Source organism: Bicyclus anynana, chromosome 10 (assembly GCF_947172395.1).
Source record: "Bicyclus anynana chromosome 10, ilBicAnyn1.1, whole genome shotgun sequence".
Taxonomy (NCBI): Eukaryota; Metazoa; Arthropoda; class Insecta; order Lepidoptera; family Nymphalidae; genus Bicyclus; species Bicyclus anynana.
In genome coordinates, this window is record NC_069092.1 from 4,595,900 (window position 1) to 4,811,681 (window position 215,782).

Below are 215,782 nucleotides of genomic sequence, written 5' to 3' on the forward strand. Positions count from 1 at the left end.
CTTACATATTATCTGCCTAAAGAATATTTTGAACGGTTTGGTTATATTACCAAATAATTGGGATTTTTTCAAGTCTGTTCTTGTTAGGGGTCATCAAATAAATAAATGTATTTTTTTTCGAGACTTCATATGCAATTGATATCTAGGTTTATAAGAGTCATCATCATTATCAACCCATATTCGACTCACTGCTAAGCTCGAGTTTCCTCTCAGAATGAAAGGGATTAGGCCAATAGTCCACCACGTTGGCCCAATGAGGATTGGTAGACTTCACACACGCAGAGAATTAAGAAAATTCTCAGGTATGCAGGTTTCCTTAAGATGTTTTACTTCACCGTTGGAGACACATTTAATTTCTTAAAATGCACACAACTGAAAAGTTGGAGATGCATGCCCCGGACCGGATTCAAACCCACACCTTCCGGAATCGGAGGCAGAGGTCTTATCCACTAGGGTATCACGGCTCTGTTTATAAGATTATGAGTAGGTGTAATTATAGAATATTTAACATAAGTACAAAAAGTCTAACATATTGTATTAGATTTGAACTTACTCTGGACGTTTCTTTTTCTGTATTGTGGTAGCCATATTGGCACGTTTAAATATTCCAATCCTTGTAATGTCGCATAGGGATCTAAAAAAATAACTTTATATTAAAATATCTCTTTTCAGCAAGGGTGTGGATTTCATCCTCCTCCAAAAAAGTTAGCCCGCTTCCATCTTAGATTGCATCATCACTTACCATCAGCCATCGGATGAGATTGCAGTAAAGAATAAATATAAAACCTACCCTCCGAACCGCTGGTAAAGTACCAATAGTTAACTTGAAATACCGAAATGGATATTTTAATTTTGATATTTTTCCTACATAGCAAAGAAAATCTTCATACCTATAAAACTTTTTGTGTCAACTCCAAAACTAATTAACCAACTTTAATGAAACTGTTTTAGTTTGGTAAAAGAACTGCTTCTTCTTGAAATTGCTGTAAAGTCTTTTAAACAAACTAAATAACTTAGGCTACGTTAACGATATCGTACCTACATAATGTTTTTTTTCTTACTACCCATTGAACCAGTAATAACTTAATACAACGCATAAGGTTATCAAATTTCTCAATAAAAAAAGTTCATACCAGAATAGTCCGATACAACTGGCTCTACCATCACAGCATCTCTAGTTCGCGCACGCATACGATCTGGAAAGAAAAGCATTAGATTATGATCTGTACATATATTATTATTCATTTTATGATGGGGCATACAGTTCTTTGGGGTCCAAAGTGCTGGAATGGCGACCCCGCACTAGTATGGGACCTGACACGAACAAAATAGTCTGTCATTTTCTGAAGAAAACGAGCTTAGATTTGGTATAGATCTTCTACTAAACTAGAAGTTTTTCCCGTTTTTTACACAATTCAATTACACAAAAAGGTATTTTTACGGAGCTCTTTAACCGACGAACACGATTACAACTATTTAACATCGATTATATAGAGACTTATCATATACTTTGACAGAAAAGTAACGTTTAGCAAGGCAGGTCCTATACAATAATTTGTCTGAGAGTATAGTGGAAAAGTACGAATAATCTTAAAATCACCTTTATATAAATTGAAGCTGTCCCTGTCTACATTTGAGCTTCTGGCTGCTATAGCGAGGAGAGGTAGGATAATTAATATAAATGACTCCCGCATATTAGATGTGTATGAAGAGAAATGATGCAACGCGCTTTACTCGGGCTACACTGGCGGGTTGGAAACGGATCCGCTTTTATATTAGCAGGAAATTGTAGGGGTTTATTTTTTTTATGCGCTAAGGGGTTGGTGGAAAAAGTAAGACATTGTAGTACGTTCGATTTCGAACAATTGAATTTTAAATTTATTTTGTAAATTTATTTTTGAATTAAAGAATAACTTAATTTTTTTATTTACTGATTAGATGCTACTTGTTTTCGAACTTGAAAATTGTCAGACATACCTAATACCGAACTACTGAAGTTATTGACAAAACAGTGGCACAATTGGGTACATTCTTCGAAATGTGTTAAAAGTGGTTTTCTTTTTAAAAAATCTGATTAAATTAATGTAGATTGGCACGTAGAGAAATAAGTAAATTCGCATGTGTTAGGAATTCCTCACGATGTTTTTCCTTCGCCGTTTGAGACATGAATTGATATAGAGTTCTACATAATAAACAATATTTAGAGAGTGTTTTCTTACCTTGAAAATTTTGGGAACCTCTGCCTTAGGTAGATAGTTACTGTTGTTTAACATGACCTAAATTTAAGCGAAATAACAATAGTCAATAACTTAGTACGGGTATATTATAAGCCTTTATGATTAAACCAAAACTGTTTTGATTACATATTCACTTTTGCGTGTAAATTTAATTAGATACACAACATTCAAAGGTGCTCGGAATTCGTTAGCCTTTCGTAAGCCTCGGTAAGCAAACTATCTAACTAAAACCGACGTTACACACAAAAATAATTAATTAATATCGACTTTGCTAACAAATATTAGCCCAGGAAAGCTTATCTAACGATAAAAGTTTAATTGAATAATGTATAATAAACAAGATCAGTTTTTGAGACAGTATAAGTTTTTAAAACGATAACAAGGTGGGTTCTTTTCAGAAACTAAAAGCAACGTTCTTCAAAAATATTTATACTACCCTATTTAAAAAGGAGTATGTCAGTGTTTTTTATTTTGTTATTGGAGCACCCAGTTTTGGGTATAGGCCTCCTCCATTCTTTGAACAAAACACTGACATACTTATAATCGTAAATTATTAAATTGACATCATAATATAAATAAACAAAATAGAATAAAATACGAGTACCTATTACTACATTGACGTTAGTAATAATTGCATTTTATATTGACATTTGTATATTACATATTGACAAATTTGTATCATTTGTATTGTAATTTGTATTATTATGTGTTTGTTTTTTGTATTTTTGTAATTGATTATTGGAATAATAATAATAATAATTATTATTATTATTATTTAAAAAGGATCTCTTTAGTTAGCCGATATAATCGTATTATCAAATTAGATACAACCATCTTTTTATTTTCTCCTTCAAAAACGTACCAATCCTACTAATATTATAAACGCGAAAGTTTGTATGGATGTTTGTTACACTTTAACGCCGCTACTACTGAAGCGATTTGGCTAAAATTTGGAATGGAAATGGTTTCTCAAAATTCAACCCCTACGAATGAAAAAAGTCTACTAAGATACATGTCTGTGTAAATCAAAATTACTCGTAATAACTATTACTAGTAGGTACTACTAGTGTATTGAATTTTAAAGTTTGTTTTTTTTTTTGTAAGTTTCGATAAAGTTTAATAACAGAATACTGTTAGGGAAAATGCGATGAAGCTACAAAGTGGAAATATTCTCAAGTACTTACGTAAGTTTGAATTTGTCCCGGGCAGTTCAAGGCACACCTACACGCGCCTGCCGCTGACAGCGACACCGCGGGAGCCGAACAAAATAGACCAGCATTTTAATATTTCTTCAATACGTAAGTACGTTTAGCGTCTTTGCCCTTTAAAGATGGATGTTTTAAATATAGGTAGGTATCCTACTTCGTGGAATATTACCGTTTATAAATGTTTAGAGAGTGTTCCATCTTTGGTTCTATTGTTTCTTTTCCATATAGAAACCTATAATCGGAGAAAGAAAAACTACGCTCTGTGCGCTCTAAAACCCCTCCAGGTTCTTCAGAACTGTTTCATGCGTCAGGCCACGGGCGCTCTGTGGTTTACTGGTGGTCCGTGGCACTCATTATCGACTTACATAAAGATCTAGACCTCCCTAAAATATACGAAACAGCACTCTTAAAAGACATAGCCGTCACCCACCCAAACCAACTCAAACCAACTATTGGTTGAGGCTTGCAACTACACTCCCGATCTCAACGCTGATTGCAGATCTAGATGCCCTAAAAAGTCCTTTACGATCTCGATGATGACATAAGGATCAACAACGCTTCTCAGGCAACACAAACCTATGCTACACAGCGTCCTCCGCTGGTGGTCCTCGATATTTGACGTCACCCGGACGTGGATTTTAACTCACGATCTCGACCAAAACGCCCTTCCAGAACGGCCCTCTAAGCGAGATCCGAGTGTCAAGAGATGATGCCCTTATAGAGTCGTTCCGCCCATCTCTTCTACTTCTGCCATTCGGACCCTATCAGGCAATACTTTTGCGCTCGCCCAAACCCCTCGGTAACGCCGCAGAGGTCCTATCAAGAAGCATACGACACTTTCAAAATCAGGAAATAAATAGGGTTCTAAAGGAGCTAAATACCTACCTACATCCATTTTACTTATTTAGACCAAAGTATTTGTACTTTATGCTCAAGTAATCAAATCTTTGATGTATAAATAAGTATTTTACTCAAATAAAATAAACAAGTAAAAAAGTTTGTATACGTCATAAACTTCCTATGTAGGTATTTTTCTACATTCATCAATTTGCGAAGTTATGGAAAGCAAGTAAACTAGGTTACGAAAAACAGACGCGCATAATCAAACGCAGTTCCTTCCTGGTAAAAAGTGACATGAAAAAAAAATGCAAAACGGTAGGTAACGGTGCAAAATTAAGTGTCTTGTGGCGGGAGTTCGGTGTTTTGCGCTGGGGCTTTTTTGAAAAGTTCATAAGGTAGCGGTGGAGTGGTTCTTTGTTCGCGCTACACAGCCAACTGTAAATGCCGCCCTCATTTGCTGAAAGCCGTCGCCTCAAGTGACAGAATGCAGCCATTTGCGGCGAACGCGCCTCCGCGCATTTTCGAACCGACAAAAAATCCACATTTTAGTTTTCTATCTCGGAAATTTTACCTACGGATTTTCTCTGTGGATTCTTCTTCGTTTTATGACTTCAGAATGTGTTTCGCTTTCGGATATTGTTCGTTTCGTGTATTTCAGGTCGGAATCTTCTGGTCGGTTATTTGCCTAATAAGAACACAGCCTGTTTGGCATGAATGGTAGGTAGGTAACCATTCAATTATATTAAATAAGTGATTAGTGATATGTACCTGACAAGAGTCCTATACCTACCTACAACATTCACCTCAAAGAAAAAAGAAGTACCCAGGTAGAACTAAGTGTGAGCATCATAGTTTAAAGTGTTACCTACATCATCATCATCATCATCATCATCATCATCATCATCATCATCACCAACATCATCGTCATCATCAATTACTTATCTGCCTAATAATATATGTTTAATGGCCTACTAGATAGACGTACTACAGGACTTGGCTTCCCTTCTAGATGAGGATGTCGAGCTTAGACCCACCATGCTGTTTCAATACGGATTGGCGGATTCTCAGATGTTACGCGCTCTCTGAGGCATGTAACAAAAAAGGTACTTGTAAAAAAAAAGCTCAATAGAACTGTCAAGACTCAAAGACCCGCACAAACTAAACGAACAGGGCAGTTCGACCGACCAAATCATAAAACACCTAATAGCCTCGCTAGCACTCTAACTCGCCGATCGGCTGAATGAAGCAATACTTCTCTCTAACGGGAGCGCTGAATCGGCCTCTGGAAGTAACAAATGACGATCGCACATCCGTCGTGACACCATAAATCCAATATAGTGATCACATCGGACGCGTTCTATAGCTCGTTTATTTCCCGATATCATCACATAATTTAGCGTTATGACCATTATTAATTATTAGGTTATGTCTTTTCTATTATTGTTATCGGCCTGTTTTAATGATCTCCTCTATCGTATCCTATTAACTAGAGAGATATTGAGTTTCGTGGAGAAAGAATATTGAGGATCGTGGTATTAGGAAGTCCCTACAAAAGGCTTATGCTGCAGTAAACGTCCATCCGCTAGTATGATGATGATGATATTAAGTGGAAACCCATCTTTTCTTTCTATCCAAGTTGTAACAAATAGGCGTGATAACACTTACCATATATATTTTAATATGTGCTTTGCTCATAGCACATACCTACCTATCGAGGAATCATGCGACGAGTGAATCTCAAATTTGACGGAACAATAAGATGTTATTCCGTCAAATTGGATATTTTTCATTTAAACAAACGATAATGATCGTAATAATCACCTCGAGACATTATTATATTATTTCCCCCTATATCCTATTAGCCAAAATGGTTGTAAGACCTGTCGTGCTAAGGATCAGAATGTTGGGCGGTGAAAGGGACGGATAGTAAACGAAGAAAGAAGAAGAAGAAGAAAGATTTTATTTTGGCAAAACACAAAAATACGAATTCATGTAAACGAAATGCGTATGTTGGATAGCTTGGTATGGACATGTAATGCGTAGGGAGGAAAGTCATATTACTAGAAAAATGTTGAATGTGCAAGTGGAAGGACATAAAAGGAGAGGAAGGCCAAAGAAGAGATGGTTGGATTGTGTGAAAGAGGACATGTGTGTAAAAGGAGTGGATGATGAGTTGACGAGTAATAGAGACGAATGGAAAAGATTGACATACTTTTCCGACCCCACTTAAGTGGGATAAGGGGTAAGGAGATGATGATAATCCTATTAGCCTATACCTAAACTTTTGGTGATAGGTTAGTATTACCTATAATTAGTTTATAATATCGACTTACTGACTAAACAAACATACAGGCTATATACAAACTTATATATATAGCCTGTATATAAGTCTCTTTATATACTGCGGCAAGGCTACCGATGTGATTCATACCCGACTCAGTACCTACCTACTCGAACCCAGGACTCATGATACGATGCCACAGTCTAACCACTGCACCAATGAGTCAGTTAGCAGGTAGGTACACTGAATCGTATCAATATCTTCCAACACACAACAATAAATAAGCCCACATGAGCGGGTATAATCCGGATCTTACGCATGATGAATGGCGCGCGTCGCAGAAGTGACAAATGACGCTTGGCGTATCCGACGTGACATAAATCCAATGGCGCTATCAAATCGGATCTGATAGATCCCCCATTCATTTTCCATTATCATCAGATTTGTAGGCCATAAATTAAGGTATTTAGGCATATAGCACATCGGTAGGTATGCTTAGGTAGAAGTAATACGAGTATTATGTTATGTCCGTAATACTTAGGTAGTGTTTATTAGAAGCAGGCATTTTTTGGAGCTTATTGGAGTTTACTCCTTAAGAATCGATTTTTCATATATATAACCCCCGGTATGAAAAAAATGTGCACAACCTATTCTGCGCACCTTACTCCGTGCGCTTTCACAAGGCGCGCACGCCGCCGTCTTCTGCTCCTCGATTGAGCACCTTTCACTTTTCAGGCGTACTATTGAGACGAAAATAGTGTATGCTGCGGGGCAGCATACACCTATTTAGACAGTCGATCTGAAAGAGTAAACTTTCCTTATAAGAGAGGGGATATGGTGCTTAGAACTCGAACTTCAGTTCGAATCCAGTTCGGGGCATGCACCTCCAACTTTTCAGTTGTGTGCATTTTAAGAAATTACATATCACGTGTCTCAAATGGTGAAGGAAAAACATCATGCATACCTACCGGAGAATTTTCTTAATTCTCTGCGTGTATGAAGTCTGCCAATCCGCATTAGGCCATGTTGGCCTAACCCCTCTCATTCTGAGAGTAGACTCGAGCTCAGAATTGAGCCGAAAAAAGTAGATAATAATGATGATGGTGCTTAGACCCACCTCGCCGCTGCAATGTGGGTGGGCAGGATATTTAGAAAATATAAAATCCTAAACCGGCCTGACCTAGGAATCGAATCCAGGTCCTCTCTGCACAAACCACAGCAACCAACTGTGCTAGAAAGGTCATCACCACCTGCGAATGGTCGTAAAAAATAATTTGAACAAATAAAACCAGAACGTTTCAATTACTTTCAATAAAGCTTGCTTTTATCACAATTAACAGTGAAGTTCCACGGTTTTATGTGATATTCTAACTGAAACTAATGCACCATTTATGTCCATTTTATTACGTTTTACGACAGACGTGACGCCTCGGACGTGTTGAGGGAAATAACGGGAAAATTCCCAGAGACGATCTCTGTGTACTGCAGTTAAAACTCGTGAAATACCTAACCTAGGTAAATAGGTAGAATTCCTTCATTGTTCGGGAAACTCCAGGACATCTTTACGTCGATTTCCTTAGTGAAGACGAAAGTCTTCGAACAGTGCGTGTTGCCAGTAATGACCTACGGATCCGAGACTTGGTCGCTAACTATGGGCCTTATTAGAAGGTTCAAATTCACAGTCACTCAGCGAGCGATGGATCGAGTTATGCTTGAACTTTCTCTGCGAGATCGAATCAGAAATAAGGAGATCCGCAGACAAACCAAAGTCACTGACAATAGCTGCGAAACTGAAGCGGCAATGGCAGGCCACATAGTTCGAAGAGCCAATGGACGTTGGGGTCTCAAGGTGCTGGAATGGCGACCCCACATCGGAAAAGGCAGCTAAGCCGTCAGTTCCGGTCCTTCAACTAGCGGACGCCCGCGACTTCGTCCGCCCTTAGACCTCTTTAATCCAGCTCTTACATCGTACAAGTATCGCTGTAATTTCTCCCGTTTTCCCAACGTTTTCCTTCACTACCCTGCTCCTATTGATCGTAGCGTGACGAAAAGTAAACTATAACCTGCTCAGGAGTATGAAGAATAAATAATTGTACTAAGTTTCGTTAAAATCCGTCGAATACTTTTTGATTCTTATAGAACATACAGACAGACAGACGAAAAATTTAGTGATTGCATTTTTGGCATCAGTATCGATCACTAACAACTGATAGTTATTTTGGAAATATAATTATCTCATGTACAGAATTGACCTCTCTACATATTTATTATAAGTATAGATTACATTATAGTTATTATAGTCAAACGTTTTTATCCTACGGGCAATTACCGCCGCCTGCATTGGAGCAGTGTGATGGTCCTAACTGCAGATCCCCTCTTCTATATGGAGAGACGCTAGAGGCTGTAGAAACAAATAGGTAGATAGTATATTATGATGAGCCGTGATAGCCCAGTGGATATGACCTCTGCCTCTGATTCCGGAGGGTGTAGGTTCGAATCCGATCCGCAGAGTATTGGGATAATAAATGAAAATACAAGTTTTGCAAATAATAATAATTTATTTAAGTAAAAAATATTATTATTATAAATCTTGTCATTTTAAATACTTGCACTACAAATAAAATTAATTTCTAGCTACCCTATAAATATTGTCAATATGCTAAATACATGGCATTTTCAAACCGAATATGTAAAAAAGTCAAAGCCTAAATAAAATATTAATTATACAAAATTTTATATCTTAAAGAATTATTGTATTTTAATAAAAAAAATTGCCAATGTTAAAGCAAAAAATATTGTTTAAAGCCAGCCAGTGACTAAATTTGAGTAAACCAAAAAATATATAATACTAGTTAAAGGTGGATTCACATTAGGTCGATCAATCATTTGTTGACTCTTAGCTCCATCTTTATAGATTGAACTAATGACTCGTGATTCAAAATAGCACATACGTGGACATGTGTATCCGTCTAAAATCTAAATAATTATTTTGTAAAAAAAAAGCAAATTATATTAATTTCAATTAAAAAAAATATAAAATTAGCGTATATAAAAAACAAGCTAAGGCGTAAAATTATTAATACTTATACATAAGTTGTGATGTAAAATAATACTTAACTATTTATGCTTTCGAGCGTACAATACTATACTATACTACAAGGCTTTCGCGCTTTAAAATAAAAAAGGCGTCCGCTGATCTTATTATTAGCACAAAATGAGATTACTAATCAACAGTCGCTATAAAATACTGTAAGGCAGTGTTATCCGTGGAATGGATTTAATCCACTGGCGTTCACTGAACCTTTAAAATCTTTTTGTTATATCCCTAATTTTTACTCGGTAAATGTGTTCTTAATTCGACCGTAATATTCTTTATACTCGTTTTTCTATATATTGTATAGGCTATAGTTACGTTTCTTATAAACACGCACGAAAGTTGTTGCCAGTGCTAAGCGGGGTGAAATTATTTAACAAACTGTCATAATCTGATCGATTGACAGTGACCATCATTATCGCTCAGTCTATGTACCGTAGGTACAACATATGTCGTTGATTAATATTATTATTATTTTTTTAAAGGTTAAAATCTTTAATCACACCTACAGCAACGTACCATCATCTTCTTAAATGGATTGATCATAAACATCACTACCGTTACAATTTTATTGGCTCAGTAAACGCTAGTGAGAGTGCATCAATTGAATGACATAAACAGGTCACTTCAATCAATTTAAGTATTTGAAACATTATTGTCCTGGCGTCAGAGGAATTTGCAAAGGAATGTAAGGCAAACGCGGTGATTTCTACAAAAGATGGAAAACACTTATTTTACAAAATCGTATCATTATTTTATAAGTTGCACTTTTATTTTATAAAATGTAGTGGTGCATTCAAACTAATCGACATAGTAGTTCCAACTGATTAACACATACATAGTAGTTCCACACTGAATAACACATGTTTTGCTACTCATATTTCGTAATCTACTCGATATAAAACCTCAAACCATATCATAAAGCTATTCATTCCTACGTGCTACATTTTTTTTTAATCTTTAAATGGCCATATCTATGATGTTCTATATCATTGGCTACAAAAATTCAGGCCTCCTTATAAGAGACAAATCTAGGTGGCCACGCTTACTTTTACTTTTGCAAAACTTTTATGTCTTTTATCATGGTCGTAGAAAAAGTTTTGTATGCCACTGCACGTAATTAGCGATTGTTACACTCGTGCTACAATGGCGCATTGACATACGGATAGTACTGTGCTGTCAAGTCAAGGCACATGACGGTTAATTTGAAAGCACCCTAAATGAGATTATTGAGATAGTAGTGAGATAAGGCTTTACCAAATAGTTTAAATAGCTTATTTGTTACAATGAGGATTCATTTCTTAACAAACATTATTGTTTTACATTATCATACTTAATGATTAAGTTAAAAAAACATACTTTAGCACGTTAATATAAAACAAATTTAGCATTACAAATAATTATAATTTCATAGAATCTCAAATAAAATAAATTTTGTGCTCCAACAATTAATAATAAGAAATTATTATGTAACTATTATCATAGATATAAATTTATTGAATTATTAAATAAAAATATTCAAAAAGGACTAATTGAGTATTTTCCTAATCACTATAATAACCTAATAATAATTATTATACTTAATATTAATATAAATCGTTGTAAAGCGTCGGACACAACGGTGCGTTTATAAGTTTACTTCTCACACGATCAAACATGGCGTTTCGTACATACAAAAACGCAAATATAGGAAAATATAAAATCCTAAACCGGCCTGACCTAGGAATCGAATCCAGGTCCTCTCTGCACAAACCACAGCAACCAACTGTGCTAGAAAGGTCATCACCACCTGCGAATGGTCGTAAAAAATAATTTGAACAAATAAAACCAGAACGTTTCAATTACTTTCAATAAAGCTTGCTTTTATCACAATTAACAGTGAAGTTCCACGGTTTTATGTGATATTCTAACTGAAACTAATGCACCATTTATGTCCATTTTATTACGTTTTACGACAGACGTGACGCCTCGGACGTGTTGAGGGAAATAACGGGAAAATTCCCAGAGACGATCTCTGTGTACTGCAGTTAAAACTCGTGAAATACCTAACCTAGGTAAATAGGTAGAATTCCTTCATTGTTCGGGAAACTCCAGGACATCTTTACGTCGATTTCCTTAGTGAAGACGAAAGTCTTCGAACAGTGCGTGTTGCCAGTAATGACCTACGGATCCGAGACTTGGTCGCTAACTATGGGCCTTATTAGAAGGTTCAAATTCACAGTCACTCAGCGAGCGATGGATCGAGTTATGCTTGAACTTTCTCTGCGAGATCGAATCAGAAATAAGGAGATCCGCAGACAAACCAAAGTCACTGACAATAGCTGCGAAACTGAAGCGGCAATGGCAGGCCACATAGTTCGAAGAGCCAATGGACGTTGGGGTCTCAAGGTGCTGGAATGGCGACCCCACATCGGAAAAGGCAGCTAAGCCGTCAGTTCCGGTCCTTCAACTAGCGGACGCCCGCGACTTCGTCCGCCCTTAGACCTCTTTAATCCAGCTCTTACATCGTACAAGTATCGCTGTAATTTCTCCCGTTTTCCCAACGTTTTCCTTCACTACCCTGCTCCTATTGATCGTAGCGTGACGAAAAGTAAACTATAACCTGCTCAGGAGTATGAAGAATAAATAATTGTACTAAGTTTCGTTAAAATCCGTCGAATACTTTTTGATTCTTATAGAACATACAGACAGACAGACGAAAAATTTAGTGATTGCATTTTTGGCATCAGTATCGATCACTAACAACTGATAGTTATTTTGGAAATATAATTATCTCATGTACAGAATTGACCTCTCTACATATTTATTATAAGTATAGATTACATTATAGTTATTATAGTCAAACGTTTTTATCCTACGGGCAATTACCGCCGCCTGCATTGGAGCAGTGTGATGGTCCTAACTGCAGATCCCCTCTTCTATATGGAGAGACGCTAGAGGCTGTAGAAACAAATAGGTAGATAGTATATTATGATGAGCCGTGATAGCCCAGTGGATATGACCTCTGCCTCTGATTCCGGAGGGTGTAGGTTCGAATCCGATCCGCAGAGTATTGGGATAATAAATGAAAATACAAGTTTTGCAAATAATAATAATTTATTTAAGTAAAAAATATTATTATTATAAATCTTGTCATTTTAAATACTTGCACTACAAATAAAATTAATTTCTAGCTACCCTATAAATATTGTCAATATGCTAAATACATGGCATTTTCAAACCGAATATGTAAAAAAGTCAAAGCCTAAATAAAATATTAATTATACAAAATTTTATATCTTAAAGAATTATTGTATTTTAATAAAAAAAATTGCCAATGTTAAAGCAAAAAATATTGTTTAAAGCCAGCCAGTGACTAAATTTGAGTAAACCAAAAAATATATAATACTAGTTAAAGGTGGATTCACATTAGGTCGATCAATCATTTGTTGACTCTTAGCTCCATCTTTATAGATTGAACTAATGACTCGTGATTCAAAATAGCACATACGTGGACATGTGTATCCGTCTAAAATCTAAATAATTATTTTGTAAAAAAAAAGCAAATTATATTAATTTCAATTAAAAAAAATATAAAATTAGCGTATATAAAAAACAAGCTAAGGCGTAAAATTATTAATACTTATACATAAGTTGTGATGTAAAATAATACTTAACTATTTATGCTTTCGAGCGTACAATACTATACTATACTACAAGGCTTTCGCGCTTTAAAATAAAAAAGGCGTCCGCTGATCTTATTATTAGCACAAAATGAGATTACTAATCAACAGTCGCTATAAAATACTGTAAGGCAGTGTTATCCGTGGAATGGATTTAATCCACTGGCGTTCACTGAACCTTTAAAATCTTTTTGTTATATCCCTAATTTTTACTCGGTAAATGTGTTCTTAATTCGACCGTAATATTCTTTATACTCGTTTTTCTATATATTGTATAGGCTATAGTTACGTTTCTTATAAACACGCACGAAAGTTGTTGCCAGTGCTAAGCGGGGTGAAATTATTTAACAAACTGTCATAATCTGATCGATTGACAGTGACCATCATTATCGCTCAGTCTATGTACCGTAGGTACAACATATGTCGTTGATTAATATTATTATTATTTTTTTAAAGGTTAAAATCTTTAATCACACCTACAGCAACGTACCATCATCTTCTTAAATGGATTGATCATAAACATCACTACCGTTACAATTTTATTGGCTCAGTAAACGCTAGTGAGAGTGCATCAATTGAATGACATAAACAGGTCACTTCAATCAATTTAAGTATTTGAAACATTATTGTCCTGGCGTCAGAGGAATTTGCAAAGGAATGTAAGGCAAACGCGGTGATTTCTACAAAAGATGGAAAACACTTATTTTACAAAATCGTATCATTATTTTATAAGTTGCACTTTTATTTTATAAAATGTAGTGGTGCATTCAAACTAATCGACATAGTAGTTCCAACTGATTAACACATACATAGTAGTTCCACACTGAATAACACATGTTTTGCTACTCATATTTCGTAATCTACTCGATATAAAACCTCAAACCATATCATAAAGCTATTCATTCCTACGTGCTACATTTTTTTTTAATCTTTAAATGGCCATATCTATGATGTTCTATATCATTGGCTACAAAAATTCAGGCCTCCTTATAAGAGACAAATCTAGGTGGCCACGCTTACTTTTACTTTTGCAAAACTTTTATGTCTTTTATCATGGTCGTAGAAAAAGTTTTGTATGCCACTGCACGTAATTAGCGATTGTTACACTCGTGCTACAATGGCGCATTGACATACGGATAGTACTGTGCTGTCAAGTCAAGGCACATGACGGTTAATTTGAAAGCACCCTAAATGAGATTATTGAGATAGTAGTGAGATAAGGCTTTACCAAATAGTTTAAATAGCTTATTTGTTACAATGAGGATTCATTTCTTAACAAACATTATTGTTTTACATTATCATACTTAATGATTAAGTTAAAAAAACATACTTTAGCACGTTAATATAAAACAAATTTAGCATTACAAATAATTATAATTTCATAGAATCTCAAATAAAATAAATTTTGTGCTCCAACAATTAATAATAAGAAATTATTATGTAACTATTATCATAGATATAAATTTATTGAATTATTAAATAAAAATATTCAAAAAGGACTAATTGAGTATTTTCCTAATCACTATAATAACCTAATAATAATTATTATACTTAATATTAATATAAATCGTTGTAAAGCGTCGGACACAACGGTGCGTTTATAAGTTTACTTCTCACACGATCAAACATGGCGTTTCGTACATACAAAAACGCAAATATAGGAAGCATAAACGCAAATTTTAAACCTGGAAACGCATAAATTTTACCCATTTTATTGTGTGAATAAGAAAAGTAACAAATAACTACGTAGTTTTGTTTTTCATAACAAGCTTAGTTTTTTAAAATTTCAAGGCCCGTTTGATTAAAATATACCATATTATATTTAACCAAACGAGCCTTGAAATTTTATGAAACGGCAATATTACTAATAAACACAGATAAGTAAACAAAATCCGACACATATTGTGTCCGACGCTTGAATGAATGGCAAAATGGCATACAACGATTTTCATAATAAAGCGTCGAAAATTTTCCCAAAACTCACTGGCCGAAAAAAGTTGTAGGACGGAACTTGTCATTCAAATGACCTTAAATGCTGAGAAAAATTAAAGTAATTTTCGTAATTACAACATATGTAAAGCTTTCAAGATGCATCTGCCCAAAATTTAGCAACATTTTGCAAGTAAATTTTCAATCCTCCATCCTTCAAAAAAGTAAATTTCTTCCATGATTGAAGTCTGGGGATGTTTTAATAAGTATGACTTTTGATGTTTATAATATGTTTGCTGTCTTCCGATATGTGTTATGAAAGAACAGCTTTATTTTTGAGCTATGTGTAAAGGCGGATTTATATTTGTCTGTCATTTTGTATGCGACACATCAGAAGTCATCACGACATGTCACAACACGTAATTAGTGTGAAACTTACGTGTTGTGACATGTCGTGATGACTTTGCCATACGAAATGTATGATACCGATTCTGTTCTGATACGTCACGACACAACACGTCAGACAAATATAATTCTGCCTTTAGGCAATAAGTTGTCCAACTTCTAAGACGGCTAAAAGATTACAAGCCAAACTGAGATTCAAAGATAAAGGGTCCCTTTTAAATCAAATAACCAATCGGACAGTAAGTTTTGGTTAGAGAAATAGATTCTAGAGTAAGTCAAGTCTAAATCTAACAATATTGTCGACCATTATTCTCCTGCAGCATTTCACACGTCCCTATCAACAACGCTCAAACCGTATAAAATTTACCCCATAAAAACAGTGAAACGAAACTTATTACATACAAATATTTTATAAAAATTGAGTAGTTCAGAGTATTATTTCCTTATCTTGCAAATATATATTGAATACTTTACGTTAGTAAATGTCTATTGCGACAATTCCTTATGTGTTGCACACAATATATAGCTTTAGATATATACATATATATATATAGTTTCAATGTGTTATATTTTATATTCAAATCTCAAAGGTAGGTAGCAATACTACAACTAGGTTAACAAGTTGTTGTATATACATATAGATCTATAATACTTTAATTCCAATACTAAATTCATCTCACAGCTCCCGTTTTAAGGCTTTTTTGGACATCATTAATTGAACACACACAGCGATGCATCTGGACTTAAATAAAATGAATATTTGATATCTATATTAATTTGATTGATAATTATTTTCGTTTCTTTTACTTGCAACTTTTATTTTATATGGCATTTTTGTACAAAATGTATATGTAAAATGATAGATTCCACTTTTAATTTTCGAAAGTCTTTTTTATTTTATATTTTGCAGAGTTTGAATCGTTCAATTATAATTAAAATAATGATTTATCAACTTTATTTCTTATTATACTTGACTTATTCCTTGAGTGCAAAAGCATCTAATAAGTATCAGTTGCAAGTGTAGTTATAAAAGTTAAATGTAGTAAAACTATTGCAAGTGACTGACAAGGGGTTATAACTTCACATCATTTCTAGATGACTTTTCTTTTATTACTTCTTATAACTTTGGACACAGTATAATTGCTGATTAATCACTTGTTTTGGACATCAAACATTCATATTATTGAAGTCAATGACATCATTTATTTACACATTGGATAATTCTAACAACGATTGAGTTAAAGTCACGTACCAAAGACACTTTAGGGGTTTCAAGAATTCTCCAAGGCATAAGAAATTTCGGACAGACAATAGAAACAGACTTTCAGATCTTAATTTTATGGAAGCCACAGGGATAGCAAGATGATTGAGATTACGAGAAAACACGTATTAATACTAACAAATTAGATTCCGATACTGATGTTATGCGTGGAAGAATTAGCTATTATTTTGTTTATCCCTCTTTAAATTTGTACAGGCATTTTTCACTATAAATTAATGTCATATCTTCATTATTTTTACTTGAAACATCAAATATTAATCATACAATGTGTGATGTGTGAGAGAAATATCTTAGCGTTCCATGAAATCACCATACGGGTGAATCATCAACCATCGTGTGGCAGAGAAGTCCAAGGAATTACTTTAAAAATAGTTTACACTCCGTTTCTCCATCAATCTAAGAATGAAAGAAAGATGTATTTACAAAGGTGTGTAAGCAAAAATTAGTAAACTGTAATCCACAATCTTACATAATCTGGTGCTTCCCGGAAAAAAAATCAATAGTTTTCACTTCAGAAATGATAAAAGTTAAATATGAAGTTTTTTGTTTGTTTGAATTCGTTACCCCATTTGTGGACCCGAACTAATTTTGATACAGGGCCCTTCCAAGGCACGGTACGCCACTGTATTTACAGTCACTTTTTACCACATATTTCTTTTCAAAGATTATATAGTGTGTGAATTGGTGAGGTGACAGATAGAAATAATAAAATAATGTATTTTATACGTCAAAAATCAGTGAAGACTTCACGATTTTCACACAAATTTAGAGCTGACATTAACCAATGTGGAATTAAAAAAAATAATAATTTAGCAATACTGAACTATAAAAAGTCCTTACGGCAGTTTGAACGGCAGCTTTATTGTTACTTCAAAAATTAAGTACAAAAAAAATCTACGTTTATAAGGAATGATTCTTGTGTCACAACATCCAATAAACATCTTCCACGCATAAAAAATAACTATTTAAGGGAATTCAAGGATATTTAGGACAACATCAATTTTTTAACCACTGCAAGAACTTAGAACAGTCCTGCATAATATATTATACAATACTAATATGTAACAACATGTATATTTCGAATTATTTTTATACAAAAAGAAACATATTCGATTATATTGTTTTCCAGCCGCGGTTTTTATAATTTGCGGGACCATTTACATAATATAATAGTATATTGTCATCATTGAATACTATTGATTATTGAAGTAAATAATACAATCGGTCGGTATTGGTCAGCAGGCGGGCGCGGTGGTGGGGTAGAGCGTGCGGGGGGCGCGGGTGCGCGCGGGGGGGCATCACACCGCCGCAGGAGAGGCTGATTGTCAGTGCCACTTGGCCTTCTGAGCGAAGATGTCCGCTCGCAGGTTTTGCGCGAAACATATTCCGAGGATCTGGCGAAGTTTGAACGGTTTATGGAGTTTTTTTATAGTAATTATTGACATATCAAGTAGATAGCTAATAGTAAGTGGGAAACCATCGCCTACATACAAAACTATGATTCACCGTAGGCCTAAGATCCCTATCGCGACATATCACGTGACAAATGGGAGAGATTGAGAGAAAGACAAATGTCGGCAGCTTAATCGAAAGTATCGAGATATTTCTACTTCCCCGATAGGTCTTTCTCTTTAAGAGATATTTCGTGACGCATGCCAGATCTCAGGGCACGCAAAGAACTCGTTCTAGTGTCTTAAGTCTCATGTGCCTGTAATTACTTATACCGGCAACCATACCATTATATAAATTACCCTTTAATATTTAGACCCAAAAACAGCAAACTGCCTTGGACCATTTCTATCAAAAAAGCTCTAGAGCAATATTCCTTAGAACCAGGTGTTGTTACCTTGTAAAAACAAATGGCTATAAAACAATGAATAATCTATTTATTTTGCATTGCATTGTAATAATGAGTAAGATTATTTAAAAATCGAACATATTTTGTAGCATCCACATCTCTAGAGATGCTCCGGTTTGAAGTGAAACATACGTAGAGTACTTAAGGGAAACGATTCTGTCGGGTTTGGATGGAATTCGTAAAATTTTCGTGAAAAATAAATTAATTATAAACTGTTTTCTGCACGATTTGATTTGATAGCTGAACCAATTTTGTTGAATTTTCATATGAACATTTAGCAACGTTTTGTCGCATAACTTAAAAGGGATAGATTTTTTTTATGTATAACCTTTCATTACTTATTTACTAAAAATTGCACTCAAAACACAATAATCTAATAAAATACACAAATAAACTACGACACAAATAAGTGCATCTACAAAAACAAACTTACTTGTGCAAAAGCGGTACAAACAGCGGACGTGGCTACTATCAACAGATTACGGTCGAACCACTCTTCAGCGGCCTCTAGGCAACCCTTGTCATATATTATCTTAGCTATGTCAAAACTCTAAAACAAAAAGAGAACTAAACGTAAATAACCAAATAAACTACAGTGCGGAACACAAAATTAAAAAGTAAAATATATAAGACATTAATATTGAAATAATTTTTGCATGTAAACCACATAACTCAGTTCTTCTCCGAGTGGAAATAAAGTCGTGGGAACGGTTAACAAACATTTTCTTTATTCATTTGTTGACAGATGTGCGTATTACTACAGCTTGGCAACTTTGTTCCTAACACTCCCGATGGTCCGCGGGGGCCGGAGGGCGTGTAGCGATGAATGAAAACCCCACACTGATGCGCCTCACTTCCCCGCACGGACAATTTCACACCCGCGCAGTCTTTCCCCCCGTCGCCCGCATATCATTGGAGTGTCACCAACGAACTTGCCAGACTATATGCTTACCTCTCGCTTCACTCTATCGTCATACCCGCATCCCAACACTGCGCGGGCAGACTCGGTTATGCAATTCGCATATAATCTCAAAATCTTAAAAAAAAAAAAAACCTGTGCGTCTCGGAACGCTCGACAAAAGTGATAACTTAAGCCTGCTCCCGTATGTGTGAGAGAAGATAGACAAAGTGGCACCGTAACGCGTTACGTTACGAAGCAGTTTACCCAACCCATAAGATGTTATCACTTCAAAATTGTTTGTATGTACTTATTTTGGAACTTCTATCAGTTTCAAAAAATCACAACATAAATTGTGCAAAAATTCTTACATACGAGTTAGAAGTTACTCATTTTCCGGCCATTATATTAAAGCTGTATACACAAAGGGTGGTATAAGCGACGCTGCCTTGCGCTCTAATCCACAGACAAAACAAAAAGCGCAATAGCCAGAGACAACTCAACGTAGCACTATATAGCTTGGCAAGTTCGTTGATGACACTACCATGATATACGGGCGACGAGGGGGAAAGGGGGGGGGGGGGACTGCGTGGGTGTGAAGTTGCCCACGCGGACTATCGAGAGTGTTACGAAACGAATTTGCCAAGCTATAGGCAAACAACATCTCGCTTCATTAACATTAATCCTCGCCCGCGCGATACAGGGGCGATGACGACAGAGGGCAGGAATAGAGGAGTGGACTGATGGCAGGCGCATTTTTCATTCATTCATTAAGAAATCAAATTCAATAATTTCAATTAAACTTCTATACAAGCGACTATTACGTCCGGTCTATCAATGAATTCGAAAAGGAGATTTTTCAGCAGTTCCTCTTTTAAAAAGTAAGTAATATTGTATGCGCAGAAGAAAACCGATTGTCCCATAAATCTTTGTCATGACAAGTTGACAAGTATACTGCCACCTGCACCTCTCGTATGCCCCTCTATTGTGATTCCCTTGTATTGTGCGGGCAAGTAGAAATGTAATTTTTCTATGCCTCCCCATCTGTTGTTTACATCCTGTATTACGTGGACGAGGAGTTATGCAATTTACCCCAACTTGGCACAAATCTACGGTAAACACAAAAGCCTAGCACAAAAACCATGGCACTTTTAGGCGTAAGAGGGCCTGAACCTTAAGTGCAAGTGGGCCGAGCACCATGGCCGCTACGGGCGCGAAATTCCTCTGCAGCCAGTCCTCAGCCGCGACCAAGCATCCGCGCTCGTGGATCACTCGCTCACTTGCTTGCTATATTCATATGATAAAATCTAAACATATCATCTTAACAGTAAATAATGTCAAGGAAATTGTTCAAAATTAAAAACATACTTAAGACGAATATTGTAATTATTTGGATAAGGATTAATATAGAAACAGCAAGACGCCGGGAACAGAGGATATACAGTAAACTTGCAAAAACGTTTTGCATTTTTGTTTATAACTCGTACAGCAAGTGTGAAATGTCTTTCTAGCATCTACATTTCCTGCCAATTTGGACAACTTCAAGGCAAGAACAAATAGGCATTTTCTAGGCAAGAAAGCTTCGACTTTTTTTGTCATCACTGTCCGTCCATCAGAAGCTTAGTAGTTAACGCAAGCCTGTCATGATAAAAAATATGATTGCATTTGTTTATTGTGTTTGATACCAGTATCAGTCTAATTAAATTTTACGCTTTAAAAAACCAGTTTTGTTTTGTTTTGCATGATGTAACTCATAGACGCCGAAGTTGCCATAGAAACTAAGCACAGCGCTGTAATTTCACAGAATTGACACACAATATGACTCACATAAGTGGGTTTCCTGACGTCGTACCCGCACTGCTTGTTGCGGATGATGTCCTGCGGCTTGTTGCGGCAGCAGCTGAAGGGCACGCCGCACGCCTCGCGCGAGCCGACCGCGCCGCTCGAGCAGTTGAAGTACGCGTTGCGGTCCCAGTCGCGCGGCCCTTCTACACCGCAGCATTGGAGCTTTGAAATTATAAAATATTATTCGTTTAAATGTGTCGAGCCGATTTAGTTTAGCCGATGGATGATCCACAGCTGAAGATAGGCCTCTTGCATGGACTTCCAAATACAAGGGTCTTGAGTCACAACGGTGACATTATGCGTAAATACCGTTGTGACTCAAGACACGACATGTCAGGTCGCATGCTAGGCATACTAGTGAGAAGGCGAAATGCGAAATGCAGTATTCTTGCCATCATTCCACCTGGGCACGATTTGTATTGGTATTAGGATAATTATTGTATTTTATTACCAATGTATCAGTCAGTCGAGAGCCGTGATAGCCCAGTGAATTTGACCTCTGCCTCCGATTCCGGAGGGTGTGGGTTCGAATCCGATCCGGGGCATGCACCTCCAACTTTTCAGCTGTGTGCATTTTATGAAATTAAATGTCACGTGTCTCAAACGGTGAAGAGAAAACATCGTGAGGAAACCTGCACACCAGAGAATTTTCTTAATCCTCTGCGTGTGTGAAGTCTGCCAATCCGCATTGGGCCAGCGTGGTGGGCTATTGGCCTAACCCCTCTCATTCTGAGAGGAGACTCGAGTTCAGCAGTAAGCCGAATATGGGTTGATAATGATGAATTGTATTTTATAATTAGTTATTTATTCTGCAACGTAAGCGACATATAGGCTATATTTCATTTCTGTATTCCCGCTGAAAAGGCTACATGAAAAGGCAGGGCATTCGCTAGTAAGAATACATGCTTCACAATTTTTGCTTACTTTTATAAGCTATAAATACGCGATAAAAAATTTATGAATTCAATTTCCCCGTTAGCTACGTGTTACGTGACTAATCGTAAATGACGTACTTTATATAACTGAAATCGCATTAAGTGCACACGTTTCTCATTCGAACGAAGGTCACACGTTAAAGATATTCTACTTCAGGAAGACAGTTTAACTATGGTTACAGTGGTGAGATGTACAGTTACGGTAATTGGGTGGAATAGTCCCTAGTTAGGACTATCACCCATCTGGCCTCGTCAGACGTCCGTCTATAAATATATAGCTATAAAGTGCACAGTTTGTGTTTGAGTGTGAAACTTCAGGCATATTTGAAAACAGAAATATGCTTGTTAATCTTCTTCTGTCTGTGAGTGGTGAAGAATAGGGTGTTGATATACGGATTTCGATGTCACAACACTGCCCCTGTATTGCTTTAAATTATTTAATAACTAACGGATCCCGTCAAGCTTCAGGTTTGACTTATGTGCGCCTCTTTCCTACCCCTACACTACCCTGCTGCTGCTATTGCTCCAAGGTCCAATTTATATCAACATTCATTAAAATCGATTCGGCTTTAGATGTCAAAAGGTAACAAACAGTCGGGTGACTGTCTGTTACCTTTTAAATATATGTAACTGCTTGCCAAAAACCCTAAAGCATATACTTCTGCCTCGAGAACTTAGTATGACGTGACGGTAGCACTAGCAGCGACAGTGATTGTACCATTATTTTGTGGTAGAGGAAACACCTCGAGTAGGTCAGGAGGACTTGTGTCATTGGGAGTAGGTTTAAAGGATCCTTTCAGAATGCGTTAACACTCGCCTTCCCTGCCCGACATTTGTCCATGCCCATACTAAACAATTTATGTTAAACAATAATTATAACACAGCAGCAGCGTGATGGTGTCTACGCTGCCTTACAAACAACTAAGCTCTTGTCATCAAATACCAACACTGATATCTCCCCTCCACAATAACATAAATAATGAATGTTAATACAGTAATCGAGGAACTTGTAACATTTGGACTAAAAGAGTATTGTTATAAAATGTTACATACCCAATCTTCTTGTATCCAATCAATCAAATTCTGCTGGTCCGGATCTTCTCTATAGTGAGTGATGAACGTCTGGAATCCACTTGTAGCTTGTTGTTTTATCTGAAGGCAAACATACTATTGTAGGAGGTACCTAACCATTAAAAGTCATAGTTTGATGGCCTTCGTGGGACAGTGGTACAATTTACAAGACGGAGGTCCTGTATTCAATCCCCGACTGGGCCGATTGAGATTATCTTAATTGTTCCAGGTCTGGCTGGTGGAAGGCTTCAGCAGTTGACTATTTGGAAAGACTAGCACCAGTTCGAAAAGCAGAAAAGTTCTGCTGAGATGAGCTGGCAAGAAACTCAACAGTTGATCTTAGGTCTCAGTACTACGCCGCGCGACTCAGTCTTCCGCGGACGAAGTCGATGGAGTCGGCTTGTATTTATCTATATAGAACATTGTTAAAAATATCGAATAAATGTTTATAAATAAAATAAGAGATGTTTAAACACACCCAGTCTTTAAACACAAAGAACAGTATTCCAGCTGTCATCTCTGCCAACAGAAGAAGTGCGAGGAACACTGCATACTGAAAAAATAATAAATATATTTTAGCAACAACCAACCAATAACGAACATAAAAACCAAATTACGAATTATTAAAATTTTATTCGACAACAACGAAATATATAAAAAAAATGTCAAGTAAATATTATATAAAAATAATGATTACTTGACAAATACTTTTATTTCAAATTATAGATCCTTAATAATAATTATTATAAATGCAAAATAATTAGTTCTGTCTCTCTGACCGTCCATCCGTCTGCCTGTATGTCTGTATGACTGTTATTTTCTACGGCTATTAGAATGAAATTTGATATAGAGATAAATTGTACCTTTTTACCCCGGAAAATCAAGGGTTACCCGGGATTTATAAAAAACAGAGTTACAAGCGAACGGAGTCGCGGGCGTCTACTACTTTTTTGTATGCTAAGCAACGTCCCACAAATGATTACGTAAACAATATACTCACACAGGCCAAGAGACACGTGTTCTCACGCAAGGCGCCCACACATCCCGTGAATCCAATTATAAATGTTATTGTACCTGCAATCAAACAGTATCTAATCAAAACAGAATCTCTATACTGTATGTATATTCTATTGTGAATTTTATTATTCAATTATTGTTTGATGGTTTCTCACCCCTACCAAGAAAACTCATCAAAACTTTATTATACTCTATAGTTGTCATCTTGTAAGATAGTTTTGCGAAAATTAAAAAGAAAAGCTGTATTATAAGAATAGGAAATAATTCAAAGAGGGTGACACATTGAAGATTTTTTTTTAATATAAAATATTCCTGTTTGTCTATCTTCCTTGAGCCCCTGGACCCCATTGGACTTACAAATTATCATGAAGCAACATATTTCAATCAGAGCATTGACTATGTGCTACGAGTATGCACAAGGATGTAACAAAAACACTTGTGACAAATTAAAAAAAATTACAAACAACTTCAAAAAATAAACATACCCATGAAACTAAAAAGCGAAAAATAACATTATAATATTTTCTACCTACTGATCAATTTGAAGGTGGCAAGCCAGTGATCTAGTAATTCAAGGCACACCTGTCATACAGATTTTTGTTTCTCAGACATTTTTTTTTTCAGTAACCTTTTTGATGGCCTCCGTGGCGCAGTGGATTTACAAGGAGGTCTTGGATCGATCCCCGGCTGGGCCGTTAGAGGTTTTCTTAATTGGTCCAGGTTTGGCTGGTAGCTGGCTTTGGCCGTGGCTAGTTAACACCCTAACGACATAGACAAAAGAAGGGTAACCCGCTTCCATCTTAGATTGCAACATCACTTACCATCAGGTGAGTTTGTAGTCAAGGGCGGCAAAAAAAATCATCACCACGCGGTCTTGGCCACTATACCGACAAGGCAGTTAATATTACATAAAAGAAAGTAGGAAACTGTAGTAAGTATCATATTAAATTCCACGGGTGAGATCACTGTCACTTACTGTAAAGTGACTAACTATGAAACAAGATAATGCACAATTTTGACAATGGCCTGCTTGAAACAACTATAATGGTACCATTGTGATTGCCTGACTTTGTTACATATTTACTCAGAATAATTAAATTTACACCTATTGTTTGTAAAAACGATTCCAAGGGCAATTCATACTTGATAGTATTACAGTTAACAATACTCCTTGCATTCTAAAAGTTGAATCTAATATATAAAATTCTCATGTCGCGGTGTTCGAACTTGAACTCCTCCGAAACGGCTCGACCGATTTTGATGAATTTTTTTGTGCACATTCAGTAGGTCTGAGAATCGGCCAACATCTATTTTTCAAACCCCTAAATCCTAGGATCGGGTAGTGGTAGGGTAGGGGTATGGTATAGGGATAGGGTAGGGGTAGGATAGCGGTAGGGTAGGGGTAGGGTAGGGGTAGGGTAGGGGTAGGGTAGGGGTAGGGTAGGGGTAGGGTCGGGGTAGGGTAGGGGTAGGGTAGGGGTAGGGTAGGGGTAGGGTAGGGGTAGGGTAGGGGTAGGGTAGGGGTAGGGTAGGGGTAGGGTAGGGGTAGGGTAGGGGTAGGGTAGGGGTAGGGTAGGGGTAGGGTAGGGGTAGGGTAGGGGTAGGGTAGGGGTAGGGTAGGGGTAGGGTAGGGTAGTGGTAGGGTAGGTTTATGGTATAGGGATAGGGTAGGGGTAGGGTAGTTGTAGGGTAGGGTAGGGTAGGGGTAGAGTAGAGGTAGGGTAGGGGTAGGGGTAAGGTAGGGGTAGGGGTAGGAGTATGGTAGTGTAAGGTAGGGATAGGGAAGAAGTGCAAATAAATAAATTAATAAGTCAAAGCGAAGCTTGAGCGAGTCCGCTAGTAAATATATAAGTATAAAAAAGGTAAATTTTGTAAAATACTTTTTTCAACAATAAATTATAATTTATCACTATATAATTTAATCAAACTTCCAACTAAATTATTTATAAGAACAAGATAGTGAGTAATAAAAATCAACAGTAATCTTTGAAATGATAATTAAATAATGTTTAAACCAGTCTTGATAAAATTTGGAGCAAAGATTGCTTGAATTCTTGAGCAACTTTCACAGTTACAAATTTTTTAGTCATTCAAGTGTTATTACTTTTTTTGAATACTGTTTAAAAATAAATTAAACATTGACAAAACTAAGTAACTATACTGCTACTCTCTTGATGAGTATTGTTTACCACCAAAGATATTAGAAATGAAGGTAGAAAGCACATGTCATATCATAACTTATTTATTATAAATTATGTATGGTTTGTCTAAAAAATATTATATAAAATCTACTAACCATTTCTAATTGTTCTAAGCTTATTAATCAAATTAATTTTCATTAATTTAAGAACAAATTAATTATAATTACTAGGCTAGTGATTTATACCCTCATTTTTAATTTGTTTGTTGGTAAACAGTATTTATTAGGAAGGCTTAGTATAGAGACAAATTGAGGACAAAATATAAATGGATGTCCTGTTGGATATTTATTACAATTTCACAGAAAAATGTTTTTATCACATGAAAAATATGACTTACCAACACATATTAAAATGAACGCTGGGTCCAAAGCAATATTAGTCAGGCGTGACAGATTATTGAATGTATCCTTCTCAGTCCAAGCCCACACGCCGACGGCCAGTACAATGAGGCCAAGGAACTGTAAATTACAATCATGCAGTTTATCTTTTAAATTTGAACTTATGGGTAACTATTAATAATTTGCAACCTCTATCAACTTTTACCATGTCTGGCAAGTTCATTGAAAACACTCCCATGATATGCGGGCGACAGGGGGAAAGACTGCGCGGGTGTGTAATCGTGCGTGCGGGGAAGTCACGTGCATCAGTCGTGGGTTTTTATTCATCGCTACACGCCCCTCGGCCCGAGCGGAACTTCGGGAGTGTTATGAAATTGCCAAGCTATATTTTGACAGGCTAGTATATCAACACAGTTCCTCTGACCTAAATTTTTATTTCTGGAGATACAAAATTAAAAACTTTACAATGCTAAACAGTAAAGATTTGTAGATTTTGTTTTGAACATTTGTTTGGGTGTTTGTTATTCATTCATGCAAATAATACTGGAAAGATTTTGATGAAATTTTACACAGAGGTAGATTGCAACTTGAAATAACATATTTTTTTATCTTGAAAGTATAAAAAGTAAAAGTAAGTAGTAGTAAAGTTCATGTGGGACAATAAAAATCTAAATTTAAAGCACAGCAGTGAGACTCATAACTGTATATAATGGGTATATTATCATACCCACTCCTAATACAGTCTTTCCTGACTAGTTAAAGGGAAATGGGAATATTGGTCATATTTAAAAGATACAGCAAATATTCTTTTAAAAACAAAAAATAACCACAAAAATGTTAAACAAACAACACAACAGCCAATTTTAATAGCCAAATAGAAAAGCCCAAGGAAAAAAGAAGAAGTTTGTAATTCAGAAACTACCCTGTTTTGCTGTATTGTGGTTTGCCCTGTCAAGCGCTTTCAGTATCAGTTTACCAACCTCAGTTTACCAACATACAAATGGGCACTTTCTAACAAGAGCAAATTATTTCTATTTAAATTACTTAAAAGAAAGAAAGACCAAATACCTACCTATTTGCATGCATTGCAAATTCAACAACCATAATAGCCCAGTGGATATGACCTCTGTCTCATATTCCGGAGGATGTGGGTTCGAATCCGGTCCAGGGCATGCACCTCCAACTTTTCAGTTGTGTGCATTTTAAAAAATTAAATATCATGTGTCACAAAACGGTGAAAGAAAAACATCATGAGGAAACCTGCATACCAGAAAATTTTCTTAATTCTCTGCACCTACTTTTACGGCGTACAGACTAACTACATAGCCATTTTTAGTTAATTCATTTGATAGTTATTCACTTTTATACTGTGGTTCTTCGGAATGTTAGTCTCCCACGGCACAGTAAGCTCTACAAGTACTATTCGCTTAGTTTGTTTGGACAAAAGGAAAATAATTACAAATGAAACGTAACTTCGTTATTAATCTTTTACTAACAGAGGGATAACGTCTAGTGAAGCAGATCCCTATACAGTTTGCCTGAGCTTGGCGTGCATCTCATACACACCATCCCATCCTATCCAAGTTTCTAGCACTTAGTTTCAGTCGGCAGTATTTCTATGCTTACCAAAACCCTGCTATAATACTGAGATTCAATTACAGAGCTACAGCAAATACATATAAAAAAATAAGGGCATTCCCAGTGATTACAATGGGATACTAGCTCTCTATATGAAGCTTGCAGTGTTCAGTGATGTTTTAGAACTCTAGTAATGTGCAGTCCTAAAAGTAGGTATTATTATTACGAACCTTTCTTGTACATAAATATCTACTTAAATTGTAAACAAAACTCTTTGGTGGCCAAACAAAAAAAACTTCCGTTTTTAGTGAACGCAGCCTTGAAATTACTTCAAACTATTAGCTAAGAAACAATGAGCAGGCCATCTTCAAATCGTGTTTTGGTTACATTTACAGTTAAAAGGTACCATTATTTACATTTATTGGTTAAATTATGTTTATCTACTTACCCAGAATAGTACATTAACACCGAAAATCACGTATTTTAAACAACAGCTCACTTCGGTTGTGTCACGTCGATATTTTCTTATGCTAGGCATTTTTACGAGTAACTAAAGCATATCTAAATAATAAGAAACGATTAATATTTAAATATTAAACAAAACATATGAATTCACGTATGTAAAACCTTTAAACTACATTTGTTTAAATTTAGAACTTCAAATAAACAAATGAAATGGAACAATGAATGAGAATTTGACAAGTAGGCCAAATGCCAACTAACTGAAAGAAAAGAACGAAAATGACGATCGCAATAGTGATGGCGGCAGCAATGCCGGTCAACCAATCAATAAATCGATTCTTATAAAATCGATTTCTGGTAAACGTTATTTTGGAGTATCGTTTTTAAAAATAATAGACTTTAAGAAACATAATAAGTACATAAGAACATTGAATAATTATTTTCGTCCCTTTATTAAATTATATATTATTATACTGCCTGGTTAGTTAGCGCCTGTGGGTTCGAATCTTGGGATGGCTTTATGATATCATAGGAACTGAGTTTTTCTTTCTTTAAAAATTCTCAGCCTGGAGTTGGTAGGTTGCTGATGTTACACCCTCGAGCCTCATAGAGCAAGTTAAGCAGGTTGTCCCGGACATTATCATTAATATCTAATACTGGTCGTTAATGTATTTAGATAATTAGGGAAATTAGCACCTTAAGCCCGCCAAACCTCATTGGAGTAGCGTTGTGGTAGCGTGGTGGACCTATATTCCATAGCCAAATTGGCCATTTTATTCAGCCGATAAAATGGGTCCTTAACTTTGACTATTTAAAATACGCGTCAATTAATATGTTGTATCAAAATGTTCGTGGACTCAGAACCAAAACGCATGATGTTTACGTAACATAGTAGTTAATGATTATGACATCATTATTTTGACGGAAACCTGGTTAAATAGCTCAATCTCAAACAGTGAACTTTTCGATTCACGTTATAATGTTTACAGAAGAGACAGAGAGACCACTAAGCTTAGTACTAAGACTGATGGTGGGGGTGTACTCATCGCAGTAAAGAAAAATATTATCTCTAACAGAGTAAGTAGTTGGGAAAGTGACTGTGAAGATTTGTGGGTGGTTATTGATGTACCACATCTCAACTGTATTCGTCATATAGCTATATGTGGTATTTATCTTCCACCACCTGTTAATAAGATTGTGCTAGATCATTTTTTAAGTAACTGTAATAGAGTTTCTGAGCAACACAACATGTTAACATGTATCATTGGCGACTTTAATTTAAGCTCCATTACTTGGAATGCGTCTGTTAACTCATCTAATTGCAATATTGCTCCAATAGCGCAAAATTTGTTAGATTTTATAACAGAAAATGGTTTACGTCAATGTAACTCTGTTGTAAACAATAGGCAAAAAATACTTGATCTTGTACTAGTAGATTTACCTGCTTGCACAGTTAGTTATTCTTATAATTATATTAGCAACATTGATCCACTGCACCCTCCCCTCGAAATCAACATACCCAATGTAAGAATAGATAGGCTTTCTACCAATACGTCGCAAAAGCGATTTAACTTTTATAAAGCTGATTATGAGTCTATTAACGGGTATTTGAAAGGAATTAACTGGGATCTTGTTCTTGACGTAATTGATGTAAATGAGATGATAAAAGTATTTTATGAAGTTCTGCAGACTGCTATCGTAAAATATGTTCCTCTAAAAAAAGTCAAAAGTAGTAGGTACCCTTCCTGGATAAACAATATGGTTGTAAAAAGAATTAAAGAAAAATATAAAATTTTAAAACGTTTTAAAAAATATAATAATCCAATGGATCAAATAGAATTAAAAATACTTAGTGACAGATGCAATAAAGCTACACGGGATGCCTACAACAATTATAATAAGGACCTTGAAAAGCAAATTCAGAAAAACCCAAAAGCATTTTGGACTTTCCTGAAAGGCAAGCGTAAAAATCCTAACTCCTATCCAGCTACAATGAGTTACGCGGGTAATATTTCAAACAACGGAGTTGAAATTTGTAATATGTTCTCTAGTTACTTTGCTTCCGTATATGATGATGATAATAACTGTAGTATGGAATATTCTAACCATTTACAAAAAATCCCCTACTTAGGTATTAGCGAAAACTTTGGAACCATCGAAATAAGTCAAACTGAGATTTTGAAAAAGCTAAAAGACCTTGATATTTCAAAAGGATCAGGACCGGACAATATTCCACCAATATTCATTAGAAATTGCGCGACCTATCTAGTTGTTCCTATTTACCTAATTTTTAAAGCGTCATTAAACTCTGGTACCTTTCCAACTCTTTGGAAACAGGCAAAAGTTGTACCAATATTCAAGAGTGATGACGAAAAGGATATACAGAACTATAGGCCCATATCAATTCTCTCTGTTTTTGCCAAGGTCTTTGAGTCTTTAGTTTGTCCCCTAATACAAACATATTTCAAAAGTTTTGTCTCTGATTACCAGCATGGATTTTTGCCTGGCCGGTCAACTACCACAAACTTAGTTAGTTTCCATTCTACTTTATCATAAGCTATAGACTCTCAAAAACAAGTAGACACCATTTATACAGATTTTAAAAAGGCATTCGATAAAGTACCTCATGCTCTTCTAGTTGAAAAATTAAAGTATTATGGGTTCTCAGGTTCGGTATTGCAATGGTTATCGTCATATTTGAACGAACGAACATTTTACGTAGTTATTAATGGTTTTAGCTCCTCGATAAACAAAATAACGTCAGGTATACCTCAAGGATCGCATCTAGGCCCGATTTTGTTTAATATATTTGTAAACGACGTTGTACTATGCTTTGAACAGTCCAAACCATATTTATATGCCGATGACCTAAAGATATCAAAAACAATTTGTTCAATGGCCGATTCAGTTCTACTGCAGAGTGATCTAAATAGACTTATAAATTGGTGCAAATATAATGGCATGCAACTTAACCTTAATAAATGTCTTCATATTAAATTCACTCGTAAAGTCAATATATTTCAAACACAATATAAATTAGATGGTAACAGTCTCAAGGAAGTTGACGTTATAAGAGATTTAGGAGTTATGTTTGACAGAAAATTAACCTTTTTGAACCATATAGAAAGTGTGATAAAGAAAGCGTCTAAATTACTGGGATTTGTTATGCGCCAAGGTCGATCTTTCAAAGAACCTAAAACTAAAATGATTCTTTATAATAGTCTTGTGCGTAGTCATTTGGAGTACTGTAGTATTGTTTGGCGTCCACATTACGCTACCCACCATTTAAGGCTAGAACGTGTGCAAAAAAGATTTATGTGGCATCTATCATACTCATCAAAAATTCATAAAACAGTAGTTTCATATAGGAAAAGGCTCAAGTATTTTAAAATGATAACCCTCGAACAAAGACGGGATTTGTTAGACCTAATATTCTTATATAAACTGCTAAGAAATAAGTTAGACTGCCCTGAGTTATTAGGTAAAATAAATTTTAGAGTGCCATATAGATATCCGCGTTCTGCTATTACTCCACTTTTTCCACCTCACTCCAGGACAGTTTTCGGCGCAAACTCCATCTTCCCTCGGCTATGTAAACTGTATAATAAGCTTAGTGTTTCACTGGATGTCAATTCAAATTCGCCAAACACATTTCGCAGGTTAATCATTAATAACCTGGTTAGCCAAGTATGACTGGCTTGTTTTATTAGTTTCCTTGCATTTTTTTTTTTTTTTACTATTTATTGTTTAGTTTTTTTATTAATTTTTGATTATATAGTTTTAGATACAGAAATACATAATTAATTTTTTCTTTTTTTGCTTTTAATTAGGATACTTTAGATTTATATTTAAGTTGTAAAATATAAGTATTTTGTTTTGTAAAATATTAGATGAAAGTGGTTTTGCAAGCAATGTTTGCTTTAATACGATTTTGCATACGCTAAGCATGTTAGTTCATAAGTTGATTTTTTGTATGTGTAAAAATATGTAAAAGTCGCTAGCAAACTTAATAAATAAATAAATAAATATTTAGACTATGGACCTGTTTCGCACCCAAATTCACCAACAAAAAGTCTGTCGTTTTTTGAGGGGGACGAGGTAAACTTACACAACGAAAATATTTAACACCATTAAATGTATTCTGTGTCACACACACATTTTTTACACAGACTAACCAACACATCGCTTAGACTATCCACAGAATTTACACATAGAATGTTTAATTACTTGATCGATTTTTTGCTGTTCCGTCAAAAGAATCGATTCTATTTAGAAAATGTTTTTATTTTGATAAAATTAAGGTTCTTACAAATAAAACCTTACTCCATCTTTTACTAAACTACAAGTTTATGGTGGTTTTTTATGCCTATCAACTACACAAACGGGCATTTTTAGGGAGCTCTTTACATGACGAAAACAATTACAACAATGAAACATCGATTTTATAGCAACAGTTTCTATAAACGCGTTAGATCATTGATTACTCTGTACATTGATTTTTGATCTTTGCCAGAGGGGTAACGGCACAGTAAAAATGTAGACAAGGTAACGGTTAGCGAGGCAGGAGGCAGGTCCTATTATTAATGGTCGAAGGTCCTTAATGATGAATAAAATATCTATGTTACCTTCTATTACTTAATATCATATTTTATCGTAAAATTACTTACTACCTAGCAACTAGTTAGGTTTGTTCTTTTGAATTGATAATATTTCCTTTTATATTGGCATCTACTTATGTGAATATTTAGCTTGTTCATTGATTTCTTTGGTTAGATAGCAAAATATGTGTTGAATGTATTGTTTTGAATCAACTCCGTTTGCTCTCGAGTACATCCAACAATCGGTAACATAAAATCGATTAAGAGTATTGATAGTCTTCATTTATCTGAAACGGTCTAGTGTTAATCCCTAGCCTAGTCTAGTAATTACTAGTTTATTCATTTAAATTATCATAAGCAGTCTTATTCTTATTAATGGTCTAAGTAAGCAGTAGTTGTAGCAAGTAAGTAGTCTTGCCTTACTAATTGACGGGTCTTTTAAATATTCATTTACGTTTTTTGCTTTCTATTGATTAGTTTTTTATGAAATAAAATATGACCTTATGGGTCCCAGCAAGCAAGTTGAACCAAAATGACAGTTTTTCAAATAACTATTTGAAAAATAATGATTTTTGAGAATTTAGTATTTCATTTTTCTTATTACCATCAGGTACCTAATAAGAAAAATGCAATAAGACGTATATCAAAAGGTTATACTGACTGAGATATTTACGTTTTAAATATTATGACCTATTTATGTACTAATAAAACTATTTTATTACAACCAACCAAGTTTTATTACTTAGCAATAGAAATAGAATACCTACCTAGTCGAGCTGGCTAATTTTCTGGCATCAAATTCATTAATAATCGTTTTAATTTTTAGTTACCTATGTTTATGTTTATACATTTTCGATGAGTGTATAATTAACTAACTTAAATTAATTCTCATTTTACTCACTAGGTTCTAAAGAGTAGACATAGTTACACATATTTACACATCTATGGTAACTACAAAAATGACGGTTGATTCAGATATTTAAATAATGAAATGGGGATTTTAATGTCAAATATAACCCACAATGGGAGATTTTAAGACTTAAAGGCATTTCGCTCAACCGGACATTATAATATGTACCTAAATATTAAGTACGTAGGTATTAGGGCAACTTAAAAAAATAAAACCATTTGAGCATATTATATATTTTTTATTATAAATTTCGTATTTTTTAGTATTTTTACGTAAATTGGCTCAAATTTCAACAATTAGTACTACATAAATAATCGTGTTATTCTACGAGCTACACGTATTTCCACTGGCAGAATGTTTCTTTATCCAATCGATGAAAAAGCTTACTTTCGTGTGAATTCCTGAAAACAATATCATCATTTTTAAATAGGTAGGCAAAAGGCCGACACATATCGGACGAAGCAGAACGTTGGTTACCTCATAGATAGGTATAGATCCCGCCAAGTAAGCTGAACCAACTAACGGTGAAGGAAAACATCGTGAGGAAACCAGCATACCAGAGAATTTTCTCAATTCTCTACGTGTGTAAAGTCTGCCAATCCGCATTGGACCAGCGTGGTGGACTATTGGTCTAACCCCTCTCATTCTGAGAGGAGACTCGAGCTCAGCAGTGAGCCGAATATGCGTTGATGACGACGATGCTATTCGCACTTCACTAATGCCTTCAGAAATCAATCGTAAAACTGGCTAAAAAAATAAAATATTGATTTTAACACAGACCTGGATACCTGTTGTCTGCACAACCTATTCCCCATGACACCACTCCTAAAACAAAATACAAATATCCGTTATTATACCTTTAAGTAAAATAAAATTGTAAATACCGTTAGTTTACCTATAATCTATCTCGCGAGATTGTAAACTGTCGATAGATTGTGAACCGCAACAATTTAACGTGTTATTATTCGATAGAATTTTCTTTATTAGTAGGTACCTACTTCATAAATAAAAAAACACTTACCTAACCTAACCTAACCTAACTTGTAAACTTAACCATTGGTTTCTGAGCCACACAAGTGCCAGTTCTTAGGACAACGTATAGATCACAATCTATCGACAGTTAACAATCTCGCGAGATAGATTTTAAACTAAAGGTATTTACGATTTTACGGTGACATATACAGACCTATAACTTCGGTCTAAGCGAAGGTCTTCGACGGCCTCCGTGGCGCAGTGGTATGTGCGGTGGATTTACAAATCGGAGGTCCTGGGTTCGATCCCCGGCTGGACAGATTGAGATTTTCTTAATTAGTCCAGGTCTGGCTGGTGGGAGGCTTCGGCCGTGGCTAGTTATCACCCTACCGGCAAAGACGTACCGCCAAGCGATTTAGCGTTCCGGTACGATGTCGTCTAGAAACCGAAAGGATTGTGGATTTTCATCCTCCTCCTAACAAGTTAGCCCGCTTCCATCTTAGACTGCATCATCACTTACCATCAGGTGAGATTGTAGTCAAGGGCTAACTTGTAAATATTTAAAAAAAAAAAAAAAAGCTTCGATCGTGGCCATCGGGCCAGTTACCACACTACCCGCAGAGACGCACTTCTAACAAATAATATTGCCACATAAGCTGGTTAGGCATAATTAAATTGTAATTTAAAAAACCGGACAAGTGCGTGTCGGACCACGCGCAGTGTAGGGTTCCGTAGATTAAGTTAGCACTTAAATCCCTTATGTCATGCACAAAAATACCGATAACTATACCCCACAACATGGGATAGACGATATAAAATTCATCCTCACTTTGCATGTATGGAAGGAACCCCAAAAATTTTTTTTTTTACCATTTTATAGACTTTATTATACATACCCATACTAAATTTCAGCTTTCTAGCTTGAACAGACTCTGAGTTATCTTACTGGCAACTTGTATCTTTTTAATTAACAACGGAATTAGTATGCAATTTTAGATTTCCAACTACGTTGATCAAATATCTATAAAGGCAGATTATCTGTATAAAACGAGCGATTTATTTCTGCGCGTTAAAAAAATATCTTTCTTACCCACTACGACGTATCTTCCATCTGGTTGAAATACCACGAGAGGTCCCCCACTGTCACCCTGCAAAATATTGTTTTAGTGAAAAAGTCAATCATTTTCTCAGTCTATCTCTTCGTATGTAGAGCCTTCAATTTAACAAGAGCAGGGGCACACGACGCACACGGTGTGGCGCCGGAGCGGTGTTACATAGAAATATCTGTGGCATGTCATACGATGCGCTCCGGTGCCGCACCGGACTTGCAACCACCGAGACGAGGCTGGGAGGGGTGAATGCATTGACATCGGAGCGGCACCGCTCAGTTGATTATGCGTCACAATATTACTTTATTAACAGACTGTCCAATGCCCCTACGGGGCCGCTGCGACGTAACAACGTTACGGCGCCGCACTGCTCGTGTGCCCGCTGACACGGTGAAATCTATGCGATGCGTTGCGGTGGCGGTGTGGCGCCGGAGCGGGGTCGCTGCGTGGGCTTACATAGAAATATCGGCAACATCTCGGTGACTTGCAAACACCGAGATGAGGCTGGGAGGGGTGAATGCGTTGACATCGGAGCGGCACCGCTCAGTTGATTATGCGTCACAATATTACTTTATTAACAGACTGTCCAATGCTCCTACGGGGCCGCTGCGACGTAACAACGTTACGGCGCCGCACTGCTCGTGTGCCCGCTGACACGGTGAAATCTATGCGATGCGTTGCGGTGGCGGTGTGGCGCCGGAGCGGGGTCGCTGCGTGGTCTTACATAGAAATATCGGCAACATCTCGGTGACTTGCAAACACCGAGATGAGGCTGGGAGGGGTGAATGCGTTGACGTCGGAGCGGCACCGCTCAGTTGATTATGCGTCACAATATTACTTTATTAACAGACTGTCCAATGCTCCTACGGGGCCGTTGCGATATAACAACATTGCGGCGCGCCGCAACTTTTTAGTTTAATTTTTCCTTTTTTAGTGTTACCATACCATAACAAAAATAATAAGCAATTATCTCAAACGTTATTTTCTTATGTTTCAAGGCATATCCTTCTAAACAAAAATTTTATTTACAAATCTACAGATGACGAAAATATCGCTGGACATACATAAAAAAAACAGCTATTTACAGCCGAACATAGAACCTCCTCCTTTTTGAAATCGGCTAAAAATAAAAAGAATAAGTACTGTACCTAAGATGTTATATGCTATTTTAATTCCCACCCCGTACTCTACAATAACGGACTTTCTGAGCAAGCTAAGTGATACCTACTAACAGAATTGACAAAAAACTATTGAAAGATGGTAGAGAAAAGTAGAATTAGAAAGAAAAGAAATGGAAATTTCACGTACTTGACAACCGTCCTTTCCTTTGGAGTAAGTGCACAACATTGTTGGCTCTAAATGCTTTCTCAGTTTTGAACGCAAACATTCTTCATCAGTAAGGATAGGAAGACTGGCCTTCATAAGGAATTTTGACGGTGCTTTATCAACTGCCATACGACCCCAACCTACTATTGTTCCTATCCGACCGCCAAAGTCTTCTCCTGTTGAGAAATTCAATTAAAATAAATGAATTTGTAGTGATCACACAAAGTTTTGTTTTGTATCCATGAGGTTTGTGCCCGTAGAATGACCACGCTGGGCATACAGGTTGCAAATATCAAACTATTGACACTAAAAATGTAAGAATTAAATTTTCAATGTCACTTCACTTTCAATATTTCACTTTTCTGTTTAGTAGATCTGTGGTTAACGGTGCAAAGGATCTAAGTATACTACAGCCTTTCTTGATAAGTACTGTCTACCAACAAACAAATTAAAAATGAGGGTATAAATCACTAGTCATTCCATAACTTATATATTTTAAAATTCATCAAGAAAGGCTGTAGTATAGTGTAAAAGTTATTGATATTTTTGAAATTTCATCTTATTGTTTAAACTGTTTGTCAACCCAAATAAAATAATAATAAAAAAAATATTTCATATTTGATATTTTTTGGTGATTCTGGATTTTTCCGCACCGGTGTCGCTGCTGTCCGACACCTGTCGCCATTAATCGGTTGCCACAAAAGCGTTATTCTATAGTAAGTATGTTGCAGTGCAGAGACTAGGGGCTCTTTGTCCTTGTAGATTGTCCATGATAAGGTTACTGCCCATAGAACTGAAAGACATCAAGCGGGTTGCAGGGAGCCGCTGGATGCTGGCGGCTCGAAATCGTTGTGCTTAGAGGTCCATGCAGGAGGCCTATGTACAGCAGTGGACGTCTATCGGCTGATAAGGTTAGGTAAGGTAAGTGCAGACACTGTTAAGCTGATCGCACTTTGAATAGTCGATAGACATAGGAATCAAAAAAGGGGAAACGATGTTATTTCTCCAACGGTGAAAATTCGACAAAATTTTTAACTTTTGCTACGATGCAGATATGCAGACTCAGCTCCTTTTTGAGCTCAGATTTTTATAAATCGATTAAAAGGCTTAGATGTTAAAGCAAAACAAAACTTCTCATTAATTATTATAATATTACATACGTACCAGATTGTGGTAAGCATATTGGAGTAATGTATTTATTAAACCGCACAGGGTGGTCTAATGTCGCGATAGCTATATCGTTTTCATCTCGGACCGGCGTGGAATGGAACCGTTCGTGTATGACGGAGTGTGATACAGATCTTGTTTCAACATTTGTCTGGTCGTTTACTCTGTCCAGGCCGATTTTAACTACCAAATTATTCAATTTATCCCTGTAAACAATTATATTAATGTATTTATTTGTAGGATTGAAACGGAACGCAGCATGGTGAGAGCGAGCAAGTGTGTGTGTGTGAAAGGGATGCAAGAGTTTTGATGGATGGCGGATGCGAAGTGAACGACGACGGAGTGCTGTGCATAATTAAATTAAAATAAAGTGTTTAAGAAGAAGATATATCCCGTATTTCTTTAAACCAATATCCCACATAATTATATTCGCGATTAATGTATATAAATATATTATAACGGAATTTTACACGCGACTCAGTTCGTGTGAAATTCCGTTCCGACGTGACAACGTCTTATAATTCGATGGAGTCGACCGATCCGAAGAAAGATGACGTCATGCGTCGTTCCCTCGCTCCAGGGTTGCCAACTTTTTTACAAGAAATAAAGTAAATTCTGGTCTATGAAGATTATTAAACAGTATTTTAAAAAAATAACATTTTCTTTTGAAAAATGCAACCATTCCATCAGTATTTTCTTATGACGTTTTCACGTTCAACTATCGTCAGTAAACCGACTTTACAGACAACAGATTTTTCACTAATCCCTCGAGAACCATGACTTTTACCGGATTAAAAAAAATGGGAATACGGGAATACAAAATTCTCACCGGAATCATATATGAGTACCTACCACGTAATTTGTTATAGAAAAATGTGGCTATTAAATTTTATCGACAATTTCCCGTCTTTCATCTAGGCTGTAAGTAATTTTCTTTAAAAAAAATACATTAAACTAGGTTCAAAGAGGTATACTCATAAAGAGTAAATTGAATTAACAATATGTTTATAAAATATCTACTTTTAATCACAGTAAAGGTTTGTAGATATGTGTGTAAGTACTGAACCGATTTGGCTAAAATTTGGAATGGAGATAAATTTTACCCTGGATTAACACACACAACAGCTTTCGTCCCGAAAAAATCAAATGCTCCCGCGGGATTTGTGAAAAATTGAATTCCACGCGGACGAATTCGCGGGCGTCCGCTAGGAAACAATTTAATAGGTAGCTCGTTATCAACCCATATTCGGTTCATTGCTGAGCTCGAGTCTCCTCTTAGAATAAGGGGGGTTAAGCCAATAGTCCACCACGCTGGCCCAATGCGGATTGGCAGACTTCACACACGCAGAGAATTAGGAAAATTCTCTGGTATGCAGGTTTCCTCACGATGTTTTCCTTCACCGTTTGAGACACGTGATATTTAATTTCTTAAAAATGCACACAACTGAAAAGTTGGAGGTGTTTGTCCTCGACCGGATTCGAACCCACACCCTCCAGAATCAGAGGCAGAGGTCATATCCACTGTGCTATCACAGCTAATAGGTAGTAAAATAAAACAATTTAATTACTTACCATTTAAAACAATGTCCAGCACTCAAAACGTGCCTGTCTGTGATCAATGCTCCACCACAGTGCATGATGTTATTCTTAGTGATCGCTACAGTCCAGGGAAATGAATGAGGTTCAGCCCTCCGTCCTCCCACTATCCTCATTGACACAATGTCATCCGAAGGCTTGCCACATTCTATTAAATATTAATGTTTTTTTTAACGAAAGTCACGTATTTTCATTTTAGTGATTCATGAGGAAGATTTCTTCATTAACAACTTACATCCGGCTCGCTATTGAGCACGAGTCTTCTCTTAGAATGGGATATTGTTAAGCTAATAGTCCACCACGCTGACTCAATGCGGATTGGCATACTTTACCCACGTAGGGAAATAAGAAATTCTCAGGTATGCAAGATTCTTCACGATGTTTTTCCTTCACAGTTTGAGACACGTGATATCTATTTAATTTCTTAAAATGCACATAATTGAAAAGTCGGAGGTGCATGCCCCATGGATGCGAACCTATGCCCTCCTTAAAGTATCTAACCACAGATTGGGCTTCTATCTACCTTCTAATTGTATCTTCAAAACCAACTTACCGCATGAAAGAGTTCCATTTGCCAACGAATTGGTCGGCATCTAAAAACACAAGCTATTGTTTTCATTCTATTGGGTTAATTAATTCATTTAATTCCGAAATACTACCAACCTGAAATAAATTGGCTAGTAAAATTAATTTGGGCCACATTTTACAAACACAAATGCATATATTAAGTGTTTTGTTTATACTTCACTCCTCGATTTCTCACTGCACACTATCGATACAGCCGATACGAACTTATTTCGCTACACACCATAGAAATTATTCACGCAATCGATGGTAGATTTAAAAACAGTAGCGTAGCTTGCTTAGCAGGGGCCTTGTGTCAAAATTCATTAGGCCCAATAAACGAAAGGCAAATCCCGAAAATCTCTAGCAGTTTTTTTATGCTTTTTCTTCGGGAAGCACCAGCAGATTAAGTAAGATTGTAGATAGGGGAATGCCCATTCCCGGCCCAGGCCTACCTTAGCCGCCCGTCAGTTTACTTATGTCTAAAAAAATCTTGATAATTTTACTTTAATAATGGAATCATTACTTTATTAAAAAAAGTTTGCTACAACGAGCCGTGATAGCCCAGTGGATATGACCTCTGCCTCCGATTCCGGAGGGTGTGGGTTTGAATCCGGTCCGGGGCATGCACCTCCAGCTTTTCAGTTGTGTGCATTTTAAGAAATCAAATATCACGTGTCTCAATCGGTGAAGGAAAACATCGTGAGGAAACCTGCATACCAGAGAGTTATCTTAATTCTCTGCGTGTGAGAAGTCTGCCAATCCGCATTGCACCAGCGTGGTGGACTATTGGCCTAACCCCTCTCATTCTGAGAGGAGACTCGAGCTCAGCAGTGAGCCAAATATGAGTTGATGACGACGACAAAGAAGACTTATGATTGATTTGTTTGTTCGTTTTTTTGTTTGTTAAGCTTCTTGGTAACAGAAAAAAAAATACAAAAAAAATTATACAACTTCAAATGTTATTTCGCCGCTTTGGTACACTTGCGAACATTTTGCTCTAGAAGAATGATAAAAAATATTTTTTTTTCAAGAAACATACTTTTATTAATTAATTAACCAGATCCTTATATACACATCATATTATCATCTATACTAATATTATAAAGAGGTAAAGTTTGTAAGTTTGTAAGTTTGTAAGTTTGTAAGTTTGTAACAATTTTTTGAAATGGGGTAATCTTCGGAACTACTGGACCGATTTTAAAAATTCTTTCACCAGTAGAATGTTACGTTATCGGGGAGTGCTATAGGCTATATTTTATATTTCTATCATATATAACTACTGAGTTATCGCGGGTTTTCTCTTACAGGTCAGACCGAAAAACTTACTTATTCGCATGCGCTGCCTCAACCATTGCGTATAACTGAAATAAATGTATGGAGGCTTTTTGAACCTTTAAAAGTTCTACAAAAAAGTCCGCGACACCATATATCTATCTTTTATATTTTAGCAGATATAGTACCTTTAGTACTTTAATAAATTATTTAAATTTTAAACTAAGGTTTACGTCATTATTTACACAACTAAACTTAAATCCTTATCAAAATGAATTATTTAATAATCACAAGGATATTATAGAGATAAGATTTGCCCTTTACAGTATGTTAATTAGTTATATAGTTTCGGAGATAATACAAAATTTCTAAAAGTCGCAGAAATGCCGCTATATGACGCCCCGCGGTTTCAATTACGTGGTTCCCGTTCCCGTATGAATATGAGGACCAAACATAGCCTATGACACTCGCAAATAATGTAGCTTTCTATTGGTAAAAGAATTTTCCAAATCGGTCCAGTAGATCCAGAGATTACCCCCGACAACCACACAAACTTTACCTCTTTATAGTATTAGCATAGAAGTCGCTTGGGAAATTATAGTCTTTTGGTCAATGCACCACGCACAAAAGGCTGGACCAATTTTGCTGAGGGTAGGGATAGGATAGAGGTAGGGAAGGGGTAGGATAAGGTAGGGGTAGTGTAGGGTAGGGGCAAGGTAGAGGTAGGGGAAGGATATGGAACTTATAGGGTAGGGGAGGAGTAGGATATGGGTAGGGTAGGGTAGGGTAGGGTAGGGTAGGGGTAGGGTACGGGTAGGGTAGGGTTAGGGTAGGGATAAGGCAGGGGTAGGGAAGGGTTAGGGTTAGCGGTAGGGTAGGAGTAAGGTAGGGGTAGGGTAGGGGTAGATTAGGGGTAGGGTAGGATAGGGTATGGATAGGTTACGGGTAGGGTTAGGGTAGGGTAAGGTGGGAGGAGGGAAGGGTTAGCGTTAGCGGTAGGGTAGGAGTAAGGTAGGGGTAGGGTAGGGTAGGGTAGGGTTGGGTAGGTTTACGAGCAGGGTAAGGTAGAGGTAGAGAAGTTTACATCAATTTTTACGCGGACGAAGTCGCGGGCGTCCGCTAGTCTCTATATACTTTTATACGGCGGTATACCTGAGTTCCCTGGGTCGACGTTGTATGGCCCGATGGGCATTCCCCTTTACTAATTTTTGCTTTCACACTTAAGGGCCCCCTATAGTCCGGGACGCCCGTACGGCTGATACGGCGGTAGCTACGCCCCTGTTTAAATACCATATGGCTTCATAATTTACACCGGACACTAAATCACATTTCTAGATATTATTAATAACGGAACGGTAATTAAATTAAAACGTGAAATCCGTGTGTAATGGCGGAAAATTACAACAATAGAATAAAATAGAAAAAAAAATTTCATACATTTTATTGCTTATTCCTCATTTTTCTTATCGCTTTGGTTATAAACCGTTATGTTATATATGCAAGTGAAACAATTTCATTCGTAAATATGAATATCAACCGATCCTTGTTGCATGTACCTTTTGGGAAATACAGACTCACTACTAGATTTGCTGGTGTTTTTTAAGAAATTCAAAATTTTAATAAATAATAAAATTACATGTAGGTAGGCACCTTAAATCAAAAACGTAGATTTTTAAATAATCTTTATAGAAACAAGTAAGTTTATTGTCACAAAATTTTACAAATACTTAGGTATTCCTGGATTTGAGTCGATATAATAAATATAAAGCTACACATGCTCTATTTACAAACTCTTCTACATAAATCTCAAATGCAATACATTCCATTTCCTGTCAGTTGTTTGATCCACGGTACATATTTGGCAACGATTGTGTAGACACCTGAAATTTTATGATTATTATGACCTTTTAAGGTAAAGGAATGTATAACCCGTGCGGAATAACTTGACACCTGGCTACTAAACACATTCATACAAACACAATACAAACATTATTCGAGACAGGTGTCAAATTGAACCGCACGAGCTATAATCAATTGTTATTTATTGGTTATTATTTTTTTAAATTAATATTGATTAATATGTTTTTCCAAGTAAATAAAATGTCTTAGAATGAATTTTTTTAAAGAGATAATAAATAAGTAAATAACATTAATTTAATTTTCAGTTGAAAAAAATGGCACCTACCTGGATAGTCTGGCATGGCACAGTCAATTCCCCATGAAACTATACCTATAAAGAAAATGAACGCATCAATAAAATGAATTACTTCTTACAAAATTAATTTTAAACAAAAATATTTTCAAACGCTTTAAAATAAAAAATACCTACGTAATATTATTAATCGTCATTTGCAATGTTTGAAATACATTTTAAATAATAATAATAATAATAATTTCTTTATTAAGGATAAAAATCCACTTACAAAAGTATAATAATTTAAATATACGTCGTAAATTAAATTAAACTAAAATGACACGGTATGATGTCTTATAATGAATGAAAAAGAAAAAGGCAATTTGAATCTTACTAGACATTAAAGAACTAAAGACCGGATATGCACCACAGAAAATTAATAAAGCACTTATTATAAAACTTAAATCTAAAATGCTACCTAATCTAAATCTAATTATATAAAAGCTTAAGAAAACTGCTTGACTTTCAAAGATGAAATTTGGCAGGGAGGTATTTTAAAGTTTATAGTTATAGTTATAGTAGACGTCTATTAAGGACGGATTTTGCGACAGGGCCGGATTAAGGAGGTCTAAGGGTGGGCGAAATCGCGGGCGTCCGCTAATAGTATTATAAATAGTTGGATTGCACAACGAACTTACCGATTTGATACCATTTTTCGTCATGTGTCCGAGAATGTGTAGCAAAGATCGGTCCACCACTATCTCCCTAAAAAAATATACTTAATATATCAACACATATTCGACTCACTGCTGAGCACGAGTCTCCTCTCAGAATTAGAAGGGGTTAGGCTAGTAGTCCACCACGCTAGCCCAATACGGATTGGTAGACTTCACACACGTAATGCAGGTTTCCTCACGATGATTGACACGTGATATTTAATTTCTTAAAATGCACGTAACCGAAAAGTGAATTATTAGAAGTGCATACCCCGGACCGGATTCAAACCTACGCCCCTTCGGAATCGGAGGCAGAGGTCATATCCACTGGGATATCACGTATCCTAAACAAAATACTTAATAAATACAATTTATAGTTTTGCAGTTAATCTAATAAGAAAACTTTAAGAAGTATACCTGACACGCATCTTTTCCCAGACTGTAAGCACACATCATTGTATCTGCGACGAGGTTTTCCCTATATATATTGGACTTGGAACATGTTGCAGTAGGTACCAGTTTGACTTTTGTTTCCAACAAATAGCGTGAGGAGGTGAGAGCACCTTGCCTCGTCTTCCCCCATCCTGCAACCCTGAGCGCTAGGTTACGTAAATCCATATCTAAACAAAAAAAAACAATTTTAACGCCAAACGTGTCGCGAAACTGAAGTGGCGATGGTCACATAGTTCATAGATCTGATAGACGTTGGGGTCCCAAGGTGCTGGAATGGCAGCCCCGCACTGGAAAGCGCAGTTATGGTCGACCCCCCAGGTGGACTGAAGACATTAAGCGAGTCGCTGGGTTTTGCTGGATGCAGGTGGCTCAGGATCGTGATGTTTGGAAGTTCCTATAAAAGGCCTTTGTCCTGCAGTAGACGTCCATCGGCTAATATGATAATGAAATTGTTTTAGGAACATTATTTTTGATCCCAGTTACTAGTGTTACTCGGATTAAAAAATAATCAAATCACTAAAACTCTTCGATTATAATTTTCAGCCGATGGACGTCCACTGTTGGACATATGCCTCTGGAATGGACTTCCAAACACAACGGTCTCGAGCCACCAGCATCCAACGGCTCCCTGCAACCCGCTTGATGTCGTCGGTCCATCGGGAGTCGACCAACACTGCGCTTTCCGGTGCGGGATCGCCATTCCAGCAACCTGGGCAGGCCACATAGTTCGATGAGTCGACGTTGTTGTCCCAAACACCAACGTTCATCGGCTCTTAGAACCATGTGACCTGCCCATTGCTACTTCTGCTACGCAACTCGCTGAGTTATGTAACTGACTTTGGTTTGTCTGCGGATCTCCTCATTTCTGATTCGATCACGCAAAGAAACTCCAAGCATAACTCGCTCTATCACCCACTGAGTGATTCTTAATCGTACAGTCCCCAGAATCATACAGTCCCAAATGTGATACAGTAGCAGGTCAAAAATGACCAAAAATCATATTTAATTTCGTAGAAGGCAACATTTCAATAAAATTAGGAATAAAGTTCCTATCTAATTCACAATTAAATTAGTTGCAGCAACCTTGAAATCGATTAATATAGTAGCGTAGCAAAATTCATACCTGTACTGGGTAAGCAAATAGGTCGCACTTTGTCCGAAAACTTCAGTTTCTTCTCCAGCGTTAACACCGCAATGTCATTGATATCTCGCACAGCGTTCGAAGTGAAATTGGGATGTTTTACACCATTCGCTATTCTGTACACAGAGTGTGAGGATCCCAACCGATCATGCATGCCGATATACGCTGAGAGATCTTTGTAATGCACTCTAGGATAAAAAACAATGATCATATTACCATCGTTCATTTTACGACATCATCATCATTATCAACCTCAGACTAATTAGATAAAGACCTGCCTCGCAAGACATTATTTTTCTGTCAAAGTATATGATCAACGATCTTATGCGAATATAAACACTGTCTCTATAGAATCGATGTTTCATAGTTTACAATCGTGTCCGTCGGTTATAAACCTTTTTGTGTAGTTAAATGGTGTAAAAAACGAACAAAAACTGCTAGTTTAGTATGAGATATGTATGAAATCTAAGCTCGTTTTCCTTAGAAAATGGCAGAAAAATTTGTTCGTGAATTTGGGTGCGATACTAGTCCTTATGTATTTAGTCTGAGTTATCAACCCATATTCGGCTTACCGTTAAGCACGAGTCTCCTCTCAGAATTAGAGGGGTTTGGGTAATAGTCCACCGCGCTAGCCAAATGCGGATTGGCAGAATTTACACACGTAGAGAATTAAGAAAATTCGCAGTTATGCAGGTTTCCTCACGAAATTTTTCCTTCACCGTTTGTGACATGTGATATTTAATTTCTGAGATACTATTGAAATAATTTACAAACCCAAATGTAATGCAGTGCCCCGCCGTCAGTAAATGGAGATCCGTTATAATGGCAGCCCCGCAGTGAAGCTTCGATCCCAACATGAGGGCCACTAGCCACGGGTACTGGTGTGGCTGGACTGTGGTACCACCGACGATGCGACGATTAATTCCCACATCACCAACACCACACTCTTTACAAGTGAAAAAAATATTGATTTATTAATATCGGACAATAGATGTAAAAACAGTCAAGAGATGGATAGTAGGAGATCCGGCATAAGAAATTGTATACTCTCATCTGCTAGGCTATTCTGTAACGATATTTTTATAACTCGCAACTCTGACTTTTACACCGATCGACCGATGATATTAAACGGGTCGCAGGAAGCCGCTGGATACAGGTGGCTCATGACCGTTGTGTTTGGAAGTCCATGCAAGAGGCCTATGTTCAACAGTGAAAATTATAATAGAAGAGTGTTAGTGATTTTTAATTTGATTATTTTTGATCCGAATAACACTAGTTACTGGGATAAAAAATAATGTTCCTAAAACAATTTCATCATCATCATCATATCAGCCGATGGACGTCCACTGTAGGATACAGGCCTTTTGTAGGGACTTCCAAACATCACGATCCTGAACCGCCTGCATCCAGCTAAACCCTGCAACTCGCTTGATGTCTTCAGTCTACTGGTGTTTTCGGAAGTTTTATGTCCAACAGTACCTACTGGATGGCTGATATGAAATGAGATGAAGTGCTACCATCCTTGATTATTTGCAGCATCAGGCGTACTGCAAATATGCTTATCATATAGAGCTTTGCAACACCTTTAAAGGGAGCCGCTTCAAGTATTAGCATATTTTTTTCATAACATTCAGATGGTATTGAACCAATTTTTTTTTATTTGATTTCCAAGTAGGTAAGGTCTTATCTTGAAAAATACGGCTTTCTAGTAACAGCATAACTAATTTAAAAATAAATTCATAACTTTTATATTTTATTACTAAACAAAAATAATGAATTTATACGCTCACAAATAGCAATCAGAAACAGCCTTACCACAAGAGTTGTTTACTTTATTTAAAAATACCTATAAAACAAAATTTAAAAATCATACATGACGAAGTTGAAAAATATAAAATATCTAATAGAACCAAAACCAAACCAGCTTAAAACTTACATGTTTAAATGTTATGAGTAAACAAAATAAAACACATAACAATGGTTTCATTTTATACGTGTAATTAATTTAACTTTTTCATTTGAGAGGAATGGCATGGTTCCAAGTAACGATTTCTTGGGCAATAAAAGAAATACCTACACAGAATTTTTTAATTAAAACTGAGTTGATATCAGAGAGCGTTCGAAGTCTTGATGCGAATTACTTTTCTCGTTGATTATGTTTACTGCTCACATAAATCAGTATCCGTAATCGATAAGTAAACATTCATCATCATCATATCAGCCGATGGACGTCCACTGCAGGACAAAGGTCTTTCGTAGGGACTTCCAAACATCACGATACAGAGCCACCTGTAACCAGCGAATCCAAGTGTAGCGAAGTAAACATTGCATAATTATTAAAAAGTCGTTTTTATTTGATAATTTTGTTATTGTAAAGCCCCCTTTGAACCTCCTTAATGCGTACACATGCATCTAATAAACGAAAGTTCCATGCAAATGAGATAAATAGTTTTTGAAAATATCGCAAACATACAAACATACGAGTACATTTTTGACGGCCTCCGTGGCGTTGAATGCGCAGTGCATTTACGGCATAACCAACTACGACAGAGTTCTTCGAAACTTACGTACGAAATAATTTTAATGGTAACCGATTAACTTTCATGTATAAACGTGTTACTTATCGGTTACCATTTGCCACAGCCTTCAAAACGAAACAAAGCATAGCTAATGCGTCAGAAATATGCGTGGCTATAGTACTACGTGTAAGTAGAAAGGTACTAACTCATTGATATGTCGTGTTGTATACGCGTGTAAGAGCCATGAATATGAAAAAAGAAAATCATCGTGAGAAAACCTGCACACCAGAGAATTTTCTTAATTCTCTGTGAAGTCTGCCAATCTGCATTGGTCCAGCATGGTAGACTATTGGCCTAACCCCTCTCATTTTGGGAGGAGACTCGAGCTCAGCAGGGAGCCGAATATGGGTTGATAATGATGATACGCGTGTTAGTATATACTGTTGAAAAAAGAACCCTGAATTTACGGGCTTAAGAAAACTCAAAAAATTCAAAATTAATTTTAATTAGGCTTAGTTTACAAGCACTTCTGAGACGTCAAGTTATGTCATGATTTAATGGTGGGAAGTAAAGTCGAAACTTAAAATTAAAGTTACAAGGGTTCCAAACACGTCTTGATCCGATAAGAGCTCACAACAAACTCAGTCAAGGTTTATTTTTTTGTTTACCACCATTTTACAAACTTATCTAGAACTAAGTACACAATCGTACAGTGCAGTTCAACAATCAACATCAAGCTTTTTTATCATCTATATAATCATTAACACTATAACATAACTTTCCTTAGCTTGCGTTTAATAAACACTTTGAACTTATTGAGAGACATGCCAGTACCTTGAAATACTGTCAAAAACGACTTATTCTGTAAAGAAATTAAATTAATTAACTATGAATACAATTTGTTTTACCCAATAAACTGATTTTGACCTGATTGTAATGTATGACCTAATTTACTTCAAACAATCAATGCTAAAAAATATGTTGAATCCAATGTCACCGTAACCATGTCAATTATACATGTATCTATGTGTAATAATGATTTACATACAAAACTGAACATTAAGTTTAAATTGCTCAATACGCTTGATATATCTAATAGTAGGTACAATGCGATGAAGACACAAGAAATATTTAAAAGAGCAATCGATTGTCTTCGTCACTAGTAGTCATTAAGCTTTTGGTCACAAGACCAACTCAAATATGACGTCATTCGATAGTTTCCGTAAAAGTGATTTTGAAAAAATGAAATATAACAATGATAGTGTTCCAGAAAAGTTCATTCTTAGTAAACGGATAGGAACCGACCCGAATTACAAACATGAAATAGTGTGGAAGAATGCTATTGGATTTTTGGTGTTGCACCTGTTGGCTATATGGGGGTTTTTAATAATTTTAACGGGAGGTATCACCTTTAAAACATTTTTGTGGAGTAAGTTATTCTTTCATTTTTGAATTTTCGACTTTTTGAAAAAACATAAAAGTTTTGTTTCGTTACAAAATATTTTTATGTCGTAAAGCATTAAATAAAGCACCTAACATAACAAAGTTTGACGACCTCTCTAGTGCTGAGTGTCTAGTGGGAGTTTCAATGTTTTCATACTGGCGATCGCGTTAACGTAAACGCGAATTTATATGGAATTGAAACAGTTGTGCAGTAGTGCCACTAGATGGCTCTGTTTTATTTCCTTAGAAATTCGCGTTTACGTTAACGCGATAGTAACAGTATCAAACTGCCACTAGGCCCTCTGTTGAATAGTTATTTATGTCACTTTCTGTCACATATTGCAGCAAGAACGCTTTTTAACGTCCGTTAAAAAAACTTTCATGCGAATGAGAGAGATTCGTATGTTTATAATAATTTATGTAATCGTTTTATTTTTATTGTCTACAGTTCTGTTAACGGCATTCTTTTCATCGGAAGGTGTGACGATTGGTGCTCACAGACTTTTCGCTCACAATACATTTACAGCAACTCCTGTTTTAAAGTTTTTTCTTATAGTGGGTCAGACAATGGCTGGACAGGTAATATTATGGTGTTTTCTAACTTCATTTTCTAAGTTTCCAGGCTAAAATAATGTAGCTTTTTGAAAAAATTCTGATGTCTTAAATCCTTATTATTAGTAGTTATACGATTTTCATAACATATATATAACTAATATTATATAGAGATAACGTTTATGGTGTTATGGGGCTACCTCCTACAATTCTCTCTTTGTTTTTTACACTTCCTGAACACACAACTCGACATTGTAGACGTTTTTTTTGGTATTATTTAAAACTAACATTGAATTGACTATAAATTTTCTCTTTTGAGCGCCTCATTTTTCATGCGTTAGTAACACATCTAGTATTTAATAACATTGCAGCAAATACTTAAAGCAGATCGCAACGTTTTCAAGTAGATAGATTGTATTAATCAGTGTCCACTGATCATTTCTTAATTTCCAACAGAACTCTGTCTTCATTTGGTCTCGCGACCACCGTCTTCATCACCGCTACGCAGACACTGATGGTGACCCTCACAACTCAAAGAGGGGGTTTTTCTTCTGTCATATGGGGTGGTTAATGATGAAGAAACATCCATACGTCCTCGGCTTGGGAAAGAGAATAGACATGAGCGACTTGCAAGCTGACTGGATGGTTATGTTACAGAAAAAGTATGACTCACTTTTAACTCCTAATATTTAAACCTATAATATTAATAGTATAGACATGGCAGTTAAGGACCTGCCAATGCATAAAGCCGGATTTATATTTGTCTGACGTGTCGTGTCTTGACGCATACAAAATGTATGATACCGATTCTGTTCTGATGCGTCACGACACGACACGTCAGACAAATATAAGTCCGGCTTTATGCATTGGCAGGTCCTTAACTGCCATAATAATTTTTATGCTGTTTTCAGGTACTACTACTACTTATACTTTGTATTCGCCGTATTCATTCCCGTGTTCGTGCCATGCTATTATTTCGGGGAGACGTTGAGGACCAGTTTACTGACTTGTTACCTCTTCCGGTATGTGGCTCAATTGAATGGCACATGGCTCGTTAACAGTGCTGCACATCTTTATGGCACGAGACCCTATGACAAGTAAGTAAATGTACTTTTATTCGACGGCTGTGTGGCCCAAGCGAATCGCAGGGATTCGCTGGATGCAGGTGGCTCAGTATCGTGATGTTTGGAAGTCCCTACAAAAGGCATATGTCTTGCAGTGGACGTCCATCGGCTGATATGATGATGATGATGATGATGATGTGTGGCCCAGTGTGCAGCGACTATTCTTCTATTCTATTTCTTGCATCCATGGCGTGGGTTCAATTTCCACAACTGGAAAATAATTGTCTAATGAACATGAGTGTTTTCCAGTACCTAGGTGTGTTACATTATTTAAGTATGTATTTATATCTCAATAGCGGACATCCCCGACGTCGTCGGCGTGAAATTTAAGTTTTCGCAAATCCTTCGGGATCCATGGATTTTTCCGGTATGAAAAATAGCTTATGTGTTAATCCAGAGTAAATTCTATTTCCATTCCAAATTTCAACCAAATCGGTTCAGTAGTTGCGGCGTTAAAGAGTAACAAACATCCACACAAACTTTTGCATTTATAATATTAGTAGGATTTTTATTCAAGTTTTCTCATTTGTACATTTCAGAAAACTGCAGCCAGTAGAGTCTTGGTTTGTCTCGTTTATCAGCCTTGGCGAAGGATGGCATAACTACCATCACGCTTTCCCATGGGACTACAAAGCTGCTGAGCTCAGCATGCATTTCAACCAGTCAGCAAGCTTTATTAGGTTCTTCGAAAAAGTTGGGCTTGCTTCAGATCTCAAATCTGCTTCACCGGAAATGGTAAGAACTAAAAACCTCTTATAGTAATTTCAAGTTTAGTAACTATAATATAGTGCAGAAGGCAACGGGAAACCACTGCACTATTTTCCCTAGTCGTCAGTATGGAAGTCTCAGAGAGTGGACCGGGATCGCGAGCGCCGCACAATTATTTCGCCTCGCGAAGGATTGAGACGAGTTCAAGAAACTGACTACCAACCTTCGCTAGTCGGAGAGGCACCTTAAGAAGAAGAAGAACTATAATCAGCTATTTTTCTTGTGGATTTACAATACCTTTTGTTTCATACGCATTCATTTTGTCTTTTTTGATTGGTTGTCTAGAAGAGATCGCTGATTTGTACATTCGTTTTTAAGATTATTTCTTGTCTGTTTTAATTTATCTTTTTATTTATGGTGTACAATAATGAATATTTTATTCATTCATTCAATCCTATACTATGAAAGTTTCGAAACTTCCTTCCAAATTATGTTTTGCCAGATTCTTATTGCCATCCTAATTAAACTAACTAAGACTAAACTTAGACGGGAATATTGGTAATATTATAAAAATGATAGATATAGTAATTGAAAAAATGTCTAGTAAGGATTTGTTTCCATAAGCTATGAGTGATTGGTGTCACAGATAAAATTATTTCTTATTTTTAGGTAAAAAGAAGAGCTATGAAAACAGGTGATGGAACACATTACGAACTGGGCAATGATAAAGATCGGAATGCAGTAACAGCTGTAGGATTTTTGCATCCTCTGAATCCGTCATACAATGTAGTATACTCAGCACCTGACGCCGTGCTAGAAGATAAAGGACTACCTTTGTACCATGAGAATGATGTATTTGATCCAAACGTAGTAAAAAGGAAAACTGGCGCTGCATAAATAGCTAGGCCTGTAGCCATGTGGCACGCCGATTCTCTTTCTACAAACGCTTACGCTTCGAAAACTACTAAAAAAATCATGGGAATGACATTCACTATCGACAGGTCGCGTGATCAAGTTCTCTTTTTTTTATTCTCTACAATTTAGCCCTAGACTACAATCTCACTTGATGGTAAGTGATGATGCAATCTATGATGGAAACGGCTAACTTGTTAGGAGCAAGATGAAAAGCCATACCCCTTTCTGTTTCTACAAGACATCGTACCGGAACGCTAAATCGCTTAGCGGTGCGTCTTAGCCGGTAGGGTGGTAACTAGCCACGGCCGAAGTCTCCCACTAGCCAGACCTGAACCAATTAAGAAAACCTCAAACAGCCCAGCCGGGGATCGAGTCCTGGACCATGGTTATCCACTTAATCATGGTTAAATCCACTCGCATGCTACTGCGCCACGGAGGTCGTCAAAATGTCGATTAGATCTGTCATTCCCATACATTTAGTTTTTAGAGCGTTAGCGTTTGTAGAATCGACGTTCCACATGGCTAAGGCCTGATGGCTTAAGGACTTTAGTTGCATGTATATATTGAATGTATGTAAGAATGTGATGATTAAAATGTGAATGAGAGATTAATTTCGATGTCTAATGTATTTTGGGAAATGAACAACATGATCTATTTATAAGTAATTAGTGATTGCAGACAATAAAAGAGAAAACCGTGATAGCTAAGTGGATATAACCTCTGTCTTCGATTCGAAGGGTGTTGGTTCGAATTTTCATTTTCGGTTCAGTTGTGTGCATTTTAAGTAATTAAATTTCACTAGTCTCAAACGGTGAAGGAAAACATCGTTTTCACAACAAAAATTTTCTAAATTCTCTACGTGTGTGAAGTCTGCCACATTGAATCAGCATGGTGGATTATTGTCCTAACCTCTCTCATTCTGAGAGGAGACTCGTGCTCAACAGTGAGACGAAAATGGGTTGCTAATGATGATGATGATGATGATGATTGTAAACAAACTAGATAATTTAAGTTATATTTACGTTTAAACAATTAAGTACTTAAATAATGAAGGCGCTATTTATGTAAGTAAACTTTAATGTACTATTTAATAACAATAAAATATTGTAATACTTGTATAATAACTTGCATTTTATTATTTATTCTTTATTCCTTTTGAATCAAACTAAATAAACTACATTATTAATTCTACATTAGTCAGTGCAGAAACAACCGTGGCGTGCATTTTGTTTGATCCAGTTCAAGTATTTGGTGACTCTAGTGTAGACTCCCGGATATCCTCGTCTACCACAGCCAATACCCCATGAAACAACACCTGCAAAACCAAACAAAAATAATATGATATATTATAATAATATTATGATATAATCTTATAATATATATGCTTTTTTTATTCTTTACAAGTTAGCCCTTGACTACAATGATTACAATAATAGTAAGTGATGACTGATGATGCAATCTAAGATGGAAGCGAGCTATATTTTTTTCAAAGAATATTTGCCATATTTTTTATTATATGACCAATATTCCCATTCCCATCCAACTAGTCGGCAAAGACTGTGCTAGGGGTGGGTACGACAATAGACCAACGGGGTGAGGATTGAACCACCACCCCTCGGTAAAGAATCCAACCGCTCTTACCGTTGAGATATTGAGGCTTATTGTTAGGAGTAGGATGAAAATCCACACCCTTTTCGGTTTCTACACGACATCGTACCAGAACGCTAAATCGTTTGGCAGTATGTTTTTGCCGGTAGGGTGGTAGCTAGCCACGACCGGCCAGACCTAGACCAATTAAGAAAACCTCAATCGGCCCAGTCGGGCTTCGAACCCAGGACCTCCGTCTTGTAAAACCACCGCGCATACTATTGCGCCACAGAGGCTTCAAAGTTAATTATTATATACTTACTTATGAGTTTTTTTAATAAATATCTTACCTAATAATTCGTAGCGCTTGTCACCCCTTTCTGCTGATAATGGTCCACCACTATCACCCTACGATAAAAGAATAGAAAAAATACATATTAGTATCTCGTAGTTATATATAGTAGCTCGTTGTATAACGAGCTTAACAATCTTGATAATTTCACCAATGGTGCAAATATCAAGACCAAGATGGTGTACAATTCACTAGTGAAAAAAGAAAAATATACTTAAGTTTAAATTTGTGTAGAATTACAGAATTTAATCTTTAAGGAAAAAGTTATTTCATTTGAAATTATGAAGGCTGCAAGAATTCATTTCTAAACATTTGTAAAAAATGGATCCCAAGAAATTCTACATGAAAATGACAATAGAAGTTTGTGATTTAAAATAAGAGTTCATTAAAGTTTAAGTTTTGGATATATACTCGTACCTACCAATAGTAGTTAAAGTGTCATTTAGATCAAATGATTAAGCACATTTCTCCCACGTAAGTAGTTACCTTTCCCCCTGGAGTGCGTGGATAAAAACATTTGTTACTCGCAGATAATATTGTTTGCCATTGATGAAATAATTTTAAAAATCGATCTAGTACTTTTCTAGCCTATTCACTATAAAGAAACAAAAAAAGTATTTTCTCTTTATACTCTTAGATTAGATTACCTGGCAGGTATCCTTAGCCCCCACTTCAGGATAGCCAGCACAGAGCATGTCATCTACTATCATAGTCGGCTCATACTTGGTCTTCCTACATTGGGCGTTGCTTAGAACCGGTAATTCTACATCCAGTAGATTACAGGAATGATTCCTCTGTTCCCCCATTGATCCCCAACCCACTGCTATGGCTCTTACTCCTGCGTATTGGTTGACTGGAAGAATAAAAAAAATCAAGAAGCTTCAATTTTTTTACCTTAGATAATATTTTTTTATATACACATCATTTAAAGTATGTTTTAGAAGTGGCAAAAACCCTAAAGGCGGTTCTTTGATCACTTAAATATCAGCTTAATTGGCAAATTTTTATCTTGCAAATCCTGCAAATCCTAGACTTGCAAAATTTTTTTTCTGAGAGAATTTTTTCTGAGATTTTTGACTGAGTTGAGAACAAGTGTGAGGTCCTCGGTTTGATTTCCAGCTCGGGTCAGCTTAGGATTTTATAATTTCTAATTTGACTCAGGTCTGATCTGGTGGTAGGCATCGGCCGTGGCTAGTTACCACCCGACCGGCAAAGACCCTACGTTATATCGCTTGGCGATACGTCAAACGATTTAACGTTCCGATGCAATATCGCGTAGAAATCTTCAGAGATATGGGAAGAAGGAAGAAAGAGTGTAAACAGGAGTTATTTGAGCTAGTACCACCGTCACGTTTTTACCATCGCACTGCAAGACACTGGGTCGGTTTTCATCGCTAATTCATTGACATCCCCAGTACTCATACGAATTATTTGCCTCTTCGTTTCATATTCGCATAGCTAGGGTATGGAACTCTCTCCCGAAGTCAGTGTTTCCTAATTCTTACAACCTGGGCATCTTTAAGAAGAGAGTGAAAAGCAATCTTTTAAGCAAGCGCGTTCCACATGAGGCCACATCTACACTTACCATCAGGTGAGTAAAAACTCGTATTTACCTCTTCCAAGTAAGCCCGTTTCCAATTTGGACTACACTTAACATCAGATGAGATCGCAGTCAAGGGCTAACTTGATTTAACTTACCATCATTATGAGGCAGGCACACCGGTTTAATAGTATCAGATATCGGCACTCTTTCATTGAGTTTCAACACTGCTATATCGTCTCTGAATGTCAGGTACGTGAAATTATGGGCCACGGCGTTCACCACGTAGCGGGTCTCAGGTCTATGGGTCTTATTGCATCTGTTGTGTTCACCTAATGTCACCTTTATCATAAACCACATTAGTCTGAAAGAATAACTTAATTTCAGAAAAGTACCAACATGTGCCAATGTAGATTTTTACTTGAACTGTATCAATATGTACATAAAAAGTATAACTAAAATTGAAGTGTCTGTCTGTGGTTTTAAAATGTGTTACATCAAGTTCTTATAGTTAGTTGACACCTTTCAAGGAAGCTTTTTTTAAAATTATTGTCTGGCTGTCTGTTTGTTCGGGCTAATCATTGGAACGGCTAACGGATTTTAATGGGACTTTCACTGGAAAATATACGAGGTTCTTGAGCAACATAAAGATTACTTTAGTCCACTCAAAGTTCCCGAGGGATTTGTGGAAAACTAAATTTCACGTATGCGTGAAATTAACCCCTCCCAGGGTGTTCAACAGTGAGCCGAATACTGGTTGTTAAAGATGATGAGTGAGAATCATAAGTTTAGGTTATCGCGAACAGACAAACGGACAGACAGACAAATAAAATAAATAGTTACCCTTTGACACAGTGCGCTGCAGTCAAGACGTATCTATCGTTAATGAGCATTCCTCCACAGTAGAACTTGTTGAAGTATGTCAGCCGCGCCACCCAGGGGAACTCGTTGACTGCAGTCTCCACACCTCCCACTATCCTGGAGGCTTCGTTGCGCTCTCCGCAACCTTCGACATACGAAATACACATGGAGGATATATTTTAGTGCACAAGTGTGTACGTAAACGCTGACATAAAGCAATTCCTTCTCTATGAAACTAATTGTCTCAAGGAATTTTAACTGACGGGATAGTCGCACGGATATCTTAACTCTTATTGGTAAAGCGATATTTCTCTTAAAACAGGAATGCATTATAACCAGAGAAACGTTAGCTGATTCGGAGAACGATTACAACTCAAAATTGGCGAAGTGCATAGTGCCAATTTAGCACTAACAGAGGAAGAAGAACAAGCGTAATTTACTCTCTGTAGCTGGTTTTCGATTTGATTTGGTTTTCGAATTTATTGAATCTAAATTCTTGCAAAAAATGCTTAAATGATAATTCGCGGCTAAAAAGTAATTAAATAATATTATTAAAATTAAATCAACCAATTTATTTGTAATTTTAGAAAAAGATCCATAACATAATATTATGGATTTTTTTCTAAAATAATCCCTACCGACTAATAATCCCAACCTAATTTAAATACGAGATATCATAATTGAGTTAATTACCTATACTAATTAATAAATCTGTTTGAATAATGTAGGTACCTAGTGCCAGTCACTAAAAATAGTTCGTAAAGTACGGCAAGTTAATCTCTAATTCCATTAAGATGCTGTTATAAATACTTACGACAACTGCATTTATTGATATCCTCTGATAACAATTCTTCAGGTATGGCTTCAGAAACGATATCTGCGGCGCTAACACTAACTGTATCTTCCATGGTGGTGACATTCTCTTCGGCCTTGACCTTAACATAAATGATATACTCGTGACACGCAAAAATGTTCTGTGTAACACGGTCATAAAAAAAAGTTGCACATCCCTGTATAAAAAATAAACTCGAACTTTGAACAATAACTTAAAATACTTCTCGTCAGTGAAATTCTGGGAGCGAAATTAAAATTGTTATTTGCCGTTTAAATAATATATCGTATAGATATATAAACTAAACTTATAATGTGTACAGATACAGACACAAACATTCATACTGTGCTTGCATTGTTTCCGCATAGTATCAATGGAAATTAAAAAGAAAGTAACAATAAAAATGAAAAGTAAAACTTACTGAATAACATAACAAATGATAGCACAAAACCAACATAAAAATAAAACTGTAATTCCACATGATCGAATCAGCACTTGACGATGTTATTTAATAAGCAAATTGTCGGTGCACCTAACATTGACGCTATCCCTAAGGCGATGGACAAGTAAATACGAGATGAGGCTCCACGGGAATGAGTACATTGCACTCGCAACCACATTATTGCGCGGTGACTATTATTAGGTTGTACTAGTTTTATAACACGAACCCGCTCAATCGTACTTAGAACATTTCCTATTAACCGAGGAAAAGTGGAATTATTTCTTTGTAACTTTAGCTTAAATTGGGAATTTATTAGTTATTATCTTTCTTATTATCGCAATTTAGTTTAGATGATGAAGTCACCTTAAATACTTTATGATTATCTACAAAAACCGACAATTAGAATACTATAGTATTTACGATCAACGTTATTTAATCATGGATCATCCATGATTAAATAACAAACATCCGTACAATATTCGTTAAGTTTCTGAATGTGTCTGCGCAAATTTCTTAATTTTTCATTCCGAGAGAATCCTCTACAAAGTAATAATAAAGAAAACATTCATAAAAAAGGCATGAAATCAGTTATGTCTTTCTATAATTGTATGATTGTCAATTGACTTTTAATACTTTCCCTGCAAATGAGGACCATTACGAGTGTTATCACCGATTTGCATGATACTGTGAGACTAGAAGTTTACTCACTCATCTAAACAACTAAATTAGTATTCTACAAACGTGCTCACATTGTTATATCCAGTATTAACATTCCTATATACCTTTACATTCCTCATAATCATAATATAATAATATGTACTTAGTAGATACATAAAAAATATGTACCATTATTTAAGAAAAAATACTGCTTGGTCTCTTGTATATTTCTTGTATATTAGTTTCTACCTGGCATCGCTATATTGATATATGGCAGATACGAGTATATTTGAGCCAGTAGCCACGGCCGAAGCCTACCATCGAGACCCTGAGTTTTTAAAAACGGTAAATCGAGAATGAAATACAAAACTCAGCGCTACGATATACGACTGTCACCATATAAACATAGAATACGTTTTAATACGTCATTAATCTTGTCTTTTGTGAAAGGATTATTCTTCTGAATAAAAAATTACAATAGTAAAGCGTTTTATTATTACAAAATTAGGCACATTCTTGAAACAGATTAGTCTGACTGTTAATAATCACAGTAGCAGGCGTCAGCTGTGTTGTCCATGATCCAGTCCAAGTATTTAGTGACTCTGACGTAAACGCCCGGATACCCGATCCTTGCACATCCAAAGCCCCAAGATACTATCCCTAGAAAAAAAAATATCTTTATCAGCCTATTTTAGCGGCCCATTACAATGCCAGGCCTCTCTCGTTATAGGAGAAGGGATATGGAGCTTAGACCTACCACACTACTCCAATGCGTCTTGATGAGCTTAGAGAAATAATGTTTGATATTGTAATGATCATGTTAATGATCACTAGGACCGATGGCTTAACGTGCTCTCCGAAGCACGGGGTAACACCACCAACTTTAAAAGTCCGGGCAGAAAATAAAAATAATTAAGCTATTATTCTCGTAATAATTGAAGTTCACCTTCAGGAAGACGAAATTGCTATTTCAATAATTATTATCGATTGCATTTGAAATGTTACGTATGGCATTGATGCATTTTTCAGATTTTTAAAGTCATAATTTAATTTCTTTCCGGTTTTTTACTGATTTGTTATTTATAGTTTACTTAATATGTGATACATCTTTATCTTTAAAGTGGTACGAGCCATGGCCGAACTCTATATTTTTTAGAATCTCAATATTATATGTTTTAATAAGATAGAGCAATAGGAACTTACCAATTAAATCATATGCATGTTCGTTATTTTCTGCAATGAGGGGTCCACCGCTGTCGCCCTGTAAAAATAATAATAGCTTTATTACCTACATTTAAAATTGCCAAAAAATAAAATCAGGTAATGGATAACCGTCTATTTGATTTAAAGTTATATTTTTAACCCGCTATGTTCTGGAATTACTACTAAGTAGATAGATTACAAACATTGATTTTAATTTTCACGGACCAACCAATTAAAAAAGGTTAGTTATAGTTATCTAAACAATTTAATAATTGTAATTATATTATTAGGCCGGGTAAGAATGTTAATTGCATTATCACCCGGCGTAATACAAAATATGAAAGATTCTTACAGTGCAAGCGTCCTTATGAGCGGTGGCAGGGTATCCCGCACACATCATAACGTCTTTGATCTTCGATTTATTGTACTTAGTATTCTGACACTCCTCATTGCTGAGGATCGGTAGTTGCGCCTCCAGTAGCGTACACGACCATTTGCCGGTCTCAGCCATTGCGCCCCAACCCGACACTGTTGCTAGAGTACCCACGTAGAGATTGTAATCTGCGAAAAAGTTAAAAATACACTCTTTTTTTGTTTTATTAAAAGATAGGCTCGCGACTCAGAATATAGAAAACACCAGAAGTCACGTTCAGCTGTTATTATACTTTTTATTTTGTCCAATAATTGAACCTGTATAGCACGTCACACAATAGGACATTTACAGACTGACTAATCGCTTTTTCGTGATATTACACCAAAGAAGAGTAATTTCAACGCGTATGCGCGATCATATCTTTTGGAGTTTTCTGTCTTCTGAAGCTCTTTCTCGCTTTTAACGTACAAAAACGTGACGTTAACAAATTATGCTCGATGGAAAACAATAATGCGTCCTAAGTCACAGAAAACATATGCCTAAGTTGGAGTACGCTTACCTAAATGAGAACACTCACTTACCGTATGGATCAAAATCTTGCAACAGCTGGACATACCTCATTTTATGAAGACTGCAAGTTTGTCAGCCTATGCTCCTACCAAAAGCATTAGCCAGTTCCGGAGCACAGTTTACACTCCAGAACCGGCTACCGCTTTCGGTAGTTTCGGAAGATAACTTCAAAATAAAGCACATTTCTATCGATACCTGAGGTCTCTACTAATAATCAAACTTGTCTTTTCAAGTCTGAATAAGATTTAATTAACTTAAAATAAACGAATGTTGATTTTTGCTCTGAGGGCCTAGTGGCAGTTTGATACTGTTACTATCGCGTTATCGTAAACGCGAATTTCTAATTAATTGAAACAGCGCCATCTAGTAGAACTACTGCACAACTGTTTCAATTCCAGATTTTCCTGCCAGATAGGCAGGAAAATCTGACTGAATCTGACAAATGTGAAATTGAAAACGCGATATCGCGTGCAAAGCTGTTAGTATACAAACAAAATTGACAAATCAAATCATAAATACAAAATTGAATTATGAGTATGTTAGTTATGACGTCATTTATATTCGTTTAATTTTTTACTTATTATACTTAGATCTAAAACCTCATATTGTTGCCAATAACATTTGAAAGGCATTATACAACAATACAAAATGTAAAAGGTATCGCATTATCTTTATGACACACAGCGAGATGGTAAAACCCTAAATTTTATCGACCAATAAATTTGGATCGAAATCTTGATAATAATAATATTTTATTTTCTGTAATTGGCCCTCAATTTGTGTTTATTATGAGTAATAATTGGATTTTACACACGATTTACATATTACGAGTATTTTGCCTTACAGTTAATGTTACTGAGAACACCTTTAATGAAAATATAACATCGCTATTTTTATAAATTTCATTTCTGACAATAATTAATACGGTCAACGTCCACACAACGCATAACTGTTATATTTGTCGATTTATTCAACTGTGTACGAAAAAATTCCATAGAATATAACAGCAGATAATCCTATATTCCTATAAGCATGTTATTAATCAACCGAGTTTAAATAAATGAAACTATGGTATGTCAGATTATAAGACATATATAATACGTAAGGTAGAAGAGCCGATGGACGTTGGGGTCCCAAAGTGCTGGAATGGCGACCCCGCACTAGTAAGCGCAGGTCGACCCCCCACCAGGTGGACTGACGACATCAAGCGAGTCACAGGGATTCGCTGGATGCAGGTGGTTCAGTATCGTGATGTTTGGAAGTCCCTACAAAATCCGTCCATCATACAATTATGATGATGATGATGACACTAGGTAGACCGAGGACATCAAACGAGTTGCAGGGAGCCGCTGGATGCTGGCGACTCGAAATCGTTGTGGTTGGAAGTCCACAGTCCTATGTCCAGCAGTGGACGTCCATCGGCTGATAATAATTATGAATGACGATGATGATGATGATGATGATGATGTTACAATGCGGCAAAATTTTGTAAGAAAATTACAATGGGAAACTTTCCATACCAACCTGACTTCGGCAAGCACACAGGCCTGATAGCATAGGAATATTCTATCGGCTTATTGAGTCGCAGCAGTGATATATCGTTGGATAACTCAGTCAGTGTGAAATTGTGGATGTACATCTTCGTGACGTACCGAATCTCCGGTATGTGAGCCTTGTCACATCGGTCATGTTCACCAAACTTCACTCGGAACATGAACCACATGAAACTGAAAAAAATATAACATTACTGAATTCAAGGATTTATGCTGATGCCTAAATAATAACAACTTATACATATTTTTTTCAAGAACTCCAGTAATTCTTAAAAATATACTGTTTATTGATAAAACAATTTTCTAAATCGGTTTAGTAGATTCCAACGACCTCACAAACCCACAAACTGTACCCTTTTATAATATTAGTATAGAAAATATAAAGCCATTTTTATTATAGTCTTAAATATAAAAAAAAACTATACGCATTTTGATGAGACTATCTGAGACTTAGTTTCACATATAAGAATGTGTAAGAATGGTGTAAAGAGACTTCAACGCACATGCAGCTGTCTAAAACGCTGCTTCTACATAACCGTAATATAAATTGGTTTATATCTATAATATCTTCTATATTTATTAAAATAAATATAATTTATGGAAACATTATTATTATTCGTAGTTAAATTCATTAATTTTACATTAAATTTTAATCAAACATAATTTTATGAATCGCTATAAAATATATTTAAACTACACATGACAAAAAAATCTAAATTAATTGTATAAACAAATCATTAATTCACTCGAAAGTTTCCGAACTTGATTTATATCCTTGACTTTCCTGTTTAGGTCAGGTAAATCAGACCCTGAGCTTTTTAGTTAAGGGTCAATATTCACAACAGGCAGAAATCAGAGCAGGAATCAGAATTTGTCGGCCTCCGTGGCGCAGTGGTATGCGCAGTGGACTTACAAGACGGAGGTCCTGGGTTCGATCCCCGGCTGGGCTGATTGAGGTTTTCTTAATTTGTCCAGGTCTGGCTGGTGGGAGGCTTCGGCCGTGGCTAGTTACCACCCTACCGACAAAGACGTACCGCCAAGCGATTTAGCGTTCCGGTACGATGTCGTGTAGAAACCGAAAGGAGTGTGGATTTTCATCCTCCTCCTAACAAGTTAGCCCGCTTCCGTTTTAGACTGCATCATCACTTACCATCAGGTGAGATCGTAGTCAAGGGCTAACTTGTACAGAATAAAAAAAAAATCATTTCGCTCTGTAATTAAGAGTAAATAAGAATTCATATCAAATCGGTCTTTAAATTATTTTAATTTTTTATTATTTTACAATACTAATTTTAAAACGACGAGCATTAAGAAGATGGTTAGTGGTCTTTAAAACAAAAATAGAATAGCACTGAATAAACACTACATAGATTAAAGATTATTATTTATAGAGCCAGGTTCGCGTTATCCAGCTCAAAATTTTATACATATTTTGTTTATAATTTTATGAAATGAGAAAATATATGTAAGTAATACTTTATCTGAGTTTTTCTATATTCACGCAGAAAAGGTTATGAATAAAATTATACGATATCATAAAGAAGTACAGGCCCCTTTAATTCTTATAAGTGAATTTTGTTATTTGACGCTAAGCGTGTTACAGTATAATAACTTCTAAAGGTGTAATCCGAGATTTTATCCAGTCCGTGTAAATGACTACTGGAACCGAATAATATGTTTAACTTGTTATGGTCGTGTTTTAGAGATATCTGCGCAGTTTTTGGTAACACGCAATTCGAGGAGATTCTTGTATTTTTTGGTAGGCAAGGTAGGTAGCGTATGAATTTATAAGGTTTACATATGTATAAAAAATACTTGGTTTTATTTGAATTATAATTATCTATAGACTAGTTTAATGGTTTATTTGAATGTGCCAATCTTTGAAAGTACCAATAGTTTCTGGGTTTGTATTTAGGAAACAATTTATTTAGGACCTCTCTTAGTTATTTTTACTATAAACAACCTTTATAACTATGAGTACTTAACGTGAAATTCAATATTTTCTCTTACAAACAAAAATGCCTTACTAAGTTGAAATATTGAATTTATTTAGGAACTGAAATTAATTTTATTTATGATTCTGATCTGTATTATAATTACCCAAACTTTAAGGTATTCAACCATTATTTTATTAATAAATAATTCACTTCAATGGCTACAAAAATACAAGTACGTACATATTATATCATTGTGAAGTGGCTCTTTCCAGCGGCGACTTAATGCGTAAAATGAAAGGAATGAAATAAACCATATTCTCAGTATGTGGCTGAATTATCACATTTATCTTGTGGAGGCTTTATAGTGGAGTGGTCTTACAATACTAAATAATACCTTTATAAATCGTAAATTTGGACGTTTCGGAGCAACTCCCGCAATTTATGAGTTGAAAACATGATATAGGTGTAGGTAGTCGATATTGGTTTATTTATTGTAATTGAATATTTAGAAAAAATATTCTTTTGTAAAATTTGCAGAGCATACGTACATAATTAGTTGACTAGATCACTAAATAAGACCAAGACCATGTAAGTTTTTTTTAAGTTTACAAAAGTAGAATTATTTATTTTGATTAAAATACGAGGATGAATAACATAATTAAATTTATATGAGATACAAAAGATAAATAGACGAAATTAAATTATTTTTTAAAATATTCCTACTTTTTTTTTCATTCATCTAAATTTAGTAATAAGTTTTTGATTGCACTACATCTTAAAACATTAAGTAATCTTCATTTGGGAAGAGATCTGACAGTTGTAACACAGTCTTTTAAATATTTTAGCTCAAAAAAGAATTTGAATCCTACTAATATTATAAACACGAAAGTTTATATGGATGTTTGTTGCTTTTTAACGCTACAACTACTGAACTGATTTAGCTGAAATTTTAAACGAAGATAGATAATACCCTGGATTAACACATAAGCTACTTTTTATCCCAAAAATTCATGGTTTTCGCGAGATTTGTGAAAAACTGAATTTCACGTGGACAAAGTCTAGTTTCAATATATACCCTTTAACGCAATGCGCTGCCGACAGAACGTATCTATCGTTGATGAGTGACGCGCCGCAGCCAAAGGAGTTGCCGTAGATGAGGCGAGCGATCCATGGGAAGGCATTCACGTCAGCGGTAGAGCCGCCCACCACGCGAGCCTCCTCGTTGCGTTCCCCACAACCTACAAAACAATTCATACAGCTTTACCAAATCTATAATAATAATAAAAATGTGAAAGTAAATCTGTCTGTCACCGTTTAACCACTGGACCGATTTGGATGTGGTATAGACATAAATTGAACTGATCATTAGCGAAAGAAAATATGAGTTCTCAACCTCAACCTATAGTACAAGTTTGTGCGCTGCTTTGCTTTCTATCCTCAATGGCAATGTAGTACCTACTATTATGTAGTGTGAAAAAACTTTATGGTTTTTATACATTACACTCTATGTGTGGTAAATCTCAATGGAAGTCATTGAACTTGGATAAGAAGAAACTATTTTTATGTATTTATTGACCAACGACCAACCCAGTGGATATGATCTCTGCCTCCGACTCCGGAGGGTGTGGGTTTGAATCCGGTCTGGGGCATGCACCTCCAACTTTTCAGTTATTGCACATAACTGAAAAGTTGGAGTTGCATAGAAATTAAATATCACGTGTCTCAAACGGTGAAGGAAAAACATCGTGAGGAAACCCGAGAATTTTCTTAATGCTCTGTGTGTGTGAAGTCTGCCAATCCGTTTTGGACCAGCGTGGTGGACTATTGGACTAATCCCCTCTCATTCTAAGAGGATACTCGAGCTCAGCAGTGAGCCGAATAAGGGTTGATAATTACCAGTGAAAGTAACTTACTACAGTCTCGACATGGAGGCAGCTGATTGACAGTTTCTTGACCATACGCGTAATATTCATCACTCACTCTAAGAAAACTCTAAAACAAATAAAAACACAAATTTTAAAATTGTTACACTTTTTCATAGACGATTACAATTATAAATATAGATATTAATTCCATGACGAAAAGTCCTTTGTTTTACATTAAATCAAAATAGAATTAGAATTTACAGTTTGGAATATTTTTTGAAATGTGTGTTTTTTGATGAAATCAAGAATTTCATAATGTGAGTACATGCCCTTTGCCCATATCTTGATTCTGCAACTGTCAATCAAACTGAAATTAAACCCAAATTAAACCAGTCTAATACTGATATTCATATAAACTCGTATAAAAGAAAGTCGTGTTAATTACACTATTCATAACTCAAGAACAGCTGAACCTATTTGGCTGAAAATTTGTGGAGAGATAGCTAGAACCAGGAGACACACCATGGGATACTCAGGGTAGGGATAGGATTGCACGCAGACGAAGTCGAGGGCGTCCGCTATTTAGTTAATAATGACACTAATTTTACCATTTTAACGGTTCATCTATGATATCTGGGCTACCTGGCAATGTATGAAAAATGATCGTTCTCATTAAAAAATATTTTTTATAAATCCATTATCATGACAGAATGTAATAAAAATAATCATACCTATAAGAAATGATATAAGAAATATTAAATTAGATATTTCATTAAATTACTGCCTCGAAAATTGGCAACACAAAAAATAATTGAACGACCAAGGTAGCGAAGTATGACAAATTAATTCAATTAAAATTATTTACCGATCTAATGTGACAAGACATTAAACGTGTTACCGCTCGGCTAATCAAGATAAATACACGCAATCAATATTTGTGACATTCGCGTAGCAGAAAAAGCTTTGAGGAATAAATTAAATAATCTCCAAGAACTGAGGCAAAAAGGGACAAAAAAATCTTACCTTGCCAAATGAGTCCCCAGCGCTGATAGACACACACAAAATAAAACAAACCAAGTGAGAAAACATTGTCTTTTTACTTGATAGCACTTAAATGATAAATTCACTCATAGGAGGTGGTGCTGAGGGGGCTCCGAATAAGATTCTAATACTAACTTACGCCTTCGCTCTGGACTTAAGAACACGCACCCCAAAAGGTAGCATTTCGTTACTAAAACTCGAAAATTATAGCCGCTATAACCAGTCACGCCTAATCTGGAGGCTATATTTTAAAAGGAATTTATGTCTCTTTTATAGTAAAACTGTAGCAGCGAGTGTTTATTAAAAGCTTTATCTCTTTTAAGGAGCTTTTACAGACAGCGTTTGAGGCGCCGATTAGAGGCTGTATGGTCGAGCATGTTATTTGGCAATGACCTCACGGATCAATGAACTCCAACGTATCTGACTATATGAAAATGATTCTAGTCTAACTTAAGTATTAATTGCTAATGTGAGTCTTATTGACAGGTGTTTTCGACGTGTTGATTTGTTTTATGCACTCTAGTGCCAACGACCACGTGTGTGTACATATTTGAATTTTACGAGTCAGTTATACTATTTCTTTGCCTATGTTTGTCTTTTAACGGTAAATTACAGTTCGTTATTTTGTTTTATTTTATGTTATCTACAAATAAAATCATATTTTCTTTCTCAACCTCTCAGAAAGGTCACTTGGAGGATGGAGGATGCAATTGAATATTTCACTGTCCACTTGTTTTTTTTTCTCTAGCGAAAATAATAAAAAAATATATTTTTCTTTTATAGGAAATGGTTGTAATAGTATAAAAAATGTATCGCTAATTGGCCCTTTGCACATTGTATGTCAATATAGTTTATGAGCTAAATAAAAATATGGTAAGATGGAGTCAAAATAAGGTTCTATAAACTATTGTTGCAAATAGTAGTCTGAGACGAACATGACGTCGCTCGATCTCGTGTTGGCTCGTGCCGACGCTAGGTGGCACGACTAGTTTCGTAAAGAGTAGGGAGTAAGAGAGAGGTAGCGACCAATTGACTAAAACTATTTACATTACTTTAATGTTAAAGCCAACTGTTCTGTTAAATGTTCTTATGGTATTTCTTAGCTGTGCAACATTTTATCAGTTAATAAATAAAATGAAAATAAAAAAGTCTTTTATTTCCAGTATAAATTTACATTTTTGCAAATTTACCAATAACAAATTAATATTTATTTACTCTAGATGGGACGATGATATTAAAAAAATTGCAGACCCACAATGGCTACAAATTGCTAAAGACTGAAAAAAAATAGAAATCTTTGGAAGAGGTTTTGAGGAAGAGGTGAGATTCAGCAAAAATATAGTTTTTTAATTAAATATCTTACATTAGTTAAATATTATGTTAATTTTTTTACAAAATTATCAGAAATAGATATTAAAGTATTTTCTGAAATATACAAAATATTGCCATGAATTTATAGTTGACACATGTTAAGTGAAGGATTAAGTATTATTTTTTATTCCGCAACAAAATATTAGCGCTAAACAGTGATTTCACTAATATTAAATGACGACGCTGTCTATATTTGTTGTTGTAAGTGGTTCAAGCTTTTAAGCCATAATATATTCTGGCTGGTTTCTATATGTCGTGCATAAATCACATGCCGGTGCGTCATTTCCGATAAAGCAGAAACCCAGTTTCCGTACAAAAGCAAAAATTATTTAAACGATACAGAGCTAAAAATGCGCCATAAATTTAAACATTTAAAGCAGAATGTTAAATTAAAAATTTTTAAAAAAGGTGTCATGTCGTGACTTTTTCCTGATCAAAAGTTGCCTATGTGTTAAGCGATTTGGCTGAAGGAATGTATGTAACTAGTGTTTATGTGTATTGTTCAAGTGTACATATTTATTTATTATTCATTTATTTATTAAATCAAGTTCCAGGGTACTCGTAACTCCATACCAAATTTCAGCCAAATCGGTTCAGTAGTTGAGACATAAAGGAGTAACAAACATACTTTCGCCTTCATAATATTAGTGTGATTCAACCGCTTCTTGTCGACATTTTGTCTTTCTCGTCTGTCTGTCAAGTCTCGTGTACTATATCGTCTCGTGTTGCGGAACTTAGGTAAACAGGACCGATGCTTTACACCAGATCTAAGTGAACTTGGCCAATTATAAACTCTTTTGAGCCGACTTCGAAATCAAGACCGCGAAAAAAATAAATAAATAAAATAATATAAGTATTAGTAAGTTTCAGAGAAAACGTCGATTATCTTAATTTTAAAATTTTCATTTGCTAAACTAAAAATGCATTCCATCATCTCTGCTTATTTTTGTGGAACTCAAACCCACCACGCTGCTTAGCTGTCCGCAGGCTTAGGGTGACAATATTTGAAACTTTAACACATTCATTATAATGAAAGGTACTTACCGTGTGTCATAATTACCCAGAAACTATATATAGGTACACTTTAAAAATACACATAAACACTAGTTACCCAAAGTAAGTGTAGAGCCTATCTGTATATTTAATAAAAATTAAAATTCACATATTTAGAAATCATACACGTTTGCATTTGGCCAAGAGTTTGCAGGTAGATCTAAACAGGCGACCTATAACTGTCATTCACCTTCATCAAACACTACTTGATTGCAAAAACGAACATTACATATTAATCTCGTTTTTTCCTTGACCATCCATCGAATCTCAAGTAATAAAAGAAGACAAATAAAACCATAAATCTGAGGTACTTTATTTATATTTTTTTACAATTCCATACACTTAATATCTAAGCCTTAAATAATATGGCATAATTACGTATAATTCGCGACTTATAAATACTTATAACAGTCCAAAATAATATAAAATATATCTAACTATTGATATATTTTTTGGTACAATTTATAAATACAATAAAATTAATAAATATATTGATTTGTTACAATGGAATTGATTTATAAACATGGAACCAAGATTCATTTTTAATGCCAGAGTACTATATCAAAATTACCATTACGTATTGTATTTATTATATTAATAAGATATCCAATATCTATTATAAATAATAATTAAAAAATATATTACATATTCAGCAAAAAGAGAATCTAGGTCAAATAATTAATATGGTTGATATAGGACTTAGTGCATTAAAATGACGTTAATCTAAGTTTATACAAAAACTAATCATCGTTTAAAGTAATATCACTAAATCAAACGATTTGCGCATTTTTTTATTTACACGAGTTAATTGACTTACTAATATATTCGTATTCGTTTCATTACAAGTTATTATTAATGACATCGAGAAGTCTTTATCAACTCTATTCTAGTAATAACGTCGATATCCTATAATAATTCTATCAATAAAAAACAATCAACTAGTTTTATGTTTTCATAATAAATGGTAAGTTTTTTATCGCAGATAGATGTTTTAAAATATTTTTCAGGGACTAAACACAAATATACGCTATTTACAATAATGGCATGTAATGTATTTTACTTAAAATGACTACAATGTATATTTATTTTAATTTTACTTATATATCAAAATAAAATAAATATACATAAGTGGAGTTTGCCTACATACTCGCGTGAGTTTCGGATTCATGAATACGTATTTTCATCTGATTTAATACTCTTTCTACAAAATGATTTTCTTAAAATGGTTAATTCGTAAAAACTGAGATAATAATTTACAGACTTTAGTATTTATATGCATGAATGGATTCCGTTCACTATTAAGAGCATTTAAATAAGAAAACCCTTTATTTACTGATGATAAATATAGTCAAAAATGCGGGTTTAGTACTATAAATAATTTAAAAACATACTGTTAATCACACAGTAAATATGTTTCAGTTTTTAACTTTTACTTAAATATTATTTTACTATATTCAGTGACAGGTTTACAATAGGCATAGGCTCGTGAGGCTTCACGGGACGGTTTATTTGTTAAAATTTAAAAGTCACCTGAATAAAAACATTTGCCTGCATTCAAATTTTATAAAGGTATCAAATTAGTAAAAATTGTGAATCAAACTTTTTAATGCAAAAAAAGTCGTTTTTCAATTATGTTTTTGTAAATGTTTGTATGAAATCATTGTCTGCGTATAAATGTGTTTGTACTCCGATCTAATTACTACAATAGCAAGCGTCTTGAGTGTTCGCTCGGATCCAGTTCAAATAGTTGGTAACTCTCGTGTACACTCCGGGGTACCCCGGACGAGCACACCCATTACCCCATGAAACCACACCTGAAAAAGAATAAAATATTATTATTGATAAAATAGAGAATACTTAAAACGTATATTAATAGGGATAGCTCTCTCAACCGCTCGACGACGACGAAGATAATTATACAAATAAATAACCAATCTAAGTTTTATAAATTGAAAGACGTGAAATAAGATTCTTGCACTTGCATGATGCTTTTTTTAAACTGAAAGATAGTAAGCATATTATGTTAATAAAGAAGGCTTTGATGGATGGATGGATACCTTAATTCATAAAATACAGAAGGTAATAAGGCATCCTTGACAAGTTTAACATAGACATAGCATCATGGCCAAGGTAACTTCTTCGAGGTTGCGGTGGCTTATGTTCCCGTAGCGACAAACATCAGGTGACGATCCGAAACACCATGGGCCGTGGGGTTTTAATCGGTTTAAGTCCGACATAACTTTCTTGCCTCGCCGTGGCAAGAACGTATCAATGAGGATTTCCCCAAGGAAAAAAAGTACCTACTTTACGCGGCATAACTCCTCAATAAATACCAGGCACTACAGGATATATTCGCGTTTTAAATATGTTTACTAAATACCAGCTTAATACATTTATTGACACAATTTAAGGTAATCGTATTGATTGCGAACTATGGAATTTCAGAATTCAGTAGGGGCTACAAAAATGCAATAGCCTACTGGCGGAAAATTTGTAAAACCGCCACTACCATGAACATTGGCATCCGTGTTATTGACAGCCAGTCAACTCGCGCGATACGTAGCATACCTCATAGAGAAAGTCGAATTTCTATGCTATGCCTTCATCATAAATGCGATGCCCTTCCGACATCACAGTTTCTTGCTACGACTAATTGACTTGACAGACACCTAATAAGATGCTAACGCGCTCTAATCAAGACCTCATAACTACTCCCAAAAGCCATGCCTGTATCGAAAAGTAGGTAAAAAAACAATTAAATATTGGTACGTCTACATCAAATGTTACAGCAAATTCCCACAAAATACCAATAGATGTTTAAAATTCGACCACTTTAATTTTACTCACATAACAGATTTCTTTACTACCTTTTCTTGTTGTTCCTCATCATCATCATTTATCATTATCAGCCGATGGACGTCCACTGCTGGACATAGGCTTCTTGCATGGACTTCCAAACAAAACGGTCTCGAGCCGCACTTCTTATTACACAAAATAAATTCGAAACAGTTTATACCATGTATATAAACCAGTGAAAGTGACATGTGCGAGTAGGCAGTTTGTTTGCAGAAGACCGCGCGGACGCTATAGGATTTGCAAAGTGAGTATAAATAAGTATATCCATATTCATTACCTATTAACTCGTACCGCTTGTCGGACTTTCTCTCGGTGATGAGTGGACCACCGCTGTCGCCCTGGAAACAAAGACGATATATACAATTAAATAACATATTGACAAAAAAAAATAAAGAGACAAACAAGTGGACCCCAAAATTGCTAACAAAAATGCGGCTTCAGCTTAACTTTTCAGTTTAAGAACTCATGTTTTCTTTATCCATTTTCTTGAGCCTCCTACTAATGCTAATAATATACAATATTTCTTATAGTTGTTCCGAAAAGTGAAACAATATTGTTAAATAAAATTAGGAGAGTCCTGTGAAACTCTGTTTATTGTTATTGCCAATCAGTAGCTATTTGAATGGTTTGGTTGACCGTGATTTGGATGCTCTTTTTTCAGTAGGTACATACATGCATCACCTACTTTGAAGAATCGATGGACGTGGATGTTGGCATCAGTGGAGTGTTGGTTGATTATACGACATTAAACGACATATATCATCGACCTGTAAAGTATGTCGTAATATTTACGGGACAGCCTGTATATCGGCTGACGTGAAAATGATTAGAGTAAAGATGTGAGTTTGTGAGATTGTAGAAAGGGGGGCCCGTCATTCGTCGTTATCTCCATATATTCGGCTCACTGCTGAGCTTGAGTCTCCTCTCAGAATAAGAGGGGTTAGGCCAATAGTCCACCACGCTGGCCCAATGCGGATTGGCAGACTTCACACACGCAGAGAATTAAGACAATTATCTGTTATGCAGGTTTCCTCACGGTGCTTTCTTCACCGTTTGAGACACGTGATACTTAATTTCTTAAAATACACACAACTTAAAAGTTGGAGGTGCATGCCCCGGACCGTATTCGAACGAACACCCTCCAGCATCGGAGGCAGAGGTCATATCCACTGGGCTATCACGGCTCTCTGGATATACTGAACCGATATTGAAAGTTCTTTTACCTGTTTGTTAATCACGTTATTTGTGAGCGTCATAGCTATATCTTATCCCCTTACTCTCACGAAAACGGGAACTACACGGGTGACACCACAGGGTGTTTGCAAGATATTTTAAGTACCTCCATTAAAAATACACACCTGACAAGAATCCTTTCCTCCAGTCTGAGGGTAGCCAGCACAGAGCATGTTGTCAGTTATCATAGATGCCGAGTACTTTGTGTTCCTGCACACCTGGTTACTTAATACTGGAACTTCCACTTCTTGTAGAGTACATGACACTTTGCCTTCCTCAGTTAATGTGCCCCATCCAGATGCAACTGCTTTGGCGCCCACGTATAGATTTTCTGATGACAAAATAGTTATAAGATTAATCAAAATTTCATCTAATCAGGGTAAAAAGCATTTATTTATTACAACATTTTCGGATGTGGATTTCAAATACATGAATATAAGTTTTATTGCAATCATTATTAAAAGCTTGTGGGGAAAATTTAAATAGTATTCATGGAAAAGCTACAAAATAGTCCAAGTCCAAGTCAAGGGCTACCTTGACTACAATCTCAGCTGATGGTAAGTGAGTAAGAGGATGAAAACCAGTTTTGGTTTCTACACGACATCGTACTGGAAAGCTAAATCGCTTGGCGGTACATCTTTGCCAGTAGGGTGGTAACTAGCCACGGCCAAAGCCTCCCACCTGCCAAGTTGTTTGTTTGTTGTATTATTTTACGATTTCACGTATACCTAATCATGGAACTTTGCTTAGGTACTCGTCAGCGGTACGAAAAAGCAAATAGGTTATCTAATTTATTGAAATTTTAAAAAAGTATCAATTCAATGTATACGAGTATATTATACGATTATTACACTAGCTGATGCCGCGCGGTTTCACCCGCGTGGTTCCCGTCCCCGTAGGAATAAACGGATAAAATAAAGCCTATGGCCTTCCTCGATAAATGGGCTATCTAACACTGAAATAATTTTTCAAATCGGACCTGTAGTTCCTGAAATTAACGCAATAAACCAAACACACAAACATTCAGCTTTATAATAGTGGTAAAGATTTAATACTAGGACTTGAGACATGGTCCTTACTTCCGTTTTGAATAAAATACAATAGAATATAGTGGCTTGTATAATATGGTACCTAACAGGTAAAAGTTAGTTTAATATATTTTAGTTGAGATTAGGCATGTGACCCGAAATTGACTCCACTAGCGAAACTAATCTGAATAATGCATTGAGTTTTAACGGAAAGAAGCAAGTTTCATAATTATGAGGTTTAAAGGAATGTTAAGCAGGTGTCACTTTGATATTAATGAAGTTAATTTAAAAACTTTGTAAGCAAATCAATCTAAAATAATAAATATATATTCAGTAATCGGTAATCAATAACTCTAAGAATTGTATTTCAATTAGTCACTTTCTCTATCGTTTAAATTAATTGGCTTTTTCTTTCACTTTCTTGCAAATTACTTAATTATTATTAAGCTCTCAATTCGGTCGGTATATTTTTTTTTATGTATGTACACCGATTACTCAAAGACGCCTGGACCGATTTAAAAAATTCTTTTTTTGTTTGAAACTGTATAGACGTATAGTCCCCATTTGGTCCCATTTGCCATCATGTCAAGATCTGATGATGATTCCATCATCAAATCTTGACCTCTCTACCTGCTGATCAGTATGAAGGCGGTGCTTAGCCGGTGTTGTTTTAATTTAAGCCATTTCTGACATTGCCACATGAAAAAACACTGTCTGCAAAATCTAAGTATATAAGTGTGCTCACATGGCTTGAATTAATACATCACCGCCCTAGCACGGCCTTCATACTGATCAGCAGGTAGAACATATTATGATGTTATTTTTCGCTTTTTAGTTTAGTGGGTACGCTTTTATTTTTTGAAGTCGGTTGTACTTTTTTATTAAAATTTTATATATCAGAATTTCTGTGTATGATAATCGGAAAACAAAAAATCCCCAACAATCGGTTTTTTGGTTTTAAAACTACGATACCACGTGACACAAACATACACAAGCAGACAAACTAAACATCTAAACACCCCTCTTTTTTGCGTTGGGGATAAATCGCTAACAGACAAAATTTTTCGTCATGTTTGCGATTGTATGTTTTAAGATAAGATGACGATGATTATAAGAGGAAATATTTGATTGTTTATTTGTATGTTTGTTTGCATTAAAGAGGCTCCGAAACTACTGCACCGATTTGAAAATTTCTTTCAATATTGGGAAGCTACACTATCCCCGGGTTGTATAGGCTATATTTTATCTCCAGTGAAACCGCGTAGCGTCTGCTAGCAATAGATAATAAAAGTACTTACGGTTACTCTTAGGCAAGCAAATCGGTTTGATAGACCCACTCAGAGGGATTTTCTCGTTGAGGCGCAGTAAAGCGATGTCGTTGTCGAAATTGGGGAGGGTGAAGTTTTGTGCGATGACGCGGACCACGAAGCGGGTCTCGGGCCTCACTGTGGCATTGCATCGGTTGTGCTCACCGAATGTCACCTTTATCATAAACCACATAAAGCTGAAATTAAAAACTCATTTAAGCTGGTAACAATAAAATATACAGACGTATTTTAGAAAGAATGTTGTTGTTTTTCTTTCTACAAACACTTAAAGTTCGAAAAATTTGAAAAAATGATCTGTCATTCCCATACATTTTTCTAGTTTTCGAAGCGTTTGTAGAAAGAGAATTGGCTACAAGCCCAGGAATCCGATATTGGGACGTCTCAAGGAGATGTTGACGACTTTAACTTTTAAATTGTATTTTATGAAAGTATATAAATCTACGTTAAGTTCTTTGTTCTATATGCGTAGCATTGCTGAACACGTTTGTGAATTTTTCAATAAAAAATTGCTATTCATCGGAAATATTAGAATTTTATAACAGGTATAAAGGAACTACCCAAATATGTACAAAAATAAATCATTTACATAGTATGAAAATTTTATGAGATATGAAATTCGTTCATGCGTTACTAAAAAACGTACCCGTTTTCTAAGCAACGTCCCTTGCGCAAAATTTCGAGATCAGGTATGAGTGTTTTAGTATTATTTGTGGAGTAAACTCTAGTCATGCGTCGTAACGTCGAAACTAACCCACATACACATTTTATATACCTACTGCATATACAACGAAGATAAAGTTAAAAAACTATCTTGGTGTTATGCATTCCTATTACCTTTTTAATAAAAAAATATGGCGCAATAATAATTACAAAAAACAACAATGAGTTGAATTAGTTATCTATGTGTAGGTAATATAATAAATTGATAGGTAGTTTTTATTTTTTTATCATACCTATTTTGTTTTTAAACTGACTGGCAACCGATCCATCGTCCACCTTAAGGATGTGTGTAAAGTCCGGCCGCTCAGAGATTGCGTTTCTGACAGGTCGTGATCGAATGGGCGATGTAACTTCGAACTGGCGTACAAGGTTGTTAAACTGCGCTGTTTCACGGTTATGGTAATGTGTATCTTAGTAGCCATAAAACAAAATAATGAGGCAATAGTAATTGAATATGTTTGTCCCATTCGGTCATGACCTGTCAGAAACGAAATTTCTGAGCGGCCGAACTTTAATGTAGGTACCGTATGAATGCACGGTGTGACATTACAGAACCTTATTTGTGTTGGCATTGAGCGAAAGTAACACTAAATATTTTTGGACTTGTATGTTACGGCTTCTCATTTACGCTTTCACTAGCAATAGTTACGGACTACGTAACAAAGGTCTTGGGGACAAATGTTGACTTTGAAACGGTATTTAAACGAAATATATTATTCGTCAATTTCAATAGGTACTATATTTTAACCGAAATATATTTTGGCTAGTGAAAAAAATACTGAAGAGAAATAATACACACTATGTATCAAAGATGCTGTGACCAGTCTGAATGAGTAGTCTTTAGAGACATGAGAGCTAGCTCTAGGGAATTTGGGACATTAGGCTTAACAACACAGTATAGAAAATGATACAGAAAGAGTCTTTACAAGCCGCGCGGTGAGGCCGGTGAAACCCTTAATAAAACAATCGTCACGCGTCTCCTTGACATCCGCATATACAAACTTTTTTCGTAATTTGTATTTAAGGATTTAACACTAACAACAATTACGTAAATTAATATCATAATAAACTAATAATCAATATTTACCTATAAAAAATACTGTATCATATTCTTTAGTAGGTATTTGAGAAAAGATTTTAAAATATTTAAAAACATAAGACGCCATTTTTCTTAAATGATATTGAAAATTACTGATGCGGCGCTTTGTGGAATGATGAGTTTTTGAATTTGTATTTGGAATGGCTGCATCTCTGCCGTGTTCCGTGCACTCTATCTGCCTACTATTCTTTAATCTGTGCTTTACAAATACATACTCGTATTACAATATCTTCACAGAAATACAAAAAATCTTTAATAGTAGAAGATCCGAATTAGAAACGACCTTTTTTTCTGTTTATTGGATAAAAAGTGTTGTATATCAAATTTAGTACGTTTGTGAATATATTGCGAATAAGTTGCCTAATTATTAAACATTATTAACTATCATTAATGATAGCTTGACCAGGGGTTTTTGGCGAATGGAAGAGGCAAACTACTCACAATATATTTTTTAACGTACTTTATTTGATATAATACACTTTTCATCCATTCAACAGATGCTTGAAGGTCTAATACGGATCTTAGATTGTAATAAAATTTAAATCCCAGTCCATTATTTACCTTCTTTCCTTTACCTAGCTTCGTCTTCTAAATCAAGCTTGTATTTTTGCAAAAGATGACTTTTAATTATTGAATTATTACGGTTATCGAAATTGATTTTAGTTTTTAATTATTGCGTTATTCTAGTTATAAAGGTAGTCGAAATTGATTTTAGATTGCGGTATCCATAGTTTTCTTTTTTTTCAATCAATCAGATCGTCTTATGAACGGGTTTTGAACACTAGATTATTGATTTGCTTCGATTCGTCTAATGACAAAAAATGTTACCAAAACGCTAACTAAAGTCTTTAAAGCCTTCAAAGTGGACATTTGGTGAGGATAATGAACTCGTTAGTTTGAAGCCTGCCTCGGCCGGTTTAAAGTTCAACGCACTGACACCACTGATTGGAATTTACAAATTCGGACTAAGCACTTATTTTGGGCTTGTTTCGCCATTCCCCGGTTATCGGACCCGTATTCCGATGATTTACGATCTCATCTGTAATTTGGTTTCGCATTTACATTTCCATCAAAATAAAGGACCGCAAATAACAAGAACGGGCTCATTTAGCGTCCTCTGATTCCCCTTTGATTAACATTTTAGGTATAATAATTGCAAATTAGGATTTAGTCATCAATGTTTCTGTGGAAATTTGGCTTTAACGCGTCATTTGTTTACCATTAGCCTACATTACGCGACACAGAAAAACATTCGAATTCAATATAAAACGTAGATTTCAGAAGCCCTAATCTTATTATTTTCGATTAACCTTAATTGTGTTTTGAATTTAGAATTACTTAACAGTCATCAGATTAGATTTTTTAACATGCGTGACTGGATTTGAAACGGTGAATTATTTACCAAGTGGGTACTAAAGATAGGTAGGCAGGTGTAGAGTCAACATCCTCTTGAGTTTTGTGCAAATACTTTAAAACCACTTGCTAAAACGCTCATGCCCCTCCGGCGATTCAATCAACAAATAAACTTAGAGCTTTAAACATACCCGCGAAATATTATGTATACAAACAGCGCAGGCGCTTCCATAACCATAAAATTATTTATAAACATAGAAATGTCTTTAGAGAAAACAGATTCTTACGATTTAAACTAAAGCCATACTTGATGCGCACTATTTAACAACAAACAAATTAAAAATGAGGGTATAATTCGCTGGTCATTTCACACCTAATAATAATTATAATTAACTTGTTCTTGAATTTATGAAAATGAATTTGACTTTATGAAAAATAAACATACATCAGTGAAATTGAATTGAGAACCGCCTCCTTTTTTTAAAAAACAATACATTATGTATTGTTTTTTTTAAATAAATAAGTTATGAAATGCGTTTCCTTTACCTTAATTTGTAATTTGTTTGTTGGTAAACAGAGCATATCGATTATGGCTTTATTATAGTTTGATAGTTTTAAGGCTAAGAACAGTGTAAACAAAGATTTGATGACAGTAATAAAACCCCAAAATGTAATTACAGAGACATTTTTATAGAAAAAAAATATAGAGCCATGTTTCTGAAATGTATAGCTTAAAATAATAATTTATAGAGTAGTAATACTGTTATAATTTATAGAGCCGTGATAGCCCAGTGGATACGACCTCTGCCTCCGATTCCGGAGGGTGTGGGTTCGAATCCGGTCCGGGGCATGCACCTCCAACTTTTCAGTTGTGTGCATTTTAAGAAATTAAATATCACGTGTCTCAATCGGTGACGGAAAACATCGTGAGGAAACCTGCATACCAGAGAATTATCTTCATTGTCTGCGTGTGTGAAGTCTGCCAATCCGCATTGGGCCAGCGTGGTGGACTATTGGCCTAACCCCTCTCATTCTGAGAGGAGACTCGAGCTCAGCAGTGAGCCGAATATGGGTTGATGACGAATACTGTTCTAGTGCGTTCAACCAAGGGATATATTAAATGGTATTGCAATACCACCAATAATAATAATTAGCTACAGCAACGCGATAGCCTATTTACAAAAATAAATTAAGCTTATGTGAACTTTGAATGTAATAAAATGTCAAAATGACATTTAAACATATGAGCTCTGTAAAAGGTCAATTTAAGGCTCATATACATAGAGGTCTACTATTTGATTGAAGATTTTCTGGGAAACTATAATCTTGTAGATTTTTATGATTAGGTAGGTACCTTGAATTTAATTGAAACACTTGTCTCAGCTGCTTCGGTTTTCGTGAAAGAGTTAGGTATAATTTTTATAATAACGATATAAGAGTTATGTATAATGTTCAAGCTAAGAAACAAACAAACTCTTCAGCTGTATAGATTATGATGGTAATAATCATCACCTATTTAGTTATTTTAAAGAATCTCTTATACCTACCTTAAGGGTAGGGTTAGAGGGTTAGAGGGTACCTTCTCCTTTATTAAGATTTTATAAGTTCAGCCCCATATATTCGTACATTTTTCTAGTTTTCGAAGTGTTAACGATTGTAGAAAGAGAATAGACGTGCTTCTTGGCGTGCGACATGTCTATTTAAAATTGTAATCGAATAAATTTTCAATCGTATTTTCAAATTTAAATTCAAACTTCTTTGCAATTCTACTCTTACGATATACACAGTGGCGTAGATAGAGTTTTCGCTACTGGGATCGAATGGAACTCTCCGGGACTGACAACTAATTTATTCAACAAACCTAATCTACATTGTAAAACTTATACAAAATTAACATAAAGAACCTACCACTCAAAGGAAGGAGGTTATAGGTAGGTTTACTTATAGTACATTCGAGAAAAAATGGGCCAACCGAGCCGACCCAAACCAAAACTACTGCAGGCTTTGAGGAGGGATATTTCTGTGCCAAATTTTGTCTAATAAGCTTTATGAGGCGTGCAAAAAGATGCGAGATTTTTTTTTAATCGACTTCTTTGATTAGATCTTGGCGCATGTCGCCGCACCCTTCCATTTAGTCAATCGGATGAGCATCGAACAACAAGTTACTCGTAACCTATAAAATTCCTGTATCTACATGTAGTGCTAACATGCGACCGTGAAGAGAAATGGACAAAACATCGTTCCGTGGCGGCGGAGTTGTCCCAGTCTCATCACTTTCGTCCCAACGCAATGGAAGAGGTGGGACTGGAAGCGGTATATTCGGTTGCAACTCCATTGGTTGAAATTTGTCTATTTCTCTTCATATGTTAGCACCAATGGAATATATAAAACAGTTTTGTTGAGTCAGAAATTCGCCCAAATGTAATCCAAGCCTAACAATAATTTATAGACATTTTACGACCTGTTTTAGGTAGATATCATTATTTATCTTCTAAGCGACTGCTCCGAAAGTAACATTTACTTAAGTAGTATTAGCAACTTCGTTTGATAGCATATTGATAGGTATTCGTTTAGAGATCAATGCCATTGTAAAATGAAATATTTTTAATCTATTTCTATGGACCTGGACTAATCGCCACAATCTGCTAAGTAACACCACTTCATCACAGCAAATCAGGAAAATAATATTTTTGAAGGGGTAACCGGTTTACAAATATAAATAGCAGATACCTAAGATCGATTTTTCTTATATATTCATAAAATTGAAGTTCTAAATACCAACCTATCAATATAAACAATGCCGGCAGAAATATTTACCTATTCTTAATCCAGAAATAGCAGGAATAATTCTCATAGACACCGTTTCATAACAGAATTCAGAAGAAGCTAGTCATCTTCTGAATTATATTATCGGAATTACCCTCTTATTTAAATTTGGTAACACCGGGATACGTCTGGTATCTCTTTTAAAGATAAAAGTATCGATGCCAACAAAGATCCCTACGGGTGTCATCGGGCCAAAAATTCTTCACAAAACTCTGGTTAGTGTCTATCAAACCCCTTCTATTACCCTAGACCAAGATTAACCTGTAGTTTGCTCATAATCTCAACTTTTAAAATACCTTTTAAAACGAATGAAATAAAGAAAATCATTTGTTTTAAAATTGTGGCACTACACTACAATGCCTAAGCACTATTGTAGCGATTGATGCTTTAACAACCTGATTAGGGCAAGACCAAAGTTTGACAAAGACCAAGTTGCACAATATTACAAGTAGAAGCATCAAACACCATTCTGTCATGTACCCTAGCAAAATGCTGCATGACCCAAGCAAATACTGAAGCATATAGCTCTGATTTTTAGCTGTTACCCTGATCCAGAATAAATGATTAGCGCCTCCAGTCATTTTCTTATCTAAGCATATAGAAAATTATAAAAATATACCCTTTAACACAATGCGCCGCGGTGAGGACGTATCTGTCAGCTATGACCATCCCTCCACAGTAGAATCGCTTGAAATAAGTCAATTTTGCCATCCATGGAAACTCGTTGATTCCTGCTTCCACGCCATCAACTATACGCGATTCTTCATTCCTTTCACCACATTCTGAAATGTAAATCACAAAAACTTACAGTGTCCATCAGCCATTTTGACAATATCAGATTATGATGGGTTTTAACGATATTTAAGCCACTAAGTTCTTCAAAGAAACGAGAAGGAATATAATGGAACAATTTCGAAAATTGCTATGTAACATGCAACATTGTCATCATAAAACATTTACTATTATGTCATGAATGTAATCAAAAAATAAAAGTCAAAAAATATCTTCTAAGCTATTACACCGTGACCTAAAATATATAGTTGCTTTACATCAGACCCCAACTTTAAACACGCTATAATCATGTATAGCGTGTTTAAAAATTTGGGTCATACCAAGTAAATTATATACTCGTAGAAATGATGATGAAATCCAAAAACTTCTGCAGGTTGGAAGATGTGTCCACGAATATATCACTTTATTAGACAGATAGAGCTTTTGTTATTTATTAAAAAACTTATCTACGACGAAAGATAGAAAGTAATAGTTCCGTAGAATTGGAGAAATTTTAAACCATTAACAATAACTGAGTTGAGAAAGATAATGGTTGCATGATTAATTGTTGATGACATTTTACACTCAAAGTCTGAATAACTTACTGTTCCTTTCTAAATAAATACAGTTTTAAATATTTAACATAATAAACGGATTTTTTATGCCAATTTATAATCCCGTAGGCCTAAGAAAAAATTGTATTAAACAAATGCCTTACTCATAGAGAAATTTTTGTCATACAAAGAAATATAGATTTTAATAAGCCTTTTTCGTTGTATACCTATATGTATATTCTGTAAATAGTATAGTATATTTTCATTTTCTTATTATATATATTACTTTTTATCGTGAGTCTAGTGCAGCTGAGTAGAATGACAATAAGTTAAGTAATGGCTTAAGCTAACCCAGTTAGTTTTAGTCCTTGGTATAAGATATACTCGTATTTATTTATAATTTGTTTTGGTTCCCAAATAAAAGAGATATTTACTGCAATAGGATATGAATATTCTTAACTAGAAAAATAAAACAAATATTTAAGTCACGTCAGTAAATGCATAAACCTATCACATATGCAAAACCTTTCTTAAACGCCACGTGAATTAAATAGCAAAACTAAATCAATAGTGAAAGTGCAATCGTGATAAAGAAAAAGTTTAAAACCTTTATCTTGCAAATATATACTTAATATTTTTAAATTCATTCTAATCAGATCCACCCCATTCTCTATTGATGTCCATAGTCCAAAATGTATCGTCCAGTCCCTGAATAAGGAGAGTGAATAAATAAAGACAGGGAACGAAAATTACGGAATAATTCCCTATAAACACGACAAGAGCAGTTACTGGGTTCTAACTTACTAAGGTTTTAAAGGACCTTGGAAGGTGGTGGGTTGCCCATACTTTATGAGGTCAAAATAAAAACTGCAACGTGAGTATAAATATTGGACTGCTGCAGCCCGACAAATGGTTGTTTGCGTGTTCGTGGTTGCATACGTCTTGTCAGTAGCCGGTAACAGTAGCTTTTGCGACCAAGGCAATGACGGATGGTTAGGAACGTCTAGGGCGCAAAATGCCTAAATGCATCTCAAGTGAGACTAGGACCTCAGCTTATAAAAGCGTTCAAGCAAATGGTCTACAGAGATTAATTATGCCGCCACAATGTCCGATGTTAGAAGCAATTTCCCGATTACAGAAATCGTTTTTCTACCTGATCATCATCATACATCAGCCGATGGACGTCCACTGCAGAACATAGACCTTTTTGTAATCACGATCCTAAGCCGCCTGCATCCATCGAATCTCTGCGTCTCGCTCGATTTTGTCAGTCCCTGGTGGACCAACATTGCGCTTTCTAGTGCGCGATTTCCATCCTAGCACCGTGGGACTCCAACGACCATCGGCTCTTTGAACTATGTGCCCGCCCATTGTCACTTCAGCTTCGTAACTAGTTGTCGTAATACGGCACAGAGTGAAACAGTGAACGAACTATGCTCGGTGTATCTCTTCGTGATCGAATCAGAAATGAGGACCAACTAACCAGTAGTTTTTTTACCTATTTGAACATAATTTACTGTTAACCGTTCCGTAGTATATTTTTAATGTGACAAAACGGCTTACGTGCTGCATACATCATCTCTTAAGTCTAACACGAAAAATATGCTAAAATATTAACTGTAAAACGGAAAACAAATGAAAACTAACTGCACGAGCACTTCGGTGCTGGTTGCCGGTACTCCATCAATGGCGGTCGGTTCCCCCACACGCCGCCGAAGTAGTTCTTTGTAAACACACCACGCTTGTCTCGCTCTGACTCAACCTGTCAAAACGTGATAAAAATATAGATAAAGATTATTCTTATATAAAAAAAAATAAAAAGAAATTATAAAAAAATTTTATCTTAATAATGGAAACTTCATCCGAATAGTAACAGTAGTTAAAAATGGCGGACATAACTACGTATGTACTTATAATACATACATACATATTAAATACAGAACCTCCTTTAAAGTGAAGTCGCTTAAAAATACTAACCTACATTACACTTATTAGAATTTTGTTTCGTTGCGTTTCTATTTAGATTATGTTCTCGTTATTTACAACATTTTTCAGTGAAGGTTTTAATATGTTGGATAGGCATATAACTTGAAAACAGTTTTCTTCATTACTCCTTGATAAAAATTCAAACCCTCTTGGTAAAAGCTAACCAGTAATGACATTATTTAAAAACTATTTTTTTTTAAATATAATTTTAAAAAAATATCTTGTAGAAATCTTAATAATTATAAATAGTACAAAATCAAATAAATGTTTATATTATTCTACTTTATAAATCAAAACTGGATTCAAACCTACAGCATGTTTAACTATGTTTTTAGTAAATATATACCAAAAGAAATGAAAAAAAAGTCTACAAAAATTAACAATGAACTAAAACCTTAATTTTTATTATCAAAAAAATATATATCACACTTATCAACAACAAACCTGCGCGCTAGAGAAAGTGTGCACTAAAAACACTAAGAAAAGAAAGCACCTCCACATACTGACGTCGGAGTAAACAAAAAAAAAAAGAAAAAATATATCGTATTCAGAAATCGCACAATTGCATCGCTCGCCTTTGAACTCGTCGCGCGGTGGCACTAGCGAAAACACACTGAGTTGTTTTGGTGGTCGCATGTGTCTACATACATCGGACGTGATTTGGGTTGCCTCCAATACCCCACTAGCTAGTATAGCCTATGTGCTGATATATTATGTAGTTTGAATAACAACGATCGCGTTGTCTACAGAAATAGTTGTCTACGTACAAATTTTAGTAGCATAATTTTTGATTCAAAAATGTTCACTTTTAAGTTTCTTTATTGAAGATATTGTTATAGATATTATTTGCCATATGTTTTAAATTCTTATTCGGAAAAGTCTGTATTACGGGTACCTATGACAATAGTCCCGCGAGCAGGAACCGAACGGCGACCTCTTAGTGATACCTACCGGTCCCTTAACCGTTGAGCTATTGAGGTTTCGTATTGTCACGGAGTATATGATAGGAGTATTTTATTGAATAGAAGCAGGCGCTTACTTTACTTACATTATGAATATAGTTTACTTACATCATGAAAAGAATCTAAATATGTACCTATATAAAATCGAAAAGTTACTCATCACAAAATCTTGAAAACCGTTTGATGTAGAAAGATGATATTTAGTATGAAGGTAGTTTATATTTTGTCCACTAAGAACGGATTTCGTGACAGGGCCGGATTACGAAGGTCTAAGCGCGGACGAAGTCGCGGGCGTCCGCTAATTATGAATATTCGCGTATGAATTTATTTATTTTTCACTACTTTTTCTCAAAACATAATATAGGTAAGCTGTCATGTTATCATTCCACAGCGGGGCTAAACAACCATCTCAGGCTTAAAAGTAGAGTTTAACACGCGGGGCTAAACCCATTATTACTCGGTTACTATTTAGCGTCCTTAAATACCTCGTATATAATTGGTCATTTTAGGCCCTTGTATAACAATCTACTATTTCTATTCTTCGCGAAAGTCCGACGTTTTCAAAAACGCGAATTTGTATCCAACTGAGCACTGTAATACATCTGAGGTTGCTCCGGTAGGTCTGAGAAGTCCTCTTAGAATGCATTACACTCACCATCCCCTGCCTGGCATATTCTCCATACCTACGCCAAACGATTAGTGATCAATTACTACAAAACCTAATTGCACAAAATCACTACCACGACAAAGCGACGTAACCGTAAGAACTTTGCTCAACAAAGAACTGAACTCAAGTCACCAATCACCGTCATAAATACAAATACCTCCTTTTATAATAATATAAGTACTTAATTATAAATATTAAGAGCACCCGTACTCGAGGAACTCGTAACAATATAAGCGAATCACTGCAAAAACAGCCTTATTTGAAAATACTACTGAAATAATTTAGCAACTTCACCTAAATGCATTTTTGCCGCCCAAACAACGACAAACTTTTCGTAAGCTTGACAGCGGATAGATAGAGAAAACTCCGTCAGTGGTTGGCAGATTCTAGCACAAAAATGGTCAAGTTAAAAATTCAGGTTCTCCTAGCACTATTTACGATATACATAGATAAGGCTAACCACTTTTTTTTATTCCTTAAAAATTAACCCCTACTACAATCTCACCTGGTGGTATGTGATGATGCAGTCTAAAATGGAAGCGGGCTATCTTGTTAGAAGGAGGATGAAAATTCACACACCTCTCGGTTTCTACACGACATCGTACCGGAACGCTAAATCGCTAAACCACTGTTAGCGTGTGAGTAAACGAGACGGTTAAATTCGTCTATAACATATAATTTACTATCATCCGACGCACCGCAGTTTCACGCGCGTAGTTCCCGTTTCCATGAGAATACGGGGATAAAATAGTGGTAAAAGAATTTTCAAAATTGGTTCAGTAGATACAGAGATTACCCCCTACAATACACAAACTCTCATCATCATTCTCAGCCGATGGACGTCCACAGCTGGACATAGGCCTCTTCCAAGCACAACGATCTCGAGCCGCCAGCATCCAGCGGCTCCCTGCAACCCGTTTGATGTCCTAGATCCATCTAATGGGGGGTCGACCAACACTGCGCTTTCAGGTGCGGGGTCGCTATTCCAGCACCTTGGGACCCCCAACGTCCATCGGCTCTCCGCACTATGTGGCCAGCCCATTGCCACATCTACTTTGCGACTCGCAGAGCTATGTCAGTGACTTTGGTTTGTCTGCGGATTTTCTAATTTCTGATTCGATCACGCAGACAAACTCCAAGCAAAGCTCGCTCCATCGCCCGTTGAGTGACTTTGAGCCTTCTAATAAGGCCCATAGTCTGCTACCAAGTCTCGGATCCGTAGCTCTAGTAAGGCTTATAACAAACTTTACCTCTTTGTAATATTATAGTAAGTATAGATAAACTTGATGGTTTAAGTCCATCAAGTTACGGAAATGATACAAGATTACTAAACCTTGATTTAACTCGCCACAAGAGCTCTATGTATATAACTTAATAAATTGAGGCAAGAACTCAGAAACCATGTTCCTGTTTCTTTCGATACCCCTATATTATTTAAAAAAAAAAAACAATTTTTAATTAAAAACCTTTATTTAAAAGCAATTGAAAAAATAACAGTAATCTTAATTAATAAATAATTTTTTTGTTTATAATTACGTAGAGACTATATAAATTATTACGGTCCTATCTTAAATAAAGTATTTAACAACGTCATTTATAATTTAGTGTTATTCACTTTTTATTTCCATGTCTGAGATCTAACCGTGATCTCTGACACTATCATAATCAAAGACAACATTCAGAAACAAACCACCTAGAAGTTGAGAAAATAGAGTAGAGTAGAAAGAAGATAGTAGAACAATAAAAACATGAAAATTATTTACAATAATTAAATTAATTCAACAATATAACGATAAATTTATCGTGATATAAATCACAGTTACAGCCTAAAGAGCGATAATTTTAGATATATAACAATTAAAAAAAAAAAGAAATAATTTATCTTATAACACACTGTTCTAATTTATATTAGGTAAGCTGACTCTATTTATATATTCGCCATCATGTTACCAATGGCTTTATTAAATTTATAATTTTAACAATAGATGGTATGGTATTAGTAGCTGCTGTCCATGTATTTTTTTTTTAATAATTTTGTCATACTTTCTAACAGACAATTTTACATTAATTTAAAATTTAAATATATATGACACCAATATACTATTAATATCAGAGATATAATAAAAAAGTAATTTCATACAATTGCAGTCATATTCATTTAAATATAATGGAGAAAACATAAGTACGCTGCGTTTTACTTATCGGACAGCAGAAATATTATAATGTTATGATAATGTACTAATTATAATGACAACGATGATGATTATGATGCTAACGACGATTATAGTGATGATAATAATGATTATGATTATGTACAGATGATTATTATTTCTCTTAACAATTTATGTACAAATAAAATATTGAACACGTAGGTAGTGTCTACAGTCGCTTAACATCTATTGGTAATCTGCACCACCGGCCTGTCCACTATATTTAAAAAATTTACATAAAACTATGTATTATTAAATAGAATAATAAAATTACTAAGTATAATCATTAACTACCAAGTGATATAATGAAAAAATGAAGCTGCATGATATAATGAAGCTGTTAATTAGGTATTGTTATTTATTCTCATTAGACATTAAATAAAAGTATACATTTAACAAGTGCATAAGTACTTAATACTACTTTGCATTCCTAATTATACACATAATGTACTCAATGATATTTTAAAAACTACTTAAAAACAAATAGCGCGTATAATAATCAGTGGCGTAGCGATGCGGGGGCAAGGGGGGCTATTGCCCCGTTCAGCAAACTCCATTGAAAATAAAAAACATCCAAATATGCACGCCTCATAAATCTCATTAGACAAGCACAAAATATGCCTTTTCAAAGCCTGCAATAATATTATGCTCGCTCAATTGGCCATTTCTTGTCAAAGATGTCTGCTCTTTCCAAAGCAGTTGTTTTCCCCGATATCTAACGTCACCCGGACGTGGGTTTTCTAACTCACGATCTAGGGGGCGTCCGGACTGATTCACTCAGGTCACGGTTACCTCCTCCAGAACGGCCCTCTAAGCCGAGGTCCAAGTCTCATAGGAGACGCCCTTAGAGAGCCGTTTTGTCCTATATCTTTCTTTCAGCCTTCGGGTCACATCAGGTGATGCTTTTGCGCTCGCCCAACCCCCCCGGTGACGCCGTAGTGGTTCCGCAGGGAGCTATCGGCACCTACTCAGACAGAAAAAAAAAATCCAAAGCAGTAGCAGTCTATGTAATAAAATATAGGTACAATGCAAATATGTTAGTTAAAAACTACAATGCGATTAATTTTATTCAATATAATACAATTATTATTATTCTTACATTTTGCACTCATTTATTTATTTATTTAAATTTTTTTAATACAAAATTTAATACAAACACTATTAAAAGTTATTATTAGATAAGTTGAAAAAAATTATTTAACTTTTATGAATGAATTACTATAGGCTTACTATAGGGGTGGCAAAACCCCAGGCTACGCCACTGGGCTTGAGTATTTTTTTTAGATTCTGGTTTCGATTTGTAATACATGTACTCTATAAGGTATATACATATTTATACCTGTAGTAGCTATTGAACGAAATAAGGTGTACATTTGTTTATACATTGTTTTTTCGTAACGTTCTGTTCGGATGCCACTGCATAGGTAAGCTGAGAGAGAACTAACCCTAAATAAACAAAAAGGTTTTATAGGTTTGCGTTTACAATTGACCATATTTACATTATGATAAAAAATATCAATATTATTAGCTACAAATAGACATTCTTATTTACTAGGTACATATTATGACTATTTCTTATTTAAAATATAATTAATTGGCACAGAGGCAGGTGTCACGCAGGTTCGCTCTCAACCACGGCAAGTATCGGGTTATCCGGGTGTAAACTCCAGGGTACCCGGGTCTACCACATCCCACACCCCATGATACTATTCCTGTAATATAAAACATCACTTCAAGTTTCCAAATACAAAAAATTCATTTTCAATAGGCTAGTTGACACTTTTTTTAAATGAAAATTTTAGTTTGTAAATATGTTTTTGACAATACGAGCCAGAACGCCTATCGGCCATGATGGTCTATATTTCAACTGTTTCATCTTATTTTCGGTTTGCTATTATCTAACATTGTGTTTTCAACGAAATGAAATAATTATCTTAATTTTACGTTAAGTAAAATTAGTATATAGTAATAGTCGTAGTAGTAGCAGATTCAGATAACAGTAACATTTTAGATGATCGTAGAAACTAGAAATCAACGAATTCATGTAAAATGGTGTAGTGTACGTAGTGACTTATTAATTGAATGGTAGGTACACCAAGATACATAATAGGTCCGCAGATTAGGATATATATTTCTAATGCGAGATCTTAGACCATTAATATAAAATTACAAAGCAACACTTCTATTTATTTTTTTAGAAGTAGACTGTAGATGTGTAGAGAGATTTGTACAGATAAAAAATAAAAGAAGTCTTACCGACAATTTGGAACCTGTCTCCGTTTTGTAGAAGCAAAGGCCCGCCGCTGTCGCCTTGGCAAGAGTCTGTTGAAGCTCGACCCGCGCAAAGCTGAAAAATTTCATTATACTTTTTAGATACTTTAACCATTTTTACGGATTCGAGACACAGCGGGCGATGGAGCGAGTTATGCTTCTCTTCTCTGCGTGACCCAATCAAAAATGAGGAGATCCGCAGAAGAACCAAAGTCACTAATATAACTCAGCGAATCGCGAAGCTGAAGTGACAATGGGCAGGCCACATAGTTCGAAGAGCCGATTGTTAGGGTCCCAAGGTACTGGAATGGCGACCCCGCACCGAAAGGCGCAGTGTTGGTCGACCCCCCACTAGGTGGACCGAGTACATCAAGCGGGTTGCAAGGAGCAGCTGGATACTCGCGGCTCGAGACCGTTTTCATGGAGGTCAATGCAAGAGGCCTATGACCAGCAGAGGATAAGGTAACGTAGAACTGGCTTTCGAGCCGGTGGAATATTAATTACAAATAGTCAAACTCAACGTTACTAAAGTGCTACAACTAACTTGCTACAACACTTGTTGTGTCAATATTATTCACACTCACCATGTTGTTAGTGATGCGAGAAGCTCTATACTTCATCCCCCGACACTGGGTGAGTGACAAAATAGGCACCCTTACTTCTTGCACCACGGCGGGTAGTTGGCCACCCTCCGATGTCCGTCCCCATCCTACCACGATACCTTCTTTACCTGTCGGCTCTGCAGCTGAAAAACCAAAAAAATATACTTTATTAATCATTCTCAAGTCATTCCCGGCAGCTAGACTTGAATTAGTCTATACGCTATTAAAGAAATTGCTTAGGTCATCCCGTCTAGGGGGGCACTATAGATACGACCGACAAAAAAACGAGCATACTAAAATTAAAGCAATTTCAAAATTCGCACTTTTTAAATTGAAGTTGTCGTACAAATCTCCTATTCGTACATTCGGCCTACAGAGGAACATTGCATCCCATAAGCTGCGTTCTTTAATTCAAATAACTAGTTATCTATACTTATAATAAATCTATACTTATAACAATTCTGTATATGAAATATATTTGCAAAATAACTACCAGGTGGTGATTAGTGATCGATACTGATGCCAAAAATGCAATCAGTAAAATTCTGTCTGTCTATGTCTGTGTGTATGTATGTTCGTTATAGAAACAAAAACTACTCGACAGATTTCAACGAAACTTGGCACAATCATTCTTCATACTTCTGGGCAGGTTATAGTATACTTTTCATCACGCTACCATCAATAGCAGGAGCAGAGCAGTGAAGGAAAATGTTGGGAAAACGGGAAAAGTTACTCCATTTTTACAGCGATACTACTGTAAGGGCTAGATTAAAGAGGTCTAAGGGCGGACGAAGTCGCGGGCGTCCGCTAGTTATAAATAAATAATACATACTTGCTGGAGGCAAACACACGGGTTTGATGATCTTGGAGAAGGTGACGGGTTTCCGCAGCTTGAGCAGAGCGATGTCGTTGTTGTAGGAGTCGGCGTCGAAGCTGCGGTGGCGGACGATGGCCGTGACGGCGCGCATGATGGCAGCGCTCTCCGTGGTCACCGTCTGATCATGATCGCCCAGGATCACTCGGATTTTCGATCGTTTAAGTCTGGAATAGACGACACAAACCAACTATTACCGTGACTGGTCACCAATGCGCTGGATTGACGAAATTAAAACCGGTGTTTATAGTCATCATCATCATCATCATCATGTCAGCTGATTGACGTCTGATAACAACTCGCTCCGATGTTCGTAAGGTGGTCATTAAGGTGTGGTCCCGGATAGATAGTTACAATGGTAACACATTATCACCCTATGCCGATCATATTATGTTATATAGACCCATTCACCCCTATTTCTCGTTAACGGCGGAACTCATTTTGCTAAATCATCGATGATAAACACTCTTTCAAATAAATAGATAATCTTTTTAACAAAAAAAAAGGTATTTCAGTTATTTTGAGTTTAACACAAAATAACTTAACCGATCTTCATGAAAATGAAATGGGACCAATCTGGAAGTAAGTAGGTATGTATACACTTTCGAACAAAAGAGGAATTTTTAAGATTGATTAATAAATGACGAAGTTATGAGGTAACAAACATTAAAAAAAAGAAAAAAAAACAATCCTCCTCCTTGCAAATCAGTCAATACGGCACAATGGTGCCACAGGCACAAAGCGGTCATAGGCACCTGCGTTCGTGTTAAATTCTGTTTTTTACCACAGGAACCATGGATTTTTCCGGGAAGAAAAGTAGCCTATGAACAGCTACAAAGTTAAATTTATCTATACACCAAATTTCATCCAAATCGGTTCATTAGTTTAACCGTGAGAAGGCAATATACAGACAGGCGAACTTTCGCATTTACTCCTAAAATATTAGTATGGACTAATATAACCTAATCTAGCCTAATAATATAGTATGGACTAAAATAGCCTAATAATATATATGTATAATACAGTATGGACTAATATATAATATACTATAGCCTCAATAGCTCAACGGTAAGGCGGGTGGTAGTTCGATCCCCACCCCATTGGACTATTGTCGTACCCACTCCTAATACAGTCTTTCCCGACTAGTTGGAGGGGAATGGGAATATTGGTGATATTAAATAAAAAAGATATGGCAAAAAAATACATGGATTTTCAACGACTTACTTTCTAACACAATGTGCCGCTGTCAAAACATACTCCTTGGAGAGAAGCGACGCTCCGCAGTGGAACTGGCCGTCGTACACCAGTCTCGCCATCCAGGGGTACCGGTTTATGCCCGCCGGCATTCCACCCACTATACGGTTCTCCTGGTTCGGCCCGCCGCACTCTGCGTCGAGAAAGTGAAATTAATTAGCTGCAGGAAGCCGAGCCTATATTACGGCTATTCATTGAATTGCGTAAATGTATATCGGAAGTATTGTTGCCGGGGTAATACCTGTAACCGAGTTATTGCGATTTGCGTGGCTTGCTTTACCGACTTTGATGAATAGGGTTTTCCTTAACGAATAAGACAGAAATTAAGTTAGTCTCCAGACAATAACCCTAAACCTGATAGTGCCAAAACTACCAAAGTAGTTTCTGAAAAGGCTCCCGTAGGTACCCGTTGGAAGTCATCAGTCCACCTAGCAATACTGTGAGTTCCGGTGCGGGGTCGCCACTTCGCATCACCCTGAGATCCCAACAGAGAACAGCTCTTCGAGCTATTTCCCCCGCCCATCTTGTCACTTCAGATTTGCGACTCGTTAAACTATATCGATGACTTCGGTTCTTCTGCAGATTTCCTAATTTCTGATTAAATCACGCAGGAATACTCCGCGTACTTCTATCTCGCACCATGCATGCTGAATGAATGAACCTTCTTACGAGGCCCACAGTTATAATAGTTAATCAATATTAATTAAATCTTCAAGGGTAAGTTAAGTGTAAAGTGCAAAAGGATTCCATAACAATTTAAATACTACATGCAAAGGTTCAAGGGTGTATTTATCAATTTATTTAACAATCATTCAACCTAAAATAAATAAAAGGAATAATGTAAATAAAATAATACAAGATAAAATACTAATAAACCAGTGGGGTAACAGGAATAAAACAAAACATAATCAAATCAAAACTAATGTACTACGTGCAAACGACTATTCTACGTTTTACATTGTACTCATCTACCACTACAATAATAAATAACTTGGATATTGGACAACCATTCAATTTTATTTAATTAAAAATAGGTTAGAATAAAGAGGTAATAAACTAGTGGGAAATAGGAATAAAATAAAACTAAAAACGATTGGTGTTTATTGGTGCCAAACATTACAAAAAGCAGTGCAAAGGGTGCTTGAAACCTGCTACAGAGTGCCAGATATTCCAGTTTGAAACTTACCTAACTTTCTAGGAAGTGGGTTTGCTCTGCCGCATTCTAGAATGTAAACGTGATTGAAAATAGTAAGGTTTGCTTTAGAGTTCATAGACTATTTCCGAAGTACCTTAGATGCTAATGTAAAAGATAAACTATAAGGGTCTAGATGTAGAAGAAAATTAAGATTTTGTGCTAAAACAAGAGTAGGTAGAGATTTGCTAAGTGGTAAAAACTATATGCGCCGTATTTAGTAGTGAGAACCTTTATAAAAATCTGTCAATATAAGTTGGTACAGTTACCTAAAATTAGTAAAAAAATAAATGATAATCTAATTGTATACAATACAAAAATCAAACCTTCATAAGTAATTTTGTAGATGGTTCATGGTTCGATCCTATAATTTAGGAAAAGATTAATATTTTCTTAATTTGGCTTCTTAGCAAGATAATCTTCATTATGGTCTAAGAATAAGCATTAAAAATATATATTATTCCTATCTTATTAATTTAATATTTCCTTAACCCTACATCCAGTGGTCACTAGTCCTGGACTTTGCTCGGAGATTTTCTCCGCACGGTGAATCCATGGATTGCTTAGATATTCGTCTCATCTGGTTATTTTTATATGCAATGAGTTAATGTGAATATTTTCTATCATTTATTTCTCCCAAATGAATAACATACGAGGGTATATATTTCATATGCCGGATCTCGTAAAATTAATACTAACTAGTTACGTTTACGTACAAAAAATGTCTCTTAAAATGTTTGTTCACTTAAAATATCTGGTTGATGTCAGAACCTACCGCAGGAACAGTTCTTGACCTGGGTGTCATCCTCGTCATCTTCCACGCTCTGCTCCTCTAGCAGAGGCACCTCCAAGCCGAAGATGTTGTCGAACAGAAACCGCTCCGAACGATTGCCCGTGGAAACCTGTAAAAATTAAATAAATTCATATTCGAAATACATTTATTTGAAGTAGGCATAGCTTTCAAACACTTTTGACATAAATACAAAATAAAGAAGCAACATTCTAATTCTGTTTATCTTTAATTTAATTTCAGTTAATTAATTCCATATTAATTAACTGTAATTAAATGTAAGTTACGAAAATGAGATTTTATGTAACAAAATGTCATCCGGTGCTTACTGGCGGATATCATACAGTAGATAGATGACATTGATGTTTATTTTAATTTGCCGAATTTTCCAACCACGGCGGCCAATCGCACGTTAAGATTAATTAACCATATCGTCGTTATCAACCTACGGCTCACTGCTGAGCTCGAATTTCCTCTCAAAATGAGAGGGGTTAGGCCAATCAGTCCACCACGCTGGCTCAATGCGGATTAAATTCTCTCGTGTGCAAGTTTCCTCACGATGTTTTCCTTAACCGTTTGAGACACGTGATATTTAATTTCAAGCACTAATAAATAACACAAAAGGTATATGACAGATCTTATCGTACAATATTAACATATTATGCTTTCAGGATCTTATCGGAAGTAAACCGTGGAGATAACTTACATAAGTTCGGCTTTGTTGCGTACTTTACTTTCGCGTGCACTCGCAGAAGAACCCTTACGCAATAAGATAAGTAATTGCCGAGCTAATGTCAATGTTACTTTCACAATCTTAACGAGCACGTTCCGGTCGGCCATGCACTTTTAGTTTTATTTCCCTTGTTCTTTGATATGCTTTCTTGTAGATAGTGGGGAGATTAACTACGTTCCCAGTGACTGAGAGGTTTTTGCGTGTACGGAATCAGCACTAAAAAAAGAGAAAGGTATTTTTTGCACGCGCCATATCTACCCTGATAACAATCGTTTTTAAGTGAACGCGTTTACATATATTATATGTAAATAAAGTTGAGCCGAACAAGGTATTTTTGGATTTACTTGAACGCGGCTAATTAACATAAGGGATCATTCCATGTTGTTGAGTACCTCCACAGAATATGAGCCCTAATTATTGGTGACGTTTAGGACAACCAATACAACTACCTAAACCAATGTCACGTCAGTTAAGGGTAAGGTGGGTTAGTTGATAGCTATAGCTTCATATTACGTATTCCTCTCATCGATCTATATTTTTCCTCTACAAGTAATGACATCTGATTTTAACAGATATTCCAGTAACTCAATTAGGTTATGTATCCATTGGAGTATTGTATCGAGGATTTGTCTCATTAAGTAGAATTTTCGGTCTGCTGAAAATTCCGAATTCAGTTACGTCATTCTACATTCTCTGACGAGGATGACGCTGTCCTATAGATGAGGACCCAAGTCTCAAACTTGAGCTTTAACTGAAGCTGCATAAGCTAACCACTGGACAAGCAGTATTTGAACTTATTATAAGTCGAATGACGCCAAATAGCCAAAGCTTTCTGATACCAAACCAGCTTACCAGGAGATCAATGAGGCAGTTACTCCTCCCTTATAGGTATTGGAAAGGACCCAGAGGTAGTCCAAAACCAGGACCTTATGAAACGAAGTTACATACGACCATAAGACTATACCATGGTTATTTATAGATACTACTATAAGAACGTAAGTAACGACATATTATTCTACATTGAATTGAAAAGATCCCATACCTGAGTTCAACAATTTCTACGATAACTACTTGTTTGTATTGTTCTACGAGATAATATTGTAAACATCTACCTAAATGTGACTTGATTTCGATGTAGGTATAAACCAAACTGCGTGTCCGCTCTGAACATGAGGCGTGTGGTTCTAAAATAAACGGAAATATATGCAGCGGGTTAATTTTTTTTCGTATTAAAAATCCAGGTTGCAGTTGGAAACTTCGTGGTTTTATACCTCTGTGCCTCGTAGATCATTATGCCGTCCATCCTTTATTGTCATTAACATCTTATTGTGTTCGTTATAGAATAAAATTATCTCCCTAAACCCACCTAACCTTTTCCCTAGACCTATGTAAATTAAATATCACTTGTCTCAAACGGTGAAAGAAAAACATCGTGAGGAAACGTGCATACCTACCTGAGATTTTTTTTAATTATCTACGTATGTGAAGTCTACCAATCCGCATTGGGCCAGCATGGTGTACTTGTGCTCAGCAGTGAGCCAAATATGGGTCGATATTGATGATGATGATGATGATGATGATGATGACTATGTGAAAATGTTTATGTACACGCATGTGTACGCATTTTCCTTGCAAATATTAGTACAAGAAACGTATTCAACGTTCCGCAAATCAGAATCGTATGTTAGGTAGGTGTGTATTCATGCGCTTTCCCTTGCCACCGGCGGCGACCACGTAACGGTGACGAAACGACTGTATATACGTTTTATATTAGCTAACAGCTCTGACATAACCAGCTAACAAGGCTAAGGTTGACCAGTTGTAAACACAAACACTGTTGACGAATTAGACTGCACAATTTTATTTTCTTGACCCAGATGCTAACTCCCGTATGTATGCTAATGTACCAATGCCTGCTTTAGCCAGAAATACTTCTTCTTTTGAAGGCTGAAATACAATCCATATGTAATTATGGTGGCCAATTGTAGAGTTTGTATCGTGTTGGCTTTGCATGGTGTTTAAAGGCCGGTTCAAGGTTCACCGGTTTCAAGGGTCCAAATCTTCAAATTGTCCAAGTATAAAAAGGAAATGAAAAAAATATTTACTTTTTATAAATTAACTTATTATTAGTTAATTAAAATTTTATAAATTAAGTTCACGCAAAACCTCAAAGAAGTTCTAAGTTTTATATAACTTCGACAAATCTGGATTGAACCGTGACACGATTGGTAAACAATGTTGTAACGGACCTTGGCTCCAATCATTACTTCAACTATAATGTCTGAAGTTCAATATCAGATCGTAGACCGATCGATCAAGGTCTGCTAATTATTGGAGCGATTGGTGTTAACTTAACTCGTAGACGAATACTAAGAAATTTAGGCAAATGTGTCGCTGTACTGATTAGTTTTTAATGATAAACAACATAATCATCATGATATCAAAATATTCCAACAGTTATTAAATCAGCTTAACTTAGCTCTTTTACATAATCCATTTTTAAATATTTATAACAACAATTAATATACTGAAGAGTTTAAGTAGGTGGATATTTTTGATTGAAACGCCCTAGTTTCCTTTTAACAATTTACGCCTTAAAATGCTTTCTTGGGTATCGAGTCTGTAAATGTATAACAAAAAGGAGAGTACCATAACAATTACCTCGTGAAAGGCTTGCAATTACATTGGAAAGTAGTTTGATGATTGACCTTACGAATTCTGACGCTGAAAGCAAAGAAAACAAAATAAAAGACAGAAAGACGTAAACCTAATAAATTATTTTGAGCTTATTATTAGGTACTCTTGATAAATTGGATTCGTTGTCTGGTAGATAGATTGAAGAAATTAATAAAAGATGATTTATAAAAAAAAAAACTATATTTTTAGTTCGTTAATGGAGTGCTATAATTCTCCTAATGAAGAAAGGAGAATTACATGTGGAAATAAGTTTCGTGTTGAAACTAAAATTGGTGATAGAGGTATAAGAATTTCTAAGACGTTACAGATCTGGTAGGATTCTGAATAGACTACCTAAATCCGGAGTGATAAAAAAAAATTAGAAGACGAGGTACCTTCGAAATCTCCACAATACGGAGTTGCAGCAAAGAGAAACAGTATTATTAAGTAAAGAAAACCTGCTAATAACTTAGGTAGGTGAACAGTGCACACCCACAAAACAAGACGAAGAATTTGAAAGCAATATAATTATGTAATTCAGTACGATTATTTCGATAAATACAAAGAATTATGAAGTATGTTATTAAACCGGATGTAAAGTTATGTAAAAAAATCGATCATATCAAATTTTTTATGTATTTAGGTTGCATAATTATAAATCTTTTCTGGGTTAACAAAAACATCTCCAAATGTTTGTGTAGATTATTTTAGATTTTGTTATGCAAAAAGTATTATGTCTGTATGTTTGCCACAGCAGGCTGGTATAGCGTTAAACCTAAATATGCGTCATGGTGCCCCTATATCTATTTTAAAGCCTAACATATCATACTCGTAATATCTGTAGTAAAAGATTGTTTATTTAATTCTTTGTTTTCTAACAATTCCATCTGACAGATGTCGAAATACAAATTAATAAAAAAGAAAATTAGTATAGAAACTTATTCTATAACAATATCCACGCTGAAGTTATACGTTAAAAAAATGTTAACTAACTAAAATAGTAACTAGTAGTTGAGAGATTTTTTGTAAACAACGTCCTTATTACACTAATATCAACTGATCAGCTATTTCATTTAGGCAAAACTAAATGTCTAGACACAAAATTATTTACTCGCAACTTACAATGTGATAAACAACAGCCTGGAAAAGTTAGCTATCAATTTAATTACCGTACCGCACCATCATTATCTCTCGGTTCATTAGAAACAGTGGTTTGTTTTGTTATTAGATAAATGGACGCACTCTTCCTGTTCCCGTGTACCATTTAGTTCTGCTCAGAGCTTGTTCTGAGAATGTACCCGTGGGCAGAGTTACAGTTACTTGATTGTGTCTAATAGATGTAGTCTGCAAGTCTTAAACAATTCAGAGGAGATATGCTGCCTACTTTACTGTTGTTGTTATGTTTTACGGCTCTATGTGGTGATATATCCAGATCAGTAATCCAGAAACCTTCTTGACAGTTTGAATGTTGAATAACTAAAGAATTGAGAATACTTCGATACAGATTCAGTGATTACCATTTGCTACTAGAGCTGTCATAACGTGGTGGACTTTACGTTGACAAGACAAGTAGTTAATTCGTTAAGTTTTTGTAGAGCAAGACGCATAAATTTATGCAGGTTTTGCATTTTCCAATAACGTAATTAAAATAATATGCATCTTATTTGTCAGCGAGTTCAATAAACGCTATGATTATTATCAGTCTATATTGAAATTTTAACCGCCCACAAGAGAGGATACGGATCATATAGAGCTTAGATCCACGACGTTGCTCCAATTCGAGCTGGCGTTAATGATAATAACGATTAGGACCGAGGGATAATAATACCTCTAACTTCCCGACTCGATATAGAACTTATAATGATTTTTTTTCAGTAAGAAACGCTCAACATCTTACGCCTGACCCAGGACTCTGTGATGCGAAGCTAAATAGGCTAACCACTGGGTCGTTAGTAAAAAAAGCTATACCATATCTACAAAACAATGTAATGAACCTTTTTCACGATAGCCTAAAGACAAATAAGCCATGGAAAACGGTAATTACTAGTTAGGCATACGGAAATGAGAAGAGGTCAAAGGTAAGGTGAACGGCGTATAAGGAATGAGGATGGCCAAAACACGAATGGCCTGCATAAGGCGTGCAACCAAGTAGGTGAAATATTCTTATATAACGTGACGTAACTGGCGAAAGTAGTGCATGTCCGTTTCATCTATACTATACGAATATGATTGCTTCAGCATTATTAAGGTCCATTAGCGGATATTTAATGTCAGTGTTTATGATATAGGAAGCAACATTTTGTAGTACGAGATCCGACATAAGGAATATATACACTCATCTGTTATTTATTTGGGATACAAAATAAATGATAGAAAATATTCACTTTGATTCATTGCAAATAGGTTGCCAAGTAAAATTGCGCCCGGTGACTATTTTTTTTAATTCTTTACAAGTTAGCCCTTGACTACAATCTCACCTGATGGTAAGTGATGATACAATCTAAGATGGAAGCGGGCTAACTTGTTAGGAGGAGGAAGAAAACCCACACTCCTTTCGGTTCTACACGATATCGTACCGGAACGCTAAATCGCTAGGCGGTACGTCTTTGACGGTAGGGTTGGTAACTAGCCACAGCTGAAGTCTCCCACCAGCCAGACCTGGACCAATTAACAAAACCTCAATCGGCCCATCCGGGGATCGAACCCAGGACCTCCATCTTGTAAATCCACCGCGCTTTCTGCGCCACGGAGGCCGGATCCCGAAAGAATTGAACATTAAGTCACATATTCTTTCTCATTTAAGGAGAGAACCAACCTCCCCTTGAATTTTTTTTTAATATTTGCTACGCCGTGGGTACCAGTCACTATCATTAACATCAGTGGTCGTAAAATAATTTATCATCACTCTGGCCAACCCGCATTGAAGCAAGGTAAGGCCATCACACACAAATTGGAAATTCTTAACGCAAAAAATTAAATATAAAGTTAAACTGTTTTTTAAGTTTTTTATCCAAACATACCTACTCGTAGGTAGGTCCTACTGTTCTTCAGTGATTTATTATTTGGTTTGTCGTAGAATCAGCAAATTACTAATACCTAGTTATATGAAATAATTAAACATTAAAAATAAATAAATCGATACTCAACACACACATACTTATAGTTAAGTGCTCACTAACAGTCGTCGTCACAAAGTTAATTAACATCGCAATAGATAGCTATCAAGCGAGTGCAATCCACTGAAAGTAAAAGTGCATCGCATGTCGATGCACTGTCACGCGCGTTGACCGATAATGAAAACGTTATACTCACATGGTTGTCGCGTATATCCTGCGATATCTTCCTACCCTCCAAAAAGCTGAGCGTGATCACAAAAAATATAGCCACTGTTTTCCATGGGCACATTGTCGATGTTCGAGCTGTCGCGATTCTTCGCAGATATTTATTTGCGCGGCATTTCCTCGCGGCGTTTCCTCTCGAATTCAGCGTTTTAATGACATTGTTTGGAATAATTCGCAAATAAAATGGTGGCCGACTGACGCTGGCGGCCGCGGCCGCGCGGGATCGTCTACGTGAGGTCTCAGGCCAGCGCTTCGAGACTTTCTCCGCGGCCAAAAGCGAGCCCCACCGCCGTCAGCGTTACCTCCACGATCGATCTGTTTATACTACACAGCTGTTTTATGTTATCAATATCAATATAAAGTGATAACTATCGCTTAAATAAAGAAACTATTCTATCCTACTAATATTATAAACGTGAAATTTTGTATGGATGTTTGGATGTTTGTTACTCTATAACGCCGCTACTACTGCAGCGATTTAGCTGAAATTTGGAATGAAAATAGATTTTACTCTAGATAAACACATAGACTTTTTACCCCGGAAAAATCCATGGTTCCCGAGGGATTTGTAAAAAACTAAATTCCACGCGGACAAAGTCGCGGGCGTCCGCTAATAAGGATAAAAATGTAACATTATGTTCTGATGAAGAAAATAATATCTAACTTTCCATGTAGGGGATTAAATATTCAGGTTTTTCTAACAGTATTTAAGCATATGGATAAGACCAAGAAGAAGAACACATTGGTAACCTAACTCGGACTTTATTACTTTGATTTTGAACTTATTCCTGTTGCCAAGCATCATTTCCTTTTTTTTTATGCTTTATAAGTTAGCCCTTGACTACAATCTCACCTGATGGTAAGTGATGATGCAGTCTAAGATGGAAGCGGGCTAACTTGTTAGGAAGAGGATGAAAATCCACACCCCTTTCGGTTTCTACACGGCATCGTATCGCTAAATCGCTTGGCGGTACGTCTTTGCCGGTAGGGTAGTAACTAGCCACGGCCGAAGCCTGCCACCAGCCAGACCTGGACAAATTATGATAATCTCAATCTGCCCAGCCGGGGATCGAACCCAGGACCTCTGTCTTGTAAATCCACCGCGCATACCACTGCCTCACGGAGGCCGTGAAAAGTTTTTGTAGTCTGAAAGGTAAAATGGTTAACGGTGAAATTATACATGAGGCTTAACGCCTAAGCATACCCCAGGTTGACTAGTCCAGCAGGCTTTATACCTATAGGACGTGTAACTTGCATGCCATGGAATGTTGCTGTCTTCATTCCTTAGTTCTTCATGTAAGTAGGTACTTGGTCATAACGCTGACCATTGTGCTAGTCCGCAATGGATCACTCCACCGCACGGAAACTAGCTCCCAACTTTTAGCAGACCATCCAGCTCGGCTACTGCTTCACGGAGTAGGTTGGGAACCAAAGGCTACCAAAATAACGTTATTTAAGTTGGTCGACACTCTTTTTAATAGCAATCGCTAAAAATGTTGGTACAAGACCCCACATTTCTTTTATAGTCCAATCCAACGATATCCCACACTATGAAATAAACGAGTAAAATAAACATCCCCACTTTACACATGTAGGAGATGTTGTTCACATTTTTAATGAACTTAGTAGTAATAGTCTCCATGCTAAACAGCGGACAGACGGACGGACATGGCGAAACTATAAGGGTTCTTTGTGAACAACGGAACCCTAAAAAACCGGACAAGTGCGAATAGAACTCGCCCCCCGATGGTTACTTAGTAGTCATTAAAATTTTTCAGGACTCGAATTGCGCAGTTTTTGCCGAGCCTTTCCCGAATTTCAGTGCCCATGTTTTTTAAAGTTTATTTTCCAAATGTATAGTTTTGATTGATGATTACCCTATGAGTACCCTATGAGTTTTGATTCCTTTGAGAGTGTCTAAATATGTTTCTTGCTTAATAAACGCCGTATCTTTTTCTTACGTAAACTTAGAAGTTTGATTTTTTCACAACTTTATGAGAGTGTGGACCTGAGTATAGAGGAACCTTACCGTATAGGGTTGAATATCAACTTGATACCTCCCGAATTACACCTGTCTGTCTGTCTGCCTTGACAGGTGGTCAACAAGGTGATTTTATGAGGGTTCCATTTTTTTCGTTTAAGATACGAAACTTTAAAAAAATCCAATTTTGTAAAACGTTGGCAATTTTAAATTAGTTAGACAGGAAGAGGTAATTCTTGCTTCTCAGTGTTCCTGTTCACTCCTAATAAAATAGGTAGGTAGTAGGTAAACAACACGTCAACATACGGTAGCTGGGATTTCCGAGCTATGATAAATGAAAGTGAAATGAAGCTGCGAGGTACGAGGTACGAGGTACGTACTTAACTATTTATGTAGTTAGTGCCGCTCGACATTTCCGTATCGTTCAACACGACTCTATTTAGATAACTACCTACATAACTAAAACCTTAGAAAACGAGTACCTCCCTACCCAGGTTACACAGAATGCATAATAGTACAAGACAAAGCCAGTACAGGTCCCGGCAAGTAAATTGAAACATAATAAAAATTTTAATAAAAAAAAATACAACCGACTTCAAAACCTACAAACGTACCCACTAAACTAAAAAGTGAAAAATAACATCATAATATGTTCTACCTGCTGATCAGTATGAAGGCCGGTGATGTGTTAATTCAAGCCATGTGAGAATATCTTATAGATTTAGATTTTGCAGACAGTGTTGTTTCATGTGGTCCTGTCAGAAATGGCTTAAATTAAGACAACACCGGCTAAGCACCGCCTTCATACTGATCAGCAGGTAGAACATATTATGATGTTATTTTTCACTTTTTAGTTTAGTGGGTACGTTTGTAGGTTTTGAAGTCGGTTGTATTTTTTTTTATTAAAATTTTTATTATTTTTCCATTTTTAGTGTAAAATTTCATCTCAAACGAATACATCAGACCCCTAATGACAGTCACAACCCATCTTGGTAACAAATTCTCAGCAATACAAATTAATCAAGCCCAAGCACAAGGTAGCTACCGTAAACCGTTAAGGAGTTCCCTTAATTGACCTTGGTCTTCATCATCAGACCCCTAATAACAGACACAACTTATCTAGGTAGAAAGTTCTCAGCAATACGAATTAATCAAGACCAAACACAAGGTAGTTACTGTTAACTGTTAAGGAGTTCCCTTAATTGTCCTTGGTCTTCATCACCAAACCCCTAAATGACAGTCACAACCTGTCTATGTGGAAAGTCCTCATTAATACAAATTAATCAAGCCCAAACACAAGGTAAGTGCTGTAAATCGCCGAAGAGTTCCCTCGTCTGTTTTATGGCTCCATCATCAGATCGATTTTAAACCTTCATGAAATTGTAGTGCTTAAAAGTACTAAATGGAAAAGTATACGAACACACTAGACACCCATATAATTTTCGAAAGTTCCCCTCAATTTCTCCAGGATTCCATCACCAGATCTTGACATGATGGCAATGGGACCAAATGGGGACTATACCGTTTCAAACAAAAAAATAATTTTTGAAATCGGTCCAGGCGTCTTTGAGTAATCGGTGTACATACATAAAAAAAAAAAAAAATACCGACCGAATTGAGAACCTCCTCCTTTTTGAAGTCGGTTAAAAAAAGGTTAATGTACCTATGTGTTTACGTACTAGCGGGGCAAATGCCCAGAGCGGCAAAAATGAGGGGCAGTAAAAGTGAAGTGCGACAAAATTTAGTGTTTTATTTAGTTGCTGGATCGGCCCCTGTATGTATGTTTGTATGTATGTTCTACCGAAGCGTCACAGTAAAGAGTAGCGTCTAAACTACATAGGACGGAATTTAAACCTAATTTAAACCTTAATTCAAATCTCTAAAAAAATTTAACTGAAATAATCATTCCGTGATTACTTAATATTATAGGACTCAAAAGTGATTACAAATATAAGAAAACTAATGTCGAACAAAGGTTATGATTCACAACACTTGTCAGGACAACTTAATTAACAAATCAAACTGTAACCGAAATAAGACCCTCAGAATGGCAGAGAATGACCTTGAGTGGAGTCACGTACTTGTGAACGATGTGTGTAGGGTTAAAGGTACCTTTGACTGTATACAAACACTCCCCTTTTCCACTCAAGTCACTCTCCCCGCCTATCCTAAGTAACCTATTAAGAATTACACAACAAGAGATGTGGACGGCTCGAACGCCACGAACACACTGAAGCCAACACGAGATCGAGCGACGTCATATCCGTCACAGACTACTATTTCCAACACTAAACGGCGATAACATTAATATCAAAAGAAAGGTGTTGGCAAGCACGTTACAAATACTTACATATATAGGTATATCACATTGTCACAATAGAGAAATAAATATATATATATATATATATATAAATATAATATATAGGTAATATGTATATATCTTTACTCTAATAATAATATAAACAATATCAGAGTCTCATCTAGTACGTAAAAAGCGTGAAGTATTAAATAAAAATAAAGTTTATAGGTAAGTCGGGATACTGTGTATGAACTTTTTTTTATTACAGAACTTAAGCAAATCGATAAAGTTAAGAGCTATTCTACCAGTTGCTTGAATAATCTATTGCTATTTTATTTTGTAAGGCATTTCTTTTTCGTTTATTTTATCTATAAAGTAATAATACTTTTTGGTATGGTAGGTAGCTACAATATGTTGTATGTTGGCACGGTATGTTTGTCACATAACCCTCGTAAACTGCTGGATCGTTTGTAGGTAGGTGTCGAGAAGACGTAGTGCAAAAATCGCAGTGGGTACCTATCTGGCAATTGCTGACACCAGCTATCACAACGTTCAACCTAATAGCAGCACTTGCAGTTCGGGTGATAAGATACAACTGTGGACACCGAAACCACATCTACTGTGCCGAAACCGTTTAATTCGCGCATCGTACTTAGTTCGGTTGGGGAGCAAAAGCCAGCGACAGCCAGACATTCGTCATTATACAGAATACTCTAATACTAATATGCTCCTACCATAATATGCAAGTATGATAGCCTAAAGGGTATTTGGACGCAGGTTACGCAGGGTAGACGCAGGTTTCAAGGATCCAGACCCTCAGCCGTCCAAGTATAATCTTGTATTTTTTTCAGATTACCATGACAAATTGTTCCCATACGCCCACGGGTTTCATGACAACCCTTCGATAGACCCTTAGTTTCTTTGTTTTTCGAAGGGTTCTTGATCATTGAAACTTGGTACCTCACTTCTTTAGTCGGATGGAAGCAAAAGGGCACTAGGAAATTTAATAGTCTCAGTCGAGTACGAGTCTTAGATTGAGGGGTACTCTACAATAGTCCACCACGTTGGCCCAATGCGGATTGGTAGACTTCATACACCTAGACCTAATCAAGAGAATCCTCAGATAGAGAATTCACGTTATTCCTTTACCGTTTGAGACAAGTGATATTTAATTTCTTAAAATGCACTCTGTTGGAGATGCATGCCCCGGACTGGATTCGAACTTACGCCCTCCGAATGGAAGTTCATATCCACTACGCTGTCACAGCTCTCTATCAATCAATTTCCTAATGCAATCTGTTTTAAAACAATTTTCAAATTAGGTTAGACGACCTCCTACAGCACCACCTATATTATAAGGTACTAGTTTTTAAGATTCATTAATTTTGTAAGGCTTGGATATTAATAAAACAACATTATTTTATGTAGGTTATTCTTTATTTCGGAAAAAACAAAATATTTCAACAATCCATAGTTGGATCGAATAGTCTAAAAAAAAAACACACGACTTACCTTTTAAATGAAAGGAAAAATAGCCGAAGTAGTAAAACCCGCAGTCTCGAGATGTCATCATGAAAATAAAATTAAAATACATAGGTTAAAAAAATTAAAGGATGGTCACATTGTTTCAGAAATTTTGATGAAGGAATGTGTGAAATTGGAAAGTAGGCGATGGGGTAAATTGAGTTCAATGGCTCCTGACGAGACCTACCTACTCATTTATCTTCAGACGTTAATATGATGGAATATGTAACACATTGATATATACTAATCAACGTTTTAAACATTATTCCCAATAAATTAAAATTCTAGATCATTCAGTATCATTCCAATTCTATGAATCACTAACACGTAGGTACGTACGTACTGTTATTATCTTGCATGTCATTAACCTTCCACACATATTTTATGCGCTATTTATCTAATGAGTAACATTTTAGGCGATGCTACATTTTTTGCTTTCACAAAATGCCTTGGTAAATATAATCTAGAAGTAGTAGGTAGTAGTAAAGTACAGGAGTCCATGTCTTACCGTAAACATTTAAGTACCTACTTATATTTTACGCCTAGATCTAAGGAACTGATTGTAGTAAAGTAATAAGTAGCTCCTAACATAGTCGTTACATTATAACAGAATCCATAATTTATCTACCTTTTATTTATTAGACATGAGGATTATATTTTATTAGGTAGAATTACAATTACCTAGTCTAGTTCAAATGTTCCAAGAGCTGCTAAGCTGCAGAGAAGTAGCCACTGATGGACGAGATAAAGAATACTTTCAGAAAGAAAAGATAAGTCGTTCGACCCATGAATGTTTCAGAAGTCCATAATGATTGGTTGCCAAATATAGCAAACTGCCAGTGGCGTAGCGTCTTACTTAGCGTGCTTCATTTTATCTACCATAAAGTATTGCTTTTTTGCTTTTGTCATTTCTGCAGTTTTTAGAAGCAACATAGATTATGTAATATTCTAGAATACTTTTTAAAAAAAATTGATTTGATATGTAAGGGGCCCCTCTGGGGGCTCCATATCATTGATACCCTTGGAGTAGAGGAGGTTATTTTAGTCCGTGCAAGTCGGACATGCCCTGTCAACAGGCAGGAGTCCGCAGGGATTTTTTCCTCCTCAAGGAAAAAAAAAAAAAAAAAAAAAAAAAAAAAATATCATTGATACGGCTGCGGTAGCTACGCCCCTGCAAACTGCCCAAAAATCGCACGCCTCACGAAACGACGCATTATAATAATTTTTCAAATGAGGTTTGTTAGTCACCTGAATACGCAGACCCATTTTAAACCAACCAACGAAGTTCTTATTATTGAGACAAAATTAAAAAAAAGGTGCCCAATTATTTAATTAAAACGGTCTACCAGTTGTCTTGTCACTGGCCGCCATTTTGTGAGAGGATCACATTTCATGGGCATGGTATATTTCTGGGAGAAAGTTTCGAGCTATTGAATTGGTTTTTTCCAATGATTTTGTTTTGAAATTGCAATTGAAATCAGCAAGAAATGTAGAAAAGTACATACGAATCAAATTGCGTAGATGCTTTCTTTTAAGCTAATATCGAACACTTCTAATCTTAAGAGTTTTTGTAATTGGTAACAGACTGGAGGACTTTTCTTATACCTACTATTTTGCTTTCCTTACCTATGATAATCCACTGAAAAGGTTTATTTCTGTTTCATATTTCGTAATGAAACTGAATTTTACCTAAAAGATAAAAATCTAGAAGAGTACACACTACATACATATCAAATTACGTAACGGCGTTCTTCTATGTAAACTTACTAACAAACATGTCGAATCTTAGAGTATGAAGTCTAATTGTTAACAGACCGAGGGATACTTATCTCTACTATTTTGCTTTCCTTACCTATGATAATCCAATAATCCAGTCAAAGGGTTTATCCCTGTTTCTTATCTGGTAGGTGAAACTGAATTTTACATAAAAGATCCGCGCTATGTTACAGATTTACCGTAACCGAATACACCTCTAAATTAAAATCAAAGTTATCGGAACCAAAGTTGAAATCTTATGCTTTTTCGGAATCAGAATCGAAGATTCGTAACATCCGTGCTCTATAACCGCGCAGATTGCTAGAGATCAGACTGCTGCCTGCTTTATTTGAACAATGCATGAAGTTACATTTCTACATTACAGAGTACGCACAACTCTCTGTCTGCGCAAGCCATTAAACCTTTTTATTTTGACATTCTGAATCTGAACCCAATTTCTTGTCTCAAGTTGCATAGGTAGTCACGTGGGACGCATCCCATGTTCTTTCAGACAATTATAATACTTAGCTAAAGGCTTACTTATATTCATCGTAATAGTTATTACGTATCATTCAGTTTCATTAGGGGTTAACCCTTTTTGACTGCTGGACCATGACAGACAAAAATTATTAGTTTTGGGAAGTATTATTTTTTCAGTAGATGGCTGTAGTGATCGATATTTTACTACCCATACCTATAAATAAAAATATTAAAATAATGCTTGTATTTTATTTTGATTCTTATGTGATTTTACAGACGAAACCAAAGTTGAAAGTAATTATGAGTATGTTTAAGTTGGTAGGCACTTGAATCATCAAGTTAAAAACTTGTCAAAGCTCTCTCATTCTACCATAAGGGTTCATTTACACGAGCATTACGTTGCCAACGGCAGCTGGCAACTGCTACCGACAACTGCCGCCGAGACATCGGCGACTGCAGTCAACTGCAGTCATCAGTAGCAGTTGCTGCTCGTGTAAATGAACCCTACACAGAATTGGAGACCTTACTGGGTAGTAGGAATTGTACAAAAATTAATTAGGCCAGTAGGATAGTGTATGATTATTATTTCACGTCAGTAAAATGACAAGTGCAGCTGGCACTGAAATGTCATTTTATTTAACATTTCAGTGACAGTTGACTTGTCATTTTACAATAATTTTTTTCTAAATGTTTTGCAAACACCTGGCAAAGTCAAAGATCCGAATAATAATCTGGATAATTTATTTTTTACTTGAACATTTAAATGTTCACTTTTAAGGTTTAAAAATTACAGATAGCCTGAGGGATGTAAAAAAATACCTCCCCAGACAGGTCTCTAGTTCTGTTCTAATAGCATAAGGACAAGCTTTCAACTTGCCTCAAATACCTACCCAAAAATGTCCACTAGCTCTCGGGCATCCGATGTGACGTATGCGCGTTGCTAAAAAGGTCGGCAAGATGTGCTGTAAGCCTGGCGTAAGCGAGGAGTGTCCGTTAGGTGTCCCGGGTAATAGTGAGTTTTGAACTTAATTCTGACATTGTTATGAATGATATGATCCTTGTTGTACGAGATTTAAATCTACTGAAAACACTGAATACAGCCATCTACTGAAAAATTATTAATTACTTTTTCCTCAACCTAAATAATTCAAAATCAATTGCAAAATGTCTTCTGTACCTACTTAAAAGCAGATTATGCTACTTTTGGCTATGGAATGATAATTGGGTAAGGAATTAATTCATAAAAACTATCAAGATAAATTGATTTAATATCCCTAAAGACAAATGTGCTATAATTCAATTTTTATTGATTGAAATTGGATACAATTACCATTGAGAAATTTTATTTATTTTATTATGCTATGTTACTATATTCTGACAAAAAAAGGAATATTTACATATCAGTACTAAATAAACAACCCTACATCTGTTTAAAATTTTTATTACATAAATTAGCCTATGTTCACTAAACCTATCATATAACAGCTATTTGAGAACTTAATACTGAGTATAAGACAGCAAATCAATAGTCATGATGCATATTATATTCAATGTCGCCTTAACTGAGTTACCTAGCTTCTAATCCAAGGATTTCTTACAAGATAAAACCTAAATTGTACTTATATATCTGTAAAAAAAAGTATCAGCTATATTATTAACTTCACAAAACTATGCCAATTATCCTTACAAGTTAAAAGTATGTCACGGTAAGTACCCAAGTACTACAATAAATAGAAGAACTTACATATTCAGTACACATTTAAAATATTCTATATTTTCTAACAGATAAGTCGACTACATCTATGGTTTTCCTGACGGCTTCTCCTAGGTGGTCTCGCGTGTAGACCAGAGTAGAGTAACTAGTGCTCCGGAGCGTAGCCTACACTAGCACGATATACTCTGCACTACTAGTGGACTTAGCACGAACCCTAGAGATTGAAAAAACCTTTAATAAGACACGTATGCACAAGAAAATACACTAACTAAAAAGTTGAAGGCTACCTTCATAGCATTAATCATCTGACTATATCTGATCCTATACAGTACTGTACACTGACTGAAACAGCTAACTCATCCTATACAGATATATAAATCCTATATTAATGCTATGTAGTGCTTTAAGACCTATTATAAAAAAAATCTATTTATTAAACAGTACACCTAGACAAAGAAGTGTTTTAGTGTAATGTGATGGTAATTAATGGCAGTAAATCTCAGGAATCAACACCCAAGAACAGGTTGATGTAAATGATAATGCAAAAGTAATAAAAAAATTATACACACGGAATTTAGAAGCGTCCTCCTCTGCCCTGGCCTCCTCCGTAGTTTCCTCCTCCATAGCCACCGCCGCCGCCGCCTCCGCTGCTTTGGTTCACATTGTACGGAGTGGAACGGTTATTGCTATACTGCTGTTGGTTACGAGTTGGACCCCCGCTGTAACCTTGTTGGTTGTAGCTACCAAAGTCTTGGTCACCACCACTCCAGCCCCCACGTTGGTTTCCGCCACCCCCATAGCCGCCACCACCTCCTTGGCTACCTCCCCAACCCCCTTGATTGTTATCCCATGGGTTAGAATTGTTCCACCCACCCTGGTTATTTCCATAGCCACCTAAAAAAAAAAAGAGTAATTTACCAACAAAATGTACACAAAAGCATAATTTTTGCCACTGTTAATGAAATTAGTTAATTACATACCTCCATTACCCCAATTGTCACTTCTGCCGCCACCTTGTCTGCCTCCCCTTTGATCAGAGCCATCTTTAGGCAAGGCTTTCTTGACATCCAGTTGTTTTCCATTAATTTTATGGGGTGCATTCACTAAAAAAAAAAAAAAGTATTGAAACATTTTTATCTATCTTTAATAAATATTGTTAAATAAATAAAAGTTCACTGAGGTTAGTATTCAAAAATATCTAATTTCATGTTTAAATGAATTGGTAACAGAAATAGGATTTCTGAAGAAAGAGATAGGCTGTAATTAATTTGCGTACCATGACTGCCTAGAAAATAACAGCCAGGTATAGCTAAAATTAATCTTTACTATACACAGTCAAGAGAAGCCAGGCTTGGATACAAATCTTCCAATCTGGGGCAAAGCTGTGATATACATAAATTATTTTAAATTAGGCTTAGTTTACAAGCACTTTAGTAACATCAACTTATGTCATGATGGTGGTAATTAAAGTCGTAAACTTAAAAGTTAAAAGGGGTTCCAGTAAGTATATAAAGGTAAAAAGTATACTTATTTGCTACAATGAGTATACTAGCTACCTACAACTATATGTAAAAGTTTAAAATCAGTACTGTATACTTACAACAAATCTTGTCAACTGGATCATAATCGTCAAATTCTACAAAACCGAATCCCCTTTTCTTTCCAGTGCCCTTGTCTGTAACTATGCTAACGTTCTGAACAGTTCCGTAATTGGAGAAGTACTCCCTCAACTGGTCTTCATCATGGTCATCCTTGATCCCCCCAATAAACAGCTTTTTTACAGTGGCACCTGCTTCTGGGTTTTTAATGTCTTGTCTTGCCACAGCTCGTTTGGTTTCAACAATACTGTCAAAAATAAATATAAAAATATTACAAAACTAGCCGTTACCCCGCGGTTTCACCGGCGTAGTTGCTGTGCTCGCAAATAACGTGGCTTTCTAGTGGAAAAAAAATTTTCAAAATCGGTTCATTAGCTCCTGATATTACCCCCTGCAATATCATAACTATCTCTTTGTAATATTCATATAAATGAGATTAAATGTATTTACTAATTTAAATAATAATTTTTTTTTTTATATTTTGGTCTTGAAATTTAAGATAGCTTAATAGACCCTGTATATATATTTTTATTTTAAAGATATTAGATTTAAAAACAAATAAATAGTATAGTCAGGTCGCATCACTTGTAGACGCCACAGAAAATGCCACGTGTTGAATTTACACTAGACAATCACCAAGTAGTGTCATTTTAATTTTTGCAGAAACGAACGATGCAAAAGCAAGAATAAAAGCTTTTGCATAGCTGGTCTGCAGTAATTATATAAAACAGCAGCTTACCGTCCATCGATCCGGTGGGGGCGATTGTTTTGAGCGTCATCTACCATGTGCGCCTTCGAGTACGTAATGAAGCCAAAACCACGGGATCTCTTTGTTTTGGGGTCTTTCATTACAACGACATCCACAATTTCTCCCCATTTCTCAAAATGCGCTTTTAGAGACTCATCCGAAGTGCGGTAATTAAGACCGCCAATGAAGATTTTACGATGTACTTCAGGCTCATCCTAAAAGTAGAACACCGGTTGAACAAAATGGCGGCTTATCACCATAATCCCAATACCGTTTAACTCAAACGAAATAGAACAGTTTCAAAATTACTCGAAATGTTTACAAGGAGAATGTCCTAAAAATAATACTAGATAAAGAATTATGTAGCCAAACTCGAAACGATCAATAACGATACTTCTGCTGCGCTACGCAATTAAACCATGAGTCAATAAAAATCAAGTACTTACAAAACCGTCGTCTCCGTTTTGTTGCGGCCTTTGCGGCATTGTGACCGCGGTTAAGATTTATAAAATTAAAATCAAAATGCAATAAATAACACCACTTTTTAGCAAAGTTGACGCGTTCAAACAACAATCTAAAATTAATCAATAACAGATTCAGTCCACGCCACGAGCACGACCGTTGTCGACCGACGCCACGCCAAAAAGAAAGATGGATGAAACCTCAAGCCGTATCCGTCATCGGGTTTGTTTCTTTCTGTCATTAGTCCGAGCCACGTCCACGCGTTACCGGAAGTTTGGTAAAAACTGGTATAGTCTATGGTAATAGGGTTATTTTTTTTATCATAACAATTATTAAATTACCTATAAAAAATGCAAAAGACAACAACAATTGCAAAATAATTCTTATTTGTATTTACAAACATGATTTCAGTGTTCTAAAAAGCATAACGTCAGTGATCAAAAGTGTTACCACACCTCGGCCTACATGAATATGGCGGGGTCTGACCTTAGACCATTAATAACAGGACTTGGCTCGCTAACCGTTACCCCTCTGGCAAAGATCAAAAATCTGTGATCTAATGCGTTTATAAAAACTGTTGCTACAAAATCGATGTTTCATTGTTGTAATCGTTTTCGTCGTGTAAGGAGCTCCCTAAAAATGCCGGTTTGTGTAAGTGTGGGGTATCGTAGGATAGGTCTTTGAAAGTTGTGAGGGGCCATTAACATATTTTGATTTAGGGATCCGTTTGTAAAATATTAAGCTTTTAAGAGCTAATTTTTGTTAGAGTTAAGTGTCCCCAGCCTCTACCGGCTAAATGGTTATTCATAGGCTATTAAGCCTATTAGTTAACGGCTAATAAGCAATTGCTATTTATCGAAAAATAGTCGACCAACTTAAAAAACGTAATTGGAAATCGAAAATTGCATACTAATTCCGTAATTGTGGCCCGACACGCACTTGACCGGTTTTTTATTATTTGGTCACCTAGTGTGGTGGTAATACCTAGATGACATCACCAAAATAAATATATGAAGGTCCTTCAAGATCATTAATTAGTATCAGCCTTATTTAAATCTACCAATCAAAAAACAACACGCATTTTATTGATCACTTCCTATTTTACTACAATTTACAAAGTATTTTATTTGTTTACATAAAAAAAGTATATTTACAATCACAAAACTAAATGGAAATACAAAGTTGGCAAATGTAATTAAAATGCCGGAGGCGGGCAGCGCTATCGCATGTTTACGTACTGCTTGGCTGTAGGTATTTATTTCAAAAATACGGCCGTGTTACAATACTGTTTGTATATATTTTTACTGTGGCAATGTGTTTGTTAGTGTGTGTAAAAATTACGCGTGTGTGTATTGCGAGTCAAATTTATAGTTGTGTGTAGTGTATGGACACAGAATATACTTAATGGTGTTAAATGTTTTCGATGTGTGAGGTTACCTCGTCCCCCTCAAAAAATGACAGACTTTTTTGTTGGTGAATTTGGGTGCGAACCACATCCAGTTATTAATGGTCTAAGGTCTACATTAGTGTTTTTAATCGAGTAAAATGGTTCCTACTCGACTAAAATACTAAAGTAGTCCAAACTAGGCCTTATTGTTAATGTCAGCCACTGACAATCACAGATTAATATATACTGACGATCTTGTCAAAGCTGACGATCAAGAAATCTCTTAAGCCTGCAGCGGCTTGACAGCAGATAAAACTGATCGTGTGTTAGTCGCGAAATGCATGACATCAAACCTATCGCGACCAACTCACGATCAGTTTATCGGACGAAACAAGCCGCTATTGTGCAGGCATGTGAGATTACTTGATTGTCAGTGGCTGACATAACTAGTATCCATGTCCATGGCTTCTATGGCTTTTTTATGACAGGAAGTATTTAATAATCTGTAAAAGGAATCTTCAACTTCAAGTTCATTGGACGTGAAAGAAATTATAAATGTCATGTCAGTCATTTGTTTTTTCGTTTTTCTTTCTTTCGTGTCGCGTTTGTGGTTTTTCGGTTTTATTAAAGTTTACTGAAACTGAGAGAAGTTGGAAAAAAATTAATTCAATAATCAATAATACTGCAGTAAATCTTCTGAGTACATTGTATAGGTCTAACACCTTGTTCAGTTATTATAGTTTCTCGTTTTTTTTTCTATCGTTGGCATGGTTATAAAATTGATTTAGAAGAAATCTAAAATTCAATTTTCATCAGATTTCTTAACGTCGATAGAAAAAGTAAAATATATTACAGCTACTAGCTATTCTCTTGCTGATATATAATCAGTTTATTTTAAATTTTGATTATATTTTCAGTAACTTTGTATAAAATAGTTTGACGATTAATTTGTTGAGGTCAAAATGAAGCCCGGTGGTGGTGGTGGAGATGACTATGTAAGTAACTATTATTAGACTTTAGTGAAAATGTTTGTATTGATCTTTTTATACTATCACATCAGCACGCCTTGCCGTGAGCGCCGTGATAGCCGGTGAATATGACCGCCTTTCGAAAGGCGTAGTTTTGAATCTGGTCCAGGGTATGGCACCACCACCATTTTAGTTAAGTGCGTTATAAGAAATTAAATCTCAATGCCTGACCGTTTTCTCAATACTGTACTTGATATGACAAAGACAGTTCAAGATTAATAAAGACAGTTGAATAAAGACAAAAGTTGAATAACATTTTTAATTGTGAAAATAATCTCATGTTAATGGAACATTTTTAAAAACAAAATTGTATTTTTGTCACTCTCATTCTGAGAGCTCAACAGTGAGATATAGATTGCTAATGATGATGACCCACACAGGCTATTCAGACTTAGGGGCTAGATTGTATGTGTATTGTAAAAAATATTTATTTATTTAATTGAAATATTACAGGAAGAACCTGAGCACACTAGGAAACTGTTCATTGGAGGTCTCGACTACCGGACTACAGATGCATCTCTCAAAGAGTTTTATGAACAGTGGGGAGAAATTGTTGATGTTGTAGTTATGAAAGATCCGCAGACTAAACGGTCAAGGGGATTTGGCTTCATAACATACTCAAAAGCTCACATGATTGATGATGCTCAAAGAAACAGGCCACATAAAATTGATGGAAGGTGATTAGATTTTGCTTTTGTGTCTCAATACAAAATGGCTATTTAAAAAAATTATATTTATTATATAATTTAAAAGTTACTATTAAGAATTTGAATAACAAATCAATATTTTTAAAACCTTCAAAATTGAGTTTATATTACATATATGTTTTCTGAACAAGTAAATCTAAATAAAAAATACAATATTTTCATTTATAGCCTTATGAAAGATTATCTATGTTTGTATGATAGGCCTTTTTGTCTTTATACTGTATGCAAGCTTTGGACATTTTACAGCCTCCTTAGCGCAGTGGTATGAGCAGTGGCCTTACAAGACGGAGGTCCTGTAAGTCTGATTTGATCCAATCCGGTTTGGTCCCCAGTTGGGCCAATTGAAGTTTTCTTAATTAGTCCAGGTCTGGCTGGAGGCCTCGGCTGTGGCTAGTTACCACCCTACCAACAAAGACACTGCCAAGCAATTTAGTGTTCCAGTATGATGTCGTGTAGAAACTAAAGGGAGTGTGGATTTCATCTTACTCCTACCATCCATACCATACCAGATTGTAGTCAATGGCTAACTTGTAAAAAGAAGTGTTACACATTAAGGATTTTTATTTTTTTTACTTTAATTATTTATTTCTATTTACATGAAAATTGCAGGATTGTGGAACCTAAGCGTGCAGTGCCTCGAGAAGAAATAAATCGACCAGATGCAAGTGCAACCGTCAAGAAACTGTTTGTGGGTGGCCTCAAGCAGGATTTAGAGGAGGAAGACTTGAGAGAATACTTTAGTTCCTATGGAGAAATTGTCTCCGTTAGCTTAGTCACTGAGAAGGATACTGGCAAGAAGAGAGGATTTGGTTTTGTGGAGTTTGATGATTACGATCCAGTTGACAGAGTATGTTGTAAGTAAATCATGATCAATTTTTTTTTATATTGTTATTGGAATCAATGACCCACTACTAGGTGGGGACACTCTACTTATAGATGTGGGACTGGAGCCACCATGCAGCCCCAATCCATGTTGGTGAGCACCGGGTGGTAACTATCACTGTCAGATATCATATATATAACAATCAATGCCACTTTTTGTGTAATTTTATAACTGAACTGATTTTATTTAGAACGGGCTTATCTATCTAAACCAAATGTTTAGGCTTTTTTCAGACTATTTAGTAGATTATGTGAAGTTTTCACAAAATTGGTTGAGCAGTTCTTCATTTATCACATTTTTTGTAACAAATTAATTCAAGGGTAGGTTAGGGGTAGGAGTAGAGTAGTGTAGGGTAGGGATAGGGAAAAAGTGCATACAAGTCAAAGCGAAGCTTGACTGAGTCTGCTAGTTAAGGATGAGTAATGATACAGACTGGCTGCTCATTACTGAAACACCATTAACACCAGGGGTTTAACACCATTAACTTGCTTTGACATTCTTGAAGGAAAAAATTCCTAAAGATTTCATGGTTCTATGTAATATACTGGTTACCAGGGTTTGTGAGTAAATAATGTATTTTTTATGTACAAGACCATATGGTTGATTTTCATCTTTATGTAAATAGTTATAATAGTTTGTGAAGGATAATGCACAAAAAAAAATTCATGTAAAGTAAAGAGTTAATGGATCGCAACTGGGTCAACAAAATTTAAATCCCTATAGCTGCGAAAGTAATGATCGCAGATATCCATTTACTTTTTACAAAATTGATTTCATCATCATCATCATCATATCAGTCGATCCTGCATCTAGCGAATTGCTTTACTATTAGCATACTCTTAATTTATATACATTTTAAAAAACTGTCATCATCCCTATTGATGTAGGGTGTAATGAGTTAAGTGTTTTAAAGAAATGCTCAAACTGTACATTGTGAAAGGGTAGAGGGTTGGTACATAACTTAAGACTAGGATGCACACAGTGCCAGACAAAATAAAAGGCCAAAGGTTATTTAGGTTAATAATAAGTAAATAATAAGTATACATAATTTTTAAATTCATAATTAATAAATCAATTTCAGTGGAACCCAACCACAAGATCAAGGGTCGTGTGTTAGACGTGAAAAAGGCTATATCGAAGTCAGCAATGGCAGGCGGAAGCGGGGGCGGTAGCGGAGGCGGCGGCGGTGGCGGCGGCGGCGGTGGAGGCAGACGCGGCGGGCGCGGCGGGTGGAGCCGACAGGGAGACGAGTGGGGAGGCTCGGGTATGATAATATCTCAGTATCATATAACTAGTTAGTTTGAGCCTCAATAGCTCAATGGTAAAAGCGGTCGGACTCGTCACTGAGGGGTGGTGGTTCGATCCCCGACCCGTTTACGACGTTGGTATGACAATATTTCCGTTGGTATATTGTTATACCAACGGCATGACAATATACCAACGGTAATACGGTAATACAGTCTTTCCTGACTAGTTGGCGGGGAATAGGAATATTGAAAAAACTAATATCTTTTTGTCTGGTATGTCAAACATGGGCGTAGCGAGGTACAAGAAGGGGGAAGGCTACTGACATACAGCCCCCCACCCCCCTCGATGAGCAGTCGGTCTACGAGGCTTCATACCAAATTTTAAGATATTCAAAGATTTAACTAACTTTGTTTCTTCGATACGAAAAAGTGACCTTGTGTGGATGTTTCGGTTTCGGACAAAACTGAAGCTGAAACTGAAATTCAGTTTTGGTTTCGGCTGTAAAACTAGTTTCGGTCAAACAGTATTAATTTGTAATGTGAAATACTCAATTTAAATATAGCAGTCCCCCCTAGAATAGAGTCCTGGCTACGTCCATGATCCCAAAACTTATTTTCCAGCAGCATAAAAAACGAAAAGCATAATACTGTTATAAAAGAACATTTATAATGAGGCAAATATTCATAAATATAATTCTTAGCATTCAATGGATTTATCCACTGGGTTATGACAGACTATTTTTTATATTTAGAAATTATGTAATTCTAAAGACCTCTGTTGAGATATGCGCCAGGGAGGTCGTCAACAGTTTGTAAAAGCATATCGCATTACAATTTTGTTTGTCCTATATTGATTTTGTTAATTATTTCAGGATATGGTCAAGGAGGCGGCTGGAACAACCCAAGCCCTTGGGACAATTCAGGGAACTGGGGCAATCAGGGATATGACCAAGGGTGGGGCCAATCGGGGGACAACTTTGGGGGAGGCTACCAGCAGAACTACGGGGGTGGGCCCATGCGTGCCAACTATACAAATAACTCCCGCCAACAACCATACAATACAGGTATTTTTTTTTTTAATATTACAAGTCAAAAAGTCATAAGTCAAAATTCATTTATTTCAAATAGGCTTAGCTTACGAGCTCTTTCGAAACGTCAGGTAATAATATTAAACTTAAGATAATGGTGATAATAATCATTCGAAAACTTAAAATTAAAGTTACGAGGGTTCCGAACGCGCCTTGGTCCGAGAAGAGCCCACAACAAACTCGGCCGGGTTTATAATTTTTTAGTTTATCGCCATTTAACAATAGGTATATAAGTAGCCTGTCATGTAATACATTTCATTTCCAAGCAATTTTGTCGTTTACGTAATCATTAACACTATAATACGATAAGCCCTAAGTAGCCCTTGACTACAATCTCACCTGATGGTAAGTGATAAAATAGAAACGGACTAATTCGTTAGGAGGCGTATGAAAATCCACACCCCTTTGGGTTTCTACATCATACCAATCGGCCCAGCCGGGGATCGAACCCAGGACCTCCGTCTTGTAAATCCACCGCGCATACCACTGTATCACGGAGGTCGTCATACTATCCAAGATATCGTGATAGACCAGTGGATATAACCTCTGCCTCCGATTCCGAAGGGTGTGGGTTCGTATCCGGGCTGGGGCACCTCCAACTTTTCAGTTGAGTTGATGATGATGATGATGATGATGATGATGATGATGATGATGATGATGATGATGATGATGAGGATGATAATGATGATGATGATGATGATGATGATGATGATGATGATGATGATGATGATGATGATGATGATAATGATCCAGGTTACTCTACCGGTGGTCAAAACTTCGGCACCGACCAGACGGGCGGCACCAACGCACGTCGCTTCTAAACCGTCGCCGGCCTCTTGTAAGTATTGCATTTTATACATTATTACTAATTTTTATACTGTATACTAGCCGTAAAGGTTCGTGTAGATGACGCCGCAGCCGCGCCGCGAGACACTAGACAGATAAAAACCGCACTGCCGCCGCACCGCACCCGCATCGGAGCCCCAATTTTTTGCGTGCAAATACTAACCACTGTTCACACAGCATTGTTGTACATGGAACTGTATATATGTATATGACCGTAAAATTGTAAATATCGTTAGATTATAATCTATCTCGCGAGATTTTAAACTGTCGAAAATTGTGAACCACAACATACTCCTAAGAACTTAAGTGGCTCGATTACAAATGGTTAGGTTAGGTATTTTTTTTATTTTTTGGAGTTTATATCATTAAGAATCGATTTTTCATTATATAGCCCCCGGTATGAAAAAAATATGGGCAGTACGTTACGCATTCGATGAACGTTACGTTTTTGTGCGCAATCTGTACTGCCCACCTTTCACCGTTCGCGCCCGCATTTATGCGCACGCTGTTGCCAGCGCGCACGCTGCGGTCTGCTGCTCGTCGGTAGCGCACCTTTCACTTTTCAGGCATAGGTATTGAGGCGTACATAGTGTATGCAGCGGGGCAACATACACCTATTTAGACAGTCGACCTGAAAGAGTAAACTCCATTCGTGCGTCGGAGCTGACACACACTTTTATTTGTACATTCTTCGTCATAGTCTACTGAATAATAACTCGTTAAATTGTGGTGCGTTTCACATCCTTTCGACAGTACACAATCTCGCGAGATTATAATCTAACGGTATTTACAATTGTACGGTGACATTATGTCTGTATGTATTTATCTGTCTTGTCTATATTCTACACAAACTTGCGGTGCGGTTGCGGTGTCATAATATACGAGAAGCTTTGAAGGTTTATTCACTTACATCACTCATGTATGTGAATAAACCATTCAAAAATCATTTAAAAAATTAATGCTTTAATTGAAAATCGCCGGTTATTTTGTATCTCTGATATTTCCTTATATCTCTGATCTCAATTAAACTGGTATGAGCCTATATAGCTATACTCAAACCTGTAAAATCTTCATCAAAATCCGTTTAATACTTTCAGAGAACTTTAATACACAAATGTGAATCTTTTATACAATAAAGTTATTGTTTTATTAGTTAAATATACATGAGGTTAAACATACTCGTATATATATATTCCCAAGTATAATACCCAAAATATAGCTTTTATTGATTGAGAAATTTTATCAAAATTCATTTAATATTATCACGATTTATTGTTCATTTGTGCCTAATAATTTTAATTAGCCGGTTTTTAAAAGCAACTTGTTGAATTAGGTGTCAAGTCGCTTAGTTGAAGCTAGGCAGGCAGATAGAATAGACACAAGTAGGCACGGAGACAGCTTAGTGAGGGAAGCGGAGTAACCACTCGCCTTAGTCAGTTTGCGTTTATTTCACAAAATGAGGTTTGTTTAAGGTATTGTGAGGCACAACATTTTTTCCTACATCTTTAATATCGACTAGCACTTTTGATTCACAGTTTTTACATGTTGTTCACATTTGGCACAGGACTTTGCTAAAGTGTCGGGAGTAAAACTTGAGGCTTGTTTAGCGACTAGATATCCTTATTGCGTTTGTTGTAGGGTCATAGCTCATTTGAGCCACGTTGCACCTGACTTGCAACTCGCCTCGTGGTAGCTTGCAACCAAAGCAATGTAGAAACAATAAATGACAGTGTTCACGCTGCCTAACAAAGAACTGAACTCGAGTCATCAATGCTCTCTTATTTATACCATCACTGTTGCAACAACTTCGTACAAATACCTCCTTTTTATATAAAAACGTTAATATCACCTGTACTCGAGGAAGTTGTAACACTAAAAACAAAGAACTATGATTTCTCGTATACAGTGCTTCAGTGCTATCATTGAACGTCATAATGTAGTTAGTGCATAGAAGACTATAAAGAGTATTATTTATACGAGGTGATGCTTGTCTGGAGCCGGCTTTAATGAGCTATGTACTTACGCTGTATAATGAACGTAATATAAGCCTGAGCGTAAATTTGTTACTATTAAGATTCGGTTTTATTATATCTTTACTATTCAAGAATAGATTGATTGTAACAGACAAACATATTAAATTTTTTGATATTTTTTTTTTAAATGTTTGAGCTAAAAATATTGCGAATGTGGAAAGAAATATAAGCGTATAGTTTCACAAATTTTAGTAATATATTATTTATATATTACTCATTATGTATTTAATGGTTTGTATAACATTTAACCTAGCCTTTGACTTTATTGTGCAGATTATAATTATGTTTCTGATAGTAACAAATATTATACTGATGACTTTACGTAACAAAGCTTGTAAGGCTGCATTTTAATAATGTTTCTCTTTTACCTGACTTTTGAGCATATAGGGAATGAGTACAATGTTTCTGCCAATTAAATATCTAATAGGTACCTATATGAACATTACTATCAGAATTTAAATTAAATTAACAGAATTACTTTTGATACCTTTTAATACTTTTAAAAAATAAATTATAACTGAATACTTAGTAGAATTTTATTGTGATATGAAATTCAAGTATTATGTACCAACTTGTACCATATACCTATCTAGTACAAGAAAAGAATACAGTTTAACAATTAATGATTTTAAAACATGAACTAAACTTACTTACTCATAACCAAGAACACTCAAAAGCGAAAATAAAATGCGCAAAGGCATTCTTACCGCTAAAACCCTTAATGAAATATTTAAAGAATGGAAAACGGATACGCAGGTAGATATACTTTGCCAAACTAAAAAAAGATAAACAAACAAAGTTCTAGCTTTCTACATCTAGCTAAGAAGTCTCAAGTTTTTCAGTTTTTGGCTTAAATTTGTGTTAAAACTATTTCTTTAAAATGAAGTTTTTATGTTGAGTTATATTGTAAAAGCTGTGCACTTTATTATGGGGTTTGTGTTCCTAGTTTTAAGTTTAATTATATCTCTGCAATTTTACAACATTCCATTATTTCACGAAAAACAATATTTTGTATTATTGTGTAATAATTCTTCTGTCACACGAAGATCTGTTAAGTCAGGATGTTGTTGCTAAGTTATTCATTGTTATATGTTCGGAAATCAGGGTCTGTAGCTATGTGGCACGTCGATTCTCTTTCTACAATCGCAAACGCTTAGAAAACTTAAAACAATGTATGGGAATGACAGATCCGATCGACAACTTGATCACGAGAGCTGTCGATAGCAAATGTTGTTCCCATACATTTTTTTTAATTTGCGAAGCGTTTGCGATTGTAGAAAGGGAATCGACGTGCTACATGACTACAGGCACTGATTGGCTCGGGGTGTAGCGGTAAAGCGTTTGACAATTAGATAGTTGACAGATAGTGCGTTGGTGTGTATAACTGAAGAAATATTCCATAATGCCCCTCTTCACGTTGCCCAGCTCGTTGGTCAATACGTTGTCCAATTCGCCGTTCCAGCTTGCCAACCTTGTGGCAAATGTTGTGGTTGTTTCTAATCACGCGCATATTACATGGTAGCCAATATATTGGCCAATGTAAAGAGCGGGTTTTACGAAACGATACTTTTATTGTTTGTCACACAAACTAGCTAGAGAGCTGATCAATATTTTGGGGTAGGTATTTGAGGCTTGCTGATAACTTGTTTTTTACCTCTACTATACTACCCTAACTGGAGACCTGGCTGGGGAGAAATGGTGCTAAATCAACCCATATATCTCCCAAGTGATGGTTTATTTTGCAAGAAATATCCTTATATATCTGTAATTTATATGCTTAAATTGAATGTTTAAAGAGTAAAAAATTAATAACTACCTTATGATGTTAGTCAAGGATATGACATTTTGTACACCTCATTACTAACAAGCTAACTTTTCGTGAGTAGCTTCATCTCGATGAGGCGATCAACTTTTTTATTTACGAAAATTCTTGACTATGTAAGTTAAATGGGTTACCAGGAAATTAAAATTTTAGATCGTCGGAACGAGGTAATTTACCGCGCAATTTGTAAGACATTGTGACTGTTAAGTTGTATGTAGGTATGTATTAATTAATCAACAGTAAAAAAAACATCTGGTTAGTAACAACTTTTGTCAACCAAGTTGTATCAAAAACGAGGTTATTAAAGGTTGTACTGTTTTATTACTGTTGCTTAATTAATAGTTATACAATTTAACAGCCACATTGTCTTACAAATTGCGTGGTACATTATCTCGTTCCGACGCTCAGAAATTTTCATTTCGTGGTAGCTCAGTTAGCTACCAGAATCAAGAATTTTCGTAAATAAAAAAGTTGATCGTCTGATCGAGATAAAGCTCACGAAAAATTAGCTTGTTAGTAACCAGGTGTACAAAATGTTCTTGGGATCTGGACTATGTCGACCAGCTCTTGGATCAAACGCACTGTCTCTCATCTTAAGGCCGAACATGAAATATAATAGACTATTTATACCGAAATAGGTACCATACTCTGATCAACCATAACCCTGACTGAATTTTTTCGTGAGGTAAAAGAATTGATGTATACCTACTGGAAAACTAGATATGCATCATACTTGGTTTTCCTATATAACTAAAAATAAAATATTATGTTTTATTTAATAAGTGTTTAATTTCATTAACGGGATTTTTATTTTAAATAAATGGGAATGCGTGAATTTAAACCTATGCAATATTATAATGTACAATAAATGCATTGTTATATTTAAACAAATATATAGTTGTTGTACTTTTTTTCATATTTTACTCGAAGTGTAATACATAATAACATTTTATTGTAGTTTTAAGTATTTGTTTCACCATTTTTGTGTGCAAAAAAATTAAATTGAGACTGTTTTCCATGGACTGTTCTACTGTATGGACAAGCACCAGTCTGTGGAAAAGGCCATGGTAAGTTATGACTATAATAAAAACATTAAATAATAGTAACATCTTTTATTTTTACATCCATTGACATAATTATTGTTGTAATAATATCTATGACTATGAGTCTGAGACCTTCTTCGCACTTCTGTGTCGCACTCAAATTCACCAAAAAAATAATTTTCTGTCGTTTTTTGAGGTAAACTCATACATAGAGAAAATGTTTAACACCAATAAATACAGGATGCTCGGGAGCAGTTTCCATAACTCTAGGGTTATATTCTTTACCAAGAATTAATTCAAAATGTTCAAGGAACGCTTGTGTTCTAAAATAAATATTTTCGGAGTTATATTTCTTTTGTAAATAGATCTTAAAATGTGTCTCTTACACGCATCCATATAATAATGACGTATTTATATTTTATGAAGCAACGTTGTCGCTTTGTTACCTAAAGGCGGTGTCACATGGATAGTCGGTATTATTTGAATTACTTTGTATTTGTTTGTTTTGTAATACATATTTTTTGTAGTTAATAACATAAAATAATTAGTTACGCAGTTCGGCTCCTATATGTGGTCTCGTTAATACCATGAAGTTCAAGGACATACTCCCGAGCATCCTGTATATCATGTGACCTTACACTACACATAACTATGAATTTTAAATCGTTATACACACACTTGTAATTTTAACAATGAAACATCGATTATATAGATGTAGTTTGTATGAACACGTTAGATCATGATCATATAGTTTTGACAGAGGGGTAACCTCTAAAGAGGCAGGTCTTATAGAAAGTAATTGGTCTGAGCTATGTGAACATGAATTGAAAGAAATCTTGATAGTTATTATTTACATAGGCAAGGCGAGAGCCTAGACAGAGCAATTACCTATAGGTGATATTACATACAATACAATCAACTTTTTGGCTTGGTTAAAAAAGAATTGTTTTCTGATAAAGTAATGCGTTTGAAGTTTTGGTATTCTTTCTTTATCACAATGAGATGAAAAACAATTCAGCATTTTCTCTTTAAGTTTTAATGGAAAATCATCACATGTAGATATCTTAGGCTGATGTAAATAATTAAAACCGTCAGCTAATTGTACCAGTTGAATGTGTTAAAAGATGTAAGGTGCCAGTGCCAGCTGACGAGTTTTCCCTCCGTATACGTTTAGCTGTTATTTTACTATATTTCTTTTGTAAAAGTGTAGGTAATATAATAATTATAATTGACTAGCTCGTTTTTATCTTATGAACTAAAAAGTTGATTAATTAAAAAAAAAACATTAAATCAAACACAAGACATTAGATACTAAACAAAAGTAGGTTTTTAATAACATTCAACATATTTTAATTAATAAAATTTTAAATACCTACCTTTTTTACGTTTAGCAGATTATTAATATTTACTTATTACGTTTAGTATTATTTTCTTGCAATTTTACCTACCAAAATCACAATGATGATTTAAGAACTCAAAAAAATAAGAAATTGATTCTAATTACTTAGGCGGATATAGATACTTTATGAGTATTTACAAGAGAAGCTAAATTATGAGATTATTTATCTAGATTACTCGGATGCGCGGGTAAACAGGGGCACGGCGGAGGTCCGTAGGGCGCGGGGAACATCGGCGGGAAGAAGCCTGTAGCCGCTGCCAGTTGTCTGGAATATTAAAAAAAACATACAGCCGAACATAAAACCTCTTCCTTTTTGGATGTTAACAATTGCCATTTATAACGATAATCATATCTGAGATTAATATCTCATGGTATCACCGTGTGAGTGTCGAGTCCATCGTGTGGCAGAAAAAAAAACCTAGAGCAGAATCCGGAACTTGTGACCGACTTTAATATTCCGAGAATTAGGTACTTATGTAGTTTCGATCATAGTTTATGTACCTACTTAAGATACACTATTACATCCAGACCAAACGAAGATTGACGATCAATTAATGATGTTTCGATTTATGTTAAAGACTGAAGAATATAATACACACCATGGTTTTTTCCAGGATGAAAAGTAGCCTATTTGTTAATCCAGAGTAAAATCTATTTCCATTCCAAATTTCAGTCAAATCGGTTAACTAGTTGCGGCGTTAAAAGGTAACAAACATCCATACAAACAATTACATTTATTGTTAGTAGGATAAATGTATTATGTTCTTAAGGACATAGATATAGGTAATAACTAACCTGTATTGCTGATCCAAGTGTGCCTTCTCTATGCGTTTATCTTTGGCTCTTCTGTTCTGGAACCATATTTTCACTTGAGTTTCACTTAACGATAAAGCAGACGCGAGTTCACATCTGAAAATAATTTTTTTCTTCATTAACATGGCGGCATGTACCTACGCCTAAAAAACATAACGACCTTTCTGGTGCTTCAAGATTAATAGCCCAGGATCCGTGGAGTAATTTTACAATAATTGATTACTATATCAAGTTAATTTTCTGTGAGTAGGCTTCATCTTGAGAAGACGCTCAACCTTTATATTTACGAAAATCCCTGATTCTGGTACCTAACTGGGTTACCAGATATAGCATTAGCATTTCTGAGCGTCGGAACGAGACAATGTTCTACGCAATTTGTAGGAATTTGTGGCTGTTAAGTTGTATAACTATTATAAGCAACAGTAGAAAAAAAATTGCAATTTTGATAACAACTTTTAGTAAACTCCCCTCCTCCCAACTTCTAAATAAATAAATAAATAAAAAATAAAAATAAAAAAGCCATTTATTTCCTACAGAAGTACTAGTTTACAAGGTTTGGTTAAGTTGAGTTTAGTTTAATTGTGTTAGTATCAAAAAGTAGATGATTATTATTTAATAGTTAGTGCTTTTAAGTATTTTTTTTTTTTTAATATTATATTGCAACTATTCTGTAGGAACCCCTCTGCGGGTAAAGGCCTCCTCCAAATTGTGCCAGTTTTCTCTGGATTGCGCTATTTGTATCCAGTTTGGACCCGTTGCGCGTTTTATTTCATCCTCCCATCTGTTGCAAGGTCTCCCTTTCTTTCTTTTGCCCACTGGCCCCCTCCACTCTGTCACTCTTTTTGTCCATCTTTGATCTTGCAGACGAGCTATGTGTCCTGCCCACTTCCATTTTAATGCTAGAGCTTGAGCTAGGCCGTCTGTTGCTTTTGTGAGGTTGCGTATTTTAGTATGTCTTATTTTGTTTATTCTTTTTATGTTTAGCATGCTCCGCTCCATTCCTCGTTGGCATGTTATAATTTTATTTATGATGTTTTTGTTAAACTTCCATGTCTGACAAGCATAGGTTAGGCATGGTATAAGGCAAGAATTCATGACCTTAGTCTTCAGCTTGGTTGGCATGTTGCTCTTAAATATTTCTTTAAAGCTCCAGTACTTATTCCATGTTAACTGGGCCCTGCGCTCTACCTCCTGGTAGCTGTTTAGTTTGTCGAAGCTTATTTGCTTGCCTAGGTAGATGTATTTTTCGGTATACTGGAGAAGCTCGTTATCGACATATATTTGTACCTTGGTGCTGTTGGTCATTACCATAGTTTTAGTGAGGTTCATTTCTAGCCCGGCGAGCTTGCTAGCTTTATTTAGTGACTCTACCATGCGTTGTAGTTCATTTCCGTTCTCTGATATTAGCACCAAGTCGTCGGCGAAACGTAGGTGACTTAGATAATTCGTTTTTACTTTAATACCGCAATCATTCCAGTCAAGCTTGCTTATTATAGACTCTAATGTGGCTATAAACAGTATAGGAGACAGCGGGTCCCCCTGTCTTACGCCTCTCTTTACAGGGAACCAAGGACCTGCCGTTTCTAGTTTAACTCTGCTTTTACTCTTCCTGTATATACTTTTGATTACTTTTATATATTCGTTTTCCACATTCTGTGTTGCTAGAGTTTCCCAGATATAACTGTGTGACACGGAGTCGAATGCTTTTTTGTAATCGATGTATGCTAAGTACAGTGGTCTATTTCTCTCTTGATATTTCTCTATGAGAAGTTCGAGTGTGTGGATATGGTCGATGGTAGAGAAGCCTTTTCTAAATCCTGCTTGTTCCACTGGTTGTCTTGTTTCTAATGTAGAGCTAATTTTTTTGGTCAGGATTGTAGAAAATAGCTTATATACGCTTGGCAGCAGACTTATAGGTCTATAGTTCCCAATATCCTTCGGATCGCCTTTTTTGTATAATAGAGTTATGTTGGATTCAGACCATTGAGTGGGTGTCTCGCCAGATTTGAAGATAGAGTTAAATAAATTAGTAAATGGTTTAGCTAATATTGGACCAGCTATCTTTAAAGTCTCGTTTGTTAGGTTGTCTGAGCCTGGGCTTTTGTCTAGCTTCAATTTGTTCAGTGCCGCAATGACGTCATTTTCTTCAATTTGTGGTATTTTTAGTATGTTGTCACCGCTGTTATTATTTAAGCTCTCATGGCTAGTATATTCTGGCTCTTTTGTACTGTAAAGATTCCTATAGAACTCTGTCGCTATGCTAATGATGTCGCAGCGGTTGTTTTTGGTGGTTTCGCCCTTTTTTAGCTTTTCGATCCAGGTTTTATTTGGTTTCAGCTCTTTGAATGCCTTTTTTGTGCTTCCAGTTTGGCGTAAATGTTTTTCTATAGTTTTATATCTGTAGTTGGCGTAATCTTTTTTTATATATCTGTTGACAAGCTTGTAGAGCGCCGAAATTTCGTTTCTTGTTGCTCTAGTTTTATTTGAACTTTTTTGCAGGTCCTGTCTTCTTTTAAAAAGTGTTAGCGTATGCTCTGAAAATATTTTGTGGACTTTCTTTGGGGTTTGTGTTGCTCGGGAGTTTTGCAGGCTTGAGGTGATTATTCTGATTAAGTTATCGTAATGTTTCTGGACTGGGACAGTAGACTCAGTAAATGTTTTATCGTTCGATATGTAGAAGTTTAAGTATTCTTTGAAATTGGTGATTTCCTCTTCGCTTGTTATTGTGGTATGTTGGCAGTTAGTATACTTTGTTCTACTTATTTTGAAATGTGTATCATATGATATTGTAGCTCTTACTGGCCTGTGATCCGAAGGATAATTAATATTTAGCACTTCTATGTTTTTAAATAGACGAGGTCGATTCGACAGGACAAAATCGATTTCATTTTTGGTGACTCCATCCGGTGATAGCCAAGTCCATTTATTTTTTGGTTTTTTTTTGAAGAATGTGTTCAAAATTGACAGTTTGTTTTCAGTGGCGAAGTCGATTAATCTTTGTCCTCTCTCGTTTCTGATTCCATATCCGTGTGCTTTCGTTATTAAATGTTCTTCAGTTTTTGGTATCCCAATTTTAGCATTTAGGTCGCCCATCAGTATGAAGTCTTTATGCGCCAGTTCTATTGCCCTATTCACTGTCACATAAAAGTTATCAATTTCGTCATCGCTGGCTTGTGCAGTAGGGGCATAGACTTGGATGATGGATAAGCTGGTGCTCTCGAATTTTAGATTCAATATGGCTACTCTTTCAGAAAGGCCGAGGTAACTTTCTAAATTATTTTTAAGATGGTATTTAACTATAAAACCTATGCCATATTTTCCAGGTGTGTGACCAGTGTAACAGAAAATGAAGTTTTCATACTCTTCGATTTTATTTCCAAGGCGTCTTGTTTCAGCCAATCCTATTATGTCGCATTTAATTTCTTTGAGAGCTTCATTTAGCTCTATCAAACGCTCATATGATGAGAGTGTTTTAGCGTTGTATGTCAAAATGTATAGCGATTTTTCTGGGGTTATTTCATTTTTTAAAGGGTTCTTTGGAGGGTTTTGGTCATGATCTTCCACGGTGACCAGCCGGCTTGGAAGATAAGTATGGTGTTCTGATAGTGGTTGTTGTATTTTTACGTTACGAGAGGGGGGTGGTAGTTGCTATATATTAACATTTTTATTTTGCTGCAGATCTGATGAGTTGTTTGTGTTCCTATTTGAATAAATCAGGTACTTCGACATGGCCGGTTTTGATGAAAAACCTTCCGATACTTTTGAAATTCTAGCTGGAGAAGAATATAGTTTTTTTATATTATTTCGCATTTTTGGACTCTTTTGATTAGATTTGACTCTATGTTTGGTAGAGTACTTATTATCCAGTGATATTATTTTATCATATCTCATTATTATATTTTCTCCTTGCTGTTTTCTAGAAATAAATTCATCGTGCAGTTCCTTTCTTTTTTGGAGGACTTTAGACGTAAAGTCTTCTTTTAAGTAAATGCACGAATCCTTTAGTAAATTTTTATTTCTTAGAATTTGTATTTTTAAGCCCATCGTAGTAACCGATAACACCACAGGCCTAGTGTTTTCATTTCTTTTTCCCAATCTTCTGACTAATTCAACGTCTCTTTTATCGCAAGTTATTTTCATAGTGTTGTTCAATAACTTTAATACAATGTCTTCTAAGTCACTGTAACACTTTTCACTTTCTTCTAGTCCGAAAAATACTATATTTCTTCTTTTAAGCTGTTGTTCCATTCTGTCCAGACATGTCTGTTGATCTTCAATTTTTTCTTCCAGTTCTTTTGTTTTTAATTCCATGCTTTCGAATTTTAGAGATATATTTTCATTTAGTTTTTTCAAATTATCTTGAACTCTATTTATTTCCTGCTTTTGGCACCGCATATCTTCCCGTATTTCCATAAGTACTTTCATCATTTCTTCCATTTTTATGAATATGTATAGTATGTATGCACTCTCGACTAATCAGCAATCGGCAGTTTATTTAATTAAATTTTAAGTGACAGCTATCGGTGAGGTGAGTGACATCTGTTGACAATTTCTTGTACTACTTGCTCAGTGTTTGTGATCTATCTTTGTAGTTACAATGAACTCCAGTAGGTGTCGCAACTTGTAATTTTTCGTTTTTACCGTTATTACAAACTGTGATTTTTTCATTTGTTTGTTTATAAAACGTTTTTATAAATAACACTTTTTATGTATTATCCAACCTTTTTAAGTTCATAACAAGAAAAACTCACTTAATCCACTCTTAGTCCTTAAAGTTCATTGATTTTTGCACTGTTTATCCACTATTTAAACGGGTATGGTTTACAAAGTTTTATTGTTTATTTTTCACTTAACACACAAATCCAGCTTAGATAACGTTCTCACATAGGTAAGTCACTCTTTTACACACGATAAACTTATTTTTATGCGAAAAGTACTTGATATTCTATTTTTAAGTATTTTTTTATACGGAGCCTAGTGTTGATACAGACAGCGCCACCTGTCCTCCCCTCCTGTAAATAACTCTAAATAACGAGGTTAATAATAGTTGTTACTAAGCCTACCAACTTGAAATAAATGAATTTTAATTTGAAATACCTATATTAAGTAGGTACGATTAGAAGCCCTGTTAGTTCTCGTCATTTAGACTGATTAATTTTGACATGGTAAGTTTTGATGCACCGTCTCAAGGTGAATAAGCAAGGTACGTTATCAATGTGGGAAAAGACCGAGGGCCCGCTCACCAACACGATGAGCTGACCAGCTGAAGGAGGATAAAGGGACGAAGTTCTACACTGTAGCAGCGATGGCCACTAACAGAAGCCGGTGGAAGGCGTGGACCCACAGGAGGCTGGGATCTTACCAGGACCACGATCGTAATGAAGGAACGACTGTAGAAAGAGAGAGATATTAATGTAGGTAATCCTCGAAGCTAACCTTCGAGCTCGAGCAACGTACTCTCCCCTCGCATATTCCAGTTCGAGACGCAACGTCTGGTGTGCTGAGAACGTCGTCCGTTGCCTGCGCGGTCGACTCTCCTTGCGTCTCCTGCGGGCTACTGCAATGAAAATATGATTTTTTTTTATTGATGTGTCGGAATTTTTTTAAATTCTTTGAGATGGGAAGTAAGAAAAAAGATATCTGAAAAAATCTATACTAATTTATTCGCAGGCGTCAGTTATCAAAGCTAACTTAACTAGACGTTATTGCTAATAAGAAATATACTATGCACAAAAATTAAGGAAGCAGAAAAAAAATCCAAATTTTTGGGGGATTTTCAACAGGCTGTAACTTATACAAAAATGGTCGTACAGCAAAAAAAAAAAAAGCAAATTGTAGCTCTAAGTGTTTAGTTTTTGGATCTGAGTTTGAAATTTTTTTTTTGAAAATATTTTTCGAGTAATCATAAGAAAACCACCGAAAAAAAAATTTTTGAAATTTTTTTGGTTTGGTTTGGTTATGAAAAAATTAAAGGAGCAAGAATTTCGCTCTGAAAATGTAATTTCTCAAAAATTTTCGATTTTTTTTTTCTTAAATTTTTCAAGTCACTAATACAGAATTGAGAGAAGAATGAAAAAAAAATTTTTTCATTTTTGATAAAAATTATGACATTTTCAGAGCGAAATTCTTGCTCCTTTAATTTTTTCATTCAAAAATTCGATCAAGTGGGAAAAAAAAACGGTTGGCTGGATTGAATTGAAACTTTGTAGGGTTTTTGTGGATATATTGAACAGTAAAAGGCACACTTAACGTCAGTGGTTTCCGCAATATTTTTGATTGGGCGCTTGATTTTCCAAAAAACGACAAAAAGCCCTTTTTTGGATGCTTTTTCAAATTCATGTAATGATTGAAAAAAAATTTTTTTTTCAAAATTCAATTGCCAATCCTTGTAGAGATTTTATTCAAGTTTTTAAAATTAACCTCAAAATTTCTGTGCGATCATTGGTTGCTGAGATATTGGTAATCAAAGACAAAATGATCTTTTTCCATTCAAACATCGATATCTCAGCGAGAAATGCTCGTATCGAGACTTAAAAAAAACAAAATTAAATCTGAATAAACTAGCTATCTGGTCCATATGAAGGTTGAGTCGAAAAAATTTTTTCCACGTCCGTAGATTAAAAAAAAAACCAAAAAAATTTCAAAAATTTTTTTTTCGGTAGTTTTCTTATGATTACTCGAAAAATATTTTCAAAAAAAAAATTTCAAACTCAGATCCAAAAACTAAACACTTAGAGCTACAATTTGCTTTTTTTTTTTTGCTGTACGACCATTTTTGTATAAGTTACAGCCTGTTGAAAATCCCCCAAAAATTTGGATTTTTTTTCTGCTCCCTTAATTTTTGTGCATAGTATATTAAGCCTTTAGTTTAGGGATTGGTTTCCACGCAGTAAATGATTTGTAGTACTCTTCTGATTATAAAAAAATACTCTTAGACTAGCACGTATTTACTTATGATAGGAGCATGAACTGACTAACTTAGTTTTTTTAAAACAACGAAGTTGAAGTGTGGAATGAACCTACCTATTTAATAATATCGGGGCTAAAAGGGGGTGAAAACTTACGCTGAATTTCTCGCGGATGAAATCGCAGGCATTCGCTGGTTGTTTGGCGACATAATATAACGAGATTAAAACATATTTGCCTTTTCTCTCACCCAATGCACCCAACCTGCTTCATCATCATCATCATCACTATAAACCTATATTCGGCTCACTGCTGAGCACGAGTCTCCTCTTAGAATGAGAGGGGTTAGGCCACCACTCTGGCCCAATACGAATTGACAGACTTCACGCACGTAGAGAGTTAAGAAAATTCTTAGGTATGCAGGTCTCATTACGATGTTTTTCGTCCACAGTTTTAGACACGTGATAAGAATTTTTTTAAAGTGCACTAACTGAAAAGATGGAGGTGCACGCACCGGTTCGGATTCGAATCAACGCCTTCTGGAATAGGAGGAAGAGGTTATATCCACTGAGCTATCACGGCTCATTTACTATTAGTATACTACTTACTAATTTGTAGTTCTAGATACTGCATCTGGCCTATTATGAACTTGCCCATTTGGTTACAAACATCCTAAGGTTTCCTCACAGTTCCTGTGAACACAGGGAAGTGATTTGTCCTGAGAACAGAGCTTGTAAGTCCTCCGATTCCGCGCCATATTGTCTCCCGGAAGCGTCGACGAAACCCCGCGGTGAATCACGATCATTTTAATAACTTTTTGTAACACAATATTCACTACGGGATTATTATGATATGAGTATGCCAAAAGGGATCGGATTTCGCTATTTTACACCTCATACAAAGGGGTCGAAGTGTAAGTCAGGATAATTTGAAACTGCTCTAAAGGACAAAATATTGTTACTTATCGACATTACGATATACGATTTAGATATTATAACTAAAGTTAATGAGGCAACCTTATTGGATTACATTTTATTTCTTTATTAATGCGAATACCGAAATACAAAATAATTGTAAACGGAACCAGTGCGGGATTTACCATAGAAGCTGAAACAGGTAAATGCTTGGCAAAATAAGGGGGCGCGGCAAAACTGCTTTGATAGCTGTATCGGGCTGTACCTACGTCTGGAAGATTCCTTAAATCCTTAGCCCACAACACCTTATAAGTAGGTAGTGCAATGAAAGCAAGTAGTAGTAGGTACTAGTAATTTTAGAGCCTAGTCAATAGAGGCAGTAAAAATTTTATAGCTTTGGGACGGCAAATGTGTAAATCCAGCACTGACGAACCGACGGTATAGGTAAATATTGGAAGAAAAACCCAATAGGAAATCGAATTAGAAACTACATGATCCGCATAGACTAACCATTACACCGACGAGGCAATAATTACCCATATAAATATATAAGTATAACTTTTTATTGAGTGCTGAAAATGAAAGCGCAGACAACAGGCAAGTATTAAGAAGGACAATAGTTCGCATGATCCTCGTCGTTAACAGATACGGTGCGTGAGATATTGTTTGAGGAACAAATGTGTTTATTGTACGAGTATGGTCAGCCTAATGACGCACAATATAATATATTTCATCTTCATCGGCCAAATTAATGTCTTACGACTGGTTAGTAACTCTTCTCATCGGAAATACTTATTTACCTACTCGTACCAAGGTTGGTACTTCTTGTAGGAATATCTAGGTATCTACTTGCCTAACTAAGGCCCTTAGGTCTAGTTCGGACTACTTTAGTATTTTAGTTTAGTACGAACGATTTTTGGGCGGTAAATCCAAAAATTTTTCGTAGGTACTCGACTAAAATACTAAAGTAGTCCGAACTAGGCATTAATAACCTACTAGTAGGTAGGTATAGATACATCGAGCTATACATAATATGGTGATGATGATAGGTACTTATGCCTATCTACTTACTTCTACCTATAGGTACCTATACAAATAAAGTTTGATGTGTATGTTTAGATTTTTAATTAACAGCTTTCCATGAAATGGTTCTGAAAGTACTTAATAGCGGACCCGGTCAAGCTACGCTTTGACTGACCCCATTGGGTAATGGACAGTAAGGTACGCATCAACCAATCGCAAGAAAGCTATCGGCGCGAAACAGTGTCTTTACTCGCATACAGAAACGGTTCAATTTTGACGATACTTTCGCTGCAATATAGGTAGGTAGGTAACGTCAAAACGAGTAGGGTAAAGTAGGGTATTGCCGGTCACCTAAGCAAAATCAAACACGAATAAGTGGATATCAACCTTTTAATCAAAAACTCTTATGCAAACGTAACTTTAACTTATATTTTAGGATAATCACAAGCAATGAGATCAATAGTAAATAAAATTACAACACAAAAACACGTTTAAAAAAAAAATATGTTTGACCACCATTGCCCGATATGGATGGTAATACCGGTCAGCAGAACGACATTACCGGTCAGACTTTTAGCGACACAAATCGCATACGTATCCTTCGGGCGATTCACAGCCCGAACATTCAGCGTGAGCCCAAAGTCCACACTGAACACACCTGTACCAAAGTTCGTTGTTCTGGCCATAATCGTCGCATAGTATACACTTATTCTGAAGATCTTCGATATCGGTGTCATCATCATCATCACGTACATCTATCATGTCAATTTCCGAATCCGACGAAGTTTCACAATTACTTTCTTGAAGAACTTTCTTTTTCACCTTCTTTATTGACATTTTAACTGGTACTTTCATTGTCGACTTTTTTCCTGACTTTCTTTTAACACCTCCTTTATTTTCTTTCTTCTTTTCTCTTGTTGCTCGTCTCTCTTCTTTTTCTTGTAAGGCTTCTTTATAAGGAGTGCTAGTGAGAACTTTTGCATGCTGTTTTCGAGCATTCTTACTATTAACGAGTTTTTTCGGAACTGATAAAAGATCTTTGGCGGTTACTCCTGAAGTTGTGGGAACTGAATGATCTATTGCTATTGATTGTGAAACTTGAGTGGAAAGAATTATATCTGTTGAGTTGTAATCATTAAGAAGCGATGGTGAACCAGGTGCTGATATATTGTGCTCTATGGTTAGTTGAATGATTTGATCCGGAGTTTTATTGTCCATTTCGCGCCTCTCTTCTATCGATACTACCAATTCACTACTATTCAAAACTTCAGCAGCCAAAAAATCTTCTTCTGTAAATATGTCTGGGTTCAGGGGATATATACCGGTAGAAGCGAATCCTGCTTCGGCCTTTGGAATGGTTGCAATTTTTTGGAATGCTTTTCTGAAAAGCGAGGCAATATCGTTTTGGGTGATCTTTCGCCCCAATTCTGTTTTCATCAAAAGATTGCACTCTTGTTTATAGGCAGCTTTAAATGGACCATAAATGGAGACATCTAAAGGCTGAATTCTATGAGATCCATGTGGCGGTAATGACAACATTACTATGTTGTTAGTTTTACAAAACTCATACGTCCTCAGAGATATATGACTAGAGTGATTGTCTAAGATAAGCAGTATGGGTTCGTTTTCTGACGGTTTTGTAAAATTAGCGAAATGTTTTAACCAGGCCACAAACAACTCTTCATTTATCCACCCGTTTTTTGAGCACCTGTATATAGCGCCACGTGGACCATCGTTTTCTAGTGCTGGGGAATGTCTCTGGCGGGGAAATATTAACATTGGTGGAATGTAAACACCAGTAGCACTTACTGCACATACAGCCGTTACATTTTTCCCTCTTTCACCCGAAGTTATAGAGCCCACTCGTTTTTGACCTTTCTCAGTTACAATTTTACCTGGGTCTTGAACGAAAGAGAATCCGGTTTCATCCACATTATAAATATTTCTTGGCAAAAACTTATATTTTTCCATCAACTCCCCAAGTAATTTAAAAAATAAACCAACTTCATCCTTGTTGAATGCAGTTGCACGGTTTAGGCTGGTGCCTTCAGCTTTACGATTTGATAAATTATTTCTTTTCATAAAACCCATTAGCCAGTCCTTTCCAGCCATGCCAAGATTTTTATTGAAGTTATGCATCAAATTATTTTTATCAGCATACTCGTACGCCATCTTCCTTATTTGTATTGAAGTACACCCATAAAATATCTTGCCTAGAAATTTAACTTGCTCTGCCATTTCTGCCTCTTGTTCTTTAGAGAACACAGGATTTCGTCCAAGAGACGGCAATTCAGAGTTCTTTTTTTTTAGTCGTTCTTGGAGTGTCGAAAATGGGATACCAGTAAACCGCGCTGCCTCTCTTATTGGAGTCCCTTCCTCGACAAGTTTGAATGCTCTGGTTATGTCATTTTGGCTCCAATTCACCTTCAATCCTTGGTTCCTGTTCCGAGGCATCCTGAAACTAAAAATACATGATGTATATTTCTGTAGAAAATACAAACGTAGCGAACAGACATTATTTATACGTCTAAATATCAGCTACTTGTATATGTGACTTGCGGGTAATACCGGTCAAAGGTGACCGGCATTACCCACCCATACTACTTTTAAGGTTAATAATAGTTTAAGAAAAAACATGCCACAAACTACTTGAAATGTACTATGAAATAGATAGCCAGATAACTGAGTAAGAAAAAATATTGTAGACAATACATGAAAACGAAATAATATGATACACACCTCTTATGTTCCGCGAACAAAAAGTTGTAAAAAAATGGCGCGAAACGAACAGACGTCTTGTTCTCGGCGACGCGCGGTCGGAACTGGACCAGTGTTGCCAGATGAGTCTTGTGAGAAGTTACCCGAAATATTAAAAAAAGTAACCTTTTTGTCTAAAAAGTAACCTTTTCACTAACTACTCTTGCTTTTTTCGTTCCACAGCATGGCTAAACCACCATTTCAGCCTCTAGGGGCTAAAGTATTTTTTTTTTAATATCTGTCTGTTACGAATACTAGCCAAGTTTGCCGCTTCACAAGTACTAAATTACTTTATACCGAAGAAGATGTTACTCTACTACTCTACTCATCATCATCAGACAGAATATCATCTTATTTAAGGCCCTGATTGTTTGAATTTTCCTCATGGAATAAGAAAAATAAAATTAAAGAGCAAGAATTTAAAAAACAATTGACGTGAATAATAATTCATACTTTTTTAAGAAATTCAATGTTACTGCAACTTACTTATTTCACAACGTCAATTGTGACATCTTCATTTTTAGTGAGAATTGTGACCTTATTTTGAAGATTGAACAAAAAGGAAACACCTGTTATACAATGGGTCTGTTCAGCCCCTTGTTTAACAATCTATTCATATTTTTTACTGGAAAAGTATTAAAATTTAATAGAATGTTAGTTGAATTGACACAGTAACATCAATGAGTTCTTGAGCACTTGTCCGCATTTCTTGATTTAACGACCTTTTTGTTTTAGGTACACGAAATTGTAAGTCATTTCTAAAAATTCCTAAACATCACGTAAAAGTAACCTTTTTATTAATGTAACCTAAAAGTAACCAATGCAGTCAAAAAATCACCTAAAAGGTTACAAAAGTAACCTTCTGGCAACACTGAACTGGACGGAGGTCGGTGCGTAGGAGCGGGGAGCAATCACGCCACCCTTTACGTATGTGTAAGTGTGTGTAAACGCAATATATTGTTTGATAGTTTGGTGACTGGTATTGTCACTTGACCGGGATTACCCCATTTTACCCTAACTTACGCTCCCATTAAACTCTGCGAAATGTACAAACACTTTTTTTACTTTCACGCAAACGAAGTTATGGGTAAGATAATAAATATTTATGTCCATTAAATAATGTAATCTTTCCATTAAAATTACTACAGGAATGTATGTATGGCTTACAAATCTTAGACCATTTATTAATGGTCTAAGTTACAAATGCATATGTTCCGAGAAAGCTGAATTTTGGGTATGATGTAGAAAGCTTAACTTCAAATTAGAATATATTTGAGTTTAGGGTGCGTATTAGGTAAGTAGGCACCACTACACTTAAAATCATAACCCTTCGTTTTGGTTTTGCCATAGTCGGGTAATAAAAAGGGATGGCTTGGGATGGGAGCCGTCAGCTGGCCGAAGCATATGAATTAGAAACACAACGAGGGCGTAATCTGGCCGAGTGTTGTCACATACAATTACCGCGCACCCAATCGAGCTTAAAGTGAGCGACATCGATTAATAAGCTACAATTCATTACAACAATAGTACAGGATATGTTATACTTAATAGTGACTTAAAAGCAACAGTAGGTTAGTATGTAGGTACGTGTTTTTCTGTTACAGTAAAATCTCGAGTAGCAACAATCTAACATACTACGAGTACCTACCTATCTAAATATGTACCTAACTTAAATCTACAAGTAGTAAAAATGAATCGCACACCACCTGTGTTGCTAAGCGCTAATTTTCGCTAAAAAGCATAATCGAATTTATGCGTGCCTACTCTCCTCTTCTCCATTTTCCTGTATGGGGCTAAGACTTGGGACTTTGCTGACCGCAAACGTATTGACGCATTCGAAATGTGCTGCATTTAGGACCAACGCATCTATACCTTCACCTACCCAACTCAGAGTCAATACTAAGCTCTCTACTGTCTGCCTCAAGCTCATCATCTTTGAGTACTTCGGACACATTGCCAGGACAGATGGCGATAATCTCGAGATGGTCACTGGCAAAGTGGAAGGAAAGTGGCCGCCGAGCTGCAGCCGGATGCGTGGGACTGATCAGAATCACACCACACTTGATTTCACGGTCTACAATGCTCTCCGGGTGGCCGAAGATAGAACACGGTGGCGTGACACAATAAAACTGAAAGTCAAGGGTGGAGGTGGTCACGTCGTCATATTATGCTAAGCGAAAACTCGAGAAAGTTTTTTTCATATTTTCTTTTAAAGTACAAAGACTTTACAAAGGTGGAGAGAAAAACAAATTTACCTAGAAAGTAGTAAGAATAATACTTTTCTTCAGCTTCTGAGCTCGCCCAAAATACCCGGTGCTCGTGAGGTCCTAAAAAAGAGGCTACGGCAGTTTATTAGTCAGTCACGCTAGCCCAATGCGGATTGGCAGACTTCATCACGATGTTTTTCCTTCACCGTTTGAAACACGTGATATTTAATTTCTTACCTAACTGAAAATTTGGAGGTGCATGTCCCGAACCGGATTTGAACATACGCCCTCCGAATCGAAGGCAGGAGTCTTATCCACTGGCTGGTCAGCCACGCTAGCCTAATGCGGATTGGCAGAATTTCTCACGATGTTTTCTTTTTCTCCTTCATAAACACGTGCTATTAATTTCTTACATAACTGAAAAGTTGGAGGTACAAGCCCCGGACCGGATTGAACATACGACCTCCGAATCGAAGGCAGAGGGCATATCCGCTGGTCATATGGCAGTTTTACTCAATCAGAAAAAACTACAATTTCCTTTTCTCTAGCAAATGCAAAATGTAAATATGGTATCTACCTATTACTTCTCATAAGAAAGACTCCTCTACACCTTTTCATTAGATAGACGTATCATTGCTTAAAACACATCAAATGTCCATCCTATATTCCCCCAAACACTTTTGTTAGCTGCGATTAAAAAATGATTGTGGTTAATCAACTACGCTAACAAAGCGATAATAGACCGTGTACATTTGGGGTTGCCTCCCTTAATATTCATTATATCTATCCCCTAAATCCTAATTAGAGATTCGTTCGACCGTCTCCCATCGAGATGAGAGTACACCTGTATTGTTTGTTTTTTGTTCTGAATACTTTCCGCGGAGATATTGATATTGCTAATGTTTACTTGAGTGGGTTTCAATTGAACGCCAGAGCGTCCGGTGGAAATACCAGCAATAGGTAGGAATTATTTTCCAACAATAGGTAGGTACTTCTCTCTCTCTGTATTTTCTTTAATATACAGGTAGGTATAACTGGATGAGCTGATCAAACTTAAAAAAAAAAGAATCAATAGTCCCCAGCTTAGCTTCTTAGCAAACCTCTGCACGAGTCTCCTCTGAGAATGAAAGGAGTTAGGCTAATAGTCTACCGCGTTGGCCCAATGTGGGTTGTTAGACTTCACTACACACGTAGATAATTAAGAAAATTTTTAGGAATGCAGGTTTCCTAAAGATAAAACACGTGATATTTAATTTCTTAAAATGCATAATAAGTAACTCAAAAGTTGGAGGTGCATGCCCCAGAACGGATTCAAACCTTCGCCCTTTGAATTGAAGACAGAGGTCATATCCACTGGGCTATCACGGCTAACCTTTTATAAAATGACCAATGTCTAGCTATGCGTAGGTATGACGGAGTCTTAATAGTTTATCTCTATTGGTTCAAATTCCAGTGGCAGATTTACCAGTAAGCTAAGGCCGGAGCCTAGGGCGGCCAATTTATGGGGGCGGCAAATTTAACCAAAAAACTTTTTCTTCTACAGAAATAAAGAAAATGTATCGATAATTTTATTCCTGTACAGTCCTATGCTGAAAGATTAAAAGTTGCAATTTCATCAACACAATTTAAGGCATTGCGAACTAGGATACCTATCGAATTTCAGAGTTCAGTAGGGGCTGTAAAAATTCAATAGCCTACTGGCGGCAATCAAATCCGCCACTGTTTTATTCCCTGTTAGTGGATAATAATATCTACATTTCAATAATAAACAAAAGTTGCAGGATAAAAAATGTCCACTGTTTGAACGATCAGTGTCGACGTGGGAGCCAACACGTGCGCTCATCCCTCTAGAAACATAACATTGTGATTTGCATTAGCCGCAATCTGTACAGTGAGTCGTGCTCGTTTTACAACGTATTTGAGCAGATCCGCATTTAAGAGGCGCGCCCATCCAGCCGGCACTAAAGCGAGCTACGTTTAAATTGGTATCAATTGATATAATACCTATCTACGAGTATGATATCAATTGGGCTTTTTTATATTGTACAGATAATAATCTGTTATCGGAAGACGGCTTGACATAAGTAGTTGTAGTTATCACTACAACTACCTAAGCCATTGTCGCGCTTTGTCGCGAAACTGGAGTAGTCCAGTCATAGTAGGGAATTAACTCGTCAAATCTCGTAACTTGTATTTTAAGTTTTCGACTAGAATTATCACCACTTATAACTAACTTAACGTTTCAAAAGTGTTAGTAGGTAATAGGCCTAATTAAAATAAATGAATTTTTACTTTTGATAACCTCGGATTGTAAGCTAATAAGATGAGAAGAGATGGAGGAGAAGAGGCTATATAAATATATATAGTAGATTTACTATATTTACGTGATAATTTGACGCGAGTGTAACCACAGGGAACAGCTAGTAAGTTATTATGTAAATAAATGTTAAGGTTTGGTTGGTGCATGTTTGTCAATCAATCACGCCGAACCGGCTAAACGGACCTGGCTAAAATTGCACAGAGGTAGGTTTTTGACGGCCTCCGTGGCGCAGAGGTATGCGCAGTGGATTTACAAGACGGAGGTCCTGGATTCGATCCCCGGCTGGGCCGATTGAAATTTTCTTAATTGGCCCAGATCGGCTTCGGCCGTGGCTAGTTACCACCCTACCGGCAAATACGTACCACCAAGCGATTTAGCGTTCCGGTACGATGCCATGTAGAAACCGAAAGGGGTGTGGATTTTCATCCTCCTCCTAACAAGTTACCCCGCTTCCATCTTAGATTACATCATCACTTACCATTAGGTGAGATTGTAGTCAAGGGCTAACTTGTAAAGTATTAAAAAAAATAAAAAAGGTAGATTATTACCTATTGTTTGGAATGGCACAAAGGCTTTATTTTTCCCGATATTCTTAAATGAACAAGATACGCGAGCAAAACCGCGGAGTAGAACTAGTAATTAATACAAACAAATACCTACCTACTCGTCTCGTCGAGTCTCTAATTTTCGTTTCATTTTCACGGACTATTGTTCCGTAATAGTTATAACAGTTGAACAATGAGTTTTATAGCTGTATAGTATCACAGTGCGGCAATTTTCATACGAGGGTGGGCTTGAATGAGACGCGGCTTGCTTCTATAGCGAAGCATCGAAACGTGGTGTTGTAATCGCATCAGGCTACGCCGAAGCTGCCTGTCGCTTCGCCTTCCGCATCCACAAACTGGAAACGCAGACGTTTTTTAAACGACGCGAAAAACCATTATCATTTCAATTTCAGAACGACAATACCTACTTATTCTAATAAGCTTATCTTTTGTTTTTTAAACGCTCCAATAATAATAAGCCCATTACCTGTTAAAATTACCACCTCTCTTGTTTTTTGTATGGACGTTGTAAATATAGAATAAGTATCTACTTACATAAATAAGCGCACCGCAGACCGCTTTTTGTTTTGAGGTTCGGTACCTTAAATGAGGTTCTTAAATAACTCACTGTCTATTTTCGTCTTAATAGGTATTATGATACAAATAAACAAACCATCCTCTGCTGGTAAAAATATTAGATAGGATTTTATGGAAAAGAAATATATGTTTTAGGGATTTCGTAAATAATACTCTCCAATTGGTATTCGAAAATCGGATACAAAATGTTTCTTGTATTTGTGTCTTATCATATAACTGATCACATGAACGACATGCAATGCACGCGTTAGGTACCTACTTTCTATTCTACGGAAAACTACCTACCTTATATAAAAAGGAAATCAAACTTCACAACCAAAAGTACATGTAGTAAAGTAAGTACGTTTAAGCCTTTAGAAGAAAATATGAAAATGAAACTATAAAGCAAGTACGAGTATAACATTTTTCCCTGATTTTATTTGTAAAAGGAAACGTCCGGCAAAGAGTTGGCTCAGAGCGGATTAAGTATCTCCCATCGCAGCTTATCTGAACCATCGCTATTATGCTTATTCAAAGTATTTTTCTAGTGATATTTTATTTGCACGACCACGAGACTGGGATTCTTTTGATCTCAGTTTCTTTGGAAGAGGAAGATGTCCGAGATTCTTTCTGTAAAATTCCTTGAAAATATAACATTTATTCTCAAAAGACGTGTATACTTCACGTGAATATAATTCGAGCTATTTACTATAAATTTCTGACACATATTTCTAATCTCGGGATTTTCAGTAGGACCCTCAGTTTTCATAGTATCTCCCTAATCGAAATTTCAATCAAAACTATTAGGAAAATCTGTTAAACTAATAACAGTTCTCTATTGAGCTTACACAAGGACGATTCAACTGAACAATTCGACTGAACAGTTAAAACTGCAGGCGTGAGCCGGTACAAGTTTAACTTATTGAAATAAATTGCAAACTTTATTTTTATATTTTTTAAAGAATATTCGCTATAAATTGTTTAATCATGGTCAATATTCCTGCTCTCTTTTTAACTAAGTAACTTCATTAAATTTCGGACAACTCAAAGTTCAAAGATATCTGCTTAATCATGGTGGAAGGAACTTGTAACACAAAAGTCATCATCTAGCTTGCTCCAAACCGACAGACTGATTAAAATTATTTGGATTACTTTAAATTATTTTCAATAAATGCCAATCTGGGCAATCATAATTAAATATTCCAAGCTCGAACTCATACGAGACGTTAAACCACGAGATACGAGACGTTACGACGTTAACAAAACGTCTCATACGAGACGTTACGACGTTAACAAAATTTAACTCGTTGATTCGGTGGAAGATTTTCACCGAATCACCGGTCTGTGCTAAGGTCATTACAGAGATGCTGGAAGGTCACTAGAGAGATTGCCTTCAGGCATCTACTTCCAAATGTTGAAGTGTTTGCACGAAAACGTCACTATGTCAGTCCGTAGAACTAGGAGGCTAATCCAATTACGATGAGAAGTGCAGCAGGAAGATGTAATATCCCCTAAGACGTCTTAAAGCTACTGTAAGGCTATCGTGCGACTCACAACATTATCTCGTGAATACAAATCGACCAATAGCGCTGAACCGGAAATATTGCTCACTCTTTCATTGCGTTGGAACTAAAGAGAAGAAAAATAACTTAACTGCGGTTAGTCAATGATGCACTAGTCATGGTTGAGATTCTGGGAGACCTAATCACCATGCACAACAGATGGGCCTTAAAATGAACGTGAGCAAGACAAAAAAAAACATACATACAGCCGAACGTAGAACCTCCTTCTTTTTGGAAGTCGGTTAAAAAATAAATATTAATTTGTAATGCTCATGTACCTACCGCTCCAACAACAAGTTATTGTTAAGAACTCAGAAGTTGAAACTGTAAATGGCTAGATATACCTATAACATATTTTGCATATAAAACTTGAGCAAGTTACGTAGGTTCAATTTTTAAAAAGAGATGGATCGAATCCATCTCGGCTGGATTTCATCGAGTGTCTGAACACCCAAGTTTTCTAACAGTAGATCTATATCTACTGTTTGATTGAGAAGATTTGTTTAAATAGTTATTGTTAGAGTTAGGTTATCTTTTACTATAATTAAATCTCAGTCTATCTATCTACCTAGTTCTAAATATTACGTAGTACCTATGAACATGTCAAACTACATGCATATTTAAAATTTAATTTATTAGTTCCACAGAAAACATGTGTACAAGGACAGTAGAACCCGCTTAAGACGATCACGCTTAAAACGATTTCCCGCATAATACGTTATTTTACGTCAGTCCCTACAACTTGAGACATGTTTTCATACATTTCCTAACGCTTAATACGATTCGTCATCCCGTTTATTACGCCTACATGTCACACGCGCGTAATTCTAAATGCGACAAATAAATTACAACAGATAGATCAGGACATCAAAAAGGTCCTTTAACAAGGTTGCAGGACTAATACATGATATCATAGAGAACTGAAAAACCCTGACAGCAAACGACCCTTGGCATGATGCGATTCTAAACTGAAAATTTTGAAGACGCACTGCAAAAGTAAAATTTAATTGAAATTTTCGAAATTGCTAATGCATCAAAATCTTTTTGTCATACCAGAATAAGTGATTACTTTAAGTAGCATAATTAGTAGGTAGTCTTTACACCAAATACACAAATTTTTTTGTATGTGTACATTAGTCGTTATATTTTTCACTATCCCCCACCCATATCCCGTTTAATATACGCTTTCCCGTCTAAGACGCGTTTTTAGTTGGCTCAAAAAATTGCTAATTTGATATCGCCTCATCACACTTTATGATAGGTAATATTTAATTTTATTTATATTGTTTCTCTTTTTTTTTAATTTCTAAGACACAACTAGTAGACACAAGTTGTATACCAATTTACAAACCTCTATAAATGTACAAGTTTTAAAATTATGGTATACTTCAGCTCCATACATTTTTCTACAGGACAATTTTTTTTAATCGGGTCATCTTAATGAAAGTAAAATAATTATTGCTTTCTAAGCTTTGTACAAAACAAATAAAACATTATTTATAAAAATAGTATTACAATGCATTGGTAATGTATACTATGCACAAAAATTAAGGGAGCAGAAAAAAAATCCAAATTTTTGGGGGATTTTCAACAGGCTATAACTTATACAAAAATGGTCGTACAGTAAAAAAATAAAAAGCAAATTGTAGCTCTAAGTGTTTAGTTTTTGGATCTGAGTTTGAAAATTTTTTTTTGAAAATATTTTTCGAGTTTTTTTGAATCATAAGAAAACTACCGAAAAAAAAATTTTCGAAATTTTTTTGGTTTTTTTTTTAATCTACGGACGTGGAAAAAATTTTTTCGACTCAACCTCCATATGGACCGGATAGCTTGTTTATTCAGATTTAATTTCGTTTTTTTTAAATCTCGATACGAGCATTTCTCGCTGAGATATCGATGTTTGAATGGAAAAAGATCATTTTGTCTTTGATTACCAATATCTCAGCAACCAATGATTGCACAGAAATTTTGAGGTTGGTTTCAAAAACTTGAATAAACTCTCTACAAGGATTGGCAATTGAATTTTGAAAAAAAAATTTTTTTTCAATCATTACATGAATTTGAAAAAGCATCCAAAAAAGGGCTTTTTGTCGTTTTTTGGAAAATCAAGCGCCCAATCAAAAATATTGCGGAAACCACTGACGTTAAGTGTGCCTTTTACTGTTCAATATACCCACAAAAACCCTACAAAGTTTCAATTCAATCCAGCCAACCGTTTTTTTTTCCCACTTGATCGAATTTTTGAAAAAATTAAAGGAGCAAGAATTTCGTTCTGAAAATGTCATAATTTACGCTTTTGTGCTTGCGCACGTGTATGTGTGTGTTCCACAGATAACTAACAACTAATTCTAGATATAAAATTTTGAAAAAACCGAAATAAAATACAACTTGGTCACCCTAGGGATTTTTGGAAAACTATTCAAATTAAGTTCAAGTAAAAGGTGGTGTATCTACCATTAGTGTTTGCATTAATTACGGCACAACCTGTATATATAAGTCACATTTTGTTTTTAAATCTAATATCTTTTGAACAAATCAACTGATTTTTTAGCATTTGGTAGTAGAGTCGCACTGATATGAAGAAAGATTTTTGAATAATTCAAAACTTTTTGCACAATTCATTTTGAAAACAAAAACAATTCTACAAAATTGGAACAAAATTGAGGTGATTCTGGAAATTTCCTAAGATAAAGAGCTGATTGGTTTATGAATCGATCGGTACAGCCGTTTAAAAGTTACAAACATTTTTTTTAATTATTGTTTATGGGTTTTCCTAAAATTCGAATCGGTTTAAATGGTTTTTGAAATCTAAGTCTTACGAAAGCATATTGCGCTACTAAAAAATGTTATCAGATCTCATTGAAAGCCGATTTTATACACGCCCTTACACACGCTTTAACATATATTTTTACTGTGCTTTAACTCTATCGGTATAGTGTTCTACGTGAATCCTAGACTTAAGTTCTGTCCAAATCCTACACTTTAGCCACAATGTATGGCTAAAGGATAGGATTCATATTATTTTTTGTCAGTCATAGTTAATACTTTATAGAAGGTTCTTACAGAAGAAAAATCTAATAAAATTGTTACCATGAAAATTGAAAATTTTTAGAAAACTTAACGAGTTTTATTTTTTGTTAATTGTTAATCATTAACGGGTGAATTTGACTGGGCTATAAGTAGCTCCTTATCCTATATAATAACACAAAATTCGTGTGTAATGTGTATGGTCAAGTTGTATGTATTATTAATGATATTTGTACTTTTTAACCAACTTCCAAAACAACTGATATACATAGGTAAATAGGTTTATTTTATGATCGAACAAGCATCCACCAAGAGAGAATAATTTTAGGAACTAGACATAAAGGAAGGAAAAATGACTTTGTATAAAATTCTTTGTTCTTTATACATGAAACATATTTAACTTTTTTTAATTAAATTTTACTAAATATTTTTGTAAATAATGAACGACAGGTTTCTTTTTTGGATTGATGATTGTGACTGTGGTTTGATTAAGTTATTTACTATTTTTGGAAGGGAATAGGTTAATAACTATGTATAAGCTATGTCTAATAGAGACTTTTCTTAATGTACATTTTTTAATATATCTATCTATCTATCTATACTAAAAAAGTAAAAATCGAGTGTCTGTACTTTGCCCAAATTTAACTAAAATCAAGTTAGGAAGATTAGAAAAGAGCAATAGAATACAAAAATATTTTTTTTAATTTTCTTGTCTGTCTGTCTGTCTGTCCTTCTGTCTGTATGTTCGCGCTATTCTCTGGTTCTACTGAACGGATTTTAATGCATTTTTCACAAATAGATTAAGCAAAGTTCAGGGCATCATATAGGCTTTGTTTTTGGCTTTTGGCTTTGGCTTTATTTTATAAGATCGGACAGATAGAAAAAAAGTTATCTTGAAAAAACCGGATTGCTCAAAATTATTCGCAGGCGTTATTTGGAGAAACGAGTTTTCCACTAAAACTGTGTAATATCGATATTGAGGCACATATTCTATACTCAACTGACCAATTTGTTTGTTTATTTGGTTGAACGCGCCAAGCTAATCATAGGAACTACTTGAAAGTTAGGTTCTAATTGGATAATTCTTTTTGTGTTGTTTGTGATATGGCCTCTGATCGTGGCTACGGCTGGGCATTTTACCGATGCACAAAAAACGTAACGCGCGGCCTTCGCCCGCGCACTGTTTTGTAGCCCGGCCTTCGGCCGGGACTTTGTGATAGGGCCTCCGACCGTGGCTAAGGTTGGGCATTTTACCCAAGCACAAAAAACGGAACGCGCGGCCTTCGGCCGCACACTTTATTGTACGCCGGCCTTCGGCCGGGGGTTTGTGATATGGCCTCTGATCGTGGCTACGGCTGGGCATTTTACCGATGCACAAAAAACGGAAAGCGCGGCCTTCGGGCGCGCACTGTTTTGTAGCCCGGCCTTCGGCCGTGACTTTGTGATAGGGCCTCCGACCGTGGCTAAGGTTGGGCATTTTACCCAAGCACAAAAAACGGAACGCGCGGCCTTCGGCCGAGGTTTTGTAATATGGCCTCTGATCGTGGCTACGGCTGGGCATTTTACCGATGCACAAAAAACAGAAAGTGCGGCCTTCGGCAGCGCACTGTTTTGTTGCCCGGCCTTCAGCCGGGAGTTTGTGAACGACCTACGGCCGGGGGTTTATGATGGGACTACCGACCGTGGCTATGGCTGGACATTTTACCCAAGCAAAAAAAACGCGCACTTTATTGTATAGGGGTTATGATTTTGTATTTTTCATATATAAAAAATTCGAAAATGTAAATAGAAGGGGCTCTTTAAATAGCAATTGCTATTCGGCTGTTCTAGTTATAGTTTTCATTATATTTGTGTGATTTCATTATATTTTTCACGTATCCATAAACTACCGTTTAGCCGATAAAGGGTAGGGACACTTGACTGTAATAAAAAATAGATCTTAAAAGCATAATATTTTACAAACGGATCGCTAAATCGGAAAATATCAGTAAAAGACCCCTTATATATTTTAAAAACCTATCCTAGAAGAAATAAACGCGTAAAAAAAGTCATTCCCGCATACATGTAGGGAGGTACTAAAAATGTTTTTCAAGATTTTTTTCACAACTATGTTTACATTTTTAATGTACATACTCATGTCAATTTACAGATTTCTAGTAGGAATAGTCTGTGCGCTAAACCGCGGACAGACGGACAGGATAGACAGGCGGACCTTGTAGTCTACGCCCTAAAAAGCCCTAAAAAGACAGAACAAGTGCAAGTCGGACTCGCAGAGGGTTCCGTACAAATTCTTCAAAAACTATTAAGCAAAAACAAAGAAAAAATATAAATATCTGTTTAAGCTTTTCATGACACGGTTAACTCAATTTAAATTTAAGACCGCCGTTCCTCTAATATCTAACAAATGTACATACTTTTTAGATTTTCCCTATTCTTGTAGCACAAGACGATATTACTTTTCGAACTATGTTTACGGAAAGTAGCTACCCGACCTATGAATTTTGTTTCTTTGAGTGTCGCAATATAATGTTTTTGTGGTATATACGACCGTCTCTTTTTATTCGGTTGAAGTTATATTATGCTAGCCATCCGATAACCCCCATAGGGCTACAGCGTTAACAGCTTTACGCTTGACGTCCGATAAAACTGTTCGTGTGTTGGTCGCGATCGGCATGATGTCATGTACATCGCGACCACACAATATCACTTTTATCGGCTGTCAAGCCGTCAGCGCTGCAGATATGTGATCTTATTGGATTGTTAGTGGCTGACTTTATGGTGGTTTTAATTTCAACTCGATACCTCCAAGTGTTCCCGAGTAGATAGGTAGGTACAGACACAGTCACACGGACAACAAAGTCATCCTTTATGGGCTACTTTTGAGGTAGGTACGGAACCAAAAAAACAGAATTTAAAAGGCAAAATGGGCAACGGCAAACTTACGAAAAGCTGCTAGACCAGCACCAAAGGCCAGCTGCTGGTGTGGTAAGAGAACTGGTCGCGGACAAACTGGCAGCGGATGCGGGGCTTGCCACAGCGGTGGGACTTGCACACTCTGCCGACCCTCGCTCTCTCCGATTTCTACGTCAGAGGACGACTCACTCTCCGAGCCCTGACTCTCCTTCACTTTGGACTTCGGCTGTTCGAGGTGACCATACAGCCGTGCGAAGAACTTCCGCGGCGATGACGGCCTAGGTGTTTGAATCGTTGTTGTTTTTGCTTTATCCTCGTAATTGCTTTCACTCATAACTGATGATTATTAAAATCAGTATAACAGCTAACTAATAAAAATAGTTGAGAATTTATTAAAGAGCGTTTAATCTAAAAAATCATGGTTGAGAAATTTTATTAAATGAGTTTAAAATTAAATCTATTTGGATAAATATACAAGATCACACTTTAGATAAATCAATTAAAAATCACAACAATCCTATACTACTAATACGATAAGAATCTCTTCGCGGTCTAGTTACTCGGATCGCTATAAATTATCAAAACTTTATCTGATGATACACCACACGTGTGGTTCTGTCCCGGGGAACACGTGGATTGGAAATGTCAGGTGTTTATTCTGAGGGGCGATACACCGCCCTCTACGTCACTCATCCCTTGCGAAACCGGAAAACGGTGGAAAGGGTGAATCCCGTCCAATGGGAGCGCTTCTTTGATAGAATCCATCCCACTATAGGCGGGACTTTTCACGCCAATTGATTTAACGACTTTAAAATCTGTTGAGCTTAAGTTTGATACAAAAGCTTTTTGCCGACTTAAAAATGTTCACGAAGAGGAAGTTTTCAATTAAATGCATTTTCTGACAAAGTACCTACATCTATCCTAATATTAAAAATGCGAAAGTAAGTCTCTCTGTTATCTTTTTACGGTTAAACCGATCAGTACGAATTTCGGTATAATTATAAATGGGACCTTGGAGCAAAACTTAAGGTACTTTTTAACCTAAAATAAAAATAGAAGGGGGCGAAATTGGGTTTAAAAGTTTATATGGCAAGTCCTTTATTTTTAGAGTTACAGTTTTAAAAATTTGTTCATAAATTATGAAAAAATATGAAACATAATGTGATTCAATAATTTTCAATTTTGCTTTCAAACTTGAATCACTAACCACTCTAAAGTGGTAAAATAGGGATTTAAAGCTTACATTGATTTTCACGCGAACGAAGTCGCGGGCGTCCGCTAGTAATTTAATAAAACTTTGACAGCGAAAAGTGTTTGTAACCTCTTTGGTTAAAAACCTCTGTTATAGATAAGTCAGCATGAACTAAATGTCATTATCATAGTGTGTATTATCTATGTCATTTCCAATTATCCCACCATTGACAGATACCCAGAAATAAAATTAATATTCCCCTCTGCTTCAATGTTGAAAAACTTGCATTGTGTGATAAATATGCATAAATATGGCGGTCTCCTTATCACAGCATGTTTGTTTGTATGTTTAACGTTTCACTCAACGCTTCCACTTTACAGACACAAAAAAGCGAAAGCAACGCGAAAGACGTATCCGAATAGTAAGTATAGCTGTAGTACCTACCTAGTAATGGTTTTAGTTGTAGTAGGTAAAGGTTTTGTGGCAGATCTCGTCCCGATTAAGTAGGTAGGTATTATCACTATGCATAATTTTTCTATCAAGTAATATTGCAGTACCTAGGTACTCTGGTCTCAATGCTTTGGTTACCGGTGTAATTACATGCTTAGCATCTACGGACCCCATTAGTAAAAATGGACAGGGTGGCACTTCGTAGGACATGTTAAACATCACTCCAAGCTCTGTTTAAAGGGGATAGTTTTTCACTTATCATCTGATGATGATGAGAGATAAGATAGGTAGGTAATTCACGTACCTACGTAAACTGATCCATATAGCATTTTCTACAACTTTGATTAGGTAAATATTAAAGAAAGACTTCATTTCAGTAAATGAGAGATACGTTTTATTCGAAAGGACAAAGAAAATGGCATCTAATCTCGAAAATACGCTACGTAGAATCAAGGACTGTACGCAGGACTTCGGTAAAAATATTTACGATCATTTAAGTGTTGGAATAAAAAACCTGGCCAATAAAGACGCCGTAACCGAAGACGATATACGTCAGTACGAAGAATTAGTTATAATGAAAAAACATCCATATTTAGATTTGAGAGCATTACAAATGAAATACAGTCCGCTGTCTTCTAAAAATATTAGACAAAGTGCTACAATTCCTATGGATCGTGATTTACAGAATCAACCCGGCATTCACTGTGACACTGTCGAAGATTTACTAAATGTCGAAATAATTAACAGAGGATTGTCTGGGGTTTCCATACCTCCACAACTCGTAAAGCATACTAATTCTGATGATATCCCGTTAATAAATAACAACGTTGTAAGAAAAACAAATAAAGCTGATGACGATAATACACTGCCAATAACTCATCCAGATCAAAGTATTTTAAAAAGTCTGAAAGAGGAGATAAACGCTTACATGGATAGAAAAAGCTTGCATTACGCTTAAAATTATCGTCTACCATAACCTATGGTACCTACCTCCTTAATTAAATAAAATATTACTTGATTATTGTTGCGATTAAAGGTTTTTTTAGTTACAAAAGTGATAAAAGAATGTAACCCTTACAAATCATTTAAATGTAGAGAAGAGTTTTAGCCAATGATGTTAAATACCTATTGTTAGATGTGTTACTAGGTCGTGAAAAATGAGGCGTTCAATAGAGGAAATTTCCACATCTCAATGTTAGTTGTGCTCAACAACGAACGTCATTAAAACGAATAATACCTGAATATCGTCTACAATTTTTTGTGTTCAGGTAGTGTCAATACATAAACAAATAATGGAATTAAAGACAAAATTGTGCATGTGTGCGCTCGGTTTTGTAGTGTTACACAATTCTTTTCACTACGATTGCAAGAAAATAAAATAACTCGGTACAGTCTGTGGTACAGTATTCAATGTTTTATTTTGTTTGAAAATTAAATGTAGGTACACAATGCTACAACTTTGGATGTTAGGGGAGATGCTTTTACCTACCCGGTAACTTAATTTCCGACTACTGTAAAATTGAATAATAAGTATGAGGGGTAAACATGGGAGATAATTGTTTAAAAAACACCATCCGTAAGTGAATGCACTTGTTCTTTTCTCCACTTATTAAATTTTTCGTAAGTACCTAGGCGTTTCATTTGTAAGACTTTTTTGATCCATCTCCAAATTAGGGTCACCATTCTCACTAGATGAAGACATAACAATTAATGTTGCAAAACATGTAAATTACGGTCACAAATTCACAATGAATTTCTTTAAAAAGTAAGTATGGATTATTCACGGCAATTGTTTTTAAAATTCTCGCTTTTTAATTTTAATTTTCTTTCACATGAGAAAAATGCAAAGGTACACCGCACAAGATGTCCCATGTCTTCAAATCTCGCTGTATTCGCAACTTAATAAAAATTAAATAAAAAAATGAACGCATTCCACAGACAAGAACGCTCACTGCATTTCATTTCAATTTTTAAGTTTTTTATTTATTTTTCAAAACAATCAGGGCCTTACCTATAATGATTATATTTTCGAATAAAACTTCCTCCGTTTTAGTTTGCTTGGCTAGTACTCGTAACAGACAAGAATTAAAAAACAAAATTACTTTAGCCCCTAGAGGTTGAAATGCTTGTTTAGCCCCGCTGTGGAGTCAGAAGTGTTAATATGATAATGTTTTTGAGCAAGAGTAGTGAAAAATAAATTAAATTAATATCATTCTGCAATCTCTATATGCTATTCAAAACCATAACTTCCCTCGTTGACGCAGTTATAACATCCAGCTGGAAATACGGTATAAATTGCTAAATAGTGTCCTAACGAAAAACCTCTAAAAAGTCCAATATCTAGTAAACAAGTTATTGAATAAGTATATACCTACTGGACATGTAATATTTAAAGATAAAGATAAATATACTTTATTTGCACACCACAGAGACAAAAACAAGTGAAATAAAAAACAAATTAGGAAGAGATCAGCATACAAAAGGCGGCCTTATCGCTAAGTAGCGATTTCTTCCAGGCAACCTTCGGTTTAGGAAAACTTAAGGACATCAGCAGGTGGCGTAAAACAAAAATAACCATAGTATTAGTAATACACATACATACAAATAATTTACATCCTAATACATAAACAATATTACACAAATACCTACAATAATGAATAAAATACATATCAAAATATACTAATAAATACCTTATATTGAAAAGAAATAATATATACAGATCGTCTTTACTGCACCAGATAATGAGACTTTACGGCATTTTTAAAAATGTCCAGTGTCTTTGATTGCCGTATGTTTAAAGGGAGAGCATTCCATAACTTAACGGCTTGCGCAACGAAAGAATGTTTATAAAATTTCGTCTTATGCACGGGTAAACATAGAGTTAGTAATCGACACTGTCTCAGTTCAGACTGCACTCCCTGAAACGTAAATTTCTCCTTCAGATACACAGGAGATTTTGGATTAAACAACACACAGTACAAAAGTGAAAGTACATGCAGATCCCGGCGACGACGAATAGGGAGCCACTTGAGCTTCTAACGGAATTCAGAAATATGGTCATATTTGCGTAGGCTAATTAAGAACCGAATAGCAAGATTTTGAAGTCGCTCAAGTTTATTGAGTTGGTCCTCAGTTATATTTAGATAGCTCGCGTCCGATAATTTAATCGAGTAAGTAAACTTATTTGCTATTATTATTATTAAAGTGATCTACACTTTCCTTGATGCAACTAAATAAAGTCACCTCTAGCACAGTAGATATATTACAAGCAGTATAATAACTCGGCCATATTTTTGAAATAAATACCTACAGCCGCGCGCTCCGTAAACATGTGATAGGGCTGCCTGCCTCCAGCATTTTAATTACATTAGCCAACTTTGTGTTTCCATTTAGTTATGTGATTGTAAATATACTTTTTTTTAAATAAACAAATAAAATACTTTGTAAATTGTAGTAAAATAGGAAGTGATCAATAAAATGCGTGTTGTTTTTTGATTGGTAGATTTAAATAAGGCTGATACTAATCAATGATCTTGAAGGACCTTCATATATTTATTTTGGTGATGCCATCTATCTATTACCACCACACTAGGTGACCAAATAATAAAAAATCGGTCAAGTGCGTGTCGGGCCACGCGCAGTGTAGGGTTCCGTAGATTATGTTAGCACTTTAACCCCTTATGTAATGTACAAAAATACCGATAACGATACCCCCACACTATAGAATAGACGATAAAAAATTGACCCTGACTTGGCATGTAGGGAAGGAACTCCAAAAAAAAAATTGAGATTGACCGGGTTCGCTAGTTTAATAAAAAAATCTGGATAGGTATATTGATATCAGCTGGCTCTTTACTTTTTTTATTCAAATACATTAAAGTATGAGCAACACAATAATGTTGTTAAATTCAAACAACTTCTTTACTTAACTTCTTTATTACCTTAAAATACAGGTATACAAAACATACATGTCATAAGATTTAAATCTATGTATTACATAATAATCAAAGAAAACAACCTAAATGAAGAAGTTAATAAATAATTATTTAATAATTTTATATTAACGTTTACGTCATTTACCTATTTAAACAATTTTATCATTTAAGCATTTATTTATATATATATTTATTAAATTATGCCTTTAGAATACAAAATATTAATCAAACTTTATAAAAATAATAACTTTTTTCCTAGTCGTCATAATTAAAAAATCCAATACACTGCGTTCGTCACCGCGGCACAGTCGCAACGGTCTTCACCCCACGATCACCCCACGTACGAGCTGCGTAGGTATAGCTCGCGTTTCGACCTTTAGTATGAAGTCCAACTACTGCTTGTAATATATCTACTGTGCCTCTAGCTTATCATCTATACCTACTTATTTAACGTGTATTAGTTTTTAAGAACTTGTTTATTTGATTGGTCTTATATACCTACTACTGGTTTAAATTGAAAAATGATTATTTTCATGAAGGACAGTCCTTTTATCGAGTACCTACCTAAGTCTTTAGTGTTTTAGTTACCTGCATAATATTATAAGTAGGACCTACAATAGGTACAGGATCGTATTTTCAGGGAAATGGTAACTACGCGGGTGAAACCGTTGGGCGTCGACTAGTCTTTTAGATTTTGTTTTTACATTTGTAATTTACAATGACAGCTCTAGTCACAGCTGACAGCTCTAGCGTAAAAAAACAGAGAGATAGGAGAGATCAGCGTTACCAATTTGTGGGAAATATCCCAAATTGTGGGTAATTTCAATTTGATATTTGAGATTTATTTAATTCTACAAAAATCCATCTATCTATGCAAAAATATTGTCAAGGGTGACTTTCAATATATTCCAAAAAATGGTAAATTGTAAGGAAAATTTGACAAAAATGTAATAAATAAATATCTATAAAATCATAAAAGATATAATTATAAGGTATCTGTTTTTGCCTTATTTTTACAAGTAGGAAAGTTGTGGGGAATTGGGATATTTTTTTACCCAATTAGGGAATTCCACCTTGATTTGTCTTTCCTTGGGGAATTTTAGGAAACTAGGTACTGGCAACGCTTTAAGTGACAGGCAAATGACTACTAGGGATGTTCGATGCTGAAAAACATCGATGTCATAACCGAAAGCTCAACATCGATGTTCGATGTTCATCACAAACAAAACATCGATAATTTTAGCATTGATAATTAACAACACAATAAAATACAATGAAATCGTTTGAAATTTATTAAAGAACATGTCCCAATTTTGTATGGAGGCTGGGCCTTTATTCCGAGTGTCAACTAAGCAGAATAAATTATTTTTATCTTAAAAGAACACAAAATATAGGGCTTAAAACCCAAAGTAAAAAATCTTTGTAAACCATTTTTTTTAATTAATTAAATAAAATGGTTTTTTTTTTCATTAGCTGACAACATTAATTAAGAATTTTTATCATGACAACATGCTTGTAACTCACACCCTGACAGATTGTCAGTAATCTTCGCGTAGTAGCGTTCGTTTATGACCTTTTCAAAGCAATTTAAGGATTTTTTTTATTTAATGCTTCTCCGTCTACGAATAATGTTTCTTTTTAACTTGTGTCTTATTGACAATATAACATACATAATTGACAGCTTACACCGGATATGAATTCAATTCCAGGTGTTTTATTGGCTGTTTTGAACGCTTTTACAGTATTGTCTATGTTTAATTTGTAGACAAGTGAGTGAAACAAAAAAAATATTTATCTAATTAATGCGGGTTCCTAAAATTCTACAGTTTTACAGTTACTAAAATTATTTTCTCTACAGTAATTTGTATCTTCTAATAAAATACGTAATTTGTTTCGTACGTTGCATTGGTCGTACGTGAAGCCGTGAGTAACATAAATGATCGATTATTGATTTCGTTATCATTCTTGTTACGATATTCTTCGTATAGCAACATCGATGTTATAACATCGATGACCATCAAACATCGATGATCATCGAGCATCCCTAGTGACGACAATTGATATTTGACATTGACACTTGATAGCAGTCAATGTCAAATCAAAGTCAATATCAATAATCAACACTCCAATTGAATTTTAAATTTCATTTTATTAAATGGTTGTGAATTGTGATTCCGTGGATACATCGGTCCGGTTGATATCTTGATCGTTTGGTGCAGCTAATTGGTAAAATAATGATGTAATTTGTTTTGCGGTTGTGTCCTAGTTACATGTCTTTTTCCAATAAAGTTAAATTAGTCACTACTTACTTATTCTTTTTTTTGTTACTTTTTTAGACTTTATTTACTTTAAGGAATATCTTTATTAGTGTAATAAAGATATTCCTTTATGGCAGAATTCGTTGAAAGTTGTTAAACCACTATATTGGTTAGGTTTTTTAATAATTTAAAGTTAGGAATATAAACTACTAAACCAAGTCATATTTAAAACTTTTCAGTTACCTATACAATGGAGTTACAGTGTAAAGTACAAAACTATGAATGGGGAAAACTGGGGTCAGACAGTATGGTGGCACAACTTTTATCAAGTGGAAATCCAAATGTTACAATAAACTCTGAACAACCATATGCCGAATTGTGGATGGGAACCCATCCAAATGGACCTTCCTTGATTATTGAACGAGGTATTCTTCTGTCTGAGTACCTGAAGGACAACCATGATGCAATCGGCCCTGATGTTAAGAAGAAGTTTGGTGTCACTGTACCTTTCCTTCTTAAAGTTTTGTCTATCCGTAAAGCTTTGTCTATACAAGCTCACCCAGCTAAGGTAAAGGTTTTTATTAACAAAATAAGAATTATAAAGAGGTATTGTTTGTAAAGTTTTAGGGTTAATCTACTGATCCAATTTAGGAAAATTCTTTTACCAATAAAAAGCTACTCTATTTGTGAGTGTCATAGACAATATCTTATCCACATATATCAACGGGAACAGGTACTATTTAGGGGAAACAGGTTAAAGATTATATAAATGATAAAAAAGCTTGGTGTTAAACTGCACTATACAGGAAGAAAATTTTTTTAGTACCAATATTTTTATATTTTGTACATAAACAAAATTTAATGAACACATATTTTTTTAACTCAAAAATAACAAAGTTATCATTAGCTACAGTTATTTACGTTTAAACAGAATTTGAGGGTCACCCTATCGCTGTACTAGGTAATGTAATAGGCAACTACAAAATCAGCTGGTAGGTACTTAAGTTAGCGAGCGACTGCGCCGAGGGCCGTTGACCTTTGTGATTTTATTTTATTTTGATACCTATTATTTTTTATAATAATTAAAGGTCGTCACTTTTGAGCTGAGTACCGATTTTCCCTTCATACTTTATTAGGCGTAGGACCATCAATAATGCCTGAAGTGCGTAATAATAATAATAAAACCTATGAACTTTCGATTGAAATAATGAAATACAAATGATGATTAATTTTAGAAAATTTTAATCACTGTATTTTAACAATTGTTCGAAATGAAGTCCATTGTCATTTGTCATTTAGTTTATTTAAAACACTTGTTCCTCACATTAGGCACTGCAGAGTTCAGGATTCCTTGGGCTCGTAGCCTAGGAACACACACTCGTTCGTACATTGTGCGAGCTGCACAAAGGCTTTCATTGCTGAGCAAATACACTCGCACCATTTCGTAATATTCGCGATTTAAAAATCCCGACATAGTGACATGCACAGGCGATTTATTAATTAGGTAACTTAAATGCGCACGCGACGGCAGATTGTCTCTCACTGGTCGCCCATCGGCAAATCGGTAGGCGTCCTCAGGGATTTTTCGATCCCCTCACCTCTGCCACCCCCATCAGCCGAAGCCGAAGCGATATGCCTACGGCCGGTATTTCTTTGTCGGCGTCTTACAAAGTGCCGCCAGCAGTTGCGCAGTTTGTTTGGTAATGTGTCCATTATTTTGTTATTTCTGAGACATAAATTGAAAAATAAAAATTACATAAAATGTATTGAACTGTTTGTAGATTTATGTTCTATTAATGATACAGAACCACGAAAAAAAATATCGGTACTAAAGTCTGAATCACCCTGTATTACTGTATACATACTTAGTTTTAGATAAGTATGTAAAATAGTAGAAAAAAAATGGCTTATATTTTTATTTATTTCAGGATCATGCAGAAGAACTACACAGACTCTTTCCAGATATGTATAAAGATCCCAATCACAAGCCTGAGCTGGCTATAGCTTTGACTCCATTCGAAGCTTTGTGTGGATTCAGGCCAATTGCACAAATTAAGAAGTTTTTACAAGGTAAAATAAAAAGAAACTACTAATTTTAAATACCATAATGATTTACTTGGGTGGTTGAGAAAATAACTACTGAAAGGGGTGTGGATTTTCGTCTTCCTCCTAACAGTTAGCCCGCTTCCATCATAGATTGCATCATCACTAACCATCAGGTGAGATTGTAGTCAAGGGCTAACTTGTAAATAATTAAAAAAACCTTGATGTCGCTCTGTGTGTTTGTCTGTTTGTGGCATTGTAGGATAGACTGATTTTGATGTATTTTTTTCTCACTTGGAAGCCAGTTTCCTTGTGGTGTTTCTGAGCTATGTTTGATTAATATCAGTCCAGCAGTGTAAGAGTGTCAGCTCTTTTCCAGAATGATAAAAGACATTTTTAACCTCCCATACAACATAAAAGTTTGATGTCAATGCCTGTCTGTATATGTGTCTGTCTATGTCTATGTGATGGACTGATTTCAATGTGATTTTTTTCATTTAAAGTAAGTAAATAAATATTTTTTATTAATCCAACTCACTTAGTGCAACACCACTTAAATTTTTCTGTTCTGATGGACAGAATTTCTGATATAAGAGTAACTATTTTATTTATTCATGACTATTGGGCTTCCAAAATTTTCAATTTTAACTTGTTACAGATCTGCCTGAACTTGCACAGATACTGCCAGAGGGATTATTAAATGGATTCTTTAATGCAGAGGGAGCAGAAAAATGTGAAAAACATTTAAAAACAGTGTTTCATTCCCTAATGACATGTGATAAGAAAAATATAACCTTGAGTTTAGAAAACCTACTTAGTAGATTGGAAAAGGAAGGTAAACCACTTTGTTATCAATGTACATTATGGTTTCTTATCATTATAGTTTTTTGTGTCGAACATGGACTTAACATAATTATGAATGTTCTTATACCTATATGTTTACGTTTTTTTGAAGTACACAAAATTATTTAAATACAACACCAAAAATTTAAAAAAAGTACTTTCTATTCAGTAACAAAATACTCTTGACTCTTGATGTTGATGTAGCCATAAACTGGATGAAATGCTTTTGTTGGAAAATTTTAAATTCAAAATTTCCCACAATGTGTTGAACAAATGATGAGATACATTTTTTTTGTTATTAAATTCCAAAACTCAAATCAAAATTCATTTATTTCAAGTATAATAGTTTACAAGTACATATTTCTGAAATGTCAAGTTTGAGTATTTGTACTATAACAATGGTTTGGAAGGCAGATTTAGTGTATTTATAAAATTTGCTACCTGTGATTGTTTGCTATAAACTAATTATTTAGTACTACTATACTACTAGTATATTAGTACATGAGAATGAGAGATAGATACAAACCTAGAATCTTTTATTTTTAAAGCAACATGACTCACATGTACTAATGCCACAGATAATCTGCATAATGTAACTAACTTGTAAGATAGTGAAAAACAATGGTCCAATAAAAAGATTAAAGAACTCATGACAAGTTAAACTCATTAAAGCCTTTGTGTTATTGTGCTCATAATGAAGTATTTGTAATCTTAGCTTTAGTTACATTTGATTACTAAAATCATATTGCAAAATTCTGTAAAGTTTTGCAAAAAAAACTGAATTTCATGCAGGCGAATTCACAGGCGTTCCCCTGTTTAAAGTAATTCTGATACAAAATTACCTACATCGTATTTTTCGAGAGAGGGTTTATCTTAATGGATCAAGATGGACAGAACATATGTATTAGAAAAACAAATTCTCAGACTGCCGCTAGTTTAATAAAGGGTCAAATATTTTGTTGATTTCAGATACATCTATACAGACATTGCTTCAATATCCATTGGTACAAAGACTTCATAAAGATTTCCCAGGGGATGTTGGCTGCTGGGCGCCATACTTTATGAACTATTTGAAGCTTGCTCCTGGACAGGCAATATTTCTCAAGCCAAATCTGCCACATGCATATATCAGTGGAGGTGTGTGTTTGCGCCAGTTTATCATTCTATCACTTTCGTATTTACTGTTCAAATCTTATAGTCCCAGTCAAACAAAGTTCTGGTGACTCCCAACTACTACCTCACAGTTAAAAGGGTCAACGGGACTAACAATTTTGTAATCCAAGATCAGAAATTATGTATGTCAGGTGCGGTTCTATAACCTTGGCCTCGTTAGAACTGCAAAGCAAGCAAAGCTGCTTTAGTATGATCATACCAAATATGGCTGGACAGGGTCGCAACAAGAGAAGGGAGTGCTAACTGTTAATCGATTTAAAGGAGCTCCTCAGTGTGGAGTTTTTCTCTCCTTGCCACATAATGGAGGCAATAACAAGCTCTAAACTTCAAAGTTCAGAGCATCGTCGAAAGGTTGCTTGTCTATCGGTGTTCTACAGGATTATTTCGGGGAGTGCGCTCAGGAACTGTTCGATCTTGTGCCACCTTTGCCGTTCTACCACAGGACTGCTAAGCATCGCAGAGACCTGCACCGCTACGTCGTCGAAATTCCTCGGATGCGTACTATGCGGTTTAGTTCCTCTTTCCTTATACACACTGCAAAGATGTGTGAATGCTCTCCCAGCTTCAGTTGTTCCCACTACCTTTCTGGGTATCTTTAAGTCAAGAATGAATAGGCATCTTCTAGGCAAGCGCGTTCCACCATAGGCTGCATCATAGTTTACCATTAGGCGTTTGCAGCTAAGCGCTTGCTTATACAAAATCAAAAAAAAAATAGACCCGGCACTCGCACAGTGAATCCTGGGAATGCTAAGACATCCATCTCCCTGATATAACATAAAACTTTTAATTGCCTAGTTCCTATTTTTCGCAAAAGCATACAATATGTTACGATTGTCATAGACATAGTCTAGATTAGTGGTGGGCAGCTATTTTTTTTAGACGCAACATAGAAATAGACTATTATTCGCAAACGCTAAACACGTAAATTATGTTATGTGCAACATAGTCAACCACAATTGCTTAGTGATGGTCAACCATTTTTGATATTTGAACTGTTGATTTTTTCCAGACTATGTCAAAAGTATGAAACCGTTTAGCAATGGCCATAGACTAGTTTTTGATGGCTATATGTTAATTTTTTTCAGACTGTGTAGAATGTATGGCATGCTCAGACAATGTGGTGCGAGCGGGCCTAACACCGAAGCACATAGACGTTGAGACACTGGTGGATATGCTGGACTACTGCAGTTACTCCAACGCAGAGATGTTGTTCACTCCGCACTTAGAGGACGAGTTCAGCTGCATATGGAGACCGCCTGTACCGGACTTTGCTGTTGTTAAGATAAAGGTGAACGAATGTTGTGGAATGTTTGCTTATGTTCACAAAGTCCTGGATTAGATTGTGAATTGGGCTATGAAATGTCATGACGCTTATTAGCCGATATTTATCTTTCGTCTGGGGTCTTATTCTATTCAATTATTTTCTTTGATAAGGATTCCATTTATTCACTCTTAGGAGGAACAATGTAGCAGTTTGCTTGTATCAATTTTATTCATTTACCACAGACATTTCTTTATCATCAGTTCCTGTTCACAGGTACCAAGTGGTGACTCCTACAACACAATAGTCCGGCCCAGTCCGAGCGTGATCATCATCACGTCAGGGTCGGGGCAGGCTTGCGATACTGAACCGGTTCCAGTCAGGCCCGGAGTGGTTCTGTTCCTGAAGGCAAGTCGACAGCTTACTTTCACGCCTTCTGATGGGTCACATATCGAAGCATACCAGGCTATATGCAATGTTTGATAACCGACTGAACTGTATTTTCAATAGGGAATATGCATGTGATTCGATTTAAGGCCAGATATTAACTTTAACCTGAGTTACCAGGAAATGAAAATTTCAGAGCGTTGGAACGAAATAATGTACCACGCAATTTGTTGGACAATGTCGCTGATAAATTGTATAACTATTAATTAAGCAACAGTAAAAAAACAGCTGGTTAGTAAAATTTTTTAATAACCTTGTTGTTGATACAAGTTAAGAGGTGGGTAAAGTGACAAAAGTTTCCTGGTAACCCAGTCAGCTACCAGAAACAAGAATTTTCGTAAACAAAAAAGGTGATCGTCTCATCGAGATGAAGCTACTCACGAAAAATTAGCTTGTTAGTAATCGGATGTACAAAATGTTCTAGGGATCCCTGACTATGGCATTACAAAAAACCAAAAACTAAAGAAGTATTTTTGCTAACTAGTAACTACTAAGAACTTAAGTTGTTATCTGACCGTAAAGTGCCAAAGCCAAATAAGTTGTAGCCAATTAGCCAAAATGTTTAATTGATAGCTTGTAATGCTGCAAATCATATCTAATTGGTTTTACCTTTTTTAATACCGCAGAATATTTAAGTAATAAACGGAACGTTCGACAAAAATATTATTTAACAATTAGTTTGACATTTATTGTATCAAGCAACATTGAGACGACACAAAATGGACGACAGCGTTTTTGACGTTTGGAAATTTTGAAAAATAAAATACATGATTTTTAAATTAAGTTTCATAAGAAATCCTTAATTTTTATTAATTAACGTTGATATATTTCGGATCCTTATTCCATATCCTATACGAAATTAATATTGTTTGTATTTAATTCGATATGAGTCAACTACCCTATTGTAACGTCATTTTCCACGTTAACAAGTTGAGTCAAGCAATAGAAAAGTTTTGTTTGATCCTATAGCGCTAAAATAGTGGTGTTATAAATGCTTAAAATATGTCTGACATCAAGAGTTCATTTTGCAGGTTTATCTCGGGATTTTACTTTTATTTTTAAATATTCGAACTTAGTTGATAATTGACAATTGCTAAGGTGGTTGTTAAAGTGTCGGTATTAGATTGCTTGCAACAATATCTTGTGCGTAATAAAATCTTGTAGTTATGGTTGTTATTCTTGTCTGGACCATGTTTGTGCCTTAAAAATATGACACCAAAACTATCGAAAATGTTTGTTTCGATTCATTACAAAGTCCACGCACAAATTGTGCTCTTTTGCGGTGAATGCTCTCTGTGTCTAGTTACTGAGCACCCGCATATAATAGGGCAGGGTAGGCGAACCAATGGCACGCGTGCCATTGATTGCACGCGACACAATATTTTGGGCACGTCGCCGATCATAAAACATGTGTAAAGTAGGTATTTGACATAAATTATTTGTCATCTAACCTGCAGCAACAGAAGTCACACTAATTTTACAATAATTTAATTTATGCGTGTAATAAAAACATTCCAAAATGTACCTCTTTTGTTTACTTTATTTCATAAAGAGTTTTGATAGTATTTATTATTGTTATTCTCCAAATAATCAGAAAGTCAAAATTATTTGATGGCACGCCAATGACCCCATTAAACATTTTTTAGAAAAAATGGCACGTTGATGCATAAAGATTCGCCTACCCTGTAATAGGGTCATATCAAATTTAATATAAACAATATTAATTTCGTGTAGTACATGGAATAAGGGTCCGAAATATATCGATATCAATTAATAAAAGTTAAGGATTTCTTAAAAAAACTTAATTTAAATATCACGACTTTTTTTTTAATTTTCTAAACGTCAGAAACGCTTTCGTCCATTTTGTGACGTCACTAACACACTTGATGTACTAAACGTCGAACTAATTGTTAACTGATATTATTTTGTTAAGCGCTCCATTTGTATGGGATTTATTATAGTGACGTCATGAAACAGTTGAAATATAGACTGTCATGGCCGACAGGCGTTTTGTCTCGTATTGTCAAAAACATATTTAAAAACTAAAATTTTCATGTAATCACGTCTCAAAAAAATATGATTTTTTTTCAGTCTAGTAGTAACGATAATGATCTATTTAAGACCATTAAAAAAACGTCAAATAGCCTATTGTAAGTTGGCCGACTATCGAACTACTAAATTTGTTTTCTTTTACAATTTAGTCATAAATACAATTTAGTCATACAACTTTTTAATTGTACATACTGGAAAGGGACTCGGGATTCTGATGCAATCGGTGTCCAATTTATTAGTTGGACGATTTAGTGGCATAAGATGTGCGGGGTTTCATATATCACTATAACTTTTTTAATTATTATCTTTAGCTAAGTCTATACAGTATCTTCTTACCTCTTTCCTCTTCAACTAATAAATATAATAATAATAATTATAGGACTGTCCTTATTGTGCCTTAAAATAGTGATATTATAGATTAATGAAAATTTAATTTAATATCTGGCGATTTGTGTATTTGTAATTAGTAAATCTTTTATTAGTTTTATGTCAAAATAAATTTTGATATATTTAGTATTATTAACATGTAGGTACATCAAATCACAATAAATATAATTAGGATTGTTTAACATTATTAAAATTTAATTTATGATGTTATTCTTTGTGAACATTTGTTCCTAAATTGGCTATTGTTTGTTTTAACAAATAAATCAAAAGTTAAAATGCAGTTTTTTTTGTATACACGTAATAAATAATCCCTTTTTTTCATCATCATTAACAACCTATAATTGGCTCACTGCTGAGCAAGAGTTTCCTCTCAGAATGACAGAGGTTAGGCCATCAGTCTATCACGCTGGTCCAATGCAGATTGGCAGAATTCACACAAGTAGGGAATTAAGAAAATTCTCAGGTATGCAGGTTTCTTCGCGATGTTTTTCACCGTTTGAGATACGTGATATTTAATTTGTAAAAAATGCACACAGCTTAAAAGTTGGAGTTGCATGCCCCGGATCGGATTCTAACCTACGCCCTCCGAATCGAATGTAGAGTTATCCACTGGGCTATCACGGCTAGCTCAGTCGGTAGAGCATGAGACTCTTTCTTTTTTTAATTTAATTATTTAGTAGTAATATCGTTATTCTTGAAAAGCGATGTCTGGGAATGTATTGCCGCCTTGTTTATAGTGTAGCCATGCATAGCGTTGTGTTAGTTTGAAGTCCCTAGTTATTATATTTTATTTTTCTTATTTGATATAATAGCATGCAAACGTTATGTCGTTGTTGAACATAGTGTGTAAGCTGCGCAATACTAGATTATAGCTATCAGCGGTAACGTACAGCCGCGGCGACAGGGCCTCACCCCGCGCGTCTCTTTATATATGTCGTAAAAATCGTAGAGTCATTAATAAAAATATGGACAGAACCGCTGACCTAACCTTGGTCATCGGCTCTGCCAATTACAATAGGTATGCTATGCTTAACCTCACTAATCGCTTACACAATACTACTCTTAATTTTACTATTTTACCCTGGTAGTTGTGGTAGAGGAAGTACATCGAGCAAGTCCCAGGACTTGTGACCATTGGGTGTGGTTTAAAGGCGCCTTTTAATACTAGTAAACACTCACCAACCCTGCCCGACATGCTCTCCATGCCCACAGTAAACAATTTAAGATCAATAATTACTTCATCACGAAACATTATCGAACAAAATCACTAACGCGACAAGCAGCATGACGCCTCAAGCTGCTCAACAAAGAATTGAACCAATTATTAGCCCAAGTCACTAATCACTTTCCTTTTCTTAATAACACTACTTAACACTTCACTATTTCACTATACTTAACAAATTGAAGACGATTATTCCATCTTAAAAGCGCGATTAGAACTGAATTACTAAATCAGCAGACTACGGAGACAGACGGAGGCAGGATGCCTCACTAGAGTGAATACACAGTGACGGTACACGCGTACGCGCCATTTCGGACGCGATGCCATTGGATGAGAGTTACGTGATCTCCTATTGGTCGATCGCCGCCACGTTCGTTATGGTGGTAACGTTTTACAATCTTAATTACTTCAAGAGTAAATAATCAAAACCTAATTACATGAAAACTTGATTCTAAATTTATTAAATTAATTAACGTAGATTTTGCTGACCATTACGACAGCAAAATCTCAACACAGAACCTAAAGAGTTTCTTTTCTACTGCTGTCACCTGTCATCATTACTTGAGAGACTAATTATTAATTAAATCAAAACGGAATAGTATTTTGACTGCAAAATGATCAGACCACTAGATAACAAGTCGATTCGAAATAACCACAGAGCAAACATGACAACTATTAGGTCTGAGGCCATAGAGCCCTCAGTGAGCCAAGCTTCCCCGGCGACACGGCCATACTGACGTGCGGTGCGTGCTCTGCAGCGCCTCCAGTTCTTTTCTGTAAATAAAAAAAAAAAAAAAATCTGAAGCTAGGTACTTTCACAATTAACCTAGGCTTTGTTTGAATCTAGAAACTTGTGTTTTTCGAATAGTTAGTTACCTTAAACAAGGCTGAACTTTAGTATCTAAAATTAAAATGTTTAGTTATCTTGGCTGAACGTGACAAGGCTGAACTATAAGACGTGTGACAACACAAACTTGCTATGAATATTGAGAAAGAGAATATTTATAAGTTTATTTCATATTGACGCTTGCTACACGCGACAACAGCTAATGATTCAAATGTACACTGCTCGCTCCACGCGACAACAGGTAATTATAATTTATATTGACACTGCTCGCTCCACGCGACAACAGATAAATATTATAATTATAAAATAAGTAAGTATGTTGTGTTTTAAGTGTACACGTAGACACTGCTCATAATTTTCATATGAATACAGTTATAACGTGGTGTGTAGTATAGGTAGGGAATCAGGTGAGATAGATCCACGTCGAAGGCTCTAGGGGAGTTTGGGAAGGTCGATGCTGTGGTGCTAAGCGGTTATCTAGCGCCGTGGTCCACAGGGGATAGACAAGGTTGGTCGTTATACAAGGCACCTCAGGCCAACGACATCTTTTGGTGGTCGCTGGTCGGCTCCATACGCCAACGACATATTTTTAGTGCCACATGGCATCTTTTGGTGGTCGCTGGTCGGCTCCATACGCCAACGACATCTTTTGAGTGCCACATGGCATCTTTTATTAGTTATAAACGACTCCACGCCGCCAATAAGTAAAATTATAAGTATTCTCATTACTCTTTCTTTTAAAGTGTTTGTGATGATGTTTGTGTAAATGTTAAAATAATTGAAACTATATTCACCGGGAATAAATAGTCCACGCAGTGGTCGATGTAGTAGACGACACAGGCAGCACGCCTGCTCCAGCGGTCGCAATAGCCGCAGGCTGCAGCGACTGCAGAAGTAGTAGCGGGCTGCGCGGCTGTAGTGGCGTTAGACGTTTGACACCGTTGATACCAGAGGCGGTACGGCCGCCAGAAGATCACCAGGGCGAGCAGGTCGCCTCAATTGGTTATCTGTGACCCTGCAAGGCCTCCAATGACGACCAGATACCGCTCTTGAGCACTCTGTGTACTTCACTATAAGGATTGCTAAACAAAGGTGAAGCGACGTTTGGTTGTTTTTAATTAAAACCAAGTAGTCTACTTACTAATAGTGGTTTTTTTTTTTTACCACCGCCTCGGCCATTCTACTTTGGATGTAAACATGCAGGGCTTCTATATCGATGACCCTACTGTCAAAAGTCAACTAGATTAAGAAGTTTAGGTACTACACAATTTTGACTACTTACAAGAAGTGTTAACGAAGCTATACCAAATATTGTATGTACTTTACAGTAAAAAGAGCATTGCAAATAACCGAAGATAGTATTTCGTTACCTGGAGTCACTATGTGTAGTTCGTTGCAATGCCTGTCACAATAACTCTTGGAAGCTTCTGAGGAATTGTCTGCCATCATCAATAATTTATTTTGGGGATGTAAAGAGGCGGAGAAGTTCTTAAAATAAACCCTTGGTGCAGCCTGAATTAAATGAAAAGTAAGAGACGCAATCTAACTTGGAAAAATGCCGTACGCCACGTAAACGCAATATCTATTTTGAAATTATCGGTAAAAGATTCGCACACTCGGCTCAAACCGTCGCGGTTTTTAACTAAAAGTACTCTACTCGCAAACGCATAACGGTTGCAAACGATAAATTTTAAAAGTAACGTAATAAGTTTGCAACGTAATGAACATTTCTCAATTTTTTTTTTTCTTTTTTCTTTTTCTTTTTCTTTTCTTTTCTCTTTGTCTTTTACGTTATTACATTATTTATTTGGATGCGATATGGCGACACGGGCATCACGGCAACCATTGCCGATTCAACTCAATGACGCATCAACATTAAATTGTCAAAACTATTTTACGGTTTTAAGTCCAACTTAGTTACCACAAGAAAAACTGAGGGTAGTTATCAAATAAAATTAATTTCATCAGGGATTTCACAAATTACAAATTAAGTTGCACTTTCATTGTCAATGTCAGGATTTGGTACAGATTGACCGGCAGAAAGGGATCGCTGGAGCGATACCACTTCTGATGTCGTAAATTGCGTAGAGTCATTAATAAAAATATGGACAGAACCGCTGACCTAACCTTGGTCATCGGCTCTGCCAATTACAATAGGTATGCTATGCTTAACCTCACTAATCGCTTACACAATACTACTCTTAATTTTACTATTTTACCCTGGTAGTTGTGGTAGAGGAAGTACATCGAGCAAGTCCCAGGACTTGTGACCATTGGGTGTGGTTTAAAGGCGCCTTTTAATACTAGTAAACACTCACCAACCCTGCCCGACATGCTCTCCATGCCCACAGTAAACAATTTAAGATCAATAATTACTTCATCACGAAACATTATCGAACAAAATCACTAACGCGACAAGCAGCATGACGCCTCAAGCTGCTCAACAAAGAATTGAACCAATTATTAGCCCAAGTCACTAATCACTTTCCTTTTCTTAATAACACTACTTAACACTTCACTATTTCACTATACTTAACAAATTGAAGACGATTATTCCATCTTAAAAGCGCGATTAGAACTGAATTACTAAATCAGCAGACTACGGAGACAGACGGAGGCAGGATGCCTCACTAGAGTGAATACACAGTGACGGTACACGCGTACGCGCCATTTCGGACGCGATGCCATTGGATGAGAGTTACGTGATCTCCTATTGGTCGATCGCCGCCACGTTCGTTATGGTGGTAACGTTTTACAATCTTAATTACTTCAAGAGTAAATAATCAAAACCTAATTACATGAAAACTTGATTCTAAATTTATTAAATTAATTAACGTAGATTTTGCTGACCATTACGACAGCAAAATCTCAACACAGAACCTAAAGAGTTTCTTTTCTACTGCTGTCACCTGTCATCATTACTTGAGAGACTAATTATTAATTAAATCAAAACGGAATAGTATTTTGACTGCAAAATGATCAGACCACTAGATAACAAGTCGATTCGAAATAACCACAGAGCAAACATGACAACTATTAGGTCTGAGGCCATAGAGCCCTCAGTGAGCCAAGCTTCCCCGGCGACATATATGACCTGCGCGTAGCGACATGTAGCTGATTTACCAGCAAATATTTTGTAAGTGAAGTGAATAATAAATAATTTTGCGCTTGATTTCATTTCAATTACGTCATAACCTTAAATATTACGTCTATGGTCATAATGATAAATCAATAATATTATCAACTTTCAAACCGACCGACGCGCCGTCGCCGTTTGATTTGTGTAACGCATCTTGAACGCAAAAATGTGTGCAAATTTATTTATTGCGCAAGCGCTCAGTTTTACGTTTAAAACTGTTACTTACATACAGTGGAGGATCTACCAGCAGGCTAAGTTGGCTGAAGCCTAGGACGGCTTTAGGCCAACAGTTTTCGTCTTACAGTCTTACATAATTTGCATAGAGAGTACAAGTTTTCGTGACACTCTGAGATCTGCATTGTTACTGAACACGTCTTACCACCTGTAGGTGTAGGTACCTATATGAAAAATTACTAAAACCTCTGTAAAATATAATTTACATGTAGCTACTATGTACCTACTTATAGCCTACTGGCGGCAAATTTGTAAATTCGCCACTGCTTATATTATCAATCGTTTTCGTGCCGTTTGTTAGAAGAAATCTTGAACTCAAAAATGTGTCGAGACTTTGTATAATTATGTAAGCTTTCAGTTTTGCGTTTACCTTTGGTGACTTGCGTTATCAATCGCAAGATGCCTGCTGCCTTATTATGTATCTTAGTGTACCATTCAAACAATTAGTCACTCCAACGATTTTCGTCGTATTTTTGTTTTTGTGATCATCTAATATAGTTATTCCACGAAATAACCTTGACTACGTCATTTTACATCAAGTGACAATGATGTTTTGTTTTAACAATCGTCTAGAATGAATATTTCAACAAAATATCGTAAATATCAGTTTTTCGTTAAAATAACGTTACTACTTGCTACTACCAAAAATAGACTAATGTTACTTTACGTAAAATGACGATTATTGTGTCATTTTGTTGAAAACACAATGTTATTTATTTATTTATTTTAATTCTTTATAGCACACAAATAAGATACAAAAAAGAGAAGAAAAAAAAATTGAAAGTAAGATGCGCAAAGGCGGTCTTATCGCTAAAAGCGATCTCCTCCAGACAACCTTAAATAAAATATTATAATTAAAACAATGTTAGATGCTTGCAAAAACGAAAATACGATGAAAAACGATGTAGTGACTGATTACTTGAGTGGTACACCGAGTTACATAATAACCCTGCTGATGTACTATTTAGAACGCATCTTTAACTTATTAATTGAGACTTTACATCTTTATATTATCATGTCGGTAGACAATATGTACCATTACGACACATATTCAATGACTTCTGTAATATGCATTGTCATTTATAACAATGTATCCATTCAGTGATACAGTATCTACTTACATAGGTACATACTGGGACAATTTTTGTTCTTAAAATATGTAGCAAGAATTAATAGCTAGAAATATTTCAATACTATGGCAGTTTTAACAAGGTAAGTACTTACTAAGTACGTAGGTACTTAGTAAGTACTTACCACACACCAGGGCCGGACCGTCCATACGGCGAACGGAGCGGTCGCTCCAGGCGCCAAATCCTAGGGGGCGCCGAAATGGTAAAGACAAGACCGAAAAGAAATTTATTTCTTTTAACATGAGGGTAATTTAAAAAAATAATAATAATAAAAAAGAACAACCGACCTCAAAATCATAAAAAAGTTTCCATTAAATTAAAAGCGAAACGTAACAACGTATGTGCTACCTTCTGATCAGTTTGAAGGCGGTACCAAGTTAGTGCTGTGTTAATTAAAGCCGTATCTGAAAGAAGTGTCTGAAAATCCAGTTAAAATCTTTATTTGACACTGTTCTTTATAATTGTACCTGCACAAATGACCACCATTTTAGGTTCACTTACTTGCTCGGATCCACTCGTATACTTACCTACCGTAACAAACTATCTATTGTAGTCATCATTAGCACAGATTCAAATCGGCACGATGTCTTTAAAATTTGGCAAATCGCCGTGTTATATTATTATGTTAGTATATAATATTTGCAAGCGATGGTTGTTTTGTTTGTTACTTATGTAACATTCGATGTACGTAACAATCATGTGACTTATAATAGTGTATATAATAGTATATAATAGTGTATACATACCTACCTAACCTAACAGGGGCGATAGGTCCTAACAACACGATTCATATCGGGTTCATTATACATATTCATTATTGTAATGTATTTTATACGCTCGAAATAGGTATCTAATATTAGAACAGCATTTCTACAATCTGTACAACAAACGCCTCCGCGCATCTTAAAAAGCAGGAAGTACATATTGATAATTAATAATAAGAACGTAGACGTATATAAAACTTCGCTTCTCTTTCAGACTAAATAAGACACGAACGGGTTACCTACTAGAAAATTTCAGCCGTCGCTACTGCTATCTAATTCCAATTTTGTGGAAAGAATCTCGCGAGTCTAATTGTGTAGGCAGAATTCCACGGTCTAACCACTTTCTCTGTCGTTTATATCTGATATTTGATAATAAGCATTTCAAATGTTTATTTTTTCCATTATGTATAATATTCATATCGATAACGTTGACAATGAATTATTCAGAAGTCATCAATAGGCATTTTTCTGCCTATAACAAATAGGCATAGCTACTTAATTAAAAATACCTACTAATTTTACCGTTACACATTTTAAAACCATAACTTGCATAATAAACTGCCGTATGTTCCAGTGATAACCATTAAATTATAATCATTACTTAAAAATATAGATCTTTTCTTTCTTATTTCCTTCAAATCGGTACAGCCATTCCAGATTCCATTCAGTACAGTCATTCCAGATTAAAATCAGTACAGCCATTCCAGATTCCATTTGGTACAGCCATTCCAGATTCAATTCGGTGCTCTGGGTCTCGGAAACGACGTTAAGTCGTCGGTCCCGGTCATTATAGGTAAATCAACTATCAGCACCTACAGTACTAGATTAGCGTGGTGGATCCAAGCTCCATATCTCCTCCTATAAAAGAGGCTTTTACCCTTGCAGTTAGTGAGCCGTTAAAATGGGCTGATAATGATGAAGATATATAAAGTATTTATTTCTTCTGGTACCTATATTTACACGCTCAGCTATGTGTGTGACTATGAAGCGGACGTCGCCTTTTTTTTTATTCTCTACAAGTTAGCCCTTGACCACAATCTCACCTGATGGTAAGTGATGAGGTAATCTAAGATGGTAGCGGGCTAACTTGTTAGGAGTAGGAAGACAATTCACACACCTTTCGGTTTCTACACGGCATCGTACTGGAACGCTAAATCGCTTGGCGGTACACGTCTTTGCCGGTAGGGTGGTAACTAGCCACGGCCGAAGCCTCCCACCTGCCGGACCTAGACCAATTAAGAAAACCTCAATCGGCCCAGCCGGGGATCGAACCCAGGACCTCCGTCTTGTAAATCCACCGTGCATACGCGGAAGCCGTCAAAAACTGAAAAGAAAAAGAAAACGACATCTTGGGTTCATTTATAGATATTCAATGACATTTCATACATACACTTTGTGCTTGTATGCACATAGCGTGAATGTGTGTGTTGTCAGGCAAAAATAATTTACATTAGTTTGATTGTCATCACTGCGCTTGAGGTCAGTCGGATATTTCACCAGACAGGATCTACATTCCAAACACTCGCACGATCAGTTTCAATTCATTTAATCGATATGACAGGCGAGTGTGAAATAATTGAAAGTAACATGGATTAAAACAAAAGCATGCTAGGACCAGATCTGCGTCGTTGTATTAGGTACAGCTGAAAGTTTCGTCAGCTCATTTTTTTTATTCTTTACAAGCCCCTGACTGCAATTGCACGTGACGGTAAGTGATGATGTAATCTAAGATGGAAGCGGGCTAACTTGTTAGGAGGAGGATGAAAATCCACACTCCTTTCGGTTTCTACACGACATCGTACCGGAACGCTATAGGTATAGGCATATAGGTCATGTTACTACCAAATAAACTTAGGATAGGCAACTATAGAGTTATGACTGTGGTGGATTTGTAAGGCTGATCGTGAAATGTCCAAGTTATAACGTAATTTTTTTTGATATTTTGTACGGGATATTCTTTCCAGACACTTATAACCCTTCAAATTATTATTAAATATCAAACCTTGAGGGTCTGTATTGTCACTTTCCATCTGACGATACTTGCCGCAAAGCTAATGAGCTCGTGATATCCAGTTGAAAAAAAAATTACCTTGTTTTTAAACAATTAAGGGTCTAGAAACCTGCTACGCCCAAAGCCGCTATAGTCCAAACTGTGGAGTTGCCTGTATACCTATGATATCCTATGGTTGGACCGCATAGGTGCATGGGTAGGACAAACTATAAGCTTTTTATAAAATGAGGAAGGTCTGGCTGTTACAGTCTCTTAGACTATAAGTAACAGTGGAATAGGTTTAGAAGGTGTGATCGATTACTCCCCGCACTTGTCTGTCACAATACAACGCAATAGCAAAGATTGCGGTTAGACACCTGTCTCCTGTAAGCTAAAACTCTGAACTAATATATCCTACTTAGCTCAATAGTTCAGTTAGTGGAAAGAAATTTAGAATGTCCTTGGTTAAATTTCCATTGATGTACTTAATTAAAGAGAATTGCTGCAAAGTGCTAATATATAGCCGCAAAACTACTTATTATATATGTGAAAATGTTTGTTACTCTTCACGTCGCAACTACCTACTGAAGCTATTTGACTTTTTGGGATGAATGTTTAGAATAAACTCTGGATCAAATTATAGGCTTGTGAAAACGCAAACGGAGTTCCGGCAGGGTAGGACATGTTTCTAGCAGGGAAACCCAGAAAACAATAAACAAGAGTGTGACTAAGAAGATTTGAAAGATGCTGTACCTACCACTTATTATCAGATTTGTTTGTCAATCTTTCATCATAAGCAACCCATATTCGGTCACTGTTGAGCACCTCTCTCAGAATGAGAGTGGTTAGGCCTTAGTCCACCACGCTGGCCAAATGCGGATTGGCGGACTTCACACGCGTAGAGTATTGAGATACGAGAGACTCGAGCTCAGCAGTGAGCCGAATATGGGTTGATAATTATGATGCAGATTTTCTCACGATGTTTTTTCTTCATCGTTGATATTTATTTTGATGTGATATTTAATTTCTTAAAATTCACATAACTGAAAAGTTCGAGGTGCACACTCCGGACTGGATGCGAACTTACGCTCTGCGAATTGGAGGCAGAGCTCATGTCCACTGGGCTATCATGTAAGAATAAGAACAAGAAGGACCAACACAATAAAATTCTAAATTCCTTTATGAATAGACTATTTTTAGAAACTCTAACATCGGCTCGGAAGGTAGGTTCTACTGAGAAAAGCCGGCAAAGACTCAACATTTGCTTCTGAGTTACTTCAACTTCTTTGTCGGTCCATCTTACGTCGTCGCTTAATACCAGGTCAAATGCACGTTCGTAGTTGAGCTATTAAGTACTGCAACGTAAGTAACTGATAACCAAGCTTTTGAATTACAAAACAGTCTATCAAGTGACTAGTTTACCTTTGATTCATTCGGCCAACTTGTTACGGGATTTATCGCCTGGCATTCAGAACGTGGTCATTATTAACCTGAATCATGTTTGATACAACTGTTACTCGTAGTACCTACTAGTAAATCGTAAATCATTCGTGTTTTAATTGATATTTTTATTTATAGTCGAGATTGGATAACTTTTATTGAAACACTTTCATTTGTAAGTAGACCAGTCATTATTTTTGTATATTTTTTTACTATTAAGGTGGATCGAACGCGATCGGTTAGGACGCAGGACGTTTTAACCGACTCCAAAAAGGAGATGATCGGTATGTTTTTTTTTATTGCTATACTTACTTCAAAATTGCGATACAACCGTCAATCTTTGACAGCCTTTGTGGCGTAGTAATATGCGCGGCAGGCTTACAAGATGTAGTCAAGGACTAACTTGTAAAGAAAAAAAAAATCTGATCTTCCTTACGATTTTAGGGCATCTTGTTCTATCTCTGGCTATTCGGAGAGCATTGTAAATAGTGGACCCGAGTGTTTTGCGGACCTGGTTAGAACAATTCGTTGGGCTGCGTCCCCGCGGCCATTTTACTTCCACCTTGCCGTTCTCTCCATTTTCCTGGCAATGTCCCCAAAGTACTTTAGAATACGCATAACTGAGGCGAGATAGTGAGCTCTGTTTTAACCTTGAGCTTGGCAAGTATTGATGCATTGGTCCGAAATACAGTCCATGGGATCCGGGGCATTTTCCTCCAACACCACATCTCGAAAACATCTTGAAATTAAGCGGTAGGTAATACTTCCCCTGACTATCCCTGTCATAAAGAGTTTTAAATCGAAATTCAATTGTTTATAGCTTAAAAAAGTGTAAGTACACTTTTTTATAGCCTAGCTTAGTATTAAGAAGGAAAATTGGATGCCTTACGGCATTTCCTCCCTACATAGGCAATTCCTGGTTGTCATATTGATGAATTGAGGACAAGAATCACACGTAACCTCTCAGAACGGAAAGTGCTTCAGTTAGAAAGGTAGGTACGATCACGAAGCGCATTAATTTCGCCCACCATATCCGCAGAGATTTCCTTTCACGTGCTATATCGTGATTCATGTGATACGAGTATGTAAGCACCTCTAATCTGATGCAGTCTGGTTTATAATGGTTAGGTACACTTACGTAACGCTATTAGGCCATTTTAAGACTATTTGTTGACAGACAACTGTAGTACAACCGATAATAACTTGACAGTGGTTTCGAATACGCCGCTCTCTCTGTGTATAGCATTTTTATTCTTTACAAGTTAGCCCTTGACTACAATCTCACTGAAGGTAAGTGATGATGCAATCTAAGATGGAAGCGGGCTAAAATATTAGAAGTAGCATGAAAATCCACACCCCTTTCGGTTTCTACACGATATCGTACCAGAACGCTAAATCGCTTGGCGGTACTTCTTTGTCGATAGGGTGGTACGGCTGCAGCCTTCCACCATTTAAACCTGGACGAATTAAGAAAACCGAGGTCCTCCTTCTTGTAAACCCGGATATCACTGCGCCACAGAGACCGTCAAGTCGTCATGAAGTCTTTCTATATTTATGCTAGAAAAAGAAATAGAGACAAATTCGAGACGAGCAGCTGTCGAGTTGTAAAACACTTAAAGAATAGAACTACTAGTTCTCAACAGAACCTGCCTTCCAAACAGGTAATAGAGTCTTAACAAACATGACGTTTCAAAAGTGCTTGTTAACTAAGCCTACTTCAAATTAATGTATTTTGATTTTAGGTATGTCGTTAAGATATTGTTTCTTCACAAATGTTATGACTAGGTACTTCATGGAAAAATCTTTGATGATTATCATAATTTCATCTTTTAGGTTCGATTCAAAGTTGAAGGCATTACGCTCAGCAAGTTCTCAATCGTAAAATCACTCACATGAGGTGAGATTACAGTCAAACAAAAACTTACATAAGAATAAACCCTTCTCTATTAATATACCCTCTAAAAGCATCTCTCTTAATCTCATACATATTTAGTGTTGGCCCGTTGAGGTCAGATAAATCGTTATCGATAGATTGTTTCATAACAATATTGCATGTAATTCACTGTTGTGATTATTTTGATTTTGTAATTTAACACAAAGGGTTTCAAACCCAACACATTGCAACACAATTGCATTGCTAAATCTATCTAGGAATCTAAAACGGGCACCTATTCGATCTTATCCGACGTTAGTACAAAAACAAATAGGTAAGTTATCATGTTCGCTATCGACACGTAGGTTACAGCGGTGCGACCCTGGCCAGGTTATGACAGCTAAGCAGCAAAGCTTGTATAGAAATCGTGCTGATTCTAGCGATGCAAAGCATGCGAAAGACTGTGAAAGACTTCTAAGTACAGGATCATTACTCTATATATTTTTAAATTTCATCATTTGCCTGTTTTAATGGTAAAACAGTGTAGAGCCGAAAAACGAAACGAAACGTGAACGAAATCACTGTAGAGCCAAGCACATAATCCATATAATGAAAGGACTTGTACCCACATTTTAGACCAACCATGGTAATGCAGTTTCGCTGGGTTCATCATCATCATCATTATCCTAGGCTTCTTGCATGGACTTCCAAACACAACGGTCTCGAGCCGCCAGCATCCAGCGGCTCCCTGTAACCCGCTTGATGTCCTCGGTTCACCTAATAGGGGTCGACCAACACTGCGCTTTCCAGATCGTCAATCCAGCAACAAACCCCAACGTCCATCGGCTCTTCGAACTATGTGGCCTGCCCATTGCAACTTCAGCTTCGCGACTCGCTGAGCTATGTCAGTGACTTTGGTTTATCGGCGGATCTTCTCATTTCTGATTCGATCACACAGAGAAACTCCAAGCATAGCTCGCTCCATCGCCCGCTGAGTGACTTTGAGCCTTCTAATTTGACTGGCTTAGGGTTTATATTTGGCTCTAGAACTACTCGTATAGTGTTAGTGCTAAACCTAGCTATCCCAGCAAAGACTAAGAGATTTAGCCTATCCTAGTATGATGCTTGGTAAAAAACGTCAGAGGTATGGGTTTAATGAACTTGTTCCCACCAGTAAGTTAGCCCGCGTACATCTTAGACTGCATCGTTAACCGTTAAGTACTTAACATCAGGTGAGATCGCAGTCAAGGTTAAACAAGGGTTAAACTTGTTAATTAACAAAATGCTAAAAGTACGGTTAAAGAAAAACCATAGTAAATATTTAAGCAGATAAACGCCTCGTCAGTACTAATTCCTTAATACGGATAGATTTTTATTGATGTTTATAACTATTAAGTAAATGGAAATCGGAAGTTAAAGGAGGTCGGACTTGATTGCGGAAATGAACTTTCAATTAAAAAAAACTTGTAGGTACACTTTAATTACAAGTATTAATCATCTAAGTGTTTTTATTTGTTGCTTAGCTGATAACCTGTAATATTTTATATGCAGATTATTTATAGAAACTGTGATTGTAGACTCAAATACCTGCTACAAATACCTACTTCATATGAGAATTATGAAAAATGCAAAAATCTATTGAATAGATACTTTGCGACAGTTATTTTATACATCATGATAATCAGCAATTATTTAAATATTCCACTGTAGGGCCAACAGGCTAATTCCCTAACTTTGAAGTTTGTTAGTTGACATATACGAAATTGAGAATCTATATAATAGGTTGTTAATAAAGACCAAATTAGTGAATAGACCAGCAAGACATAACTTACAGGACAGGGATCATTGGAAGCCATAACCATAACCAGCAAGCCAAAACTTACAGGACAGAGATCATTGGACCTCGCCACGGTCCAATGTGGGTTGTTGGGGTAATAATGTAATCATTCTCGATCATTATCAGATGTTAACGTTAATGACCAGAATCGACGGCTTAACGTGACCGAGGTACTAGGATGTAACACCTCCAACTTCGGGCTGAGTATTTTTACTGAAAAAATTATAGAAGAAAGAAAAAATCAGTACTTTATCGCCCAACCCAGGACTCGAACCCAGAATCTCATGATCCGAGGCCACATAAGCTAACCACTGGACCAGTTACAGTTGTTGAGTTTGATCTCAAATTCGATGGTTTTTCGCGCGTGGAAACAACATTTAAATCAATTATTTCCTTATAACGACTCATATTGTGACGAATTTTTAGATGTGTTCAGCGAAATCGATGAAACTAGGTTGTTACTTAAAAAATCGCTTTAACCTAATTCTAAAGAAATTCTAAATTATACATGTGTAGAAGTACCGATATTACGGGAGTTTACGAGTCCATTAAATGTAATGTCTTAATTAAATACGGCAGCAGGCATCTGTGAGTGCATTCTCCACATTTTATAACTCGACGGCATTACTAACATGCGAACAAAAAGAATAATTGTAATTCACAGTTTATAGTAATATTTCATTCATATTTTTGTTCGTTGATGAAACTAAAACATTTTATTATATAGTCCACATTTTGTTGGACACATAGGTACAAAACTCAGAGTCTGAATAGACAACCACTGGAATATAGATTAGAACAAAAATAAAAGAATAGGGGAACGATGGAGGAAAGGAAAATAAAGTAACGTAGAAAGAATGAGTAGAACGTAGAAAGACAATTTTAGGTATATACCTAAATACCTAAAATTGTTAGAAGAAGTTAGTTAGCAATCATAAAAATTAAAATAACCTAAAGTGCTGGAATGGCGACCTCGCACCGCAAAGCGCAGTGTTGGTTGACCCCCCACTTGGTGGACCGAGGACATCAGGCGCGTTGCAGGAAGCAGCTGGATGCTGGCGGCTCGAGACCGTTTTGTTTGGAAGTCCATGCAAGAGGCCTATGTCCAGCAGTAGACGTCCATCGGCTGTTAATGATGATGCTGATGATGATGATGATGATGATGATGATGATGAAAGGCAATAAGATAGGCTGTGCGGGCACATTTCCTCATAATGGAGACATGCAATTCGATTAGAAAATTTACAATTTTCTCTGAGTGACCCCGATAACGAGCTTTCCTCAATATCGTAAGCAACGTATAGATACAATATACATAATGAAACCTGCAAGACAAATGATTGATTGACATATTGAAATGCCATCTACAGACGAAGACATCTGTCAGTCGAAGCCGATAGCATCTAAACTGTAATCTGACTTGCAAGAGCGCTTGTAACACTTTGCAAGAGCTTCAGGCAAACAATTATTATAACATTTCTATTCCAAATTGAGGAATATCGAAGAGGTATTTCTTTACTTTTTAAAAGAGCAATTTTCTTATTGCTTCTTCGAAGATAGTCTACCTATAGGTCAACCGTCTTTCAGGCTTAGATAATACGTTTTTTTAATAACTTGAATCTATATCTAAGATAATCTAGACAGAAGCAGAGAAGTTGGAAACTCTCTAAGGACGTCTCCTCTGAGACTCGGATCTCGGCTTAGAGGGCCGTTCGGAAAGAGTGCCCCCGAGATCGTGAGCTAAAAAGCCCATGTCTGGGTGTCGTAAGATATCGGAGATCTCATCTTCGCCGGCGAAGACGCTGTGTAGCTTGTATTTGTGTTGCCTGGGAAGCCTTGTTGTTCGTTATGTCATAGTCCGGATCGTATAGGACGTTGTTTGGGCGTCTAGATTTACAATCAGCGTTGGGTGTGATAATGATTGTTACAGAGTTAAAAATCATTCTGAGATCGCTAATCCCTGTTAAAATAGCATAAAGGGGCTATTCTTTAAATCCAATTTAATCTAAGATAAATAACGAATGAATGATGGTTATCTAAATTGATTCAGGTTTGGTCTTGTAGTAGAGTTTCCGTAGTGGCAATGACTATATAAGAATGGTGACGTATCAAATCCATTTAGTTGTATAGATTCATGTAAACAATAACCCTTCTTATCTAACTAGATCATTAACATCAGCAGATAAGATTAAAGTTAAACGTCAACTTGGCGCCGACTAAAAAAATCAGACGGTAGTCGTTGTAAGAAGGCCTTGTAGTGGCAGTTGTGAATTGCCCCAATATTACATTGCACCAAATTTGAAATCAGTATAAAAGGTGCGCCAACTCACTCACACATGTGAAGAAGTAGGCACATAATTACATACTTTATGGTCAGTTGTTCGTGAGGCGCTGCTAGCCAGATCGAGAGCAGTGTTGTTAGGTTGACCAAAATGTTATTTAATTCATTTGGAAAACAAAATATTTTTTTTTATATGATAAATGGGCTCGCGCTTGAACACTGTTGTCACCTGATGGTTGTGTCGATGTGTTGTGGCCTAAGTTGGAAGTGCGTCCCTAGAGTATTCATTAGATACTAAGAAAGAGATTAGGGAGAGAGTTCCATACCCTAGCCATGAGAAATTAAGAAAAATCAACCATTCGTTAGAGATTTAATCTTATTCGCCGCTGAAAGCAATCCTTTGTATATTAGCTATACAAGCGTATAATTTCGGTTCAGTAATTTCTGATAGTTAATTAAAAATTCAGGACAATCCCACAAAATTGAAAATAGTGTTTGCCATACTTTTATTGGGTCTATAAAAATATTGCGTTTGGCCTTAACAGAACGGATGTAAGACTAACACGGTTTTTAATACTATTAAATTGTTTGTGTATTTTGCTGACAGATATTATACCCCTAGGCATGTGAATATATTGTTCTTTATTTTAAGTGAACAATAAATATTATCAACTTACCTACACTTAAGAAAGTAGAAACCGGATGTCTCTAGGTACAGTTTGGCAAATTCGTTCGTAACACTGTCGATTTTGCGAGCGGTGCGGGGGGAATGATAAATCCACGACTGATGCACGTCACTTCCTCGCACAGTCTTTCCGCGCAGTTTTCCCCCCCGTCGCCCGCATATCATGGGAGTGTTATCAACGAACTTGCCAGACTATAGGTATCTACCTACATTGACTAAAATTACCAGAACTCCAAAAACCATTTTTTTAAAGTTCATCGCTCTCAAAGCGCTCATCTCCGGAACTACTCAACGGATTTTCTTCCGCCTTTCAAAGGTAAGCGAAGTGTGGAAATACAACATTATAGACATTGTTTCATCGGATGGAATGAAAAATGTGTTATGTAGTAACGATATACCTATAAAGTGATATACGACAGTATTATCAAGTTCCGACTTGGTCGGTAAGTACGAGCCTCGTAAGAAGGCTTCTGGCCCCTTAGCCAAGTGGCACGTCGATTCTCTTTCTACGATCGCTAACGCTACGAAAACTAGAAAAATGTATGGGAGTGACAGATCTTGATCACGTGACATGTCGATAGCAAATGTCATTCCCATACATTTTTCTGGTTTTCGAAGCGTTAGCGAGCTGAGCTGAGAGTTAGGGGGCTGAGCCTTCTTCACAAAGCAGGCGATGTAGCGAGCTATGTCCGGAGTATCTCTGCATGATCTAATCGGAGAGAATCAAATCATGTGTACTATGTGACTAAATGAAATGAAGACAATTAGTCACCTTTGTTCGCCTCAGTTTCGACGGGTTAGTGACATATCTAATAGTATAAAATCTTTGATTTCCTGTACCTAAATGAAGTCGCGGGCAACGCCTATTTCCTAATAAAGCGTTTAGATACAAACTAATCCGGATAGTGGATATTGCGAAAACTTAATAAGCAGATCGCGACTAACCAGTAATTTAAGTTTTAACGGTATCAATTTATTATTCCGATTCTAATCGTGACCTGAGAAGATCCGCTAATTTTAATGATACAGATTATAAATTACGCAAACGTTCCAAGCGAAGCATGGCGGTGAAGATAAACTAGAGGTCCGTTCTCTTTGATCCTACGTGACAATAACTGATATTGTATACCTACTTGCTGACCTATTTACTGTTTTCTTACTTTATCATCAATCTATTAAAATAAACATGAAATGTATTGACGAGTATCATTTACCTACTGTATGATATGCACCAGTAAGTTCCGATTGAAATTTTTTTGCATAATAATCTCCTTAAATCAGCCCCCTAAAATGCTTATAATTTCATTTATCATTTCATCTATTTTATTAAATAACCTAAAAACTATATACCTATCTAAAAATTCCCAAAAAAAAACATGTTTGAGAATTTGAGTTCCTCTCAAGTTGAAAAAAAAGCTTTAAAGAAAAAGCTTCCTGTAGTGCAATTTGTCTTGCGTTTCAGCTGTCAAAATAGTCTTGCGTTTCAGCCGAATTTACGACAAACCTGAATTAATAATTTAGCATTATATACTCATTATACTAAAGAAACAATTTATTTTATAGCTACGTTTATTGTTATCAAAATATACCTACTACTTAGCATAAGTTATACTTCAATGTAGTTGTTACCTAGGGACTGTCAAGTTAATTTTGGTCCTTGCACACTCTCATAGTTTAAAGTTTCATATCAATTATCTAAAGACAACAAATGAATCAAAAAGTTCTCAGTCCCAAGTAATGTTTAAAAATATAAATATAAAGTCTTCTATTAAAGATTATTAGACATTTATTATCAAGTTTAGCATGCTTGTAATAGGAACAATACAAAATACACTGATGGGAAAAGAAACTCATTTAAAAAGTGTTTTAAAATGCAATTATATTTATTAACATATTATATAATAAATTAAAGTTTATCATAATTGAGATAAAGTATGATATAACATGGCATTTCAAATTCGCGAATAGAATGCCACAGAAAGGCATCTCTGCCCGATCGGCCGGCCTTCGTAGTCACATGACTGCAAGCTTCTTGATCCACTTTTCATAACCTCCCACCAGTCAGTTGCCCTTCATCACGCGGTCTATCGCTTCGTAACATCTTTGCACATCTATCTAACTGTAATGTGCTGCTATTAAGATGAATGTTCGTAACGCCTAACACATGTTACACATTCGCTCGGTGTATTAACACATCATACAAGTACATTGATATCGAAATGTTTTTAATGAAATGTGACAGATTTTCTCACAGAGATGACTAGCAGATTGCTGTAACTGATTGATGCGTAATAAAGATTATAGTGTTTTTATTCATTTCTATAATATGAGCTTGTTTTGGTTTTTGGTTGATATCCTACGTAACAACGTTTTCAGAAGCCTTTTTTGAAGTCAAAGACCATTTCTTTAAACAGTGAAAACTCAAGTTTATTTTGAGTCTTCTTGTATAACTCTGTAACTTCAGAACCAATTTGATAATATTTATAGTGTTTTAATATTGTAGTGCGATTGCGATGCAATAGGCAGCTCGGAACGGTTTTTCGGTCTATTCAATATTAAATATTCGAAAAATTTTATTAGATAAAATTATGATGTGAACTTTATCTTATTTTGATCCTTCGTGTGTCACCACGAAATGTGTAACGTGTGTAACTTTAGTATTCACTATTGTGAGTTTTAAATCAAATAGGTAACTGATAACGTTGTATGTTTAATTAAGATAGACAAAGATTATAGTTAAATATTGACAAGGTCGAGTTAAGACAAAATCAATTAATTATCTACAAGTTGCTCTAAATTGCTAAACCGCGATTTGGAGATAACAACAGACGGGATCGCTCACTTGACAACTTGCTGACAAGTAATCACGCAACTGCTAAGCAAAAACTAGCATGTCTTTATAGAGTTAGTCTTTGTACACTGACGAGTTTCTTGCTGAAATAAGTTGATTTGAGTGGGCAACAAATGATTTGTAGGTACACAATATGACATAAAAGTGAATTTTAGAAGTTTGAGAAAGTTTTTAGAACATTATAAACGTTAAGTTTGGCTATTTGTAAGGAAAACCAGCAAGAAACTCAACACTTGCTCTTTTATTTAAAATAACGTATCTTGACAATTTATTACGTATTATTAAATAGTACTTAATATTTATTAATTCCTCTTCTTGTGAAGGATGAAAGCCGACCTAATCGTCACCAAGCATCTTTGCCATTTCGTTAAATGTAGTATTTGCCTTTTTGAGACGCTACTTATATTTATTAACCTGTCGGCATCATCCTTCTTGTCTACTTTCAATCACATTAAATTGTATATAACAAATCTATAATAACGAATTGGTCGTAAAATAGTACGTTAATATTTCAGTGTACCATTTTAGAAGCACCATACCTCGTATCGCATTTTAAATGTCCGTCCATTTAAGGGCCTAGTTTAGAGACCCAGACTTTTTTGTGATACCTTGTAACTTAAACTGGTAGCCGTTTACGTACTAGTATTGGCAAATTAACATTGCCAGTACTGACCGTAGAGCCGGTCCAAATAAAAGGCCTTCTAAGCAGTGAGTATCATGTAATTACGAGTAACCTAATTATCTTTGCTATTTTTTAATTAAAACAATAAAATTTCCTATGTCATGTTATTTTGAAGTTAATATTGCTTTGGATCTCATGGTCCTGGGTACGAATCCTGGGTCAGATAAATAAAATAATATTTTATTTATCTTTTGAAAAGCAATTGAATAGTTGGATTGCCTCAAACCACGTTCGAATCCGGTCCGAGGCATACACCTCCAATTTTTCAGTTGTGTGCATTTTAAGAAATTAAATATCACGTGTCTTAAACGGTGAAGGAAAACAGCGTGTGGAAATCTGCATAATTTTCTTAGTTTTCTGCGCGTGTGAAGTCTGCCAATCCGCATTGTAACCTCTCTCATTCTGAGAGGAGACTCGAGCTCAGCAGCGAGACGAATACGGGTTGATAACGAAACCACGTTAAACTTGAATGTTAAATTAGAAAGAAGAATAACGTTAGAATAGATATTATCCCGCTTATGCAGTCGACATTCGGAAATCCAAATCCCTTGATATGTTTAAAAAATCCGTTAAGACATATTATCTTAGTCACTAGTTACATATTTTATTTTATTAGAATATTTATCATACGACATAATGATATATTTATATATTAGTTTATTTTATGATATTTATAATTATTATATAATTTGTGTATTATGGTTTATGTATTAGTGTGTAGTTATTTGTATGTATGTATATGTACAATATTATTACGTACACACCACCTACAGTTGTCCTAATAAGTTCCTAAGCCTAAGGTTGCCTGGAAGAGATCGCTACTAAGCGATAAGGCCGCCTTTTGTATTCTACTTTTTCTTGTGTTTCTGTCTTGCTTGTTTTCTTTTATTTTTGTGGTGTACAAATAAAGTGTATTAAATAAAATAAATAAATATGGTAACATATTTTTGATGCCGTGGCTGATTACAGTGAGCATGTCAAAATCAACAATTGCGAAGAGGTTTACTATAAATCATAAACAAACAACTTGTGTTCTACAATAATGAAATATCTCATTACACGTCGAAACCGAGAAACGTTACAAAATAACTTTAACAACGTGGGCGTAAAGAACATTGATATTAAATAACGCACATATTGCAGAGACCGTGTCTCGACAACCGTCTATTAACAATTAATTCTGCTTTTTGTTAGCATCACTATATATACCTAGTCTAATATAAACCTAGAAACAGAGTATAAAATATGAATATTTACTAGATCTGTCTTGGTAGGGGCAATTTGTTGTGAAATGTAGAATATCATTGAGTTAGTTCGAGTGTCAGCCGTGATAGCCCAGTGGTCATATCTACTCCGATTTCGAAGGGTGTGGGTTCGAATCCGGACCGGGGCATGTACCTTCAACTTTTCAGTTGTGTGGATTTTAAGAAATTAAATATAATTCTCAGCGTGTGTGAAGTCTGCCAATCTGCATTAGGCCAGAGTGGTAACCCCTCTCATACTGAGAGGAGACTCGAGCTTAGCAGTGAGCCGAATATGGGTTGATAACGACGAGGCATTTTTAATAATGAATATTACTTGTTTTTTCAAAAAAAAAAACAAAAAAAACTGCATTTTATTAATAAGTTATTTAACTGTATTAGATAAGTAAATTTTTGTATTATATGATTTGTCGAAAGAACGAAATAACCTACTAAATCGACACAAATTATGAGTTGTGTGTCAACTGTGTGGTTTATGAGAAAGGCCCACCTCCGCAGTGCGGTTGCATTTCAAGCACACCTCAGGAATTTCGTTTGTATCAAACCGGACCGATATAATATATACTAGCTACGGACTACTGTCGCGGTATTACGAAATATAAGAGCAAGTAATTATTATTGGAGTGGAATAAAACTTTACCATTTAAAAACAAAGAAGATAATTATGTTAAATATTGTTAAAAAATCTGATGACGAATCTGTGAATCTGTTACTGATGACGAAGAAAAGAATATTGTAGTAGCTATAAAAAGCTATAATTAAGTTTTGTAAAAATGTTTTTTTCTAATTATTTTTGATATAATACAGTATAACAGTAAATTGTTAATCTCATAGCGTAGGCTCTTTATTGGGATCGCTGCAGCATCACCGGGTGTTTTGGGCCAGCCCAGAAAAGCCAAAAGCCGGCCCAGTGGATCATCGAAGGGCACTTGCGAGTACATTACAGTCATAATGATGCTAAGCGTCAACTTGACGTCAAGTGGATAAACTCAGGGCAGCATATGCTTGTATGTTCGTAGAATATGTACATTCCTAAGCCGAAGTTTTGCTCTTGTTATCTACTTTTCTACTACTTCTTATCGTATAAAAAGTTCACTCGCACAAAATCATTTACAATATTTTATGTGAAACATTGCTACATTTATTTACAGAACACTTTCAATTTCAAAACAATTTCAATTTTACGAATAATTGCACATTCATGTGCCTGTTCTCATAAATTGACATCGTTCTGAGAACCTGAAAATTTTACATAATTTTTACGTAATACAGATAGATTACATTAATTTTATTACAACATTTACTCTGATGTGATGTTATAGGAACATCAAATGTAGTGAGGGGTGACTCTCGTTTTATTTAAAAAAATACTTAAATAAAATTGAAAATTACGCAATTGGGGTCACGAAAAAGTAGTGACAAAGTAATGAGACTCGTTGACAATTGCGTCAGTTCCGGAGACCATTAATAAATAATATTACCATGTTGTGCTGGAAGGCTAAATTCTCACGGCATCAAATTAAGTAAGGTTAAAGTCGAAGTAATTGCGGCTATGAAGTTTACATAATACTTTTACTTTTAAGTCGAAAACTATTTCAAGCTTGCACGAGAAACTTGATACTACACCAAAATTGTTCATCTTAGTTTAGACTGTAATAGCTCTATCGCTTCTCGAGTTCTCGGTCATCTAAAGCTTAGAGATGATTATAACTAACACACACACAGTGCGGTCCTCAGTTTTTCTAATGTTGAAAAAGTTGTTACAGGGAGTCCAGTGAGTATCTTAACCTGGTCAGACCAGCGGGTTTATTTTTTCATATTTTACAAGTTAGCCCTTAATTACAATCTCACCTGATGGTAAGTGACGATGCAATCTAAGATGGAAGCGGGCTAACTTGATAGAAGGAGGATGAACCCACCCACCAGTCCACACCCCTTTCGCTTTCTACACGACATCGTATCTGAACGCTAAATCGCTTGGCGGTACGTCTTTGTCGGTAGGATAGTAATTAGCCACGGCCAAAGCCTCCCACCAGCCAGACCTGGAACAATTAAGAAAACCTTAATCGGCCGAGCTGGGGATCGAACCCAGGACCTCAGTCTTGTAAATTCACCGCGTATACTACTGCGCCACGGAGGCCGTCACGGAGGTAGGTGATCAGCTGCATGGTCATTTTCCCTCCACCTTGCCCACCACTATTACTTTATCCAGGTTATCGGGAAAGCGACGGCACTGTCACTATAAGCCACAAAAATATTTTGTGTTTTAAAAGTTAAAAGTTCAATTAGTTATGATTTGCATCATTACAAGATATCGATAAAACATTAGGTCGTTTGTGGACGTGGAATATTACGGTCTGGTCACAGCTTATATGAAAGTGGCCGACCTTTCCTGCAAAGTGTCGCTCTGTTAACATCAAATGGAATAGCTATTGATTCCGACAACTATAAGGTGCTATTTTAAAAAAATATTATTGACAAAAAAAAATTAACCAACTTCAAAATCACAAAAATAAACTAATAAAAAGCAAAAAATAACATCATATATGCACCGCCTTCAAAGTGATCAGGAGGTAGTACATACGATGTTATTTTTCGTTTCTTAGTTTATTTTTGTGATTTTGAAGTCGGTTATTTTTTTTGTAAAAAAGATTTTATTTTTCTGTTTTTAACCGACTTCCAAAAAGGAGGAGGTTCTACGTTCGACTGTATGTATGTTTTTTTTTAGTGTGTCCTATTGTGGCATTTAATTTTCATAAAAAATCTTGAAAAAAATAACCTTACGTGTCGAAATCAGAACCTCCTCCTTTTTTTTGAAGTCGGTTAAAAACAAATGTCAACGTTTTTTCGAAAAAAATAGTAAGACATAATACATCCCTCGTTATTTCGATATGTAAAATCCACTCCAAATCTTTGTTAAGTAAACGTTTAGTGACTGATTTTATCTTTCTTTCTGTAGTCTAAACGCTTACAAAACTGTTTTACTACCAATTTAAGAGACAATCTTGCTCTTGTTTTGGAAGTTCTTAAGTGGTTAGAGGGAAAGAGTCACAAAAGATTTAAAGTCTTGACCTGCTGAGTTCATCTTGCATAACATCAATGTTCTTGCTTATTAGTACGTTACCTACTGTTTCACAATTTAAATATTCTCTTGCTCAAAGTGATTGCAAGAAAATGGACCAATAAAAATACAACAAAAACTGTTGACGTAAATTTGGGAGCCACCATTTTTCTATACTGAACAGTTGTTACATTGTTTACCTAATATTGTGTTTGTACATCTTTGTTGATGTTTTGTTTTCATTTCGACCCAAATACTTTGAGCGAATTTCACTTGAAACTGATGATGATATAAAAATAAAATATGAGGACACAATTGTTACGTTGTTTTGAAATTTGACGGTCAATAAAGCGAAGTATAAAGTAAAATCTTAAACAGTTTTTTGCCTAGCTCAAGCATAACTTTTGAGCAACGAAACTTCATGCGATATATTCTTTTGTAAAATAGTATTTTTCATAAAATATTCTAAAAATCAAAATCAAAAATCATTTATTTCAAGTAGGCTCAGTTTACAAGCACTTTTAACACGACAGTTGACTATTTGTAAAGATTCTACCACCGGTTCGGAAGGAGGCAGGTTCTGCTGAGAAGAAACCGAGCTTCTTCTCAGCAGAATTAAAGCTTGAGCCATGATAGCCCAATGGATATGACCTCGGCCTTCAATTCCGGAGGGTGTGGGTTCGAATCCGGTTTCGGGGCATGCACCTACAACTTTTCAGTTGTGTGCATTTTAAGATATTAAATATCACGTGTCTCAAACGATGAACGAAAAACATCGTAAGGAAACTTGCATACCAGAGAATTTTCTTAATTCTCTGCGTGTGTGAAGTCTGCCAATTCGCATTGGGCCAGCGTGGTGGACTATTGGCCTAACCCCTCTCATTCTGAGAGGAGACTCGAGCTCAGCAGTGAGCCGAATATGAGTTGATAACGAACGAACGATTCTAAAACTTCATGTTTTGAGGTATCGTTAAGCTAACATATGCTACCTACTTGCGTACTTAAATGTAATCACATTGTAAAAAAAAAGGTTACTATTTGGAAAAATCTCTCATTTTGCTTTAATGTGGTAGCTATTATAGAATGCGCTGCTCTACGTGTATTACTTACATACTTACGTACCTACGTAGGTGTGTAAGTAAGTTGTTGCATAGTTGTAAAACTCTCCAAGTTGTGGCACAAATATCTCTATATTAGTTCAAAATTACAATAATTTTAAATCACTAAAATAAGTAATTTTTATGCAAATCCTGCGAATTGTTTACACTTCATAAAATTGTGTGTTCAACAATTGCTCACTTAACTTAAATAACATATCAGAGAATGATACCAATGTACTGACCTAGTGGCAACAAATGCAAGTGTTGCAACCTTTCAATCAAAATTCACGTTTGTATTGACAGACAATCAGAACCATACGGATCTTGAGGCTGACACTAATCCACCAATTACTGGCTACCAACAGGTTCTACACGAATTCGTTAATATTATACTGTAGGCTGATTAAATAATACCAGTTTAAATATGACTTTGTCTCATTGACTAAAAGCTAAAAGCTTTTATCCACTCACATTGTATGATGAGTTTAAACTTCCAGACGCCGCGCGGTTTCACCCGCGTGGTTTCCGTTCTTGTTGGAATACAGGGATAATATATAACTTATAGCCTACCTTGATAAATGGGCTATAAAACACTGAAAGAATTTTTCAAATCGGACCAGTAGCTCCTGAGATTAGTGCGTTCAATCAAACAAACAAACTTTTTTTTTTTTTTATTTCAAGTAGGCTCAGTTTACAAGCACTTTTGACACGTCAGTTGACTATTTGTAAAGATTCTACCACCGGTTCGGAAGGCAGGTTCTGCTGAGAAGATACCGGCAAGAAACTCAACAGTTGCTCTTTTGAAAAAGTCATACAGTATTATAATTTACAATTGATAACAATTACTGTTTACATTTCTTATAGTTTTACTTTCTGTGTGAAGGTGGAAGCTGATCGAACGGCCTCCAAGCATCTTTATCATTAAGGAACTCATCAATGTTGCTCTTCAGCTTTATAAGATTAGTATAGTTATTATGATAACGTATTATACACGACCTACAGTAGTACACATCGAGTATAGAGCTTACATCCCTACAGAATGGTTTTTGTAGAGGCTTCATTGTATATTATGTTGGCTTAATGATATCTACGTATAACTTTCTATGCTATAGGATACTGGTGCCGACTGAATTACATTCACGTTGTATATGTACATAATGAATAATTGTCTTCCTTTGCTCAAAAATGGCAGAGGAAAGAAATAAATGGAAAAAGATGGAGGAGGCTTTTACCCTTAGGGATCCATTAATAACAGAACAACATAAGTGCATAAGTGCATAGATATAAGATACGTATAAGTACTATGTAATTCGCTTAATGGAAATACAAAGCTTTATTTATTATTATTTGCTTAAAAGTGTTACTGTTACCTATTGCATAGTTTTAGAGAGTGCATTAAAAGGTACATAACTTTGTTTTTAACCCTCGTATCGTGTCTTGGTTTTAAATCATATATACCTATAATTTTGTATGTAGTTATAAGTCATCAAAAAAGGAAATACACTCAATTTTTCATTTAATAAATTCAATCCAATTAATCCATAGCCCGTATCTATAATAAATAATACAAATAATTACAAATTTATTGATTTGAGATTGCCTTATCTAACAATAAAGTGGTTATCAATAAATTCGTTATAAATTTAATGAGGCACTTCCATTTTTGACAAGTAAAGTGCAAAATTATGGAGTTGTTACAAGTCAACCAATTACTTCTCAAACAACTCTCAATTAACTTAACTATGAGCGAATATTCCGCCCACTGATGTGAATACGTAAATAAGATATTTAAAGATTGCACAAACCGTAAAGGTCCGTTTATATCTACCAAACCTGCGGTGGCCAGAGTTACTTTATCTTATAAAGGCTAAAAGTTTGTCAGCCTTACCATAGGTAAGTACGGTAGCCGATAATGGAGTTTGGATTTTGGTGGATTTGGGAAGTAGCAGTTTTGAAGAGTAGACTTTCAACTTTCCAAGTAAAAAACTTATTTTTTCAAACAGTTTTCTAGGTATAATTTGTGAAGATAAGAGCCTGGCAACTGGAGACATGATATTCCATAGAAAAATGACGTTGTCCCGAACCGGTTTCGAACCTACGCACTGCGTATCGAAGGCAGGGGTCTATCACGGTTCTTACAACACAAACAAACAAACAAACTATCAGATTTTATAAAATGAGGTAAGTCTGGCTATTGCAAGCTTTCGTTCTAACAGCAATACTTACCGTTTATCATTTCATTATAATACTAGTTTTGCAATTTATATTGCGGATTGCACAAGTGGACTATCTTTACGGCTGAGAAAAAATCTACATCTATAAACAAAACAAAAAGCTATTATCACGTAAGAAACAATAGCGGCTTTATACCAATTCGATTAGGTTGAGCGCAACACGAGAAATACACTTATCGAAGACAATTTATCGATATAACTGTTATTTTGAGGCATTTAAAATTGTATTAGATATTGTATTTGCAATTTTGCACGTAACATAAGGAGTCATCATCATTGTCAGAACATTTTAACGGTCCACCACAGGGCCAGGCCTGCTTATAGGAGAGGGGATATAGACCTTCGACCCACCCCGCTGCTCTAATGCAGATTGGCGGGCTTAGAGTGTTAACGTTGAATCCATTAACGATAACTATCAGATGTTACAAGACGAATTAACGTGCTCTCCGAGACACGGATTTGTAACACCACCAACAAACTCGGCGCTGAGAATTTTTAACCGACTTCAAAAAAAAGGAAAAGGTTTCTCAATTCGACCGTATATATTTTAGCCCTTCAGTATCTCATATAGGACTTTGTGATCTGAAACCACAAAGATTGTCTTCTATTAATTATTCTTATTTTTTATTCTGCACAAATTAACCCTTGACCACAATCTTACATGATGGTAAGCGATGTTGAAATCCAAGATAGAAGCGGCCTAAATTGTTAGGAGTAGGATGAAAATCCACACGCCTTATGGTTTTTACACGACATCGTACCCGAACGGTAAATCGCTTAGCGGTACATTTTTGGCGGTAGGGTGGTAACTAGCAACGGCCAAAGCCTTCCACCAGCTAAACCTGGACCAATTAAAAAAACCTCAATCGGCCCAGCCCAGAACCCAGGATCTCCGTCTTGTAAATTCACCACGCTTACCACTGCGTCACGGAGGTTGTCAATATGAAAAAAGAGTATGCAGAAAATGATCAGCTGTTTTCTGTAGCATGTAAAATTCACAACATTCTAATGCAGGAAGTACTTCATAATTTCCTTGTTATCAAATACCAAGGGCCATGCCCCGCGATGTTTTGTACTCTTACGTAATTAACACTCCAATGTTCACGAAATGTTTTGTTTCCTCATTTCTAATGTTCACAACCAAGGTTCGGCAGCTAGCCTGTCATCTGGAAGTAAGATTTCGTGACCGATTCTCTGTTTACAAGCTTTTATATAATTAACCGTATGCGTTGGTTTAATGAAAACTTAATTAGAACCCATTTTTAAAGTTCAATTGGACTCAAATGGTATGTACGGTGGCTTCAGCATGCCAGGCCTCCCTCCGTGAAGAAGAAGGGATATGAAACTTACACCCACCACTCTGCTTCAATGCGGCTTGGCGGACAAATATGGTGATATATCTACTGATTCCATGCAATGCTTTGCACAGGGCAAGCAAGGAATATGAATTAGTGCAGTGCTCTGTGCATTTAAACCTGACGCTTAAGATAATGGCCGGATTAGTACTTCCCAATTTAAACTAGTTTAAATCGTTCAATTTTTCAATCACTTTTTGTAATTAACAAGAAAGAAAGAAGTATTAAGAGTGATTGAAAAATTCAGCTATCATTTGCACACAAGATAGAATAGTTACGTAAGTTTTTAAATTGTAAATAAATTGTTCTTTTTGCGAAAGACCCGTTTAACTTTATCAGTAGAGTTTGCCTTACAAACTGGCAATAGAAAAAAACAAACATACGGGCTTATCAGCCTATAGGTAACATAATTCATAACCTCTTCAAAAGAAGGTACGATATAGAATAATAGTATAGTAAGCCTACACGAAATAAACTTCTTTATATACTAGTATATAAAATGAAGACGGGGGTAGGATAGGGTAGTGTGGGGTAGGGTTGGGTAGGAGTATAGTAGGGATAGTGAAGAAGTGCACATAAGTCAAAGCGAATCTTGACCGGGTCCGCTAGTAACATACCTATATATAAATATGTTAAAATTAATATTAGAAAGAAATCGTAAATATTTGAAATGATAAAAAATCGTTTTATAAAGTTTCGAAAATCGTATATATTAGTTAGTCATCAGAAATATTAAACATTTATATACTGTCCTCTGAAATTCATTTAATTTATGACTTCGCAAATATATCTTTTATTACAAATCTAAATATCCGAACGAAACGGTTATTGACATCTTTATGACATGAATTATTTATGTATTGAATTGTTAATTATGCCTCAGGCTACCACAGTTAGTGTATTTTTTTCTTTTACTGTACTTATTAATGGAACTAGCATATATCCCATACGATATTCTAAAAATATTCTATAACTAAATGTAACCTATACTTATTTTGCTCTAACAAGTTGAAGAACTGTGACTAGAAGAATGACAAGTCCTTTGTACATCGGCTTTTGATACACCTAATTATGTATGAATAGTGTTTTGAATAAAATTTTACATTGATTAAATTTTATAGTAAATGGATAATTTACAAAATATACATATTAGACTATCAGATATTAATGATTATAAGTGAGCTTGACTGAATTTGTTGTGAACTCTTCTCGGACCAAGGCGCGGTTGGAACTTCAATTTTAAGTTTTCGACTTTACTTACTTGACGTTCCAACTAAGTTTACTAGTAAACTAAGCTAAATTGAAATGAATGATTTTTTTTTTTTAATTTTGATGACTGGAACCATAGCTTAACGTGCTTTTCTCAGAACCTGACACTATCAACTTCGGCACAGGACCGCTACTAACAATTTCAGTAGAGATAATAAAGAAAAACATAATATTTTTTAGCTGGACTCTGAACCTAAGATCTGATGATACGAAGCTGCTCAAACTAACCACTAGACCGACAAGACAAGTCACAAGCTACACGTAGGTACGTAGGTTCAATTATAAAGTACGCAATGAGCATTTGTCTCAGGCGGATCACCTAACATCTTGTATTGTATCTCACAGCGCCGGCGAACAATGCTCGCGCTCACTCGATGTCGTTAAGTAATTCGCCAGCTTCGTTGAGCAAATAGTGGTTATGCAAAAAGATGTTAAATGAAGGAAACCGTCTACGCTCCAATTTCGTTGATTCGTCGCTGTGATAAACCCACTTAATTGCTAAATTAAGTAGTAAATCGGTAGGCACTATATAAAACTTTTTTTTGTTGTATTACCGACAAGATTTTGAGAAATATGTTGTGGCATTTGTATTTACTCCACGCGAAATTGTATTTTGGAACGCTTATCAGAATTACTTTATAACGAAGTGAATTGAATAAGTAGCTAAACAATTAAATGGTGTGTATTTGTTATAATTACTTAATTTATTTAAATTTAGATTTTATTATTCTTTTTAATCTTTGTAAAAGTAATTGTAAACAAAATAAATGTAGTAGCTAAACTCGAATTGTGTTGAAACTCTACTTTAATTATTTTGAAAAAATCGAAAACACAAGGTTGTTTAATATTTTTAAATTTAAAATTCAAATATCGTTTGTATTTTTAAAATCTATACCTTGTGAGTAAAGTACCTACGTATATTACGATACACAACGAGTCGCTAAAAAAAATAAAATGCTCTATGTACCTACGTTCAAAATTGGCGCGTAAAGCTATTTTAAAAGAACTTTCGTTCATTTATATGATTTATTTATTGCAAGTTCCACTTGGTCAGAATAAAAACATGTTAGTCGCCTACAACTTTCAATTCTATTCAATTCTTCATATGGTTTTTAGGAGTGGCAAAAATATGTTGCTAATATCACATGAAACAACCAACTATAGGACCATTGCACATTATTTATTTAATTGTTTAATATTTTACGAATCTAACGATCGCCCGTAACTCGGTTCGCGTAAAATTCTGTTCCACAAATGCCGCAGGCATCCGTAAATATTTTCCGGCAATAAAGCCTTTGTTTTAATACAGAGTTTTCCCTGTAAATCACTGTTAAATATATAAGCTTTAGGCGATGGACTACCACAAAGCTAAATGTCTAGCGATTGATGTCACAATTTGATTACTCATCGTTAACAACCCATATTTGGCTCATTGTTGAGAACGAGTCTCCTCTCAGAATGAGAGGGGTTATATGCCAATATGGATTGGCAGACTTCACACACGTAGAGAATAAAGAAAATTCTCAGTTAAGCAGTTTCTCAATTCTTCACGATGTTTTCACCGTTTGAGATACGTGATATTTAAATTCTTAAAACTGCACAACTGAAAAGTTAAAAGTGTATGCCCTGGATTGGATTCGAACCTACGCCTTCCGAGTCAAGGCATATCCACTGAGCTAACGATGCATGGCTAGGGTCATGATTTACCATAATAACTAAAGTAACTAGGTACTTGTTATAACTCATGTATTTAACTATGAATGCCTCAATGTTTCGTTCCGTATATGTCGTACTATGTACTTATTTCTGATGTAATTATTATACGAGCTAAAAAAGTTATCGAGGCGTGATCATTTTCAAGCCTTCAGCAACCTTCAAACGATCTAGGTATGGTATGTGTATCTCTGATTAACCCTCTTATTTTCCAAAAGATTTGAAAGACCCTAAGTGTTAACAATTTTGTAGAATTTTCTGTCATTACTGTTATTTATTAAATGGTGTATTAATATAATATTAATAGTGTATATAGAAATTTCTGTGCTTAATATACTTGCACGTTTACTTTTCTCAAGTTTACCAATCCACGGGATCTTAACGGCATCCAGTAATTCGGCTTTTTAGTACCATTAAAAAGCTGTATGCCGTTAAGCTTACTAATAATTGTGATTTTTAGACGATTAAGTTCTCTACATTACGTAAGTTTCACCCGTATAAGTTCCCGTTCCCGTAAAAATACTGGGATAACATTTAACGTATATGTTGCTCGGTGAAAATGTAGATACTTGTAGATGCGAAAAGAATTTTTAAAATCGGTTGAGTTGTTTTTGAGTGAAATTGTAACAAACAGACACACAAAATATGTAATCTTTATAATATTAGTTTAGATAACAACAACACGAGAACTTCAATTTAACTTATACTACATTTTTCCGTTTGGGTATTCAAAGACCGTAAACGAGCGGGCGTGTTCGTTAAAAACTGCATTCTGTGGCGGGTTAATTCAAATGGCTGGCACACGAACAGGGCGCAATGTAGTCCGAGGTCGGTATGAGTCGTATATTAGGCTCTTAAGCGTCGATTTGTCTTATACACCATTTCGCAATCTTCGTAGCTTCTGGCTATCATTAATTATGAAATCAATAAGCTAACAGACATTCCACAGCTACGAGTAAAGCGTTATTCCAATTAGAAAACAAAAAATATTGTAAAGTGTGTAATTAATTCATTAAACTAATTAATACCTTGTACTGACTCCTTATAAGCATAAATATAGCATAACTATAGTTCTTTGCGACGGTCTTGGGATTCATAACAAATTTTTTAGCTTGTATTGATGAATCAGATCCAGTTTTTAGATATGTTTCACGGTAATATGACTAAGGGACGTGTTAGTAGTATTTTTACTTGTCTTTATATATTTATTTTACTATCTCATTGGCACAGTGCTTATTAGCCTATACGGCTTTGGAATCTGAGCTGTTGGCTTTGAGTCTTGGTCGACCAATCAAATATTAAGTCTGGGGAAGTCCGTTCATTCGGTTCTTATCATTATCATTAACATCAATTACCTAGTAACTGTTGCTAAATCAAATTATATCACCCTAAACTGGAGCAGTTTGGTGAGTCTAAGCTCCAAACCCCTTTACGAGACCTATTAAGTCATCATCATTAGCAACACATACTCATTATTTTGAGCACGAGTCTCCTCTCAGATTGAAAGGATTAGTCCACTTCACACACCTAGAGAATTAAGAAAATTCTCAGGTATACAGGTTTCCTAACGATATTTTCCTTTAATGTTTGAGACAAGTGATATTTAATTTCTTAAAATACACATTAACTGAAAATTTGGAGGTGCATGCCCCGGACCGGATTGGAAAGTACACTCTCCGAATCGAAGGCAGAGGTCATATCCACTGGGCTCTCAAGGCTCTATTAAAGGGCCTATTAAATAGCCCATTAAAAATAGGCTGATGATGGTGATATTAATTCATCGTAATACTAAACTTAAGTTTTAAAACGGATTAAGCATAAGAAGTTTTCTAAGAATACGTTTTTAAGTATATTTTGTACGCAACACATTCATACGCAAAAGTACGCGTGACCTTACTTCTGTTATTTAAAAAAAATATCAATAACACATCGTCAGTTACAAAACTGACCCAGTTACATGAAGTCATTAAGCTCAGACGACTTGTAAAACAATAAATAAGTGTTAGGACATTCAAGACTCATATAATTGGTTTTAATGTCAAGTATGTTTGCCGTGAAGTGGTGTCGGTGGTAAGTTTTGAGGGTTCCGTGCTTTTATCAGCCACAGGTTTAGTTTCTATATAGTGGAGCTTCAATACAATACTACTAATTTATGTGGCGCAAACATATGGGTATATATGATGGGTCGTGTTTTACCGAACTCTGAATAACTAGCTTCAGAAGTAGATACATTAGTACCTTATATAATATATTTCAACCTACTGAACTGTTATGCAATATATTATTATCTAGGTCTTTATTGATATAAAACTTTGCACTACATACATTTATCGTGTTTTTTACGATTAGATATCTCCAAAAGTAGCTGATGCATTTTAATGAAGTTTTTAAAATTGACATGTGTATTTAGTTAGAGATTTATGTGGGATCAATAAAGGTATACTTTATTTTCTTTCGTTGACAGTTTGAAATCAGTGAGAGATTAGAGAATTTTATGAAAAAACCAAATTCCCAGGATATCCGTTACTATATTTATTTTAGTTAATTAATTGAATGATGTATGTTGGTTGCTGTAAATATTATTATTGCAATATTACTGATAATAAATAGTTGTAGTACCATGTAGTTTTCATTCAGATTATAAAAACAGCACAATTTTATTAGCATACATATTAGTCTCTGTTATGCAGACCATATCAGTTTCACAACTAATTCTCTGATCATATTTTTCAATTTCAAAATACTTTACAAATATTACTTAACATATTAGTGTCATATGAAATGTTTTTACTAATCCTGCGTTTTTTAATTAGAGCTGGTATAATATATTATAGCAATATTTCAAAGCCATAATTATAATCAGTGTATTTTATGGTTTAAGAATGTCTTAACGATCGATTACACACCTGAACGAGTATATCTGTGCTATGCGATAATTAACAGCAATACGGTTTTACATTCAATATCTCTATTACAATAATTACGACACAGACATCTACGTGCATAAAATAGATTTACTAAAAGTATGTATAAGTACGAAGCTAATATTTAACTAATTTTTCATGGTGGGAAGCTTCGGCCGTGGCTAGTCCCACTACCACCACCACTACCGGCAAAGATGTACCACAAAGCGATTTAGCGTTCCGATGCGATGTCAAGTAGAAACCGAAAGGGGTGGGGATTTTCATCCTCCTTCTAACAAGTTATCAACCCATATTCGGCTCACTGCTGAGCTCGAGTCTCCTCTCAGAATGAGAGGGGTTAGGCCAATAGTCCACCACGCTGGCCTAATGCGGATTGGCAGACTTCACACATGCAGAGAATTAAGAAATTTCTCTGGTATACAGGTTTCCTCACGATGTTTTCCTTCACCGTTTGAGACACGTGATATCTAATTTTAAGAAATGCATGTGCATGTCCCGGACCGGATTTGAACCCACACCCTCTGGAATCAGAAGCAGGGGTCATTTCCACTGGTCTATCACGGCTCTAACAAGTTAGCCGGCTTCCATCTTAGATTGCATTATCACTTACCCTCAGGTGAGACCTGTGTAGTCAAGGGCTAACTTGTAAAAAATAATAAAAAAGAAAAATTAATGTTTTGCTATTAGGGAATAGTAACTGCAACTATTTTGTTTTAAAAAGACTTATTACTCTTAATTAAATTCAAGATTAAAGGTAAAAATAAAAGAAATCCCTTTGAGTGGGAGAAACTATTTATGATTACTTTTTACTCTAGAGAGTAGATCATACATTGGCCTACTTTGGTAAGTGAGTTATAGAGTAACAGACCTTGATATGTCATGAGTTAATTCCAAATGTTTTCATTTCGTCCACTGCAAATTAAGCCTCTATAGTTGCCCCGTTAAAAGATCGGTCTTACACACAAAAGGTCTTGGTATCTCAAATAACAGTAGATCATTTTCATATCACTATAAAGGAAAATGGAATTGTTGCTTTCTATATGCCAGTATCCTTCATAATCCCAGTGCTACTGCCTATTTTTGTTTTATTGAAGTAGCACATTAGTCGTGTAATAGCCCAGTGCCTTCTACTTGGAGGGCGTAGGTTCGAATCCTGTCCGGGGCATGCATGCACCTTCAACTTTTGAGTTGTGTGCATTTTAAGAAATTGAATATCACGTGTCTCAAACGATGAAGGAAAAACATCAAGAGGAAACCTGCATACCTGAGAATTTTCTTAATTCTCTATGTGTGTGAAGTTTGCTAATCCGCAATTGAACAGCGTGGTCGACTAAGGCCTAACCGCTCTCATCTGAGAGGAGACTTGCGCTCAACAGTGAGCCGAATATGGGTTGTTAATGATGATGATGATGAACTATCAAACTACGGAATCAATAAGGCCTAATATACACCCAAAAGCAAATGTAGGCCGAAAAAAAAGATTTCTTTGTATTCTTTATTGCACAATGTATAATCGGTTGTAACATATAAATACTTAATTATGCGTGAGCAGAATCTATAGATATCTACCACGATAACAAATCCAATGCGAGAGCAATTAGTAATTTGAACTTATGAAATACACATGCAACTAATGCGCGCTTGTTATAGTGCCTTCATATCTTTCAAAGATCTATGTCTCTTGCAATCACGTACTCAAAATAAAAAAGAAAAAACAGCGGTCTTTTTTCGTCACGATGAAGCTGAAATTGCAAGAGAAATTTTTAAATTAACCATTAAGATATACAAAAGCCCGTATTCTAAAATACTATTTCAATGCAATTCTTTATGTACAAAAATATTACAAAAACATTTTCAATATAGAAATGCGCTAAGAATATCTTCATTTTTATTTCGGTTCTATATTTCAAAAGTTATGCATCGTCGGTTTTCTAATTTACTTTTGAATGTAAAAGGTACGTAGTGAAGTAGGTATCTTATACATTTAAATCTTTTATATATTGTATTCTATTATAAACTTACGATCCACAATAATTCTTGAAATAAAATGTTGATAGAATTTAGCTCCATCATCATATCAGCCAATGGACGTTATCTGCAGGGACTTCCAAACAACAAGATCCTGTCGGCTGTATCCAGCAAATCCCTATCCATATTTCATCAAATCCATATTTTAGTCGACATAGACATTATGTGAAGATTTTCAATTATATAAGTATTTTCTGGTGCAGGGTTGCCATTCCAGCACCATGGAACTCCACCTTCAAAGAGCTCTTCAAACTATGTGCCCCATCACCATTTAGCTTTATGGCATAATGAGCTACGAGTAATAGAAGTACCTTAGAGATTTCGTTTCATTAAGATAAAATATCAGGACAAAATATCTTAATTTTTAATCTTGGTAGATATGTGTATTCAGGTGAAGGAAAAAACGGACGTCTTTTAGCTAAATAAAATAAGCTGTCTCGAGTCACTTTAAGAAGTACCTATTCTGCATTTAAGATCAATTCCTCAAAACGAAATTTAAGGAATAATTATTTGAAATAAGTAAATAAATAAATCTTTAATTTGATATATTTACAATAACTTTATCATAGAATATATTAATTAAAACTAAGAATTACACAGTATATTAAATTTAAATTTATAATAAATAAAATAATTATAACAAATACACACCATCTAATTGTTCACCCAGAGGCAAGGTACCCAATACACTAGCGCTATTACCCCTCTGGATAGCAAGGCTTAACCTTTGGGCCAAATAAGCGCCAGCTCTTGGGTCACCTGAAGCATGGACCAATTTGTCAGACATAGCATTAAAAAATTTTTTAGTATCTGTTGACCTCGGGCCTAAAGTCTCAAAGGCAAGCGCCGCAAATACATAGTCATTCGATATGACCGAGTATTTACGACGCTTACAAAATTGAGCGTATTCAGCTACTGCGCCAGGCGTTTGGGACGTGCGTGATAGATGAGACGCTGCCAACTTATCTACGCAGGTTTTGTCCCATACTAAAGCACGCCCCATAGACCACGGCACTATTGTCATCCCGTCGGGCCTCTTGCCGTCATCCCTGAACAAACCGGGAGGTTCAAATTGCGCAGGAATAGCGGCAGTGGCCAGTGCGCGACGAATTATATCGTTAATACTACCGTGGCGATACAAACGACCAGCGCTTCTGTTGCAGCTAAGTCTAAATAAATAAATGAATATTTAGTTTACTCTTGCGAGCTACAAATACTTAACCTACATCTGGAAACTTAAGTAAACGTAAGATTAAAATCACTTAAATCGCCAATTCGATAAATGAAATGGCGCAATCATTGAAATAAGCGTTTATTTAACTGTCACTTCAGTATCATTTAACGAGGCGTGTTATTAGCTTTAACCACTGAATTTTCAAATGAAATTGGAAAACATAAATAAATGAAAGTGAGGTAAATTGGTAAGGCAAAGTTGATTGACTGAACGCGTAATCATTTATTATTTCATAATAATTATTTTCATACAAATGATTTATATTTATTTGAAAATGTCAACAATGACAGTAGAAAAGCACACAAACACCTTAAAATATCAATTACAAAATTTTCATTTCGGTTTACAGCATATAATTAAAAAATAATCTAGAAGAAATAGTAAGATAAGTAAAAATTTTTATCTTATAACTATGTTAGTATTGTTAGTGAACCTAAACATATAAAGTTATATTAATCTACTTACAAATATGTATCTATATATATTCACACCAGTGACTGTTACAGCATTTACACAATTACAATCTAAAAAACACAAACACAAGGCTCTGCACAATCAAATACACATAGAGCATGCCGTAGACACGGCATGCTCATTTCTGTAATACTAAAATAAATTAACGATTACATAAAAATACAAAAAATAAATATGGCCCATACTAAGTGGCACAACTTCAGCTATTCATTATTATAGCAGGGCAACAAAAAAAGTTAGATAGATAAAAAAAGTTAGGTAGATAAAAAATGCACCACATCTTGATGTCTTCAAATGTTTATGAAAAAATATGGTGCATATTATTTTCATCATAAAATCGTAAAGTTATTTTCTAATTTAGAAACTTAACACCAATGGAATATTTATAGCTTTACATAATAATTAGATACTAAACAGTGTAGTGAATAATATCAATTCTTTGCATACTAAGCACGTATGTGATAGATTTATTACAACGCATTAGGTGACAGAGTATTTGATAACAATCAGTTTAGGCGTAATAAATTACGGTAACACTACACATTGTTGCTTTTCAAATATAATTTTTCTAAGAGCAGTGATAGCCCAGTGGATATGACCTCTGCCTCCGATTCCGGAGGGTGTGAGTTCGAATCCGGTTCGGGGCATGCACCTCCAACTTTTCAGTTGTGTGCATTTTAAGAAATTAAATATCACGTGTCTCAATCGGTGAAGGAAAACATCGTGAGGAAACCTGCATACCAGAGAATTATCTTCATTCTCTGCGTGTGTGAAGTCTGCCAATCCGCATTGAGCCAGCGTGGTGGACTATTGGCCTAACCCCTCTCATTCTGAGAGGAGACTCAAGCTCAGCAGTGAGCCGAATATGGGTTGATGACGATTAGCTTGCACCAAAACATGATCCCTATTGAAATATATACAAAAACAAAACTTCGTCACCGTTCGTTTTGTGCGTAAGTATTAAAACTATTAAGACTACTTTTAAGTTTTGAAAAGGATGACTAAAGAGGTACTTTACGAGTAATAGAGAAATACTTTGTGTTTTAAATGAGTACGCGCACAAGTGTCAAAATATTCTCATTGATAGAGCACGTGTGTATTTATCCGTTATCTTAACACGTCTATACAAAACTAGATGACCTGGCAAACATCATTCTGCAAAAGAAAACTGATATCTCAATTGTAATAGGGGACAGAGGGCCATAAATATTTTATAAAGTGAAAATGGCGCCTTTTTTACTGTCGTCTTTAACCACAACAATAACCTTTCGCACGATTTTATCGCGTCTTATAACGTGATACAGTTTTCGATTACGTAAAATGCGGACATAACGATTTTTTACCGGATACAAGTGTCCTAGTAGAATCGCCACACCTAAGTCATAAACAAACAAAAAACCATGCGAACATAATTTAGTGACTGCCTGTCTCCTAAGTTTTTCCCTATCACGAAATCTGTCTCTGTTAGATTATACACTAAATTACTAATTTAGATTTTTGGACCGTTTCTTTTAGATTTCTTTTCCTCGTATATTAGAGCCAATAACACAAATCAAAAGTATTGAAGTCATTGGAGTTTTTAACGAGACTTTAAAATTACAATCATCATCATCATCATCATATAAAATACAATAATAAATATAGTTTTGATATTAATTGAATTCTCTAATGGCATTACGAGAAAGCCCATCGGCTATAATCAAACCAGATACGCGTAAATAACGAACCAAGGATATTTATACTGATATGTCAGCTCCAATACATTCAGAAACGGAACCCGTCTATCACATTGCAATGCCGCAGCGAGCCGGGTGAACTATTTAGGACAGCTTTGGCGGTCTTTTAGGATGTAACGCGCATAAAAAGTGTGAATACAGTTGCACTCGGTTACGAAAAATACGAGCGTTGCATTTTTGATTCTCGTTGAATAAGTTCGGGTATTTTATTTGCACAACCTAGTTTGTAAATGAACGAGAAATTATTCCGAACCGATCACATAATCGTCTGTGATGTCAACGTCATGGCTTTTGAGACTAAGAGGCAGCGATAGTCAGATCTTTTCATGTATGGCTGATAGTTTGTCAGCTCATACTTACGTACCATAGATAAGTATGGTAGGCAATTGTGGAGTTGGAACCGTGGTGGCTTTAGAAGGTAGCAGGTTTTAAAGATCCTGATCCCCAACCATCCAAGTTCCAAAACGTATTTTTTTGATATTATCTCCGGGATATCGTGAGAAATCATTTGTCCAATCGATCGCTTAGCTCCGTGGCAACCCTTCGCTAGAGACCCTTAAACATCACGGCACGAAGGGTTGCCGCGAAGCTAAGAGACTGGCGAGTATAACAAATATATCCTTTATACTTGGGCGGTTAGGGGCCTGGACCCTTGAAACCTGCTATCTTCGAAAGCCGCAGTCCGAACTGCATAATTGGTTACCATACTTCAAATTCAATTTTTTTTTTTTTTATTTGCAAAAAATAATGTAAAACTTATCTTGATACAAATGTCGAAACACACAATTCACTACAAAATAACACACAAATTTAAAATTCTTATAACAGTTAAATAGTCTTTGACAGTGTAATACCGTATTTTTTAGCAATAGTTCTTTAATTTTAATTTTAAATATAGCAACACTTAAATTTTTATTAGCTTACATATGATAGGCTGATAAATATTCAGCTTTCCTTAAATGAGGTATGTCTGGCTATCGCAAGCTCTCAATCCATAGATTTCGATCGATCGCCGATGAACCGATAGATGTGTTGTAAAGAGTGATGACATTTCTCATTAAAAGTAGTTACACTCTCAGGTTTCACACTCCGCTGGTTGTGTATAAAGAAATGAAAAAGTTACATTTCCATTCTTATTTCATGTAAAATTCGTTATTCTTCTTTTCAAGAATTTTCTACAATTAAATAATTACAACTAAGTCATACAAGTTCGTTTCGTAAAATAAATTCGAGTATATACTTAAGATAGATTTTAAAACGTATGTAAGCAAACAAAAGGTAAAGCAGTCTTTTATCAGCCCATGATTAAAAGATATATTGTAAGTATACGCGTTGAAAACCTCTAATATTATATTTGTTACTGCTTCTCACCGCAACTGCGTTTTAAAGTTTGGAATGGAGATAGATGCCCTGCCCTACCCCTACCCTACTTCTACCCCACCCTTACCCCATTCCTACTATACCACTACCCTACCACGCGACGAAAGCTTAAAAAAAGGAGTAACTTCTCCCGTTTCCCAACATTTCCCTTCACCGCTCTGCTCCTATTGATCGTGGCGTGATGAAAAGTATACTATAACCTGCCCAGGAGAATGAAGAATAATTGTACCAAGTTTCGTTAAAATCCGTCAAGTAGTTTTTGTTTCTATAACGAACAGACAAAACGGACAAAAATTTTACTGATTGAATTTTTGGAATCAGTATCGATCACTAATCACCCCCTGATAGTTATTTTGGAAATATATTTCATGTACAGAATTGGCCTCTCTACAGATTTATTATAAATATAGAGATATAGATGTAGAGCGTATAAAGCTTTCACTATTTGTGAGAAACGTGGACA

The 215,782-nt window shown here is 35.8% G+C and overlaps 13 protein-coding genes across 20 annotated transcripts in view; 4 read left to right on the forward strand and 9 right to left on the reverse strand.

Annotated features, from left to right (window-relative positions):
- The window catches only part of LOC112057751 (uncharacterized), a 3,139-nt gene extending 1,401 nt beyond the window's left edge, over positions 1–1,738 (reverse strand). The window contains exons 1-3 of the mRNA XM_052884027.1: positions 1,601–1,738; positions 1,134–1,196; positions 554–634 (exon numbers count right to left, since the gene is read on the reverse strand). Coding sequence (XP_052739987.1) covers positions 554–634; positions 1,134–1,196; positions 1,601–1,694 — 238 coding nt within the window. The 5' untranslated portion in view covers positions 1,695–1,738. The remainder of the gene's footprint in view (positions 1–553; positions 635–1,133; positions 1,197–1,600) is intronic.
- A 7,366-nt stretch (positions 1,739–9,104) lies between these two features.
- On the reverse strand, positions 9,105–29,412 carry LOC112057753 (tetraspanin-5). 2 transcript variants are annotated; one of them, XM_052884029.1, is made up of 10 exons: positions 29,128–29,412; positions 27,101–27,221; positions 24,546–24,619; positions 24,024–24,098; positions 23,528–23,626; positions 21,522–21,701; position 21,405; positions 20,868–20,977; positions 19,230–19,346; positions 9,105–18,332 (listed from the first exon to the last, which is right to left on the reverse strand). In XM_052884029.1, exons 1-10 carry the CDS (start codon positions 29,215–29,217, stop codon positions 18,264–18,266), a joined length of 936 nt encoding a protein of 311 aa, XP_052739989.1. In that variant the 5' UTR covers positions 29,218–29,412; the 3' UTR covers positions 9,105–18,263. The 2 variants fall into 2 exon arrangements, with proteins under 2 accessions (XP_052739989.1, XP_023954058.1); XM_024098290.2 differs by lacking the exons at positions 20,868–20,977; position 21,405 and having other exon boundaries at positions 29,128–29,407.
- Positions 29,413–34,885: 5,473 nt separating this feature from the next.
- On the reverse strand, positions 34,886–49,156 carry LOC112057752 (plasminogen). Its single transcript, XM_052884032.1, has 13 exons — positions 49,039–49,156; positions 48,918–48,948; positions 47,877–48,048; positions 47,085–47,290; positions 45,926–46,128; positions 45,491–45,557; positions 44,844–44,888; positions 40,796–40,967; positions 39,221–39,429; positions 38,039–38,232; positions 36,712–36,769; positions 35,430–35,474; positions 34,886–35,050 (listed from the first exon to the last, which is right to left on the reverse strand). Exons 1-13 carry the CDS (start codon positions 49,087–49,089, stop codon positions 34,974–34,976), a joined length of 1,530 nt encoding a protein of 509 aa, XP_052739992.1. The 5' UTR covers positions 49,090–49,156; the 3' UTR covers positions 34,886–34,973.
- A 1,612-nt stretch (positions 49,157–50,768) lies between these two features.
- On the forward strand, positions 50,769–55,279 carry LOC128198467 (acyl-CoA desaturase-like). Its single transcript, XM_052884033.1, has 6 exons — positions 50,769–51,050; positions 51,513–51,643; positions 52,073–52,278; positions 52,528–52,713; positions 53,280–53,475; positions 54,118–55,279. The coding sequence occupies exons 1-6, from the start codon at positions 50,822–50,824 to the stop codon at positions 54,343–54,345; spliced, it is 1,176 nt and encodes a 391-aa protein (XP_052739993.1). The 5' UTR covers positions 50,769–50,821; the 3' UTR covers positions 54,346–55,279.
- An 85-nt stretch (positions 55,280–55,364) lies between these two features.
- On the reverse strand, positions 55,365–69,549 carry LOC112057790 (transmembrane protease serine 9-like). Its single transcript, XM_052884003.1, has 14 exons — positions 69,159–69,549; positions 68,184–68,262; positions 67,346–67,508; positions 64,305–64,507; positions 62,190–62,398; positions 61,838–61,895; positions 61,177–61,294; positions 59,957–60,002; positions 59,518–59,638; positions 58,686–58,848; positions 58,001–58,206; positions 56,950–57,155; positions 56,301–56,358; positions 55,365–55,678 (listed from the first exon to the last, which is right to left on the reverse strand). The coding sequence occupies exons 1-14, from the start codon at positions 69,222–69,224 to the stop codon at positions 55,557–55,559; spliced, it is 1,818 nt and encodes a 605-aa protein (XP_052739963.1). The 5' UTR covers positions 69,225–69,549; the 3' UTR covers positions 55,365–55,556.
- Positions 69,550–71,889: 2,340 nt separating this feature from the next.
- LOC112057755 (trypsin-7-like) lies at positions 71,890–88,990 on the reverse strand. 2 transcript variants are annotated; one of them, XM_052884030.1, is made up of 7 exons: positions 88,972–88,990; positions 87,016–87,130; positions 84,663–84,825; positions 78,016–78,221; positions 75,815–76,020; positions 74,734–74,794; positions 71,890–73,414 (listed from the first exon to the last, which is right to left on the reverse strand). In XM_052884030.1, exons 1-7 carry the CDS (start codon positions 88,972–88,974, stop codon positions 73,293–73,295), a joined length of 876 nt encoding a protein of 291 aa, XP_052739990.1. In that variant the 5' UTR covers positions 88,975–88,990; the 3' UTR covers positions 71,890–73,292. The 2 variants fall into 2 exon arrangements, with proteins under 2 accessions (XP_052739990.1, XP_023954062.2); XM_024098294.2 differs by lacking the exon at positions 88,972–88,990 and adding an exon at positions 87,799–87,977.
- Positions 88,991–90,514: 1,524 nt separating this feature from the next.
- Positions 90,515–105,185, reverse strand: LOC112057754 (trypsin-1). 2 transcript variants are annotated; one of them, XM_024098292.2, is made up of 8 exons: positions 104,898–105,185; positions 98,162–98,288; positions 97,381–97,416; positions 96,165–96,327; positions 94,899–95,107; positions 94,049–94,209; positions 93,450–93,540; positions 90,515–92,905 (listed from the first exon to the last, which is right to left on the reverse strand). In XM_024098292.2, exons 1-8 carry the CDS (start codon positions 104,988–104,990, stop codon positions 92,784–92,786), a joined length of 1,002 nt encoding a protein of 333 aa, XP_023954060.1. In that variant the 5' UTR covers positions 104,991–105,185; the 3' UTR covers positions 90,515–92,783. The 2 variants fall into 2 exon arrangements, with proteins under 2 accessions (XP_023954060.1, XP_052739991.1); XM_052884031.1 differs by lacking the exon at positions 97,381–97,416 and having other exon boundaries at positions 104,898–105,183.
- Positions 105,186–114,390: 9,205 nt separating this feature from the next.
- LOC112057756 (heterogeneous nuclear ribonucleoprotein A1) lies at positions 114,391–117,682 on the reverse strand. Its single transcript, XM_024098295.2, has 6 exons — positions 117,472–117,682; positions 117,017–117,240; positions 116,280–116,524; positions 115,660–115,782; positions 115,249–115,573; positions 114,391–114,893 (listed from the first exon to the last, which is right to left on the reverse strand). The coding sequence occupies exons 1-5, from the start codon at positions 117,508–117,510 to the stop codon at positions 115,254–115,256; spliced, it is 951 nt and encodes a 316-aa protein (XP_023954063.1). The 5' UTR covers positions 117,511–117,682; the 3' UTR covers positions 114,391–114,893; positions 115,249–115,253.
- Positions 117,683–119,387: 1,705 nt separating this feature from the next.
- LOC112057757 (heterogeneous nuclear ribonucleoprotein A1, A2/B1 homolog) lies at positions 119,388–129,630 on the forward strand. 4 transcript variants are annotated; one of them, XM_052883773.1, is made up of 8 exons: positions 119,388–119,436; positions 119,792–119,869; positions 120,356–120,579; positions 121,219–121,463; positions 122,574–122,756; positions 123,612–123,803; positions 124,581–124,665; positions 126,007–129,630. In XM_052883773.1, exons 2-7 carry the CDS (start codon positions 119,837–119,839, stop codon positions 124,646–124,648), a joined length of 945 nt encoding a protein of 314 aa, XP_052739733.1. In that variant the 5' UTR covers positions 119,388–119,436; positions 119,792–119,836; the 3' UTR covers positions 124,649–124,665; positions 126,007–129,630. The 4 variants fall into 4 exon arrangements, with proteins under 4 accessions (XP_052739733.1, XP_052739731.1, XP_052739732.1 ...); XM_052883771.1 differs by lacking the exon at positions 119,388–119,436 and adding an exon at positions 119,448–119,713; XM_052883772.1 differs by lacking the exon at positions 119,388–119,436 and adding an exon at positions 119,453–119,587.
- A 664-nt stretch (positions 129,631–130,294) lies between these two features.
- On the reverse strand, positions 130,295–157,151 carry LOC112057765 (homeobox protein rough-like). Its single transcript, XM_024098309.2, has 4 exons — positions 156,564–157,151; positions 137,220–137,340; positions 131,766–131,879; positions 130,295–131,235 (listed from the first exon to the last, which is right to left on the reverse strand). The coding sequence occupies exons 1-4, from the start codon at positions 156,865–156,867 to the stop codon at positions 131,130–131,132; spliced, it is 645 nt and encodes a 214-aa protein (XP_023954077.2). The 5' UTR covers positions 156,868–157,151; the 3' UTR covers positions 130,295–131,129.
- On the reverse strand, positions 141,008–144,251 carry LOC112049361 (uncharacterized). Its single transcript, XM_052883770.1, has 2 exons — positions 143,366–144,251; positions 141,008–143,087 (listed from the first exon to the last, which is right to left on the reverse strand). The coding sequence occupies exon 2, from the start codon at positions 143,078–143,080 to the stop codon at positions 141,200–141,202; it is 1,881 nt and encodes a 626-aa protein (XP_052739730.1). The 5' UTR covers positions 143,081–143,087; positions 143,366–144,251; the 3' UTR covers positions 141,008–141,199.
- A 315-nt stretch (positions 157,152–157,466) lies between the features above and the next one.
- LOC128198452 (uncharacterized) lies at positions 157,467–159,254 on the forward strand. Its single transcript, XM_052884004.1, has 2 exons — positions 157,467–157,474; positions 158,581–159,254. Exons 1-2 carry the CDS (start codon positions 157,467–157,469, stop codon positions 159,131–159,133), a joined length of 561 nt encoding a protein of 186 aa, XP_052739964.1. The 3' UTR covers positions 159,134–159,254.
- A 1,356-nt stretch (positions 159,255–160,610) lies between these two features.
- Positions 160,611–171,924, forward strand: LOC112057762 (mannose-6-phosphate isomerase). Of its 2 annotated transcripts, none has more exons than XM_052883802.1 (7): positions 160,611–161,345; positions 164,608–164,936; positions 166,297–166,438; positions 167,070–167,246; positions 168,224–168,391; positions 169,513–169,715; positions 169,965–171,924. In XM_052883802.1, the coding sequence occupies exons 2-7, from the start codon at positions 164,619–164,621 to the stop codon at positions 170,169–170,171; spliced, it is 1,215 nt and encodes a 404-aa protein (XP_052739762.1). In that variant the 5' UTR covers positions 160,611–161,345; positions 164,608–164,618; the 3' UTR covers positions 170,172–171,924. The 2 variants fall into 2 exon arrangements, with proteins under 2 accessions (XP_052739762.1, XP_023954073.2); XM_024098305.2 differs by lacking the exon at positions 160,611–161,345 and adding an exon at positions 164,178–164,336.
- Positions 171,925–215,782: the final 43,858 nt, after the last annotated feature.

Bases quoted from the DNA above. Each gene is read 5' to 3' on its own strand.
- LOC112057753 (XM_052884029.1), bottom strand. From the start codon at position 29,217: ATGCCTAGCATAAGAAAATATCGACGTGACACAACCGAAGTGAGCTGT. The intron at 24,099-24,545 runs GTGAGTATATTG...TTATTTTTTCAG, and splicing joins ACACGTGTCTCTTGGCCTGT to TATGCAGTGTTCCTCGCACT. The intron at 18,333-19,229 runs GTAAGTTTGTTT...AAACTTCGCCAG, and splicing joins TTTGTACCGCTTTTGCACAA to ATCCTCGGAATATGTTTCGC.
- LOC112057752 (XM_052884032.1), bottom strand. From the start codon at position 49,089: ATGAAACCATTGTTATGTGTTTTATTTTGTTTACTCATAACATTTAAA. The intron at 44,889-45,490 runs GTAAGTTCGTTG...TTTTCTTTATAG, and splicing joins CGAAAAATGGTATCAAATCG to GTATAGTTTCATGGGGAATT. The intron at 35,475-36,711 runs GTAAGAAAGATA...ATTTTGTTTTAG, and splicing joins TGGAAGATACGTCGTAGTGG to GAGTGGTGTCATGGGGAATA.
- LOC128198467 (XM_052884033.1), top strand. From the start codon at position 50,822: ATGACGTCATTCGATAGTTTCCGTAAAAGTGATTTTGAAAAAATGAAA. The intron at 51,051-51,512 runs GTAAGTTATTCT...TATTGTCTACAG, and splicing joins CTTTAAAACATTTTTGTGGA to TTCTGTTAACGGCATTCTTT. The intron at 52,714-53,279 runs GTAAGTAAATGT...TGTACATTTCAG, and splicing joins GGCACGAGACCCTATGACAA to AAAACTGCAGCCAGTAGAGT.
- LOC112057790 (XM_052884003.1), bottom strand. From the start codon at position 69,224: ATGTTTTCTCACTTGGTTTGTTTTATTTTGTGTGTGTCTATCAGCGCT. The intron at 64,508-67,345 runs GTATATATTGAA...TATTTTTTTCAG, and splicing joins GCAGCGCATTGCGTTAAAGG to TTTCATGTGGTTCATGTTCC. The intron at 58,207-58,685 runs GTAACTATTTAT...TTATTCTTTCAG, and splicing joins GCAGCGCACTGTGTCAAAGG to ACTAATGTGGTTTATGATAA.
- LOC112057755 (XM_024098294.2), bottom strand. From the start codon at position 87,855: ATGTGGAGGTGCTTTCTTTTCTTAGTGTTTTTAGTGCACACTTTCTCT. The intron at 74,795-75,814 runs GTGTGTATTTTT...CTTTGTTTCCAG, and splicing joins GAGGAAAGGATTCTTGTCAG to GGCGACAGCGGTGGTCCACT. The intron at 73,415-74,733 runs GTAATGAATATG...ATTCTTTTTCAG, and splicing joins CAAGCGGTACGAGTTAATAG to GTGTGGTTTCATGGGGTAAT.
- LOC112057754 (XM_024098292.2), bottom strand. From the start codon at position 104,990: ATGTGCCCATGGAAAACAGTGGCTATATTTTTTGTGATCACGCTCAGC. The intron at 96,328-97,380 runs GTAAGTTTCAAA...TTCTCGACGCAG, and splicing joins CCCACTTCCTAGAAAGTTAG to AGTGCGGCGGGCCGAACCAG. The intron at 92,906-93,449 runs GTAAGACTTCTT...TTTATATTACAG, and splicing joins AGACAGGTTCCAAATTGTCG to GAATAGTATCATGGGGTGTG.
- LOC112057756 (XM_024098295.2), bottom strand. From the start codon at position 117,510: ATGCCGCAAAGGCCGCAACAAAACGGAGACGACGGTTTT. The intron at 115,783-116,279 runs GTAAGTATACAG...TTTTTTTTTTAG, and splicing joins TCCAGTTGACAAGATTTGTT to TGAATGCACCCCATAAAATT. The intron at 115,574-115,659 runs GTATGTAATTAA...TTTTTTTTTTAG, and splicing joins TGACAATTGGGGTAATGGAG to GTGGCTATGGAAATAACCAG.
- LOC112057757 (XM_052883773.1), top strand. From the start codon at position 119,837: ATGAAGCCCGGTGGTGGTGGTGGAGATGACTAT. The intron at 120,580-121,218 runs GTGATTAGATTT...TGAAAATTGCAG, and splicing joins CCACATAAAATTGATGGAAG to GATTGTGGAACCTAAGCGTG. The intron at 123,804-124,580 runs GTATTTTTTTTT...ATAATGATCCAG, and splicing joins CCAACAACCATACAATACAG to GTTACTCTACCGGTGGTCAA.
- LOC112049361 (XM_052883770.1), bottom strand. From the start codon at position 143,080: ATGCCTCGGAACAGGAACCAAGGATTGAAGGTGAATTGGAGCCAAAAT.
- LOC112057765 (XM_024098309.2), bottom strand. From the start codon at position 156,867: ATGAGTGAAAGCAATTACGAGGATAAAGCAAAAACAACAACGATTCAA. The intron at 137,341-156,563 runs GTAAGTTTGCCG...TTTTCATTGCAG, and splicing joins TGCTGGTCTAGCAGCTTTTC to TAGCCCGCAGGAGACGCAAG. The intron at 131,236-131,765 runs GTTAGTTATTAC...TTAATATTCCAG, and splicing joins CACTTGGATCAGCAATACAG to ACAACTGGCAGCGGCTACAG.
- LOC112057762 (XM_052883802.1), top strand. From the start codon at position 164,619: ATGGAGTTACAGTGTAAAGTACAAAACTATGAATGGGGAAAACTGGGG. The intron at 164,937-166,296 runs GTAAAGGTTTTT...TATTTATTTCAG, and splicing joins TACAAGCTCACCCAGCTAAG to GATCATGCAGAAGAACTACA. The intron at 166,439-167,069 runs GTAAAATAAAAA...AACTTGTTACAG, and splicing joins AATTAAGAAGTTTTTACAAG to ATCTGCCTGAACTTGCACAG.